Source organism: Fusarium poae, chromosome 1, assembly GCF_019609905.1.
Source record: "Fusarium poae strain DAOMC 252244 chromosome 1, whole genome shotgun sequence".
NCBI classification, from domain to species: Eukaryota; Fungi; Ascomycota; class Sordariomycetes; order Hypocreales; family Nectriaceae; genus Fusarium; species Fusarium poae.
Genome location: NC_058399.1, coordinates 3,297,947 through 3,528,031, shown reverse-complemented (window position 1 = coordinate 3,528,031; position 230,085 = coordinate 3,297,947). Strand labels below are relative to the sequence as shown.

Below are 230,085 nucleotides of genomic sequence, written 5' to 3'. Positions count from 1 at the left end.
GGCCACGGCGGTACGTACTGTACAGAGACAGGCAGTATAATGTGTATGCGCCGGCGCGGGGACCTCGGAGTGGGTAACACAGACAGATATGTAAGTAAAGTGTTTTGGCAGTATGGAACAAAAAGAAAAGAGAAAAGAGAATGGATGAAAGAGCAGAGACTAAAAAAGGAGTGAGTGGTTCCTAACGGATGGATTCTTGAGGGGGGAGATTTGCTGATTAGTTGATAGGCAAGTTTATCGATGGAACCAGAGTAGCTAAGGTTAGTAGGTGCCGTCCGCCCTCGTGGAATCCTATTCTAGAAAGGGGCCCGGGGGCGGACGAAGAAAAAAAGTCCCTACTAAGTAAACGGCCACTATGTATAATCATTGCGTTGCTTGTCCTCTTTCCTTTCTCACAACCAATTTTTAGAGTCACTAACGACGGAATCCTGTTTCAACCAAAAGAAAAAGTTGGTTTAAACAAACATTTGTTCATATTGAAACTGACACGACGGAACCAAGTCTTTTCCACTGGATGGATACATCAACCATAAAGTACTACCTGGTACGGAAGTGTCTCCGCCGAAAGATACTTGTTGGTGGGCTACAGACCACTTAGCAAGGATCAAGGGACCCTTTTTCCCTCGACACAGCAGATGGGTGGTCCTGCAAACATCCATCACTGTAGATATTCTGGTTGCATTGCAAAGCGCCTATAATGGTGATGTGATACTTATACTTATAAACAGCAGCTAGGTATATAGCAATAATATTGTTAGCAACCACATGGCACATCCAGATGACTCACGTCTGACCGGGCAAAATGACACTGACAGCAAAAAGTAAGGGGTAGTCTGACTCTGACCTGACTTGACTTGATTCTTCATCCGTGAGCCTACTGTAACAACAATTCCAGGATCCAGGTCAGCTTCTCGCACTAACGCCTACTAATGGCAAACGAGGCTTCCGCCCTGCTTAGTCTACCCACTGGGAAATCGTCAATCGCACTCGACTAGAAGACGCCACTTTACCATGACAGCAGCAGTTTCCCACAGTAATTAATTTTGTGCCTGACCCTGCTTGACTCAGGGCCTCACATGGCAAGGTTGGAACGACGGGCGGCTGCTGCGGGGAATAATTGATTAATTTTAGTATTGTCGATTCTGCATCGTCATCATCTGTCATGACTTGATATTACTGAGAACAAGAAGTTGTTGTTCAGCTAAAATTAAACGAAACTATGTACAACTCTGGACATGTCGTCGTTTCAAACAGAAACGGGCCGTAAAGGTCTAGAATCTTAACGACCGATTTCTCCATTCCAGTAGTCTAAAGATATGCTTTGTTTGGCGTTCACTCTGCAACGCGACTGGAACGCAAACTGCCACGGGGACTACGGGACGTTGCGAGAGTTAACTCTTTTCTTTTCGACGTAGACAAAGGCTTTTTTTTTTCCTTACTGAACGGTTTATTTTAGTGCTGGAGCTTGGATTCACGCGTGAACTTTTTAGTCAGGGGTAAAGATGGTTGATTTCTGGTCCTTGCTCAAGCCTCCGCGGAAGGGAATTGAGATCAGAGCCACTATCTTGAACGATCATCTTTCTCTATTTTGGCGCAATGGATGTAATGTTGCAGCACTGTCACCATAACTTACCATTGAATTGAGAATATTTGATTACTCTAATATCAGAAAAATCCAATGATCTCGATTATGTTTCAGATGTATCTCACTACTGCTGCATCGTATATCTTTTTTTTTCCCACTACGTATTCATTGTTCATGTCATGTCTTTGTCAATAAATTAATTGTCTTCTTCCAAAGCCATTGATTGTCAGCTCGCAACAAAAATGGCCAAGCCGCAGGTGGGCTCCTTCAATACAAGGGCAGGGGTCCCCTTGAAAGCGTCGAGGATCACCCTCCCAATCAGAACCGCAATGGGCTATAGCACGCCTGATTCAGAACGGTCAAACAATCCACTGCAGGGTTTAATGCGCAAGGGTTGGTGAGTCTAACCGCTATAGACTGTCATGTAGCAATTGCGAAGGGGTCATCAGATATTAGATGGCCGGAGTATTTCTGCCATGTGCTGGGTCCCCTTTTGACTCCAGAAAAGACACAAATGAAACTTGTTGGACAAACTAGAAAAAGAAAAGAAAAAAGATGGATATCTCTTGGAGTGGAATGCGACAAAGAACAAAGGTCCACTTACAACTAGCAACATTTATTCATTGTATAGGTATGTACTTGTTGTAGTAAGTTTCCCACAACTCAAAGTCTGCTATGTTTCACAGTATGTATCTAATCCATCACTCTACATTTCGCTTGCATTTTAAGGTCCCCTAAAAGAGAAGGTCGCGTAACGACAAAAGTATAGTATGCGCGTGTGTCCTATATCAATTGCGTATGTAGTATGTATCGGCATCATGCAGGTACAATCTGGCCATCTCGAGTGGCCCGAACTCCGGAGATCCATTCTAAACCCTGGTCAAGGTATCATATATGTACGTACTACAGAGTAGGCCATCATCAATCAAATCAGCTTCCCAGGTCTAACCGCCCAGAATCCAAGCACTGACCCAGTTATTTGAGGGATGACATGACACAGAGCGAGCTTCAGATCACAAGACTCCGCATATATCGGCTTTGTTTAGGATCGCAATGAGAAACACAAGGCGCTTCGGGCTGAGATGGCTTGTGTCATTATAGAAATCAAGACATTGGCAAAGACATTCCCGTCGCCCGTGAATGGTACGACAATGGCAATGTGTGCCTTTGTACATAGGTACCTTACCTACTGCGTTCATACATGTCTGTGCACATACAAACACAACAGCCACTTGATAGATCAACTGCAAGCCACTCTGGAAGCGTCACATCCGGGGCAAATGCCAAGCTGCATATGCAAGAGAAAGGGTATTTTCAATAAACCTGTCCATGCTCCCTTTTTTGCAATCCGTCAAACACGGGAATAGTTCACTAGACGGGCCATGTAACAGAGCAACCTCTTCAACGCATACCTTTCTCCTCTTCCTTGCAGCTTTGCACTGAGACACATCCGTAGCGGTCACCACGGAAGCATGTCTCGCGAGTAGTGAGGCAATAGAGAAACCACCAAATTCTTCCGTGTGCTCGGATTGCGACTGCGCGGCAGGGCTTAGGATCGGGAGCGGGATCTGTGTTCCTGGGTCTTTGTCATTGGTAAATGTACGATCCTCGCGTCAAGGGCTGCTATACATGCCAAGACAATGTTCCAGATGGGCTTTTCGTCACGAAAAAGGGCACCCGAGGACGGGAATTGCAATTTTTTCAACCGTTGATGAGAGTTCCCGGAACCCATGTGGATAATAGTTTACCAGTAGTTACTCTGTAGAGAACCAGGTCATCTTTGTGAGTATCTGCCATTGTCGTTGGTTCACGAAAGCTGCGACAATATCGTGGCTTAGATCCCAAAGGATGAGCTACATCCTAAGCTCAGAGACTAGGAATACTGGCACTATCAATGAGGTAGAGCTTGAGGATGAAGTTTAATAACTCTCCATCAACAATTGCAAATCCTCTCTACATCTGCAGATAGCCGACTCCCAACTACACAATCAGATCAGACTCAACAAAGGCGGTGTGATGTGATGCTCAGATGTGATAGATAACGAGAGGACCTGATACCAAGAGACACTACCGTTGCATAAACCAGGCCTTCACATACTTGTTCGTGGAATTATGTAAATGCGTGTAGGACACATGTAACTTGACATATTCTTCCGCCATCGTGGGAAAACCAAACAACTGTGTCATGATAGAAATCTCCACCACGTACTACAACCTTATAGTTACACGCGGTTGATTTCGATCATCGCGACTCCGCCCGCAAAAATGCACGAAATACTCCACGTTTCTTTATCTACTAGCGCACGAGTAGTAATTAACTATCACTCGCGTTAGTGAAAAGGGTTCCCTTTTGTTAGTCCCTGAGCTCGGATGTTATGAAAAACCCTTATTTCACGGCGGGCCTACCCGTACAGGGTGAGTTCAAAGACAGATAGTTCTGTGAAATCTTGGACAGTGTCGGAATGTGAACACAAGATGCTTGTTCTGGAATGGCGATCCAGGTTTGGATCGCCGCGCCGATTCGATATCTTCGATCTTGAAGGATAGTCTCTCTGTGAACTATATCTAGATTCAATTTAACATCTAGTGTTTCACTATGCTGAAAGCCTGACAGGAAGCCTCGGGGTTGTTGACTATGTCTAAACTTATCCTAGTATCCGCTGGGCTTTAGGGTATCTTGTAAAAAAATCGTACGATAAATCTTGGTTCCCCGTTTAGGAAGAGTATCATCCCTTATTCTGATACACTGACTAACACCTCACGTTCCCCATAGACGTCAATGATGATAGGTTTTGAGGGTGACATAGTTAGAAAGATTTGCCTTTGCAATGCATATACCAGATATAATGCCTCTTGAAGCCATAGACCCGAGCGGTAAACGTCGGATCACGAATTCCGATGTTATGATTTCGAGGGTTTCTTGTCGTCTGACGTCTTTTGAAACGAGCCATGATGATGATCGACTCGATGTATGATCGTCGCCCAACTCATAATAGCTGAACCAACCACATCGCACGTAGGTATTCGATATTCACGGCAAGTCGCCTGCCGATGCAGCATTCGCCGTAACCATCGCTGACAAGAATAACCTGAATCAGTTCTGCATGAAATACTAGTTCTCTACAGATAGAGCAACTCCTACAGGAATCTGCTAGTGGCCTCGATACGAGTTTGACAAGCTCACCACCAGCATCAAAACCCTATTCAGGTTAAACTAAGGCTATCGTCAACATGGTATTGTATGTATCTACAATCCTGGTGAACGGAGAGTCTTAACACCCCTGGACATCAGCGAGTGTTCAGGGGTCTGTAGTGCTTAATCCGGTTTCAGGAGAGACGGTGGAAGTGGTGATCGCCATGACAAGCCGCTAAGTAAAATTATGACTATTCAAGAATGGGAAGCCGAGAATCTGGACTGGTCCCTGAACCGATATGTTCCTCGGCTCCGTGACAGCGGGATTGTCAAAGATCAAAGCCGGTAGTGAGTCGGGAGAAAGACCCACTAAACCCGAGTGTCGGGGCCCCGAGTCACATGACCGGCATCGGCGGACCCGGGGTTACTGTGATTTGATTAAAGGTTCTGACTTTGGAAGAACAAAGTACTTTGGCCTTGGAATATGCCGCTGGAGTATAATATAATTGGCCAGGTGCCGCATTGTATTTTCAAGGCATTCTTCCTAACCAAATTTCAATCCCACCTCGCTTAAGCAAGATCGTGGATAAAATTTTCTTTGTTCTTTGACACAAAACAACGTTGCAAGTCTTGGACCAAGGTTCTACAACGTTTCTGCCAACGGCCAGCCCAACGAGACAAGCTTAGCCCTGCATAGTTTGAGTTATTATCTTTTTTCTTTTCTTTTCCTCTTCAGGGTCCAAGGGTCTAGAACATGAGCAGATGGGCCATTTCTCTTCAGCCCCTGCCCACTGACAAACAAAAAGCTGGTTTCTTATTGTGGAATGACTGAGAGAGCGGGGGCTGACGTGCATTAGAGTTGCGCATGTGCGACGTCATGATCCTGTGACCAACCCAGTTGTAGTCTTCACCTTATACTTTCAAGGTGGAATAATTGTTAGTGGCTGTGAGCTTGAATGACTGATGGTTGGTGGCTTAGACTTTGGGTATTGGTTGGGTATACAGGTTGTCTAGAACAAACCATGGAAGCTTAATGCCTCTCTTTCTTTTCTTCTTCAATCAATCAGTTTTTACTTAATATCATCGTTCCCGTTGACACCCACCTGTTAACTATCAACTTTCATCCACTCACTTTAACCCATCGTCACCTACAGCACATCACCCCCACAGTGATCATCAACTGATCGTTCCCCCATCCATCATCATTTGGCTTCTTTGTTCATCGTATTGCGGGTAACTGCATTTCATCTATTTCAACCGCCAAAATGGGTATGTTATTCTCCTTGTGCTGCGCTGCATCTTGCCGTGTATCCCGTATTGCAAAGTCAACCATCACTGACGTCATCTCAACAGTCACCAAACCATACGAGAAGAAGCGACTTTACATCCAGCATCCAGAGGAGGACTACGCCGTTGTTAGCCATCGCGTAACCCGAATTGTACCTCCACCACCAAGAGAGCCTTCCCCTCCTCCGCCGCCGCCTGTTATCTACAGGCCTCCACTGCCACCACCTCCTCCACCACAGTTTTGCCCGCCTCCACCTCCACCGGTTATCGAGGTGCCATGTTCGCCGCCTCCTCCTCCACCACCGGTCGAAAAGCCCAAGCCCAAGCCCGCGCCTAAGCCATCGCCTCCTCCTGTAATCGAGGAGCCAAGACCTTGTTCTCCGCCTCCCGAGGAGCCTATCGAGGTAATCGCTGTCGATGTCGAGCCACATCACAAGAAGAAGAAGAAGCCCAAGTCTCGCTCTCGAAGCAGTCACAGCCACCACAGCCGCCACTCTTCGTATGACCATGACCGAGAGCGTGTCATTGAGCGCGAAAGATATGTTCCAGTTCCAGTGCCTGTTCAAGTCGAGCCGCGCTATGAGACCTTTCGCTATGTTGAGGGAACTCGACGTCAGCAATATTCCCCTCCATCACCACCTAGGCGGATGATTGAGGATGATCGTATGCGACTTCGCATCACAGATCGCGAGCGTGAGTACTATCGATGATGGAGTATTTCTAGAACTGGATTGAAACGGATTTATGAATCTGTCTTATGATTAATGACTTTGTTTTCACATTAAAGCTGAACCTAGTGTATCAGAAGGAGTACTATCTGAGGAGTTGGGGCAGATTGAAATTCTTATTATATTATATTATATTTTCTACAGATATTGATTTTCGTTTACATATGAAAATATAGTACTTGTCATACTTTCAGCTGTCTTATTATACATCTTCTGTATAAGTACTGCCCAGGGAACCAGGACAACAGAGTGATGTTCTTTATGGTCTGCCTCGTTGGCTGCCAATAGGGACATGTCCAGAATTGGGTACTCCGGAACTTGACACTTGACTGGAAGCGACACTCCAGAACTTAAAGTTATTTGAAGCCTCACGAAGTGGGCGAGATGAGCGTTGTTAAGCTCAATAGAATGAGGCTCAAAAACGTGGAGGTTGAAGCTGTGACATCATTACTGGTAATGCCGTGCAGACAATACCTCATCGATTTGTTTTCATCGGTCGATTGGAATCCAGTTTAACCAAATTCAAAAACTTCTAATCTCATAGACCCAATCCTTTTAAGTTCCAATCATCTCATAAACTATTGTTTTCTCAAAGGTCGTCGTCTGTCAACTCACCTGATTTGACGAACCCCACGCAAACCTCCGACAATCTCCAACAACCTCAACCTCGCAATCACCTCATTATTTCTGCCATGTCAGCTCAAGATTCCGGTCCCAAAATGTCTGCTGCTACAAAAGATGTCATCTCAAAGGTGCAACGAATGATTCCTCCAATGTTGGAGAAGTTTCATAAGGGTTTGTTTTGCCAGAAAACGCGCTTCATAGACAATGTATGAGACTAATGCGATGAACAGGCCAACTCGGCAGAGTCGCCGTCATCGGTGGAAGTGAGAATTACACAGGCGCGCCATACTTTTCAGCCATGGCCAGTGCAAGACTCGGAGCTGATTTGGTACGGCCTTATTGAATATGAGTATCGATCCTGGGCTGACCACTCTAGTCCCATGTCATTTGCACGCCCGCCGCCGCAACTGTCATCAAGTCGTACTCACCAAACCTCATGGTCCACCCTCTGATGCGCCAGAGTGAAAACGCCAAGAAGGAAGATGAGCCTGCAGCCTGGAATGCGTCCAAGGAACACGAATCTAGCGCTGAACGTATCGCTTCTCAAATCAAGGATCTGCTTCCCCGACTTCATGTCCTTGTCATTGGACCTGGTCTGGGCCGTGATCCATTGATGCATGACACTGTTTCCCATGTAATCCGTGCTGCTCGGGACCAAGGGCTCCCCCTGGTATTGGACGCTGATGCTCTGGCAATTGTTCACAAGCACCCTGAACTCATTAGCGGTTACAACGGCGCTGTCCTGACACCCAACGTTGTCGAGTTTGGCAAGCTGTGCGAGGCACTCAAGGTCAAGGTTGACGATGATGCACCCGAGACTGCCCGTGTGGAGGCTTTGGCCAAGACTCTCAAGGGCGTGACAGTCGTTCAGAAGGGCGCAAAGGACTACATCTCCAACGGCGAGACAACGTTGACGGTTGATCTCGAGGGTGGTAAGAAGAGAAGTGGCGGACAAGGAGATACCTTGACTGGATCCATTGCTACATTCCTCGGATGGAGGAACGCCTACATGGAGCGCCTTTGGGATGTGGGCAAGGACCCCATTGACGAGCACGAGTTGGTCGGACTGGCAGCTTTCGGTGGCTCTGCTATCACAAGAGTAAGTGTCTTTTTTCTTGCCCGAGACCACAGGTTCTTTGTTCGAAATATCGAGACCTATTCTAACAATGTATGTAGGAATGCTCCCGCTTAGCCTTTTCCAAGAAGGGCCGCAGTCTACAAGCGAGTGACTTGACCGACGAGGTGCACATTTCATTCCTTAACATCTTTGGCGAGGATAAGGAGGTAGATGATTCAAAGCTATAGAGACGGCCTAGAGTTCATCTAAGAGATTGTAGATAATATAACACGAAATACACGATCATATTAAAGCCTCTACTTGCTCTCAATCTATGATAAGCACCATATGATAGGACTCATGGCAACCAGTAATGTTGGCATTTTGGAAACAAGTATACTAAGAAATGTTCTTAGGGATTGATGATTTCATCTTTTATTTCTCCCGTAAACGCATGTGTATCTGAACAACGAGAAAGCCTGACACTTTGAACAACAAGATAAAGCTATCAGATCAAACCAAGTAGGTATCCTAAAAGGAATACGACGAAACATTATCAGTTGCCTCAAAATAGTGGGTATGACACAACAGGACGAGGGCCACAAGTGTTCTTAATGCCCGAGAGCTCAAAAAACAATACAGAACTCTAGGCGTGCCTACCTTGAATGATAGTGTTCTTTGACGACAGGCAGTTCGTGATGATGGGCGTGCTTTCGGATGCTGTAGAGTAGAACCCTCCTTCCTTGTTTCCCAGTTATCCAGACCTTTGATGGAGAACACATGGATCATACATCTATCTACATGGTTTACCTAGTGGGTAGCAGAAAAGACGGCCTTTGGTTTCAGGATACAGAAATAAATAACATAAAATATAGCCTAAATGGCATAATGTGACCTATTGATTTCGTCCCTCATGCCTCAAGCGGCCAGCTTTTCTGATACCTCGAGGATGGTCTGTCAGGTATTAAGATTATACTATTAGACCCACACAGACTCTTTTGATGTATTGTCTTGTAGCTTTGTAAATGACTCTTTGGCCAAGTATAAAATGGACCCATCCCATAGGACCGCATCTTGAACTGCCGTCTAGCGGAATACGCTCTCCGGGCTCCGGAATGCAAAGTAACCTACGGCTAGGCTACGACGAGAATATGCATGGGCAAAGGTCCCTGTCGCAGTGCATCATGCGGCTTGCAAGCCTCGACCCAGTCACTTATAGATTCGCCAAAGAATACGACAAAATGAGACGGCACTGACCTGCTCTGTTACGTGTCGAGTTCAAGCATGCAAGACAGGAGCTCAGGAACGTACGATCACCGCGCCATGTTTCTTGAGGGAGTTGAAACAATGTAACCTTTCAAGGCGATGCCTCATCTTGGGTATAGTATTCTGTAGGTACCTAGTAGCTAATGCAATAACTCCTGACCATCAATTTGATATCTCCTTCACAATGACAATGGCCGACCGTAACGAATCAACGGTAGCAAGACCAACTCCTATTCATTCCAGGTACCTAAACTTCGTCCTTGGCACCGAAATCCCCACCATGTTCCGTTCCAACTCCCATTCCCACTTGTGTTGAGGTTCAGCACAAAATTATGTAGCCATCACCGACATTGCGGTGCCATATCTCCCAACTTGCATTCTCTTCAAAGGCATCTTTGGCAGTGTAGCCACTCTATCACCACTCCGCAAGTTTGCCAGTTGATACACATATATATGGTACCACTGCTCTCATACACGGAACCAATAACGCCAGCAACCTCGCAAAGTCCAAAAAATTCCCCATGCTCGCTACTGTTGTGGTTTATCTTAATTCGAAATATCCTCTCCTGCCGAACTTTCGGCGTCCTGTATCATATCAACCTTGATCACTCCCTATGCTTCCCATGACGAATTAGATACTGCTTGCATGTTTTGTGTTGGGTTTCGCATTTGCCTAAAACAACCCGGCTCAAAAAAGACTTGCTTGCAAAACACATAAAAAGCATTAAATTCCAGCCATGTGTTTAGCGAGAGATCTCCTTCAAGGGAAATTGGCTGGATATGTTAACCATATTAGGAACAACATTGTGCAGTGCATCCGACGGGTGCAATGGTTCGGACGGCTTATCAAGATCGTCGTACATTTGTGGTAAGGTAGACAGGTCGTCATTGTTGGTGTCATCATCATCATCGTCATCATATTTGGGCGTATGGGCATTTGAGGCGCTGCTTCACTCAGTCCATGTAAAAATCACCCTTCAGAATTCTCTCCTGGAAAGCATCAGGCTTGGGCCGCTCAGGCTGCCTGGGCTGCTGCTTGACGGAAGAAGCTTGAGCTGGAGGCTGAGGCATCTCGGAAACGGACTTTGCCCGATCGTGGATGGAGCCTCGTGGCGGAGAGGAGGAGGCGAGCGAGAAGGAAGCGCGAGGAGCACCTATGACGGAACTCTCGGCACGAGACCTAAGCTGCTCGGACCAGTTGAAACCTTGCTGGTCTGGGCGCAAAACATAATTGTCAGATGGGGCTCTTGTATGTTTGGTGTTGCTTGCCTGTGGAACAGAAGAAGCGAGACTTGGGCGACGTCCAGCAGACAAAGCTGCCGCAAGGCTTGTCCCCTGACTAGGGGAGCCTACGAGAGAGGCTTTCCGCCCAGCTGGGACGGGGCGCCCATTATGAGAAGCGGGAGGAGAGGATGGGCCATTACCATTTCCAGGGCTGCCATTAGGACGGATGTTGCGCATGTTGGCAGGACCGAAGCTCATCCGCCGGACAAATGGTGTAGTGGGTGCAGTCTTGGAGTACATGTCGTCATCTTCGATAGCGCTCTCATCAATGGAGTCAGAGTTGTTCGAGTTGGTCGACATGCTTCCTCGACGAACGAAAGAAGATGTGTTTGTGGGTGAAGTGCCAGAGAGACCAAGAGTGGTCACAGAAAGGCGTCGACGGCCAGTGTCGATGGGGCCAGAAGACTGAGCAGGAAAGCCGTTGCCATTGGAAATTGAATTTCCCCTCTGGAAGAGATTGGTCAGAGCGGCCTGGGTGATTGATCCTCGTCTGTTGCGTGTGTACATTTCGCCGTTGTTGTTACCGTTGGGGGGAGCAGTGTCTGCGGACATGATGGGCAACTAATTAACGACTTTCGTCGCTGATAGTTATAGTTTTGGTAACGGTGAGATATGGGGAGATATGCGTAGCAGTGGCGCCAGAGTGGTTCGACGATGGCACAAACAGCGTTACACGTGAATCCGGTGGGGGTGATGATAGTGTTTTAGAGTGCAGAATGGCTTGTAGAGTTGAGAACAAAGAAGAGTGGAAGGAATGAGTAATAAAGGGGAAGAAAGGGAAAGAAGAAGAGAAAAAGTTTAAAAGGACGGGATAGAAACGGGGGGATCGAAGGGGTTGATAAAGACGAACAGACAGTGTAGTCAGTGAGCGATGAACAAGGACGAATTGGGGGTTGATCAGCTCTAAAACAGGGGAGCAGAGAAGGCCAGTTGGTGATGAGAGATCGCCGTTGCCGGTTTAGGCAAGAGGCGTTCTTCTAGGTCAACGTTGGAGGAGGGGCGACGACGAGCGAGACCGGCGGATCAGACTAGCAGTAATAGAGAGATGAGAATCGAGGACCTTGCGCAAAATGGTAGCAGTAAATAATTGACCAGGGTCGAGTCTAGGTAAGGTTCAGATTGTCTTTCCTGTCTGTCTTATTCGTAGCAAGTCAAAAGTTGGGGGAGTATTCAATATGGGTCTTTCCCCCCTCCACGAAAGCTGACGCCGGTACATGCAAGCGCGGCTAGGTTAGTAGTTCTAAGATTTGTTTGATTCTGATTTTGAGAACAGGCGGGCGAGACCTTCTCCTGCCCTTCCTTCGTTCAAATCCATCCAAATGGAGGGGAAAGTGTGTCCGGGGCCTGAGTGACGTAGTGGCTATCATGTGGATATTCACTCCCGAAATCGGGCTCATGGTTGGTCAGATCACCCAATAGAAGAGGGTTGAGGACTGGGGTCGCTGCCTAAGCCTAAACTACTGTGGCACTGCTCCAGGGTCCATTATGGAGGAGGGTCTAGGTACGGGCAGTGAATCGAGTCTCTTCCCCCAAAGAAATAATGGGGAAGCCCTGAGTCTGGGGCTGAACCCTTGTCTCTCATCTCGTTTCTTGCTCATCTCGAATCTGAGGCTAGCAGCTACGGTGCGTCTTGGCTTATTGAGCATATGTTGGTGTTGACAACCAATTGTTGAGATATCGTCGGAATCCGTTACTTACTCGAATTCCCGACTCGGATACCTTTGTTTGTGTAATGATGAGATAAGTAGGATGTATGTGAATCAGCAGTTCATTTCCCCTCTCGCCTATCATTTTCGATACAAGCCCCGAAACTCCGTGACAAGATTGGCAAATCTGACGTGGACAAGCAGATAGATATCGTAAACTCAGCCCACACTATGCAAAAGTGACGATCTGTCTTTCCACGGTGTTTCGTTGAGGAAGGGTGAATGTGTTGAGTGAGCGGCGGTTCTGTGAGGTATGAGACAGAGACAGAGACTTACCGACACACCTACCTACCTGCTTCCTTCTCATTGTCAGCTAACCGCTCCTTCCATGGCGTTGATGCATGGCTATCTCGGAAGGTCTCAGACTAATGAGGTAACGAAGAGGAAAATGGAAGGGATAAGGGTACCTACCTACCTATGAATAGGTAGTACGATCATATGGATGACCTGAAATAGCACTGTTTGGCCCCCGACTTCCCCATCCTTATTACAAACGTTTTTCCTGCTCTCCATTCTATCACATGCATTTGCCATTCTATCCAATTTGCAGCAATTTCTTCACTTTAAACCTGACAACGTGCCTGACAAAACTACAAAGAAATGAGGATAGGCAACGAGTCCCATAATCATAGGTCACTTTAATTAATGGCCTGATAATGCAGCAACGAAACCATGAGCAGATCGGACTCGTGCAATACGAACCGCCATTTTAACCTTGGGCTGCTGTTCTCACAGCGAGCGGCTCAGGGCACGGTGGACCCTCATGGTCCCTGCTTGTCTAGGGCTCTATGCCCAATGTTCCATTCCTCCCCGGCATCTGCGGCTTCAAGCATGGGCCTGAGCTGGGTGCCCTCACTAGCGCTGTCTGGTCGACTGCGGAGAAAACGGGTCTGCAAAGGGACCGCCCCGAGAAGCCAATCCTAGAGCGGAAAAGACGCCTGGTAGGTCCCCTTACGATGTTCACAGCGAAAACGATCCATTACCACCTGGCATCGACGTCACCCCCAAATGACGGTTTGCTTTTTTTGCGGGGTAATTTAAGTTACGACGCCCACTCAGCCATCTCTGAGACAGGTTCTGAAGCTCACCAGCACTTTTATTTTGGGGGTTGCGGCTTTGCCGCCCAGGTACAGTTTCTCAATCAACGGGATGCGAGAAGTGTTGAACAGGCATGGGAAACATTCTCAACCTTAATCTTTTCGTGTTTGGAAGATGCGCCGATAGATGGCCGAGCAGCCAATTGGTATTCCACGATTGATCGCTCCACTGGCTAGCTACATATGCACTTCTGGTCGTGGTGGAAGATAAGAGTCAAAAGCGAAAGAGAGCCTACGATCACCAACGACGAAACACTGAAGAAATGAAGCTCTTTGGAGCCAGCAGTCACGTCAGATGAACAAGTGCTGATCTAGCGCCTAGTCATTATCAATAACGATGGTGGGAGAGGAGGTCATGATGATATGCGACGTAACTCAAACACGCAAACGAAACATCATATATTCGGCATTCACAGTTTACTCTAGCTCATTTGTGAGGTTGGAGGACCGCCCCCTTCTCTCGTGAGAATTGCATTCTTTGTTACTTGACATCTCACCTAGGTATTTAATCTCATCCAATCCTTCTTAAGCCATCTGCAGCATAGCACACCTCGCTTCCCTTGACATGACTCTCACAAACCTTGAATCGCGCACGGCCTGGCGTCTGGCTCATTGTTAGCGCCCAGCATCTCAGATCAAATGATGGCTGTGATGCTAAGGTAATGGTGGTATTCGAACAACGAAGACATGATCAGCACCGTTTAGGGGATTCAGCACGATAACACGGTGTACGGCAGAGTCGTCATCACCATGGCATCCATCTCCCAGCATCAACTGCACTGCTTGCTGCAACCTTCCCATCTAGGTTGTCTTTTGGCATTGGGAATTTGCAACAGCCACTGTTTAAGGATGTCCCACTCTGAATACTTCTCTCTTGCTATACACAGTAAAATATTCACGTTTGCATGATCAAAAGTCTGGTGGTTAAACTTGTAGTGTTCTCAGAACAGCTTTGACTCCAGCTGATCGCTTCCAGTTTCACAACATGACAAACCTTTCTCATGCTAGTTATCACTAATTAGCCTGCCTGAAATTCCACAAATACCACGTTGTTCGGGAAGAGTGAACTCAGAATACGCACGGTTAAAAATCCTTGTCCTAAACTGAACAAGCCAAGGAAGGCTGCAGAGGCCTTGTTCTGTTTCTCCTGGAATTGTCTCCCCTTGAGCCAATCATGGTATTAGGTTTTTACCCCGCGTCTGCCCACATGCTCCCGCGACCGGCTCACGGCATCCTCGACCGCTGTGATGCATTGGTGGACTTGGCTTGACCTCGACAACCTGTATTGTGTTATTTTGGGTAGGATTTTTGAAGTTCTCGACACCCTCTTCAGTTTTTAATGTGTTTGATGTTACTCATTCACCCCCCTCTGCCATGGTTTCGTTGTTAATCAACAACTGTTGACTGAAGCCGGTGGTTCCTAGTGGATCATCTTGAGCCATCTGGTTCTGTGGTAGTCTGTCGAGATGCCAGTCTCACCTGCACAAATATGGGCATTCCGTTATAATCAATCTTGGTAGAAACAATGGCTTTTTGAAAGTCATGGTTTATCACACCACCAAGAGATTCGCGAGCTTGGTAGTGCACACGGCCTGCCTATCAAGTTTGATTGCCAAGGTATAAATACCAGAAGACACAGAAAAGATGGGTGGAAGCTGCCCGCAATGCTGCAGCTTGCATCCTGCACGGTGACAGACTAGTCAAAATGATACTGTATGTTCCTGGTGGTGGGGGACAGCATCGTCAACATCAAGCCCGTCCATTTCCTGACGGTCTGGACCGCGGCGAAGTGTCGATCTGATTCGAGCCACCCAATAATCGTTGTTGCAAGGAAACACTACATAACAGCAGCTAAAGTAAGGTTATGTTGTTGGAATCTACCCTCTTCTTGTCGCCCATCTCTTGTCTCCCTCCATTCCCTTTCCTCTCCCCCTCCTCTTTTCTCTTTTCTTCTCCTCTGGTTTCATATCCAACTCTTTTCTTCTTTCTTACGGTGCAGTTCGACCATCTTCTCTAACCTTGTCTTCATCCACTCTCTTCTCACTCATTTGTGACCTGTTTATCTTGACTGTTCTTCACTTTGTGATACTCACCGCTTTCGTTTCCAAGATGGCTTGCATATTCTTCCCCACGCTGCGTGGGTTATCTGCTCCGTTCTCGCGTTGACCTTGTCTTTGAACCACCTTCGCCTGCCACCTACCTACCTGCATGAATTATCAAGAAGACTTAGACCGGGCACTCGGCCCGCCATCCTTTACTTATTCATCTCCAAATTACACTCTCTTAACACCAATTGTTTGCGCCTATCTTACAATTAACCGCCCGCCCTTCGTTTAAACCAACTCTACCGGCTTCAGCATGGATCTTTAATACTCGTACACCCTTAATGTGACGACAATCAACAGAACAACCATTCCTCATGGTACCAGAAGAATCGACCACTGGAAGCATCAGAGATGAAATTACTAGGTCAGCTTATGCTCCTTAGACTATTTTGATACCTCAAGACTCAAGAAGCTAACTTTTCTGCTACCCACTAGACATCATTTCAACACAAAACCATAAGTAAGTAGTAGCCACTGTAGCTAACATGCGCAGACCTCCTTGTCCAATTCTCCTGTACGTAAAGTAGCCCTAGATCAACCCCACATGATCGGGCGTCAAGATCGCGCCAGCAGTCCCTACGTTTGGGACCTCGCCATGCTCGGCTGCGCTGTTAAGATGCATTTTTGGAGAAGCACGCCGCCGGCTCGACTGGTAGGATCATCAAAAGAAGCTGCTATAGTGATAGCACTCACAAAGCGTAGGTCACTTCCGAACGAGCTCCGTATAGCAGCATGACCGACATGTGCTAAGAAAGGATGCCGGAGGGATGAGTGATTGGACTTGACTGGATATAATGTGACGTGGGAGGCTTAATCTTGTATATAAAAGAAGTCCTCTTGATCGCTCATAAAAGCGAATCTTGTGTGGTCATCAAGACTCTGAGACAAGCAATGAGACAGATCTTTCCAACAAATGCCCACTTAAACGTGATGCCATAAACTTTTGCCCAGTCTATGGATCATGTGAGCTGTCTGCGTTATCTCAGTACTATGTCGTTACGGCTGCGGCTGCTGTAATCACTATCAATAAAATACTCCAGCCAATCCATTTTTTTTTGCCATAAAACGCCTTTACTCCAACCATATACAAGCACATTTGTTTCATTCAGCGTCGTTAGATTGCGTAGCATGACCCCTTCTTTTTCCACATAACCCACACACTCCACAATCGCTAGCATTGCGATACTGCGTAGTCTGACATGCATCACTCAAACATTGCCATGAGCCTGGCGCTGAGGAATCCAACACATTGGCACACATTGCGCATGTAAGAGCTAGGCCAGGGTTGGAGTAAGAACACATCGAACATGTTCCACTTGGTGCTGACGAATTGTTTGTTGAATTCTGTGGTTCGGCTTCTGCTGTTGCTGGTGTCGTGGTCGCTGAAGATTGGGTTCTGGGTTCTTTCGCAGCCTTTAGAGTGTCCTTTGTGTTGGCACCACTCATCGAAATTGTTATTTTAGGTTGTCTAGCCTCTCTTGACGACTCTGATTTGATCTTTGTAGTTGGTGTTGCTGGCGGTTGAGATTGTTTCTTATGACTTTGTGGCATTGTACCTTTAGGTATGCCCGGTATCTCTGGCCCAGGAGACTCCCTTTTAATATCTCTGATCATCCTTTGAAGCTCCTGAGTCTCATCCATGGCCCCGAGATCATCGACATTCTCATCTCCACAGATTCTGACCATCCCCCGACCCTGTCCGTCGAGAATTTTCTTCCCGTTAACATCAACGGCATCCTTGGAATCTTCCCCGGGCTCATCCTCAAACTCACTACCACTGCCAGAATCCGTCTCGTCGTCATCTTTAACAGGTTCTGGCTCATCCTTTTGTTTCTCGAAACGGGCGAGTGCGGCAGCTGCTCTGAGTTCGCGCCCTCTCATGCTCCCAGCAACCCGGGGCTTTGCTTGAATCTTCTTGCCGCTTTCCAGCTTGACCTTTTCCACTTCATCTGCACCAAGAGCAATTCCGTTGGCGCCAAACTTTTTCAGAATCCTCTTCTCCTTTCGCTCTTGGTAGGACAACTGTGGTTTAACCTTTCTCTTTCGTCTCGATCTGTATGTGCCTCCACAGAGATGTTCCGGGAGAATCTCATCAGCAAGCACCGTATTTTTCTCCCACTCGCCAGTGGCAAGGCTAGCACCTCTACCCCAGATTCCATCTCCCGTGTACCTTTTGGACCAAAGCTCGTGCATCTGCGATGCATACGAATTCCGGACCGTCCAGAAAGCCCGCGAATGGTTCATCTGCTTACAGTGTGCTAGCTCATGCATCATGACCATCTGGACGTAGTTAAATGGAAGCCAGCGACCGGTGCCAGGTGATTTAAGAACTAGTTGAACCACCTCTCCTGCATTGAAATTACGACCGACAAATTCACGGTTTGGTTCATATTCCTCTAGAGAAGTGACGTAGAGATGGTGTTCTCTCATGATGGGACCTTTGGGCGGTAAAAGTTAGCAGCAAATATGTTGTTGCATGAGGGGGAAACCTACGGCATTGTGCAGCTATTCTTTCGAGAAAGTCTTGAGCAACTTTCTTATCGGGACCTTCTAAAGGCTTAATGAAGACAATATTGGGATTTGGCTGCGTTTTTCTTTCATTTAGTCTTTGATACCCAGCAACCATTTTGTCTCGTTTAGGGTGCTGTAGGATGTCTAAGGGTCTCTAGCATGTCTAAATGAGATTAGTCAAAGATAAATACGTCTGAATGAATGACGCAGTGTAACAAGGAGTGCACTGCTAAGTGGAGTTGAACAGAGGTGTTGCCTGCCTGGTGAACGCGTAAAGTGGAAAGTTAGAATCGCGAAGTCATGTGACTGATTCAATCTTACCTACCTAGGTACTAACCTACCTACTATCACCTGTGGTACAGCATATCAGATAAACCCCTAGGAGTATGGCTGGCCATTTCAACATATTACATATAAAGTCCCACGATAACAATAGCAAAAAGAAAAGAAAAACATACAACACTGGGGATTCGCTGGTCGTCACCGACCCAACTACTAATCCAGCGCTTCGCAGCTTGACGATGGGGGAGCGGACGGGACCCCGTATTCTCTACGAGCTTTGGTCGTATGTGGTGGAGTGTAGAGCAAGTAATGATTATAATCTGCAGTGTACAAGTGAAGGTTGAAATAACACTGTCCTATAGTTATGGCTGGAGGGGAAAGGCCGAATGTGACAGCTCATAGTTGCTTGATTGTACTGTCACATAAACATAAGAATGTAATCTAATCTATTGATATGCGAAATCTAAATGTTGTAACGAATGGCTGAAATGGTTGCTTGCTGGGTATACCATAAGAGAACCCCTATCTAACGCTAATAGTCAATGCGGATAATTTCAATATCATTATTATCCGTTCCCTCATATGTATCATTATTCCTGGACTGGTCTCTCTTCCACATTGGCGATGGCACTCTGCAAAGCACTCGTCAAGTCCACATGGAATAGAGGCTTGTTCTGACCGTGAACGACAGCACCTCTCCGCCTCTGCTTCTCCAACTCGCCGGGTGACATGGATCCATAAGACCGTACGGAAGGCATTCCTCCCACCAGAGGTTCTTCTTCTGCTATATTAGGATCTCTGGGTGAAATACCACGGGATTTCGTCTCTTCAGATAGTGCTGAGTCTCTGTCCCCGATCTCTGCCACGCTAAAGATAGACTTCCATCTGTGTTGTAATCCATCCTCTCCATCTCCAGGCCTGCAAGGCACTCCAAACCCTGCTGCTATGAGAGCCCGCTTGGTCCAGCGGTTGTTTATGCAGGCAAAATGCCAGTCGACACCATCCGGAGAGGCGTATGAATCAAGTTGGTTTCGTATATCAATGAGCCGCTGTATCGAGGTGATATCAACGTTGTTTACAGAACTGAAATCCATGACCACTGCTTTCAATGTCGGAAAGGCCGAGTCCGCGTCAACATGCACGGGTCGTTTTGCCGATTTCCTCGGCCCTGGATTATTCCACGGTCTATCTCCTGGTCGTTCAAACGCTTCTGGACTGCTCCGCTGAGTGTTGGACTGGATGAAATCTACGAGATAGTCCAGGGAAGAATTGGCATTTGGGTAGTTGAATCCTTCAGAGAATCTGTAGATAAATATTCCAGGATATGGGTGGCCGACTTCGACTTCAGGGTTCGAGCCATCGTCATGGTCGAGTGGAAGAAACACGTTTCGTGCCGAGATGTCCAAATTCTCTGCCGTCCCAAATCTTCCGACCACTTTGCGATGATGGTCACCAATAACATGATCCCCGATAACCGAGTGAACCTTGACTTTGCCCATGAATCGACCGTGAGCCTTGAGAATTCGATACAGGAACACAGCACCTGAGAACACAACTGTGGCATACAGTCCAGCCTCGATGTGCGCAAAGATGCTGACGATCACTCCGGTAAAGAAAATGAAGACTTCAATCGGCGAGACTCTCCAGAATTGATAAATCGTATTTGGAGGCGTGACGAGATCTCCAACAGCATGGATTATAACAGCCGCAAGAGCAGCACTAGGGATGTAAAAGAAGACGGCCGTTAATAAGTATGTTGCAAGAAGGACGACAAGTCCAGTTATTATACCAGCAGCTGGTGTTCGCACGCCAGCTTTCGACTGAATAGCCGTGCGACTGAAAGATCCCGTAGATGGGAATGCTCCAAGAAAGGGTCCAACGAGATTGGTCATTCCAATAGCAACCATTTCCTGCGAAGGGTCGATTGTGTAGTTATTGACTCGTCCGAATGATTTGGAGATGGCGATGTGCTCGACGAGTAAGACGATAACGGTTGCTGGTAAGTAAGGACTAAAACCTGAGACAAGATCTGGTGTTATTTGGGGCATTCCGATATTCTGGAAGCCTTTGGTTTTGTCAGTTTGTTGTCAGACTAGTAGCACATGGTGATGGTTTACCTTTTGGTACAGCTCCTAGGATCTTGAAGAGGGGATCATCCCGCCTGTGCTTATTCAGAGCCCAGCTGATAGTTGTATACATTATTATAACAAACACTGTTCGCATTGTGTTGGTGAAAAACAAAAATCTCTTGTGCTTGGGGTATCGTTCCGCAGTGAAGGGGAAGCCCTGACGAAAGATGTACAGAATAGTCAGAGCAGACAACCCGACGATAGCATCACGGTTTGCCTCTCCCAGATGCTCGATGGTGTTTTTGAAGACTTTGTATGGTGAATCACGAGTTGAGAAGCCTGAAAGACCAAGTAGCGCCGGTAGTTGGCCAACACAAATTGTAATAGCAGAGCCGGTCATGAAGGCTGAGAGCGAGGTAATGGAGATGAGATCCACGATCCATCCGCACCTAAGAAGCCCAATGAGAAGAACGACAAATCCAGCAGATATAGATAAGGCCGAAGCAATTACATGAGCTGGTATTTCTTGCCCAGAATTCTGAATGTCATGAATAACGTTGCCCACGACGGTGGAAAGGACGGCAACGGGACCAATCGAGATATCCTTGGATGTTCCAAATACCCAGTAGATCAAAGCCCCTATGAAAGACGAGTAGAGACCAAACTGAGGTTCCAGGTTGGCGAGCATAGCATAAGCCATTCCTTGTGGAACCACGACTGCACCGATAGTAATACCAGCAACCAGGTCACCTGCAAACCATTGCAGATTGTAGTGGCTTATCCAATTCGAGAAGGGGAATAATGAAGCTCCATATGTAATGAGATCTTCTTTTGATGGGATTTGTTCTTTGACCCATTCTGCCGACGTGGGCTCCGTCTCGTAGAAGTAGCCGCCATTCTGTGATGAGAGAACTGAATGGTTACTCATTTGAGCGTATTGGTCTCGCTTTTTACCTTCGAGTTTGATACCGAGAAGTTTGGCCAGGCCATGACCCAGACTATCCTGGCCTGTCATTATAGGTATTGACGTGTCTGTTTCCGTTCGTGTTTTATTCAAGTTGTGTAGGTATGTAGAACCCAAAGACAAACAGGTCAGGCTCTCAGGTTCTCGTCAAGTCAGGATGTTGTTTATTTCAGTCGGAACATGGCATATATCTTCTTTGGTGAATGTGAGTAGCTGAGAGCCTTGAATGAACTCTACTGAGTTGACATTGTCAGGTCATGCATTACCCACGTGTTTCGATATAGTTCGTATTCAGCTTATTTGGTATTGTAGCTGTAGGCTGGGCTGGCTGATAGTGCAGATGCAGAAGTGGTGTCCAACTATATGGTCTAGAATCTCAGGTCAGGTCAGGTCAGGTCGATGACGAATATCGTGGGGTTCAAGGCGACATTAGATGATGCAGGATGTAATTGTAAGAAGCTGAGAACTAAATATTATTTATTCATGATGTTTAGTAGAGAAATCTGGGGTTATAAGCTAGAAAATCAGGACTGTCGGCAATCAGGGTTCATGTATGAATGATAGGCTACAGAAGGTCAGGCCGGAACGCCGTAAGCTTCTCTTGATAAAATTCTCCATCTTTTTCAGCCCATGGAACAAAAGTTGCGCAGCCTTGACCAGCTTATGAGTGCCCAGAATGATATAGAAATGGATGCATTGTGTTTGGCATGACCGATGTCGCAATCGCCACTTTACCTATCATGGTAGTAGTCTAGTAGTGTAACGGCCTTTAGTAAACCACATGGTCTATCATTAAATAATCCTTGATACACTAAAGAGCCACGAGGATCGAGATGGAAGCAGATAAGCGATGGGTGACTATTTGAGGGGTATTCTTATGTTAAACGTCAATAAGATATTATGTTAGTCCTAGGATCTTGGCAAACTGAGAGATGCTGACATTTCCTTGAGTACCAAGGTATTCACGTTACATCTACCTACTAAGGTAGGTACCTTGTAGTCAACAAGGTAGTAGGTAACAAGTTACATGCACCTATGGTGATTACAACATTCTAGAGATACAACTCACTTGCTTGCCTAGGTACTTATGATAGAATATCTTGCCATTCAATATTATCTATTGTTCTTACGGACTATTAAAGGAAAGATCTCGCTAAAACGCACGTAAAGTCGACGGATCGGCCCAGCCAGCCCCCGATCTCAAAATAGCATACAGCCAACCTCTCAAATTACGTGCATTCCTCCTCCATGGATAAAGAATAATAGCAACAACGTCGAAAGCATAGAAATGGAGACATATGACGAAACACCAAGAGATGGTATATCGAAAATCGTTGTAACTCTTGAGCCATTGTAATTGATATCATCACTATCAATAATTAAGAATATTACACACAAGTTTAATTGAAAACGCGAAACAAACACGATTCATCAATTTATCCCGCCAGCGACATCTCCTCTCTCTCTCCCTTCCTCCCTTTCCAAGCCTTTTAATCAACCTCCAGCCTCCCCACTAATGGAAAACCAAATTGCATCTTGATCGCTTTCTTAACGGCATCAGCCCTAGCAATACTAAGGCTATATTCTTCAACCTCGCTAATTATTCTCTTTGAGTCTTTTGTATAATACAGATACCTCCCTCCCTCCCTTTGTCTCCTTATGCTTCTCCTGCCAGTTCAGCGATAACCTCAAAAAACACCACAACCATGTCGGAGCCATCATCAAACTCCAACCTCAATGCCAGCTTCAAAGCGTCAACGCCCTCGCTTCCTGCCCCCGTAACGACAACACAACTCCAACCCCCTCCATCGCCGCGCACTCATCGCGCCCTTCGTCGTCTTCAATCCGCACATACTCTCGGCGCCCGCGCCCGCGAACAGGCCACGCCCTCCCTCATTTCTCAGCAGCGACAGCGCGATGACCATCGCACAACCAACTCCAATGGCCCTACCTCGCCTGCAAAGCCCTCGCCAGCGCCTCCTCCTCTTTCGAATCAAAACGCTCATCGCTCACCCCAGAGAGGTCGTGCCAACAGCGATGCCACTCCACCCCTCGTCCACCAGATGAATGTCGTTACAGCCAGCAAACGTGCCGGGAGTAAGAAGCCCGTCTTTTCGCATGGCCATTTGCCGTTACATCAGATTATACGCGAGGGACCGACTGATGGTGATTTCTTGGGCGCTTTGGAGAGTGCGCGCTGGAAGGTTATTGACGAAGGTGTCAAGAGTGCTGAAGATGGCATGGTAAGACCAATCGTCACTCCCAATTGGTACTTCAAACTAACATGCTGTAGTCAACTTTGAGAATATACGTCTGGCTTGTCCTCCTCGATGCCCCTATCCTATCAACCGACGATTATCTCGCCCTCATCCATCGAGGCGCTTCTCCAGCCTACTCCAAGATCCGCAACGACACATTTCGCACTCTTACGACCGATCCTCTCTTCCGGCGCCGTGTTAGCGAGGCCAGTCTTATTCGACTCCTCAACGCAATCGCATGGAAGCTCCACGATACCCGCGAGGAAACCCGCCAGAGCCGTCCTACCAGCAGCCGCGCTTCACTTCCAGGAGGTAGCAGCATCTCGGGCCGTTCCCACTCAAACGCAAGCACATCCTCTCCTACAGCCCGTAACCGAGCTCGTGCCTTGACGCTTACGACCGAAGGCTCTGAATCTGGCGCTGGCGCTACAAGACTGGAGCCCGGCACGTACGTCCAGGGCATGAACGTCTTGGCAGCTCCTTTCCTCTATGCAGCTCGCAGTGAGGCAGAAGCTTTTGTGGCTTTCCATTCATTGTTAACGCGCGAGTGTCCCGGCTATATCCGTGGTGCTATGGATGGCGTCCATCGAGGTCTCGCTCTGGTAGATAAAGTACTTGCCATTGTAGACCCTAAGCTGAGCATGTATCTCACTGCAAAAGGGCTGTCGGCCGAGATCTACGCTTTCCCCTCTGTCCTGACGTTATGCGCCTGTACACCACCTCTACCCGAAGTCCTGCGATTATGGGACTTTTTGTTTGCCTATGGGCCGCATCTCAACATTGTCTGCATCGTGGCACAACTCACGATTATGCGATCGCAGATTTTGCAATCTCCCAGGTAAGAACTAAACTCGAGTATTGGATTCCAACAATCACTAACATTTACCAGCCCGAACAAAGTCTTGAGATCATTCCCTCAACTAAATGCGGATCTCGTCAAATCCGTCACTATTGGTATTATCAAGAAGATTCCAGATGATGTTTATGCCGAGATCGTGTCTCACGCTCTCTAATCCAGGCTGGCTTTATCGTACTTCCAGGCCACAGATAAAGCTGTGAGTCCTAGGATGATAGTGATTCGAGGCACAGCATGCGCAGGGGTCTTGTCAATTGCGACCTCATCTGACGTGCATACCACCTCGCGAATCGGAACTTAATCTCGAGCTGATTTTCTTGCACAACAGCTCTAAAAGCATGAAGGGTTCTGCAGTAGAAGGGGACCTTTTTGGATACCGCCACTGCACCGTGCATTTGTCACAGACGGCAAAAGCTTTCTTTCTCTTTTTGTTTATGGTTAATGATCAAATGCGTTATGATTGGAGGAACACGAATAATGAAAAGGTTCACAACGGGTAACAGGGCCGTTATAAAAGCAAAGATGCTCCGGATGGATGAATTAATGAATGAATATACGACTGCTTGGTTTATCTATTATCTATTTACATGTGAATCGAATTGGAGCGAAACGTGGTTCTGGTCTGCTGCCTATTGTACGCCTGTCATGTTTTATTTTAGGCTTCAACACTCTATTAATTGAACACAACGCCGGCTTACTATGCTTATACTTATTCGTCTGACAGCACAGGACTTCTACTACCCAAAAGGGAAGTTGAAGCGCAACTTTCGTTTATCATCACTCAGTTATGATCGTCAATCGTGGATGCTCGTCAACATGGGCGTGTAACGTGGCAGATGGGCGTGCTGTTCTGGCTCTTCTCCCATTTTGCGTCACCGCTTGGAGAAAAATATCAAGATCGCTTGCGTCCGTAATACACAACGGTTACTGGGTCAAGTATTGTCATGTGGGCGGCGCTGCAATCAGTTCTTGTGATCATGTTTTGAGACTTTGAGCACGGGGTTCATACGTCGAGCCAAATTTGGCCAAACATGGTAAAACCAACCAACTGTGCGATGCCTTCAAATATCTTGAGAAGACTCAACTGAGACGTGGTTCTTTTAACAAATGCCATTCCATGGTTTAACCCTTTAGTAGGAAGGGCAGCCACCTTCCGCTCGGTGGAAAGCATTGGCAAAGAAGGCTTGCATGGCCGTGTAGTGGAACAAGATACCTCCAAGAACAGCAGCATGCCATAGGTTGTGGCTCCCACCAATGTAATCAAAGCAACCAGGATACCATCGTTCAGGGATCTTGCTAGCGTAAACAAAGGCACCTGAGAGATAGACGAGCATCGACTTGGAGATGGGCGAGTAGAAGTCGTAAACAAAATCGAGACCGTGAGTCCATCCGAGCTGCACCATGGGAAGGAATCCAGTCAAAGCAAGGCCAACGTAGAAGGCGACACGAACCCATGCCATATCGGCACCATTAAACCGAGGATGCCAAGGGAGAATGACGCCACCAATTCCAAGGAACGCCGTCAAGCCCATGTAGATATAACGGCTAAGAGGGTCGCAATAAAAGGCCGTGTATTCGGTTGTCATGATTGAAGCGGCGATCAAAAGAGAAATGCCGGTATAATCAACACATGCGAAAATTGAAATAGCATCCACATCTGCGACAGCGTTCATGGTGTGCCAGATTGTCGAGCAGACAAGTGTCAAGCAAGCCATAACGAAAAAGACACCGGCGACAAACACATCGGACTTGCTGCTGAGTGTAAAGTTGACAGTGTTAGGATAAAAGTAGAGCGCAATTGCAAGAACCAATACAAGACCAAGCGCATGAGACCAAATATTGAACAGTTCGTTGGAAGGGGTGAAGGCTGAACGAATACAGTCGAGTTTGGACTCGGTGAAGCGATAGCCCTTGTGGATGTGGGGATTGTTCCGCCAAGGAGAGGGGAGGTCGTCATAAGAAATAAGACGCCCTTCCTTGGCCAAGACGATGGCCTGTTGAATGTGTTCCTCGAGAGAGTAAGCGGCTTGTATGGCGCGCTCAATGCCCTCGTTTGCGACTCGACGACCCTCGTCCATAAAGGCTTCAGCGGCATTGGCGGCGTTTGCGAAACCTTGCTCGCGCAACTTGTAGGCGCGGGTCTCAAAGTCAGAAAGCATATTCTCGAGCAAGTCGACGCCCATGTGAGCCTTTTCGTTCAATGACTCGGCGGCTTCCAGAGTCTCTTTGTACCTTGTCTCGAGAGTGTCGACCATGATGTGTAGACGGCGCCGTCCGGCACCGAGGACTTCTTCGGAAGCATGGGAGCATCTTGAGCGAACAGCCTGGAGGGTGGAAAAGGTGCGCGATATGCTCGAGTCTTTGCTGAGGTCAACATAGTTCTCGATAAAGTCGAGGCGGCGCTCAAGCTCCGAAAGGAACAGGTCGACTTTGAGAAGAAGACCCTCTTCGCCATCCATGATATGGCCGACAATGGATCGTCTCCTAGGTATGAAGAAAGAGTGTCGTCGCTTTCGGGGTTCGGCGTCAGGTCGAATGTCGGAACCAGAGGTGGTCGCTATATTATCACTATCACGAGCCTTGTACGCACAGGCCGTAGTGATGGCGGTAGTAACGTCGGACATGGCGACGGCTTAACAACTTTATCAAAAATGTTATGGTGGTTATGCCGCGACAACTGAGCCAGGTAAGGAACAGTACAGCAAATAGTAAGCTGGCAAGCGTTGTAACGCTGCAACTGTAGTGGCGACGAGTCAGATTGGATGCATCAAGTGATGCTGTTAATCGGTTGGTCAAGTTGGCTGGACAGTATTCACACGCAGCTTGCCTGGCTTGAGGCTTTGTCGACACCACGAGCGATGAATGAGGAGTGCAATTGGTTGTGATTCAATCAGTGAGAAGTCTCGGGACGAGGGACAAGTTGGGTGAAGTAGGTATGGAAGGAACCCCTGCGGTTAACTGCGACGCGGGGATAGCGATAGCCGAGTTTGGTTGGCGGAAATAGTCCTGTGTCGTTTTTTCTTCTCTTTCTGAGTTGGATAAGGATCTGCGAATAAGCCGGAAAGCCAAGCCTTGGTATAATGGAGAAATGGTATGATTATTGATGGGTTCAAAAAATTAAAAGGAGTGATATAGTAGAGTAGAATTGAAGTAAAGGAGGGAGAGAGGAATGGTTCAAATGAGAGAGGAACGAACAAGGCGCATGGCGGTTGAGCTGTTGAGGAAGTGACTTGGACCATCAAGAAGGAAGGGGAAAAAAGGAACTGGATTGATCCCAGCACCTGAAATGACGGTACCGGGGGCGGCCTTGGCGTCCCTTACTGAGTTACTTAAACGGACCGCCACTTGCAAAACAACTGCATCGTTCATTGGGCAGCGATTTAATAAGGCGAAGACACGATGTACTCTATAACAGAATACATTCCTTTGTCTTGATCACTCGTACATTTGCGAACTGGTGTGTTGGCAGCGAAAAGTGAATCCAGTTTGACATAAAGAAGCGCACTTGTTTCTATCAATTCGTGCCTTCCCTGACAAAACATGAACCAAAAGGATACAACTTGATGACTTTCACAAGATAACTCGGTAACAAGTTACAGCTCGCCACGGCCCGCTTGGCGATTTGGAGATGACGACTCGAGCCAATAAGGCATCAATCTTCAAAACGCCGCCGATGCACTCACGGACACTTGCAGCCAAGAGGTCTGTTCTGGTTGGTTCCTGTTCCTGAACTAAAAGGTACAAGAACCCGTCTTAAAGATGATGCGGATGATGGCAATAGATCATGGGAGAAGCAGTATCAGCTGACGTTTGATAGGCATCTCTGTAGTTTCACACTCATCTCCAGGCTGAGTGAGATATATCCTCTAGACTTGTCCGCAATATCTATCCGATGATCCCGGAGCAGAAAGGGGCCGAAGCGGGTTCATGCTTATTACATTTTGAATAATATGGGGTTTATGATGGAGCCAATCCATCTGCCGTTGTCAACATCAACCGCATAGTTTTACACATACATCCACTTTCATATACAACTATGAGGCTTGGAAGTTACCAAAGTCTTTCATGCCTGTTAGTTTGAAGGAATAGACTGACAGGCGTGATTCGCTATGAGAATGTCACCGCCTAGTGGGTAGCAGAAAAGTTAGCTTCCTAAGTCTTAGGGCTATAGAAATAAGTAGCCTGAAAACTATAGTCTAAAGAGCATAAAGTGACCTACTAATTTCGTCTCTTATGCTTTCAGCGGTCAATTTTTCTCATATCCTGAGGACCGCCTTGTTTACCCAGCAGACTAACGAACGCAGGGACTATATATGATCTATACGCTGATCTCAGGCGGTATACAGAGAGTGCAAAAATGGATGTCTGTCTCTGCATCTGCCCTTGGAGAGTCAAGCAAAGTGGAACGCACGAGTTGACAAGACGAGAACATATTATCAGTAACCGGTTATCCGTCGCATTAATGCCAGGCATCATGAATATTGCCTATGAGCATATAAATACCGATGACATGTCCATAAAAACTATACAAGACTGTTATGGACCATTAATTGAGTGCCTTTCTCCAAAGAGAATCAGAAACTATTACTTAGAGCTGAAAACCGACAGTGTGATAGGCTTATAACTTTCCATAGTAAGTGCATACCTTGGTATCTATCTTGATTAAAGCTGGTTTGATATGAGTGATGAGATTAAAGATGCGTCAACTAAACTTTTCCAAAAATGAACCTCATTCCCTTTTCGTATAAGCCATCATTCCAAAGTTCAAGCTGCTTATACTGCAATGTACAGTCAATGTTCGTTCTTCAGAGACTCTAGTGATGTATTAAGGCCCCACCTTTGTGCTCGCCCAATAATCATCCTTCCGGCAAGAACAAACAAACAGCCTCATCAACTCAGCTTCGCAACCACTTCATGTCGATCGCATCTACAACAGAGAAAAGTTTGTCAAATACTGCCCATCAATTCACCGATATCGCACGCGCGCAAAATCATGGCCATCGATAAAATTGTGACAGACCCGAGGCTCTGCGCTGTCCTGCAGATTGCCGACCAGGCACGCGATCAAGCCAGTGCCCTTATTAACCTTGGCGAACAAACATACAGCCACGGACCTGCATCGAACGAGGCGCAAGATGAGATATTCAAGCAACAAAGGCTCCTTTTCACCACTGTGGCCCATTTGAAAGGACTGCACCGAAATGCCTGCCTCCAAGCCCGCGAGACAAAGGCTCAGACAGCCGAGTCGCGTCAGGAAGTCGATCGCCTGCACCTCCAACTTCAGAACCTTTACTACGAGCAACGACACCTTCAGGGGGAGATCACTGCCTGTGATTCTTACGAGTAAGTCACGACACCTGGACTTGTTGCTACGGTACATGTCAACCAGAACGTCCACTGACATATTACAGCCACAAATACCAGCAATTGCCTCTGATTCCGGTAGAAGAGTTTCTAGCACAACACCCCGAGCATCAGGATGACGACGAGAACACCTTGATGGTGGCACGCATCGACCACGAACGAGCCGAGCGTGAAGGGCTTGAGCAACAACGGCAGGAGCTTCTCAAGCGAAAGCAGAAACTCATTGCAGATAACAAAAGGCGAAAGGATGACTTGGCCAACCTTGACAACGATCTCGAGAAGTTTATTGATGTCAGTATTTGTCACGAATTGTGTTGCATTGCTCTAACGTGCTTCCAGGCTGCCAAACCAATCCAGAAACTTTTCGAAAAGGCACCTTGATCGACAGTTTTTTTAATATTGACAAACACCCACTCACTTTTTTTTTCACTATTATGCCGAGTCGAGAACTCGACTCAGCTTGAAAATAGACATTAAAATTCAGGAGTCGACGCAAATTGACGTCGCGGCAGGATGATACAGCGGGAGTACGGCGTTTATGTTCACAAACGGGATTGAAACAAAGAGAGGATATTTTTCCTAGACAAATGGGCTCCGGAAGGTTTCCTTGGATACAAGATACCACTTGGAGAGGCACCAACAATCGGGTTGAACCGAGCATCCATTTTCATTTGGTGCCTGACTCACCACACAGACACAGTTCTTCTAATAGACCAGTCAACCTTTCTCTGCCAATCAATATTTCCGAGTCTCATAACCGTTGATTCACATTACTACAGTCGCAATTATACCTAACTCTACCTTCGTCGTATTAGAGCGGGTCTTTACGAAAATGCGAGATCCAATCACTTGTCCCCGTGGGTCAACGATAGCCAACATCATGGGCATCAACTAATACACTCGCCGAACGCCGCAAGATAACCATAAAAACCCAACAACCTCAGGGTGGGTTTGGCACGTCTGAGAGCGAGTTCTTGGCCAGTTATGGTGGCGCGTGTTAAAGTCCCGGCTTGTTATTGACGACCAAGTCCCTAGCTTGCAACACACATCCGAGCACCTCAAAGCTGAGCAAGCCGCGTGAACGACACATCTAGCCAGTCAGGTTTTACTGCCGTCAACGTTGCTACACAAACCAGAATGAAAATTGAAGCTCCTGACTTGGAAGCCTGTTGCTCGTGTCCCCTATTTTCTGGGATCGAAAATATCTTGACAACATCTCGACTAGCACCATCGACGACAAGGTTTAATTGAGTATTTTTACACCAGCGCTACTCAAAGCTCTCATTGCCGTGCTTGGTACGTCAATTTTATGATCAAGACTGGGGAAACACATCAGTAGCATACCATGACCAAGATTGAACCGCAAGAGCAATCACAGTAAATCAAATGCTGCATCACTACCTAATAAGGAGGGAGATCGTCTAAATCACTCCCCCTGGGTTTATTGTGCGGGTTATACGTCTGGTTGGTTGTTGAAGTAATTCCAGATCCAAATGTTACAATCTGCCTCTAGCGATAATCGACGAGATATTCTGGAGTTGTTCACTTGGCAAGCTTCTGAGCGCGAATTATTATTCAATCTCAAGAGTTGGTTAACAACTGAGACGGCTGATCACCAAAGATCCCATAATGCTGATCGCTCAGCTTTTTGGGGCTTCGAGTGATTTGGAAGAGGTCATGCAACTCTCAAGATGCGCGATCAAAGACGAAAGAAGCATTCGCTGCAGCATATCAGACACAAATCAGTACTAGCCACGGCGAGGAGCTTCAAGTACCATAAGCTCGTGCACTTGTATCATGGACATGCGAGATCTACAATATTTGTATCATGGGCATGTTCTCGATCGTGAGTGGTCAGAGCTCAATCTCGCGGACCTTGACTATCAAATTTGAGAGTCTATCTACCGCATCGTACCAGGGATTTCTACTGCAAGGACATTTTTGAGCTTCGAGAAGTCATCATTAGCTTGACACTCGGAAACACCTAAATATTCTCACCGCTTTCTGTCTCTCATACTTGAGATACCTAAAGCCAATATGGAATGGTTTCTTCAGAACTTGGGCCTCGAGGTAATGTTTGATTGCCAAGTTGGGCGATGACCAAGCCAACGTGTTTCTCAAGTGCCTGTCCCTTATACCCCATCGTTCACCAAATGGGTGTGGAGCCTGGAGAGATCATTATCTTGTTCCCATGGCCGAATCAGACCATGTACAACATGGCGCGTGCTGTACGGGTTGGTGAGCGTATCTTTAAAGGTATCATCTAATTTATGCACTGGGAATGGCCGATATTTCTATTCCCCACGTCTCTCTTTTTAAATCACCTGCAACTAATTGCTTTCTCGTTATCATAGACCATTTCTGTTTATGAAGCTCGGGTGGGTGGCACTTACACATGCAGATGTACGTCACCGGATTGTTTCTGTTCTCTCGTATATCCTCTGATCAGGCTTATTCTACGCCTAATTCCAGTTGAAATTGCCCTCGTCTTCTTATTTCACTCCTTGCCTATGGCGGGTTGTTTCTGTGTTGCTCAAACCCCTCAAGTCTCTTTTCACCCGTCTTTCGTGCCCATATTCGTTTGTCCACAGCGACCTCTCTGAGCATCATCAAACGCCATGTCGGTATTCACGTGTCTCGCGCAGCGCGCGGGAGGTTTGAGTATGATCGCCCTCAGTGCTCTCTGCTACTGGGTTGTCTCCCGGGACTCGTACCTCGAGCAGCAACAATACAGCCACGAACAGCCCGGTGGCCAAGTCGCATATCACTCTCCAATGTCGACAATAGGCGCAGGCTCTTGGACTTATGTCTTCGCATACTACTGCCTTTTTGTCCACATTCTCGTTTGCATCTTTCCTCTCCGCGCGTGCTGGACAATATGGAAACTCACGCAGTCTATGAAACGAGCGGCGCGTAGTGATTCGTTACTCGATTTGAAGAAACTTGCTTCACGTCGTGATTCATACGCTTCAGCTTCGAGTTCCGAAACTCTTATATCCAGTCGCATCAGCACTAGCTCCTCTACAGCCAGTGAAGCTGGCGATTGCGATCCCGAATTCTACACGGATGGTGTCCCCGGGGCCAACGACAACGTGGTTCATGTTATCATCATTCCAAACTATAAGGAAGAGGTTGACACACTGAGAGAAACACTCGACGTACTGGCATCTCATCCGCAAGCTCACTACTCCTACGATGTAAGTCCTTTTCGTTTGTGAGCTGGACTTAAGTTTTTAACATATTTGAAAGGTATATCTTGGTATGGAACAACGAGAGGACACCGCCGAGTCAAAAGCTCTCGGTCTGATTCAGGAATTTGTAAAAAAGTTCCGATCTATTGATTTTACTCTTCATCCGACAGATATCCCCGGGGAAGCTGCTGGCAAGGGAAGCAATATTGGATGGGTTGCTCGTAAATTGAGCGAGAAGTACCCAGCAACAACCAGGGGTAACATCATTGTTACTGGTATCGATGGTATTTCAGTCCCCTTTCCTGGTTTTTTTTGTCGTTCTCATATCTAATGCTATTTCTAGCCGACAGTCATCTTTCGTCGAATTACTTTACAATTCTGACAAATATGCACTTGTCGTACTCGGCAACAGCACTGACGACCGTTTATTCGGCTCCTATGATTTTTGATCGAAACGCGCATTCTGTCCCAGCTGTCGTTCGTGTTGCCGATATTTTATGGGGCGCTGCTGGAATGTCTGGCTTGTATCCTGGCTCTTCTATCGCACCACCTACCTCAGTTTACTCCCTTCCACTTAATCTTGTCGATCGAGTTGGCGGGTGGGATTGCGGCAGCGAAGCTATTGGTGAAGATCTGCACATGTATATCAAGTGCTTCTTCGCTCTCAACGGTAACCTGACGAGTCGGGTCATATACAGCCCTGTAAGCCAGAGCAACGTGACTGGTGGTGGCGGCCTTTGGAAAGATGCCCGAGCTCGTTACAAGCAGGCTCTCCGTCACATGTGGGGCGCTCTTGACACGGGTTTCGCTCTTTGTAAACTTGTTCAGCTATGGAAAGATCGGAAGCAAACCAGTCGAGCCTACCAGCCGCTTCATTACACACTCTCAGATACCAACAATGTCGCCATTCCCGAGACTTACATGAATGATGAGCAAAGTGGTCATCCTTACGTCGACAATGGGATATTTTCTAGTATTCAAAAGGATACTGTCGAGCAACCTCATTGGGAGCGCCTCTTCTACATGATGCATCGGCTTTTCGAAGCACATTTTCTCCCAGTCCACATGGCCATTCTGGTTGTTGCTTCGGCGCTGTATGTCAAGCTTACAGAAAACAACAATGACCCAAGGAACCTGGCTTGGATTTTTAGCTGGTGTAACGTTATCCGCATCTATGGTTTCTTCCAGATTGCAATATACGTGTCTTTATACGAGAGTTACCACCAGGCAGGAGTATCAAGTCGCGAGAGGGAAATGGTCAAAGCTGGTCTGGCTGATGGGATGGACTTTTCCAGGCGATCTCTTAAGAAAAACTGGCATGATTACCTTGCCATTCCGATTGTCGCTCCATTATATGGTACCATTCCTAGTGCGCAGGCTCTGATCTGCCAGCTTTGGGATCAGGATCTTGTTTATACCGTGAGCAAGAAGGTGACTAGGCGACAGACACCTGCCATCAAAGTGGACGATATGGCGTAAGATTTTAATGGGATGAGAAACCACTGAGTTACAAAATCATGGTGGATATACGGTCTATAATGGGCATGGGAATGGATGGCCACTATATGGGAATGTGGTGAATATATTATTAATAGTTTTAGCAGTTAATACTACCGGGTGATGGTACTGGTATATCGATACAAAACAATGCAAGAAAGTAGTACCTACATCTGTGTCCCTTAAGAATTGGTGTTTCAATCACATCCGGATCAGGTGGAGTCTTTTCGGCGCCGAACCACTTCGGATGTTAAGGTTGGGTTGACCAATGAGAAACAAGTCGGGCGACGAATGTAGTATCCGGAGACTTTCTTTGTTGTATCACTCCAAGATACTTCCTTTCCAAAGCGGATTGTAAGTGGAAATAATGGCGGCAGGAATGTAGTCAGTTGAGCATTCAAAACGTACATAAAGCAGCTCTTCAAGGACAAAATTTGCTGTTCTGTATCAATAACCTCCTTGTTCACACAGTATTTATCATAGAGCTTTTGAATGAACCATGTCTTCAAAGCAACTACGCATCGGCGTTTTCATGCCATCGAGCGTACAGCTTCTCGACCTCGCGACTGTCGACGTGCTCGCCACAATGTCTAGCGAATACCTCTGCATCCTCCCTCTTCCTTCTCATGTTAGCAGTATAGCACCTAGCATCAAGATCACGTACATCACATCACCGAAGCTCTTCCCACACGTGGATCTGACAGCTGATCTGTCCGTTCGCGCAACACATACATACAAAGATGAAGATGTTATGCCAGGAAAGTTAGATATCATCGTTGTTCCTGGCACAGAGCCAGGTGATGTTTTCGAGGAGGAGGCAAAAAACTGGTTGAGAGATCACTTCAATACTGAGGGAGTTGACGTGCTGTGCGTTTGTACTGGCGTTTTCCTATGCGGTGCAGCAGGCATACTCGATGGCAAGAATGTGAGCGGACCTCGAGGGTTACAAGATGACCTAAGGAAGAAATATCCAGATGCCAAGTTTGTGGGAGAAAAATATAGGTGGGTTCAGGATGGTAACTTGTGGTCAAGCGGTACGTGTTTTGTTTGAGTGCCAAGTAATGAATACACAAACTAACAAAACACCCAGGTGGAATAACCAATGGCAACGATATGATGATTGCATATGCCTACGCTAATAGCAAATACTGGCCGACGTCTGTTGTTAGTATGGGTGCCATGTTCACAGATGTAGGTGATCGGCCTCAAATGTATGATCAGAGCCAGAAGAGGTTCTTTTTAACAATGGCGTGGCATATTGTACGCTCTTGGTTTTCAAGTTTAATGCCAATGAAAAGAGGATCGAGCAAGATGGATTAGACAGGCCAAGATATTTCTTGAGTTGGACGAGAGGACAATGTGTTTTAAAGCCAGGAAGGATAGATATGTCAGGTTTGGTAGTTACCCTGTAATTAATTATTTTAGTTAGTAGAGAGGTGTTTTGGCAATAATAGGTAATTAAATAAAAAGGGTTTCCCATCTACTCTTATCAGTTTCCATATTGCCTCGCATCTTTAGACTCGGCCTGTCCGAGCTTGACTCGCTGATAGAAAAGGTTACCGTCTTTTCGTCCGAATATCTTGAGGCTCTCGTTCTTGCCTTCAGCTAGTCTGTGGAGTTTGCAGCGGGAAAATCTGCACCAAAGCGGATACCACCTGCTGTTGCTGCGACAGCGACCGCCCCGTCGAGATAAGAATTCTTATCGACATTCATGATTGGTATGCTGTCAGGTTTCTAGTGGGGCTGCCTCTCGAGCCCCGAAAAAAATTTCGAAGCTCTGGAGGATGCTTCTCGATTCTTAGTTTTCTCTTTTGTAGTGAAGAGAGTTTTAACAAATCTTCAACCCAACACCATCTCTTCATCTTTTCTCCCACATCCTAATTCCTTGTCCTCCTTTTCATTCCCTTTACACGACCATACTATTTTTGATTCCAAAGTAATCTCACAACCGTCACAATGTCTGCAGTTCCTGGTCCCGTTTACGGCCTCGAGGTCCCGCCTGGCGAGATCTTGATTCCCGCCGCCATGGAGTTTCCCGCTTCTGTAAGTTCATCTCTCGAGCCTTTCCGAGCCTCTTGATGCGATGCGATGTGCCTGCTTCGTAGGGCTCGTTTCTAGTCACTGGCGCATCATTTGCGACACCGCCCGTCTTGATAACTGGAGCCCCGAATTCTAACCAGAAAACTTTGCAGTTCCGCATCACCATGGCTGCCGTGGACCCCACCGAGGAGCCCGAGGCCGATGGCGAGGGAAACATCCCTACCGTCCCTCGCTCTACCCTGCGACTCGTCAAGCGTGCTCTCCCTGGCCTCGATGAGGATGAGGATGATGAGATTGACGATGAGTACATGAAGGCTCTTCTCGCTGGTTCTGACGACGAGGAGGACTCCGATGAGGAGGCCAACGGTGGCCCCAGCGACCCTGCCAAGGCCAAGAAGCAGCGACAGGCTGCTGCCATTAAGAAGCTTCTCGAGTCCGCTCAAGAAGAGTCCGACGAGGAGATGGAGGATGCTAAGCCCAATGGCAAGGCCAAGGGTAAGGCTAAGGCCACCGAGGAGTCCGACGAGGATGAAGACTCCGACTCCGACGATGACAGCGAGGAGGGTGCTGACCTTGAGAACTTTGTCATCTGCACCCTCGACACCGAGAGGGTAAGTCATACACTGAATACGACAAGTGCAGCCAACTAACTTTGTATCAGAACTACCAGCAGCCTCTCGACATCACCGTCAACCACGGTGAGAAGGTCTTCTTTGTTGTCACTGGTTCCCACACTGTCTACCTGACCGGAAACTACATCATGGACGGTGATGAGGATGACGAGGACTCCGAGGACGAGGATGAATACGATCTCTCTCCCGACGAGCTCGAGTACGGCCTCGAGGGTGATGATAGCGACGCCAGCGACGACCTTGATGGACTTGAGGACCCCCGTGTCCAGGAGATCGACACTGACGAGGAGGAGGCCCCCAAGCTCGTTGCTGCCAACAAGGGCAAGAACAAGCGCGCCGCTGAGGAGGCCGAGGGCCTTGACGAGCTTATCACCAAGGATGATACTAAGCTCTCCAAGAAGCAACAGAAGAAGCTCAAGAACAACAAGGGCGAGGCTGTCGCTGCCGAAGAGAAGAAGGACGCTAAGAAGGTTCAGTTCGCCAAGAACCTTGAGCAGGGTCCTACCGGTTCTACTGAGAAGGCCAAGCAGAGCAAGGACTCCAAGCCTGCCACCGGTGTCAAGGTTGTCCAGGGCGTCACCATTGACGACCGAACCATTGGCAACGGCCGCACTGTCAAGAGCGGCGACACTGTCGGTGTCCGATACATTGGCAAGCTCCAGAACGGAAAGCAGTTTGATGGTTAGTTCTCTAGTACTCCTTTGCTACCGTTACAAGATTACTGACACTGCAATAGCCAACAAGAAGGGTAAGCCTTTCTCCTTCAAGGCTGGTAAGGGCCAGGTTATCAAGGGCTGGGACATTGGTGTCATCGGCATGGCCATTGGTGGTGAGCGTCGTCTGACCATCCCTGCCCACCTCGCCTACGGCTCCCGTGGCCTCCCTGGCATTCCCGCCAACAGCACATTGATCTTCGATGTCAAGCTTTTGGAGATCAAGTGAGTGTAGCAACTGCTATGATTTCCACCAGCCTGAGTTGCCGACTCGACACCAGTCTCGTATAATAATACCCCTTAAAGAGCGGTGGCAGAAGGCAACAAGTTGATGACACGGAGATGCCTACCCTTTTCAGGCTTCGATATATCGTCTGCTACGCGATCGATATCGTGCTGCATGAGGATAAGGAGCTTTGGACCTGTGCCCTCTGCAAAGAGCCAATGTTTTAAGCAAAAACATGAGGGGAGCAGTTTAGGTGGCAGTCGGTTATGATGAGGCGAGGATTGTCTTGTGTTGCATGATGAATTGGCGTACGATAAAAAGGGTCATTGTTTCTTTTTGCTATTGATTGTGGGATTTCACTCGTATCTGGGATGACATCGTAGAGTTGAGCAGATAAAATGCTATTTCTTTCCTCTTCATATCATGATTTGATGTTTGGTCTCTCTTTCCGTGAATTTTGTAGAAATTTGGCAAGTGAAGCTGAGGAAGTCGCGGCAACTGACCCAAACCATACCAAGCCTCCTCCTATCTACATGTGTTGCCTGGTAGCTATCATTTCTCCCAAGTCACATTCAGCATGTAATATGCCTACTCTGGCATAAGCAACGCTGCCGTGAGCATACGCTTCGGGTGTCATTCTCTTCAGAGTACGGTTATTACATCAATTCATTAATCACATCTTGCTTTCTTATTCGATATTGATGCAGAAATAACTTTCTTTTCATTACTTAATCTGCAGCATCATGGCACAAACGCTTTTAAAAAAGGCTAGCCAACAGTTCATACGTCTTTCTTCATGCGATTCGAAAAATGCACTCGAACCGCCACCGGACTCTGAGTTGAATGGCCCTGAAGGTCCCGAAGCACAGCATGGTCGAAAACTCGGCAACCTTCCCTCGAAAAGATGGAAGCCTCTTCGCAGTGCTTTCAGAAACTTGAGAATCAGTGGACGGAGTGGCAAGTTGTCTGTTTGTCCTCGCTGATAACTTGGTCTAACTTTCCTAGTTGTAGAGATATCAAAGGATCCGAAACCACCCGCGGAGGACCAAATCAAGGCTCATCAGTTGACAAAATATGCCTTGCGACATGGATTCGCGGCGAAAAGCCCGAATTTGAAGGAAATACTTCCAAAATCGCATCTGAACCCTGTAGCCATGACCTCCAATTCAACCTTGGTGATTCGAACTACTCCAAAAAGGGCACGAAGTTCTCTTCAGCCATTGAACATCACTCCACTGAGTGACTTGGAAACCCCTTCTTGCTCTGAGGCAAGTGCTATGCCATCATCGTTCCAGGAAGAATCAACAGCCAAGACGTCGATCGAATCTTCTCCTTCGCAGCAATATGATGCGACATCCGATAGGCGCTACAATAGGCGGAATCCATGGACCCGTTCCAGTCCCGAAGGCCGAGCACTCACCACTATTCCAGAAGCTGGCGTAGTTCAGGCCCGACCCACGATCGCTACTGTAGAGAGAGCCTCTGCTGCCAAGATCTTTCTCGAGACTCATTTCAACGAACTTCTGTACAAGCCCAATGCCAGGGCCTTGAGAAACCAGCATCTTGAAGCACAGTTGCGCAGTTGTTCATTAATGTCATTAGATGAAAAGGAGAAGATTCGGGTGCAGTACAGAATACAGGAAACCTGCCACTTGAGGGAGCTTCGAGCAATGAAAGCCAACTGTACCGCTCATAAGTTGAAGGATGATTCTAGGCTTTCGGTCAACAACTACGAACCGCTACAGATTCTGGGCAAGGGAAGTTTTGGGGTTGTTAGATTGGTACGCGAGAAGCCTGCTCCAGGTCATGCCTTCCCAGGACAGGTATATGCCATGAAGGTAATTCGAAAGTCAGAGATGATACGGAATAGCCAAGAGGGTCATCTCAGGGCCGAGAGAGACTTTCTTGTTGCCTCCGAAGGCTCGCAGTGGTTCGTAAAAAAAAACAAGATCGGAGTTCTGAGTGCTAAACTAACTTAACTTTCACAGGGCTGTCCCGTTGATTGCTAGCTTTCAAGACCCGGCAAGTCTCTATCTGGTGATGGAGTACATGCCCGGCGGAGATTTCCTTGGGCTACTGATTCGACAAAATATTTTGCAAGAACCCATTGCGCAATTCTATATTGCAGAGATGATCCTTGCTATGGAAGAGGCTCATCGATTAAACATCATCCATCGAGATATCAAACCAGACAACTTTCTCATATCGGCGACTGGCCACTTGAAGATCTCTGACTTTGGGTTAGCATTCGATGATCATTGGTCCCATGACGCAGCATATTACAACACTCATCGGTACTCACTGGTTCGAGGACTCGGCATCAACATCAAAGGCGATGAGATAGACCAGAAAAGCAGCAAGGACATACTGAAACAATTCGAATGGTACCAGTCCGTCGTGTCCGGGATAGACAGACACGGAAGGTATCCGTTGGCCAAGGATGAAGATTTGCGAAGCCTCATCGGTTGGAGAAATAGACATGGAATCCGCACTGGTGCTCGTTCCGTCGTTGGAACTAGCCAATACATGGCCCCTGAAGTCGTCCGCGGCGAGCAGTATGACGGAAGATGCGACTAGTAGAGCATTGGAATCATCCTATATGAATGCCTCTACGGACAGACCCCCTTTTTGGCAGAAGAAGGGCGAAAACAGACGAAACAAAACATCGTTGTGAGTATCTTGATTACATTCTAGGTGAGCCGAAGACTGACACACGGTCGCAGGAATTCAAAAAGAACTTCAGTTTTCCACACAGGCCGTTCGTTAGCGAAAAGTGCAAAGACCTCATACATTGTCTGATCCAAGACAAAGAAGAGCGCTTATGTTCGAGGAAGTACCAAACGTCATACCGTACTGGTTTTCAGGGTTCACGGTTGACAGATTACTCTGGCCGTTATGTTTTCCCCGGCGACGCAGAAGATATAAAAGCGCATCGATGGTTCAAGAATACGCCCTGGGAGCGCTTACAGTCTATGCCAGCACCTTTCACTCCCAACTTACAGAGTGATGATGATGCTCATTACTTCGACGAGTCTGAACCTTTCGAAGACTGGTCTGAGTCGATACCCTCCGGAATATACCTCAACACAGAAGATGTACGGGAGTTACTATTTGGGTTTGACACTCACGTGCAGCAGAAGGCTATAGAGCTCATCAAAGTCCCATTCGATGCGGCCAAACTCCGAAGCATGGACCGCGACATCGATGCAGCAAAGGACCTTGAACCCAGTGAGAAGGCAACTCTGAAGCAGTTTGTCAGGTTCTACGGACACAAAGAGCGCAAACGCCCACGAGACATGCTGCTTCGGGACAAGAGCACGAAAAAGATATCCTTGCGGATACGAAAAGATACGGCATTCATGGGATATACCTGGCGACGAATGCGACCTGGGGGCTACATCGATCCGAGACCAATAGAGACGAATCCAGTTTCTGAGGTTCAAATTGCGGCCTAAAGCCCTCCATTCTTACGAGAAGTAACCCCAGACGGGAAAGAGGAAAAAAGAAGCTAAAGAAAAAAAGTCACAGAAGAGATAGGGGTAGGGGAGTGTTTGGAGAGAGTGCGAGCCTCTTGAACCCCTGGAGGTAGTATTATGAATAGACATTAAGCGTTAGGCCTTAGTGGCACCTGTACAATCATCCTATCCTCATTCCATAAGTCATCCTAGTCAGTCCTATACAAAAACATCAAGTCATCAACATAATATGCAGCATCTACTATTAGTTCCGTCATTGAGATTTCGACCTTTGCCCAGAACTGTGGTATGTTTCAGACTCTGTCAATGCAACAGGGTCACCAGATGCCACAGTTTTGGCGTTACGAATTTCCCACTCAAATTCTTTCAGACCACGAATCTCCCACGAGAAGAAGAGCAGGGAGAGCAGACCATCGATAACACCAGCAACTAAGCTCAGACTGCTGATCAGCATGAGAATAAACGCGACATAATTCTCAGGGCTGAACCACACAGCGATTAGACAAGCGATCCAGATGAACAGAGCAGCAAAGAAATGCAACCCGCGCCAAAAACGTTGCTGAAGTTCACGGGCACGATACCTTTGAATCATGCCAAGAATTTCGTCGTAAGTAGATGGGTGCAGCGAGTCACGGTTGGAAGAACGACCGCAATTGAGCTGGGCATCTGGAATGGCTGTCTGCGCTGCGTCTCCTGAGTGTATGCTGCTGGCTGGGCTGCTGGGAGCCAGGTAGGCACCTGTCTGGAGAGCAGCAGAGGGAGTCTCGGAGCGTGGATCAACTGGAGTGGGTGCTGGGGAAGGAGTGTGCCGGGTGAGAGTAGCCTGAACGGCGAAGTGATCGGAAAGCGAACAAAGCAGGTCGGGATGTCGTTCAGTCATGGAAACGTGAGCGGACTTTACGATCCAACCAGGGGTCGTTGCTGGAGCATCGGGGTCGACACCAGTCGAGGCAAAGATATAATCAAGGCGCTGGCCTTGCGGGTCAATAGTGTCAGGTGGGACTTCACAAACGTCGCCCTTGTTGAGGCGGTTCTGCTGATTCTTGTTCCAGCGCCAGGTGTTGTAAACTGAGTTACTAGTTACTCCATTCTCGAGAAGGTTGAAGTCGGCTGTTGGTAACGGCCGGTGGCGATCCTGCTCAGAGGGGTGGTATGCGGGACCGAGAGAGCTGTCCGGATGTAGTACGCGCCAGACATCACGAACAGGCGCATGCCCCGTAATGACGCGATGATATACGGACAATGGAAACATGTTGAAATCACCCATACCAACAACAAGATGTCCACGTTCGGCAGCGCCACGTAAAAGTTTCGACATTTCCCATGACTGAGCAACTTGATGACAACTGTACGTACTCACGGGTTCAGGCTCATAGGGGGCGTGAGTCTGATCTGAATTAGCGAAGGGTCAAAACGCAGTAACTGAAGACGACTTACGTGAGTGTTGAAGACCTCAACAATATCTTTCCGTCTTGGTCCAAATCGAATTTTCGCACAGGCGATACCCTTGCCCACGTACCAGTCTCCTCTCCAAAAAGCGGTCGGACGTCCATTGAGGGGATATTTGAACATAGTACTCTCCTCGATAGGCCAGTGACTCAAGATGGCGAGGCCACCTCCGAAAGCGCCACTATGATAAAACTTTCCATAGGGAAGAATCTGACGAGTATGGTGACGGATAGCTTCATAATCCTCCTGAGTGAAACATTCTTGCAAAGCCACGATCTGCGGTGTAGGCACAGCGTGTGCGATTCTGCGTCCAATTTCGTCCAGTCTCGCGTTACGTTGCGTCGAAATGTAGCGAAGGCCCCAGCAGTTTAGGGTTAAGAGATTAATGTTGGACGGAACATTCTGAGAATTGTTGTGGTCGGCGACTATGGTAGAAGGCGACGTGACATGCTCAGAGGCGTCACTTGCCGTGACCATTGCGCCGGTAGAGTATGCGGAAGTAATGGTGACTGATGTCTCCCAAGTGTGAGTGAAGAAAAGATCGAGACGGCAGAATAGATAGACATGTATTCTTACATGTAAAGTTAGAGTGTAAGATCTGCAGGTGGAAAGATTGAATTCAGGTGGCGCAATGCCTCGGTTGGGGATATTAGTTAATTACGGTAACAGCACCAGCGAGGTGTAACCGTTGTTAGTGGCAAAGCTAGTAGGCGTCAGGAACGATTAGTGTCTGAGAGCCACGATCAATAATTGATTTAGAAGACAGGGACGAAAAAGTGATGCTAAAGAAAAGGAGCCTAGGTAGGCGTGGTCAAGACGCGTGACGCGCGGAGAAGTTGTAGATGTTAATTTACTCCAATGCCCAATTAAACTAATTTCATGGCTCCTTCTTGTTTAGGGATGACTACCTATTGGTAGTAAGGTGGTTTGGGGAAGGAAATCGCCCGGACTGGACTTTCCGTTTGAAAAAGGGCCCCGACCACTCAGATGTGGGGAACACCTACCTACCGAAAGTGCCGAAAGTTTACATGGAACATTGAAGGTGCAAAGGAGTATGTATGGAATAGACTCGTCAAAAATATCCCATACACGAGTAGGATAAATATCCCAGATATACAATATGTTTAAGATCTACCCTGCAATCGAAACAAATAGATCTCGTGTATCGAAACATACCCCGGCCTTTTTCACAGTCTATGCCAGTAAGTAGTACAGAAGTTTCTAGGAACCTGTCAATGTCGCGCCATACCTCATCCAGTACTTAGCTCAAGGTACAGCTCCTGTCAGAGCTCCCTTAGTTATATATCTACCTACCTACCTACCTGCCTACTAATGTATGTACACCCTCAGAGCCTCATAATTGGTAGGTACCCCTCATCAAACCCCAAAGTCAAAATGCGTCATTCTTTGTTCGTGGAAGCGTCTCGTATAATCTGGCTGCCTTTAGAACATATTGTTGCCGTGTCATCATCCGTGTCTATATGTTGATACTTTGCTTCCCTCTATGCTTGTATCATCATCGTGAACGAAAAACCAGCTTCAAACTTCACACACCTTCTCATAGTACAACCCCAAACAAACGCTGAATTCACATGCAATGGCAGCAGTCTTTGAATCTCTTCTCATCAAGTTTAAACCCGTCCTTGTTGAACATGCCGAATCCCCTCCGGCCTCTTTCTCCTCCGTGACCGAGCACCTCAAGTCCATCCCGGGCGTTGAATCCGTCTATCTGGGTCGCCCTCTAGAGAAGCCTGACTACTGGTTCCTAGGCATTCGCTGGACCTCGCGTCCTGCCTATGACGCCTTCGTCTCCGGCTCTGCAGCCACCGACTGGCATGCCTCTCTGCGTGCTCTTGTGATTGGCCATCCTATCGTCAGCTCAATCGCAGAGTATACAGGTCATGCTGAATCTGCATTGCATGCACCCATCACTGAAATCTGTACATGCTGGGACATTGATCACACCTTTACAGAGGACAACATGAAGCAATTCGCTGTGGCTTGTAGTGAGGGTAAGCTGGCAGGTCTTCATGGCCTGGCATATGGCGAGTTTGTCCAGGGAGAACATGAGGACTCCTCGGTCATCCCTGGTCGTGCATCAAGGTTACTGATGGGCTGGGACAGCAAAGAAGCCCACTTACAGCACAAGAACAGTGGGAGTGGTAAGTTTGCCACGAGAACTAACATCCCATGGCAACAATCTAATGGCATCAAAGCAATCGATGATAATATTTACTACCTGCTTGCTAGGAATAAGGGTCTCGAGATAGTAAGTGCTTTGACCATGATCTTGGAGTCTCCTTTGATAACTAACACCACATCAGTATCATGTGCCGCTCAAGAAGCTCTGATTAGGCACGAATTCTGAGCCTCGACTGATTTGACCGGGTTTGTCACTCCAAAGCTCCACCTGGAGAATTATGTCTCTCTTTTGTAAATACCAAAGTCTCATTGAATTAAGTAAGGAACAAAAAATAAAACTGAGAATACGCCTTTGAAATCAAGAAGACTGAAAGCTGCCACTCTGCCAAACAGCCCCATCTTGTTTCCCTTTTCGTCCCAATAAAATGCGAACCCATCCTTTGACACCATTTCTATGCCGCTCAACCATCCCATGGCCTCTCCTCATCCCTACTCCGTTTCGTGTTTCGCCAGGGCTGTGGATCGGCATCGAATCGCTGTCGACTTCTCAAACTTGTCGCTGGAACCGTTTACTTCTTCGATACTACCTTTTCTCACAAAGACGGAACCCATTGCATCCTCCTTTTAGCTTCCTAATACCCCAGTAAAACAACACTGTATTCATCGTATTCCGTAAATCGCTCGAAGGTTGTCGCATTAGCGTTGGAGGATAAATTAAACGCGGTGTTTTTCCGATTCTGTGAAGTTGCCAAGGTTAGAAACTTAGTTGGTTACGGATCTGTTTTGAACCTCACCAAGTCGAGAGTAAAGCATGTAAAGAGCCATGCGGTTGCATTCCTCCGTGCCCGTGATAGTCACAAGTCGTTCGTTACTGTTATCTTGTGGTTCGTTAATCTTAATCACGCTGTTGCTCATTTGTCGTATCTCATTGATTTTCTGACCACCCTTGCCGATGATAGCACCGACCATATCATTCGGAATATAAATCTGCTGGGTAATGGGCCCACCAGGGATCGCGCCGCCCATGGGCTGAGCCTGAGGAGCACCAGCGTGTGGTTGGGGACCTGTGTGGGGAGGCATGTGAGGCTGAGCGTGGGGAGCAGCACCGTATGCACCTCCTCCTTGCGCACCGCCGTAATGCATAGGGATGGCAGGGTTAGCTTGAGCGGCTGCATGAGGGGGGTACTGTTGAGGGTAAGGCGCAGGTGGCATGTGATGAGAGCGACGGTCGTTGTGGCGGCCATAGTTCTCACTTCGTCCATAGTGACCTGAAGAGGGCTGAGGCGAGTATGGGACAACCTGCATGCCTCCTGGAATTGAACCAGCAGGGGCTCCGCTTCGTGTTGCGTACGCAGATGCAGCAGGACCCCCGAACCTATCGTTCAGCTGTTCGAGCAGAGTGCTACCGACATAGTATGTTGCGATGTGAACAGCATCAGCAACACCCATAACGACCAGAGATCGTTCGCTCGACATAGGTAGACAGGAATCAGACGCGTTCAACCGAGCACCAGAAGCTTCCTGGATCTCACGAATACGGGCACCACCCTTGCCAATGATGGAACCAATGAGAATGTGCGGAATTAGTAGTCGCAGAGGATATGTCTTCGAGGATGCAGTTGAGGATTCGTTGAGAGGTTCGTTGTTCAGTGTTCGGATGATCAAACCAAAAGCCTAAATCACGTTAACGCGAAAATCAATGGATTCGGAAGAGGCCGGTATACCTTAGCCACAGCGTCCACTATACCGCTGACAGTAAGGATGCGTTCGACTGCTCCCTTCTGGTAGTCACTGACAGTGCACTTGGCGTTTGACAGCTTCCTAATGTTAGAGACGTTCTCGCCTCCTTTGCCAATAACAGTAGCGGCCTCGGGGCTAGAGATAACAGCCCGAACATGAATCCACGAGGTTTCATCGTGGGCGGCAGCAGATGTCACGGCATTGGACGAAGAGGCAGCAACAGTCGCGGCAGCCGAAGCTTTCGTGTCGGATGCTAGATCCACAGCGGTATCGTCGTCGTCTTCAGATTTGGAGGCCCCATTGACCTTGTCGTCATGGTCATCCGCAGGAATGTCGACGGGAGCTTCAGGGACCTCGACATCGTCATCGTCGTCGTGCTTGGTTTTGTCGAGAGCGGGTCGCTTAGCGTCAGGCTGGTCACCAGAGCGCGAAGGCGAGGAGGCTTCTTCCAAGGGGCGCTTGGCCGACTGCGTGGGCTGAGTGGGAGAAGCAGACATTTTTGTTGTAATTGGTATGTTCACACGAATTTAGTCCTTTAGACACAGTCGAGAATTTGAAACGTTTCGTTCTTTTTTTATTGCTTGTCTTATATACACTCAGGGGTTTTCGAAGGAAAACGTGCTGGTGTAGTGACTTTCGCAGGGTGCGCGCTTCGGTGAAGTATTCGTGAAGTGACTGGTGTCGCGCAAGGACGATACGTGTTGCGGGCTGAATTGAATTGAATTGGATTGGATAGAATGGAAGGAGAAGGGATTCGAGTCTCGTGTGTTTGGAGGACGGGTTCCAGAACTTTTTCAGCGGGCGTCAAATGGGTACCCGGGAAATCTCCTGAATTGCTTTGTAGGCGGGAGAGAGAAAGGGCGGAGATGATGATCTCGTGATGAGGATGTTGAACGGTTGTGAGGAGATTGTGAAGCGATCGATACTGGGACGGACGGACTTCCTTTAAAAAGCAAAAAGAGGCAATGCTCAGCTCAAACCTTCTGACTGTAGCGGAGACTCGAGGTTTATCGATCGCAATCTATCGGTAGCTCGAAGCGCAGGAGCGGGTTCCGATAGGTTGATATCTCGTCGCGAACTGTCGAAAGACGAGAAGGGGACAGGTTCTCTCACTGTATCGGAGCGCGGTGTTTGAACTTAGTGTACAGACTAAGTTAGGTTGTCGCAAAGGACCGATCCTGGGAAAGAAGGTTAAGAGAGAAGAAAGAAAAAAGTAACCCTCTAAAAACGCGATTATGGACAATCGCTGAGAATGAACAAGACGAAAAATCTTACGAGGATAAAAAGGGAAGGGGGGAGGGGAAGGGGAAAGGATACGACACGACAAGAGAGGTCGATAGGTGCTCTTGAGTTGGAGTGAGGAGATTGGGAGAAAGCGGGAGAAGCAGCCCTGCGAGGATCCATCAGATGGAGAATGCTGAATGGGTCACGTGCTTGGCGTCTTGAGGAAGCTTGGGCCCTGCAGCGTTCTTGCCCACTGGAAAGGTAAGTGGAAAGCTCAGGTAGGCACGACTCCACAGTCAGTACCTTTCTACAGTGCGATATCACTCACTACTAATCTATTGACGACTTAACAATAGCGAGATAATTAAGAGATAGAGATTTGAAACCTTTATTTTATTCGTAGCTCACTTACTACTCTCATCAGAAACATTGAATATTGCAGCAATTAAACACTACATGATTGAAGGTACGAAAAGCCGTAATAAACAAACACCAACACTAAAATTGTAACCAAGACCAGCTTTGAGACGCGCCCACATCTTCTTCTCATACCTATATATCAATACTCGATTATCACAGCCACGTCGACTCTCATAGCAAACATATCTTGTTCATAGCTGAACTATCAAACCACATCATTCCTAGACAAGATCTCGAATTATGGCATCACAGGCACAGGCATACACAGCCAGTCTCGATCAAACCCTACGAGAGCTCCAGCAACAAGTCCGCCAACATGAGGAAGAGCTAGAAAGGGTATGAGCTCGCATCATCTCTGACTTTCGTATACTAATCTCAATAGCTTCGATCAAATGAACTGCGTCTCCCAGAGTCAGTGGCCGGTCAAACGCGGGTCGTCCAAGCAGCTCTCAAAGAGGTGACAGAGTCAGACCCCTTTCTCCCATCATCGGACTCTTTGCTACCGGCGCTGTTAGCTCTGCGTAGAACCCACCAAACGATCCAAGAGTCAAATATCTATCTTGATTCTCAGCGCTCAACTCATGAGCAGCTATCGCGGCAGCTTGAAGCTGATGAGTCGCGTCTCAAAGACCAAAACCTTCTTGGTGATGCACTAACCGCGCGAATACAATCACTGCGCGATGAAGTGGATGCAAGCACCAATGTTACTCCAGAAGAGGGCGCAAAGGAACGACTACAAGAGCTCGGAGCGAAAAAGAAGAACTTTGATAGAGATACTACCAAGCTCATGAAAGTTCTGCTTCGATTTATCGCCAATCATTTGGCGCCTATGCTGGCGGCGGAAGAGCTGGGTGGGCCAGTTGTTGGCGATCTTATGGACGTCGACGGAGGAGCTTTGGCTGCTGGGTTTAATGCTCAAGGAAAGCTTAAAAAACCAAAGGAGGCTACCAACAAAGACGACAAGAGGCAGCGCAGGATTGATGAGATCTGGGGTCAAGCGGCTGTTGAGGGATCTGGACGCCAGAATGAGGTCACAGCAGCAGCAACAGAAATGAGGCAGCTCACAGAGGAGCTTCTCAACACTCTTTCTGAAGCTCAGGGCGATAACTCGGCATCCTACGTACAACTATCGCGTGAATCAGCGGCTGCACGATTCTTGGTAAGATCCAAAATTGCGCAGTTTCACCCAAGAGATGCGATGAGGCTCAGACTGGTCGATTTCGGACGGGATCTCGAAACTTGAGGATAGATAATACTGTACTTTGAATGAGGATCTCTGGTAAGCCGTCAACATTGGACAAAGTATCTCCGTGCGGGCCGCGATATCAATTCTTCTTTGACACAACATATATACCTTGAGGCACGCACTTCGTGTACGACAACATGGTGCCATGTCAAGCGTATTGACCCAAAAGAAAGATGAACAGGCCCTATAAATAAACAATTAATTGACGCCTTTCCTCAGTGTTCTCTACCACATTGTGTCTATTCTTAGCCATTTCTACGCCCAACCAGTCATGTCATGCCAGCTCAGCCTATACGAAACACACGGTGATGTTTCTACATGGCCTTCGCCTGGTACTGTGTTGCTGGCGTCCTCAAGCAGTCCAAGTTTCTCACCAGCTGCAACTCAGCCGCCTTGCTTTTCACGAGATGCACCTTTGTATCGTTTTCCCGATCCTCGGCCTTCATATCACCCGTCGTGCGCTCAACAACCTTCTTCATACCCTCGCACGTCTTGGAAAGAACCTCATGCATACTACCCAGGACCTTTTCCGCCGCTCGCGCAAGCGGAAGATCAGTGGCAGACACAGAATCGTCGCTAAGCCAGCTGGTCGTGTGGCGCAGAACCTCGTTGGCGTTGAAAACAGCCTCGCGCATACGAATCACCATGAGGGCGCCAAACATATCGCCAGTGCCGCTGAAGTAGCAGTCAATTGATGGGAAGACGATCTTGAAAAAGCGTGCTTGGCCGGTGGATGTCATGGTGGAACCGATCACTGAAAGGTGTGACGGGGGGTGATCTGGTGCCTCAAGATTGACCGATGTAATGACGACGTGAGGAACTTTGTACTTGTCGTGAAGAACCTGTATAGCCTTTCGGAGGCTGTCCATGTCGCTGATCTTGACCTCTGAGAGCAACCTTTTTCACGGTTAGCGAATGACTTGCGAATCACATATCATGGTATAGAAGCTTCAGAACGTACTCGGCCTCGAATTGGTTTGGGAGGATGAGATCAGCATCATGTATGAGTCTCTTGTAAGCGGGCACAACTTCTGGAGAGACGTAGATCTTTCCATTGTCACCCATGACGGGGTCGAGAGCCCAGAAAAACTTGCCTGGCGTATCCTTGGACTTGTCTTTGAGCTCTCGGCCTATCTTTCCGACGGTATCGACGGCCTCGGCGCCTGGGATATAGCCAGAAAGCATCACGTCAAAGTCATCCAGATATGACTGTTTCAGTCCATCCCACAAGTCCATAATCTCTTGTGCTGAGACTCTCGTTCCCTTCCATTGCCTGTATCCAGTATGGTTGCCTTTTTGGGTAAAGATTCAGGTTAGATGCCGACTCATTACTGTTGTGTGAATTGTGTACTCACTGAACTGGACTGTGTTCAGGGCTGCGACATCACATCCTAGAGACTGTAACACAAAGACGGCAATCTTGTTACCCACGTAACTAGGACTAGTTAATTTCTCTTAGTTTCTATGAACAAGATAGGACTCACCCAGAGACAACCTATAGACCTATGGTCAGCCTTGATTCAGCGTACGAAAATGAGCACGTCCAGGTTACGTACATGGCTTGCCACCGCGAGAACCCGCGTATCCGGTATCGTGGGAACAGTAGACATGACGATGAGATAAGGGCCAATTAGAAGATATCTCTATTTGCTTCTCAGCAGATAGTGAGGTCCGTAAAGATAGGTGAGAGTGAACTCGGCCAACAACGTCTTTGAGTCGTAGAGGGAGACGTCACTTGGACAAAACCTCTTGTTCTACGTCAGTGGATAAGCGTAGGCTTTCAGTATAATCTTTCGCCGAATTTCGGTGGTTACAATGCAAAGTCTTTTAAGGAGAAACGGGACAAAGTATAAAAGGAAAGGGAAAAGAGTATTAAGTTTGACCAAGAAGTCGAGGGAAGTTCTAGAACTTGATTGCGGCGTCCTGGGAGCTGTATCTATGCGCTTATTAGTCACGAGTTTAAATCTAAGAAATTTGACTCAAACTGGGGATACGTGGAAGTCGAACTTGATACAGCAGAAATATCGAATACTTGCTTACCTTGACTCTCTCTATCTATCTGTTCCGATGAGTAACAGGATTGAATGACTTAAATCAGTACTTAGTAATAATGATTCTCCAGACTTTGGGATATGCCATTGAGTCAACGGCCAAATGTTGCTAGTGAGTTCTATTTAATCTCGTGCCCCGCCAGCCTCCGATAAACTGCCCCGCATCAAGATAGTCACTATTTGATATGAGATGTTGCTAGAGAATTGAAAAACAATGATTAACATTTCTACCTCTAGGCTGGGAAATACTTGGCGGACATACTCATACACGGCAAGATAGCAAAGACATAGGCCGATATTAAAATTCACCAACAATCCTGAGGGCTGATGTCATGCCATGAGAGCTTCAATCCAACGGGGACGGTTTTATAGTTTCATTATCGTTCGTCAACACTGGTCGATCGACGCTCCTGGATCTTCCTATCTAGCCTGTTCGTATTCACTCAGCCACTACTCGCACATATCTCGCGAGATGCCTAGAAAGGCTCTGATTGAGCAGATGTGACTCTTGGTATCCTTATTTCTTGCTTGCTCTCCTATCACACATGCTCCACCAGAACTACTTGGCCATATCCCTTTAAACACAAACGCCAAGCTCGTTTTCATGTCGTAGGACAGTATCGCACTATACAATGGCAGTCATCTAATCGTCGTCACCAATCTTGGGAGCGAGGTAGAATCGGAGGTGGCTTTGACCAGAGATCTGGTACTCCACCAATAGAGGGACCTCGTTGGAGAGGCAGATGCTGACATAGTCAGACAGGCCAGCAGCCTTGCAGAAGTTGACAAGGTACTTGAGGGAGAATGCAAGAGAGACGGGCTCGTCCAGCTTAATTTCTACATTCTCCTTGGGCTTGTCGAGATTGGTGTTGCTTCGGAGGGTAACAGAGCCATTGCCAATATCGCCGGTGCATGAAAACTTGACACCATCCTTGGAAGCATCAATCTGGACTGTTGGGGCATTTGTTAGATAACAGGAAAAGACGGCAAAGAGACTGGCGAGAAACTAACCTGATTCTGACATGGCCATGAGATCTGTGCAAATACGTCGGAACTCCATGGAAGGCATCTTGATGGTGGCAGCATACTCGGTATCGGGGATACCCAAGTGCTCCTGGTCAATGTCCATGAGCTTGAGGTCGTACTCGCTGACACGATCGTTCTCAACGTTCTCGAACTGAAGGTTCAGCACATCAGGACCATCCTCAGCCTTGAGTGTGAGGACGTCCTCGTTCTGAGCAGCGCGCAGGACTTTGGTGAGAGATGTGAGGTTAACACCAAGGGATATATTGCGGTCGCAGCGGAAAGGAGAGAAGGACTCGGCGTTGAGCATCATGGAGACGAGAGCAACGTGGGAGTTATCCATCGCCTGGAGTTGAAGGCCTGTGTCATTGCAGTCGAAGTTGCAGTCCTGGACCAGATCCTTAATCGCATCGACCACCTTCTTGAAAAGGGAGGCTTGTTCGAGTCGTGCTTCCAACATTTCTGATACGTCTGTTAACTGTCTGTTGATGCAGTTTTTCAGGTGGTGAACAGAGCTGCCACGCGAATGGAAAGGGCGGGGTGATGGTTGCTAGGGGACTTACTGTGTGAGTGTGAGAAGAGAGGATATGTAAAGGAGTAGACAAGGGTCTAGTTGAAAGAAGACGACGAGATTGATATGGATGGTGTTATTTGGGTAGTACGGAGTATGTGTGAATAGAGAAAAAGGGAAGATGATGATGTCTGGGTGAATTTGCAGAAAGAAAGAAAGATGCAGGTGGTAGTCTAATGGATGGCCTTTACCTTCCCTTAGCTTAGGCTAGTCGGTCGCGAAATTGCTAGGCTACCGCACTTTGCTAACAGCTCCATACCAAGGTGGGTAGGGTAGGTTGTCACTTAACGCGCCACACCATCAGACATACGCGACGCGTCTTCTTGGAGCTTCTATAAAGAGCCCCCCCACTCGATGCCAGCCCCAAGGTAAGGCGTACGAGATGATGCGTACAGATCATCACAAACTATGCAATATGCCCTTAAATTGGAGCCTTGTCGATGACAATAAAACCTCGTGATAAATAATAGCAATTCTTAAATTTTGTATTTATGTCTATCATACAAGGGCAATAATTAAGGCCCCCCCTTTGTTTCATTATTTCCTAAACAAGAAATGAAAATAATTTCCTAAAATAAGGATTTTGATGTGTCGGGTATTGCTTTACCCTGAGCTTTTTTGAGGGAATCCAGAATGTGACATGACATTCACAATCTGACCTCTTGAGATAGCATATTGTTCAAACAAATAATCCAGACCTGATCCTTGAAACGCCTGGGCCCCCGATGGCCTGTCTATAGAAAATAAAAGTGCCTTGTATAGAAAAGTAGTGCGTAGCGTATCGTCGTGACGCCTCTCAATGCTTGGCGTGTCCATCCATCTGAGAAGATCCAGTGATGTATCGTAAATTGATAGCGAGTGTAAGAAAACAGCTTTAGTAAAGTCGATGGTGATCCAGATTGATAGTGCGCGTACTGAAAAATGCGCCAAGAACATGCGTGTAGGAAAGACATAATGATAATGATTGATGATGACTTATTGTTAGTTTCATGAAACAAAGCATCCCTACAGAGACGGAATTCGCGCTGCTGGTGCACTTGCACGGGTCCGCGGCCGTAAGTTGATGACTGTCTCCAGTTCACGGAGCATGCCCTTGGTAGCATCGACATGTTGTCGGGCAATGGCCTTTTGCTCTCGTTCCTCGCGAACCTTGGCTATCCTCTCTTCTCTGGTGAACATACTCCTTGGTCGAGGTAGGGCGACGGCTTCAAATACTTCTGGCGAATCCTGCTCAGTGGAACCAGCATAGTCGGAGCTCGGAGGAGACTCTCCTGTCAGGGCCTTGAGCGCAGCAGCCGTCCCGCCGTTCTCATCGACAGTCGTGAGACCGCTGAGAGAGCTTACGGGCGATAGCAAGGTACTCATGGACGACAGCCTCTTTTCGTTTCTATCGATACCGAGCGCTAGAGCTGCCTTGCCCTCTTCCCACGCTGACATGAGTTCTTTCAGATCCATGCCAATCGACTCGTATTGCGACATGAGATTCGGACCAAGCTCTGAAATATCACTCGAGTCGTTCAAACTTCTATCGGATTCCTCTCGAAGCAGTTGCAGCTTGGCTTGCAAACCCCTGATTCCAGTTGAAAGGGAGCCGAGCTTCCGAAGTTGGGCCCGCCAGCGTTCCCGTCCTGGTGTAAGAGCATTCATCGGTGTCGGAGGAGATGTGAAATCTAGGTGCGTGTGTCAGCGATTGATTGTCAAAATCGAATATAAAATACTCACTGTCTTCCTCGCTGAGGATGCCTTGCAATCTAGAATGCGCCGCTTGAGTTGAGTTATTTAAGCTCAAAAGCGATTCTACCGCTGTGGTCCAGCGGAGTAAATCATTCGCGTCGCTGTCGGCATCCAGAGCTAGAAGGGCGCAAAGAAATAGTTTTCGAATAGTAGAGAAACGCGCGGCGAGAATCTTGAGGGTTCTTAACGATTCGGGATCTTCCAGATCCTCATCGGTGAGACCCTGGCGGGCGTCAGACATGTCGAAATCGGTGATGTCGTATATATCGTAGTATTTTTCCAGATCCGTTTGTTCCGCAAACCCATTGACAACTGTGCAAACTTGGTTGTAGGACGTGAGAACTTCGGCAAAGGAGTGCCTCAAAGCTTTGCGCAACCTGACACATCTTCGTGTCTGTGTACGATCTTCTATGCGGCTTATTGGTGGCAGAGGAGCGCTACTGTATATTGGTTAGCAAAAATTCACATGTGAAGGACAACAAAGACCAACAGTCGGTAGCCTCGGGAGACTAGCTCTACCTCTTGTATCAGAGATAGAGCCGCCCCAGTCGCACTGTCGAAGTTGTGAGAGTGCTCAACGAAAGAGGTGATTTCGGAAAGCGATTGCGACCTTCGATAGCGCAGCCATTGGCGCTTCATGTAAACCTGGCCCAGGAGAGCTGCAGCTGCGCACAAGAGGAGCAGAAATATGAGTCTTTTCTTGCTCACCCCACCTCCGAGAAGCCAACTCAACACCACCGCAACAGCCAGTGCTGCAAGGACCGATGCGATGAATCCTTCGGTAGACAAAATCGAGTTTTGATTGTTCGATGACGGGCTTGGTCCCCCGCTGCCAATTTGTGATTGTCCCAGTCCAGAATGACCACTCAGAAGCTGCGAGGCGATGATGGTGTATCGGAATTGTTCGAGGAATTTAGCGTTATCAGCACGATCGATACTCGCTGCTACCGCGGCCTATAACAAGGGTATTGTTTAGTAATGTTGATTGATGTTGGTCGCGCAACTCGACATACCGAGTACTTCCCACTTGCAGATCGAAGCCCAGATTGTTGTTGAGGAACTTTTAATTGAAGCGCATTTGGAGCTTTGTTTCGAAACCTCGGCTTCACCAAGGGTCTACCAGTGGGCGCGAACGGAGAAGGGCTCGAGGGAGGCGAAGGACTGGAACGGCCTGCCGAAGATTCAGGTTCGGGTGTTATTATACCAGGCGCCCAGTCGGCCTGCGACTCGTCTCCCTCATCTTGGACAATGTTAGATCGTTGCGAAGAAAAAGGAAATATCCCGTGGGACCGAGAGGGAGCTTCCTCACCTTTGAGGTAGTCGGCAAACGGGGTCTCTTCATATACTACTGGCTCCATCTAACTGCTTTGTGACGTCGTCGGGGTCGATAAGATATCACACAGAGCCATCGAGCGAAAATTGTCGACGGAGGTGCAAATCGTATCGTATTCAAAGGATTTGTTGTTGTTGTTATGATGTTATGCTGACCAGTGTCTTGCTCAGGAGAAGGCGACTAGAAGTAATCGAGAAGGCGAACAGGGACCAGCTGGGTGGTCGATGTTCCTAATTAGGGTAGCTCCACGCTCACCGTACGGTCCGTACACGCGGTTCAGTGGTCAACCCCGAGCAATACGACAGGGATCCTGGGCTATTGACTGCCTGTCAAAGCAGTGATGTGCCGCTACATACGCTGTATGTGAAAGTACCCTGGAACCGTTAAGCTTGACCTGGACAGGCGTAATTTCGATCCGAGCGAGTGCTGTTCATGCAGCTCTCAGCATACGACGTAACAAGATGCAGGAGGATGCAGGACGCGGCGTATCAGCGCGCAGCAAAAGGGGGTTCTGGAGCGGGCTTTTGAACACATGGGCTTGTCTTATTATGTCTGGCCGATAAGATGAGCTGCTCATGGCGGAGCAAGGAGGCGCTAACATTAGAATAGCAACATCTCGCCTGCTTGCACATAAACAGTGGAGTATGGATCAGGTAAGCCTGAGGCACCATCAATTTCCGCCGGAAAGAACCTGGGGTAATCTCTCTTTTCTGGTTGGTCAATAAGTTCCATACGCGCACGGAGCTAAATTCTCAATGTTGGAAGCTCATCGACAACCTCAATATTTATGACATCAGCTCAACAACCCCCGGCACAGCTACGGTTCGGTTCGGTTCGACTCGACTCGATACGGTATCGCAATGTTAATACCCAGTTGAATGCCGGTTTCGCGACAATACTTTAGGGCTCCAATGCCTCGACGATGCCTCATCCCGCACTGTCGTTCGGGCACACGCCCAATACCAAATTCACCAGAAGGCATTTGGGTCACCAATGCTATGCTGGCTCGAGCAGTTGAGCGATTCCATCATGTCTATCCTGTCCCCCGAAGGAGTTTGAGCTCTTGTCCAGGTCCGCTTGAGAGCCGACGCCGCCTGGGCAAGCGACATATGACAGCAATTGTCCCCAATTCTCATCCTTCACCTTTTCCTTGGTCAATTGAGTTACCTATCGACCTCGGCAAATGGAAATGGGAGGCACCGACTCGACCCCAAGATCGACGGCATAAAAAGTTTGGCTTGTTTGAGCGTTTTCTCAGATCTCTGGAGGATATAGACTGTGCAGAGAGTCCACCCATCACCACTACAACAGTGCCGCAAACAACGACTCTCTCGCCCATAGAACAATCCCTCGCCGAGCTCAGCGAAAATCTTGCCTCATTTGGACACGTTGAAGATGGAAGAGCATTGTACAAAGTATGCGAACCCTACCTTCTAATGGTTTTAGATATGATCGACGAGAAGACGATATCAGCAGACGATCTTATCCTCTCACTTAACCCCTTCGACGAAGCTATCAAAAGCCGTGTCCCAGCTAAAGTTCTCGACTATGTGCTCGCGAGGCAATGGATTTCAATCATTCATTGCATTTACGACAACCGAATTCGCCCTACCAGCGATGTTTTTGGTGGACATTTATGGTACCAATGCCTCAATACAGCACTCCAGATGACACCTCAGGCTACGACTTTCGACTTTCTAGATGAACTGTTAAGACTAACTCGACAGTTTGAAAGAATCCTTTTGGATCCCGACGACTACATTGCCGTTATGCGTGCCCATCTTCTCCTGGAAGCATGTCAGGCCCAGCAAAAACCTTCGCGGCCTCTGTCAACTCGAATTTTACGCCGGAATATTTATTTATCTCGGATGTTGGGTGTTACGGGTCCATCGAATATGGATGTCTATCAACAATTATCTCAGTTCTGCCTCGAGAACAGTACAGATACCACAGGGCGACGTACACTGGCGTACCACTTATTGCTCAAACTAGCCACTACCCCTGATCTCAAGATAAGGGAATTCACGAAATTGGTTCAAGGTGCCCTCGACACAAGCGAGTGGACCGAGTCAGAAGTCTGGCAATTCGCAGCTCTTCGCCTCATGAACCAGAGTCAATGGAAGTTGCGCCCAGAATATTTACAACAGTGGTCCGAAACCCCCTCAATACTTCATTCTTGGGCGGCCTTACTCGATTCTGCTTTCCACCGACACGCGAAGAAGCGCAAAGCTAACCTTAGGGCGCTTTCATTCACCAGTGACGCATGTGGTCAACTTGGTACATTAATGAAGGCAGTCCGTCTTTTGCCAAACCACAACGCGATTGTCTCTGACATGGTAAAAACGGAAGAGGATCCTCACCATGCACTCACCATCTGGGAATTCTACAATGAAGAACAGACAAATCCGGATAAATTACCCTGGTATGCATGGGCGCGTCACTTGGAGGTCATCATAACAGATGCCGATCTACCTGCCGATCTCATATGGCGGGTTGCCGAATTTCACCCCCAAAAGTCCTTGAACAAGTTGAATAATCCTATCAGGCATGGCATAGTCTATACAATGGATTTTCTCGTGGAGATAGGGAAGCTCTACATGAAGCGATCTGGTATGACAATGCGAGCGCGTCTAAGATATATCGAAAAGGTCATCAACTTCGGCAAAGCTTCCAGGCAACCCTTGCCTCAGTCTTTGGTGCAAATGCTTGCTGAGGTTATACTCAAAGATCTTGAGATGGGCAAGATGGGCCGCAAAGCACGACTTGCATACCTGGTCAGGAAGATAGAGCAGTTTTGCGGAAAAGAACAGGCACAAAAGGTTGCGGTATCAATTGATGGGTGGAGATGGACCAACAGAAATCGAATGACACAGACGCTACCATTGCCTTCTCCCAGCTCATTACATCAGCAAGAGACCCCACGCAGGGAGTCTCACAGTCACTCGAAGGATGAGGCGGAGAGAGATGATGTCAAGTCACTCCTGAAACTCGAGCGTCGAGAAGTACAAACGCCGGCTATGGCGAGTGCAAGCTTTTAGACATATAGCTGCATGGTTATTGGATGGTAAAATATATCCACTCTGAGGAAAGAGAAGCAAATCACGACGAACATAGGGGAGGAGAATAGTAAGATACCACCAAGAGGGTGGCCCTGGTGGACTAATGCCAAAAGGCGTGACGACGAATTATGATGGTATAGAACAAACAAGTACAAAGTCATAATGGCTCAATGGCACATGATAGCTCCCGACGAATAGATTACGAGGGAACCCACTGACAATGAAACGAAAAAAAATCGAAGCCAGAAACATATAAGTCATACTCAAACTATACATGCAAAAACATCGTTCCTATGTCATTACCACGGATCTAAGTTTCCTAATGAACTGAACATAACAAATATAGTAATTTTCCCAACATCAAGACATCGTACGTCATTAATGGGTAAATGAAGTAAAACATAACTCAAACTTAGTAGACAAAAGAAAAGCCGTTCGTCATAATATGCAGATAAAGCAACGTGATGTGGTGTATCCCAAAACAACAAGAAAATAAGAAAGAAATGATATCGTGAGACCCCTTTCCCTTCACCCTAGAACTGCCCATGAAAGAACGAAAACAGAAACAAAACGTTAAGAAAAGCTCCGCTGCAGATGCATTTGTCCCTGAAATACCAAAATCCCCAAAAACACCCTTTATCCTTTTCCCATTGGTATCTTCCCATGCCCTCATTCATACTCTTTCTAATAGTCTACCTCGGTTTGGCCCATTGTCTCAGTCACAAGGCTAATATGACTGCGTGCGCCGATAGAGGTACTTCCGCCGTCACTTGCTCCAGGGAACAACCTGGAGCGAGGGACCAGAACTTGGGCTGGGCACACGACGATTTCTTCGTCACCCTTCCCATTGTCATCTCCTTTCTTGACGACAAGTGGGAACAAGACGACTCTGACAATTGCGCCCTGAGCCTCAAGGTCTTCATTTGAGGTAGTGATGCTACCACTTCGCTCGTTCATCATTGATGCGTTGAATTGGACTGTGGCAGTAAGTTCGCCGTCTGCATCGTACTCGGGTCGCAGAGGTGGTAGCATCATGTATTCAGCTTTCTGCGTACGCATCTCGATCGAGAGACCAACGGCCTCTCTCATAACACGTCGTAGCTGAGATTGAATTTGATCCTCCAAATTTGTTGGCGGTGGGAGGATCTTGCATAGCGTCTGGAAGATGGCCTGAACAACGGCCTCTGTATCCAGGTCGCGCTGGCGTTTGAAGCTTTCGCGCTTCGCCAGTAGTGTTAAAGTAACGGCACGCCATTGGCGCACAGCTTCAGGGGGACCGACCTCGGTCAATAATTTCTCCAATGACTTGAGTTTCTGTCTCTGCTCTCTATCCATGCCGAACAGGTAGCGGGTGAAGACAAATTCCCAAATCATGTTCATGGTCATGGACATGAAAATATCACGTCGTTTTACACGATCCCGAAGGTAAACGTCGACGTCGGAACCATCAAGTACGGCATTGTCGAGTCGGTCAATTGTTTTCTCGTCGTTGATCTCATTTGTCAGGCGACAAGCGCGCATGTCTGAGAATTTGGAAAATCGCAGCACCCACTGTTGAACATGGGAGCAAAGTTGTTGACAGCGGTGATCAAAGTGATCCTCATCACGAATGTTGAGGAAGTGGTCGTCATGGGCTTTGGCCTCAAGTATTTGACGTTGCAACTCGCGAATCTTTTCTTTGGCGGAGTCGAGTTGGGCTCGGAGATCGGCAATCTCAGCGTCCTTCTCTTCAAGGGACTGCTCAGTAGTTCCTTTGGCACGGCGGGCCTCTTCCAATTCACGCGCGACAACCGCGTTGCGGCTCTCGAGGTCGGCTACACGACCAGTGTCTTTATTAGCGAGCTCAGTGTTGGCGCTGGCAAGACCATCGTTAACTTCAGTAAGTCGAGAAACCTCGTTCTGGAGGAACTGTAACGATTGCTTAAGGTTATCGATCTCGGCGTCGCGCTCGGCGAGACTATTGGCAGCGCGTTGGCTCAAACTTGTCTCAGCCATGGCACGAGCTTCTGTGAGCATTCGGTTCTCGGCCATTAGCTGCTCAACCCTATTCTCGAGTTCGAGGACCTGCATGCTCTGTCGGCGGCGCATGCTGTGAGGCCTGGTGGGCGATCGAGGTGAGCCGATGCGCCCCTCACCGAAGCCATCCTGCAAAGTGTAAGTACTGGCAAGACTATACATATTATGGTGTTGTTGTAGTTGTTAACTTACGTAGACGTCGGCCATGTCCTTGGTGGCACGGGCACGACCCTCATTTGCGACGGGCGTGGAGCTGACAGGCGCTGTTGCGGTAGCGGTAGCGGTGTTGTTTTGTTGACGTATAGACCGCAGATCACCGCTCATTCGCTTATCGGCGCGGCGGAGCGGTGGAGTGGGGGTGCCTGACGACCGGTTGATGCCTGGACTTTCAGGCCTGGATTTGGAATTAAGCGGCTCTGGTGTTCGACGACGGGAGAGACTCGTGTTAGAGACAGCCCGACGTCCCGCGCTTTCAAGGCGAGGTGTTGATCGCCGAATAGGACTTGCATTGTCGGAGAAACTTCTTTGGCCAGCATATGATGCTGCAGGGTTAGAGTTCGAGTTGGAACCAGGAGTGGGCGTTCGAGTGGGAGTTGAAGAAGATGTTGAAGGCCCAGGCCCAGATCTAGATAGCGTTGACGCTAAGCCCGCACCCGCACCCGCTGTAACGGTAGCGCCTACCGGTGTAAGGATTCCATATTGTTTCTTTTTCTCAGGCTCTGGAGTTGGCCCTGGTACAGTCGGCTCTCGCAATACCGGCGTGCCTCGAGGAGAGCGACGAAGTCTTCGCTCGGGCTTTGGCTCGGGAGTTTGCATGACCGTACGGTCTAAAATTGGTTGCGGATGTTCCCAGCCCTCAGTCTCTATTCCGCTGTCGCGAAATCGTTCTGGACTGCGAGGTTTGCTTCGTCTTAAAGTTGGCCTTTCTCCTGTAACACTGTCGCGCCTGGATTCTTCACTCAAGCGCCTGCTCCGTCTGTGAAAACTCGATGCATCACCAACAGGGCCGCTGTTTCGTCTGACTTGAGGTGGTGGTGAGAACGCACCCCTGGTTGGTTCCGTTTCTGCCTCAGGAACCTCAAGGACCGGCTCTAAAAGCCTGCTTGGCGACCTTAATATGTCGCTGATGTCGGTTTCCATGCCTAGTGTTGGCGTGATTGTCGTACTGTCTTCTTGTAACAGGCCACCTCTGGGCTCATCTACGCCAGAGTCACGGCGTAACAGCTTTTGCGGCGACCTTCTCGACAACTCTGAATCGCCACGGCCGAGAACGGGGCTCTCCACTTCGTCCAAGTTGTCCGGCAGCGATCTTCGTGATTTCTTCTTGTCTTCTTGTTCAAACCTGGCAGGGGCATCTCTGGGCGACCCGTGTGTCCTATCCTTTTCATCTTGTCGTTCTGGCTGCTTGGATTCGTCTGCTGATTGTCTGGCACTCTTAATGCCTTTTGAGAATTTTAGCCTTTTCTCAGGGGTCTTGGTCTTGTCTGTCAAATCCCCGATAGTATCTCTTCCTTTATCCTTGGATTCATTACCAGTTTCCTTGGTGGCGTCGGTAGTTGGCGACTTGCTGTCGTACGAGTCGGCCTTGGTTGTCGTTTTTCCGTCAGCTGGAACTCGCTCGCCACGCTCATCTTGAGTAATGTCTCTTTCTGTTGACCTCCCTTCTCCACCATTCCGTTCATCCTGTGCCTGTTCCTTCGTTGTCTTGTCACCAGTCTTCTTAGTCCCCCATGCAGCGGCTGCAGCTGCTGTAACTCTAGCAAAAATAGATGTTTCGGGCTTGCTTGGTCGTTTGTCCCCTATAGTGGCTGTACGATCACCTACACTTTTCTGAGTCTTGGCTGGTCGCTTGTCTGTCTCGGTCAAGGCACCTGGCGAAACATCAGGTACAGACTCTGGGGGTGACATAGCCTGCTCTGAGCCCTTCCGGCGCTTCTTCTTCTCTTTCGTACTCGCAATAGGCGCATTGTCAAGTCCAACTCCAGCGCGAGTTGTGTCGTTCTTGAAACTCGGTGAAGGAGCTAAAGCGGGTTTCGAAGATCGGTCTCCTGTGTCCATATGCTTGTCCTGGGGGGGTAGAGGAAGCACATAAGGCTTCTCTTCGGGCAGGATCACACCAGGTTCTTGGGGCATCACGACAGGAGCGGCTATCATTGGAGACTCTGTTAAAGCGTCTGGTCCAAATGTAAAGATGTCTGATACTGCCTTGGGCAAACTCCCTTTTCCAGAAGGCTCGACAACTGTTGCTAAATCAGATTCAGCTTTGGTAATGCCTTGACCAGGCACTGTCGCAGGCTGTGTTGGTTCCACTGCCGATGGAGCACTAAGCTTTCTGTCGCCTGGAGCGGTAACAGAACTTCCAGTTTCACACTCAGCCTTTTTGTCCTTCGAACCTTGAACAGGTTCGGGGCCGCCCTCAATATCTTGATCGTCCGCTTCAATGGGCGTTTTCTTCAATTTCAGCGTGTTGTCTGGCGTTGATGGGCTTTGGTTGTCTCGTGCTCCTGATTCTTTTGGCTCACTGGCCTGAGAAGACTTGGCATCTGGTGCGTCAGAGGCTTGATGATCCTTTGCAAGTTCCTTTTCCAAAGCTAGCTTCCTCGCCTTCTTCTTTTCTTTCTTCGACAAATTCGGGTCCGAGGCGGTGTCGACACCTTCTACCTGTATGGGGATAGCAAAAGTTGACTGGGGATCGATGGGAAAAGGGCCAGTGGCTTGGCTTTCAGGGACATATGGCACTGCAGGTTGGGCAATGGGTTCATCAACAGGACTTGACAGAGGAGGCTCGGCTATCATAGACATGTCCTTGACTTTGGTGGGCGTATCAAGGTCCACGGTAGTATGTTCCCTGCTCTCTAGAGTTGTGCTTGGTACAGGAGTTATCGAGGTTCCTTCGACGATATATCGAGGTTGTTTGACAGCAGATAATGCCTGGCCGTCTTCCTTCGCATCACCATTGATTGTGGATTGGATTGGCGAGTCATACTCAGGTTTCTCAAGGTCGTGTTTGTTCGTCTGTAACTCTTGGCCTCGGTGTCTATTTTCTTCAGCTCCAAGTTGAGGGAAGTCCGCACTCTGGGGCATGTCAGGCGTCGGCTGCATAAGAACTTCGGAGGTTGGCGGCAAAGTAGAAAACTCAAGTGACTTGGTAGCCTCGGGAGTTGGCTCAGAAGTCTGAATAGACTGCTCGGTATCGCGGTTGCGTTGGACAGGCTGATCAGTGGCTATCGGATAAGAAGGCGTTGCAGTCAGGGCTTCTCCTGTCGTTTTGGCTTCATTCTCAGCTTGCTTCTGCTCCTTCTTCTTTTTTTTCTTGTCCTTCTTCGATAAATGTTTAAGGGGGTCCTGTACAGTATTTGGTTCTTGCTCCGCTGGTTGACGAGTTGCAGTGTCGGCCTTTTCCACAGCTTGCTCTGCCTTTGAACTATTACCGGCAGCATTAGGGGTTCCGTCGACGACGGGGGCAGTTTCTATGACATTTGCAGATGTATCCTTGGAAGGCTGCGAAAGCCTGTGTTGGGTTTCGTGACCTTGTTCAATAGGCGATGCCGGTCCTGATCCAGGTGAGCCAGTGACGTCGCCTTTTCGTTTCTTCTTGTCCTTCTGGGAAAAGAACGAGCTGGCCATGGAAAATATTGAGCTGGCAATGCCCTCTGGCTGTGTTGTGGTCTTGCCTTTGCTTGATCTACCAGGTGACTTGATGGGTTTTGAAACGTCGTTGCCAGGCTTTTGCTTTACAATATCTTCGAAGGTGGTTTTTGGCGTGGATGCTGGCAATCCGGAGGTGGGTTTCTCTGGGACATTCCTTGGGGATTTGTCCTCATCGGGTTTTAGAGGTTCGAGAGGCTCGTCCTGTATCTGTTGCCCGGAACGGTCGGCCGTTGACATATCTGTAGGCTTCGGCTTATCTTGTTGCTCGGAGATCTGGATAGGTTCCGAGCTTACGCGACCGTTGTTTGAATCAGTGAGTTGGGCGCCAGCAGTGCCAGAGTTCTTGGCCCTCTTCTTCTGCTTTTTATCTCCAGAAGGTACGGTATTCACATTTCGCTCAGTCTCGGCTGGTCTGCCTTCAGCATGTGTGTCAAGTGCTGGGACTGTGTTCTCGCGGCCTTCCCCAATAACATTTGATGCTGGTTCTCTTTTTTCAGTAACAGTTCTTCCCGGTCGAATCCGTGTATGTTCTGCTTCTTCGAAATCTCTGGGAGCTGGAGCCATGTCGATATGGATCTGAGCGTTAGTGTCATCGATGATAGGAGAGACTACTTGGTTTCCTTTTCGACCCTCGCTTTTCTCGAAAGTCTCTCGTGAATCAAGAGCTGGATGAACCATCTCTACTGATGGTGGCATCTGATTTGCTGGTAGGTTGGTCATGATGTCGTCTGGTCGATCCTGGCCTTTGTCGTTCGTTTCATGTTTCTGCGTATCCTCCACAGACGGGTGAGTTTCTTGTTGTACATCATTGCCAATTTCATCGTTTGCCTTGCCGCCAGGGGCTTGAGTCTCAGCTTCGTTTGGGTCAGATCTGTGACTTTCCTCTGTTTTCTTACTCTTTTTCAGCGAGACGTCTGATCGTTCTTCGGTCACAAAAGTCTCCTGAATAACAGGCGTCTGGTCGGCTGGTGCTGAGGATTCCCCAAAGCCTGAGCCAGCAATTACATCTTCGTGGGTTTCTGGCACGCTTCCGGTCCCCATGATTGGTTTCGGAGACAGGTGTTCCAGATACTGAGATTTCGGGACTGAAATCGTAGGCGGAGGTGTTGTTACTTGGTAGTCAGGTTCATGTGATGTTGATGACTTGGCCTCTGTTTCCGGAATCAACTTGACAGGCGTCGCATCGGTTTCCGTTTCTTGATTGGTCGCGTTCTTGGCTGTCAAAGGAACTGGGGGTTCTCGTTGTGACCCAGATCTATGTTGAGGTGCTTCTGGAGATGACGGCATTTCAGATTCATTTGGAGCTTTGGGTGTGACTGGCCCTTCAGCCTCGTGTTTGCCTTCGAGTTCCGCCGTCCCCTTATCTTTGCTTTCTGAGGGAGAAACAACATGACCCTCAATGATTTTCTGCTTATCTGACTTGACTTCATTGGCCACTGACGTGTCTTGCAACGGAGGTGACTCAGTAAGGACGTTCTTTTGGCCGGCTGTGGTTTGGCTTGTGGGTTCGGCCTGCTCCCTTGTCGCGTCGTATTCGAGATCCTTTGCGCCAACAACAAAGTTGCTGTCATTTGGACTGGAAGCAAGCTTATCAGATGTCTTGCTTGAGGATGCATCCTGGCTTTGCTCAGTCCGGGCTTCATTTTCCGTGACTCCAGCGGTGAGGTCTTCTGGCTGAGTGAGAACAGGCTCTGGTTCAGTGCCAGTTTCAGGCAAGACTCCGTTACCAGAAGTTGTTGGTTGAAAGGAATCTTGGATGATCAAGTCGAGACCTTTTCTTTTCAACTTTTTCTTGATGTTCTTCTTCTCCTTGCCAGCGAGAGATTGCCATTCTTTAGTTGTAAACTCATTCTCACCACGTTCCGACTTTTCAGACTCATTGATACCAGAGGTGCCCGCCAACTCGGCTGATGGATTTTCCAAGGAATCTGGCAGTGCAGCAGTGTCTGGGACAACATCATCCGTCATAGATTCGATCTGAGGAAGAGCGGTATCCTGTGTCGCGTCTGGGTTCTCTTGAATATTGGTCTCGCTCGGTGCGCTTTCCTCGAATGCCTCCTTTTCCACATCCTCTTCCAAGGATTGGGTCTTCCCATTGTATTTATCGTCCGTCACTTGCGGGTCGCTCTGAGACGTATAACTCTCAAAAGGATGGTCATGAGAAATCAACTTTTGTTGGCTTTCGACAACAGGTATGGCCGGCTTCTCCTTTGTCAGCTCGACAGGTTCTTTCTTTGCCTTGTCAATGGCGGCCTCGTTTGAAATGTCTTGGTTGGCTTCAATCTCCGCTTCTGGTGCTTCCTCTAGTTCGGGAATAGGAGCAACATTAGTGGTACGATAAGACGAAGGACCAGTCTCCTCGATTGGCTTTTCGTTTAGAGCTAAGTCCAAAGGGCCCATCAGGCTACCTGTAACGACAGGCGGCGGGACAGGGTTTGGCTTATGAGGCTGCGAGGGTTCCTCCAGTTGCTTCTCGACATTACTTTCCGCTGACTTGTCTGACTCCTCTGAAATAGGTACAGCTTGAGTGTCAGGAATTACAGGGACCTCGCTCGTGATAACATCAGGGGCAACAGGTGAGGGGGCCGTTTCTTCAATGGTGATGGAAAGGTCTCGTTCCGTTGATTCAGGCTCTGCGGGTTCACTCACACGCTGTTGGGGGTTACCAGGGTCTGCGGGTAGGACTGGTGTAGAGGGGGGAAGGTCTGACGACGGCAGCAGGTCTAGAGGCGTTTGTTCCGCCGATTTTGTTGCATCAGTAGACGAGGTTTGAGTATCACGTGCTGGTGTAGTTCCAACTGGAGCAGCAGGCTCAGAAGTGGCCCCTGGCTTGACAGTTTCATTATTTGGCGACTGCGCAGGGTCTTCCAATGACCGCGGGATAGGCTCCTGGGGGGTTTGCATCGCCTGCTCAGAGGGGTTTTCATCGATGCTTTCGGCGGGAGCATCGGTCAGTACCTCCTCAAGTGGCTGGTTGATCTCGGCCGGCTCTGAAGGTTCCACTTCCATAGGAGTCTGCGCCTCTGTGATCTTTTCTGCCATGTCTGACAATGAGGATGGGATATTTTCGGTAGCCACATCAGTCTGCTCAAGTTCGGCTGGGATAATAGGCCCTGTTTCCGCCTCCATGAGCGAGTGTGAATCTCGAATGCCCTCAACGGGTTCTCCGGGCGTCTGTGGTGGCTCAGTCGCGTCCTCTACGCGAGAAGAATCTGGCTCCTTCACAACTTGATGCTCAGCTGGAAGGTTAGTACTTGAGTTCTTGTCAGGGACATCAGTTAAATTGTCTCCAGAAACAACCTCCGGGGCAGGAATAATGATATCCTGCTCGGAGGTTGTCTGTCCATCAGACTGGGGTTGTCTTGTTTGCAAGTCGGCATCAACGTTGGGTTCGGCATCAGCGCCCTCTGTCGCAGGTTGGATATCGGTGTTGTCCAAAAATTGATTCTCAGTTTCGGACTCGGGTTCAGCTTCAAAATCAGGCTCAATTATAGGTACAGTCTCCTCAATTTCAGGGAGTGGATCATTCATGGTCTCGTAACCAAGCTCTTGCTCTGCCCCGGTGGTGGTTTCAGCCGCAGATTCGGCACAAGTCTGAGGGCTCGGCTCAGACTCTACGCCAGCTTCAGTTGCAGGATCCGCTGCCCCCTCCAATGAGGTTTCACTTTCCTTTGGCATCTCTGCTTCGACTGAAGATTCCGGGGCGGCCACAGCTCGAGCTTTCTTCAACTTCTTGATTTGTTTCTTCGACAAGCCAGCAAACTCCTCGTCATCTTCCAACCTTTCCTTTTCCTTTCCCAATCCCAGTCCCGACTCCAGCTTTGTTTCAGGCTCAACAGGAGGATCAAGATGAACAGCTACAGTCTTGTCTTCCTGTCGTTGTGTGCCTTCAGAAGATCCTTGGCTTTGGGCCTCATCCACGACGACGGCCGCGTCCTGCCTTGTCGGATCCGTTACTGTCTCTGACTGCGTTGGATGATTGGTCTTGATGTCCTGCACGATTTCAAAATCGCTGTCTTTAGCCTTGTTCTTTTGGTCGGTCTGGGATTGACTGAGGCTAAACCCACCCCGCTCGTCTTCAGGACTAGCTGGTTCTTCGCTAGGAAGTTCTCCGGAATTACCGGTGTCTGGCACTTTGGCTTCGTTGGCTGGTATGGCAATCTCGCCCTCCAAAGTGATGTCTCCCTTGGGAGTTTCTTTAGAATCGGTCTGCTTAGCCGTCTCGTCACGCGTGACTGCGGGATCTTTGGCCGAGTGCTCGGTTGTTTCGGGTTCGACTTCAACTTCACCCTTTTCGAAAGAAGTAGTAGGCTCAGATTTAGGCTCATTGGATTCTTCTTCAAGTGCAGCCTTCTTCTTATCTGCCTTTTTCTTCTTCTTCTTATCCTTCTTGGACAGTCTTGCAGGAGAATCGGGTTCTTCGATGGGTACAACAGGTTGTTCGATAAGGGTTTGCTTGGGGACTACGGCACCTGGTTCTTCTGCAGCCTCGATGGCTGATGCTGGTTCCTGACCAGGAGAGATTTCTACGGGTTTCTCACCATCAGGTGGCTGCGCCTGCTCGTCGTTTGTCGGGAGAATTCCAGAAGAAATGTCCGCTGCTTCAGATCCCAGGGGAAGAGGAGACGCTTCTGCAGTCTCAGCATCGACTGGGTCTGTTGGGTTAGGTGTACCGGAAGATGCTTCTTGCCCAACAATATCCTTGGCATCGTCAGAAACCTTAGGTGTGGACTCGGGAGGCGCTTGATTTGAGGACTCGGCTTCAGGTTTCTTCTCTGGTTCATCTGTGGGGGTGTCCTTCTTCTTTTTCTTCCTTTTCTTGCTCTTCTTCTCAGAGGTAGGCTCAGATTCAGCCTTGTCCAAGATAACATCTGAAGGTCCCTCAGCTTGGCTTTCAGCAGTTGTGTTCTCGGCTGAAGGAGTTTCAGGGTCGTTCAACGGGGGCGCCTCGGTTTCTTTTGCATCTGATGATGGCACAGCGTCCTCTGGGGCCAGAACTTCGGGAATATCTCGAGTGGCAGGAGCTTCTTCAGGAGCAGGTTCTGCTTGTACAGGAGTGTCCTCAGTGTTGACAATACTTTGATCAGGCTGTTGAGGTTCAGTTGCCAATGTGCGAGTATCAGTATTCTCTGTTGCTAGATCCTGCGATTCCCCATTCTCGGAAAAGGATACCGATTTTCTCTTTTTCTTTTTCTTGGACTTCTTACTGATCTCTGGCTCCATTACCTCGTTGTCGACTGTTGTTTTCTCCTGGGACTCTACAGCTGGTGCCGTATCAGTGGTGGCCTGGTCGTCCATAGACTTTCCCTCCGAAGGCGCATCTGTCAAGATTTCCGTGGCCTCGTTCGATAAACTCACGCCCACTGTCTCAGCTTCACCCGATGTTTCTGTTGGCTGGGTTTCACTAATGTCAATCTGCTTCTCAGCAGCAGCAGTCGCTTCAGTGACTGGGGCCGTATCCTGGAGACCATCTACGTCACGGGCTTCCTCTGGCTGGGCTGATTCAGCGCCCACTTCGGAAGGCTTCTGGATGTCGGCATCCACAGAAGTCGAATTGGTAGGCTCCTGTGCAGCTTGCGGTAAAGGGTCGCGGGCCGCTCGTGCCTCTACCCTTTGAGCTACGTTCTCCTGAAGGGTGTCAAGGCGTTTTTGATCTTTCTTGAGGAGACGACCCCCTCTTCGCGATTGCTTTTCAAGCAATGCTTCGATCTCTTCATTGTCCTTCGCGGCCGCAGCGTCCTCCGCTTGACGCAAAGCTTTGCTCTCTGCTTCTTTGATTTTCATCGCAACCGATCCGGCTTTTGGTGATCTGGCTTTCCATGTTGCTGGACGCAAAATGTCATCTACTGAGGGCATGGCGGTGACATCCCGAGGAGCTTGAGACGGTTCCTCAGGTACTGCTTTATTCGCCTGCTTCTCGCTGGAAAACGGGCGCTTGGCTTCAGAACCAATTGCGTTGTCATCGATGCCGTCGGCTTGTGTGGGCTTGTCGTCAGTCTGGGTTTGTTCCACGACCTCAGGCTGAACTGGATTGTCGTTTTCCTTTGGAGCCTGGGTTTGTGGTAATTTGGCGTTGGAATCAGACTCCTTGATTTTATTTTCGGTCGTCTTGTCATCAGTCTGAATAGTCTCCTGTGCATGGGATCCGAAAGGTTTGCCATCCATCTGCTGCGGTTCCTCTACTTCGACTTGAAACTTGTTATCGATTTGTGGCAACAGCTGAGCCTCAGGGTTGGTGGGCCTGTCTTCAGTTTGAGCAGCGATATGGTTAGTCTCGGATGACTCTTCATTTTCGAGTTCCATCAGCTTGCGATCGCTCTGTGGCTGTTTGATAGCCTCGGCTTCAGGTAATTGATCACCGCTTTGGAGCTTGTCTTCTGAGTTGTCTTCGGGCTGCGCCTCAGGTGCATCTTCGGGCTTCTCATTCGTGGGCGGCTCTTCCTTTGATCGAACTTGGGTTGGCTCGTTGTCGATCTTGTCCTCTTCCTGTGCCTCTTCATCAACTGGTTTGTCATCGGTTTGCGATGGGTCCAAAGTCCCAGTTGATTTCTCCTCAATTTCTGACTTGACTTCAGATTGAGCGTCAATAACATTGCCTTCCGTTGTATCTTCTGGCTTTGCTCCAGGCTCCGTTGCACTGAGTTCCTCTGGATCGTCGCGAGGGGCTTCTGCCACCAATTCCGAGGCTAATGCCTGGTTGTCTGCCTCATTCGACATATGTATAACTTCCTCAACGGGGGCTTCCTGAATCACCTGGTCCTGAGTTGGATCGTTCTCATGCTCGGGAGTCTCGTCTTGGCCGGCTTGACTCTTCTTTTTCTTTTTGTTCTTTTTCGCCTTCTTTTTAGAACCCGATGCGTCGCCCTCAGTGTTATCTGTAGCAGTTTTCTCGGCAGTCTTTGTGTCCCCAACCTCAACAGTTTTGCCTGGCGCTTCTTCGGTAGCCAGTTCAGGCTCGGCTTCGACAGGGTCTGTCGTATCGTCTTGGGCTATCCCGACAGGCTTCTCGAGATTGTCTTTTGTCGTATCCATAGGTGCATCCTCGGCGGTATCATCAAATTTGCCCTCGACAGCTTGAGTTGAGTCGGGAATTGTCTCGATCAATGGGTTCTCGACAGATTTCACACCCTCGCTTTCAATTGCTCCATCGGGGATTTTGCGAGATGTCTCAGATGTGATTTCAGCTGGCCTTGCTGGTTCATCTTCCGTCTTCACCACAGGCTGTTCGACAGCTGTAGATCCATCCTTGTTGTCAGGGATGTCGTCGCTCACATGCACGGTGGCATTCTGGGGCTCAACGCCTTGAGAAGGTTCCAGTTCAATGGTTGTTGATTGCGATTCCTCTACAGGCGCATCCCCTTGAGAGAATAGTGGCTCAGAGATATGAGAATCAGACGAAGTTAGGGGTTTGTTGGCAGCAGCCTTGTCGCTGTTCACTTCGACGATGGGAACATCTGGCTTCGCCTCAGCAACCTCTGACTTCTCAGCGCTTACACTATCAGGCTGGGTCTCACTACTGGGCCTGGCAACGTCAGGTTGAGCTTCACGCATGCGGTTTTGCGCTCTTGCTTGATCTTGGAATCCCCACATTCTCTTAAAGGCCGAAATTCCTGCAGCGCCAGGGAATGTGCGAAGGGAAGAAGGAAAGTAACCTTGTCGATCTTTCCGAACATCACTGGTGGAAGGGGATTGATTGCCAGAAGAGGGGGAGTAGGGGACATCATCCAGATCATCGAGTTCTCCGGTGTTGGGTACTGGTGCAGCAAGTACTGGTTTGTCAACACGCGGTTTCTTGACACTATCGACAGTCTGGTCACCATCATGCTTGGGGGTTGACAAAGCAGGCTTCGATGATGTAGCTTTGTCGGCCTGGGCGTTATTGATGGTCTCAGGCTTTGTATCGGCTGCTAGGACGAATGGTTCGGTCAAATCGGATGTTGCCTTCTCAGGTTCTGCGAGAGACTTGTCTTGTGGCTTGCTATCCTGAGGCTCAGTCACTGGCTCATCATCTGTTTTGGTGCCCTTCTTCTTCTTCTTCTTTTTCGACTCAGAAGAAATGGCGTCTTCGTCTTGCTTTGGCGCGTCGGACGGTTCGGGAAGCTGTTCAGCAGTCTCAGCAGGTTTGTCTTGCTCTTGCTCAGGCACATCAGTATTTGCAACAGTGTCAGGCTGGGCCCAAGCATCAAAAGCATCTGCATCAACAGAAGTTTCGTCAGGGGCGTCCTCGGACAGCTCCGTAGAAGGTTGTACGGAATCCTCCACAGCAGTCGAGGATTTTTCAGCGGGCAAGTCGACAGGAGTAGCAGCGGGTTTCTCGATAGAGACAACCGGATCAATCCAAGCATCAAAAGCCTCCTTCTCAGCTTGGGGGGTTGGAGCAGAATCTATGGCTGTGTCCTCAGCCGGGACAGTCGTTGGTTCCCCGGTCGCAGGTTCCTCATGAGGCGGTTGCTGAGTCTTGCTCTTCTTCTCTTTCTTCTTACTCTTGGACGGAGACTCAGGCAACTCCTCAGCAGCCGTCTCTTCGGGAAGAATGGCGTCAGATACAGGCTCATACTCAGATATGGGTGCTGCAGGTTCAGTGTAGACTTCTGGTCCCTTCTCTGTGCTTTCCGCTTCGGTCTGGAAGGCCAATTCCTTGTCTACAGGTAAGAAATTGTCTTCTGTGGATCGAAGTGGCTCTTCAGGCACTATGCTCACGTGCTCTTCTCCTTGGAGGAGAGCGGGCCCTTGGACGCCCTCAGCTTCCGCAACGATAGATGGCTCGACGGAAGCTTTGGGAACGAGCTCAGATACAGATGGAGTTTGGGTCTCGGGTTCGGCCGTAACTGACTTCGATGCCGAAGCTTTGTCGTCCGCATTAACCCCTTCACTCAGGGAGGGCTTGTCGTCCTTGCTCAAGTCATCAGCAGGAGCTGGAAGTTCGAATGAGTCTTGAATAATTGGTTCGAGTCCCTGCTTCCTGAGTTTCTTCTTCATGTTCTTTCTGTCCTTCGCATTCATGTTGTTCCACTCTTCAGTGGTGATCTCGTTCACTGCACGCTCAGCAACAGGTTGTTCTGGCTTCGCTTCAGCGGGTTCGACAACTTCAGCAGTAGATTCAGCAGGGACGTTGACGGATGGAGCCATTTCAGGTTCTTTCATAGTATCGGGAGCAAGTGCCGTGGAGGTGTTACCACTTTCGCGAACAAAGTCGTCGGTCTGTTCTTTGGTATTTTCGATCCTGGGCTCAGTGATCGATACATCCTCAACAACCAGTTCAGGCTGGGGCATGGTATCGGGCCCATCAGTAGCCTTTGGAAGATCGACAATACCCTGACTAGATGCTTCATTCTCCAATGCATCAAAAGGTTCAGCTGTTTCGGGAACAAGATCTGCCAAAGGCTCAGTGGCTAGCTCTTTGGCTGGCAGTGGTGAAGATTCAGGGGCGACTGTAGTAACATCCTCAACCATAGGCTCTGTTGTGAGTTCCCGAGAAGGTCCCTCGGTCGTCAATTCAACAGATGTAGGTTCAATGTCTTGCTTGACGGACTCGGCTTCTTGAACGCTTTCGAGAGCGCCAGGAACTAGATTCTTGGCTGATGTGGTGCCGACTTCGATAGTGGACTTCTGTGTCTCAGCACGCACTTCAATTACGGGTTCCTCCAAAGAAGGCTCTGCCATTGGCTTGGTATCTGATTCAGGGGTAGTTTCGGCAGCCTTGGCTTGAGCTCGTTTGACTGAGCGGGAAATCAAGGTCATCAAGCGAGTCTTATCAGCCTTTGTGAGCTTCTTAGCCTTCTTGGATTTGAGAGCAGCTATTTCCTCCTCTTCCTTGGCAACCTCTTCCGCTTCAGCCTGTGCAGCAGTCTCGGCTTCGGCGACAGCTTGAGCAGCAGCTTCAGATTCAGCATCCATGGCAGCTTGGTCCTCCAATTCTTTGGCTGTTGCCTCGTTAACTACAGGTTCGGCACCATGCTTGATATCGGTAGGCTCTTCGGCAGTAGGCTCATTGGCAGGAACAACAACTGATTCGGTCGAATGACCAATGACATCAATCGTATTGTCGGTGACCTTTTCATTTGTTTCATCAATCAGGGGCTCTTGAACGGTAGGCTCTTCGATAATGGGCTCATTAACAGGAGCAGTAAAGGGTTCAGTCGAAGTGTCAATGACATCAGCAGCGGTGTCGATGATCTTTTCGTTTGCCTCCTCAGCCAAAAACTGGGCGTTTGACGACGCACCCAAAGGCTCTTGAACAGTAGGCTCTCTGACAGGGGTGACGACGGTCCCCTTTACAGGTTCACCAGCAGTGTGAATGTTTCCAGCTACCTGCCCCTCTGCCTTATTGTCCATTGTCTCTTCGGCTGTAAGCTCAGTGTCGGACTTGGCATTTGCTTCAGTAACAGGCTCGTCGACGGGAACGGTAAAAGGTTCGGCTGCGCTCGTATCAATAAGACCGACCTCCTTGGTTAAAGGCTCTTCAATCTCTTTAGCCGTCTCATTTGCATGGTCAGTGTCGGGTTTGGCTTGAACAGGCTCCTCAGTTGTGTGCTCGTTGATAGGGATAGTAGAAGGCTCAGTCGCAGCCTCAACGACATCAGTACTATCCTTGGCGGCCTGATCCTCTGCTTCTTTGGCAATTGTCCTTTCGGCAGCAAGCTCAGTATGAGACGTCACGTCAGAAATTTCATCGGCAACGAGCTCGTTGACAGGGGTAGTGAAAGCTCCAGTTGTAGTTTCGGAAGAAAGTTCGTAAGGAGACTTGGCAATGAACTCAGAAGTGGGCTCTCTGTCCACGGTAGATGAGAGTGGTCGAGGAACATCTTCTCCGGATAAAGTCTGTTCGAGAGGACCTTCAACGGCATCGGAAAAGTGCTCATCGGCAGAGGTGAGATCATCTGGTTTCTCTGCAGGCGAGTCGGCAGGGTCCCTGGCTTGAATAAGGGCAGCAGCAGCTAAACCAGCACTGGCGCCCAAGCCGACAGGAACGGCGATGGCAGCAGCATCGAAGGGGGGTGGTGCAGAGTGCTTATCACTAGCCATATCCCGACTGCCAGACTCCATAGGGGTTGCCAAAGAAGGCGTGGGCGGGTCAGGAGCTGCAGTAGGCGTAGGTTCTGGGAGTTTAGGTTCTGACAGGCCAGGGGTTGGCTCGTTGGAAGGGACAGAGGGTGTAGGCTCTGGAAGCACAGGCATGAATTCGGCACGAGGGGTCGTCTGTTGTGATTCGGCATCAGAGTCCTTTTGCTGCTCAGAGAGAACAGTGTCAACGCGCAGATCAGGTCCAGTATACTCGGGGTCTTCGCCGAAGTAATCATCGTTCTGTTTGAGGAATTCAGATTCGGGTGAGTTTCTTGCAGAAGTCTCGCTGGGCTCACTAGGTGGCAGCGCAGGAAGTACAGATCCTGTTGTGGGTGCTGGATGTCGCGATTGTTCAAGGAGATACAGAGGCATGAATTCACGGCTGTTATCCCAAGAGGTAGGTCGAGCTTGTCGTCTTGACATGACCACCGCGTCCGAGTGCGAGATAATAGGGGAGCTAGCAGGAGAAGCCCTGTAGCTCACAGGAGAGGCAGGGTTTGACGATCTGTTACCTAGGCGGAGTGCGATGGGAACAGCGGTGCGGCTGGGGGACTTCATAGGTGTCTCGAAAATACTGCGGCGACGCTGCTGAGGCCATGGTTCTCGGCGGGCACCGCGCTCCTCAGGAGGAGTATCAGGTCGACTGTCAGGAAGAGGGGGTAGTTCGCCGGAGACAGAAGAAGTTGGGCTAGAAGGTTCACTGGGGGGTAGAGGAAGGAGGTCGCCATATTGAGGGTCAATGGCTGGTTTGATAACGCGCGGTATGACCTCAGGGTCAACCAGTTCGAAGCTTCGCACATGGCGTAGCCCATCACCAGAGGCAGAAGGCTCTCGGTCTGATGGGGCATCAGCGGCGTTAGAGCGAATAGCATCAGATGCATAAATGTCTGCTGCAGTCGCTAAGCCGACACCCGCGCCAAGGGTGTCGGCATTACCTAAAAAAGAATCCTTCTTATCCTTGCGTGGTTTGAAGAGGCCGGAAAGAACACTTGTGCTTGGTCGCTTCTCGGGTGTTCTACGTTCCTTGTAGTCCTTCTCACGGCGGGATGAGCCAGGCACAGACGCGACCGACTTCGCATCGTCATCTTCATATCGAGACGGTGTTCGTCGGTGTCCACGCGACTCAGAGATAACAGAGCTTGCATCCCTGTCATCAAAAGACTCGTGCCTGCGGTGTGATGAGCTGTCTCTTGAGTCGTCGTAATCATCTCCAGCGCCATTTCTTCGCTTGGACTTCTTACTTCTCTTGCTGCTAGAACTGGCAACGGAGATTTCAGAGGCCGCCATCGATTGGGTGGGCGAGTCATATCCGTAGGGATGGCGCTTCGATCTCTTAGGCCTCTCTTCCTCGTCATCAGATCTTCTGCGATGAGACCTATCTCTTGACTTGTCTCTTGTTCTATCTCTTGACCGATCTTTCGAGCGGTGATCTCTGGAACGGCGGTCTCTTGAGCGATCTCTTGAGCGATCTCTTGAACGATCTCTTGAACGATCTCTTGAACGATCTCTAGATCTGTGGTCTCTCGAATGGTCCCTAGATCTGCGGTCGCTTGAACGATGTCTTGAGCGATCCCTCGAACGATCTCTCGACGACTCTCTCCTCGATGATCGTCGATCGTTGGGGTCCAAGGTCGAAGACTCTCGATATCTACCTTCGTCTCGCGAATCACGGTCTTTCTTGTATTTTCTTGAGTGTCTGGACGAGTCGTGCTCGTCGTCTGATCGGGTATCCCAGGATGCAACGTCTCTGGACGAATTTCGGTGATGGGAAGGCTCTGCAGGTGCAGAGACACGAGATCTGTCGCCATCGTAGTAGTAGTCGTCATTCGGCTGCTTGCGTGGCTCCTCGCGAGAATCGCGCATATCAGTGCCATTATCACGAGAAGATGCATCTCTTGAACCAGAGGCGATGGCACCTAGGGCAAGTGCAGCAGGCACAGCCACCTTGGCAACATCAGATACACTGATGTCATGGTCTTGACCTTTGTCCTGAGAAATGCCCCGATCATAGTCTGATCGAGACTCATGCGGAGCAGGAGCTGAGACACTAGGACTCCATTCATTTTCAAAGTCACGGCTCTTACGATCCTTTTTGCGATCCCTTTTACTTTTCTTGCGGGAGATATCTTCCCATACCGCCTCGCCTACCTCACGAGAGGGTTCGAGCTCGGCCCTGTCAGTGTCGATTTTCCCATCGTCTTGAACGACAACAACGTCAGACTTTTCTCGCTTGCCCTTTTCTTGTTTGTTGGGCTTTGGACTATCAGGGTGGTTGTCGGGAAGTGGCACATCTTCGGGCTTTGGTGCATCTGATTTGATGTTGCGCTCACTCTCGTAGGGCAGAGCTGTCTTTTCCTGAGGAGTCTCGACCTCTCCAAGAACAAATCCCCGCTCAGGCAAAAGCTTTGGCGCATCGACAGGTACTGGGGCTACCTCAGCATAGGGTCGCTTATACCAGGCGTTACCGTTTGATCCGCTGTGGGAATCGCCGTTTGCTTCCTGGACACCTGGAGGAGAGTCACGTCGGCTGTAAGACGGATCATCGATGACGATGTCAGGGTTGAATCCAGTGTCCTTCAATCCAGCAGCGAGAGTAGCAGCAAACTCAAAATCATCCGCAAAGCGACCAGGCATTTGCTGTGGGCTTGCAGGCTTAGTGCCAACAACGGGAGGAAAGCTGTTCATGTCATCAACATAGAATTCGGCCCGTCGAATGGAAACATCGCTGCTTCCTGCATCTGAGTATGAGTAACCTCCGGGCATTTCGGTTTGTTTGGGGTCGACTTCGACATCAGGCTCGTTCTGTGGCTCAGCACTGCTACCTGCCAGTGCAGCAGCAAGAATACCCCACCGGCTCGCCTTGTTCAGCTTAGGTCGAGATTTCTCGACAGCCTTCTCGGCAGGGAAATAGTTCTCATTATCACTCTTCTCGGGGCTGTCAGCATCGAAGCGCTTGGTCTCGTTCTCTCCCCAGCTTACGGACTTAGCCGCAGAAGCTGGCTCGCTGACAGAGACGATCTCGCCTTTGGGTCCGATACTGAAATCTTCGGGTTTGGCAACAGCTTCAGTAATCTCGGGCTCCTTTCGCACCTCGGGGGCCGGTGTATGCTGACGGCTCACGGCAGGGGTAGGGTAGATCAAGTTCAAAAGCGGACGCTCTCGCGAAACGTTCCTTCTTGAAGAGTCATTGTCAAGCTTACGGTACTGGTGTTCTTCTCGAGGATGAATCTTGTTGTCGATCTTCACATCTGCATCAGGACCTTCGTAGATGTTCTTCTCTGGGTGCTTATCTTCCATGGCTGGTGGTGTGACAATAGTGAATGATTCGTTCTTGCTCTCTTGCCACTTGTCAACCACGGATCGCTCGGGTGAAGCGCTGCGTGATCGTATCTCATCGGAAGCAATTTTTCGGGCGATATTAGTCTCACGGTAGTATCGATCTGCCTCCTCCTGAACAGCATCTTTGCATCTTCGCGAGGTGTCCTGAGAACTGTCTTCCGAGGGACGACCCTTTCGCCGCTCTTGTGATCGCTCATTTTCAACTGCCACTGCGGATGCGACTGCAGCCGCTGCTACAGGAACAGTGGCGTGCTTAGCCTCGTCAAGAATCGACCTAGCCTTGTGCTCCTCCTCCTCATACTCATGACCGTCTCGGGGGTCGCGGCGTTGCGATGCGCCTTGCGACTCCCGATGGTAATTTTCAACCATGCGCTGAATCTCAAAGGAGTCGCGGCGGCTGAGTCGAGCATCGGCGGCTGAATCTCTTGGCGGAGAGTCGTCAAAGTTGGGCTCGCGCTCGATAGTAACTACATTAGGTGTAAGGGGTCGTCCAGGAGTAGTAGTTTGAGACATGGTAAAAGCGTCGTCTGAAACCTGATATTGGAAAGGATCAATATCGTGGTGTGCAAACTTGGTCGATTCCGTCACAGCCTGATGGCCTGCACTAGTCGCTAGAGGAAGGTCGCGACCATTTCGTGTAGCCTTGCGCTCGCTGGTCCCAGCCTGGACTGTGGGCTCACGCTCAAGTTGGAACTCTGGACCGTACTGGATCCCGAATGGTCTCCCCTCGTTCTGATCCGATTGGGGGGCAACCACTACATCGACATTACTCTTCTCCTTCTTCTCACTTCTATCCTTGGGGGTATCGTCATGATCATTATATCGTGAAGATTTTCGCTCATTATTATAATTGGGAATAATAGCCTCGGGTTCCATTTCGCGGTATTCACGTTCCCACCTCATGTTTCGTGCACGTTCCTTCTCCAATCGCTCGTGTCGGTCTGCCTCGCTTTCGGGGTTTTGCGCCCTTTGTTGTTCTCGCAGTTTTTGACGCTCAAGCTCTCTAAGCTTTTGCTCTTCGAGTTCCAGAGCTCTCTGGCGGTCCCGGTCGATTCGGCGTTGATTCTCTCGATCGTCGCGATCACGCTGCTGCTCGTCATGGTACTCACGAGTATCCTTCTTAGAGGTGGCCAAGGCCACGCCTGCTGCTGCTGCTGCGGCCGCAAGACCACCGGTGGCGACTCCACCCCAGTCCTTTTCCTCAGGTTGTTCAGATCGTTGCCGACGATGGTTTTTGCGGTTTGTACCATCAACCTTTACAGCATCGTAAACCTTTGAAGACACGGGAGTTTTGGGGACTGGTTGTTGCAAGGGGACCGGGTGAGGTCGGGCTGACGGATCCTGTTGTGCGATAGGTGCCGAAAACCGCTCTCCGTTGTAACGGTTAGGATCAGAATACATATCTCGCATGTGAATAGGTGTCCCGTTTCCGAAATTGGCTGAATCACGGCGGTATGCAACAGCTTCATCATCGTTTCGGAACCCACACGGGGTGTTAATTGATCCTCGCAGCGAGTTGTAGGGTCCAAAAAGACGGGGATCAACGACAGAGCCCCTGTCACCATGTCTCCGATACTCTGGCGACGAGTCATAGCCATAACTAGATTGTCTTCGAGAGCCTGCCATGCCTGCTGCGGCTGCGGCGCTTCCAGCGGCTGCTGCGGCACCGAGTGCAGGCTTAATAGACTCTGCAACGGTCCCATAGGCAAGCTCCGAGTCGGCAGCTGAACCAGCACCATCGCTGCTTGAAGAGTCATCGTCTTCGTCTTCGGAAGCATCTTCCCACTCATCTTCATCGTCTGAAGACTCGACACGCTGCTTCAGCCCATTCATAATCCTGCCGTCCTTCTCTTTGCCATATTGAGAAGCCATAGCGGCGCCGGCGGCGCCAGCTGCGAGTCCCAAGGCAGCCGCTTTACCTTTGCCCTTACCTGATGCTTTGCGCGCCTGACGCTGCTCATCCTCCTTGGACAGACGTGCCAGGTTAGAGAGCTGCTGGCCAAGAGCCATAATCTCCTCATCGGCAGTCTTCTTTTTCTTAGGAGTCAATCGTGCAGCACGATCAGACCCTCCAGAGCTACGTCGCCGTCCATGGCTCGCGCCAGGGCCGACGCCGGCGGCAGATCCGTAACCCTGGCCAGAAACACGACTTTGACTTCGGGGGCTTAAGGTACGGCTCTTGGGTTGTCGCACGTAGCCGTTTCCATAAGCCAAATCAGAGTTTACGGAAGAAGAAGAAGAGTTGCCAAAGTAAAGCACGCGGCGCTTCTTACTTTTTTTTCGGTGGAGACGCTGTTTAGCACGCTCCGAGGGCGCCTTGAAAAATGTGCCAAGTAGGCCACCATATTCCTTCGTATCCTTGAATCGTGAGATATCTAGCAGCGACGTTGATGTGTCACTGGAGGATGAAAAGACACTGGAAGGTGTTTGCGGGCGTTGAGGGTTATGTTGTTGAGGACTATTATAATCAGGCATCGATTGAGGTGGCGCGCCGTAGTAGGGCTGCTGCTGTTGATGATACTGGTTTTGATACGGATACTGATACTGATACTGCTGTGGTCGTGGTGTTGATGCCGAATTTTGCTGTGGTGACTGTTGATACATTTGGAATTGATCCTGTCTTTGAGGATCATACTGTCGTTGCTGCGTTGGTGATTGATACATGGGTGAATAAGGTGGTTGTGGTTGTTGCTGGTATGGCGGTTGCTGACGCGAGTACGAGCGTGAGTGTTGTGAGTCTCCCTGATCTCCAGCTCTTGGAGTAAGATCGCGATCGCGAGACTCGTACCACCGGCGACGAGAACCAGAGCCCTCGGTGTCCCGAGAGCGATCGTCTCGCTGCATTGCGCCGGTTTTACGGGTCTACCGACGTTGCGAATTAGTCAGGGTTGATTAGATTTTAAGGATGATGTTTTGATGGTGTTTTGATTTCGGGAACGGAAACGAGAATGGGGACCTAAGCTCTAGCCTCCAGGCCCTTCTTTCCTATCATGGGGGCCCCGTTGTACTAAACAGGCGGTGGCTGGGGTCGCACGTCGTTGGTCGAGTTCCCGATTTTAGGCGGGTCCAAGATTCGATCTATGAGGCCCTTTTGCGCTGGGCTGAGGCCTTTGCTTTGATTTCTTTTGTAGCGTCGAGGAAGGCACGGCGACACAAGAGGTCTGGGCGTCAAATCTGATGCGATCCTCGTAAAGCTTGAATTGGATTACGTGTGTAGGGTATGCGCGGTCAAGCGGTACAGATATTAGATAGGCGAGATTCGGTTACGTGGTGGCAAGGTGTGTTGTAGATGTACGTTGTAAGAGTTAAAGAGACAAGCTCAAGGTTCAACAGCCAAGAGTGAGCGTGGTTTGTTATCGAGGGCGTTGGGACTTTAATTAAAAACTGCACTTACCTTCGTCGTAATTACTTAGAGGCCTCATTCAGGTCGCCACACATTGGTTAGCGCTGTCGTAGTTATCCACTTATTTAATCCATCGCATTGCCAGCTGGCAAGCCATCTGCAGTTAGATGAGCAACCACTTCATCACAGGCAACCAATCCGAATAGGTCTACCCTGTACAGTATTAAAAACCAAGGTTGATTCTTATCTGCAGTGTGAGTGTGTGAATGTGTGTTGAAATTGTTGGACGAACGCATAAAACACGCATTTCATTTCCGAGCCTCTATTTAATTCTGTCTCAACTGCAGACGATATTACTGTTCCGACTCAACTGACCTACCTACACAGCGGTATTAGTTTTCTTAAACTAACAGGGATCGTCTTATCATTAACCGTTGACTAAAACAATTATTGAACTTCATGTGTACACGAATAGCTCAAAGGGAGTTTTTTTTTTTTTTTTAAAAAAAAAACAAGTATTTTTTTTTTCTTTATTTCAATTTTCATTTTATCATGTTTATCTGTATATTTACTTATAAGCCTGAATATGCACACTATCTCATCTATTGTAATATGCAACAGACCTAACCAAATACTAACACCGGCATACCTCACCAATATAAACTATATCACCAACAAACAAATTAAGAAATACAACGAGTTCAAGGCCATCCATCATGTCTTATACTACAAAATACCTAAGTATGCTTTGCATTCAGTATCCGCTGACGACCTTAACCTTGACGTGCATCCCTTTAGCGGGCCGGGCCGTTACACCGCCCCGAATTTCCACATTCTTCTCGTCCATCTCCTCCGGATTCGCCAGCGAGAACTCGAAGCGACCGATCCATGCTGCTAGGAGACAAGCGAACTCTGCCTTTGCAAAACTTGATCCGATACAGCTTCGCGGCCCATGCAAGAAGGTCAGGAACGCGTAGTTGCTACTCGCTCCCCCGCTTGCGGCCTTTCGATCGGCACCGCTTTTGCTCTCTCCGCCTGCTGACAGCCACCGGTCTGGGTTGAACTGATCTGCATCTGGCCCCCAGAGATCGTGGTCGAAGTGTGTCGCCCAAGGCACTATGACAATTCTAGTACCACGGCGGATCGGCTGGCCGAGAATTGTTGTGTCATAAGCAGCATCGCGCATTGTCAATGGTACAGGTGCGTAGTATCGTAGAACTTCACTGCACACGGCGTTCAGATACGGCATGCGATCGATATCGAGGCTGGTAATATCGACATCTGAATCAACTGATGGTAAACGTTCTCGTATTTCTTCCCTGAGCCTGGTCTGAATATCGTTGTGCCGTGAGAGCATGTAGATGGCCCAAGTCATGGCTGACGCCGTTGTCTCGTGTCCAGCTGCGAGGAATGTCATGAGCTGATCTACCAGGTTCTCGTCCGTGAAGCCACCACTCTCAAGGGCCACCGAGAGGATATCGACGTCAGCCTGCTCCTTGTTGGCCATCTTTGTCTTCTTCTCCTGGATCAGGTCTCGACAAATTGCTCGAATATCGCTTGCAGCCTTGGCAATATCTTCATTTCGACGGAATGGCAGCTTGGTGATGAACTCCATGGGAATGATCATGCCAACGAAAGCTAGGATCTGGGCTTGACGGGACGGCTTAAAGATCTTGCTGTATGTTTGTGCCAGTGTGTTGTCCGGGTTCTGTATGGCACCAAAGTCTCGTCCCATCCCCGCAAGGCCGATGATGTCGAGTGTTGCTCGTGATGCCCAACCAGAGATTTCCACCTGCGTCTCTTCTTGTTGACCGAACTCTGCCATCATTGTCTGTGTCACTTCTCGAGCTTTTCGCCAGAACACCGGATACAAGTTCTTGATATGACGAAAGGCAAATGCGGGTGTCAAGTTACGGCGCTGCATCTTGTGCTCATCACCCTCAGCGAGCAAGACACCAACTCCAAGGATGCGGCCGATGGACCATCGAAAGTGACTTGGCTTTGGGAAGGCGTAGCTGTTTGTGACAAGAACCTCAGCTAATGCCTTGGGCGAGCTTACCATGACTCTCTCTTGGTTGAAGAAGCCACGGTAACATATTAACCCGTCATTCGGAATTTCAGAGGCCCTGAACGTTTCTCTGTCAGCAACCACTTTATATAACAGGACAGAACTTGAGATAAACATCCACTAACCATTGTCGCATTGGTACACCAGAGGGCTCAGCCATTATCTTTTTAGACTGCCCCATGAGCCAATGATTGCCGGATGGCCCAGGAAGATGTCGCAGTGGCGACACGAGTAACGGGTATATCCATACAGCCCAGACGACCCAGATAGCGAACCCAGCAACCCAAAGTACGGGAAAGCGACCCAGGAGCTGAGGTTTGGACCAATCGTTATGTGCCCAGGCGAGGGTCAGCGTGCTTATGGCAGAAGTCGCCGTGATAATCTCCCATGGCAGGCCCATGATTCCGCAAACCCAGGTATTTGTGCTCTGAGGTGATAGATTGGCAGTCAATTTCCGTGTATAATCGTCGAGCAAGTGCAAATACCTGTAATGGGAGAGAGTTGCGTGTCTTAACCCAGACCAAGGGAGTACGGAGACAGGGTAGTGGTATATAAGCGATTCGTCTATCTTGCATGTGGTGGGGATGCCCCGAATCTCCAAGACCGTGTGTCTGAGACTGTAGGTTCCAAGACTCGAGTCGTCAGAGACATATGAATGGATGCCACGGACTCGCAGCGCATGGCCCCGACCCGGTGGTTTACATTGCGCCGTCCCGTTCCAACTGGCATCATCGATACAATAAACAAGAGGGTCTGGTTGCGGACCTGCAAGCGCTAGTTCTATTATAGTATCGCTTGCGGAGAATGGGCCAAGCGTTTCATCTAGCCCCACGGAACGAGTTGACTAGGCTAGGAGGTGTCAGAAAACATGAGACGTGAACCAGTGGTTTAACAGCGAATTTTGGTGGAGGCGGGTCTCATGTTTTTCTGACCCCCCGAGCTAGGGTCTTGGAAACACTGTTTTGCTATGTGCAATCATTAATTTGTGAACACGCTGACTTGTGTCTTGTCTTTCATCAAAAAAACATCGCTAATTCCGCTACGGTAATAGGTCACCCGTTTAAAAACTGCAGTGATCCTCCAATCTTGCTCTTGCGCCCCATAAAAACAGTTCCAATATCCGACCGTATCCGTAAGTGCGTGGCCCAGTAACCCAGGCAAAAAGCAACCAGAAACACCTCCCAATTGTTGACCTTGTGCAATTTAAAAAAAACTTGCAGCAAACTCCACGCAAAACCGTGTTATATGCCGTCCTTATATCTGTAACGCGAGAACTCCTAGATCGCATCCGCTCAGCATGTTATCAGATGCCAGATTATGCCTTTAAAGAGTCAACAACTCTTGCGTTATTCATCCTTGTCCATCGAATGCACCCTGTGGGCAAGCTACCATCTCTGATTTGAGTGGTACGACATATCTGGTGCTGTTTCGTTGTTTCCCAGACCTTCGTACGGCGAGCCAGTCTGCATTTGCAAAGGGTTTCGAAGAGTCCTGGCTCTTGGGCGTTGGTCCTGCCCATCCTGTGAAGGATATGGAGATAGCTCTGGCAAAACCGCAGGAGGCAATTGAGTTTCTGCGCTGCGATCTTGGGCTGATGCCGACACTGCATTCGTGTCCTGGGCGTGGCCTCGTCCCCATTCCTGAGGTTGTCTTTCCACTGGCAATTGTTCAGGTTGCGGCCGAATGGAGGGTAGTTCAACAGCAGGCACAGTGGGCTGTGGGGGCATCTCCGTGGAAACTGCTCGGCTGCGGGATTCGGGAACCGGTAGAGCATTGTGTGCGTTCGAATTGTCATGGCGTGCTCTAGTTCGGCGGTGCTGGTGCTCGACGCCTTCTCTTGGTGGCGATCTTCTTGCTGCTGTTATAGCGCGAGGCGGAGAGCCATTTCGTCGGTCCGCACCTGTAGGGTGACCTCTGAGATGAGTTATCACCTCGTCTGGTAGTTGTTGAGCTGCCAGTCTGCTGAACGCATTAGATGATTGCTCAAGTGAACAACTCACAACAGAATATCTTTACGTACCCGGGAGGAGCATTGTGGCCTCTAGACCTCATGAGGTTCATGAATGCCCTAGCAGAATTGCCGCTCTGTGTCTTTGGTTCCGCATGAAGCTTGTCTCGACAGTAGGGACAGCTATCCGAGTCTTCGAACCATTTCTTGATGCAATGGTCACCAAAAATGTGTCCGCATTTGGGCAAGCGAAGAGGGGCTTCTTTAACACCCTCAGGAGTCTCGACACAATAGTCATTATAGCAGATAACGCAATCTGGAAATTATCAGCCTTCATTTCAGCTCGAACACAGGCCATTTCTTACTTCTGTCTGCTTCCGGTAACTCTTCAAGCTCAATACTCTGAAGTGATCGGAGTGTCATCTTGGAAGCCACCATCTTTGTCGACACGGAGCCTCTTGCGAGTTGCATTTGCCGAATAAAGCCTTCGTCCGACTCTGGAGAGGAATCCGAGCTACCTGGACTGTGGACTACATAGTCAGGAGGGCCATAGTATCCTTCGTCATCGTCTTCACGCCCGACTTCTGTCGTCATTGCGCGTGATGAGGCTGGCCTACGCGGTCGCGGATGAGATCTGCGGTACCCAGTCGATGGAGGGGCGGGCCCTAGAGGGAAACATTAGCATCTGCAAGCCATGCACAAAACAAACAGAGCTTCGCAAAGCCGCCACCTGGTGTTACTGGAAGGAAGCATCGGCGTATTGACAACAGAAGGGGACTTACTGTTAGGAGAAGGAATACCACCAAAACCCCTAGTTGTTATGGAGGCAGCCGAAAAATGACTTCGTCTTGATGTTGGGTAATATGGAAGAGGCGGTTGGGGGGCTGGTGCAAAGTTTGAAAAGTATGGGTTGCTATAGCTGTGGGCAACGTTTGCTCCAGAATCGGGATATGCGTAATTTGGGCGATGCATTGAATTGGCTTCTGGGCCCGGCATAGGTGACTGCCAGTCTATGTGTGTACCACCTGGGATTTGATTTGCGAAAGCTGCATCATGGCTGTGATTGCCAATGCTTGCAGGTACTGGCGGAACGGTAAGCGGCATGCTGCTGCGATACGACTGAGGATGGCCACCTAACCGTGGTGATATTGGCCCATGCATACTGCCAGAAAATGGACCAGAAGGGGGCAGACCTTGAAGAGGTGGTAACATAGCCGCATGATGGCTATAGGGATCCGGGCCAGAGCTGGGCGGAGGTAATCCAACTTGGTGTGAATAGATGTGAGGCAGGCTCGGGGTTTGTGCTTGCCATGGATAGGGACCTGAGTTCTGTGACTGCGGATGGGATGCCCAATAAGTAGAGGCAGAATGCACTGGATCATAATGGCCGTTGGACCGGTGGTGACCATTTGGTGCGATATAATCCATGGGCTCCATCACGGGCAAACTGGTCTAGATCTGACGCGATGCCGACCTATTCTCGGTTTACTGATGGGGCAAGTCGCTCGCAGAACACAGGCCCACCTGCAGCTTATTGAAGCTGCAAAGATGAGGAGTATCGCGGTGGGCAGGTTCGGCTTTGCCAGATCTTGAACAGCACGAAGTTTGAGAGAGAAAAGGTTGGCGGAGGACTGATTGCACAAAGGTCCACGTAAGAGATGGATGGGTATGTGTATTCGTATTATATCAGTGTTGGACTAGTACTATTGGTAGCACGCTGCAGTCACAGAGCGGTGATCGGGGGACGCAGAAAGGTTGTGGTCATGAGACCATAGCACCCCGGACGCCGAGGCAAGGCAAGCAGACGGATAGTCAGTCTTTGAAGAGACGAGTGAGACTGAGGGTCAGAATCAGTGTTAGAGTAAGAGTGGGAATGAGAGCAAGGGCCAGCGATCGAAAAGTTGGCCGTTGAGGAAGCTAGAGAAGGCGATAGAGCGTGAGAGCGGCTAGGTGTGAGTGTGGCTATCGGTCTGAATGCGTATGATTTGATTGATGATGATGAGGGGCAATCGACTGTTCGTTGTCGGATATTTGCGATAACGCCGATGACGACGTAGTTTCAACTCTAGCGGCGGCGTACTGCGACGATACGATGATGAGGCGGGGGTTTGTCTGGCAATTGTGCGGAAGTGCGTTTGCGTCGTCAAAGTCAACCACAGGGTGAGTGAGAGTAGAAGAGGGGAAGAGAAGAAAAAGAAGTCGAAAGATACAGAGGGAGGATATGGCAATAATATGGTGCGGAAGACAGAAGAGTTCCGGTAAGAGACAAGTAAAGAATAAAGCGAATGCCACGTCTTGTGCGGAAAAAGAGACGAGGCGAGACGAGACGAGACCAGACTCCCTACAGTGACCAGGACCAGGGAATAGACGGGCGGGCAAGTGGTGATGTTGTGGGTTGATTCCAGGGACAGGTCAAGACAAGCCGGCTTGGTTGGGGTGGAATTAAAATGTACGGCAGGTGAGTTGGTTGGCAATGGGCTAGGTAAGCTACCTACCGTGCGATGCGGTGCAGTGATGGAAGGTACGATATGGCGTCTTTGTCAGTGTCTTGCACAAGCTGGTTTTGTCAAGTCCCGGCTACGGCAAGTAAGGGAAAGAGGCCGATCTGGGTTGAACCTGCCTACTAATTATGATACGGTCTAGAGTATTGTGTTGAGTTGAGTCACGGCACAAGACAAAGGGTAGGTAGAGAAGACAGGATACAAGTGTAATTGATTCATAAAAAGGCTCTCACCACCATTGCTTTGCTGAGACACGGCTTTATTAATCATAAAAGTCAAAGGTGGAGATGAGATGGGAGGAGAGGAGAGAGGCAGTATTGTAAAAGTGCAGATGCAGGACTGGACAAATGCAGGCAGGTAGGATATTGGAAGTACCCGGAAAACCCCTAAGAAAACAGACGAAATGACATTAAGTGGAAGCTCGGCTTCAATGGTCGACGTTTGCAGGCGTACGGGGCGTCTCGATGGTGTAGCATACTTTAGCACTCAGGTAGCAGGTAATAAAATGAATGCCTGGCCTCACTTGGCTAAGGACGGCACAAGTCACAATACAGGTCAGATTGAGTCTACCGGAAGGGGTGCCTGTAAGAGAGGGGAAAGAAAAAGAGAGGGAGAAAGCCTTGTCTCCCCCCATCCTGGCGCATTTGTTTAACTCCAGAGAGGGGGAAAAGACAGGAAGAACAAGCGTAAGAAACCCTGGCAAATACATACCATAGCCGGGCATGTTGCATTGTTGGCAGTCGGGCAGTCGCAAGTCGGCGGATGGATATGATGATCAGATTTTCACTTGCATTACATTCAACAACTCAAAGTGTGCCGAAAGGCCGACCGCCGGGCCCCTTGTAGTTTGAGTTAGTAGTAAGAAAGTTATCAATGCGGGACTGCAAGGGAATGATTGACGAACCGAACTAAACAGGATGGCGGAGTTATGGTAAGCGCAATGGCCGAGAATGGATCATCGGGAACGAGTATCAGCAAACAAATGCACTCATCCGGAGAATGGGGGACTTGGATAGGTGCAAGCAAAAGAAATAAATAGTAACAAATGAACAAAAGTTGTACAGGTATGTTTGCATTAGTATAAACAACAGACAAAGCATCGCGTTCGACTCTGATTATGAATAAAAAAAAAGACATCCCACTTGGCTATCCCACTACTACTCTATTCGTACAGAGTATAGGACCTCCACTTCCAAGAACGCAACAAGCCGACCCAAAAGGAGTCATTTCTGATTCATGCCCATAGTTGTGGTCATGTGCAAGCAAAAGTCTAACCGCCAACTCAGCTGCATGCGCAAGAAAGAGGACGGGAAAAAAAAGGTCAATGCCCGAGACGACCGACAACGCAACAGTCACTTTAAACCAGTCCATGAAATAATACTCCATAGTCCAGGCCCAAGCCGGCGCGACCCTCAATGGTCAAGGATCATCGATCAAGCCAGCGCACTGAGAAGTTAGAACCTAGAATAGCTTATGGCTTAAGCCCAATGGTCACTGACATTTTATTTTCTACGTAGTTTCGGCGTGCACATGATGCGAAGACGCCGCAGAAGCCATGATGGATGGATGTCATGGTCAAGGCTCATTATTGGACTGGAACATAACCGTCCAAGCATGGAGTTAACTTTAGGTTGGCGGCATGTGTGGGCCTGAGTTCTTAGGTGACTCCACAGTGGAAGGCCGCTGGAATAGCTCCGTTGTATCGCTCAACTTACTACCTGGTAAGTACTGAGGCCAATTGCTTGCTGAACAAACTCTCAGTCACGATTGCGATGATGGCGTCCCCCCTGTGATGGTACTATGGACTCCATCTGATCATGTCAAGTACTAAGTCAAACATAGTATAGAAAAAGAACACTCTCCACTTATCTCAATTATAGTCTCTCAGTCTCGGCAACGATCATATAGGTACGCAGCACCTGAAGTGCCTATCATATATCAGAAAATGCTATACAAGAGGGGTCATCAAGGCAATACAAAAAGGTTAAATTTATCAAAATACGTAGAGTCGACATATGGTGTCTTGCAGTGTCAGGCCTCAGCCAGTTACGTAGAATCATGATTCTTACTAGAAACATGATCCATCATGTGAGCGTCCACCGCATCACATCACATTACCTACCTATGATAGCACAACACACGAGTCCACATATAGCAATACCAAGTATAAGAATCTAACACTCTATAGTTATGTCTCTTAGGTTTAATATGAGGGCGAGTGACCGCCGAAACCCGATTACGAAAAGTCATAGTTTGAACCCAACCTAACCGTCGTCAACCTTGCGTTCCTCTGAATCCTCACAAAAACCATTCAAGTCTAGCCGTAGGCATTCAATATGTCGCTCGGTACAACAAGCAGGAAACCTACATGGCCACAAAAGAAGGGTCCTACCCATCTACTGACCTATCCAAATGTAGTGATGCCTCTTTTTCACCCAAGTCCGACCGCATCGTTACGCAAAATACATCATAATAAAGAAAAAGCCCGATGACATGTCGTTGACAGCCTGCCGATCATGAAATCACATGGCATTGGCTTCCGTTTACGAACTCTCCTGCATTGACTGAGAGGGATAGTTGCTCGGCCCGGATATCCATGAGTAAATAATTATATATCTAAGTACACATGCTTCCTTGACGGCACAGCCGAGCGGATACCTACCGCAATGGCAAACACAACACAGCACAGCATGAAAGAACCTACATAAATAAAATATTCTCTGGCAATCGACATTACTACTTTAAACAGCCACCGTGTAATTTCCACCTTGCAGATAGTACGAATACTTGAGCAATCCGTCCGAACAAGCGACAAAGTGGCTCAGTAATTACCCGAAACTCTGTCTTTGAACGCACACAACATGGATAAGCATTTTGAGATACGAGTGTTGTGTTCACGGCAAGTTTACTATTTTCATTATTTCACAGGTTAACAAATTGTAGCAACAAAATCTACAATCATGATATAGCTAGTATCTGGTTTACGCACTTTTCAACTTGCTTATCCACAACTTGATCGAATTTACAATACCCGTGCCATTAGCATGTCTGCTGATCACTTAAATTCTCAACAATGCAACCACTTTAATCTACAAAACAAACCAATTCAAGTGTAATTAGAGCCTCAGACGTCGGCTTGATTCTTGTTTAGATGTCATTGGAGCACCCACTAGTCAATGGGATCGGCAACAAGTCAAACTCGAGGATGCCGAAAATATCGTCACACGCAAACATTTCATTCGTCGCCTCCCTTGGTCAAATATCATTGACAGCCGTGCACACTCGGAGCTGGCTCATTTTGGAATCTTTGTGCTTATTTCCTATTCTAGGTCTTTGCCCGGACTCGGCTCAATAGCTGGGAACAGCGCACAGCTGGTACATAAATGGCCATCCCCCAGGCACGACATGTAGGAGGGAGCGGGAAAGCATTCGTCAATGCAGAAGCCCTGTGATTATTTACCAAGCTCGGAAACAGGCTTTGTATTCCCTACCTTGTCTCATGGCGAGATAAGGCCTCATTGCTATACCGGACGAGATTAGCCGCTACATGTCTTCGTTACACGCCTCGCCAATGCAAGAGACAGATGATATTGCCAGAAGATGCAGAACACTCGCCACTAGGCCATTCGCCACGGCTCACAACGGCTTCCGTCCGGTCCAGGTTGTTTGTGCATGCTGCAAGCACACGCCTATACCTCCACCAGCACCTCGGAGAAGGTAACACTGCAGATAGGACTCATTTCATTCCAAGTCCAACACATAGAGATCTGGCCACAAGATGTTTGCTTACAACAAAGTATCCGCATCCTGTTTTCATTTCTTGGGCAAGCGATACTTTCCGCCAGCTAGCTCCAACTTATTCTCCGCCACCTTTTCTGCCAGAAATTCTTGCAGTTCCTCATTAGTCCACGAACAGCCATCGGGAATTAATATCTTCATCATCATCAACATCTGACCAAGCGGCATAGTTGGTGCCGAGTTTGTCAACATGCCCACGATAAACTGCCAGTACACGGTACGCCGCTCCTGTTCCTTTGAATCGATCTTGGGTTTGCGTGGAGACGGTCGGCCACCGTCAACATCTGGACTATCGTTGAGCGAATCTGGTTCTCCTGCTTCGTTCGCGTCGTCAAGTCGCTCCAACACCATGTAGGTTCGATTACCGATATCACGAATCATTTTCTTAGAGACCCAGAATTTGAGGGCAAGCCCAAGAAGATCTTCATCGATCATGAGTTGCTGCCATATCCCGTCAAAAGTCCGCTGTGTAGGACCAGGCCCGCCTTCATTGTTTTCATCCTGAAATGCGTAGATGACTGCAGCTTCGTATGTCTTGCATTCGAGCTCCACCGACCGATCTTCAAAGTCGAGTTTGACGGTTGCCGAGCCCAGCTGGTCCAGCCAATTGAGCTTACGTGATGTCTTGAGCCGTTCGAACCCTTGCTCATATCTCTTTTGCATTTCTGTGACAGGCGCCGGTACTGTGAACGGTTCCTTGGGCAGACTAGGCCAGAATAATCGTGATAGGATCTTGGAATGGTACACGGGTGCCCCGGGGTCGTCCAGAGTTTGTCGGATGTTCTTGCCCAGGACCGCATCAACTCTCTTCGAGTCTTGGATATCCTTCATCATGACATCGCAGTTTTGTAGAGCACTCTCACCAAACCGCTTCTTGAGAAGGCTCAATACCTTTGTCTCTTGTAAAAAGGTTGTCTGATCTGAGAGGAGTCGTTCCGCAATAATGAGCTGGAACTCTTTGATGAAGATGTCCTGAGAACCAAGTGCATTAATGAGAGTACCAATAACGTCCTCATTTCTTGGCCTCTTGTAGTTAACACCCGCGTCCACGGGGTCAGGAACCCAGGTCATGTCATTCCAATCAAGATCCTCGTCCTCAACCTGGCGCCGCTGTTGTTGGGACGCCACATTAAGCAGTACTGCTAGCTCCGCCAAGTTTGCTTTCCCTTCTCCTGTATCAGCATCACTGGGGTTGGACAACAGGCCACCAACAACAATTCTAATAGCATCGTCCCTTTGGCAGAGATACAGCTGTAGAGCGTGAACGACACGGTCAAGGAGGACTTTAGAATGGTCCAAGGCGTGGAATGTACGGATCATGGAGATGTATGTTTGAAGGATATCGGAAGTCGACCTGCCAGGATGAAGAAGCCGCTTTTGTAGAGCCGCGGAGAATGCGTCAGTCAGTTGTAGACGGCGTTGTGGTGTTGTGACGGCGAGGCGAAGATCCTCGAGGCCACCTCTGCTCTCAGGCCAGTTCAATGCGATGTCAAAGAGTTCCTGGATTCGCAGCGTTGCAAGGCGTCCTATCGCGATATTCTTCCAACACTCTACGTCACTCCATGCGATATGCGTTTCGAGGCGGCTAAAGACTTCGACAGCAAGACGCCCATATTGGTTCTCGACCCATTCTGAAAGATGACCCAGACAACCAAAAGAAATGCTAGCGGATGGTGCGGCCGACTGCTCTGGCACTCCCCAAACCCCCGAGTACGATATTCGGATAAAGTCTTTCATGCTGGCATCCATAATTTCTGCAAACAGGACCTGGAATTTCTCTCCCACTAGGCCAACGTTTTTCAGAGATTCCAAGAGACCCAACAACTCTTTGCGAGCTGCCGAGCTATCCCCTTGTGACTCTAAGCATGATTTAGATCCGTCATAACGCTTGCCTGTGCCAAGATTCAGACGGATAAGACGTCGTAGGACACCGGCCAGAGCATCCGTCAGGCCTTGATTTAGAGAATTGCCTATGATAGCATGCAGGTCTCGACGGAATTTTGAGAATGCTGCGTTTGAGGAAGCCTCATCTTCATAGCCTTGTACGATGAGAGTCAACCCCCAGTGATACTGTCTATGAGCTGCCTCAAGGGTTGAGATGCTCGAAAGCAAAACTTGGGTCTGATCGCCCTGACTGGCGCAGGCGGCCAGCAGTGGCATAACATGGTGAACAAAGTGTTGGCGTACTTGGTGCGTATGCCATAGTAGAATATCTTCTGTTTGAGTCGCCCCAGGCAATGAGCGGCCAGAGTAGAGAAGCAGAGCGATAGAATCACGAACACCCGAGTCAACCTCTTGCGACTCTGGTGGTAAGGTCCCAAAGGAATCTTCCACGGCCACTGAAGTCGGCAACTGTATCTTGGAAGTGACGATATGCCATGCCCGATCCCACCTCACTTGATCATCAGCATGATGCAGAGCTTCATGAAAGAGTGGCGGCGGTGGTGGTGGGGGAGGAGCATGTTGAGATGACGACGCGTGGGGACCTCCAAAAGCAGCGCCCTGATCCGTGAAGGTAGCGATGGGCGTTGATTGAGGCGTGGGCGATGAAACGTCGGTCTGAAAAACGGATCTAAAGACCTTTTGCTTGCGGGCTCGATATCTCGACGCTGTCATGGCCATTGTCGTATAGTAGAGTGTGGTCTAGGCAGGGGGTGAGAATGTCAACAAAAGACTTATTTTGGTTGTTGCTAGCGCGTGCGAAAGATGAAAAAACTGGTGATAGTTTGCACCAGGTAACTGCCGTTTACGTAACGTGTGCTTACCGGGAGTGGAGGTATGACGGGCCGCGCTTACTTTTTCGACGGTTGGAGGGCCCACCCAATCAAAATTGAGGCGGCCGACTCACTTACACGATTTACCTTGTTGAGGTTGAAGGATCCAGTAGAACGAACTGTCTAACCGGATCGAATCAGTGGCCATAGACTACTAACCTAGACGTACGAGGCAGTGCCGATGCTTTTTCTCTCTTTCGTCTGCTACATACAGTTGTTTACTGTGTTTCAGATAAGCTAAACACCACTGGGCGTTTCATCAGCTAGCGTTTTGACTGGAGCTGGAGCCAACCAACAAGTTTATCATCGAATCTTACTAGGACCAGATGGCTTCTAGAGATTGACTTTGATGTCGGCAGTTTGATGTCAGATCTTCATGTTTGGTCCGTGGCCCCACAACGAAGAGTTTAAGATTGAAGTACGTGCGAAGAGTAAGGCAGACTGGCACTTACTGACTGCTAACATATGTGCCGAGTTTCATCAGAACTCAGCCACAAAGGATTAAATATATATCAAAGTTCAGGGATGGTTTTGAGTACCATCCCTGGTGTTGCTGAGGAGGAGAAGCATATACAGATCACATCCCGGTTAGGGAGGAATAAGCTAAGCATTCTTATCAGGGGCATAATTTTGGCGAAAGTGTAATCATGTCCGACTCGGCCGATGGACTTCAATCGTCCGGCTCCGAAGGATAAGGACAGGACAGGACAGGACAGGCAATCGTCGTGGATCTTCCACGGATTAAGACCTCCAGCCGAGATCGCCTCGTCTACCTCATTGGCCGAGACGTACAGTAACAAATCGCGGCTCTGAACATGGTTCGATACATAAAGAATACTGGGATGCTACTTGTTGGAGTGCTCATCCTTACTTGACCGTATAGACTTAAACCCAACCCAGCTATTAGACTATCCGGATGGAGCAGGCCTAAACGATCCGGTCGGACAATAGAAAAGCGAGCGATCTTTTCGCTAGTTAGCTTTGTCCTGTTTTGCTTGGCGTTGACGAGTCGGCTTAGCAGAAGTTCAGGCAGTTCATACGGGTCGGGGAAATTAGCCTGCTACTTTACGCTTATGGTGTAAGATCATAACGGACTTTGCCGTTTAGTCTAATATCATTCAAACTAATTAGTCCACTTGGGTTCGCCGAGACAGCATGTTAAAGGAAAGGCGTACGGTCTGGGTAATCCTTATTCTCCCGTATGCATGTATTTGCGTCAAATAGGTAACTGCGAATAAGGAAGAAAATGATATTTTATTGACTGAAATTTCCAGTCCGTCAGAATCTCGGGATCCCCAGAACCTGGAAACCCCCTATGCTGGTTCGTTGTTTGTTGTCTATGTACCTGCATCAGGATGGTTGGCAAAGAAAGGGAAAACGCGGGAACAACTCCTATTCTCGCTCGCTAACTCCGTGCAATTACCCTTATCGATACTAGTCTACGCATAGTTATCCACCTCCGCGTTTAGATTATATTATTCTGAACTGGACGTTATTAAATCCTGGCTCTCCCAGCCCTATCCAGAGTTGTTATGCCTTGCCATTGCTTGGGGTAACATTCTGCAACGGTTCATGTCTGACCTTGATCCTTCAAACATTTCCTGCTGTGCCCTATCACTCATGGCACCTGTATCATGGTTAATTCCCTTTTGCCAAAAAAGCAAACCAGTGAGATTCAGCCTAGGAAAACCGGGTTATAGCATGATGGCAACGCTCAAGTTGTCAAGGATGGAGCGGTTTGAACGTGTTCTTTTGGTGTGTACAAAGCTGTAACCGTAGGGAGCTATCCGAAAAAGGAAGGAAACATGGCCTGATGAGTTTTGACTCTGAGTCTTTTGATCAAATATTGACGACGATCTGATCCACTGTGACACTTGGCGGTTGACCCATCGACGTGGTCACGCACGGTTTCGATTGCTGCATCCATCACCACAGGTGAAGGACCACGTCGATGCACACATGTGTACTGTAGAGTAAGACAAAAGAAACGATAGAGTAACATTGGCATTATCCAATGTTACAATAATAATGTCATTAGGGGCTGTGGCGTCGTAGATATATGAGTAGATAAATATTCTCGAAGTTCCTGACAATATGTCGATTTTCCAGTTACTCTAGACATAGCGAGTAACGATTTGTAATTTATGAATTGCTTAGAGCCTTGGAGATGCAAATATCGCTCTTGCATTGGAACTGTCCCGACTGTGAGGATACTGAGAGAACATCCTTACACTCGGGAGAAAAGTACCTGATTTCCCCACTGTAATTTAGCCCTACCCATTAAGTCCTACTGCTATCGACAACGGAAGGGGCTCTATCCGTACCAACTAACTTAGTAACCTGAGAGCCAATTGCCTCGCCTATCCTAGTTAAAACAACCAAGTGGACGTTGAGAGAATAAAGTATTGGAGTCTTGTTCCGATTCATTCCCAGTCTATTTCCCTTAATCGCATCCGTCGTGGGCGTTGGTGCTGATGCTTATGTTTCCAGGCAGGGTACTGCAAGTTTAGACTCAACTCAGCTTGTACCAGAAACTGAGTTTGCGTGTTCCAGAAACCATGTGGCTGCCACTTTACCCCCCGTTTCATGAGAAGATCCCATGCAATGCACATGCCAATGTCCATACCAATGCCAATGCCATGGTAATCCGACTGTATGCCGTGGGGGTGCACCAGCGATGACATTCTCTCTTCTCATGCCATAGGGGTGGCTATATCAAGCGAGGGAGAAGATGAGAGCCCACCCCACGCACGCAACAAAGGACAGGGGATGGGGAACAGGGGGCGCTTCTTTCATTTCCATGGGTCGCTTGTCCTGACTGAGACAAAGCCTGAGCCCTGCTGGGCGGACGATAGTGGTTGCGCCGGTCGGCCGTTGAGACCGACTCGATCCGAGCTGCCATTCGTCGACTAACGCCGGGGGGACGTTGCAAATCTTCCGTCTTTTCGTCCAAGTCTGTTTTCGGGGGTCCTTTTTTTCGGGGCCGAGGCGGGATCGGATACGGGCCTACGGTCTAATATCTCTACCGGTTCCTGAGAACCATGTCAACCAATGTGCACATCCATATCAGCAACTCTTTCCTCTGCGCCTCTCTCTAACTCGACTCGCTCATTTGCATGGTCACGATGCGTTGCAGTCCCTGAAGATATCTGTAAATAGAACAAATCGACATCAAAGTGGCAGTACTAATCCTACCGTCTTATATCACTCATTTACAACCCACATTCCCTACTATTTTTGCAGCGCGGCTGTGCTGCCAACCCAACCAGGTAAATCGTTAATTAGCTTACTAACTTCCTTGGAGCTAGTTAGACGTGGCAGGGATTGACTTGAGTGCCGCGACGATCATTTTCTTTCCACTCGAATGGCTTCCCTTTCCCAGCAGTCTGGGGCATCCCCCTCCCTGGACCACCAGCCTGTTTCAAACCAGTCCTCTCGTTCGATTCTTGCATGCTCAATTTGCCCAGCCAGTCCTCAAGTCTAGTTTCACTGTAACATCAACCACGTAGTGAACTGCCAGAAAGAGTACATACCATGACCCAGCACGGAACAGACTTGCAAGTCTTGACGCTAAAATGATGTCCAACTGCTTACATACAATCGTGCTATGCTCTAATTTAGCATGACCCTTAACAAGCACAACCTAACAAGTGCCCCCTAGCTGTAAGTTCGGCGAACCTCACAGCAACAGCCAAGCCCCCATTCGTCCGTGTCAGAATCTCAAGTTTCATGGCATAAACTTTGTTGTAGACAGGCCTGCAATATTGCGAGCTCTTTCTATTGTACCGAGAAATAATTGTTACATAGAAGTGTAGAAACAAGAAATACAACAAAACTCCATGACAACCAACCTCTTATAGGGTATTGGTGAAAAGAAGGAGCACCAGATTTTGCTCAAAATAGACTCCGTAACCAATATGCTCCAGAGGCAATCCAATGTTTGCATGTCCTTGCCTCAACAGACATCCGTCCCAACGTGCTTCATGATGCATACCATTCCTGGTCGCCCTGCACCAGTTGACAACAACACCAGCCATCCCATCTAGGTTTATTGTGAGATCGAACCCCGAGGCTAAAAATCATTCCGTATATCCCCCAAAAGCCTTCTAGTCAGTGACCAAAAATAAGTAACGCCGATCCGCCAAACACCACTGCTGATGACTGCAGTCTTTAGTAAATAATAAGCAACCAACGCCCGATGTTGCTCAGTTTGAGGCTGAGCTTCCAAATTTTGAAGTAATAGCACCAGGCATTCTCCCGACGGTTTTGTAAGCAGATGCCTTACGAGTTTCGTCGGCCTTTACACTTGTCATGGAGGAGATGTCCGTTTCGTGCAGTAGTTCTTGTAAACTCGGCTCCGCAGTTGGGGCATGATGCTTTGGCGGCCTGTCCGGATTTCTCTCGCTGGTGGCGTAATAAGTTGCTAAAGGTTGAAAATTGTCGCCCATTGCACCCATGTTCCCAGCATCGTGGCTTCGGTCGGCTTTGCACCACTCTCACATGTCCCGCGTCTTGCGAGTTTGCGCTTCCGGGACCCATAACGGCTGGCAGCTGATACATGAAACCGACGTCCTGGCCAACAGGTGCTGGCGGTGATCGAGCACTTTCTTGAGTTAGATACGATTATTAACATGTGAAGATTAGAAGCATACCTATATTGATTTGCTCCGGCATAAACAGATGCATAATCCACAGGCATATTATAGTTGGGTTGTCTATCGCAGATTAGCATGGTCCGGGCGCCGCCCTATATATGCAGGGGTCTTACAAGCTTTGTGGGTAAGTGGTAGGGTATACCGGCGCTGAAGGAGGTTGCTGGTCTTCGAGGGTCGGGCTGTAAGACTGCAGGTATGTCGAACTGCTCATTGAAGTTGGGGTGTCGCTCATGAGGGTTACGGGTGCAGGGGCGGTGGTATAAGCTGGGATGCTCATGGTGGCCGTCGTACTGGGTAGTCCCATTGCTGAAGAGGAAGAGTCGGCATAGGAGTTGCTGTTGGCACGGCGCATTCTGTTCACAAGCCTCGAGTCCCGACGTGCCCTGTCTGATTGTCGTTTTACTTCTCGCTGGTCCGTCGAAAGAGAGAATCGAGGGGGGCTCGATGTAACTGATCTTGACTGTGGGGAAACATGTCCCATCGAAGACAGCCCAGGGCTCAACAAGCTACTTCCAGAAGCACTTGATTCAAGAGGACCTGTAAAGCTGTCAGTGTTTTGTGGATGAGATCAAGGTGCATGTTACAAACCTGGCCATGTGAAAGCTGATCTTGGTCCCATGGTGAAAGCAGGGTCGAACTGAATCGCAACAGTACTTGATAGACAATGTTAGCACCTGTCTTAGTGTCAAGGTGTATAATGATAGTACCTCATGCTGGCTGATCTTCCTGACGGACGGCAATCTGATGTTAAATGGTGGTGGCTCTGGTGTGAATGGGGAAGAGATGGCCTGGACCCCTCTTGCAGTTGGTCTGAATGGTTCCACGTTGAGTCAACACCGGTTGAAGCCAACGTAGGAAACTGAGAATATGATTGAGAGGCAGGTGTGGGTAAATAAGAAGACTCGGCGCTTGACGTGTCGAGGTAGGGGGTGGGTGATGAGTAATGGTTTGGCGAGGAAACCGAAGGTTGGTGGGATAGCCCAAGTGTGTGAGTCTGTGGCGAGGTACTGATATTCGAGCCAAGTACAAACTCTCCGCTAACAGAGACCTGACTACAGACAATAGATCTGGCGGGCGGTGAGCTCATGTTGTCACAGTTTCCTTCTGTTGAGGTCGAGTCCATCTTGACTGAGGATGGAGGGGACGGGGGAAGGTAAAGAAACTCGGATTGAGACATACGGAAAAGCGAGAAGCTATGAAGCCGATGATAAAGGATTTGAGTGTTGTTGATGTGAGGCGCCGATGCGATTAATAAGTGTGAGCTGGGCAAGGGATCGGGGATTATAAGAATGCCTTGTGTAGTTGTTTAGGATCAAGAAAGTATCGAAGCTTGGTTTTGAACGTTGATCTATCTATGGAGCTCTGAGCCCCAAACACGACCAGGGACAGGATGCCGACTTATATGAAGAAGGCAGTACACTATCCTTCCGTTGGACGTGCATGACGAAGTGAAGGAACTGACAGAGAACCCTCCATGAAGACTGGAGTGACATGGAGCCATGGGTACAGGGCAGTACATGACCAGGGTCTGAATTGCAGTGCTATGGAGCGTGCTGCGTGGAGCGTACGCTGAGCAATAAGGAAACATGCTGTTGGCAAGGATAACAAATGATTGCGGGAGTGGCACCATGGGAAGAAGAGTGATGGGGGAAAGACCAAAGCTTGGAGTATGAAGGACTGGGGGGGCGTGTTGGAAATGAGAGATCCGTTAACTTAGTAGGTAAGTGAGCCATCGTCTAAGGGACCTATGGTGGTCACGGCGTTGGTATGGGGCGTAGCGGGGAAAGAAAAAAGAAGCACCCATTGATAGGCTCTTTTGGAGTTGACCAGCAGTGTGTTTAGAACCCATGTCGATTGCCCTACCAGGCCATCGAGGTACCCATCCGACGGCTAGCTGACATGGGGGCATTAGTGGGAGAGAGCGCGCGCACCTAATCCACCTTGAAGGCTCCATCCAAATGGGTGGGTTCTTACTCTGTCCAAGTCAAGCGGGCCCATGGATCAATCACTCTCTAACCCAAGTGAAAGAGAGGACCGGCATTATGAGACGACAACCGACAAGTTCTGAGATTGGGCCAGAGCAGGAGCCGCACCTGGCGGGTATTTTGGATTAATTCCTGATCAGACCAGTTTTATCGAGCGATGAAAGGGTAGAGAGGCGCGACGTCAGAATTGTCAGTGACTTGTTCTGCTTCTGGCTGTTTTGGACAGAGGATTGATTGTTTTGCCTATCTGACTGCACATCAACCCTAACGATCGCCTATGCTCGCGTATGCGTCTCGTGGTCCCAAGACCGAGACACGGACATCATTGGCATTTGCTGCTGTTCTTTTATCCCAAGTATTGTGTATATTGTGTCATATCAACCTGTGTATCGTGTGTATCTGGACATTAAGTTTGGCACGCCGTGAAAAGCAAAGATACGCAAGCCATGTGTGTTATGCTTTGCAGACGGCAGTTGACTGACGTCTACGGGTTAACGGTTATCGAACGTTTCCTTGGAAGCAGAGATGCATGTATGTACAGAGGCAACAGGAGAAAGGCGGGAAGAATCCTGAGGAAGCCGTGGGATTCAGATCCTTGCGTTTCGCTTCTCTTTTCATGCTGGACGAGTGAATGGTCAACATAGACGAGAAGGAGCCATCTCCTTGGCTGTGCGGAAAACGCAACTTGTTATCCGTTCCCTTCTGAGGCCCAATCCAGATATAAGCAGTTTCGACCCAATAGATTGAGCAGAAAAGAGCGGGATCCAATTCTGCTCCCGCTTCGCCAAGAAGAATGGCATGTACAGCACCCAGGCACACTGTAGTGGCCACGCAGTCTCATCGATTCTGAATCTCAACCTACATCATCAATTCCAAGTTAGACTGGTCACGGAAATAACGCGGCCATGACACGTCCCGAGGGAGTTTGACTGGCCTGTCTACTGCCAAGAATGGTTCGTCGTGTGAGTTCTGGGTGTCTCGGCAGGCCATTCAAAACTTAAGCGATAAGATAGGTAAACGGCCCTGTGAACACAATAAATGGCGGGTCGATAGCGAATCCAGGGCCAAGGTCGCGGGCTCACGATGGGAAAGAGCGGTCCAAGAGCGGTCCAAGAGCGATCCAAGGGTCAGTAAAAAAGGACAAGACAATGGTAGTATAGAGGGGATAGGGGAGGGTGGGCGGGAGTACCCCCATCCAATGCGACCGTACAGATACAGTAGAGTAGCAGTAACAGTACTGTAAGTTACAGCGCAGGTAATGAGCGTCGTACCCATTGACCGGGGGCTCGTTCAAAGACGCGCCCGCTGATTTAGGCATGCCGTTGAATCGAATGCCGTGTTGGAATTTGTCGCGGGATGACTCGCGGAGTCCAGTGCCGTGGACATGCTGGTTGCGAAAGCAGCCATTTCGAGTCTCTGATCTAGAAGCAGGTGCATGCCAAATCGTAGACGCCTTCCGCTTTTGGCGCCAAGTAGGATGGGTTTGTCTGCACAAGCGATGCGGGAGGAACACCCTAAGTCGGGTAGGGGTACTGTGTAAGGTGCTGCTGCTGGATTAGGTTGGGCTGGGCTGGGTTGTTGACTGTAGGGCAGGTGCAATTGACGGATAGTTATCCATTCCATGATTAGACGCCATTAACAACTTAGCCAACTGATGCTGCGCTAGAAGGATGAACGATCCATGCCTCCATCCATGTCGCCTGTTCCCTAATTCCCCTAATTCCCCGCTGCCGCGCAATTGAATGGCGACAGGCTCTAGGCCCTCTATCATTCCTTCCGTTCCCTATTCTTCCCTGCCAGTGGGCGGCCGACTCTTGGCTTCCAACGTTAATCCAATATCAGCCGGGATACGTTACAGCCTTAACCCGGCAGTTTTACCACCTGCTTACTGTACCTTACTTACTCTTCAGGGCTGCTTTGGTTGACTGTGTCCGTGTTTATCATCGTCGCTTTCTCTCTTGCAACTGGGCCCCCGCTCTCAAAGATACCTACCTACAGAATGTAACACAACAACAGTCTAGGATCGCCAACGCGGATGAGTATCATTATCACGCACAGCATAGCCCCATGATCGCTTCGACTTCCTCGTCCTTTTCTTGAGAGGGGTCCCTGGCTTGCTTGCCTGCCTGCTTACTATACACATTCGCCCCCATTGGCACCTTGTCATCCAATTATCTACTCTCAGCATATACACATATCGTGTCAGTACGTACATAGGTACCTACAGTGCCGTACAGGCAGGTCGCAGGTGACAGAAATAGGCTCATGCAAGCAACCACAGGGCTGCCGTATGTTGTTATAAGCGCGAAAGTTTATAAATCAGACTTCCGTATCGGGTAATCACCGGATTTCTGTATACCCTCCATCTTTCTGTCTCTCAGCTCCGTATCATGTCACTTTTGCGTAGTGGTGAAATTCAACTCGTGGTGATTCTCCTTCCCATCGTCAACCTATAGACAGCATCACCGAGAGACCTTGGTTTGGGCTCTCGGCCGATTCTGATTTGCAGATCAACGACTTATTGCGAGCTTAATACGGTCATGGACCAGAATGACAGATCCAAAATGGCGGACTCGAGCATGCATCGGACCGATGCACCATGACAGCCCTGAGCGGGTGCAACGCTGAATTAGTAGCTCCACCTATATCCTGACAGCAGATGGTGACTTGAGCTCCTCAGGCTTGGCACACAGCTGCTCGTATAGGAGTTTTTCTGATTGGCTAAGACTTAGGAAGCGTCTAATCAACCCAATCGCCGATGTTACATCGATGACAGGCGCGCAAGGAATTGCCAACGGGAGGCGAAGCGGGGATCGTCCTGGCCCCAAGGGCGCAGTGGAACAAAAGGACATTGACGTGGATCAACAGCCTTAGCGTTTGGCCCCCGACCGTTTGGACCCAATCGGAAGAATTCACTTGAACCACAGCTTTACCCAAAGAAACACTAGGTGTGACTGTCTTCTAGGTCTATGCTGGCTGGCAAACCTCATCACGTTGCTCGTGGTTTGCAGGTTTTTGCTCGCCTTTAGCCCCCAAGCGATAATATGGCTCAAGCATCATCGAATCGAACTTGGCAGAGCTCGAGCAGTTGGTCAATCACTCGAATCCGTCTCAGTCTCACAGACCCAGCAGCAACGGTTGGTTTCTTGGTGATATTGTTCATCCTCGCTTGAAACATTGCACAGCCTCTTACGATTATACTCGCTTGCTTTGAGACGTCGCAAAAATAGCTATAGAAATGGATCCCTGCATGGTAGCTTACTCACTCATGTCAAATCTTACATGCTCATGTTGTACTTGCTCACCGTCACTATTACCGAGAATGACATGCGGGCCTCTATTGATATCATGATTCAGAATCCAAGTCTATGTAGATAGATGGTGACCAAAGTGGGATGAGCCAACACACATCACAATTTCTCCCTTTCACTGGTAAGGACTTTGTGTCAACTTGAGTTACTTTGTCGGTCGACTTTTAGTTTTTTGAAATAAGTTAACAATGCGTAGGTTCATTCTTGGATCATAAACACAACTGTCTATCTTGTCGCTGCGACATCGTTCTTTGCAAGCATCCAGCCAGTGGGGAAATATTACGTCTAAGATATCATCACTTGGTAGGGGATGTTAGCTCGACTCGTGGATTTGCATTTCTGCCAGTGTTACTAACGTATAACTTATTGGTACCAGACACACATACGTATACAAACAACCATGAGCTGTTGATTCATGCCAAGCTTCAACCAAGTTAGGGGTAACGCTAACCAGTTAGAGAGAGCTCAGCCCGTTTTGTATGCAAGAGCGTGGCACGTTGAGCATCTATCAACCGGCCCAGAATTGCTTCTTCCAATGAGCCTAATGACTTGCAAGAAACGTAGTAAAACGGCACCAACAAGAACTAGTCTTAGAGCTGCTGTGCCTGGTCTGAAGCTTGGTAGCTGTCCAGTAACTACTGTTGACAGAGCTAACAACTTACGCGCGCGGCATCCCCACCCTACCCTTCGTTTTGGCACAGGTCCAAAAGCTAAGACATCGACTCAAAGAGCCGTCAAACTAAAAGCACAAGCACACAATTTGAGGACGCCACGCATGTTTCAGACAGGCCACGGTTCCGTGACTCTATGGAAATTCCCCGGGACCAGCCCTAGGGAAATGATCAACGAAACGGCTACGATCCCTTACAGCACTAGATAGATCACACCGCGATGTCGTCTGGTCGAAACAAGTTGTCGTCTTCATCTTCTGGCTGAGCTGGGCGTTGACGCGGGCCAGAATGGGTATTCAATTGACCCGAAGCTACTACTGCAGCTCGTAGAATCGGCGTAGATTGGTTTATTTCGCTGCCTAGAGAGACGATCGATTCCCTTTCAGTATCAAAGGGCTTGTGCGTGATGTCCGAGTCCGAGGGTGGACGTAAAGACCAGCACCACAGGGCAAGGCAGACTTGACTTGAATTTGGATCTTGGAAACTGCGGTACCTTGGTATCTCGAATGCCTGGGGAGATCACGGCTTCTCCATAAGGCCGTGATTATCCCGATTCGCTGATGGCGTGTTGTCTTCAGCGTTACAAGTTTCATCGGCCAATCCTCCAATACCAAGCAATGACGAAATGAAGCTAGAGTCGATTGAAGCCAGAAGCAAGGACGTCTTTCATCTGGCCTGACTCGGCGATTTCCATCCATCCAGCAAACATCATGACAGGCTTATTAGTTAAGCTACCTGGTCTCGGCAGTGAAGGCTCGAGACGCATGCTGGCCATATGTCGAAGATCAACTAGCTCCCATTAGCAGTTGACGTTCACCTCTACTGTCAAAGCAGACCTGCAGTCCCCCTCTCAATCATTTCCAGAACAAGGGTCCTGGTCTGGTTTCACGGCCGCTATGTCCATTTACCACGCTATCATATCAGTACAGTACATTAAGATACCTACAGCCTTGGCTTCAACGGCTACTCCGGCGCCGGGGAAACTTTAGCACACACTAGGCAATATTCGTAGGAGATCTGGTTGGTAATAAACTCATATTTGACACTTAATCTGCTCTCTTTAACGTTGAATATCTGGACCTGAGTTGTTGTGGTGTAAGTGCCGGGATGGTCGTCCCTGTGAGTCGTCTACAAGGACAACCCGACGGTATGGGTATTCATGTTGCTGATCACTCAACATCCTAGTCATAACCAAACTTTCTCGGTCCCGAGCTGGCTGGGCAGAGCTTAATCCCTGAGCCTAATAACATGGTCCCAACCCCCAAACTGTGATACAACACTCAGAAATATGATGAGGTTGTTTACTTGTATCGTATGAGCTGCAAGGCAGTGTTGGTTAGTGAAACACTTGATGTGCGAATTCTCATTCGCACTATCAGAAAAGAAAGGGAAAAGGGTACGTATTATGAACAGTTGTTGCCAAGAGCACTGACACCGATTCGTTTTCGTGCATGTAAGCGAAATATGTCGACCTCTTAGCCTGTCCGGGACTTTGGTAGGACGTCTTTCTTGTCCACGCCTTACGTACAGCGCGTTTTATTGTTCTCAAGTCTGTGTGTCTGGTACGAATGCCGGGTCTCCATAACATGACTTGAGGCTGGGTAGATTCTGAGTTACCGATCCAGTCTACAAGGTCTATTACACGTGTGTTATCGACCTCCACCCGAGGAACACTTGGGTAACACTCAAACAGTCAGTGTACAAAACCTGGAATGACCATGCTTGTTGACACTGCCACTTGCAGCCCTAACTAATGTCAATCTAATGTCAGGGCAACTTGTCCAAAGAACCATGGTCCGGCTCCTCTAGGATCGAATCCATGCGTCAAAGCAATCTTGAAAGATCTTGGCGGATATTTGCGGTAGTCGTTTTGTTATCATGACGACCATAGCGTTGCCCTATCGATCTACACTTGAAATTTTGAAACTGTTGATGGGACGAAAAGAGCAAAAGCCATGTTCAAGGGGACAAGACGGAGCTTAAAATGATCCATCAAATTTGATCCATGGTGACCGCATGAACCGTAAGGAGCTTGGATCTTAAACTCTAGATGAAAGGTCTACTATACTAACAGTCTATCATAGAAAATTCCGATCGATCAACGTCAAGAGTCCATGTTCTCCCATGGTATTGGATCTTCATTTTGCCACTGAGTCCAACAAGGTGATGCGCATACAAGAGCGTCTTTGATAGCTATCTGATGCCATTGTGGCAAGCCGCTAGCTCAACGACTACGGCAAAGGAGTCTCGGTATTCGTTCCGGACCTGCCCGTCACTACTCTAGTGTTCCTTTACCGTCTTAAGCCCCTATTGCTGTTCCTTTACCCATATCCGCGGTACTGTGCAGTGCGAATGGTGAGGGGTGGACCGAGGAGAACCACCAACACGAATCCTTCGTGCGTTTCTTGCTTCTAGTGGCCGCATCTTTGTTTTTTTCCACGTGCGCTATATCAGGTCTCGACTCTCAACGGTGCCTTGGTTGAGGAGTCAAAGTGGGCAACTCCTGTGGTGAGGCCATGCAGTATCCCAGTGAGTTAGATGCAGAACCAAGGGGAGAAGGAGGGGGGCCAAGAGTTGAAGACTTTAACCTGTCTACTGATGCTAATCTTTTCTCGAATACGTGTGGCCCCCTCGGCGGTTAACTCGTCGAACCAGAGTTGATTCTTCTAAGCAGGGGCAGAGCTATTTATTACGGGGGTGGCTGTGAGCCTGCTCCTTTGCACAGGATGATGGGGTGGTGCCTTCTGGGGGTCTATGCCTCTTCGAGGCTGTGTACGGTATCAGGATCATTGCGAAGGATCAGGATCAGACGGATGATTCCGCTCACAGTCACGTCAAGTAAGCGGAGATTTTGGTACTTGGATCATTTCTACTTGATACGCCTAAATTGGTCAAATGTCGGCAAGTTTTTGGATGATAAGGCTGTATTATGCTCACTCCTCATCGACATACTCAAAGGTTTATGACAGTAACCGAAGTTCAGATGAGCTTGAAACACTCTCTTTACATGATTCAAGCTGTATATCCGTACTTGACTCAGTTGTGCCACGAGACTGGAAGGCTGCAGATGTATCGAACGCGGTGATATTTCTCAAGCCTCATCTCAGCTCATAAATCAAGGGATTATTCACATAGTATATACAAGCAATATAAAGTCCCTTGCTCTCCATTCTAACAACTCATATCTTAGCTAGAGCTTATCCGAGCGGACTCGATAAGATGGGTCTTTGAGAAGAAAGTTTAGTCTTACCTAGGTATCTAGTCTACCAGGTAGTTATTGATAGTTCGTTTGGTGTTGATAGTAAGTATAGGGTAGTTTCAACACTTGGGATCATTCTGATCAATCGAATATACATATAAATGTTTATCTTTTCCTTTTTGTTTTTTAGATAATTCCCTCTTTTTACTATATTCATGTTCAGTGTAATTAATCATATAGTAATGCAGTATTTTTGTGTTGATCTTTGTCTCAATTCTTCTTCTTCATCTTTGTCATGTAGAGCTTTGTCCAAGTACACGCACATGACGATGACTAGACGTCCGCGATAGAAAATACTCACACACCGGCACAAAGGAATAGACAGCACAAGCACAAACTCGTGATCATAGGTAAAAAGTTCAACTACTATTCTCTGGTAATACAAACAATTCGCATCGTCATTTACAGTCACGAGGTCATGATATCAAACACTAGATCACCAAAGCCATGTCCCCTTATGTAATCCAATAAGAGCCCGGCACGAGATCTGGGTCATCTGTAGCCTAAGAACCAACCACCTGTCGTCATTGCATTCACCTACGATACAACATAAGCCTGGTTAATCAATAACTCCCCGCCGACGCGTGAAAAAAAAGAAGAAGAAGAAGAGAGACAGCGACTCATTCACACAAAAAGCGGAAAATCAAATCTGTCCTCTATTCTTTACTTCACGGAGAACACAGTTTTCTTTACTCGATCAGAGCAGAACATAACACTCGGACGAAGCTGGTTGGGTTATTTGCGACGTTAAAACTGTACAGTGGTCGCCAGGCAGCGACCGTTTCTGTCATTATTTAAACAAGAAGAAGCGAGAATACGACGTCGAACCGAAGGGGGAGACGAAAAAAAAAAACACAAAAAACAGACAGAAACTACCACGAGCAAATAACTTGGTTCATCTCGTTACATACCAGACAAAAGTCTCATTCTGCGATAAAGCATACCTACCAATTCTTACTCATAACTGCCGCCGCACGAAAACCTACCGACTACCCCCCCTTGTCAATAACGACCCCGCGATACATCATCAACCATGTCAGCCTTCATCGTCAAGCTCTGGGAAGACATCTTCACCCCGGGCCCAACACCTACAATCCTCAAGGCCGCCAACGCCTCCTTCGCCGCCCTGCAAACCGTCCTCTTCTGCCTCTTACTGGCTACCTACAACATCCACTGCGTCATCCTCTCCATTCTATGCGGCGGTCTGTGGTGGAGCGTGAATTGGTTCGCTGCAGAGCTGGCCATCGCCCAGCGCGAGCAACGCGCAAAGGAGGAGAAGGAGAAGCAGGAGCAGCTGGCCAAGGAAGCCTCAGGAAATGATGACAACGACGACACTGAAACAGAAGTCGAGACGCCGGCCCCGAATAAGGCACCTCCCGTGGTTTCCGACGTCGCTGCTGCTGGACTCGAGCCCATCGAGTCAAAGGGTGAGGTGAAGCAGCGTGGTGGTACGGCAGGGACACAGTCGAGCGTTAGCACCGAGGATGAGTGGGAGAAGGTCTCCGAGGCCGAGAACGAGAAGGATAAATAGAAGAGGGTGCACGCACTCGTTGAAGTACATGGTGATATCTTTTCGACTCTATTGTGACAGTTTCGAGGTTTTAGCGGCAGAGGAGTAGGAGGCAGCATTTGAGTTATTAAGGATACCCCCTGCGATATCTTTTCTTCGTGACTTATATACGAACAGCATCGCCGCAATTTCAACGTGTGAATCCCAATCAGAAGGCCTTTCAAGCTGATATTATGTGATCCATATCGTCATTTCTAGATCTTCTAGATAGAATCAAGCATCCGATCCTGTTCATGTCCTCATATAATCCAAAATCTATATTCGCCCTAACTTACGCCAACACCATTGCCATATCCAAACCAGAATATAAACAGACAAGATTGATAATACAAGACAAATCCTTAGTCCAAAACATTACATAACCTTCAGCTTTCGGGTTACGTATGCCGCAACTACACTACTCATGGCTCCAATGAACAAACACACCGCAATTGCATTTGGACCATCGGGTTCAGGTTGCTTCTTGGTATCGCCCGCTAGCTCAGGACTCTTACCAGGCTCAAGGATTGCAAAAACAATGGTCGAGATGAATGTGCCTACAAACTGCGGGAGGGTGGTGTAGATGTTAAGGATACCGAAGTAGATGCCCGACAGCTCGCCCGTGGAGGCTGTAGAAGGTAGGTCGACTTCTGAACCATGATCCAAGTGTAAAGGTGCATCGTTATGGCTGATCTCGGAAAGCTCGATATCTGGCTCATCTGAGATACGTCGATAGGTACCATCCGCACCCGTCTCCCCGCTCATCTTGTTGACCTCAACGCCGAGAAAGGCACTTGGAGCCCACATGGCCAATGTCCACGGTCTAAATACTTCTGTCAATAACACTCACAGGTTTCGGAGATCGGCCAAACGTACATGCCACAAAGACACACCAAAACCGTTGCAAACCGGAAGCTAGTTGCAAAAGGCGCCAAGGCCATGGATGCGGCAAACATCAGGTGCCCAAATACCCAAGCTGTTAAGAGATCAGGCTTCAACTTGTTGAAGCGAGTCAAGAGGCCTGCAATGGCTTGAGGAGGTCGATGAGTAAATGCATTGTCCTCAGGTGATTGAACCAGCATGGGCAAAATCCAAGCACCCGCGAATGTGATCAAAGAGTACATGACCAGTGCAGTACTTCCTATGCGGCCAATCGCACCCAGAGTATCCTCGGATTTTCTGGCATCGGCAGGCACATCGTAGCGAAAGTACGTCTCGCCCACCCATGTGGTGCTGTAGAACAGAAATGGAAACCAACCGATCCAAGCCCAGAACTGTGCCCAGCAGATGGCCTGTATGCGAGGGGGTAAGTTGAGCAACGTCGACCAGATCTGGCGAAAGACTTTAAAACGGCCCTCGTGTTTGGCAGGTTTTGAGGTTAACAGCACACGTTCTGTAACAGCCCAGCACGTGAGCGCCGTTGAGCCCAGAAGAGCAACCGTTGAGATGACGGTAAGCTGCTTGAACTGTGTATCGCCCAGTGTTTTCCCAAAGATGCTTACAAGATCAACCGCCCCAGCCCCATACGCAATCATATGGCCAATGGAGGACATGCGGCTTGCTGTGGAAACCTATGTTAACTTTACACACAATCCAAACCAAGACTCATGGACTTACACCAAGCTGCGCCCGATTGTTGCTTCTCAATCGGTAGAGTATCCACGATAAGACTCTTTGAACATGACATTACTAGAGTTGTGTTAGTTTCGAGCCTCCACTCTTACGAAATCGAACCGTACCAGCATTGATGGCAAAATCGACAACATAGATGGCTAACACAGCCAGTACTATCGTGGGTCGCTTCGCAGCCTCTTCATCAGTTATGAAGTAACCGATGATTTCACGCGTAAAACCTAAAATTAAGAGGCTGATAGCAACAATAATGGAACCAATAACCATCAGCGGTCTTCGACGTCCCCATTTAGACTTGCTTTCGTCCGCAATGACGCCCACAACAGGCTGAACTACAAGACCCGACAATGGACCAGCAATCCATACCAGCGAAGTATTGCTTTTGGTTAGTCCAAGGTTGAGAAGATACGGCGTGCAATCTGATGGACTTTTAGTAACACAGATCGTGATATCATGCCATAATTGAACACATACAAGTCATTTCAATACCCCAAGTGAAACTAATTTTGTGGTGTTAATACTAGTGTAAAGTCGACTCGCAGCGTAAACGTACGTTATGCCAATGGTGACGAAACTCAATAGAATCATGCGCACTGCTTCAGAGTTGCCCCTAATAGCAGGCTGTCCTGACCAGCTGGCCATGTTGGACGGATTGCGCTCTTGATGTAAATGGCTATAGCTGTCTGCGCTGGCCCGTTCGGAGCTGTTATGCTCGGAGGACTCTCGTTGAGGATGGCCGCCGTGAGCCTCAGCACTCGTCGAAGAGGGAGTTTGGATAGGCGACGAAGGACCTCGAGAGGAGTATGGTGCGTCAATGGATATGGCAGAAGCCGAAGGAGATATCGAAGGTGTCGGTAGAGGCGAAACAGAAGATGAGGGTGAAGTGGAGCGGACACCGGGCACGGATGGGACGACGAGTCGAGTATTAGACTGGGTATGAGAAATGGATGGATTCTGGTGATGCTGTTGATGCTGTGAATATATTCCTGAGTCTGTATCCTGCTGATTGTTAAGTTGAGATTGAAGCACAGTCTCGCTACGGTTGGGGTCGCGGAAATTAAACTGCGGCTGTTCTGGTTGAAGTTCCTGATGACGACGATGATGCTGTCGTTGCTGTTGCGGATACTCGCGATCGATTGCCTGCTCTTCTAGCGAGCTTGTCGCGGGCATGGCGTGTAATGTGGGTCATGGAACGCAGGGAATGCTCTACCTGAATGCGAAGCTTTCTGTTCTGCCAGGGGTACAAGTCAAGCGAGAGACTTGGCAGTATCTGCAAGTGATAAAGGAAACATGCCCGAGTTAAATGCAGACAGAGCACATAAAAGGAGGAAAAGTCAGTCTTGGGGTTCACAGTCGATGCGCACTAACAGAGGGAGTAAGCAGTCCATCATACTGTCTTCTTTCTATTCTAGGTAGGGTCAACTAACTGCCTACTGCAAGGGCGGGGGATCGATGCCCGGAAGCTTGGATGGGGCAGTCCATGGGTTAAAATGGAGCCCGACCTCCCCCCTAGCTTTACCTGGAGCTTAGGTAGTTAGTGCAAAGTCACATGTTAGCGTTCCATGCATATCAAATATCTGAGTATCGTTTGTATGGATGGTTTTGAACAAATCATTTTGAAAAGACACCCACAAACCGTTTAACTTAATCGAAATCAATCATTAATCATCGCATCGTGTTTTTACTGTCCACTACAAATGAGGCTTGGCAACGTTTAGTTTAGTCATGTATTCCTGGTATTTCATTCGATAATCAACGAATCTTTCCCAAGTCTCCTCTACTAACACAAGCAGCAAAACATTCGTAGCAGTGCGAGCCCTGCCCGCATAACTTCCCCTTTATTCCTGCATCCCCTGAAATCTTACATACGCTGTTGGTATTTTGTTCTGAACGCCGGGCTCCCCCTTTGAATTTGAAATAACCGTCCTCAAGCCGTGCCTCTCTTTCCACCACGCATGGCTCCGACCTTCCCCCCTAGGACAATGAGAAAAGCTGATACAAAATTACAAGTCCAAACAAATGAAAACTGAATCGATTAACACATGGCCAAATGTCAAGTTCCAGAATAAACGGAAGCCAACATCAAAGGAAAGCAAGAAAGAAAATCCATGAAAGGGAAAGGCTGAAGATGTAGGCGAACGGGGATAGCTTTCATAACCGAATTGTCCTCTTTTTTTGGTTGCAGGTCCGAATCGCGTATCAGTGGAATAAACGCCCAAGCTCCGATCTTTAATCCTGGTATTGGTTTGATGCGTTACATAGTTTAATCGTCGAAAAGTGAAGTGGCGGGGCCAGCGTTCCGTCGTGAGGCTTTGGTGACTGTAGTTATGAATCAGCGAGCCTTGCAAAGTGCTTAGACCAGATCCATCCGACTCGGTCGTCTGGATCGTCCTGGTTTTTAGCCAGCCACAGCTCTCCTTTCTCGCCGAGTACATCGAAGATCTAGACAAGGAGTCAGCCTCTGAGCATCGAGCTTTATATGTTAAGCATTTTTACTTACCTCGCCAGCTTGATATATCAAATACGGGTAGCCAGCTTCGTGCTTTGTCGTAGCAATATTGAACTCAAAAAGCGATGCAGCCAGCCAGAGTACATTATACCCATCGTTATCTACAGGCCCACGCTCTCTAGAGGAGGCTCGGGATGATCGAGTACTGTCCTCCGGCCCATCAGCTGGTGGCAATGCTGAGTGGAAAAGCCCAGAGAACCGCCGGCTCTCCTGAGATTGAGACTGATTGTGAGAGCTATAGGTGGTTTGCGAGTCTCGAAGTTGCTGTGTAGATGATTCCGAACTCTGTCGTGGAACTCCACCAGAATCGAAGCTCCGTCCTGTGCTTGGCCTTGTTGAGGCAGCGAAAGATCGTGCACTGCCTGCGAGCTCTGGGGATATAGGAGATGCCGTGCCTTGCTGGTGGTTGCTGATACCCGCATAGTGGTCGCGGTAGTAGTAGTGGTGTGGGCTGGGAATATTTCCTGCCGAAATCACAGTCGGCGACGCCGAATAAGAGCCACTGTGACGCTTCGTAAAGTCTGTAGTTGTAACACCTGGTACCTTCTCGCTGCTCACTGAAAGGCCTCGACCTCGTGAACCACTCTCAGATGGACGCGATCGCATCATGAGAGATGATGACTCATCGGTACTCCGCGTAGTCGACTGGGAAACCCGACCTCGGTACATGGGATTGAGAATACCGATGTTGGATAGCTGTTCTTGAGCGTAAGGAAAGTCCCGGTTGAAGGTCGCCACGACTTCCTTAAGATCTGGCGTGTCGGGACAGTCACCCAATACAACTTTCATCTTGTCCTTCCAAATGCCATACCAAGTCGTTTGGATGTTGACGAAATTGCCCAGACAAATGTGGCCCACCTTTTCAGTTAAACAAGATAATTTTGGAAGCTCTTTCTTGAGGGTGTCATTCAGAGCCTCGTACTGCTCAACCTGTTCTTTGAGTTTTGCATCGATACTCTTGCCTGCGCGCTTTAGTTGCTCATATCGTTCAAAGTCTATGCGGCGTTTCTGGCGCTTCTTCATTGCCAATGATGGATTGCCGTAAGCCTTGATGACATGTTCAAACGGCTCAATGACACTTTTTCGAACTTGAGCCAACTATTACTCGTGAGTACAGGTGCAGCAACAGATTCCCATAGGATTTACTTACGTGATCCTCAAGTGCGACCTTTTCGAGATCTCGTATAGAGATATTGAACTGAACCCACTTGCTTTCGAGCTCAGGATAGTTCCCTGGCTGAAGCCGCATGACCAACTCGATGGAGGAGAGGTATTGCAAGAATTCATGCACATACGCTGACACCTGCCTGGTATAGAACTCGACATCTCTAAGAACGACTTGTAGACGTAGATAATCATCGCTGAATTTCTCATTCAGCTTTTGATACTCAGTGTCGTCGGTCTGGCGAGCACCCGACGCTTGAAGTTTATCGACTCTTTTGCCGAACGCTCGTGCAAAGCCTGCTTTGACATCGGATTCCTTTCGTTTCCTACCTACGATCTGACCCACCAGTTCAAAGTTCTTTTTCGTCTTGTTGATTTCGATGATGGCTTCTTCGATAAGGTTTTTGGCTTCAGTAAGACTTTGATGATCAGGATGGTCCACAGGGGTATGGTGCAGCAATGACCCAATGAGGTTGGGGTATTTAGTAATTCGCTGCATCGGCTTGATCAAGAGAGAGTCCAGATCCCAGGCAGCTGTCAAGTCTTTTGCAACTTCATTGCATTCGTTGAGCCACACCTTGACCGTGGGGTCCATTTGTATGTCGATGAGTCGCTTTGCTGCTCCATCGCTGTTCCTCAAGAAGCCTTCGTGCGCCAATTTCATACTCTCCATGTTGGCTTTGAAAATAGGCCCAATGAGGACAGAACGATCCTTGGAATCATCGACATCAGCAGGATTGAACTGCGACGGCTCTGACATGATGGAGCCTTCTCTGGCAAGCGCCGACCGCCGTCCCTGCATGGTATACACTGCGAGTACCGCCTCCTTGATCTGAGCAAAAAAGGCCGTGTGGAATGTGATTATTTCGTCCGTGTTTCGGAAGATAAGCTTCACAGTGTTACCGTCGAGTTTGGGACAAGCTTCTGCCGTTCCTTTGTAGATCTCTTCTACAATGTTCATATCGCGCACGAAAACCGCCTCTGTATCGACAAGTTCTTTCAAAATATTGCGACGTTGTGTAAGCCGTTGTTTCACTTGATCTGTCATGCCCTGTTTATCATATGTCTCCGAGGCTGCATCTCCGTTCAGCGTGGTTGCATCGGCAAAATACTGATTGCTTGCTGACAAGGAGGTATTGTCCATCGACTGAGGCGTTGTCATCATGGGGATGTAATCTTCTGATCCTCGTTCCGAACTGACAAATGTGCTTCCACTTTGCGACTGTTCATAATAGACACCGGATGCCCGTTGTGAATTACACGTAGAGCCAGCTGCTGAAGCTGGGATGGGAGGAGGCTCGTGATTGGGTGATGGGAAATACGAGAAGCTTTTGCTAGCTCTGTTGGAGAGGTATGGAATTGAAAAACCATCTCCAGTGTCTAATTCAGGGAGCTGGTGGCTGGGGTATGGTGGCCGAGTCGAATCAACAGAAGGGCGGGGTTCTGGCTGGCTGTTGCGAACCTCAACGGGTCGATTGATAGGCCGGCTGTTTCTGTGAATGGATGTCGTTTCGAAAATCGTGACATGACCATGGTCTCCAGTGTCATTTTCATCATCGATGTCGGTAAATACTGATGAGCGCACCGCAGGCGACACATCTCCACTGTTGACAGAAAAATCGGTCCACGTCGACTGCTGACTCGTTCGGTTCGGCGCAGATAAGGTCGGTACCATGAGATTCGTCGTCGAGTCGGGACGCTGGTGCTCATCAAAATTATATTGACGATCGTTATTAGTGTCGATAGATTCACAGGTGGAGGCTCGGTGTGACGAGACTCGATCGTCAGATGGCGCCTCTGACCTACATTCCTTCCTGCTTTCATCATCCATGTCTTCGGTGCAACAGTCGGTAACAGCATCATCGTCACGAGATTGGTGGTATCTTCGCTGAAGTTCACCAAATTCTGATTCTGACTGACAATCCGATTCATAATCAGGTTCGATCCTTGGGAAAGGAATCGTCTGTCGGGGCTCGTCAGCCGGCTGTGGATCATCACTGGGCGGCAGAACAGTTATTGTGGTTTCGCAGGGAGATTCAGTATTTTGGCGACCATCGTCTTCAAGGCTGGCGCCGAATGAACCAGGAATTGCAAAGTCGTCAGCAACATGCTGCCTGGATGAGGAAACATCACTCGTGTGAAGCGTCACAGATGTGGATTTGGGCCGAACCGGTGAATCAGGATCATCCTCGAAAGGGTAGTGATACTCTGCCCGTGGAGGAGACGCAGACCTCTGGGCCTGCGGACTAGGCGGCTTAATGATCGTGATAGGAACTTCAAGTGGCGTTTGGGTAGACCTCGGAGGAGTGGACTGAGGTTCATTATCGAACTCTGTTATCTCTGATGTTGCAGATACTGCACTCATAGGTCGCTCTGATACATCATCGATAGGGGGACTGAGCGCAGGAAAGCTGCCGGGAACCCCAAGAGTGGGAGAATCGAAGGCTTTGAGTAGTGGCTCAGCAAGAGGCGTTGCCTGAGAGCTGGTAGATAGCATCAGGGAAGCAGGCGGAAGCGACATTGCAATGTCCACAGGACTCATTGTTGGATCGTCAATGAACGGCGTGGGCTCTCGGAGCGGATCTGCAGGAATCTGGCCATACGATGCATCATATCCATCTGAGAAAACTGGGCCATCTTGATGGTCGATCGCATCCAACGCGTTTTGAACTTGAATAGCATGGGGAATCTCCGGGCCCAAGATAGGTTCTCGAACAGCTGCTCCTGGTATTGGCAGGTGGCTCTCTGGAAGAGGTGGGACTGGGGGAATATCAGAGGTGTCTTGCAAGTCTGCACCACCTGATTCTGAAGTCATGGATGGCGAATGGGCGAGAGACGAGGTAGCGGCACCGGCGTTGGCGACCTTTGCCTCGGCGGCAGCTTCCATGTCCCTTCGCTTTCGATCTGCCGCTTTTTGTCTCGCCTCCAGAACCTGACTCTCGCGGATGGACTTGGTATAAGCCAGTCGTATATGTTCTCGTCGTTGTTCGAAATCGATTGGCCCTATAGCTATCTTTCCACGTCGTGATGATGGCTCGGCAATCCTAGATGGCGGAGCAGAGCCTGGATTTGGTGACCTGGCCCTTTCTATTGCCCTCATCCGAGAGCTTGCCGTCGTGGCTACAGAGACAGGTTGACGAGGTCGAGAACTCCTAAGTGGAGGTGAGAGCTTTGGAGGAGGTGCGATGATATTGGCTTGAAGACGGTTATTATTCGTTGGTGTGACAAGGTTTCGAGGTGCGGCCTTTCGAGTGGCACCGCTTTGGGTTGGTGTCTTGGCTCTTGTTGGAGTTTTCGCCCTTGATGAAGTTGGTGTCTTCGCCCTTGATGAAGTTGGTGTCTTCGCCCTTGTTGTAGTGGTAGGGGTCTCTGCCCTTGATGCACGGCCATTAACCTGTGGTCTTTTTAGATTAGGAGAATTGGAACGTGTCGACGGGGCCGAGTCGCTTGAATTATTCAGCTTCTTGACAGAACGTGGGAGTTTAGAGGCAGATCCAGTTCCAGCTCCAGCTGTATTAGTGATGGTAGGCTTTCGAGATGGCGTTTTGCGGGATGCTGGAGGCATTGCAGGCGACTTGGGTATGTCGCTATGTGACCGTGTGTGGCCTTTTTGACGAGGAGCTTGAGCCGGTTCGCCGTTGCTATCATCGCCGTTGAGGCTACGGTACCAGATGTCCGGGGATGTAAGGTCGGCCACATCTGGTGGGTCAGATAGGCTTCTTTGATGGCTGAACGGATTGTACAAGCTCGATTCAGACGTCCTCCTTGGGCGGACACCCTCAATGCCATAACCAAGAGCTGAAAAATTGTGCTGGTCGGGAAGAATTTCGCCGAACAATAGGCCTTGCGAACGCGAAGGCGTAGGGGCGATGGAAGACGAAGTCGGTTGTTGTGGTGGAGACTCGGGTGCCAAGTTGGAAGAAGACTTGGAGGCATTTGAATTCCCGCTAACCGCATTTCGGGGTTTCCCTATACGACTTGCGAAAGATTGGGAATTACTTGACACTTGGTCCTCGGCTACATATCTTGATCTCTGAGAACGGGCTGAAGAGGATGTTGTTTGCTTGCTGAAATTGCTGCTGCCATCACGTAACGAGGAATAACCCGTTCCACCATTTCGCGGTTGTAGGCTGGCACCGCCGTCATGCCTAGTCTTAGCTGCAGCTCCCATGTGCGCTGGAGCACGGGGGATCGAGGATGGTGTAGTACCGTTTTGGTCGAACCGCTTCTTCAAATCTCTCACGCTGGGGTGAGTTGCTGTAGGTTTATACCCCGGAAGGGCAGGTCTGTTGTCGACAGGATTTGACGCCGAACGCATGTTTTCATGTGTTTTGGAAATGACAGGATGTTTTGGCGTAGAGCCATTACCGTTGGAGCGCAACGACGGACGCTGGGCCGCAGCAGCCACAGAAGAAGACTCTGTATTATTTTGGTTTGTTTCCCGATAGCTCTTGTAGAAATCGTCGGGATTTACGGGGTCGAAAGCATGATGGGCACCCGCGGGAAGGGAGTTGTGGTCGTCGGCGTGAGGCACAGGAGCGTGGGAGTAGATGTTGTGGTCGAAATGGGATGCAGGAGCAGCGGGATGAGAAGAGTCTGGGAGGTGATGACGGTGGCTGTTCGGCACCTGATCGTAAAGGTAGGCTTGGGGTATAGAATCGGTATCGCAGTCGATGCGGCGGTCGTAGTCGTGATCGTGAGAATGTTGGTGACTGTGGTGAGGCTCGAGATTGGGGGTTCGAAAGTTGGAGTCTAAGTCCTGTCTGTCGGCTTGGAGGCCCGCGTGAAGGGCCATATCCATGTCGTGGTCCATGGTGGCCTGAGCATCGGTCAGGCTCGTCGAGCGGAACGACTGGTCGAGGGACTATAGACCCATGCAGCGAGCATCGATGCGTTGGCGTTTAAAGGGTGCGGGCGTTGGCGAGAGGCACACTCGATAGGTGTGGAAAGCGTGCTGCGGTGCGGTGCGGTGCGGTGCGGTGCGGTGCAGTGCTATGCTGTAGTCTAGATAGAGAATGTAGAGACTAACTAATCACCAGGGGTGGAAGAATGTCAATGGCTTTCACAGGTTCAGGACTGCGGGAGCCATCCGTGGACGAGTGAGCTTTGAGCTTTGGGGGACAAGATGGGGCGCCCGGTCCCTGGTCTGAATGTTAGGTTAGGGGACGGGAGGGAGTGGGCACTGTCTGTTGGAATCAACCGTTCCGAGTCGTTGCAACTGCACTGCGTACGGACTTTTGAGGATGGATGCAACGGTGACGGAGGTGCTTAGGAGATAGTGAGCTGCAATGCAGGCTTTACAGGGAAATGAGGAGCGGATGAAGCTGCATGTATGTGCGTTCAGATGAGAGGATAATTATCTGACAGCTGTAGCCTCCACTGAAGATGCAATGGACCAGACAACAAATGGAACAGAACAGAATAGAGCACAGAGCTCAGGGCACAATAGCCAGCACAGAGCGAGCGGGTCGTATTGAGGCTCGAGTGTGGATGATCCCTGGACAGGGAGAAATAGGGGTCTAATGGATGGAATTGCTTCACAAGAAGAAGGTACTAAGGCAAAAAATCACACGAGAAGAAAGACGAGACGAGATGGCAGAACGAGGATATTGCTAAAGACAGCAAGAACAAAGTTGGGAAACAAAAACCAGTGAATTTTGGTGCAGGGATCGGAAGAAGAAAAACTGGGATATCTCGAGAGGTACAAAACAGTTGGCGGTCGAGAGCAGGCAGCTACAGCACCTGCTAAAACTCTAGCGTTGCGGCGCAGGCTCGAGAGTACATATGGGGCGACAACCTTCTTGGTGGAGCTTGACCTAGAGCACGCCGCGGATCTTTGATTACTGGAGCGTAAGTAGATCTAGGCATATCAATTAAGAGGATACATATCCGTACATAGAGTTGATTACTGTGATTGCAGGCGCAGAACAACTTTGCTCTGCATGAGACGAGTGACTGCATATTGCAGTTCATGGTGCAGAATCTCGTCCATAGCTTGAGAGAGTAAGACCGTTTAACAATCCCCAAGTGGCCAGTCTAAAGAAACCTTCCAAAACTTAGTACCTACCTAGGTACATTTGCGCTGACAGCCCAATGACGGATACAGTTCCAAGATTCTGCAGGTGTGTATGCTTTTTCCTAATACTTGCTTCTTTTTGTATGACTTTTGTACTAGGACAATTGACGGAAGTAACTCTGGATTATTTGCGCCTTGGCGAGTCGGAACATTCAGTGTTTCTCTGCGCCAATTCCCGAGTCGTCCTGATCCTGGTCGTCCCTCTCACTTCTTTGTACGAGAAGAGATCTACCCATGTTACCATGACCCTTGTCCATGTTCCAAGCTTGGAGACCATTCGTTTCTTATTAGCGGATGAGCCTGCGACATTGGTCTTAAAACACGGCAGTCCACAGTCCAGTCATAATAATAAACAAAAAAACAAGGTCTGTTTTCTTCATGATGAAACTAATACCTGAACCAAACCAAGGAAAAGAAAGAAGAGACCAATAATCAGGTTCATCCTGCTGCATACATTCGCCTTCCCCTTGAAGCATCAGGGTTTTCACTGCGACCTAATCAATTTGTTGTGTTTCGTTGTGTTTCGTTGTGGCTGCATAATACTAGCCTTGCAATCCACAGATCGTTTCGTGTGGCAGACGATCTAGTAGCCTCAATTCCATCCGCTCTGGCAATTTGGTTCGTATTGACATTTACTGTAATTGTGATAACCGCCAGCGGTTCACCGTTTCCTAGAGATTTTGAGACTCTTGACCCCTTGAGCTAGTCAGATAAACACAAGTTTTAACTTTCCTAGGCTGTCGGCTTGTTTATTGTTTGGTATACTGAGCGTCTGTTTCGCCAATCTTTCACACCCAGGTAGATAGTATCTATTAATATTTGGCAAGGGGATCCCCGCCTAGGATCATGTTACAACCAAAGCGCAGTGACTTTCTCCTAACGAGTTTGAGTATGTGCAGTACACCAAAGGGAAACAGATGGGTGATTGCCTGGGGCTAGCACCCACTCGACGTTACTCAATTCGTTTACCAGTCTTTCATTCCTGATGCTGTGCTTCTACATTCTCGCCTCTTTTCCTTACTCATTTCCTTTTGCATCTTGGTCACACCTTGGGTAGATGATGCTCGTAACAGAGAGAACCGAGTCGGCTATGATGAATGAGAACGAACAACAAGATTAATAAAGCGCAGTTCATCGATGGATTGTGGACTTTTGTCATCGTCTTGCTTGTTCTTCGATGATCGCCATACTTGGAAAAACATGGCGCAACAACTTGGTTGCAAACTGGATCCTGTGGGTTCTTACCCCAAAGGCTGAAAGCTGAGAAGAAAAAGATGCTCCACTGATGACACTTGATTTCCCAAAATATGGACGAAGAAAGAAATATCTGCATCTGCATCTGATCTTTCATTGCTTTTGCTGTATTTCTGGATCCTAGACAATCGTTGTAGATCTGGGGTCCCTTGCCAATATTACCAACCATATTGGCCGATCACACCATCGAGGCACACCATAGTACGGAGTACAGTATGTAACCATACAGACAGTCTCGCATGTCACTTCACTCGAGGAAGATTGTACATGTTTTCTCCGTGATTCCCGTTCCTGCATCGTCGTACCATGTTCGATGCTGTCCTTGGACAAGCACGTACAGAGAGAGGTACATTATTCCGCCTGCAGGAACAAGCGTTGCCCCAAATCCACATGAGATCATACGCCTAATCATCCCGAGTCACCTTTCCCACCTATTGTGTCAGGTGCATGTCCATCTGATTTCTGTGCTTCCCTTACCGTGTACCTGCGCAAGCGGGTAAATGCAATCCACTTTCTGTGTCAGGGGTCCACGGTGGAAAAGGTGACGGATACTACCAAGACGACCTAAAGTTTACTACTCAGTAATCGAGGCCAGATATACATATCTTTATACGTTAGTATCTTGAATACACGAGTTCTGAAAATTTGAGACAGCAAAAAGAAAGCTGCTTAAAGAACGGCATCAGCAGTTGGGCACGACTGCATAAATAAATCTTCGTTTATCGTCGAATAGGTAGGATGAGATGGCTTTTCTTTTTTTGTGGCATCTTTCTTTCAGTTTGATGGATAGAACGCTTGGACGCCAACTATTTTTCGTCCCCCGTACGCTACTGGTACACTATCTCATTATAGGTTAGATCAGGAACTGCCACAGTAGATCTTTAGCCACATCTCGATAACAATCCCCGTGGCGCATGGCAGTTCATCTTCAACCACTCTTCTTAACATCCAAGGCGCGAAATGAGTGGCTCATTAATCTTTTGAAATGATGTCCCGCAAAGCAAAACGGAAGCTTGAAGATACCGACGCGTCAAGTGACCGAAAAAGAGCCAGAACATTACGTGATACGCCTGTGAAACGCGACCTCTTGAATCGTTGCTACGACAAAGTCACTACGTTAAGAGAATATATCCTCCTTAATCTGCCGCCGCGCTCTCGTCTTCGAAGAAAGAAGATAGCGTCTGTTGGTGCGGGGGAAGATGTCGGAGAACTTGAAAGAAGTTTGTCGCGACTCCTCGATACGTCACTTGTTTGTTTCGCCGACCAGCAGAATGTCGAGGATGATCACACGCGAAAGATGCAATATATTGAATTTACACAAAAGGGGGATGAATCCCATGTTAGTTTATCAGATGGCATCGCGGGATCTGCGTTTTGCCAAGATGATGTCAGTATCACATTCCCGTATGGTGAGCTATCGCTGACTTGCACCTAGATTGTGGATTTCGTCTTGTGGCTACTCTTCCGTCGAGAATCGAACGTTGGAGGACGGCCTAAACACATCCTATGCGACGGCTTCAAAAGATCAGGCGGCCCAAAAAATCAAGGGACGACCAATATCCCGGGTCTATTCAGCCACTACCCTAATTCCCATGTAAAAGCACTCAAAGAAAGTCCCTGGCCACAGCTGCTAGCTCTACTCGGCAAAGCTGGCGAAGAGATCATGGTCAAACTCCTTGCCGATGCATCAATCTATATAGCCGTTGAAGCTGGCTTCAATAATTACCACCAACTGTCAGGTAAGATTTGCGTACTTCGAGCGTTGCCAGTCTGACTTTTGTAGGCGTGCCTCTTGCAGAGCTTGATCTCCCTGGCGGCAACGTATCACTGAATAAGGGGTTGGCTTGTGTAGTGCGTAAACCAACAGACATTACTTTGGTGAGAAGTAGAATATTCTATGCTAAGCCGTCTCTCTCGACGAACGGGCTTGTCCAAGCCGGCTACAAACACATTCGTAAGTCTTGCGAAGGCTTATAATTATTCAAGGTGTTGACAAGGCCAGACGTATTGAATAGGCATCGCAGACCCTCTGACTCCGCCAACTTGGATGTTGAACATCAAGGTGTAATCAATGTCATGATGTACATGTTTCCTCGTCAATTCGGACTGCACAACGTCTTTACCTCCCAGGTTGACCCCACCAAAACTTCTCAAAAGTTCCAGGACTATACGTCAAGAGAAGATGAGATTGCTGCCGCCTTCAAGACTAAACCAGGAGATATTACTCCAAGAAAGCCGAAAACGCCCAAGCGGCTCCGCGGTGACGCCGAGCAACTCGTGAAGCGTTTACAAATCCTTCATAGCCGATGCTCTTATACGGAGTTACTGAGGCATTACTGCCCTTGCGTCTTTGACAGATTCTCGCGGAGTCGAAAGCCAAGGCTCAAGAAGATCCTCATATCATCTCGGAAGCTGAAGCCTTTGCAGGACGCACCCCCGAGGTCGAAACAAAAATGCGCTTCATCCCAGATGTATCCGGAAGCAGGAACTTTCGACACACAGACGCAATCACTTCCGAAGCACGACTCTCTAGAAGAACTGGCCACACCACCATCTCAAGTTTCTTCGTTCTGTCAAGCAGCCCTGTCCAAGATCATCCCAGATAGCTTCTGGGGAAACGGAGATGCTGGGAAACACAACAAATCAACTGTGATGCGAAGCGTTCATCACTTCATCAGGCTCAGGCGCTTTGAGACTATGTCGCTACATGAAATAACGCAGGACCTCAAGGTTAGTTTTTGAACAGCTTCAGTGGATTGTCAACTAAAGGGATGTCAGATTACAGAGATTTCTTGGCTCCAACCTCATAATTATGGTGCCCAGAAACCCAGCAGAACGGACACCGAGAAGCGTCTTGAGATTTTCCACGAATTTCTTTATTTTGTTTTTGACTCACTTTTGATACCCCTGATTCGCAACAACTTTTATGTCACTGAATCCAATACCCATCGTTATCGAGTTTTCTACTTCCGCCATGAAGTATGGAGACGAATTGCAGAGCCTGCCATGGCAGATCTCAAAGCAGACATGTTTGAGGAGCTTAAGATGAATGAGGCGCTCCAGATACTGGAAAAACGGGAGCTGAGCACCAGTCAGATTCGACTATTACCCAAGGGTAACAAGTTGCGCCCCATCATGAACCTGCGACGAAGATCTATGGCTCGGGGACCATCCAAGAAACTTGGTCGCAGCATCAACAAAGTTCTGGGACCTATCCACTCGCTCTTAAAATTAGAAACGGTATGTTGGCAATCGCGAAATGTTCTGTTTCAGAACTCAAACTGATCGACAAATTAGAGAATTAATCCATCAAAACTGGGATCTACAATGTTCTCAGTAAGCGACATTTACAACCGACTCAAGGCCTTTAAAGAAACTCTAAGTCCCGGTCATGGCAAGCTGTACTTTGCCAAGGCTGATGTCAAGGCTGCTTTTGATACTATTCCACAGGAAGCAGTCATCGAGCTTATGAAATCCGTGCCTAGCCAAACCAAGTACACCATCATGAGGCATGTGGAGGTCAAGCCAGGCGAACGAGCGGTGATAGACGACGATAAATATTCCTCCAAAGCCGTCCGGCGATGGTACGCTTCCGCTTTGAGTGAGAATGAGAACCCAGCTTTCACAGTGCGTCTTGAGGGGGACCTGGCACCGAAGAAGAAAAACACTGTCTTTGTAGACAGTGCGTTCCGCAAGACCGAGAATACTGGAGAGCTCATGAGTCTCTTGAAGGAGCACGTTAAACAAAATCTTGTCAAGGTGGGGAAGAAGTACTACAGGCAGAAAGTCGGCATTCCTCAAGGCTCAGTCCTATCCTCGTTCCTATGCAACTACTTTTATGCCGATCTTGAATCAAAGCATTTGGGGTTTCTGGATTCACCAGATTGTCTTCTGTTGCGTCTCATTGACGATTTTCTCCTCATCACTTTAGATCAAAACAAGGCTGTCAGATTTGTGAACGCCATGCATGGTGGGTTTCCCGAATACGGAGTTACGGTCAACCCGGCCAAGACCATGGTCAACTTCGACATGCTATATGATGGCGAACCTGTTCGAAAGTACAACCATGAAAAGGGCTTTCCTTACTGTGGGACGGCGATTAACTGTCAGACACTGGATATAACCAAGGATAGAGAAAGAGACGCAAACATCGGTATGTTCCTTATCATTCCATACAGCTCGTTCTCATCACTGACGCTCAGGTAGATGTATCGACCTCCCTTACGGTTGACTTTGGCCGCACCCCGGGCCAGAATTTCCAGCGAAAAGTTCTGAGTAAGATACTCCTTCAATACGATCCTTATGATACGTTAACCATTGTTTTCTTTCACATAACAGACGCATTCAAGATCCAATCACATTTGATGTTCTACGACACGTCTCACAATTCAACCCGGACCGTTCTATCATCACTCCAGGGTGCTTTCGTCGAGACTGCCAGCAAGATGTGGGCGTATATCCGCTGCCTCAGAAAAAACCAGCATCCCAGTAGTGAAATGATACTTCGTAAGTAACCTCAGCTCTCTGAACACGGCGACCGCTTGCTGATCCCATTCCCAGGAACCATTGCCACGTTGATAGACGTGGCTTATAAATTGCTAACGAGCAAATCCCGAATGATGAAATACCCCCAGTATACTTGTAGTATACGACAGTCGCAAGTTGCTCTGTAAGATGCCATTCCGTGGATAACTGTGAACTATACTGACAGTAGCAGCATTGCCTGCCTGGCTTTTGAGAAGGTGCTTGCGACCAAACAAAGCAATTATCAGGCAGTAATCAAGTGGCTTCGCAGAAAAGTAGACAAACTTGCTTCTGGGAGAAACCATGAACCCATGCATACGCCCAGAAATGGACAAATATCGGGTTAGATAGTGATATTTTGGTGGCTCATGTGTATGGGCTGCCTAATCCAATCTGAATTTTGGAGAGTTTTTCTAGTATACATGTCTGTATCCGCTGAACCTTTATTCTTTCTAACGGGTATTGTCGATGTCGAACGAAACTGATTGCCGTAGATCTATGTACTCTCAGAGCTGCACCCCGCTCTTCCACCAGTGCTTGTCTGAATGCCAAGTCGGGAACAAATACCTCCTCCATCGCCACCAGTGATCATCTGGATGGCCGAAACCTAACCACCGCAGAGGAGAAATTGGCACAGGCTCAAGCAGCCAGATACCAGCAGATGAGATGTCGTCAGTGAAGAAGAATGCAGTGAAGTACAGCCAGACCGCCGTTGACACAACATTGAATACTTGTCGAGCTGCTCGAGGGACATTAGGGAAGTTTTGATCCAGGGTGTGTAGTAAAAGAAGCTGGACTATAATACCAAGAGGCTGAATGAAGAAGAAAACTGGTGCCCTCCATGGTTTGGTGGGAAACATGGAAGATATACTTCCTGCTCCATGAAGCAAGCCAGACTGGATGAAGGACACATACATGGTGACAATCTGCGTAGTCAACGTCCTCTTCTGGAGATATCCCTTATCAACTAGGAACTTTGCAGGAGCGATGAACTGCAGTCGGAACGTTTGATGCCATGTGGCACCCCACCAGCCAGCAATGCCTCTATCGAGGATCTGCGAGACAGGACCGAATATGTTGGTGTACTGCCAGAGCTCTCCACGCATAGGATAGGCATAGCTCATGACATAGTACTGGAACAAATCATGCAGGTTGAAAATGGCGTCGATGGCCGCATAAATACCCACCAGACAAATAAGTTCGCGGTATGCTTGGAGAAGCCACGGAGGAAGCTGCTGAAGAAAGAGTGGTGGTGGGAGATCTCGGTCAGGGCCGTAGGTACAGTATGGATCCTTGACCATAAAGACGGAGCAAAAGTCCAAGACGAATGTAAGGAGAAAGACCTTGCGAAGACGAGTCCATACGAATTCCTTTTCGGTCAGGTTGCGATAGTAGCCACTTTTTGACACGACTGGCATGTCCTTGAAGGAAACGGGGTCTCCATCGTGAATGTTGTTGGCTGGGATATCGGGTCTGGGAACTGAAGAGATAGAGCAATTCCAACCTGTTGGAAATCGTTAGTAACAGAAGATCAATAAAATCAATCAGTGTTCCATTTGACATACCGACTTCTCTGAAGTTAGTGGCCAAGTCCAACGTCCAGTTTAGTCTTTCGCCAAAAGAACCGTTCTCGGGAAACTTTTGCCAGACACAAATTGTATCTTTAAGGTCTTGACGCTTGGTACGAGTTCCAATATCCCCCGAAGGTGCGATGGCATCAGCACGAGATTTTCTTTGTCGTAGTCCGTTTTCTTGATTACTGTTGGTATCATGGAGATCATTTCTGGTGCTCCCATTGGAAGATGCCGTTGTCGCTTTGTCTTTGGGCACTCTGATGATTCTGGCATAGTCGGATTGCGGATTGGTCCATACTAAAAGATTCAAATTTGCCAAGATACCCCAAATGCCCATAAGGCCAGATGCATATGCGGGAGCAACGTTGAAACTTGACATGTACCGAATCAAATAGAGATCAAAGACGGCGACGAAAGCGACAATTAGCCAACGTGCATGATAAAGCCATGGTCGGTTCCGATGTGGAATTGCTAGATAGATAGTTGGAAGAAGAAAAGGACCAAGGAGACAAAATGGAAGAACAAGGGGTTCTTTAAGGCCATTGGCGATTGCGGTGTCGAACAGCGCTTTGTACTCGGTGCGGGCGATATTGCCAAGATCAGGTATTGAAGTAACGGTCATGGCTGACTACAAATGCCAGTTACCGTTGAAGCCGTTTCGTGTGTGGTAGATAGGTATGTTGGTTTGATAGGGTTGCATTGATGATCACGACTCTATCATGACGCAAAGTCCAACTACCGGCATGAGTCGGGAATAGAATGGTAACAGACACCGTTGCTGGAACTGCCGATAGTAAAGATACTATTAGGTATTTTCTGAAAGAAGAAAACTAAAGAGTACAGTATAGTATAGAAAATTAAAAACCGGACCCTGCAAACAAGGGAGGCTTCCTAACGTTGGTCTAGAAACAAGAAACAAGAAGGAAAACATCGGTCAAAGGGTCATGGATCGAATAGGTACGGAAGGCCACAGGGGGCAGTGTCCCAAAAGTGCGGATACGACATTTTTTCTTACTCTATTGACACCAATGTGTCATTAGTCACTTATCTATACAGTAATACGAATAGATAGTATTATATCAAAACATATCTCCCTACTGAAGTCCGCAATTAGGTCATGAGCCCTTAGTAACAACACAAGCTCGTACGAGTCCGTACGGCACCGTACGATGCCATTTTACTCCCGTAATGCATCAAATTGCATTAATCCCTCTCCCTGATGACGGCCTTTTGCCCAGAAGATGGCAGTCGCCATGCAGATATTCGGTCACAATACCCATCGGCCAATTTTTGCCCGTTATGCTGCCAACGGCTCCCTTTGTTATCTACTTCTTCTTCTACAATCGATTTAACACTCGACTCACCACCTACGACCCCAAACACACAAGTACGAGGCAATGCGATGACAATTCCTTCAGTCAGAACAAGACCAATGCCTATTAGCTATGCACAAGCCCAAGCTGCTGCCGTTGAGAGTCAGCGACGAAGTATTGCAATAACTGGCCGTACGACCCCAATTACGATCGATTTCGTTGCTGCATTTTGGATCTGTGATGGATACCTAAAAGCAATAAACGAATCATATAAAATCCCGATTTACGCAGGGAAGGCCTACTGTGTTGCAAGACATACGGCCAAATTCAAGGCCGTATTAGCATCTACATTTCCATCGCACAAGGCAATGATTGAATTCATTGTAGGGACCTGCAAGAAGGAGCTTCTTTCAATGGATTGGAAGGTTGTATCATCATTTTCCAATTCAGGGCCTACAATTGGCCCGTTTGAGTTCAATGATAGTGTATACGAAGCAGTATCACTAAGCTCATTCTTTGAAGCAGCAAATATTGCAATTCCTAAAAGGCCCAATAGTCCTATTAGCTTTACGTTCTTTAACTTTAACGTATTGCCTATGTCAGACTTCCCAATTGATTCAACTAAGCCTGTACGTAAACGTGCAAAAAGGCAAGCAGAGCCTATTGCTGACTTAGAGCCTTGTGCTCCAAGTAAACGTAAGGTGGCTTCTAAGATCAAGAATGAACCCGTATCTTCTGTTAAAAGAGAATACGGTATCAAAGAGGAGGTTAAAACGGAGGATAATAATACTGCCGATGCTGTATCATTCACTTGGGAAGATAACGGCAATGAAAGTGATACTTCGGCAATATTAGCAACCTATCAAGAAGATATCATTGCAGTTGAGCAGCCAATTGAGGAGGAAGGGCCAGATGAGCAGCCAATTGAGGAAGAAGGGCCAGATGAACAGCCAATTGAGGAGAATCGGCCAATTAAGAAGAAAGGGATTGAACGGAAAGTGCTCCCTACGCGGGCAAAGCGAGGAAGGAATCCTCGTAATAGTTAAATAGTTCTATAATTGCTTTAAATTGCTTTAAATTGCTTCAATTACTATCAAATACACTAGAACCGATGATCAAATTCCTCCACATTTTCCGATGGAATACTTTCGAGTATATCAACATCAATATCATATGTTGCCAAATGATCTCGTACGCGATTTATACCACCCGTAGGGATATCCAAAAGCCCAATAAAAGGCTCTTTCTTTAGGGTAATATATATCTCCAATTGAGCCCGTAAAAATAGGTATACTGAATACTTTGGTTGCATAGGGCTATCAATTGGGAAGTTATCTTGACCTTCAAGGATAGTATTACAAACTGCAATTGTATCCTTGGGCAAATACGCATCCAAATCAATAGAATCGCTTTCAAAGATATTCAAAAGGGTCTGTAGTCGATCCATTGGAATAGCTTCTGCATAGCTTTTGGAGTCCTTTGCTTCTGGCTGGAAGTAAAGATTCCAAGGTTTCCCTGGGTTCACATGAGGTCTATTGGCCTGTTTGCGTATATAGTGCACATTCCATATACGTACGAACTCAGTGAGCTCTTCTCGTATAATTGGCATATATAGATATAATATAGCAATACGGTCTGATAGATAATCATGTGAAAACTGGCCTTCAGCAGTAATAATACTGAAGTATTCCTATAGATTATTAGTTATAATATTAAATAATAAGTAAATATACGTACGCGCCAAAACTTAGCCCTTCCTTTACTTAATCGAAGCCACCAGCTTTCAATCTTCTCATTATGCGTACTTTTGCCATAGATCCAAACATCGTCAAATTGCACTTGATCCAGTGTCGTATTATTCCGTTTACGTACTTGCGCTTGCGAAAGGTAATAATGTGCACCGGCCATTAAAAGAGTCTCATTGCCACGATCAGACCGAATAAGATACGGCATAGTCTCCCGTTGTTGAAGGGCATAAAGATACTGCTCTACAACACTTCGTGATGTATTTGCTGATATACCACAATAGAACCACGTAATATACCGTGAATAAGCATCAATTGCAGCATAAATCTCAATGCCCCAAGCCTTTAACTTATCATATGCATCAAGGGACCAAATAAAGTCAGGCCCAGCTGGTGCCCACCCGGTTCGGCGATGCTTCATCGTATGCCATCGATCGGATACGTTCGTAGGCATAAATTCTCGATAACATTCATAGAGGGCTTTGCGGCTTAGGATAAATTGGTGCTGGCGTACGTAAACATAGAGGTATGTACGACCAAAGGTTTGAAGCTTTGTATGCAATTCGTTTTCGTTTTCGAAGAAATTGTATAATTTGGTCTTTATCGTAGAAGACATTTCTGGTGTTTGACGCCTCCAAAGCCCCAAATCTCGTCGAATACGCTCAAGGCCGGTCTTTGTAATAATAAAGCCTTCCGTTTGTAGTCGTAGAAGCATATAACGGTCATTGAGGACCTGATCGTAGAATAATTCTGTAATTCGTCGACGTAGTTGCTCTGAATCTTCTGTGTTTTTGACCTGTTGACTGCCTAGGGAAGAGTCTAAAGCCCATTGTTGTATAGACCGATATAATGTTGAACGGCCTACTCTGATATTGAACTGATTCGTAAGGGACTCTAGAATCTGCCTTATTGTTAATTGATCAGTGTATTTCCACTGTTCAATTTGAACACGAAATGGTTCAAGATTAACCGTAGGGCGACCAAAAGACATAATACGTAAAGATAATCTTTCAGAATTATAACTAGAAAAGAAAAAGAGAATAAAGGAAAAACGTAAAAGGTTTTGAGGGATTTAATTATAAAAATTGAAGTAAAAATGCTACGTACGTAATTGCCCTAGTTTAGAGGGGAATCGTACGATTACGTACGTAGCATTTTTACTTCAATTTTCAGATTACGTACGTAGCACTTTTACTTTAATTTTAACTTCTATACTAAGGCAATTTTATATATATAGTATATTCACTGTAAACATATAATAAAGCAAAGAATTTCATTAAACGACCTAAGGGTATCGTACTGCTTCGTATGCCTATATAATAGGGCTTCGTATCCCTACGTATCTGTAACTGTGGTCCCCATTGCCAGCAAATTAATCGTTCCCTCGTAAATCATCAAAAATAGCCTTCAGACTTTTAAGTCAAAGGCATACAGTAAAAGACCCTACTACAAATTAGTATACAATAATACGTAAATATATATGTTACGTACGTTCAAGTATGCTTCTTCTTCTTCTTGTCAGTAGCCTTACGGAAGATAGCAGCAATCTTGAGGCAGGTCTTGCGGTCAATACCCTCCAAGATGTCTGAGCCGCTGTCGTCATCGTCCTCGTCGTCGCTCTTGGCATGCTTACGCTTGCGGGGAGAGTCTAAGAAAAAGTCAGTATAATTAAATAGAAAAACATATAGCTTCGTACGTACTCGTAAAGGAGCAGGCGGCACCAGAGCGATTCCAATCACAATTGGCACAGGAGGAGGCACCGTTTCCAACAATACAGCCAATTAGTGCTCCGTTGCCCTTCAAACACTTCTCGCACACCTTGGGGTTGCCATCGTCGTCCATTACCTCCTCGCCAAAGAGATAGCGAAGCATAGCGTCGCAGTTCTGCGTACTAGTAAAATTGAGAACGTACTCAATCTCACTCTTTTCCTTCGACTTCTTAGTACGCAATACGAGAGGTCGAGGTTCCTATACGTGTAAGTACGTAAACATATTATATCAATATAGTGTTTACCTGATCTTTCTTGACTGCCTCAAGACCTTTGACAGAGCAACCTCGTAGGGCACGCAAAAAAGCCCAAATGGTAAACTTCTTAGCTTCTTGAGGCCGTACGGAAGTGCGAAAGTCGATTTCAGAAATTGCAATGCCAAAGAGCTTTTCCGGAAGAAGCTGTGCAGCCTGGGGACCGAATTCCTTCAAATTGGTTACGTGCGTAATCGTAACATCGTCATCGTCGTCAGTCTCACTTCCGTCGTCATCTTCGTTCTCGTTCGCAGGCGTACGAGGGGGCGGTTTCTTGCGCGGAGGAGTCTTCTTGCTTGACTTAGCAGAATTGGTAGGCGTAGAAGACTCGGCCGTATCGTTGAGTACGGTTTCCTCAGTTTCGGAAGTAGGCACATTCGTACGGGATCGTGATGCCTTCTTTGCCCTTCCACGAGCAGCCTTGCCACTCTGCGCCGACTTAGCAGCACTTCGAGGGGCCATCGTAGTAGGCAGTACGAGAGGGTAGATTCGCGAATTCGGTGTGGTTTGGGTGCTTTGCGTAGCACACCTATTTCACACGCGTCAGTTTTCAAGATTCAATTTGAAGGGCAGCTTTTTTCGGTCGCAAATGGTGTAAATAGGGTAAAAAATAGTGCAAATTGAAGCTTGAAGCAATGCGAAACCGAATATCGTGATATCAGGTCATGAAAGGGCGTATTGGGGGTGCTATTGGGGTTCAAAGGAAGGGTATTCTTACCTTGTTGTGTGTTGTGTGGAGAAGGAAAAAAAAGGAAAGGAAGCTATCACGAAATTGATAGCGCGATCGCGTGGGCACGTGACCTGCTTACGTCAGCGAACCTTATCTTATCTAACGATCACAAAAAATATCTCTCTAACGGGTCCGTACGGAAGGGGTTATTATATCAAAAAAATGTCGTATCCGCACTTTTGGGACACTGCTCCCTGTGGCCTTCCGTAATAGGACGGATCTGGGGGCTGAAATATCAAACAAGGCGATGATGGGTAATGAATGGAGCTGTGGAGAATCTAAGAGGGACCCTCTAGCTCTACTCTACTATGTATATACAGCCTTGAACTAAACCCTATGGAAAGGGCCTCAGAAACAAGGACACATGGGTAATGCCAGCTGTTGATCTATATTGTGGATAACTCCAAGACATGATCTACCTACCAGTCCAAGACTGTATAGTAACTGCCTAATAGTTTGCAATTTTCCTCGCTGTTGTCTTTAAGTAGGCTGTGCTAGAATTATTAGTCAGATTCATGATCGAAAGCCAAGGCTCATGCTGACAGGATCATAACGTGCTCACTGTCTCACAAACCCACCATCACTCTCACACAGTGCAGAGCATCAATAAAAATACCCAAGAAACGAACAACAGAAAATCGTATTCACAGCAAGTCTATCCAGTCTACAAGACAAAAAACAAATATGGCGCCGGCTACAGCTCCAGCGGCTGCTGACGGAGTCACCAAGCATAGAGCGTGTGACGAATGTCGTGAGTAACTTTCTGTTTCTCTGTCCCGTCATGTGTCCGACTCGGAGACTTATCGGTCATTTTCTATCCCAGGATCTCGTAAACTCGCTTGCTCCAAAGAACCCGACGGATGTGCCCGTTGCAAAAAGGAGGGAATAACATGCTATTACTCGCCCCAGAAGCAAATGGGTCGTCCTCGAAAGAGGCGCCATGTGGACACTGATCAAGAAGATAATGCCGTTGCTGTGCCATCATCTCAGCCTCAGCTTCAGGAACAGCCTTTATTATTCCTGCAGCCCGCTGACGACACATCTTACTCGCAGTTTCAGAACACAGTACCAACTGGAGACTTCCTTGACAACTTAAACTTCCTAGATGAGCCTATTGCTACAAACGTTGATTCTTGGGACTTGTTGCCCGGATACGACGACGACTCTCTTCCCTTCGGCCCTCAAATCTTGGACCACAATGGCACCTACACGAATAACAACGCCTTGCAATCACTGAACCTGAGTGGAGTCGATATTCTGGGCACCATTGATTTTGGAGACACAGACGCTCCGCAAGAAACTGTCTCAAAGGACCTGAGCCATACACTCCATCAGTATCTCGCCGACCAGATTGAACCACCAAAGCCAGAGTCACATGATGCATCAGACAGTTCAACACCACCTGACTCTAGTGACAATGGCACCTCTGTCGACTCCCTTGAGAATGCCGCCAGCTCATCAGCTCGCTCAATGCGTTCCGTTCCGACAGTGTCCTGCAGTTGTCTATCATCGCTATTCTTTGCCCTCGACTCTCTCGGCAATTTGCCATCTGAGGTGATCCCAGCCATGAAAGTCGCCCGGAATGCGTCGAGGGTCGCTCACGACGTCATCAAGTGTTCTATATGCTTAAACTTCGTAGTCCAAGACCCTCCCAAACCACCTCCCATACAAGCCTTCCAGAACCTCATGCTTCTGGGTACCCTGGTCCCATCAGCATGCAACGCCTACGCACGAATCCTCGAAATGGTGGACGAAGAAACTGCTCTCGCCAAGAAAGAAGGAAGGACATTCTGGTTTGCCTTTAGAGATATTGGCGGACTATGGGGCTGCGTTGGTGGCACGTCTGAGGGCTGCACAGCTTACCAAACCTACAACAACAAAACCATGCCCCCAGATATGTGGAGGCTGACTATCCGTGGTCTTCTCCGTCTCGATGTCTACGGACTTGACGAGAAAGACCACGATATGCCTGGAGCGTCGCCATATCGACAACTAGGTCTGAAGGATGTGGTAGACCAACTAGAAGAGCGAAGCAGACAACGGCATGAAGCCTTGGATGCACGTATTGCTGCTGGGCATAGTCACAGCGAGATCTCTGGGGTGATCTACCCATCAAAGCCATGCAGTCCATCACAACGCAATTGTACGAGGGTTCTTGAGACGGCTCGTGTTGCCCTGGAGAACCTCGTGATTGCATGATTGTAAGGATCGACTTTTCAATAAGGAGTTGAGTGGGGTTGGGTGATGTAGCTGACAGCAATATTGAACTGATGATATTGGATATGGTAGCAGTGCCTGCCTGATTGTGCTGAATTCATATAAGAAGCTAGTTACTGTGCGGTTTGGGATGATTTGAATGATTTGAATTCATTAGAGGCAGAAACATATTCCAGCGACACATACAAATTAGAAACATCATGGCGATGCTTTGTACAGCAGCGTAACGTAATTCTTCCATTTTACAGCTTTCCCACGTCTCGAGCATATTTTAGTCCGGGGATGTCACAAGAGCGGGCTACATCAACTGGCTTGCATCACTCATTTAACCGCTCAGTAGACTTGCTCATCTACACATTTATAATGTAGTATTGTTTCATTCTCTCATGAGATGCCATTTACATACTTATTCAGTATATGACCATGTCCTACCAAATTTCCTTAAGAAGACTCGAAACAATGTACTCGCTCAACCAACCTGTAACCAGATGCTTAATGACAAACGCCGTGCATGCATGCCGAGACCACCAAAATGCATTACCCCAACAGGTGTTCCCAATTCCATCCCATGGATCAAAAAATAAACCAAGAAAGATGCACTGATTACGTATTCAACACGACATTACACTTGTTCCTGATCCTCAACCATGCCGAGAATATCAAGCTCAGCTCTAACAAGATTCTCAAACTCGTGGCGATCGATACCTGATGCTCGTGAAAGCAGGAACAGACTTCGAATGCTGCGTGAGACGTGTTGTTTCACGCCAAATTCGTTTTGTGTCTGTTTTCCAGCAGAAGCCTCAAGTTTGGCAACCGTTTCTGAGCCGTTGGAGCTCGCACTCGAGGCGGGACGAGGATGCAGTAGAGTAGCATGGCGCTCGGGATCGTTTCCGTTCTGTGCGGAGCCTGGCCCCAGGTGATCAGCCTCGGCCAGTGTCCATGAACCCTGAGTTTCATTGCGTTCTGAAGTTTCGGCAGAATCGTAACCTCGTCCAAGTCCGAGTGGTGGAGCAATCTGCGCGGCGGCCTCCTCCTCATCAGGGTCATGGTTGTCCATGGCAGGCTGTACAGTGTCGTATTGAGCAAAGTATGCATCCTCTGCCGAAGCTGCCCGTCCACCGCCCATCTGAGAAGTGGCTTGGGGGGGAGGTGCGGGCGACTTATGTGCAGGTGTACGAGCTGGCGTCGCATCATATCGTGCCCAGTAATCGTCATCGTCATCTTCGTCATCGTGGCCACCATCCGGGACATGTAGGCTCTGGCTGGGGTAGTTTGTATCATTGGCGATGCTGGTGACCTTCTTGGCTTGTGTCTCAGCAAACTGTCGCTCAGCCTCCGCGATACTAGAAACGCCCCCAAACTGCAAGAAAGGTGAGGGCTTGTCCGTAACGGTAACCTCGCCTACTCTCCAACCATCGCCACCACCTTCGGCATCTCCAACACAGTATACTAGCTTGAATGCCAGACCAAGGGTGGAAAGTGCAACGAGAGCCTGAAAAGTCTCTTCGTCAACCCTTCGAAATCGCGTCTCGGCATCGTACTCCCAGTCAACCTCGACCTCGCCGGACACAGGGTGTGGCTCAAGGCTACCACCTTGCGCAATCTGTACAAGTTCCGGTATTTTTTCTTTATCGTAGCAGAGCAATCGAATCCATGGCTCAGAGCTGGTAGGTGATAAGAGCTTGACTCGCTGACGTAGTATGGGGGAGAGGAGTGGCAGGATGCCAATGGCAGGCTCGGTAGAAATGGTGGACGGTGGGAGAGCAGGAAGGAACGGCGCCAGAAGCTGTGTAGTGTCTGGCGGAGGAAGTTGTGCGGTGGCCATGGTGAAGTATACGGGAGGGCTGGACAGTCTTCTTATGTTGCAATTGCGGCTTGTTAAGAATCAGTTCTGGCGTACATAATCGAAAAATCGAGTATCGTGAGAGTGGATTTCACGTGCAAATGGGCAAGCTCGTGGACCCAGTAAGTAGATGTAGGTGAGTGGACAGTAGACAGATATCCAGTAAAGATGTAAAGCAAGATTGATTTTTAACAATCAAATCTTAGAGTAGATACAGTAAGTAGACAGACGAGAGGCGATACGAAAATGAAGAGGGGGCGACAGACATATATGTATGCGAAGAGAGGGCATGTGTTTGCTGTTTGCTCGGCAATGAGAGCTAAAATCTATGGCCGGATCCCTAGTCTCTATCGGCGATGCGGCACAAATACATTCAAGAGGCAAGTGACGTCCCTAGCCCATGCACTCCTTCCCCCCGTAGTGAAGCCCCGGAACCTCCAAGGTCTGTTCCTACTGGGAAAGTCCAGCCAATAACGGGGAGAAGGGTCTCGGCCGGAGCAATGGAGGCAGGAGGAGGCTTCTCGGAGGCTGTGCTTCTGGTAGCAGTGATTGTGGGGAAGAACAACCCCACATTTACTACGTAGTATGGTGAAGCTCTTTAGTATCATCACTGAGATACTAGGTATTAATTAATTCACTAATGGATATATCTAGTAGAGTTTTAAATAATATTCTCAATTCATAATTCACTGCCTCGTTGTGTCTCAAGTTCACCATCTGATCTGCAAACTCTATCATCACCTGCATTCATGTCAAAAAGTGCAGGTGACAATTCTACGCTTTTGGTTGGCTCCAACGGCCCGAGCTAGCTTTTAATGGATGAACCCTGGTCGAGACCCCTGGCATTGTCAAAAAGAGATCGCCTTTCAGCCTTCTTAGTACCTGTTCGATATCGGTTCGGTCCATGAGTTCCTGTTCGGTCCAAGAGAGCCCGAAGTTGATTCGGAATCCAGATGTATATCCAGTTCTAGAAATATACCTACAGATACCGAGATAGGTACTCCTTTCTCTTTTTCACAGACTAAAGGGCCACTCATCGCAATCTTCACAACACTACTTAAATATGTAAAGACACAGAGGACTTTAATCTCATCCGCTAACAACCGCTTCCACCCGCTCACTCATCGCAGGCTAACTCCAAATATTCAGAAATTATGCCGTCACACAAGTTCACAGAATCTATCGTGAGTGCGACAATGAATTACTAGCCAATGTGGCTATCTCAGTCATCACGATATATGTAATACCTAATAATGACGAACTTGCTCGAAACTTCTCTACAGAGGTTTTCATTCAACCTTTTTTTTTATATAATTGTTTTCAGAAATACACACACTACTATCACCCTATCGCCTCCGCACATTGATTTCCGGTGCATCGCATTTTTGCTTATCAGTAACTTTTTCTATCAGCAACTTCTACCAGTCTTGTTCTCTCTCTAACTAACCCCTGCATTTACAAACGACGATTTCGAAAATCAGCGATACCAAACTATCTTCGACAGGCTCAAACAATTCAACCAGTTGTTTTTATTTTTCTGGGTACGCAGTCCGCCAGGACTGAAACTTGATGAATGTCACATAAAGAAGGGCACCTCAAGGATGAGGTAGGGATTTAATATTTCAGTACACGGTTCTGGGCTCACGATCACAATAGGGCTCCAGAGTCCAAGTAGTCGCTGCAGGCGCGATCGCAGGGCTCGTCTCAAGGTACTCTTTTGTTCCCAGTCCTTCTTCAAAACGGGCACCGCAATTAATTTTATCTGATCCCTAGATTTGTCGTCGCTCCCCTCGATGTCGTCAAGATCCGTCTTCAGCTCCAACCTCGCTCCCTTCCCGACCCGGTAGCAGCTCTACGGAACGGTCCGGCTTATCGAGGGGCATTCGCAACCCTAAAACACATCCTCAAGCACGAAGGCTTGACAGGTTTATGGAAGGGCAACGTCCCCGCAGAGCTTCTATATGTTTGCTATGGTGCTGCGCAATTCACGGCCTATCGATCGACGACCGTTTTCCTCCGGACAGCTTTCCCTTCGAGATTACCCGATGCTGCGGAAAGTTTTATCGCCGGCGCGGCCTCAGGTGCAGCAGCTACGTCTATTACATATCCTCTCGACTTATTGAGAACACGATTCGCGGCTCAGGGGCAGCACCGCGTATACCAGTCACTTCGTAGCGCAATCTGGGACATTAAGCGCGATGAAGGATGGCGAGGGTTCTTCAGAGGCATTGGACCCGGCCTTGCCCAAATTATGCCCTTTATGGGTATCTTTTTCGTCACATACGAGTCCCTCAGATCGACCTTGGAAGGGTTGCACATGCCGTGGGGCAGTGGCGATGCTACAGCTGGCATGTGTGCCAGCGTCATCTCCAAGACAGCCGTATTCCCTCTTGACCTTGTTCGAAAGCGAATTCAAGTTCAGGGACCAGCACGCAGCCAATATGCCTACGAAAACATCCCCGAATACTCCACCGCTCGAGGTGCACTAAAGACAATTGCACGCACAGAGGGTTTTCGCGGCCTGTATAAAGGTTTGACTATCAGCCTACTCAAATCAGCGCCGGCGAGCGCTGTCACTCTCTGGACTTACGAACAGAGCTTGAAAGTGATGCTTGACTGGGATTCAAGCAGTAAGGAAACCATCCCCAATGCGTCATAGACTGTAACAATATTTAATAGATTCATCATGACAGAGTAAGTTGTCAGATTGTCTACTACTACTTGCGTGGTTGTACTCTACAATAACTTGTTGGTTTATCCAATCATAGTGCAAGCGCGAGCGCAGCATTCTTTGCATCTGCTCGCTCGATGCACTCTTCAATGACCTGCCAAAATTTGGCAGTATCGACTCCGCGTGGGATCCTAACACCTTGTTCGCCAGGTGGGAGTAATTTGGCAATTGTGCGGCCTGTTTGCTTACCCTCTTTGGCCTCCTCAAAAGTGCCCTCAGTGATAACAGTTACTTCGAAGCGCTCATCGTGCTGAGGGGGTTGACTGTGCTTGGCGTCCCACTCAAAGAAAGGGATTTCACTTTCCGTGCCGATAAGTACGGCGGCAACGGCGATTGGGTCATGGAGAGGAGGGCCAGCGGTAATGCCGAACGTATCACTGAAAATGTCAGTTAAAAGCGATTGCGGCGAGGTATCAAGACTTACGCGTATGTTTGGGCAAAGAAGTAAAGGAGCTCTACAAGCATGGTTCGGAGAGTTGTCTTTCCAGAGCCCGTTTTCTCGGCATTGGGCCCATACAGAAGCATATCTCTCACCTCGGGCGTGGCCAACACCTGATGGCTGAGATCAAGCGGCACAATCGTGGTCTTGGCAGCAATCTCCTTGTTATGGAAGACTGTTGCAGCAGCTTCAGGGTCAACAAGAATGTTGAACTCGGCCCAAGGCGTGTAGTTCCCAATTCTAGGTCGGCCGTCAACTTCACCTAGCGGCGCATCTGAGAAGTTGTCGCCAATAGAGCCGCCCATGAGACTGACACCCTTGACGTGGCTGATGAGTTCTGGGTATGCACGGAACAGAGCTCCAACATTGGTCAGCGCACCTGTCGCAACAATCCATGCTGTGCCGGGCTGCTGAGCACGTAGAGCCGTGGCCATAGCCTCGACGGCTGGCATGGTAGAAGGTGTGACGAGCGGCGTGGGCAAAAGATCTGTGCCGTCCAGTCCAGAAACGCCATGGATGTCTGTTGGTGCGTGGAGGGCAGGGCGCTCAAGGGCTTTTCCCAAGCCGATATACAAAGGAATATCATGCATTCCAATAGCGGTGAGAATAGAAGCCGCATTGTGTGTGGTATTCCTATGTACAGATTAGGAACAGGTTATCGCACAATACGCTGCAGGGTTCATGTTGCAGCACAATTGACATACTCAAGAGATGCATTTCCAAATACTGTTGAGACTCCGAGCAGTCTAATCTGAGGGTGGTAAGCTGCAAGAAGAATTGCAAAAGCGTCCTGTAAGATTGTTAGTACCGGGCGCAATCGTGGAATGTGTAAGCTAAGAGAAAGTTGCCGAAGACAATACTGATATATTGAGTCTTGTATCGTAACTAAACCTCTTTCCGTGTGACACAGAAACCAGCAGCCGCGTATCTTTATATACGTACATCATGACCTGGATCACAATCCAGCCAAACGGGAACCTGCGCCTCAGACATGGTAGATAATAGGCCTGTGTAGTAGGTAAAGGGGAAAGCCGTTGAGAAAAATATAAACTATAGGTTTATGCAAAAGAAGAGTTTCGTAATAGACTCTGTGACAGAAAAGTAGACTCAATTGAGTAAGAGCGTCAATCACAACTGTATGAGAATATCGGTTGCAAGTGAGTTGTTAAAGTTGTGACGTTTTATCAGCCTACAGGACTCTTTAATAGACCCTGGAAGCTCTAGTAATGGTGGGGTTATCTTCCCCTCATTTTGCTGGTTGTTTCTTAGGTTAGCTTGGAGCAAACTTCACTCAACTGACTGAAATCTGGGGCGCACATCCCAGGCATTTTGTTTGACTGGCCTAGGTAAGTATAGTAAGTTGGTAGTTGGTATGGAACTTGACTAGCAGCCAAACTAAACAAAGCAACTTCCTCCTCAGGCAGGAGGTTACACTCATAGAGAAAAAAGAAGAAGAAAAATTGCACACAAAAAAGATGCTTGGATGGACTTATTATGACAAACAACTAATTATACTGCCTGGGGTATCTAGGTAGAGTTGGCTTTGTGCCGAATATGTTTCATGATAGCAATCTTGACTCCTGGTAGCCAAGGCCGTGTCTCTATGTCTTCTTGCGCGCTTCCATCACACGCAACACATCGGCAGCATTATTAGCATCGCCCTTTCGCTTCTTTGCGCCTCGCTTTCGTTTTGGCCCACCTTTTGATTGTCCTTCATCATCATCGTCGTTGTCTTTTCCACCCCACTTCGAGAGCTTGACCTTTCTCTCGTCAAAGTCTTCCTCGTCAGCAAGGCGACTTGTACCGAAGCCCATGTCCAGATCTTCGTCATCTCGATCTGCCATTTGCATGAGTCTCTTCTTTCGTTCTTCCATTGCCTTGTTTCTTGCTTCTTCATCCTCGCCATCCTCGTCGTCGTCTTCGTCGTCTTCGTCGTCATCTTTCTCTGTCTTGATCGGATTGAGAGCCGCCGCACGCTTGAACGCTGCCATGATTGCAGGATCAGACATAGATGGTGCTTTGTTCCGTTCTTCTTCCGACACAAGACCTGTCTTGGCGCCTTCGAAATAATTCCGAGGTGCTTGCGGTCTCGGCGGCGGCGGCATCGAAGTGTCTGCAGTGGGCTCTTCACCGGTTTTCTGTTGTTTCGCTTTCTTGGAATCATCCTCCGTATCGGAATCTGAGTCTGAACCATCCATGCCAGCTAAGGGATCGTAATCATCACCTACACCATCAAAGATGTCCATATCCTCGTCCTCTTTGGGCTCCTCTTCCGTTTTCTTGTACTGCTCTGGGACCTCCATGCCAAGGGGCTTTGCATCCTTGTCTGGCATCAAGAGATCATTCCGGTCGCTCTCGTCTTCGCCAGTACCAGGCTGGACTTTGCGAACCTTCCTCTTCTCGTGTCCGTCTTCGTCCACGATGATTAAAACTTCTCGTCCTTTGTGGTCGCGCTCTATTCGTGAACCAGCCTTTTGCTTGATACCGACCTTCTTGAACCGATCACCAAGTGCGTTTGCCTGTTGTGCTTTGGCCGCTTCTCGTGCTGCCTTTAATTCTGCCAATATTTGGTTGCGTGTTCGCTTTTTCCCAGGTGCCAGAGATACTGTTGATAGTTGACCTTTCTTCTTCGTCTCAGCCTTTTCTTTAGTAATTGCTTCGACTTCCTTTCCTTCTAGTTGCTCAAGCTCATTGTCGATGTCGATTTCCGGTTCGGCTTCCGGTTCAGTCTCTTTCTCGGGCTCGTCTTTCTCCTCACCGTAGATATTCTCTCCATCTCGAATTCTTTTTAAAAGCTTAAAATCAAGACCCTTGACCAGATGTGTGCTGCTTAGATCTCCGCCTGCAATCTCAAATCGTCGCTTCTCGAATGTTTCCTGGTCGATCTCCTCATCTTTCAGTTGCTTTTCGAGTTCTTTGAGCTTTTCTACTCGTTCATCATCTGTTTCTTCGTCGCGTTCCTTCGATCGATCGGTATAGCCTGACGCAAGTTTGATACCCTTGGGGTCATAAGACTTAAATTTCCTCTGGGGCCGAGCCGCATTGTTGCGCTCGGCAAGTTGTCGCGCAAAGTCCGCTTGAGCACCAGCTACGGCACGTCTGTTGCATTGCGTTAGTGTATTTTCAGACGGTATCTAGTATTAACTTACGGTGTCATTGGGATGCTTGATCTTTGTCTTGAACCAAGTGCATTTCCACCAGCTGGGGATGATGCGGTTGCGCCATCTTTGCTGGCGGAGCTCTTTTGTGAATTTGCAGCTATAAGCTTACGAAACTGGTCATTATTCATCTTGAAAGAAATTGCCCGTGTAAAGGAGCACTGAACAACCAAAAGGCTGAGATGATGTTGTAATCAGTTGGGATTTTGTATGTCGCATTCAGACCTCGACATACATAGAGGTACATGGATACTACTTTGTGGCTAATCATGCATGTGGCTGTGCACACATGTCACGAGTTATCGTGTCAAAACGCGCTTTAGTGCTCCACTCTACGCGCTTTTGACATCACTAACTCACGCCTTAGTTCGTCGCATCTTATGAGAACCTCGCAAGCAGCGCAGAAGCGTACTCGCATATTGGATTCTGAATGATAATCACAATCTTCGATATATATCATATATTATTTTGCTCTGAAATAATAATGTGATGCGGAGGTAGTGATGATCAGGATTCGTCAACGGGCGCATTAACTCGCCACTAATTATTGTGAACTTACCGACAAAACACAACACGGTCATCAAAGACAAAGAGGCAAAATGGGAAGTGTCCTGGATAAAAACTCTTCTCAAGTGAGAAAGCGCATCGAGGCGCATACATTTGAAAATGAAGGTGGAGATGAATACGAGGGCAGTGAGTTTGGTGGTTTCAACGAGTATTTCAGGCGCAAGAGAATCAAACTCCAAAATCTGGATGCTGAGACGCGCGCAAAGTCAGACAGGCCGCAAATATTCAAGGGTATCGTCGCGCATGTGACAGGGTATACTCAACCGTCATTGCATGTGTAAGTATCTCTTTGACAATTTTGGTTTGAATATCAGCTCACCATCACAGTCTGCATCGTGAGATAGTGCAGCATGGTGGTGGTTTTCTACAATACTTGGACTCCAAAACAATGGCTACACATATCATTGCTTCGACCCTGCCTCCCAAAAAGTCTGTCGACTTCAACCGGTACCGGATCGTCAAACCTGCATGGATCATGGATTCTATCCAAGCAGGACAGCTTCTTCCATGGTCAAACTATCGCGTCTTGGACGAGGGTCCGAGACAGAAAGTGCTTACGTTTGACGGGAGTAGTGGTTTGGCACCATCAACTCCTCGTGTCAAGGAAGGATATCGTGAACAGAGCGATAACAGTTTCTATACTGGCCAATTCAAGGCACCAGCTCTACCTAGCCAATCTTTAAGTCAGGTCATTGAGAAGGACCACACACCAATTCGCGGTATAGGTCGAACACCAGGCACAACACTGACGGAAAGCGACATCGCCTCTTTCAAGAAGCCAGAGGCACGTCCTAGATCTCCTATCGCGCATCAACCAATCGCGACTCCGTGTCAATCACAAACGAATAGAGTCGATAATGGTAATACCGAATCTCAAGCAGAAGCAGTATCTGCACCCACAGTCCATACCAAGGCACAGGAGCCTTCCAAACCGATGACATCCGAAGAGCACAATGCACAACTGTTATCCGATCCACGAATCAGAAAATCCTCGACTGCCAACCCTGACTTTCTAAAGCAGTTCTATTCTGAGAGTCGACTGCACCACCTCTCTACGTGGAAAGCCGAGTTGAAATCAAGAATGCAACGATTAGCTATAGAGAAGGGACAATCGACTCTTAACGCCAAGAAGCATCCAAACCCGCGACGATATGTTATACATGTCGATTTTGACAGCTTCTTTTGTGCAGTGTCATTAAAGAAGAAACCCGAGTTCATTACCAAGCCGGCAGTTGTTGCGCACAGCACAGGGTCTGGATCAGAAATTGCAAGCTGCAACTATCCTGCTCGAGAGTTTGGAGTAAAAAACGGCATGTGGATGAAATCAGCCCTCGAGTTGTGCCCAGATTTAAAGGTGCTTCCTTACGACTTTCCTGCATATGAAGAAGCCAGTCGCCTGTTCTATGAGTCAATCCTAGACGTTGGTGGAGTGGTTCAAAGCGTCAGCATCGACGAGGCTCTCATTGACATAACATCAGTTGTTATGAAATCCACTGGGTCTCAAGACATGAGGCCTGACCCAGTGACCGTTGCTCAGGAGAGGGACATGGCAAATAATATTGCAAAAGACCTTCGTGAGAAAATCAAATCCCTCACAGACTGTCATGTTTCTGTTGGAATTGGTGCAAACATTTTACAAGCCAAAGTCGCGCTACGGAAAGCCAAGCCTGCAGGCCAATACCAATTGGAACCAAGCGATGTGATGGGTATGATCGGCGAGCTCAAAGTTGATCAGCTTCCTGGTGTTGCCAGGAGTATTGGCGGAAAGCTCGAGGACATCGGTGTCGTGTTAGTCAAAGACTTGCGAGAAGTGTCAAAAGAGCGCCTTGTTTCAATCCTAGGGCCGAAAACCGGCGAGAGGCTCCGAGAATATGCTCTTGGTATCGACCGTACAGAAGTTGGGGAGCAGCCGCCACGCAAGTCTGTATCTGCAGAAGTGAACTGGGGTATCCGGTTCATCAATCAACCAGAAGCAGAGGAATTTGTCTACAACCTCTGCAAGGAACTGGAAAAACGACTCCTGAACGAGAACGTCAGGGGGAAACAGTTCACTATGAAGATTATGAGAAGATCGATAGACGCACCCCTGGATCCAGCGAAATCACTGGGTCATGGTAAATGCGACACATTTAATAAGAGCACCACTTTCGGGGTGGCAACTAATGACCAACAAGTCATTGGCAAAGAAGCCGTCAACATTTTACGGTCCTTTAAGTTTAGTCCAGGTGATCTACGCGGGCTCGGAGTACAAATGACAAAGCTTGAACCCATCAAGACCAACTTGGCAGCTCCTGATGGTAGTCAGAAGAAATTGACATTCAGCGTCTTTACAAAACCGTCACCAGCCAGGAAAAGTTCCACCGCAGAGCAGATCTATGAGATCGAGAGTCCCGAGAAACAGAAAGCAACAACAGGCCGTGGAGTTGCCGAGGATCCAATCGCCGATGATCCCTTGACACCACGAAGGCAAAAGATACACCCTGCCATGGCATTGACAAAGGCTAGCGAAGATGATGCGAAGGCGAAGACACCTCTTAACATATCCGGGACCCAATTCATTATTCCTAAAGACGTAGATCCCACCATCCTAGCAGAATTACCCAGCAGCATTCGCAGCAAGCTAATGGCTCAGAAATCCCGGATGCCACAGGAGGCTGAATCTCCAGTACCCAAATCCAGATGCGAGAGTCCCATACCATTTGATGTATGCCCGACTCAGGTAGATCCCGAGGTATTCAATGCATTGCCTGACGAGATGAAGGCTGAGATTATGGCTACGTATGGGCGGAGACCCAAACAACCTACACCACACCAATCTCCGCGCAAGGATCGCACGATACAACCCAGAAAGCCCACCACACCTTCAAAGCGAGGCAGGCCGCGAGGCTTGTTTGGCAAAGCCCAGAGGCAGAGAGATGCCCAGGCTGGTCTATTGCAGACCAACTTTCGATCTTTGAATCAGGTTGGCGACGCCTTTCAGGAAGAGGACGTCGTTGAAGAACTCGACTCGGAGTTTCTTGCAGAGCTTCCCGAAGATGTGCGAAAGGAAGTTGTTGAAGACCACAATAGGCGGAAAAAGGCCCAGCAGATGAGGCTGGAAGCCCCTTTGCGCAAGCACAACTCCACTGATACAGACGCGGCATTGCCAGGGGGGCAGCTTAGGATTCAGTTCGCGCCAGTGCCACGCAAGATATCGTTTTCAAGTTCAGGGGTGACCTCGACACAGGAAATCAAAGACATGCTGGATGCTTGGCATACAGAGACAAGGAAAAACGGCCCTCACCGTGGGGACATAGAAGTATTGGAAAAGTTTCTCGATCAGGTGGTTCAGGAAGAGCGTGATTTGGAAAAGGCGACCAAACTGGTCAAGTGGTTAGATGTGTTGGTCGAACAAGATGGTAGAGAGGGGCGAGGGCAGGAGAATTGGAGACGATCGGTTGAGGGCATCAAGGTGATTGTGCAACAGGCTGTGAAGCAGCGAGGCATGGCTCCTTTGAAGTTCTGAATACTTGTTGGCTACGTACAGGATGTTACGATACCAGATTATGACTATATACCCATCTAACACTACTTCTGCTTTTCATCCAGAGAAAGCCTTTCACATTACAGTGACAACAGAGGTAACACGATGATCGAGAGACTAAATATGGCTCCTGGTGCCAAAAGCATATCTCCTCTGTTCGATGCATCCCCCTCAGAGAGTTGGTAGGCACTCAGCCTGAGTGGTCCTCCACAAACTTGAGATGAGTTGCCCTCACACGGGTTCTCACAATCATCATCGCCGAGTTTTGCTGAAAGACTTGACAAGTATGGAGAACACCAGCATTCCCTAACAACGGTCTGTAAGCCAAACCCGGTCCTAAGCTTATGATTCAGTACATACCGTGACCACTCCAGACCGGCATATTTGTATTGTGTTCCGTTTGAAGTGCAGAACTCAAGACACATGGGTACTGTCATCTTTCCGGCTTTGACGAGGTGGGTGCCGTCAGCAAGAGCGCGGTCTTCGGCGGAGTCTTGAATCTGCGTCGTCTCGTTGTAGCAGCCATAGTATTTGTAGCCGTCCGATCCCGGGTAGATTCTTGGTTGCGATGTGTTAGTGCTGGAGGATTCTTGCGATGTGACTAACGAGGCAATAGACAATAATATTGCAGTATTGTAAAGAGTTCCAGTCATTTTGAGAAGTCGACCTTTCTGCTTTGTACATGTCCAAGTGGTTGGCTAAGCTGAGAAGTATAGGCATAGCAGAGGTTACAGAGACGGTCCACAATATGAGGTGAGAAGACTCAGGTTTCTTTGGTCGCATTCGCTGTATGCTTTCTATTTATCTGTATAGTATGACGCTGAGGGCTGCCCATAGTGTAGTGGCGGCGCATTGTTTTCTTTGGGATCCCGCAACTGGAATGTATAGAAGAGGCAAACGACGCATTTGGCGACGTAACAGTCTACTTGAAATTATTTCCCATAAGTTATTTTTAGTTAAGATAGGCATCCATCTTCAATAAAGCTGCTTATACAAACCAACATGTCTTGTATAATACAAGTTCCAATAGTGTACCATAGATTCTATCGATTATAGACATACTCCTTCCTCGTGGTCAATCTTTCTCTTGGGAGCTAAGGATTGAAATGGTGCCAACCATACAATCTCTTTAATCTCAAGTAATACTTTATTCTATCTTCAATACCTAGTAAAGGGTTGAGCTTCTAGAACTGAACTGACTGACATCTAGACCATGGCTGGTGGAGTCAAATAAGCACAACGACCACTCAAAAACCCCATATTTGTTTAAAGCTGAAGGCTAACGAAGAGATAAGGACAGGTAGGTACTCCACGAAAACCCCAGTCTACCACCAATTTGGAAGGTACCTACACCTATCAGTGCTCCAGCTCTACTAAGATAATGTCAGACTAACCTGAAGCTAGGTACCCTTAGCTTTCGTCCCACTACAGAACCAACAACCTCCTCTTCTCTACTTTCTTCTTCTCCTCCTCCTCCGCACAACTCCGCAAACACCAATTGGCAAGCGTGATATTGAGCGCATTGCGACAGTGACTATTTCGCTTGTTGAAAAACCTGCGCACCGTCGTCCTTGCACTCGACACGTTCCCTATTACTCCGTACTTGCACAATATCTTTCGCGCTTTTAAAGCCCCTCCATAAATAAGCATAATCACCATGAGCGGCTTCATCGACTACTCCAAGACTACCAAGTCGAAGAACTACCATGGATCTGGTTCATTTGCCACGTTCATGATCATTGCCCGTGAGTAGATCCGTTGCGATCAATCGCTTCTTAATACTAACAATGCCACAGCTGTGTGCTTCTTCCTGGGTATCCTTTTCGCGTCGTTTCCTTACGACTTCCCTCTCCTCTGGACCAAGGCCCCTGTGCCCGACAACTTCTTCGACCATCTCGAGACGCATCTGAAGTTTGTGCACCAGTCCCCCGCACTCATCAGCCGCATTCTCCATATTGTCATCTCCATCGGTTTTATCGGCTTCTTCATTAAGCTCTTCCGCCCGAGCGAGGCCAACTTCCTCTTTGACGGCGCATCTCTCATCCTCTACCTTATTGGTTTCGGTGTCTACGTTGCCAACATTGTCAAGGCTCTCCGAAGCGTTAGCGCCGAGATTTGGACTAATGATGGCTTCGATGGCAAGACCCACGAGGGTGAGAGCGGCGAGCTTGTTCTTGGTCGCGAGGACAGCTTGAAGGTTCTTTCCGCTAGCAACACTATTCTCGCTCTCGTTCTTGTCGGCATTCTCGTTCTCCAAGCTGGCGAGTGGTACGCTGAGAAGAAGGAGGCCGATGACGTTGCTGCTATGGAGGCCAAGGAGGCTGCTGAGAAGAAGGAGGGTTCCCCTTCCAAGGCTTCCAACAAGAAGAAGCAGTAAATGCTTCTCCGTAGTTGCGAGGCAAAGCCAGATCGGTTGGTATGGAGTCGGATCAGTGCTTGAACGACTCTTGTACTTGATGTGTATAAGTCCCTGTATACCTAGTAGTTTATAGGCTATCAATCGATATCCTGCATATTTGGAAAGCGTATATATGCTGTTTGTTGGGGCGATCCTGTCAATGTCTAATATCATATTCTTGGCGTTATATCATGATTTGTCATGAAAAATTGCTACTGTCAAAGTTTCGATTGTGACAATCTGAAAAATACTAGTCAACGGCTTGAATAGAGATGTATGTGGCGCAATAAGACATTGGACAAACAATGGATGCGCATGTAAAATGCGATAGGGGTCTGGTCTTTAGCTAAATTCTATTCCAACGCCATCTATTCTTTGCCATAAAATAATCCCAACTTCCAAATAATTTAACTCGTACATGGCTCATACAGACATTTTCATAGCAATTGTTTTATGGGGGTCATATCCCTTGACTGTGAAATCCTCTGCTTTCCATCCATCAATGCTTCCACCTTTTTCTCGGGCGATTTCCAACTCGGGGAAGTTTCGCGGCTCACGCTCAAGTTGAACCTTGAGGGCGTCAACGTGATCGAGGTACACATGAGCATCACCCATGACATGGGTAAGGCTTCCAGGGACCAGCTCACATACGTGCGCCATCATGTGTGTTAGCAGCGCGTAGCTGGCAATGTTGAAGGGGACGCCGAGACCCATATCGCATGATCTTTGGTAGAGCTGACAGTGAAGGTGTCCTTGAGGTTTCTCCTCTGAGTTATCGTCCTTGCTTCGGGGATAAGATACATAGAACTGAGCGAACATGTGACAAGGTGGCAGAACCATCTTCTTCATGTCGGCAGGGTTCCAGGCTGAAAGAACTAGACGACGGTCATAGGGGTTGGTTCGCAGCTTGTGAATGATTTCTGCAAGCTGGTCTACACCCTGGCCAGTGTAATCCGTCTTGGCATCAACGTACTCGGCGCCAAAGTGTCGCCATTGGAAGCCGTACACGGGACCCAGGTCGCCAACCTCACGGTGTTGAAGACCAAGGTTATCGAGAAACTCGCGCGAGCCATTGCCATCCCAGATCTTAATGCCGGCCTCACTGAGACTTTTAGAAGAGGTATTGCCCTCGATAAACCAGAGGAGCTCGGCAATGACGGCGCGGGTAAAGACACGCTTCGTGGTAAGGAGGGGTAGAATGGGGGTTCCGTTGTTGTTGAGGGAGAATTTTAGAGGTCGAGGAGCAAAGATTGAGTATGTTCCAGTGCCGGTGCTACAAAATTTGTTAAAATATAGTCAAACATGGTTGCTTCGATGACCTCTTACCGGTCTGGTCGACGCTCGCCGCTCTCGAGAATTTCCCGAACGAGGTCAAGGTACTGGTTTTCTTCATGGTTGATAGATTTTGGGCCGTCGGAGACGCTAGGGTCTGCGGAGTTCTGTGAGATGGTCATTTTGACAACAACAATGATATTGGTGAGTATAAAAAGCTTGGTGGTAGTGATTCTCGAATAGTAGTTAGGGATGCAGTTGGTTGCCAGGCACAATGCAATCAATTAAACTACTAACCTACTAGTCGCGTCTTGTCGCGTCACACCGCGATTTCCCCTCTAGCCCCGCCATCCGTCTGTGGTCTCAGACCCTGAAGGTGGTACTAAAGTGTTCGCGGGGCATTAATATATGTACAGGCGTTGGGATATCAGAAAAGTTCGCTGTTGTCACAAGAGACGAAATAAGTAGGCCAGTCTATGTCATTTAGGACAGTCTTCTTAATTTGTTTGTTTGTTTTTGTATCCTTAAGCTTCAAGGAACTTTTCCGGTACCCTGATAATAGGTAACGTACTATCAACGAGAGTGAAGACATTGCTTAAATCGTGCCAGGTTATTGTTAACAAAGCCTGACGATAAGACTACCTAGGTACACATGGAGTGAAAGCACAAAGAATATTAATATGACAGATATGGTACGGAAGGGGAACTTAGTACTAAGTTACTGGGGACTTGGTCAGTGTACATAGTATGTTGATAGAGAATAGCTCCTTGGAGAACTCTATTAAGATGTCTATAATGCCTTAAAGTTACTAAAATAATGATCGAGAAGAACAGGATGATAAGACAAATAGCTTGGTCTTTTGTGCGTTGTTGAGTTGACAGCCCATCGTCAGAGTCACACAAAATCAGAAATAACGACAGAGAAAATCGCTCACTTTCTGAACTGAAAATTTTAGAATTCGACATACCCACATCCCGACTGTATCTCCCCATGTTTAGGTCTTATTGAGGTTCATTGTATAACCACAAACCGTGGCCGGAGTGGATATCTTATCAATCAGTTCGATCAAACTGCAGGACGCTAGTCGGAAAACTGCAGCAAAAAGCCAATTCTGTTCCGCGTTACAGGGCCTTCCAACTCCTCATAGGACAATTAAAGGTTCGGACGGAATCTTTCATGGTCAGGGACCACATGAAGAGCCTTCCCAAGCCCCAGTTCTATGTACCATCCGAATGCAACGAAATCCCTGAAGCTTTACGGCTTCAAGCTGTGCACGTTCGATCTGATAAGGAACAGTCCCGTCTGATTGGGTCAAATAGGTGCGAAAAGCGGAATATCTGATGTCACATGCTGCACTGTTCAGAATTTTTCTCCATGGGACGGGGATGAATGGATAGATGCCCAAAACGAGCAACACCAGTACCTGTAGTAGCATAACGCTCGATCTACCAGGCTCGCAGCACAGGGCGACGATTTATGCTGTGTGCAGGCATTGGCCACTAGTAGTGAGTGAGTGAAGCAACTTGACCTGATAGAATAGCTCGCCCTGTAGCTGCGAGATAATTTGTTCCCTTCACTCTGTTTTTTGGTCTCTTTCCCCCCCCCTCGTCAGGACATCGATCTTTGCGGTTGCTTCTTCGACAAATGACTCAGAGTTGCAGTTGAGAAACACAATCTGTCCTACGAGTTGGACATTCTTCTCTCTTTCATTGTTCAATTGGCTTTAAACCTACACTGCGCTCTTCTTTGCGACAGCGAGACTCTGCTTGTTGAGTACCTGAAGCTACGGTCTATATATTTCTTTGGATCCGTCTTGCGACTCCACACTATTCGACCAAGACAGTACCTACGAAACTGCTTCTCAGAACGTCCTATCGCCGACAATCCGCATTCCGATACCTCCTAATATCTCGCATATATCTTTCTAGTTTAATTCATCCACCGACCGACTGCGATGGAGCCGAGTCCTATTTCTGTTGAGGTGGCTCATGCGCCTGAGCTTCCTCTCAAGGCCAAGACGGCTTTTACAGAAGCGCTCGAAGACGTGCTTTGCGGATCGGTATGTGCTATTACTCGAAGTAAACCCGACTGTGCTAACTGAAACAGGTTGCCGGTGCCGTTGGCAAGTACATCGAATACCCTTTCGACACGGTCAAAGTTCGACTGCAGAGCCAGCCCGATCACCTCCCGCTACGATATACTGGTCCATTGGATTGCTTCCGACAAGCTATTAAGAGCGATGGAGTGCTGGGTCTTTACCGAGGTATAACTGCTCCTCTGGTGGGCGCTGCCGCTGAAACGAGCAGTCTGTTCGTCTTTGAAAGTCTTGGCCGTGAATTGCTTTTTGCAAGCAACATGGCCTCTCGGGAACAAGGACTTTTATTGCCCCATCTTTGGTTAACTGGCGCATTCTCTGGTGCCTTTACATCCTTTGTCCTTACACCAATCGAGCTTGTCAAGTGCAGGATCCAAGCCCCATTGTTGGGTGACGGCTCTGCTGGTGTTCCTCTCCGTCCCATTCCCGTCATCAAGCAAGTCTTTCGCCATGAAGGCCTTCGCGGGTTCTGGCATGGCCAGCTCGGTACGCTGATACGAGAGGCAGGTGGTGGCTCTGCCTGGTTTGGTGCCAAGGAGACGGTAACAAGCATGTTCTATCAGCACAAGACAAAGACAGCTACATCAGCAGCTGAAAAGCAGCAGATCCTTGACACCCCATTGCCTTTCTGGCAGCAAGCTATTGCTGGCGCATCGGCGGGTGTTTCATACAACTTTTTGTTCTTCCCTGCCGACACAATCAAGTCACGAATGCAGACAGCCGCCGTCAGTGACCTTGTGCAACGACGAACATTCTGGCAGGAAGGCTCTATACTATGGCAGCAGCACGGAATCCGTGGCATGTACCGCGGTTGCGGTGTTACTTGCATCCGGTCAGCGCCGAGCTCTGCCTTTATCTTTATGGTTTATGACGGATTAAAGCGAAACTTCCCCCTCCAATAACACATAAATACTGGGCTCGGTATTTCTTGCTTGTGGCGGATAAAGTTCCATTAACTGGTTTGGAAAAAGCGATTTTGTTCTTACGCATTGCGACGACTGGCTAGAGCATCTAAGGCGTTCATCTTTGGATTTTAGGAATATATCAGGCTGGCGGGTTGAAGCATGAGTTGAAGGTTTTATTTCTCAGTTGATGATTAAGAAGATAGACAAGTACACAAAGCCTTTGAGAAAAAAAGAGGATTAGAGTGAGTTAGACTTGAAGCCTCAATGCAGCTGCATTCAAAGCTCGTGATTAAAATGTGAACTTTACAATATTCTTCTACCGGATCACCTTATTCCTTCTTGTTGATCTCGCCGCTTGCGAGATCCCAGTTGTTCAAGTGTCCAATGGTAGTGCAAAGGTAGGTAGCAAAGGTGAGCCAGCCAAGGTAGGGGACCTGGCACCAAGCAGCAGTTGAGTCAATGGAGCTGTAGAGATAAGTGAGGTAGCCGTTGACTCCGAGAAGTGTCACAATGTCAACCGAGGCCTCAATGGGGCGGTATAGGCCAAAGAAGAGAGGTGTCCAGATGAGGTTGAGACCAAGCTGAATGGAGTAGAGGGTCATTGCTTGTCGGGTGTTGACGATAGTCTCGGGAGAAGAGAAAGGGGAGAGACCAATGTTAGCAACTCGGTAGGCCGCATATCCCATAACACTAGTTATAATCAGTCAGTATGTACCCGACATGACAGCTTTCGAAAGGTCATACCCATAGAGAACGGTCCACACAGGTCCGAATAGCCATGGTGGGGGTTGCACTGAGGGTTTCTTCAACGCAAGATATGTCTTTTGGGTTTCTGTAGTAAAATTGAATTAATGAAGCTGCTGATGAAGTCCCGGAGACAAGGTTAGCTCACGAGTAGCGCTGAAGCCAACAGCCGTGCCGAGGCCGATGGGTAGCAAAACCGAAAGGGCCGGCTTCAGGAAGACCGAGTCCGGCAAGGTGAGGGCTGGAATGTACGTTGTCATGATGAACGAACACTTTGGCGTGAAGAACAGAACAAAACAAAATATTCAATGTTTAGCAGAATAAAAACGAAAAGGAAAAGTCAGGACATGTGGTAATATCTCTAATGGAAGGCAATGACGTAATACATTTACAGCGAACTCTCTCAGTGCCGAGGCTCCGGGTTGTAAAATCTGTCCATTAATGGCATATAGTGGGCTGATATATTCAGAAGGTTGATATGGCCTGTTTGATCGAGGTCTGTATCACGATCGCACCAAGCGGTGCATGTTAATGAGAAACTCACTAACAAAGGCAAAAAGTCAAAGCTTCTCGGTAACGAGCTGTCTACATAGTCAATCGAGTCAATGTCCTGGTGCGTTTCTGAGCAACGACCGTCTCAGGAGTTTTAATTGCTATCCATTTATCGCGCTAGTTAGACATGCCGCGAACGGTCATGACGGGCAGGGGTTTGTCCTATTTACGCGTGAGGCTGTCGCTGCTCTAACCGCGACCTCGACGCACGGGCCATCTGTTTAATTGATCGTGGCCCGCGCTTCGCGTTTTACGCGACCTCAACACGTCTCGACGCCCATTTCTTAGGAAATGGTAAGAACGATGGGGCTCTTCCATTCTTTAATTCCCACACATAACCTGCAGTTGCCATCGACAACAATTGTTTTTGCAACTTCCTTTGATATTCTCACCCTATACCACTTTTTGTCGGAAAGAGTTATCGAGTTATATCTGTACACTACTGCATAAGTCAAATTTGGAAGGCACGATCTACAATCATGGCTCGCACAGCAGCTCTAGGAAAGAGAGCCCGGGGTATTGACGAAACTGGTGAGTGCTTGATGAAAGAAATATATCCAACGCAGTTGCTAACCTGATGGTTCAAGATGTCCCCTGCCAAGCAACCACTCCCAAACGAAGTCGACGTCTTGTAAAGGCTGTCTCATATAACGACGAAAACGAAGATCCTGCATATTCCCCTTTTGACGATGAAGAAGACGATGTGTTGGCCGAGCTACCTCCTCGAACCCGAAAGTCGCCATCACAAGCAACTACAAAGCAGAACCCAGTTACGCCTTCAACGCCACGACACCGAGATGCCCTCTCAGTGCCTCCTACCACGCCTAGACATACTGTCATGTCGGCAGGCAAACTATTCAAAAGGTTGACACCACACACACCACTTTCCCCAAGCGCGGTCCAAACCATTTACCAACAAGCACGACAATTATTTGCTCGTGGTGCTGAGCCGGGTCAACTTGTCGGTCGAGATGAGGAACGAAGCCAGCTGACGGAATTCCTCAACCGCTTCTCTTCATCCACCCCCTATGGCTGCCTCTATGTCAGCGGACCCCCAGGAACTGGCAAGAGTGCCATGATTACCGAGATGACTCGACAATATGCCAACCACAAGGATGTCCGATCTGCCTATGTGAACTGTATGAGCGTTAAATCCTCCAAGGATCTCTACACTACGCTGCTTGGTGCTCTTGGCCAGGGCTTTGACGCATCAGAGGCTGATGCCATCACAACTCTACAAGCATTGTTTGTGCCAAAGACGACGTCAAGCACTGTCCACCTTGTTACACTGGACGAGATCGATCACATTCTTACTATGGGCTTGGAAAGTCTGTACCGGGTATTCGAATGGTCCCTTCAAAAGAACTCCCGTCTTATTCTCGTCGGTATTGCCAACGCCCTGGACCTGACGGACCGATTCCTTCCTAGATTAAAGGCAAAGAGCCTCAAACCTGACCTCCTGTCATTCCTCCCTTACTCCGCAACACAAGTCAAGAACATCATCACCACACGACTCCAATCGCTGATGCCTGCGGGTGGTAAGGAGGGATATGTGCCATTCATTCACCCTGCCGCCATTGACCTGTGCTCTCGCAAGGTCTCAAAGCAGACTGGAGATCTTCGTAAGGCTTTTGAAATTTGTCGGCGCGCTCTGGATTTGATAGAGGTCGAGACTCGACAGAAGCACGAGGAGGAGGCGAGGGAGGAGCTCTTACAAATGACCCCTTCCAAGCGACCCCTTGGAGAGAACATCAACGGAGCATCAGGTGGCACAAGAAGTGTGGTTCAGATAATGGCGAATTCACTCAAGGCTCTCACAGCAGAAACGGCACCTCGGGCATCGATCAGTCACCTCAACAAGATCACAGCGGCAGCGTTCAGCAACGGAACTACACAACGACTCAAGACACTCAACCTTCAGCAGAAGGCTGCGCTATGTGCCCTGGTGGCCTACGAGAAGCGAATTCGACTCGCAGCTAAGATGGTTAATGGCGGCGCTACACCTTCAAAGTCGAAATTGATGGCGCCAACTATCAAGACTTTGTTCGATACCTACTGCCAGCTTTGCATCCACGACTCTGTTCTGCACCCACTGTCGAGCTCTGAATTCCGTGAGGTCGCGGGCAGCCTCGAGACTCTAGGATTGGTCACTGCATCGGATGGAAAGACTGGGAGTTTTACTGCACCACAGACACCCAGTAAGAGAGGTCGAAAGACTATGGCCGCAACTGGAGACGAGAGAAGACTCACAAGTTGTGTTGCAGAAAAGGAGATTGAGTCTGCAACTGACGGCGTAGGTTCAGGTATCCTGAAGAAGATTTTGAGTGGAGAAGCGTTGGATTAGAGTGCAAAAAGCATTCAGAAGAAAGTATTAAGCAGCAGCACTGTACGGCGTTTTGGTTTGTCTCATTCTGGTTGGGTTTTGTTTATTATTATTGTCATATTGCATTGCGTTTGCATGGCATTGCGCTGGTTGGTCACATATGCCTGGATGGCAGTCCAGAAGTCCTGGGATGGACAACGATACCATGTATGTAATTGTAAAGGTTGATTGAAAGGTAGCATAGCTTGCGCCTTATGGGCAATGCAAGTACGGACATTAGACAATGCCACTATGTTGGCAATATACAGAATAGAATAATATGAAAAGTATAATCGATTGCGACTAGGGCCAAGATTGGTGAATCTGAATCGTTTCCTTTTATGTTACCTAATCCCCAGGCCATTTGTTGTTGTTATCTAAAGACCGCGGAGACGATGGAAACATGTTTAGCATCCTTATCTTTCTCCCAGGCACTCCATGGCATAGGGATATAATGTTCTTACAAGCATCAATGCCCTGTACTCTGTCCTACAGAGGATTTTTTGCCCCGGCCAACCCCATCCATTGATGTTCCACTGAGGAAGGGACGTGTCGGTCCATCGCGTCATGGCCTGCATTGGCGGTTTTTCCCGGAAGCAACCGCGCCGCACACCAAATTTGCAACATGACGGGGAATGTTGTGATGCAACTGTTGTCCTTTGCATTCACTTCGGCGCTTTTGCATGCAAAAGTGCTGCTCATGCAGTACTACATATGTTGTAGGCCTGTCAGCAAATCCCAGCCGTGACACAAAACGAAGCTTGATAGGCGGGCGGGAAAAACGCTCAGCTGGCCGTTTCCGCTAGGCTTTTATTAGCCATGCTTGTCTTGTCTTCTAAGTTAATGTTAATCCACGGACCCAGGTCTTCGGCTGGACATGCGAGCCAAGCTCGTCGAGGCCCTGACCAAGCTTTTCTTGGCGGAGCGATGGCCTGCAATGTCTTGGCACATGCACGCTGACTTTACAGGTAGGGTAGATTCGAGATGGGAGCCCTCCCTGACGGAATTGCATAGGTGATGATGAAGAGTGAACATTGAAACAATGTCTGATTTTGAGGTGAGATTCGGGGTGGAGAAATGATGCATCCCAATGACTCTTGCTAATTATTCCCTGGGGTATTCCCCCTCCAATTGCTTCGAGAGGAGTCCATCCGTTGATCGTATTTGCCCAAAGCCGTTCGTTCGATGGAAGGCCGCTATGGGGGGTGATGCCCCCCTTCTGCAGGCGCTAGAAAGGTACTGATCCAATTGGTGAATTCCTTCTTCCCCCCCTCCCGTCCCGCGATTGTAAACCTTCAATCGTGGCTTACAGTTAGTTAATCTTAGTAGGTATCGTCCGTCCTGCTGTTGTTACTGTTGCCGCCTCCGCCTCTGCAGCCCGACATTCGTCACTCGCTTGATCGCCCAGTCCAACTTTTTCATCTCTACTCGCCCAGACTATAGTGCATTTACTAAGTATTCATACCCATACTCGTGTTCATTTATATTTTTGTTTCCCAATCCTTGATCCATCTCTTGAGTGTCGATCTCCCTCTTACCCGTACCCCTCCTGCAGCCTTAGAACACGCAGCCCCAATCCCAATCCCAATCACAACCCCAACCCGACCGCCGACGCGCCGGATTTAACGTCTCTGCTTCTACCTCAACCTTAACCTTCCCGCACCCGCATGCATACAATTCAACGGCCTCTCGGCACGATTAGCTATCAGAGCCACCTGACCGTGAGCTCTCGCTCCAAGGCTCGCGACGTCGGTTTCATAAGCTCGACGTCGCTATCGACCTTGGACCCCGGTCCTGATGCCTTTGGCAACACGTCTGGGAATGGGTCGCCGGTCGAGGTCTTCTCCCACGCTCTCTAACGTTACAGAAGCTCCTGGTCCTACGAACTCGACGGCTCCCGAAACTCTCAATAACATCGCGACATCCCTTCCAGCCGAGTCTGCCGGCTCCTCCACCTCCCACCCTCCAACGGCGACGTCACCTACAGCATCTGCCACCTCCTCTACGCGCCCAGGGTTCCTTTCGCGCTTCAGTCTCCCGCTCTCCCTTCCTTTGCGCAACCGAAATCGCAACGTCACCGACTTTCATATTCGTGCCGAAGAACCCCACCGTCGATACAGCGCTGGCGACAATGTTCGTGGAGCTGTCGTCATCGTCATCGTGAAACCGGTCCGAATTACTCATCTGACTGTGTCGCTCCATGGCTATGTGCGCGTTCTCAAAGATCCAACCTCGGTCGCCAAGGCGCAAGGAACTATTGTGTTACCGCAAAACGGTGATGCGGCAAGGCCACGATATCACGGCAATGGTCTCGCAAGTCTTTTCCAGGACGAGCAAGTGCTGAGTGGTGAAGGGCGATTGGAGCCAGGCAGATATGAGTTCGGGTTCGACCTTTTGTTTCCCGACAAGGGACTGCCAAGCAGTATTGATGTAGGTTGAACGAGAAATACTGGGCGTTGCATCATTGCTAATGCAACATACAGTTCGAGCGAGGAACGGTTTCCTACATGGTTACAGCGACGCTAACGCGACCAACCTCGATTGCCCCAACGTCATCATGCGAAAGGAAGGTGATGCTAGTAGAAAACGTTGATGTTGGGTTACTACACACTCCTAGACCGCGCACCATCTTCCTCGAACCAATCTCGAAACGAAACAGGAGGAGAAAGTCCATGGTAATAGACAAGTCGTCTGCCGCCCACTCAGAGATCAACGAAGTCAATACGGGGCACGAATTGACAGAAACGCCGACCGAAGACTACCGTGAACACACCACAGATCCCAGGAGTCCAATTCAAAGTGATTTGCGAAGCGAAGTCAGCGGGGAAAGCGGTGTCAGCAACAGCACAAGCCTAAGTAGACCGGAAGTTCCATTATCCCAAGTAGGGACACTCACATCAGCCAAGCAACAAGCTGTAGACAAGAAGACAATCACGGCGACGGTTGAGCTACTGAAAGGTGGTTGCTTACCAGGCGATGCTATATCCGTGCGAGTCACGGTCCAACACACCAAGAGAGTCAAGAGCATGACGGGGGTGATTGTGACGTTACTTAGGCAAGGTAAAATCGACAGCAATCCGCCAAAAGCTTTCTTCGACGAATCTATGAGCCAGGAAGATATAGCTCGTATAGATAAGGACGATGTGTTTCCGCGATCCAGAACAGGTCTCGGAGGATTGTCGTTGACATCTTCGAGTTCGACAAGCATCTTCCGCAAGGACCTCGATCAGAACATAGCACCACTCATTATTGATCCCAACACCATGCAAACATCGGTCACTGTCACTGTCAAGTTACCCGACGATTCGTTCCCGACAATCAAGGGTGTTCCTGGAGAAATGATCAGCTTCAAGTACCTGGTTGAGGTGGTTGTTGACCTGGGTGGAAGACTGTCGACTCAGATGCAAACAGGCCCAGCTAGATTCGGAGCCTACGGCCATGGAAGCACGGACAATAACACGTACGGTCCAAGGAGAGGAGCAAACATCGCAGACACTTCGCAGATGCGCCACGAAAAGGGGGTAATCGCGGTGTCAATGGAGACGGTTGTGGGCACCTCGGATTCATCACGCGGCAGGAAAAAGTCGAGGGCATCACCGACATCACGAAGCGTGCAGATCCTTGAAAGTGACGAAGAGGAGGTGATCGGACAAGAGCCAAACTACGGCGAAGGACCTGCTCTCGAACACTATCCAGGCAATGGGCCAACTTCTCCTGCTGGTTATTTCTCGCCGCACACTAATGGTAGTCGACTTCCTTCGATTCCCTCACATCCGCCACAGCCTTATTCACAAGTACCTCCCTTGCCGGTTTCGTCGCATTCACGTGGCTTCTCTGGATCAAGTAGCAACGGTTTTGGGTCTTCCTCAGCAGCTCCTTCATATATTCCTCCTCCTGAAATACAGAATCAGAACAATCTATCAGAAAAGGAAAGGATCCGGCAGGCCGAGACACGGCTGTTGCCAAGCCAACCTCCAGTGGCAGGCCCATCAAGGAGTCCAAATCAAGATGATGAAGATATATACGACGCAGAGGATACGCCTCGGGTTCCGGATCTGGGTGCCGGGTTTGATCTGAGTATGCCCAGTGCCCCCAGTGCCCCAGAGGCAGGCCCCTCGGCACCAACAGAAGATGATGTTGAGTTGGCAGCAGTACCGTCGTCTGGAGTTGCGGAGGATAAGCAGGAACTCGAAAGACGACGGCTACTGAACGAAGCCAGTGCTCCCCCAGATGTTCCTGAGGATATGCAACGAAGAAGAATTGATGGTCCCTCGACGGAAGTGGACACCGAAGCTGAAGGCAGCGCACCGAGCGCACCTAGCGCACCTTTAGTTGATGATTATGATGAGTTCCCTGGATATGGCTCTGGCTCAGGACCTTCCAGTGGTTCGAGACATGGCGGGGGAGAACAGTTGCCAGCGTACCAAAGATGAGTTGGTATTGCGCATTTGCCTTGGAATATATTGTATAGGCGCATTTAGTATATGGATCATGATGGGAATATTATATAATTTGCGGACGCACAGGTTGGTGTCCTGGCGTTTTTGGATACCTGACGAAAGTAATATCACGATAAAATATTAATATTGTTGAATACTCACAGCTGAGCGTTTCTGTTGCCGTTTTGCGAGGGATATGCTCGCTCATCTTTATTGTCCCTATCTAATGCTGCAGCACTACAGGCTTGCCACTCTCCCAGTTGTCCAGGCTCTCTTTGATATTCACCCAATAACGCAGGCGCACAGCCTCGTGCTTTGCGGCTTCTATATCGTCATGTTTGAATGCGTGCTCCAACACCTGCTCACTCTCGGCGATGCGCGCATCATTCGCCGCGCGAGGTTCGTCTAGATCCTCCTCTTTCTCGGCATCCTCAATTTCTTCCCGCGCCTCCAGCACAAGCATGAGTAGCTCGGGCTCTTCGACCTTGAGAGTCTCGTCATTGGCGACATCGACACCTCGTAGGGATAGCAAATACTGAGCTCGTAGAAGAGGGTTGGAAAGTGTCTTGTAAGCCTCGTTTATCAGTGCAGACATGGCCTCGGCACGAGCCTTGTTCTGCGAACCATGCATATCCGGATGAGCGCGGGCTTGAAGACGAAGGAATTCACGGCGCAAAGCTCGCGTATCTATAGGAAAGTGGCCTGCTGGGGGAGGACCATCAGGAAGCGTCTCAGGAAAGAGCTCATAGTGCGTTGATGGCGGGGCACTCGAAGAAGAAGGCCTCTGCGACTCAGACTGCGCAGCACTGGAAGCGGCGCGGTAATAAGCAAATAGCGTCGCAGGGCCTCTGATTGCCGTTACAAAATTTCCATTGCGCTGTACAGGCGCTGCTGGTGCAGAAACTCGATGTGAGGATGCAAGAGTTGAGGCTCGGCGAGCTCGGAGTTGACACCGGATACAAGTCCGAGAAAGATCGCGCACAACAGAGGACGAGACGGATGAGCGCATATTTGGCAAGAAAAAGAGGATAAATGATGATTGAGGAGTATGAGAGAGTACTATTGCGGTAAGAAGTGAAGATGGTGAAATTTGCTGTACTGAAGCGAGTAGAGAATGTCGTTCTTTACGGATGTCGCTCGGAAAGTAGATACCATCTCAATGTCGTAACTGTTAAATTTCTTAGCGTTTATGACCTCAATGATTGTGGCTATCATGTGGCACCTCATGTGGCGCAGTTAGTCATGATGATTCAGGTACAGGAACCCCCGTTTTCGGCCCAGGTCGGCGGTCATGATCGGTATCCAGTCCGATCCAATAATAAACAAGATAATTCTTTTTCTCATCCATGATGAAGGAGCATTGAAGAAAGATCTTGTCTTGTAAACTTTACCCAGCTTCTCATGATAGAACCCAATTGAATCGACACCGCCTATTCGTGTTTCTTTCGCATGAGCTCTGTCCTTTGGTCTCTTGTCTTGCCTATCATAACAAACAAGCGTGTAGACCACCCCCCAAAGTAACCCCCAATCCTTGTTGGAGTGGGATAAGATAATAATTGGTGTCTACCGAGTCTGTAGATCTCCCAAAGTTGGCTTCATAATCGAACCAAACAATTCCATTTCTTTCATCTTTTCTTTTTCACAACCCCTTTCCTCATCATCTATTATTTCGATATACTCCTGTATTCTATCCATCTCTCGTACAAATCAATCATATAGCCCAGAATGGCCAAGGTCTTTGACGCGGCTGAAGGTATGAACGACCTTGATTAGGCTCTCACCATGTCCATGTTTCGGCCCAATTGACTGACATGCGATTCTCGTGATAGTGGCCAAGCACAACACTCCAGAGAGCTGTTGGGTCATCCTTTACGGAAAGGTCTACGACGTGACCGAGTTTCTACCATCTCACCCAGGCGGTAAGAAGATCATCTTGAAGCTTGCTGGAAAGGACGCCACCGACGAATATGATCCCGTTCACCCGCCTGGTACCCTCGAGGAGAACCTCAAGCCCGAACACGTTCTCGGTGAAGTCAATCCCGAAACACTCTCACAATCTCAATCGACTGGCGAAAAGGACGTCACACAATCTAGAGAAGATCAACCTCCACCATTGGCATCGCTCATGAATCTTGACGAGATCGAGCAAGAAGCAACGAAGCGCATTTCCAAAAAGGCATGGGCGTACTATTTCTCTGCTGCAGATGATCTGTTCTCAAAGAGCTACAACAATCAGGTTTTCAAGAATATTCTCATTCGACCACGCGTCTTTGTCGATTGCACAGCCTGCGACATCTCAACAACATTAATCGGTAATAAAGTCGGACTACCAATCTTCGTATCTCCAGCCGCAATGGCTCGATTAGCTCATCCTGACGGCGAGCGAGGTATCGCCAAAGCATGCGCTCGGTTTGGCGCCATGCAAATCGTATCTAATAATGCCTCCATGACTCCTGAGCAGATCATTGAGGGCGCGAAGCCGGGCCAGACCTTTGGGTGGCAACTCTATGTTCAAAATCAGCGGGACAAGAGTGAGGCTATGCTCAAACGCATCAACTCCATGCGAGACTATTACAAGTTTGTTTGCTTGACACTGGATGCGCCTGTTCCAGGAAAGCGTGAATTAGATGAGAAGCAAAACTTTGACTACTCCGAGCCGGGTCCTGCCAGCGGCGAGAGCAAGCCCGGCGCTGGAGGCGTTGGTCAGCAGCTATTCTTTGGTACGGCTGCTGACTTGACGTGGAAGACGACCCTTCCATGGCTAGCGGCTCATACCGATCTGCCCATTGTACTCAAGGGTCTTCAAACTCATGAAGATGCGTACCTAGCGGCCAAGTATGCTCCTCAGGTGAAGGCCATCATCCTGTCCAACCATGGTGGTCGCGCTGCCGACACAGCCCCTCCAGCCATGCATACATTGCTCGAGATCCGCAAGTACTGCCCCGAGGTTCTGAGCAAAGTTCAAATATGGATTGACGGAGGCATTAAGCGAGGAACAGACGTTGTAAAGGCGTTGTGCCTGGGCGCCAGCGGCGTTGGTATTGGACGTGCTGCGCTGTTCGGGCTTGGTGCTGGTGGCCAAGCCGGTGTCGAGCGCACACTTGAGAGTAAGTGGAAACCATGGCACCCGATATCCCAGACTTGGAGTCTTGGCTGGACTGACACGTGCAAAACACAGTTCTCGAGGCCGAAACAGCAACGTGTATGCGTCTGCTCGGTGCCAAGAACATATCGGAACTTGGCCCCAGATTCGTAAGTTCTTCCCCAGCTTTTCCCCAGACCCCACTGATTCGTCTAACTGGCTCGGCAGGTGAATGCTCGACAGGTGGAACGGGATATCTACGATGGAGATTCTGGGCTGGATCGTCAAGGCCTATGGACAAAGTCTAAGCTGTGAAGCATATCAGCTGGCGACATCTTCATATGCCAAACGCATCCTCGGCACGCTTCCCCGCCCTGTCAGCTGGGGCCCCTTGTTCGTTTTCTCAATTGAATGTCACCAGCGTTTGTTGGTCGTAGGGTGCCATTATACGAGGTGTAACGTCGTTGCCACTGCTCGATACTGCAGGGTCAAACATGAGATACAGAAATTGTTCATAATAATTCGAAATTGAGTAGCAGATGAGAAACCTGCGACATAGTCCGGCACCGCACAGGTGGTATTCTGCAATTGCTTAGACGTAATTCAGATCAACCATGCCCTGAAGGTTTCGAAGGCACCGTTGCGGCGTAGTCTATAGGATTTCTGGATATTGACCGAGCACGTATCATCGAGTATAAGATCAAACCTTATTTAATTGTGTGCCTCTGGTTTTAACCTTCTTCACATGCAGTTCCGGGAATACTGTATGGGCATGTTTCGTTCAGTGAGGAACAAGTGACAGTTCATCTCTGACCAAGAACGAGAATGATGTCCCTGTCAGCCGACCGACCAGCCAGTATGTAGGGTGGGTGGGCAATGCAGGGACAGGGACAGGGGTGGTGGCTATCCTAGCCGAATCAAACGATCCTCCCTCGTCATATCCAGGCTAGACTTCAAGAACCTGAAAGTCGACCATACCATCAGTGGATGTCCTGGCCGAGATGGTGTGTCGCAACCGGCCTCCCAGAGGCCACATGAACATAAATTAGCTGGATGTGAACCCCTCTTGTATTTGGCTTTTCGAGATGTTGATCCCCTACCACGTATCTACATACATCCCATAGGTAGGTACCTAGGTATGTAGTAGGCTCCCGGACTTAAGTGGCACTTTCCAACGTGGCGTGTCATGTTCTTCTTTGCTAACGAAACAAGAATGGTTGGCTGTCAAAGCAAGCCACTTGCGTAACTCTAAATCGTTGGTAGCAATTACCGCGGGAAATGGTGCGCTACTGCTTGACACGACTAGACATCGCAGACATCAATATTGGCATAATTGCAAACCCTTAATGATGGCTTCTTGTTGGTTGAAAATTCCATCTTTTGCCTGACTAGGTAGTATGTGTCCACTGCCCAGCCGGGTTGATCGCCGCCTATTACTACTGGCTTGGCAGAGTCCATGTGCTGTGGTTGGACAGCTTTAAATAGCAGATTTTTTCTCTCTCTTCTGTCTTGTCGCGTGCGTTGTCTGTGCCTTTCCTTCTTTTCGGCCCGCTGTCTCAGTTAGTGCTGCTGTTTTGTGTTTGGTCGACAGGTCGTTCGTTGATGATCCAGAAACTCGGGCTTTTGACGGAAGACTCGGTAATTCATAAAGCGCCAATCGCCACCAGACAATTTGAATGGACGTTGCGGGAATGAACAGGTCCCGTGGATCCTGTTTATAAATTTTAACATTTCCATATTCAGTCTCTGTACAAATGGTATCATGTAAAAACAGCCCAACTAATAGTCATGCCCGGCTGTCGCTTCACGTGCAAGTATTCAAAGCAATTCCACGGATAAGTCTCTTGAATCAAAACAGGAGCAAGGTTCATTCGAGAGATCTTATTTGAAAAATCTCGTTTGAGAGATGGTACCCCAGCTAGACTGCTGTGTAGATGGGTGTGCCGGGCATCGTCCGTTGCGTATCGACAATCCTGCGACGTCGAACAGAACTGTATCACAACTGCACTGAAATTCTGTGGTCCACCCCAGGGATTCACAAGCTGCCGAGGAACAAACTGAGTAGGAGTTATAGGAACAAAAACCTCGTTGTGTATGGAGGCGTGGGAGGTAACACTCGCCCGCCTCTTGCAACCCTGACCTGAAGCCATGCGGGGCAAATCTGGGGAATAGCGCCGTGTCCATTCATCGGCCACTTGCCTATTATGGCAGTCAATGCCCGTCGAAAGATGCAAAGGGACTCGGATCATGGCGATCTAGTCCTACCAGGATTGGCTGGTAGGGATGGCTGCATTATTGCGGTACAGCCGTACAGTTGGTCAGATAAAACCGACACATTAAACCTTGTCGACAGAAAGAAACGAGCAAGAAGAGCTTGCCTGCTTGCCAGCCAATAACTAGATGCTAGACAAATGTGTCAATCTAGCGTCTCCAGTGTCAAGTGTGTTGGTTTTTATCTGACCCACCTGGCGCCCCTAAACAACACTATGGCACAGATGCAGATTCATTACGGGTGCCATTAAGTGCCTTCTTGTTTCGCCCTAAGGTCTGTAGACTAAATGTCTGGTCGACCGATCTTAATGTCCGGCCGGTGCGACTAGTACTTATATTGGGGCGTGCTCTCGTTTCATTCTTTTTCGTTTTGTCGCATGTTGAAGGTTGATCTACTTTCGTCACTTCCACCACCTTGTTCCTGACGTCCTGTCAGAAACTCATTCCTCTTCCTTTTCCTTTCTTCTTGTCTGTTCAAGGGCTGAGCCTTGAACGATATTAGTAATTTAACATGTCGGAGAAGAACGACGTGACCCAGACCGAGAATGGGGTTCCCAAGACCAAGAAGCGTACCTGCGCGAGACACTGCAAGCGCTTCTGGTGGGTGTATCTCATCATCCTCTGCATCATTACCGTCATTGTGGTTCCTGTGATGTAAGTCCAAGCGCGTGTTCTCTCAGGTAACTGTCATCGAGCTGACATTGCGCTTTAGAATCTTTGTTGCTGTCCCCAAGATTGCTCAGAGCAAAATCAACGAGGCTGAGCTCGAGATCGAAAGCGTTCAAATCCTCGAAACCGAGGAGGGCGCGTATCTCATGAAGATCGATTCTTCCATTACCACCGATGGCAAGATCCATGCATCAGTTGATCCATTTGAGGCCGAAATGTATCTCGAAGACTGGCCAGCACATGTGCCATTTGCGACAGTGGACATGCCCGAGACCAACAGCAACAAACACCAGGTCGTCAACGTTACCCAACATGTTAAAATCGCCGACATGGAAGAGTTTACTCGATTCAACATCTGGTTCCACAACAACGAAACGCTGCGTGTCACTGTCAATGGCAAGACAAAGGTCAAGCCAAGTGGTCTGACGCGCAAGTACGGTGTCACCTTTAAGAAGACAGTTGAGCTCAAGGGACTTAACCACTTTGCTGGCACCGAGGTTACCGAAGGCCACATTGGTTTTGGTGATGGTACGGATGAGCCCAACTTTAACGGTACCACCGTGATTCCAAACGCTTCTGTCTTCACCCTTGACAACGTAAGTTACCCACGCGTCTTTCCAGGTCCGAAGCTCACCTAAATTCCAGGGAAATGTTACCTTTACAAATTTCGTCGGAGACGTAGAAGTTGGTACTCTCACAATTCCAAACTTACTCCTTAAGCCAGGCGACAATGTTGTCAACATCACCGCCAACATGAACCAAACCTTGGTTCTGAACGCCGTTCAGGAGGAGCCCTACTGCAAGACTGGCATTCTTCCCTTCAAGCTGTTGGGCAAGACGGTCATGAACCACGGCGAGAATCTCACATATTTCGCCGCAGCGTTGGGAAGCTCAAACCAGACTGTCGAAATCGACATTGGTGCCATCATAAAGAAGAGCATTGGGTATGATGTGAAATGCAAAAAGGATTAATTGCAAAGCACCTTTCATCTTTGGATCGCTACCAAGTGTGCTGAGGCAGGTAAGAAGGATAAAAGGCGTCCGGTCGATTAATATAAAGCTAGGTAGTGGGTTGACCAGAGGCGCAGCCGATTATAATGATACCTTTTGATGCGGGCCACCATTTATACGCTGCACCCTGAAGTGAGATTCAGATTTCTTTATTCCGTCGAGTGCAATAATAGCTTTTCATTCGAACTTTGTAAGGGCAAGAAGTCCATGTGTGTCGGTGTAATCGTCCCTAATTCCATCCACTTTTCCTCTTTTCACTTTTCGAGAGTCCGCCCTTAATCGTCGTGTCGTGGCCCCCTACACTTGCCGAAGGGACAAAATCAACGGCTGTTCTTGTACCACTTGTTCTCTCCACGTCCTTCTCCTTGGTTACTTTATCATTAGTCTTTCGTAGTCTGTCCTTGGAAGCCCATTCCGGGAAGGCTGTAGGATTCCAGAGGTCGGTTGGCAGTGTGGTAGAATACTGATGTCGTTCATCAATTTCGACAAATCTCATCAGTTTATCCATCAGACTTGGATTTTTCAGAGCGGAAGACTGCTCCAGCTTGGCGTTAAAATGAGTTCCCTTCTTTTTCAGCTCAAGGAATTGCTCGAATTTCTTGTTGGCTCCAGGTGGTGGTGAGCCTGGCGGTGACGGTGGGATATCCATATTAGGTGCCGACGGCAATGTGAGGTCGCGAAGAAGAGCACGATTTGCTGAGTATGGTGAGGCTGGTCTATATGCTGGATCCTGGTCATCCATGACAGCCTCTTCCATGGGTGGTAAAGACGGTCCCAATGGCACTGCATTTTGTTGGGCAGGTTCGACAGCAACTGCACCAGGGCTCTTAGGTTTAGGCGCTACTTGTCGATGGTGAGATGAGATTCATTGTCTAAGAGGGCGCATGATATAAATCAATCAATGGGAGGGAGATATCTCACCTGATGCAGTAGACTTCTTCTTTGCCTCTTGAGTCCGTGATTCAACGCCTGCATCTCGGGTAATGGTCGCGGGTTCCTGACTAGAATAAGTCGATATTCAGGTGAATTGGAAGTTTACACATGTACATTTTTTTTCGGTTGGGGAGGAGTGATTGCCTGGGTACTCTCTTCTTCGTCGCTGCTTGCGTATCCTACTAAGCCGGCCATGTTGAGTTTCAACAAGACGATATGCGATGATGATAGAGTTGAGATTGACGCAACGCGCTATTCAGTTTCGTTGCAGGGGACTAAAGTCGTTAATAAATCAAAACCGAGGCAGGTACGACCTGTAATCCTTTTCGGATTAGCGCGGCACCCAGTTTCTAAATTGTGGATAGCTCAATTGTCAACTGCCTGGTGGGTAAAACTCGGAGGCCTTGAAACCATCATCTCATCTCCATGTTTTCCAACTAATCAAGCTTCAAGCATCCTACAGAACCACCCGCCCCTCTATTGTGTAGCTATTTGTTTATCATTTCGAGGTGGACAACAGCTCTCAATACCCCCAATACACCGTCAAGAGAGGTATACCGACATCACACATATTTGCGCCAGCGACAAGCGACCACGCGCTATCGCGCATTATTGCAAAGGCTTCGGTCTCCGTTCAAAAGTACTACTCACCAACGAAGTGTCCTGCTGAGCCTACGAGACCACCAACAATGGCTCGACCGAGAGACTCGCGCTCACCAAGTCCTGCAGGCAGCACCCACAGTTCCCGTCGTTTCCGCAGCGATGATCGCCGGGATAGGGATCGTCGCAACGATGGAAGGGACCATCGTCGGCGCACCAGATCTCGCAGTCCAGACGTAAGAAGCCAGCACCGTCATTCTGGTCAGGTTTATTCTGACAAGCTTCTCCATCAACAGCCCCGAAATCGCGACCGAGACAGAGACCGTGACCGTGCACGAGATCGAGACAACTACCGCCGAAGAGACCGTTCCCTAGATCGACGAGATGATAACCATTATCGAGGTGGGCGAAGAGACAATCGAGAACGAGATCGCCGAAGATCGCGAGACCGCTTTGATGATCGCATTCGGTCGCCCATGACCGACCGACGACGCAACCGCAGCCGAGACTATGAGCGGGATGTGAGAAGGCGAGATGATTCCCGCAGCCGTGTCTCTGGGCGCCGTGAGGGTACGACTGACTCTCCTGCTCGTAGCAACCGTGATGATGGCAGAAATCAGAAGACGCCACTCGGTGACAGCGGCAGCGGAGGTGCTAGTCAGGTTCGACACACACTCCTTGGTTCCGAGTGCATTGCTGATGGATCACAGGTACAAACTCCCAAAGCTGAGGGCGGGCAAGCTGATGTCGACAAGAAGGCCGAACGACTGGCCAAGCTTGAAGCATGGAAGAAGAAGAAGGAGAGTGCAAGCCAGAAGCAAAAAGAGGTAAACCCCAGTCAGACAAGGAATCTCCTTGCTGAAATGGACAAGAAGGCAAGCGGAGCGTCGTCCAAAACAGTTTCCCCTTCGCTTTCCGCTGCTGCTTCACCTGCTGCGACGCCAAATGTCGAATCCCCCGCTGCCTCCTACTCTGGCAAGTTTGATCCCAAGGCCATCGCCAAGAAGTCGGCAGCTTCCCGGGCGAACGACGCTTCCAAACCTGCACTTGGCTCCCTAGAGGGACAGCCTGAAAAGATTTCGGTCCCGGTCAAGCAAGCCACCACTGGTACGTCCAAGTCTTCCATCATTTGCTTCAACTCTATTGACGCATCTATTTTAGCATCCGCTCTTCCTGCGAACAGAACAAAAGCAAGTGGCTTTGGCTTCGTCAAAACCAATGCAGAGACCGAGAAGCTTGCCGCTAAGCGAAAGCTTGACCTTGACGAGGAAGACACCACTAAGCGGAAGCTTACTAAACTCCCTGCCCTCCCTATTGAGGCTGATGACACTCCATACGCTGACCAGGATGACGACGAGTCCGATGGTGATAACTTTGCCGAGAACGAGGAAGAGGCTGCTGCTGCTGCCCGTGCAGCTCATGAGCGGCGTTTGCAGGCCGAGAACCAGATGGATACAGGCGAGGAAGATACCAGACCCACGGATGTGCCAACAAACGGTGATGTGACAACGAACAATGACGCTGCCCTGTCCGAACCTGTCACGCAGATGGAAGTTGACGAAGAAGACGATGTCGATCCTTTAGATGCGTTCATGGCGGATCTAAAGCAGACTGATGTGAGACAACCCAGCAAAACATCGGCAACACAAAAAGTCCAGGAGCCTGAGGCCTACTTCAGTGATGATGCATATGACTTCAACAAGAAGGACGAAGGCGATGCAAGCGCTCTGCTGGCCATATCAGCAAAGCGGAAGAAGAAGGATATCCCGACAATTGATTACAGCAAGATCGAGATCGAGCCTATCCGCAAGAACTTTTGGCATGAGCCTGCCGAGTTAAGTCTTCTTACGGAGGCTGAGGTGGCTGACCTTCGCCTGGAACTTGATGGTATTAAGGTCAATGGAAAAGACGTCCCCAAGCCTGTTCAGAAGTGGGCTCAATGTGGTCTCACACGCCAAACACTGGATGTCATTGACAACTTGGGTTACGAAAAGCCCACTCCCATTCAGATGCAGGCACTCCCGGCTCTAATGTCCGGTCGTGATGTTATTGGTGTTGCCAAAACTGGTTCTGGAAAGACGGTTGCTTTCCTGCTTCCCATGTTCCGACATATCAAGGATCAGCCCCCTCTTAAGGATACAGATGGCCCTATTGGATTGATCATGACCCCTACTCGAGAACTTGCCGTTCAGATCCATCGAGACTGCAAACCTTTCCTCAAAATGATGGGTCTTCGTTCTGTTTGTGCTTATGGTGGAGCGCCTATTCGGGAACAGATTGCAGAGCTCAAGCGTGGTGCAGAGATCATTGTATGCACGCCTGGTCGTATGATTGATCTCTTGGCTGCGAACCAAGGTCGGGTCACCAACTTGAAGAGAGTTACGTATGTTGTGCTTGATGAGGCCGATCGAATGTTTGACATGGGTTTCGAACCCCAGGTCATGAAGATCTTTGCAAACATGCGACCCGATAGGCAGACAATCCTCTTCTCGGCCACTATGCCTCGTATCATCGACTCGCTGACCAAGAAGGTGCTTAAGAACCCCATTGAGGTCACAGTCGGTGGACGCAGTGTCGTGGCAAAGGAGATCGAACAAATCGTCGAAGTCCGAGACGAGCCGTCTAAGTTTCACCGTGTTCTTGAACTTCTTGGAGAACTATATGACCGCGATGAAGATGCTCGTACCTTGATCTTTGTCGAGCGACAAGAGAAGGCGGATGACTTGCTCAAAGAGCTGATGATGAAAGGCTATCCCTGTATGTCAATCCATGGAGGCAAGGACCAGATCGACCGTGATTCCACTATTTCGGATTTCAAGAAGGGTGTTGTACCTATCTTGATTGCCACTTCGGTAGCAGCCCGAGGTCTTGATGTCAAGCAGCTCAAGCTTGTTATCAACTACGACGCTCCTAATCATTTGGAAGATTATGTGCATCGTGCAGGTCGAACTGGTCGGGCCGGTAACACTGGTGTTGCTGTCACTTTTGTTACACCTGAACAGGAGAATTGTGCACCAGGCATTGCCAAGGCTCTTGAACAGAGTGGGCAGCCCGTGCCTGATAGGCTCAACGAGATGAGAAAAGCCCATAGAGAAAAGGTCAAGTCTGGAAAGGCTAAAGACACGTCAGGTTTCGGCGGCAAGGGTCTCGACCGTCTCGATCAGGAACGAGAAGCGGCTCGTCTGCGTGAGCGTAAGGTTCACAAGGCCGAGGGTGAGGAAGAGGAGGTAACCGAGGACAAGAAGGAGGAAGAGGACGAAAAGGCAGAGAAGGCGCTTGACGCAATCCGAGCTGCAGCATCTGGTGTGCTGGCTCGCGAGTCAGCCAAGACTGAAGATGCAGACGCGAAATCCATGCCACCAGTCAAGACTAGTGGTGTGGTAAAGGACAAGGCTAAGGACCCATTGGACAAGGTCAGTTCTGCCGTCAGCGCCATCAACAGCCGACTTGGAAAGGCTGGCCAACTTCGTGCTGGCCAACCCATCGACAACAAGGGCCCAGATGCTGGTGCTTTCCACGCCACGTTGGAGATCAACGATTTCCCTCAAAAGGCCAGGTGGGCTGTCACCAACAGAACCAACGTGGCAAAGATTCTGGAAGCTACAGGTACATCAATAACGACAAAGGGCAACTTCTACCCGGCTGGCAAGGAGGTGCCTGCTGGAGCCGAGCCCAAGTTGTATATTCTTATTGAAGGTGATACCGAAGTTGTCGTCAGCTCTGCCCTTACCGAACTCACACGCTTGTTGCGGGAAGGAACAATTGCTGCTGTAGATGCCGATAGTCGAGCACCTGCCAGTGGACGATACACGATCACTTAATAGCGCTTGGCGCCTGCTGTTCCCAAGCAAACGTATATTATCTACCACTTCTTGTGCAGGCAGGGCTAGGCTGTTCAGCCACGGAGTTGATAAGGGAGAGGTAATCCGATGGGGGAGATGTACACAATTACAGGAGTTAATGACGGCGTTAGAGAGACCCTATATAGGGAATTTGGTTATTACTCAGTCTTGACGCGATTGTTACAAGTAGGCGTGCGAACTGAAATGTATATGCTGTGTGAACTTTCCTCTATAACTAGTGTTTGAACGAAAGATAAAACGCTGTGACTTTGAATAACAACTCAACGACAATAAAAACGACGCTGACCACGAACCGTCCCGTGAGTGGTATATACCGACATTATCTTGGCCCAACCATGCATGAGATCAATATAGCCATGCCACTACACCAAGTCGCATGAACTTGTCTTGCTTTCCATCCAGAAATATGACCTGATCCGTCAACCCGAGATCGGAACCTTTCTCATGCCCAATTTCGGGCTTCTGTTGCTTGATCCGCTTCACGCGCTCGAAGCTGCTCCTGACTAGCGTCTTTCAGTGTCTCTGAGCGAGTCTGCTTCTTTTGCGCTGCTAGCTGTGTCTGCAACTTTCCACCCGGCTTCGATGCAGCCTTGGCGCGAGCCTGTGTTTTTCATGTCAGTCTACGGAAAGGGCTTGTCGTTGTTTCTCTGGGGTGCTGACCTCGGCAGCTTCGGCGGCTTTCCTTCGCGCATCCTCCGGGTCGTCTGAACTTTGAGCGACAACGGTTGATCCACCTCCCAAGGTTCTTGGAGGGCCGCCGACCTGTTTCGGCACCGGCGCTGTACCGGAAGCCGGGGGCGGTGCGGTACCCAGGACACGGCCGGGCTGCGAGAAAGCCTCAGGATCCGTCTTGCCGCAGATGTTACCCATGACTACTTTGTGACGCGGCGCAGTGGATGTGAGCTTCGTTATTCAGTGTCGTTTGATATACTGCGTAGACAAAGCGTTGTTGGTACTTGGGTGATTGTATCGCTGACTTGGTGGAGATATACTCTGAAGTAATCGTGTTAAAATGATTCAAAGATAGTGTTGCGTGGCGGTGATAGTTGGAAGTTGGAGTTTCGTCGTGCCAAGCTCCGAGGTCAGGTTGAGGGGCTGCACTTTTGGAGCTTTCCAGGGCGGAAAGAAGACCTTGAGGGTACTTACCTCTTGATGGTATTGGAAGCCTGGCAACTGGTCTTTTCGAATCCCGACACAATGTAATGTTTTTATTTGATACAATAAGTCAACTTGTATTGTTGATGTTATTTACAGTCAAATTCATGTCCTCTCTCATATGAGAAAGAATACTGCGCCTCAGAGGCTCATGTGAGCAACGTCATCCGGGCAGTGATTCGTATGTTTTGAGATCATTGACGGATGAATACTATGGTCTATTGTTTACTAAAATATATTCACATTACAAAATCATTAACATCTAATGAGAATCTATCTTATAGACTATAAGTTATAAAAGGCTTTCTCCAAGTGCCATGCATGGAAATATGACCCCATTCTTTTGTCGTGGTTAAGATAAGAGTGGAGATATACAACTGATAGTCTAATTGGTCTTTCAACAAATCTTCAGAAGCGTACTGTTTCTATAGGGTATCAGTCGTGATTATCAAATTTGTCTATAAGAGAGAGCTATATGGTTTAAAGACTTTGAGCTATGATATTGGTCTACTACACTATTGCCAGTCAGTTCTGCTACAGTACCTAACTTGGAGTGCAGTGAGCGTTGGCTTGACAAGGAAAACTGATAGACATGTGACTATGCAGGGTAACTAAACTCCAATAGCTTTTTTCTTGTCAATTTCCCAGCGCCCATTTTATCATTACAGTCTATTGGCGCATGTATTCTCTGATTTCTGTAGTGCCGAGTCTGTTATGATAAGTGGGAAGCCATATCTGTCAGTATACGTGCATTGTTGACAACATGAGCTTTCCACGAATGGTAGACATCTGTAAGATGGAGAGTTTAGAAAAGAAGGATATAGACTAACCAGCACATTGAAGTTATGAGAGAGAAACTTCTAGTAGAACATTTAAGAATGATATGCAGGAACGGAGCTTTGACCAAATAGAGGCCATCCAGGGTTGTTGATCCGCTGCAAATTAGAGAACAACGTTATGGACCTTATTATCTGGGCTCCAGCCGGAAGACCAGGCCGAGAGACATTGTAGACGGAATATTGGAGTAGTGAAAGTGGGTTAACTGGATATTTGTGTGTGATGCAGGAACAGAGAGGACCATTACGGTCACTGAACTGATGTAGACGGACATGTAAGCCAGAGAGGTGGGACTTGGATGTACCCCTCACAGTGAAGACCAAGTGAGTGATTCACTTGACATGACCATACTCTTCTATATCGATCTAGGCAAAAAGAAAACCAATGACAAGATCCCACGCTCACATAAACAACTCCCCTCTGGATTAGGGTACCTGGTTTCTGTGAAAGAGTCCTTGGTCTTGTCTTGTCTTGTCTTGTCTTGTCTTCACTTACCCTTTGAAAACCTAAATATCCCTTTGTGTTAGTGCGTAAAATTGCTGCAAAATTAATAGAAATTCCAGCCGATCCTATCCTGTGACTCGATAGGTTATGAACCAGCAACCATAAGACATATGCCCAGAGATATTCGGGCGCCCATTCGATAGCTTCTGATTGGCGGCACGTTGTAATCCCTAAGGGACCAGCCCCGCTAAAACGTGCCATGATCCACTGAAGTTTACAGAGTCCCTTTAGTGCCCCTCCACCTTGAATTTGAATGCCCATGCCCGGTTCTTGAGCCGCCTGGCCATCCGGGTTCTCATTCTCATCGATCCTCCCAGGCGCGGGTCATTGGCAACATAACAGCCCGCTCGGGTATTTCGCTGTGACCATCCATTTATCCATTCAAATGACTCTGATGAACATCTTGGCTATAGATTTCATTCAGAAGCTTTTCTTTCTGAGTCAAGGAACAATAAAAGTGATCCTCTTCATCCGAACGAGCGATTGCTCTTGTTATTTCTAGCTGTCCATGAAACCATGGACCACTCGCACTCGACAGCCTTTGCTGCCCATTACCAGCAGCCAACTACTTTCGACCCCGAAAAAGTCGACTATGGCTTTGATTCTATGCTTGGCCACGATACCTGCCTGACACATGGGCTCGATTCCCTTGGAACCTGCCACAATACCGAGAACGCTTGTCTCGATCAACGCTGTTTTGATCACTATGGCAAAACTTCTGCCGCCAAAAACGTTCTCGAGATCGGTCTCGATCTAAAATCTGGCACCGAAAAAGCCCCTCATAGAAATGACCAGCCAAGTAACGCTCGTCCTTCCAGGACAAAGACTCGCTCGCAGTCAAACATCTCTGCCTCTCCTGTAAAGATGTCTGCTGCCGCAACTAGAGCTTCGGCGCATAGGCAAAAACGGCGGAGACAATCCGAGCAGTTGCGACATCATCAGCATCAACAGAATCAACACCAGCACCAGATAGATTATCACCAGCCTTCCAATATTCATCTGCATTCGCCCCATTTCCTCCATGGCCAAAACCTACAACACATCGAACCCACGGCGGCCCTCCAGAATGTTAATGAGAATTTGCACCACAACTTTCACATGCCATTCTTGAATGGCCACCACCCATCGTTTGGTGATCTTCAACAACACGGCGGCGTGTTCGCACCGTCGAGTCCCTATAACCGCTGGCCACAAGCTGTTGCTCCTTGGGCCCACATGATGAGCCAAGCCACCATTGCTAATTGTATGCCAATGTCATGGCCGGCGCACAATGGCTGCAATGAAGCTGCTTCCGCTGATTGCACTTCTGCATGTGGTGATAACAAGTGCTGGAGCCAATGTGGCGAAGGAGATGATGCAGACTGCTGCTTCGATACCTCTTGCGCCGAACTCGACTTCTCTCAGGCCGCATGCTGTTTTGAGCCGACATGCGCTGATCTCGAGCCATGCCTAGATGCTTCATGTCAGGAGGCTGCGATTCCTTGCAATGATTCACATTGCGTCGGGACCACGGTTTCCACTACTCCAGCTTCTGTGTCTGTCACGACACCTTCAGCCGAGCCAGAGCCCATGGTCAGCGCCATCCTCAGCCCAGAGGAGCCAAATAGGGACGTCTCTTTTGATATTGGTTCGGCGATCGGGCAAAATTTTGGATTTGCCCACGATCTCGGCCATAGTTTCACTGACGATTTGAACCATCATGATGGAAATCTCACCAGCAGCCACAGCGGCTCGGCTTTGAACCAAAATGCAGCCTTTTCCATGTCTTCCCATTCCCCCACACCAAAGATCGAGTTGGCCGACAACCAGTCCATGAGTGGAGAGACTGACTTCACCTGTAAGTGGCTCTGCGAAGATGGTATTCTCTGCTCCAAAACGTTCGGGGGCAACAAGGAACTTCAGGATCACTGCAAAAGCGAACATGTAAAGAACCTGAAGAAGGGCGAATATGGTTTCTGCTGTACGTGGTACGGCTGTATAAGGCCTGGCCCGTTCTCGCAAAAGAGCAAATTGGAGCGACATATGCAGACTCACACCGGGTGTAAGTTATACCCCCTAGACCAAAATCTAGAGCCCGTCTTGAACCATATGCTGACAGTGGCACCCATAGACAAGCCAGTAAAATGCGGTATTTGTGGCATAATGCTTTCCGCAAAACAGTCGCTCGAGCAGCACATGCGTACTCATTCAGGAGAGAAGCCATGGAAGTGTGAACATGAGGGCTGCGGAGCGCGCTTCAAGCAACAGAGTGCCCTCAGTAAGTTTGTTAATCTTCAGCTCAGCATCTCATGCTAACATCTCGTCAAGCCATGCATATGCGCACGCACACCGGAGAGAAGCCGTTGATGTGCGAAATTTGTGGGAAGCGCTTTGGTGAATCCTCCAACCTTTCCAAGCATCGCCGCACGCATAATGTCCGCGGTAGTCACGTATGCGAGCATTGCGGGAAAGATTTCCATCGCTTGGACCAACTTCGTCGGCATCTGCAAACACATCTTCCAGATGGTAGCCGCAAGAGTAGCAAAAGCTCCTGACATCGTCTTGCCGGGGTGGATTGAAGATGGTGTGATCGAGGAATACAAGTCGCGCACGGCGATAAAATAATTTTTGGCGTTTCGAGATTGGCATTGGCGTTTGGGGTTATCTCGAGTTTGGTTGTCAGGGTTCTGCAACGAAAACCGGCGTTCTTGGAACAAGCTGCCCCGGATGAGCGGCACGAAACATGAGACGAGCGTATGATCCAGATAAAGGTAGATAGATACCCGATGCCATCATGACACAGGAAGAATAATGGCCACAGCGCGGTCCTTGATGGGCCCGAACATAGTCTTAACCAAAAGGCGTCTTTCGACTGGTTAATGTGACTTGGAAGTCAATGCCGTGTGACCGCCGTGGTATGACAATACTCAGCAAGTCATCTTTGCCATAGCCAAGGTTCGTACTGGGTGGGCTCAGTCGTTCTGTTCCATCTAATTGAAGACCCTTGTCATTAGATATTAAACGCGAGAAACTCTAACTTGAGAACATCAGAAAAGAAGCATGTTGGACCTATCGTGCCAGGTACTGAGTTGTCATCCTCCTTCATCAGAGTACATATGAACAACACCAGCTAGCCAAGCCACTAGGCCACCGAGTCTGAATAGAAATCCGTAGAAAATCGGATTGAACTCTGTCGCTGTTGCGGGGTCTTCTTCTTTTTACATGCCGATATGATTGATCGTCTGAAAGATCTACGTTGAACCAGTCCGGAGGGAAGTCTCTGAGGAAGAGACGAAACCGATAAATGAGCCAGGACTCAAAGCGTTACCCGGAAAGATGAAAATTGATGAAAACTGTCGTAAATGGCTCGGCCGAGTTTTATTTACATCACTTTTGCCTGGAAGGATACCGTTGGGGTTATGGTGGGGTGATTCCGGTTGAACCGATCTGAGGCAACCCCTAATAAACCAACCGAAAAAGGCCGAGCCGTGAGGAAAGATTTTGGTATGGCGAAAGGGTTTTTTTTCAATTGAAGCATGGATAAAGAACCTTGGATTAGGCGTCACATAATCTCAGCCGTCTCTTATGGATGCAAGTTTATGCCTTGCCAATTGCAGGTTCGTAAGGCACCAAAGTTTGTTCGCTGTTGTTCAATTGGAAAGTGCACCCGAGGATGCTGTGCAACTCAATGGCTGGCTACCTCCTATGATATGGATTCAAAACATCACCATCACTGCTCTCGCGTATCTTACAAGGACTTGTTGATCATGACCTCATTTTTGTTTTTTAAGACTGCCTACGGGCAGCCCATTGTGGACATATCCCGTCCCAGATCGAGGCCCAAACCGGGAAATAAGTACAAGTCAGACCGAGATTCCCTGAGCCATGCGATGCAGATTTCGAAGTTTTTTCAAAGAAAAAGCACGCGACGCCCTCCATACCCCGTTTCCCTTCTACCCAGTGTCCGTCACACGCCAAGAACTACCAGCATTTTTAACTTAAGCCTGGGTGAATTGTCAGTAGGTTGATCTTGAGGCGTGGGTATTGCTGTGAGAGAGGAACTTAAGATTCCTGGCACAGCATTTGTTCATCGTACCTTGATGGCGAACTTGCGCTGAGGGAAGTGGACAGTGCGCTTCTTGGTCTTCTCGAGCACGCGGGACTTCTCATCGGGTGATAGGCGGCGGCGGATGGCACGGGTCTGCTTGGCACGGAGGTCGAGGGGAGCGTACTTCTTGTTCTTGTAGAACAGACGGAGCTGAGCCCTTTGCTTGGCGTTGATGACGGTCAGGACACGAGCGATCGACTTGCGGATATCGTGGCTATTCGAAATTGCGTTAGTGGGGCACAACTTTTTGGCGGTCTCCTGCTTCTACAACAAAACCGCGGAGATGGGAATATGCTCACATTCTGTTCAGCTTGGAGCCGGAAGAAGCGACCTTCTGAATGCGAAGCTGACCAAGCTCGGTCTTGAGCTCACCGAGCTGCTTTGTCAAATCATCCTTGGACTTGTTCCAGAGCTCTCCAGCCTTAACCTTGCCCGACGACTGCAACCTGTCAGCGATTTGTCCAAGCCGTATTGTTTTCTTGCGTGAATTGTGCTATCGAAATCATGGCCGAGACTCGGGTTGAGTTGTGTGATGACGCTCGTGGATTGTGGATTGTGTATGTGTACGTTTGGTCGATGGAATGAATGCTCGAAAGGACTCTATGGCCGCGCGAAACATCGACAATACGCAGTCGACGTCTGCCGTAACAACAAGGGTGTGGAATGTTCGTACTCACCATCTTGAATAGCTTCGAAGTGGTGTGCGAAGTGTGTCGACGAGTGTTTTGTCAAAATATCAGCCTCGACCTGTCACCGTCCGTGTCGCGATAGATCGATTTAGAGAAGTTTGCCGAGAAGGTGCGTTCGAAAATTAGGGCTTGCAAGAACTCGAGGTGGAGAAGGTGCAGAAGAATTTGAAATTTTTGATTGGCAGGTGGGCTTGCTAGGTTTTTCCTTCCGTTTTGTTTTTCTGGGAGATCACGTGTCTATTCAGGTGACTGCCTTGTAGCGCTAATGCAGGCGGTGTGAAATTCTGCCATCAATCGGACCAGGTGTCGGGCTTGGTCCATCTGTCGTCAGGGAGTTGATCATGAGTTGGTAGATTGTAGATTAATTCAAGCTTGCGCAAGCACATCACAACGCAGTCATCAGAACATTGTATACACCAAACACAATGTCTGCACCTTCGGGATCTGTAAGCTGGACTAGTCTAATGCAACAAGCTCGAAATCTAGAAAAACAGGTACATCGAACGACATCATGCGCCGAATTACAAGCTGACGTCGCCTTTACTTAGACGGAGAACTTGTTCCATACGTATTCGCGATTCGCAGCAGCTCCTAATATCCCACCCAAGCCCACAGAAAAAGAACGCGAGACAGAGACGAAGTTGGAGGAGTTATTAGAAAAGGTGCACACTGATACTCCGCGCTCACATGTTCTTTACTAACTCCCTTCAGCGTGAGGATGTCATTAGCAAACTCGTCCGACTGCTTGATTCTGAAGCCGCTCTTACCTCCTCCGCCATAAAACAGAAAAATCTCAACACTTTCCAAAGGAAGCTCGCTGATCACAAGAAGAATTTAATCCAACTATGCTCAAATCTACAAGAGGCTCGTAATCGTGCGAACCTTTTGTCCAACGTCCAGTCGGATATCGACCAATACCGTCAGAACAACCCCGAAGCTGCCGAGGCCGATTACATGTTGCAGGAGCGGAATCGCATCGATAACAGTAACAGCATGGCCGACAACGTGCTTAGCCAGGCGTATGCTGTCAATGACAGCTTCAACCTGCAGCGCGAAACATTGGCAAGCATCAACAGGAGGATCACACACGCAGCAAGCCAAGTGCCCGGGATTAACACGCTGATTGGAAGGATATCGGCTAAGAAGAGGAGGGATGGCATTATCATGGGCAGCTTCGTTGCGTTTTGCTTCATCGTCTTTTTCCTCTTTTCGTGAAACTGGGCGGGACTTGGTTTCTTTGCATAATGTTTTAGGTGTTAAGGGGTATCAGCGTATTTGATATTGTACAATACCTAGGCCATGGTGGGTTCATGGTGTCTGGCATGTCTAAAGTTACAATCGTCTCTCCTCTACTGGAGGACGTCTAATTACAAGAGTTTTGGCACCTCAAGATGCTGTTTACCTGGGTGTTGCTCCTTTGCTGTGGCTGGCAAGGTAGCTTCGTGATCCATCTCGTCCACTAAACGGGAGAGACCCTTGGCAAGGCCTTCTGTCTCAACGGGGTGGGCTGTTCCACTGCCCGCCCACCGAACGCGGCAGTACTTGTCGACAAGGAAGACGTATCCGACCTTACTGTTGAGCAGGCCAATGGACTCTCGAATGTCGTCAGTGACGCCACGTCGTACCAGGAAGTACTTGTCCCAGTCCTTCTCAGGGAATTGCTTTCGCAATGACCCCATAAAGAAACGAATCAACCAAGCCTTTCCGGCATTGTCCTCGTAGTTGATATTGACAAGCTGTGTGGTGTCGGCGTTCTGCGCCAATACTTGATGCAGCGCAGGGTTTTCCTCCTTGGAAGTAAAAGTCGCAACCTGTTGCTCAGCCCAGCGACTGCTGAAGAAATTGATAACTGTAGCCTTGCCGCTGAGAAGTGGTGTTGTATCGCGTGGGTTCCTGTCCGTCTTTAAGAGGGTTTCGCCGTAGAAATTGGGAAAGAATAGAGAAAGCTCTGCCTTGAACAGGCGCGGAGGTGCGATAAAGGATTTACCCTCATGGTATTGAAGGTTACCCCAGTCTCGAAAATATGGGCGTGATATCTTTGCCGTTCTGTCAACGTGAGTTGTTAGTATATGCGATGTACGTATTCGGTGATATATTCTTACAGTTCCTTTCGCCGTTGTAAGTGCTTATCGTAGTTGACAAAGTCCTCACGACGCTGCTTCAGTGAGCGACTATCAATGCCTGTGTTCTCTCCAGCCTTGGGCGGTAGAGGCATGCCAATCGGCCGAGGAAGAGGCTTGGGTACGAAGTGACCCTGTTGTCGCTTTCCATAGCTTCGAGGAGCTTCGATTGGCTTGGCAACATTTGCTTGAGGATCCAAGGATGCGCCGGCACCTGGTTTTTCAGTCCTCGCTGGCCGAAGAGCGGAGGTGGTGAAGGATCGTCGAGATTCGCAAAATAGACATGTCAGAGGTCGACGGGCGAGGCTGGAGAGGGATAGGTCGAGTCGTCGTGACGCCATCATGGTTGGTTGGCGGGGGTGGGAGACACCTTAAAACAGCTCTTTGCTCACAAGATCAGACCAGACGTTGGAAAATTATCGACTCCAAAAAGTCCGGACCAGGTCCCCACGTTCACAACGGGATCAGTGGAGCACAGGGCAATTACCTGTATCGGCAATGTGGATTTTCGGGGTTCGTGACAGAACCGAGAATGCGGTCAGATCGGGCTTAGTATCTGCCAGTGCCGTCATTCCCCCGGATTGGCGGTTATCCACGGACGGGGCCGATGGAAGCCAGGCTTTCGGCTTAAACAATGCCATGGTATTTACCAGCTCCTCTTTCTTATGAGGATGACTTGGTGCTGATGTTTGTTATTTTCTTTGATCATTACTCTCATTTCTCCAGGCACAATTGTTAGCTACAGAACCATGTTTCTACAGCGAGGATCCCGTGTGTTACAGAAGCAATGGCACGTTGCCCGAGCCATGGGCAATATGGCAATGGGCCCACGTGCTTCTTTGAATGCCTCTTCTCCCAGATGGTTCAGCGAATCTAGAAGGGTAATGGCTGTGAAGCCTGTTGTTCTTGCCGATATTGGTGAAGGTAAGTCTTCCTAGTCAGATCATCCGAGAACCCGACTAATACGACTACAGGTATCGTCGAATGCGAAGTCATTCAATGGTTCGTCGAACCCGGCGCTCGTGTTGAGGAATTCTCCCCGCTCTGCGAAGTTCAAAGTGATAAAGCGTCCGTGGAAATCACAAGCCGCTTCTCCGGCGTTGTCAAGAAGCTACACTATGAAGCAGGCGAGATGGCCAAGGTCGGCAAGCCCTTTGTCGACATCGATATTGAGGGCGAGGCCAAGGCCGAAGAAGTCGAAGCGATAGTTGACCAACCAGGTGATAAGGCGGATGTTCCTCCCCCTCCACCATCACCACCTGCAGAATCCAAGGCCGAACAAACGCAGCAACAAACTCCCCAAGAAGTGCCGGTCGAGACGCCAGCAAAGGGAAAGGGCAAATGTGCAAGCATCGCTACTCCCGCCGTACGACATCTTTCCAAGGAGCTTAAAATCGATATCTCTGATGTCAAAGGAACAGGAAGAGATGGAAGAGTCATGAAGGAGGATATCCACAAATTTGTCAAGGAGAGAGACGCCAAGGGCAATGCTCAACAAATAGCACCAGCCCCTACACCTTCACAGCCCCAAAATACATCGGTGCAGACGGAAACCGTCACGCCTCTATCCAACACACAGCTCCAAATGTTCAAGACCATGACACGGTCATTAACCATCCCCCATTTCCTCTACGCGGACGAGGTCGACTTTTCAAGTCTTGTGGAACTTCGCCAGCGCCTGAACCGCGTTCTTGCCAAGGGCCCTTCGGTCGAGGGGCAGCCGAGCAAGCTATCATATCTCCCTTTTATTATCAAGGCCGTGTCGCTGGCGCTAAACAAATACCCAATGCTCAACGCCAGAGTCGACGTTGATCCCAAGACCAGCAAGCCCTGTCTGGTCCATCGATCGCAGCACAACATCGGTATCGCCATGGATACAACGGGCGGTCTCGTGGTGCCCGTGATCAAGAATGTTGCATCTCTCAACATCCTTACCATCGCAGCAGAGCTGTCAAGACTTCAGGTACTGGCCAGTCAGGGCAAACTCAAGCCAGCGGATTTCCAAGGCGGCACCATCACTGTGTCCAATATCGGAAATGTCGGTGGCACATATGTTAGTCCCGTCATTGTGGAGCGTGAAGTGGCCATCTTAGGCATCGGACGTATGCGAACAGTGCCTGCGTTTGACGAGAACGATAACGTGGTCAAGAAACAAATTACCAACTTTAGCTGGAGTGCTGACCATCGAGTTATTGACGGTGCTACTATGGCTCGAGCTGCCGAGGTTGTGAGACAGATAGTAGAGGAGCCGGATCTTATGGTAATGCATCTTAAATAGTTGAAACTGTCAGAGTATATAATTTAGATATAAAATTTACAAGTCATGATTAAGAATGGAAGTCTATACTCGGAAAGAGAATATGCTGTGCCATCATGCTGCAGGATTGGTTTCTACGAGTGGTACTCACACTTACAGAGACCTCGTCACCTTTGTGAGTGTACAGGAGGGCTGACAATCGACCATATGTGCAAGAATTTTCTTATCCGAACTGAATGGGCGGTTGTACAATATACTTGGGTGCATGTATATCTGACCTCGTGATGTGCTCTATATGACAAGTACCGGAAGGGTATTACCGTGCATGATAACAACACACCAACTCAGAACCTCCAATTGAAATGCCTGTTTGTTGAACTGTTCGGGTGATTCATCATTTGCACACTTGTCCGAGTCATTTTTCATGGGCGGGAGAGCTGAGCTGTAGTCAGGCTGGCTAGGTTGTCATGATGCATGAGCTGGACATTGGCTACATCGGATAATATCCAACCCAGTAAATAATGTCCGATCCCGTATTCAAGAATGAAATGACATCCCTATTCCATGTGGCAGTAGCAGATTCTTCGGCAAAGGATATAATAAATCAAAAAGTGAATAACAATGAAACTCTTGAAACATTTGTATTTCTACCATCATTTGAAGCAGATGGTGAGTAATCTATAACAAAAGCTGAAGGCCGTGACTCAGTAAAAATAAGCCTCAATTCTGACCGCTTATCTCTTTCCAAGTTCCTTTCCCTATTTGTACTGTATGTGACCCAGAAAAAAAAAAGAGATCGAAAATCCCAAGGATGAGGAGGGAATACCTTGCCGTCATCCCCTTTAGCCTATCTGTATCAGTAGCCTCACAACACCCCCGCGCTCTCCGGACCCAGCGACTGCAACTCTGACATTTGCGGGGGGAGGGGCAAACGATGGGGCATGACCCAAGACCAAGACCAAGACCAAGACCAAGACCAAGATTGTCCGAGACAGCTGGTTTGAGTTGCTTATCCTTGTCCCTGCTCGAGTTTGCCTTTGTCGCGCCGCACCGGGGAGCTGTCCGAAGATGAGTACCAAGGCAAATGACAAGACTTTTAACGCCGTGTAAAGATAGAGGTATGAACAAATATTAAACTCCTAAATCCAGAATGCAAATAGCCATATAACGCTGTGACTCCCTGCTCAATGATAATTTTCGCATAATGTTGGATGGTGGGCGGATGTGTTGTGTGTGTGTGGTGTTGGCTCGATGAGTATTGGTAGAGGTCGTGTATATCAAAATGATACAATGGACGCAGTCGTTTCATAGCTTGTCTTGAGACTTGGCCATGGTTTCCAAGACATTGCTCAAGGCTTCCTGCTCGACTTCCTCGATAGGTCGGCTGACGTCGATGGTGATAACATCCTTTTCGTTGGCCAAGGGGCGTTCCAGAATATCGAATTGACTGTGTACCATGTTGGCGCCCATGTAGTGGTTTTGTCGTTGTGTGACACGAGCGAGAAGAAGCTCTTCAGGAGCGTCGAGAAAGACAAAGTGGATTTGGATACGGCGATCGTAGTATCCAGCGACACGGATGACGTCGCGGTACTTGCGCTTGAGTGCTGAGCAGGTGAGGACGACACCACATGACCCAGCGTTTAAGCGGTTGATAGACTCTTCTCGCAGGGCAGTGAGCCAGTCCCATCGATCTTCGTCAGTGAGAGGGATTCCATTTGCCATCTTTTCAATATTGGCGGGAGGGTGGAACTAGTGAGAGGAGAGTGTGTTAGTAGTGATATGCAACACTGGTGAGAAAATTGCACTTACAGCATCACCCTCGACGTAGGGCATACCCAATGATTTGGCCAAATACTCGGCGACAGTCGTCTTTCCACAACCAGCAGGGCCCGTAACCAGCCAGATGTGTTGTTGTCCTTGGGTCTTGTGGCCGTTAATGGCGGCCGAGTTGAGAGATGGGGTTGCTGCCGTCATTGGTGACGAAGCTGTGGGTGACAAGGCAATGGATACTGGTTTTGTAGGAGCCTTGATGGGCATTGTTGAAGTGGAATTGTAAGTGAGCATTTTCAAACGGTTTTTTTTTGTAGGAAATCTATATCGACTTTTTTGACTCGAGTTGAGAAGCGTTATGAGTGGCAAGTATCAAGTGTTGGGTTGGTCCGTATGAGTGGACGGGTAGACACCTTTTCGTAGAATGAATAGCTCCAGAATACACCTATGATCCAATACTGAGTCCACTGGCAGCAGCGATAATGGTAGATAGCTAACAGTCAAATGACGTAGGAACGGGCTGTGCAGTGTATGAATAAGGAGCAAGATGGATGTGATATCCGTTGACTGTTACGAGTAAGAGTAAGAGTAAAACACGGTGGGAAAAGAGCCAAAAATCAGTGAAGCAAGCAAGCAAGCAAGCGGGATGGACAAAAAACCACGGGGGGCCCAGGACAGAGGGGGGATCTATATAAGCCTTGGAGTTACAGAGCACAACCTAGTTAAGTCATGGATGGCTGATGTATGGATGTTCAAATTCAGGCTCAAGGAGAACCGGGGAGAAGGCCGTGACCGTGACAGTGGAGGACAGGCACGAAACTTTGGAAAGCCTCCACTGTCGGTTCTTGTTCCATAGGGTGGCGTGGGGGCATTGGGTGTAGTGAAATGGGCCCGGGGGGTGACTGTCACCCGCTGGGCCTACTCTATAAGTCAACTTGAGGGACAAGGGGTGCCCGAGACTGGGTTTGAGTGTGTTTTATTGGTTGCGGCCAAAAAAGTATCCCCTTGACTTGCTTTAATGCCCGAACATTTTTCTTCCTTGAAGGGAAACCTGCAGTTGTTCATATCCGTTCCTACCTATTCCATACATGTATCACTCTATGCTACATAATACAATTGTACATATCAACTCTACAGATACGAAAGCATGGCAGTGGATTAATTCTTGTGGAGCGGATTCATTGTCAGGGGAAAAGACAAGAGATTGGTGAGGAGTAGGCCCATGACGCTTGTTGTGGGACACGATGATGGATGGTCTCTAGAAAGTTTGAACCCCAAATTCCATCTTACATTTATTCATCCCAGCCCCAGTCCCTGTCCCTGTCACTCTCCCGTTCGTTCGTACCTGTGGAATGGTGAGGTCACGAGGCTCCCTCCCTCCTCGCACGTCCTTAACATGGAATATTCTGATCATCGTGACAATGCACGTCACACTTGAAAATTATGCTAAGAATGCATTAAATCGTGATCCCCTGTTGCGGATCTACAGTATCATGTTCTTTTAGAGAAACCTATCCTTACGCGGAGTTTCCGCTTAGACTTGATGGAATGTCTAGCCGTCGAACCGGAGTGCAGTATCAATTATCAGTAACGTCTGTAATTCTCTCAAAGAGGAATTTGACTTATCTTGGATGATCAATTTCAAGTCGGCAAAAGTCTAGATCTGCAAAACCTGGTCAGCACTTATCCGGTCTGACTGAACTGGACTTACGGCTAAAGACTACTTGCCTGCGCTCAAATCCGAGATCTTATCTTACAAACTTGACGAATCGGACCAAAGATAACATTGAGCTGCTTGAAAATTGATAATGCAGATCCTCCGACTACCTACGCAGCTACGATACCGAGGCGCTGGTCAGACTCTATCGTACTGGTGGGGAGTTGTCCTACAATGATACGAATACTCGTGATCCGTGTATGACAGATACTACTTTTCTTCTTCGAATGTTCCAATCTGGGTCTATTCTAAATATATTATCCGCTTTGACCAGACCGTGGTTATTAATACACTGATACTTTCTCTAATAAATATCTCGTCAATCCTCGTCTCGCTTTTTAAAGGGGGCCCCAGTTGAATGTTCCTGCAATTGTTGCAAATAGGAACTTGGACCAACAAAGAGTAAAACCGAGTGAATGTCGCTTGTTGCCAGCTCCCAGCACTTGAACTCATCAGCAATCTGTATATAAATTTACTCTACATGTTCTAGCCAGGTACAATTGCAAGCCCAATCTGGAAAAGCAAAAGTCGGGTCTGGGCCTAGTCAAGGCACAACACACTACGGGAGAAAGCCACCAGGAGAGAAGTGCAGTGTTAGTGTAGAGAGGGAGTGTGGAGTATATAGGCGTGGGGGCAGAGAGGTCAGGTGGACTTGGACTTTTATTAAACACAGAGCACCAACAGAAAATTCAACTCAAGACTTCATTTCCGATAGGAAACAAAGAGTCCATATGCGACCAGTACTATAGTGGCTTACATAGGGAGATGTAAATTCTGAGACAGAATTGACAGTATCTGCTACAAGGGCAGACTATTACTGCTCCTGTAAAGTATTAGTAAGGTGTATGAGATAACCATTGCACCCCAATATGATCAAATAATTAATCACACATCAGATATATATTTTCTCAGCAGTAACTATCACGTTGCCGTTTGCTCAAAGTAAACACCCAACACTAGATATGCAAACTCGGGGCAACCAAGACTTTCCCCCGGAACATACTTGATTTGATTGACTTGGGAGTCTTGGAACTCGATCCATGTCACCCCAACCTTTCCCCCGGCCGTTCCGCCCTGTCGGGTTGCTACATTAGATTCCGAAGGGCTGGCTCGGTTGTCGACGCCGATTACTCTACCGATACTGTTTGCTTCCAAACCAATGCTTGACTAGACGGCATGTATGTACAATCCTACAACGCCACACCGCTTTGAAGCAGCTACATATTTTAATGTTGCCTTCAATGTCTTGGCAATTTGATACGTGATATGGCTACTTATTAGACAAGCTAGGGGGTGGTGTCCTATGGGTGTGTAATTCGGCTTGTTTTCTCTCTCTTTCGGTTCGGCTCGCTTCATTTTGATCCAACACCTCACTTCTGTAACATTCCGGTTGTCTCAGTTAACGGTTTAAATCACGATAGAAGTTTTTATTGATCATATTGGATGTGCTGGCTTGTGGTGAACATTCTTCATAGGTACTGTACAACCAACAACTTGAAATTTAGGTATTTATCTATAGGGTATCTGGTCTTCAAATGATGTGCAATGGCAGTTCATGATGTGATTGTTGTGACTATTTTTTACTGCTTTCAAAATGGGATGAATCACAGGAATTTAATTCATCCTAAGAACACAGATGTATGGGATGTAAGCAAATATATTGGATGCATGTTAACCTCACCTTCTGCTCAAGAGTCCGAGTATTGATCCTAGCTGTAGAGAACTCGACTTTATACAACCATGATTATTTTGACAGGAAACCATCAGATAACCTCAAGAAGACAAGTCAGAGCCACCGCAGAGTCTACATATACTGGGCAGGTAGCAAGTGAGAAATTCCTCCTCATGGGTTCGCCAACACCGCAGCCAACAAGACAGTGGGTGAAAGATGCCATGTGTATTTCATTCGCCATTTAACACCATGTGTGACTTGACCAGTCCAGCCAAAAATTCCACAGAAGTGCAGAAATCACTATGGAACAGCGCATGCATAAGATTGAGGCCCATAGCCAGGATGGTATCTTATGGGGATCTATTCCTGACATTTAAGTAATACTCTGGAAAGGTACCTAGGTAGTCAGTAACCCCAATTTACATGTTGAGCCCCTCATTCATGGTGTCATGATGAAGATCTGTGCACAGTACACTAACCACTATAGGAAAGAAGCTCTGCGCCTTCTGTTTGTTGCCTTAACACGTTTAGGAAGCTGCGTTCGACCCCAGAGAACAAAGATCCATTGGCCGACGTGACCCAAAAACGTCAAACAGCAGCCACGCATGTCTCCTCTCAACTCAATCTCACCGTCTCTCGTTTTCCAAAGGTTGCCTTCTCTGAGAACAGCAGCTTTGAGACACTCTCCGTTAACACGACGGCCAATTCCTCACTTCACAAAATCTTTCAACCGCCAGAGCCTTCATAGATTTTCCACCTCCATCGTCGCCATGAACTCAAACGAGCTGGTCCACTACCTTGCCGACAAGCCTCCCTCGGTCGTCAGACTCGAGATTGAGAAGCATTTCGAGGTTTTGAACGATAAACAGAGACGTTATGCTCACTTTATTAGCAAGTAAGTTTTGTTTTTGTGTTTCGGCCTCGTATAAGTCGTCGTCGAGCTTGGTCAACCTGAAATGAGGGGCAGCTCATGCTTATTAGAGAGGGGTCGCGCGGCTAACACTTCATCATAGAGCTGCTTTCGCCGGCACCAGAATTGTCCTTCGACAGATCTCTCCAGAGTCCGAGCCTATCTTTGACTTGATCCTGTCTCTGCACAAGTCTGCTAATGGCGACTGGAATGCCCTGGCCAAGAAGGCCGGCGTTGACGAGGAAGAGGCCGCCCGCTTCCTCGAGTATGCTGCCATGTTCCTCGGCAACAATGGCAACTACAAGAGCTTTGGTGACTCCAAGTTCATCCCTCGCTGCTCAGAGAAGACTGTTGCTGCCTTGGCTGCCACTTCCCCCGAAGCCAACAAGTTTTACGAGGCCACAAAGGGTGGCATCTTCAGCTCTGACAACCCTGCCATGATGCACCTGGGTTACCCAGACGATGGCCACATGACTACTTATTATCCTGATTCTTCCCACATCACCAAGGACGATATCAAGGCCGTATCTGACTGGATGGAGTCCAAGGGTCTTCTCCCCGAAAACAACCGTCTTCGAAAGACCTCTGACGGCAATTTTGATATTTTGATCGCCTCGGCTGTCAAAGAAATTCCCAGCAAGGGAGGTGACATTGGCAAGCAGACCGAGTTCACTGTGGAGGACGGATCTCTCAAGGGCAAGACTATCAAGCTAGTCTACGGTGACTACGCAGAGGAGATGAAGAACATCACTGCATTCATCAACGGCGCCGCCGAGAACGCCGAGAACGACACCCAAAAGAAGATGCACGAGGCCTACAGCAAGTCTTTCGAGTCTGGTTCCCTGGAGGATTTCAAGGACAGCCAAAGATACTGGATCAAGGACAAGGGTCCTATGATTGAGTCCAACATTGGTTTCATCGAGACTTACCGAGACCCTGCGGGTATCCGTGGAGAGTGGGAAGGTTTTGCCTCCAGTAAGTTGGCCAATAGAATATACCGCTGTGTACGAATTCGCTAACAGTTATGTAGTGGTCAACCGTAAGAATCATTCGTACCATCTACCCGGTATTTTACTAACCAGTCGTTAGTTGAGCGAACTCGTGCTTTTGGTGAGCTTGTGGAAAAGGCACCCAAGCTTATCCCCCTTTTGCCTTGGGGTTCTGAATTTGAGAAGGACAAGTTCCTGTCTCCTGACTTCACCTCTCTTGAGGTGATGACCTTTGCTGGTAAGTAGTAACAACCACTACCTTATTATATGACTGGTGATGCTAACATCGAATAAAGGCTCTGGTATTCCTGCTGGAATCAACATGTAGGTTTTGCAATCATATATCAGGGAGACGTTGATTGCTAATGACTTACAGCCCCAACTACGATGATATCCGCCAGACCGAGGGTTTCAAGAACGTGTCGCTTGGAAATGTTCTGAGTGCCAAGGCTCCTGATGAGAAGATCCCTTTTATCCGTGACGAGGATCTTGAGGTCTACAAGAAGCAGCGCGATGCTTCTTTTGAGGTCCAGGTCGGTCTTCACGAACTTACTGGTATGTAACGGACTCCGATGTGCCATTTAACCATCGCCACTCATGCGCAATAGGTCACGGTTGCGGTAAGCTTCTCCAGGAGACATCACCAGGTACCTTCAACTTCGACAAGGAGAACCCTCCCGTCAGCCCTGTTGACAACAAGCCCATCGCAACTTGGTACAAGCCTGGTCAGACATGGGGCTCAGTGTTCGGTAGCATAGCTGCCTCGTATGAGGAGTGCCGTGCTGAACTTGTTGCCATGCACCTGAGCTGCGAGTTCCCCGTTCTCAAGATCTTTGGCTTCGGTGATGGTTCTGAAGACATCAACGGTGAGGCCGGTGACGTCTTGTTCGCCTCCTATTTGTCCATGGCCCGGGCTGGACTGGCTTCACTTGAGATGTGGGACCCCAAGAGCCAAAAATGGGGACAGGCTCACAGCCAAGCCCGCTTCTCTATTCTCAAGTGCTTCCTCGAGGCTGAGGATGATTTCTGCAAGCTTGACTACAAGCAGGATGACCTTTCTGACTTGACCATCAAGCTTGATCGCTCCAAGATTCTCACGGCTGGTCGAGATGGTAAGAATTCTCGCCCCTGAATATGTAAACGACACGCTAACAGGTGTACCAGCCGTTGCCAAGTATCTTCAGAAGCTTCACATCTACAAGTCGACTGCTGATGTCAAGACTGGTACCGAGTTCTACGTCCACATGACAACTGTTGATCCCGAGTTCTGGGGCAAGAAGGTTCGCGATATTGTTCTCAAGAACAAGCAGCCTCGCAAGGTCTTTGTCCAGGCCAACACCTCGTTGGATAAGTCATCTGGAGAGGTTTCTATCAAGCACTACGAAGCCTCGTTGACTGGCATGATCCAGAGTTGGGTGGATCGTGGCCTATAAAGTCAACAAGCATCACAAAGACAATGGTCACCTTGGACATGTAAGCTGTACATTAGAAGAAACAGATAAGAATAGATAAGATGATGATTGATGTCATTATCAAGACCCAAACCGGATCTACCCAAATCTGTCGACATATCAACGGTACGATACACGCACAATTATTGAAACTTTTTTTATGATTCGTAAAACAATGTCCATTTTTGACGAGTTCGGACCGGGAAAGACCATGATCGCTCACACCAGTTGCTTTTCTTTTCCCCAGGGAGTTGGGACATCCGAGTGAAGTTCATCATCATCGGCCTCTCACCGGAAGCCTCTAGAATTTTGTATGCTCGTTTGTTTTTTGACTGTAAAACCTGATTACAGACGCCAAAATGTGACCGATGCCCGTCGACTTTCAAATGCAATTGGCCAAACCAGCCCATTTCGGAGACCCTTGCCGTTCTACAACCCTTTGTGTCGCAACCCCGGTACTCCCATCACCCCGGCACACAAGATTGCACATTTACCAGGCCATCTCGTGGGGCTTGTCTCCCTTCCTCAAGCTGAAAGAGCTGGAGAGGTAAGAGGCAAGCATGTCAACCTTCTTGATGTTGGCAATCAGAGCCTTGTCGATAGCCTTCTGGTCGGCGGCGCGGCTGCTGTTGACCTCCTTCTTCTGTAATCGAAAGTCAGTAATCTGGTCCCTATCCACACGTCTTGCACAAGGATTGTTGTGTCGTACCTGGGGCTTCTCTCCCTGCTTGAAGAAAGCCTCCTCACCAGCCTTCTCCTTGGCCTTCTCGGCGGTGAAGTACTTGGGCTGAGAGATCTCCTCAATCTTGCTCTCGTCGAGGCCAGAGATGTCGACCTTGTAAGAGGTGGCGATGACGTATCGGGAGTTGACTCGTCGCAGAGGGACACCGTTGATCTTGAAGGGGCCGGTGACCAAGAGGACGCCCTGGTCGAGGGACTTCAGGAGGATGACACGCTTGCCACGGAAGCGGCCAGCGAGGAGGATGAGGACGGTACCGGGCTGGAGAGACTTGCGAGGAGTCCAAGATCGGACAGCCTTGCGAACCTATGATTTTCCACCTGTTAGCGGACTGATTCTTGGTAATGCTGAACCATGCTGCAGGCAGTTGCTATAAAAATGTTTGTGTGTGTGGTCGTCAATCGATATTTTTCGCAGTTCTGTGTGTGCTGATTTGGCGCGTTTCGTCTCGAAGCGTCTTGAAATTTTCCAAAGGCTTTTGGTCGTCCCATGATGCTGCTTTCCTCCTTGCGCTTTAGGCGTCGAACTGCCTGTCGTGGACTGACCAAAACTCGATATCTCTCAATCCGCGTCCCATATTCCCGAACGAACCGCACTGTCCAAAATACTTGCACAACTGCCTGCAAACGCATCACAATCATCACCAGCTTACCTTCTTGTTCTCGGCATCATCATCAGCGGGGTACCACTTCTTAGCCTTCTCCGAAGAGGCAGGGACCTCTCGGGTCGACTTTCCGAAGGTCTTGCTCGTGGGCGCCGACATTGTGACTCTCCTGGCTGGTTGACTTGGGTTGGGTGGTGAAGGAAAGGAAGACACTTGGTGTTGATGAGGTGCGCCCGGAATGTTGGAATTCTTTGTGGAAGCCGCTAAGTTTGTGGGAAAATGTGAACCCTAACACTATTGCTGACTAATCTAGTTGATATAGCCTACCCTAGAGTACTTTCTGCCGATCCAGCATCCCAAGTCCCACTTTCCTGTTCCTGCCCTAATACAGCCCGCAGGGGTATCAAATGTTAACTCAAGACCAGAATTTGCCACTTAGCCTTGTCTTTCATAAATGACTCTATAATAAAGTTATTTAACAAATGGGAAAATAGTAACTTTTTACTCTAGAGACTATACTTTCAAGTCTAATCTATTGTTCTCTATTTCTCTAGCTTTTTTTACTATATATATCTAGGATTAAAAGTAAACTGGGACTTAATACCAGCTACACATTTGATACCGGGGTTGTATTAAAAGTGAGAAACGGTAGTATCACATGATCGCCGTCTTTCCTGTCCCTAACATTTTCTAGACGCGATGCTTCTGAATCTGGCTTAGTTGCTTTTTTCTTATCTTATCAGGTCTTAGTCTCATGTTCCCGATGACGGACCTGGAAGCTACGAGAAAATGCCCCAGGCGTCATGAAGCGTGTAGCATGGGCCTCGAACGTGTAGATAATTGGAGGTCTTCCGCCTTTTGATAAAATCCTTGATTTTGCTTCTCTTTTCTCCCTTTCAATTGATCTCTTGCAATTTAATTGTCTTACTATTCACAAGTGCCCAATATGCAGGCACGAAGACAACTAATCACATCAACGCAGCGCATGGCTGCTAGTGTCCGGGCTCGATCAACCCAGCCACTTACACGAGTATTAGCAGCACAGCCTTTAAGACCAACGTCCCTACGCTTAATACCAAGTATTGCAGTCAGGACATACGCCAATGGTCGACCTCATCCACCAGGCGGTACTCACCGCATGAATATGAGTGGTGACGAGGAGAAACCTGCTCTGGAACAATTCGGTATCGACCTGACTGCTCGAGCCAAGGACGGCAAGCTGGATCCTGTTATTGGCAGAGATGCCGAGATTCAGCGAACGATCCAAATTCTGTCAAGACGTACCAAGAATAACCCAGTTCTCATCGGTAATGCGGGAACTGGAAAGACTGCAATTCTTGAAGGCCTCGCCCTTCGTATTGTTCGTGGTGACGTCCCCGAAAGTGTCAAGAACAAGAGGGTCATCAGTCTTGATCTCGGCTCCCTAATCGCCGGTGCCAAGTTCAGGGGAGATTTCGAAGAGAGACTGAAGAAGGTCTTGACAGAGGTGGAGCAGGCTGAGGGAGAAGTTATTCTATTCATCGATGAATTACATACACTCCTCGGCCTCGGAAAGGCTGAAGGCTCCATCGATGCCTCGAACCTCTTGAAGCCTGCTTTGGCCCGTGGTGAACTTCAGTGCTGTGGTGCAACAACCCTTAACGAGTATCGCCAGATTGAAAAGGATGTTGCCCTGGCACGACGATTCCAACCTATCATTGTCAGCGAGCCATCCGTGGAAGATACGATAAGTATTCTCCGAGGAATCAAAGATAAGTATGAGGTCCATCATGGTGTCCGTATTACAGACGGTGCACTGGTAGCTGCCGCAACTTTGTCCAACCGCTACATCACCGATCGATTCCTACCAGACAAAGCCATTGACCTCATGGACGAGGCAGCCAGCCATCTCAAGCTGCAGCACGAGTCCAAGCCCGAAGACATCATGCGTCTTGACCACAAGATCATGACAATTCAGATTGAGCTCGAGAGTTTGAGGAAGGAGTCTGATGTGGCAAGCAAGGAGCGCCGAGAGAAGCTGGAAAATGATCTTAAGAAATTGAACGAGGAAATTTCCGAGCTCAACGCGCGCTGGGAAAAGGAGCGTGCTGAGATTGAGTCGGTCAAGAAGGTCCAAGAGAATCTCGACAAGGCCAAGTTTGAGCTCGAGCAGGCCCAGCGAGAAGGAAACTTTGGGCGTGCCTCGGAACTCAGATTTGGTGTGATCCCCGACCTTGAGCAGAAGTTGCCCAAGGAAGGAGAGGCCCAAGAGTCGAACTCTAGCGAGACTCTTATCCACGATTCGGTCAGCCCAGACGATATCGCCAATGTCGTCTCCCGTATCACTGGCATTCCTGTGTCAAAGCTTACTTCAGGCCACATCGAGAAGCTGGTCCACATGGAGGACTCGCTCAGCCAGGCAGTCAAGGGACAAGATGAAGCCATCAAGGCTGTGTCAGATGCAGTTCGTCTCCAGAGAGCTGGTTTGAGTGGCGAGAACAAGCCCTTGGCTTCCTTCTTCTTCCTAGGTCCTACCGGTGTGGGTAAAACTGAGCTTTGTAAGAAGCTTGCAGGGTTCTTATTTTCAACGGAGTCTGCAGTCGTTCGATTCGACATGTCCGAGTTCCAGGAAAAACATACCATCTCTCGACTTATTGGCGCGCCCTCTGGTTACGTTGGCTACGAAGACGCTGGCCAACTGACCGAAGCTGTCCGCCGCAAGCCTTATGCTGTCCTCCTCTTTGATGAGTTCGAAAAGGCACATCGCGACATATCTGCTCTACTCCTCCAGGTCCTTGACGAGGGCTACCTCACAGATGCTCAAGGTCACAAGGTCGACTTTAAAAACACCATCATTGTTCTGACATCCAACTTGGGTGCCGACATCCTTGTTGGCCAGAACCATCTCCACCCTTACAGTGAAACAGCCGACGGCGAGATCGATCCATCTGTCCGCAAGGCCGTCATGGATGTCGTCGCCTCAGCTTACCCACCTGAATTCCTCAACCGAATCGACTCCTTCATTGTCTTTAAGCGCCTCGCCCGAAGCGCTCTTCGCGATATCGTCGATATACGCCTGAAGGAACTTCAACAGCGCCTCGACGACCGACGTATCGTGCTCGACGTTCCCGGTGACGTTAGAGACTGGCTTGCGGAGCGTGGTTACGACCCCAAATTCGGTGCCCGTCCCTTGAACCGACTCATCACCAACGAGATCGGCAACGGGCTGGCAGACAAGATTATCAAGGGCCAGCTGAAGATGGGCGAAACGGCCGAGATCAAGATCCGCGAGGACAAGGAAGGCTTGGACATTGCTGTCAAGTCCAAGGAGGACTAAACTGCCCCAACCAGATATTGTCCGGGTTCGTTTCTAATGAGTTTATGTGTTTCATGTCTAATTACTGTAAAACGTCTTGTATAAATAGTATCACCACAGAATGTCCATGACCTTGGTTTAATAAATACCTACTCAGCTTTCAAATCTAAACAGATGTGCCCATTCTTTTACCTTGAACGATAGTTTTATCACTCGGTTTGTCAAAACTGCAAAGGGCAGTTCCCACTTTGCAAGTAGCCTTTTAATAGGAGTACCTACCTAGTTGAGAAGGTGTACTTGGATTGATTATAGAAAACGACTACAGCTTGAGTGCATTGGTGACCTGCGCATAGCCGTCTTTTAGTAGTCTCTCCTGTTGAAGTACAGTGTTCCTATCGTGCATGAATCACCAAGTAAAAGCTGTCTTTTAGAAGGAGATGATTTCTTATTATATTATCTCCTATAATCGGTTGTCTATCATTTGAAGGCCAGGAATGGTATTTTATCACCGTCCACCAAATGGAAGCCAACACTGCCCTATCGCAGATATGGTCCCAAATCATTAAATATGTGTTACTCGGAAGAAGAGTTGGCATTCTCTATCTTCTGACTCTAACCAGTGCTTCCGAAGCCGCCAGCACCTCGGACACTCTCCTCGAGCTCCTGGACCTCGACAACCTCGGGTGTATAGATGCGCTCGAGGATAAGTTGGGCAATGCGGTCACCCTCCTTGATCTCAAAGTCGGACTCGTTGTGGTTGAAAAGAAGGACCTTGACCTGGCCACGGTAATCGGCATCGATGACACCAGCACCTGTGTCGATAAAGTGCTTGGAGGCGAGACCTGATCGGGGAGCGATACGACCATCTGTCGTTCAGCCATTCTGTCAGACCGCCTTTCTTTGTTTTGTTTTCTTCTCAATTGGGACTGTAATTTTCGCTACTTACAGGTTCCGGCGGGCACAGCCATGCTGATATCAGTATCGACAAGAGCCTTTCCGCGAGCGGGGATGGTTGTGTCGTGGGCAGAGTAGATATCGTATCCAGCAGCGAACTCGCTGCCACGGGTAGGAAGACGGCCCTTCTCAGAAAGCTTCTTGATCTGGAGGGCAGGGGGAGCTTCCATGGTGGCGGCGGTCTTGGCGCGTTTGGCAGGAGGTGAAGAAATGGCGGAGTTATCGGGAACGAGAGTTTCGGAAGTCATTGTTAAGATTTGAGAGAGAATGGAGGAAGAAGAATCTTATGGAGATTGTAAATAGGTTGCTATAGAAGCTGTTGGCTTGAGCTTGAGCTTGGGGAGTGGGGAGTGGGGAGCTACTGGTGGAATTCTAGTGTTCCCATGAATGGTAGCACCTGTTGCCTCTGTGATGGAAACGAAACGGTTTTGACATAGGAATATGCTAAGTAAACCAGTTGAGATGTTTCTTGCTACTTTACGAGTCGTCTCTTTATAGGCAATCCCTGGCAGTTAATACCTGAGGAACGTAATCAGAAAGTTAATATCAATGAGTTTTGCAAAACTAAATAATACAAGAGTCTACCCTAAGACGGCATAATCACTAAAACTTTGTCCCTCCGAAAACCTTCTGGTATTCTTCGGGGGGGATATCATTATGCAGGATGAGACTTTCAATCATTTCATGAAGACTTATGAGATACTCTAAAATAGTAGACTTTCATGCTAACAACTGGAGGAGAGTATCATATACAACTAACGCCACGGCATGATGGTATCAGCATCGATCTGCATAAGCACAGGAGCCGAGACTCAAGACAAGAACTAACCCATGAACTTAATATTACACAAATATCACTGAATCATCACAAGTTGAGCTACGATATAGATATAAGGATGGAATAAAACAGATAGAATCTCTACAACGACCCAATCTCGTAATGGCCCTGAATTCATGCCTCGTTTCTACTCCTCGTTACTCGAGTTGATCATCATGGTCATGTTCCCTGAAGCGATATGGAAAGGAAATGGAAAAAAACAGCAAATGATAGATGTACCAGTGCGCCACGGTTTGCGAGAGTATTCGTGTAAAATCTGCAAAGAATGCATGTTTTTCAAAGAACAAACGACACCCGATTTGACGACTGTACAAATACCCCGGGGTTCCCTATAAGACGCCACCCATCATCACCCGACTTTTCCTCCAAGAAGAAAAAAAAGAAAGCACGTTCTGTGGTCCTCGGGAGGCAAGCTGACGCTTACAGATGGCAAACAAACGTTAACCCAGAGGCTCACAGTGAAGCACCATTGAGAGACGGAGGAAGCGTAGAAACAGGTTGCTTTAATAGAAAACGTGAATAGATGCGACTTTGGTTCAAGGATTCATTTTCGATTGGTTGACCGATAACTTTGCAAATTACAACCGAAACCTCGAGTCGACACAAAGAGCCATTTGGAGGATGTGGCAGAGCAAGAGGAAAAGGCGGGTTTCTTCAAGAGATGCTTCTCGTCAATCTTTCTACTGGTGACCCGCCTTTCGGAGGGTGTTGGCGAGCCACTCGAGACCCTCATAGAGACCGTCACCTGAGGTAGCACAAGTGGACTGGATGTACTATTGAAAGAAAAGATGAGAGATTAGCATGTGACCAGACGGATGGATATGTGGATTTCTGAAGCCCAGGAATGGATGGTTCGTTACTTACCCAGGCGCGTTGTCGCAGGCTGTGGAGGCCAAGCTTGTCTGTGATCTCGGCGGCGTTCATGGCGTTCTAATTGAGGAATAATATTAGTATCATGATACCGCGTTTGAATGACACGTTGAGGGTAATGTTGTTAGGTGAAATGTGAAGGTGGAGTCGTGACGTACGGGCAAATCTTGCTTGTTGGCGAAGACAAGGAGAATGGCATCGCGGAGCTCGTCCTCGTTGAGCATGCGCTGGAGCTCCTCTCGGGCCTCAACGATACGGTCGCGATCGTTGGAGTCGACGACGAAGATGATACCCTGAGTGTTTTGGAAGTAGTGCCTCCACAGAGGACGGATCTTGTCCTGACCACCGACATCCCACACGGTGAATTGAATGTTCTTGTACTCGACGGTCTCGACGTTGAAGCCTGGTTAAGAAAATGTCAGAGTGGCTAGTTTGAAGGATCCAGGGAGTATCATACCGATGGTGGGAATGGTGGTGACAATCTCACCAAGCTTGAGCTTGTAAAGGATAGTGGTTTTACCAGCGGCATCAAGACCAACCATCAGAATTCGCATCTCCTTCTTCCCCCACAGTCGGTCGAAAAGCTTCGAAAAGGCGAGACCCATGTTTGCGGTTTACGGCGTCGAGGCCTGTGTTTGTAGGGATAGAGTAAAGGGTTCTAGAGGTGAAAGCGCAAGGTCAGTGATGCTGGGGGATAAATGTTGAAAGAAGAAGACGTGGCGAGGGACTTTGCTGCGTGCGAGGGGTAAAGTAAAAATAAAGGAGACAGTTTTGAGTTGGAGAGGGAAGAGACAAAAGTCTAAGACAGAATGCAGGAGACTTTTAGCTAAGGGAGGAACAGAATAGGAGGCTGAATGACTGGTGATGGTGGAGGCTGGTTGGCTTTATGGGAGTGTCGCGAAAGGACACATAAGTTGATGAACAAGGCAGCGATCAAGAGCTCATCCATCAACGCCTGTCCACCGTCACCATTATCCAAGTCAAGTTCCTGAGGAACTGAGCTTTTTAATCGTTCCTGATCCAGGCTGCCGCCAAATCCATTGAGATAAGCTGTGTCATGCTGTACGTCGACATGGTGGTTTAGGCCGTCACGAGGCGGATCAACGGGGTAATAGCATGGCGGCGAATCTGGATCATCGGGCGGCGACAGCGTGAGACGGACGGTAGCTCGTTGAAGACATCGAGACGAGGACCGGGAATAGGCAAGCAACAAGAAGCGGGATCTGAAGATACTCGAGCAATAGACATAAAGACGCTGAACTTACTGGATCGTGGGGCGGTCCTTGGATGGTGGTGCAGAAAAAACGACGAGCGACGATGGATGGATGGATAATATGGATGGATTGGATTGGGGGTGGGCGCTGTCGGGTGGTTTGACTTGTCGGTGTGAGAATGGATCCCGTCACTTTAGGGAGAGAGGGGTGAGAGACAATGTCCTATTTTTTCCTGGTCTCGGGCTGGGGGGCTGAGGCTGGTGAGCGTGCAGCAGTGTTACTGGACTGTTTACTGGTTAGTTGCAGGGGGAACACTGGAGCCAGGGCCTGTTTCGATTGCGCTTCAGGGTATGGATTGTTGCAACAGACAGGGAGTACCTACTAACTGAGGGGCAGACAACGCAATTGCACCGCCACATGGCCAGTGCAGTCGGTGACCTCTTTGATCTCGGGTACTTTATTCACTTTAATGTGGGAACGTGATAAGAAAGGTTCTGAAATAAAGACGCTTTATTGAATACGATTTTAGGAAAGTCTCTTAGTTTGTGGTGCCCTGGCAACAGTAGATGGTTGACAGGCCACCAGAGCATGCTAGATAGTAGCAGTCATTGTTCGCAATGAATTCCATTTGTAATTACCAGAGAACAGAAGTTAGAGCGCCGCGCAATCAGGTCCCGCCCTCTCATCCCTTTTTGAGGTAGGTATGAGGTATTCGCGAGGACAGATAAACGACAATCCAAGGTACCTTAATCCCTAGCATGCCCTGGCTCAAGCCACAAGGCCCCACCGCGCCAGGACATACCCACTTTCCCCCTTTTGGGCTTGGAGTTGCGGGATTGGCTTGTGAATTTTGGTAAGAATAGAAGCTGCAAGCTGGCAGGAACTCAACTTGACTGATCTCTTGAGCTCGGCAAAACCGTGGTTGCCCAGACGGGAAGAGAGCCGCACGAGGAAGCAAACCACAGGCCCCTGTTCCTCCAATTAGCTGTGGAAAGGTGTCAATTCGTCCATCGTACCTTGGTTGCCCGACTTTAGTGGACAGTATAGCTCCTACAGGGACATGATAACACTATAGGATCGCGAAACCACCACGACGTTCATTTTTGAAGCTATAGCGATCAATCGATACCCGGCCTCGACTCCCATCTCCATAATGTACTTCGTCTCTGCAGCCAAGGCCCTCGTGGCCGCCGCTGTCTTTACAGCCGTCACTGCTCACAACATCGTCCTGCCCGCCCACGGTCGAGAATGTTTCCATGAGTCCCTCCACAAGGATGACACCATGACCGTTACCTTCCAGGTTGGCGATCGTGAATTTGGTAGCGCAGGCAACCTCGATATCGACTTCTGGGTATGTGTCCTGGAAAGGTTCAGGACAGTGGTCAGGATGCTAACTTGGACAGATCACCAACCCCAGTGGACAATACGAGACAAACGAGAAGAGTATCTCCAACGGTGACTACTCATTCACAGCCAAGCACGACGGTAAATACCTTTACTGCTTCGGTAACGAGGCTTGGGGTGCCAACACGAAAGAGGTCTCCTTCAACGTCCATGGAATTGTCTACGTGAGCGAGCATGAGATGCCCGCCGACCCTCTCGACCGTGAAGGTAAATGCTCCTATGTCACTTGCAATTGTTCAAAAAACTTACAAAAAATCCCACTATAGTCCGCAAACTGTCCGATCTCCTTGCCCAAGTCAAGGACGAGCAAGAGTATATCGTTATCCGTGAGCGCACTCACCGAAACACCGCCGAGAGCACAAACAGCCGAGTCAAGTGGTGGAACATGTTTGTTATTGGTGTCGTCATTGGCGAGTCCCTCTTTCAGGTCTGGTGGCTGCGACGCTTCTTCGAGGTCAAGCGTGTGGTCTAAGGGGCTAGTCAAGATTATGCGATGATACGAGAAAGGGGGCAGTATGGAGAATAATCCAGGAAATGCTGTTGTTTGTTTACATGTCGCAATTGCGAACAACACATCGGCGCAAAATTGGGAGCTTCGGGATGCATGAAACGATCACAAAAAAGAGCAGTTGGAAATCTGCGCAAATGTCATGGTAGAAAATATGTATAAACATTTTACGTTGAGCCAAATGTCATTACGATTTGGACAGTATGTACTATCCAAAACCACGTTGCGCAAACATCCACTGTAGACATATGTTCATGAAAGAGCATGTTCATTATTCAACTTTGTCCAGTCTAAATCCAGATACCCAAAAGGTAGCCGTATATACTACAGTGCCTGGCAGCTTGAAAGGTCATTATCATCCCGTTGACATATTTCATCGCATACATGACAGGACGTAAACCCATTTTAAAAAAAATAAAAATAAAACACCCACAAAAAACCTGGAACGCCGTACAATGACTCACAGAGTCTTCTATGCAGAAAAGGGAATGGGAAGTTTAGGCACCAGGATCAGACTGAGGAGCTTTGCCCTCTTCAGCTTCAGCTTCGGGGGCTTCAACAGGCAACTCCACATCCTTAACGGGATGCAACAGCATAGGAGGTAGACACATTCTGCCCTCGCCACCACGCATGTTACCGACTCCCTTGCCCTTCTTGCTCTTATCCTCAGTACCCTCAAACTCCTCACCACCGTCGTTGTTCACTCGAAGGCCCAACCAACGGCGGTACATGTTTGGCGCAAAGCCTGAGTTGTAAAACCATGAGAGGCCATGCATATTGTGCTCGCGGTCGCCAAAGATACTGGTACGAGAACCACCGCTTGTGCCATCACGACCGTTGTTGAAGATCTGAGCCATATAGGCTGGAGGCCAAGTTCGGTCAACATAGACGGGGTGGGGGACTGAGACAGCTTTGTAGCCGTGCTGCAGAGCAACAGTAGCAGGCCACATCTCGGGGAAGGCGAATTGTTTCTTAAAGGCAGTCATCTTGTGCATGGTTGTCAAGAGTCGACGGGACATGCGCGCAGTGGTGATGATGTTGGCGCGGCGAGGAGGAAGCCCCTCTGATCGGTTGAAGCCTGTGATGTCGTCCTTTAGTCCCCAGGTTGTGCCGTCAGGGTTGAACATGGGGTTGAGAGCAATGTAATCAGCTTCCTCGCCGACACCCCACTGGTAGTGGTCCTTCTCGTAAGAGGTGGGAGCAACGGGGTCATTGCCAGGCTCAAACCAGTCGTCATCATCCTTGGGACGAAGAGGTCCCCAAACAGTACGATGGCCCTTGGTGTCTTGGTCAGGGGTTTTGCCATCAAAACCAGGAACGCCTTTCCACACATTGTCAGCACCAACAACACCCATCTGGCTCTGAACACGAGACATCTGCGAGAAATCCTCCCAAGTGCCATGAATGCTTGGGAAGTAGAAGCGGGAGTTACGCTCCCAGAGACCCTTACGGGGCTGGGCCTTGGACCAGTTCTCAAGCTTGGTGAAAAGATCGTAGTAGTGGCCGGTGTAGCGCACATCCATCTCCCACTGCCAGAAGTAGTCGTACTCAGGGTGCTTGTGGGCGAAATACTGCATTGCCATAGAAAGGCCGCGGTAAACACCGTGGACAGGCAGGTCAGGGCCACGAGAGAAGTGATCATAGATGCCCTGGTAGAGAGCGAGCATCTGAGTCTCTGACCACAGGGTCACAAGGCCTCGGAACTCTTCAGGAATGGACTCTTCGATACGTTCTTGGTAGATTCTTTCGTCTGCCCAAACAGGATGGGCGGCTTCATTCTTGACCTGGACCAGCAGATGGATATCATAACGACCACCAGAGGTGATGGCAAGCTCAGTGATAAGAGATCGAAGGTGTGCAATATCATCCTCACGCCAGTTGTACTCGTCCCAGCATCGCACGACGACAGCTGTACGTGACAATCCAGCTCCGGGTGCCTTGGCCGACTCGGTCTTGGGGACTTCCGGCACATCGTTCTCAGACTCATCATCGTCATCGGAATGGGGCTTCTCAGGTTGAGACTCCTTGATACTGGTTTCTTTAGGCTTTGGCGTTTCAGACTTGGAGACTTCAGCAACCTTGGTCGCCGCAGCCTTTGAAGAGTTTACCTTGGACTCGACTGTTTTTGATTCGTGAACCTTGGAAACGTTGGATTTAGCCTCCTCGGAGTTGGTCTGCTTTGATTGGGCTGCCTCAGTCTTGGCAGTTTCGACCTTGGAGGTAGCAGTCTCCTTCACAGTCTTGGGTTTCTCTTCTTCGACGCTTCGGCGCTCGAGGGTAGAGCTAGGCAGAGCCTTTGGCTTCGGCTCATGGGCGAAGAATCCATGAGGAGTCTGAAACTTCTCAGGCAACTCTTTGAAGCGAGCCTGGTTGGTTTTGAAGCAGCGTCGCTGAACATCAGCCCAGTCAATATGTCGATAATCAACACGAGGTGTGTTCTCCCAAACAGAATCTGAGCCCTCCTTCTGGCCATGCTCGCCAACACTGAGGCCACCATTGCGCGTAGAGTAGCCAAATCCATAAGGACCATAGCGGCCGTAACGATCGAAACAAATATCCTCGGGTAGGTCCAAAGCCTCGTAAGATCCGATGGCGTGCTCAGGGAATCCTTGCGGGCGGCCGTTGTAGTATCGCAGCTGTGGGACTCGGACTGTGCCGTCAGCATCCAGGAAACATTCTTTCATGTCTGTCTCCTTGGTCTTGTTGGCGTAACCACTCCAGTCGTTGCTCTTGGGGTGCTTGCTCTTGGTGGCTTGGGAATCGTCTTTCGGCTTATCCTCCTTTGTATCCGTAGAGTCGTCCTTGGATTTGGACTCATCTCTGGTCTCCTTCTCGGGAGCCTTGGTACCTTGAGCCTCGGCTTCAATCTCTTCGGTAGCGGCCTTGTCGGTCTCGTCGCTATCCTTGTCTTTGTCACTGTCCTTGCCGCCCTTGATTTCGTTTTGCTTGTTCCAGTCGTTGCCTTCACCCAGCATCTCAGGTTCATTCTTGACATGAGGCCACTCGGGCTTGAGCTCATCGAAGTTAACCAAGGTCTTGAGGCCACCATAGTATCTCTCCAGGAAAGGGAACTTTTCCCAGGCAGGTGGTGGCGGTGGTGGTCTGTTGTCAACCTTGCCGTTGGCAACCTTCCAGTTTTCGACCTGGCTGGCGCGTACCAGACTCAGAACCATAACAATGATCAAGGTAATCACTGTACAAAACAGGTAGCGGGTGACCTTGTTTGGTATTCGGTAGGGATACACTTTCGCAATCCTCCTTCTGAGGGGGAGGGGCTTCTTCTGGTGGCTGGGTAGCATCAAGAGTCCACTGTTTGCAGATCCTGATGTATGTCTTGAAGAGCCCGCTGAAGAGCTCTCGGGTGAGTATGGCTCGTCTTCATAGTCGCTGTCCTCATCGGAGGAGTAGTCGTCATCTGAAAATCGTTCTTTATCTGGGGAGTTTACTTTTTGGTAAAGTGGGAGCTTTGGCTCGCGTGGTCGCAGAGGGTTCGTTAGTAACCCCATGATGGGATATGATTTTATGTCTGGGATAGTAACGTTAGTAGGCATGAGAGGAATTCGGAGTTTCAGAACTAACCCTTTCACCTGGACGGCGGGTTCTCTTTTGTGATATGTACTCCTAATTACTTAAAAGCAATATATAACGCTTAACGAAAGTAAACAATTGAACTGAACGGGATATCAGACTGCTGTTTTAAAAAAAAAGTTGTCATGAGGAGCAGGAGGTGTTGAAGGAGTTACCTTGCAGCTCTTTAGACCGCTCTTAGTTGGTGGTTGACCCATGATTCGAGCTCCGTCATTCGTTGATTTGTTTTGTTACGGATCCGGTTGTTGCTGAGCAACCTCCAGCTTAGGCTTAGATACCAACAGACACAATGTCAGCTATCGATGGCATTACGGCCTTAATTTAGAGCAACCAATGAATGGATGTTGGAAATACGATTCGGTATTCTGCGGCCTCTTTGATTTCAATTCGTCCTCTCTTGACAGACTTTACTAGGCTGTTGTCGTGGTCAACGGAGGGTTAGCCGACTGAAAACTTGACAACGAGTCAGTCCAAGCAAGTTGCCTTTATCGAAAGATAAATCAAGAAATCTTTGAAAGGATCCGAAAAAGACAAGGAATTCACGATAATTTACGACGGATTTTCATTGAGGATTCACACTACTAAGTATGAATCCTCGTATGCCATTGTTTAGATAGCGCCTAGATATTCCGCTGACCACCATCTTATCGTCTTGTCCAGGGTAGTCTTGGCAAACTTGGCTTACACGGTTACATAGGTAGACTACTCGAGACTAAAATTGCTGGGTGGAAGATCCGAGCGAAACTATGTCATGGCTGAGCGGCGCATTGAATCCCAGGAAGGAAAGTTTTACAATTGAAGGTAAGACGGCACTGAAGTAAGACTGTTGATCGGATTCTCAAGCTTTCAATTGAACGTCATGCCCCGCAGGCGGCTGCAGCATATCAATTCGCTAGTTAGCAGGTAACTTTCAGTGTCTCAGCCATACAGAGAGCTCTGTGCTTTCAAGGTTTGTTTTGTGCCTCGTGACTTTATAGTATTGTATTATTGCAATGCTTTTTGTGCAGAGTACCTAATTATTCAATGGATACCTGGTGTCTCGGTGATACACCTAAAATGAGTCTCATTGCCAGTCCAGTGTATGTTATTCTCACATTAAACATCTCCAACGGCGTAACTCGTCGACGAGAATTCCAAAAGAGAGGAGGCAACTGCAATAAAAAGTACCGACTGCATATGGGCGTAAATTGGTTGGTCCATGGCTTCTCGACTATTCCCTAGCTCATGATCCTGGAGGGCCATCATATGACGATCCCCTCCTGTCGTCCCCTTTCACCGTCTCCAATCCTTGGTTTCCCTTCTTCCCTCCTCTGTTTGCGAAATTCTACTGCAGTGTGCTCCGCATATGATACGAGGATCAGCTGAACTTGGCTTATCTTACCCCGGATTACGTTGCAAGGTCAATCATTGTCAATGCTTGTATAAAGTTGAGAGAACCTCCTCTGGCTCTCTCACATCAATATCACATCACACTTACACGGACTCCCCTACCCCCACATATTCTACCAACCGCACCGCGGCCGATATTGTGGTTGCGAATTCATCTTGACGTTAAGCACATACTTTATTCATAAACAGTATTTATCCGCATTGTCCTGGAAATGTCATCCGTTGCAATCACTTCCACAGAGACGCTGGCTTCCCCTCCCCTTCATCTTCAGGGTGAGACGGAGCTCGAGTCACTAAAGATTTCACATGCTCTTCGCCAACAACCCATCTCGGTGACCCTTGATGGCAAAAACATATTTTTATCTTCCGTCGCCCTTGTCTTACTTATTCATTTTCTTGACGCATACCATGCCCAAGCTCTCGTTGCTCTCGTTCCCGTTGTCTTACTGATTCATAACGATTATGTAAACTTCCTCAACTTGGGCCCTGGCGGTACACCTTCAACCTTTTCTGGCTACCTTCGTATATCATGGTTTCGCATCTGGGCTCTCAGAAACCCATACGATGCACCAGAACCTGATCCTCTGCGCCTCCCAACGTCAGGCATCCTCCGCCGCCAACGACTCCCATACCGTGCAGGTCCACGCCCTACTGTTGCTGGAATCGCCCCTCAACGACAACTCGACCAGCATGGATCTCACGACTGCTATCGATCTGTGCGCTGGTCCATGGCAAAGCTGGCAGGTCGTAACCCAAAGAAATTCGGCACCGAGAGGTCGTGCGTCGAGAAGCATGGTTTAGCATTGTTCGCTAGACATCCCGTACAGACAAGCTGCCAGGGTGAGATCTGCCACATTCATGACTCAGATCACTCCATGCACATGTGTCTGCACCCTGATGATATCAGAGAGGTGCTAGAAAAAGGCTGGGGTCAAAGACATCCACTGGCATGGACAGGCCGGTTTATCAAAAGTCCAGTATCTCCAGACTTTGTCATGATTTACGCCCCACGAGGTGAGACTTGCTTTCAGGCAATCGAAGTATACCCAAGAAAGCGAGGAAATGACTGACAGTGATTTCAAACTAGATGACGAAGAGTTACAGGTGATCTGCAACATTATTGAGGCTGCTATATGGTACACAGTCGCCGAAGAACTTGAAATGGGCATCAGTCCGAAATCCATGTAAAATCGAGTTAGGCGTACGAAAGGGAACCTGGGCTTGTTTTGAGCTCTGAAAGTATTACACAGGGCTGTTTTTGTGTCTAAACTTGAGTTATGGGTATCTTACATTCTAATCAAGACCTATCTTCCAAACATGTAGCGGAACTGGACGCTTCTAATCCGAGTCCTCATGGTTCTCCTCATCCTTTGATTTGTTGAACTTTTCCTTTCCCGTTGCCAGGAAAGCCTCCACCGTTCGACCATCAAATCTTCTCCCATGCATGAGATTGATGCATGCGCGGGCTGATTCTGCATCTTTGAACTTGACCGAGACGATGCCCTCAGGCTCTTGATCAAACAGCACGACGTTCGTCACTGTCCCCAGCTTGGCACATTCTTCTCTGATATCCTCTTTGATTTCCAACAGAGCAGCAGGGTCCTCCTCGAGCTCTTCCAAAGTGAACATGTGCCGAAGAATCACAAGCTTGTCCCACTTGGTCGCTGCCTCTGGCTGTCCCGGGTACGGCAGATCATCATCCCAGTCAGCCAGCTTTGCATCCAATTTCTGAGTTTTCTTGATAATCTTTTGCCTGTCGCGGTTGTTCTGTGGCTTACGCTCAGCTGCGCCGTTGCTCTTCTCCCCGCCAACACCAGCTTCTTGGTCGTACTTAACCTTTTTGTAACTAGAATCAGCAGCCTGTACTTTTATCCGTCCCTCGCGCGTGCCACTCGCAGTGACTCTGAAGTCTGTGTCGTCAAGAAGCATGATGGCCATCTCGACGCTTTGGGGCTTGAAGAAAACAATCAGAGCATCGCCCTTGAAATTCCCATCGGCATCGTTATAAAGCTTGATTCGCGGTGCACCGCTATCGATTTCTTCCGCAATGACACCGCCCTTTCGTGAGAAGAGATCGTGGACTTCCTCGACAGTTGTATCGGGAGGCAGACCAGTTACATAGACGGCTGTGTTTTGCTTGGGTTGTGGAGGTGCTTTTTGTTTCTTGTTTGGCCGCGAAGGTTTGGATGGTTCGGGAGTCTACTCCGAAGGTTAGTCCATGGTTCATCGACCTACGCGCAAAAAGACTGCCAGAATGAAGTGGTGATGTGAACATACCTCAGAGTCCTGACCCGATCCATTTTTGCGTTTCCTTGACCCGTCCTCTGCAGCTTCATTGGAAGCAAACTCGGCGAAATCGTCGTACGCATCGGTTACTGGAGGTTCCAATGGCTCTTCGTCCGCAAGAATCCATCGCTTAGAATCGGCGTCAAATTCGTACTCGTTGCCATCGTCATGAACCGCGATGAACTTCTTGTCGAGCTTAGAAAACGATATGCGATCATCGCTATCGAATTCGCGAGGGTCTGTAGGGAACGGCAGATCCATTGCGAAGATATCAAATCTTTGACAAAACAAAAGACAAGACGTTTTGGCAATGCGACTGGAAAATTAAGGTCGACACACAAATTTTGGGTGTTAATGAGCTAGGTAAGTTATGATAGCTGAGAATACCCTGAGGCGCGCTGCTGTACGTCAGTATGCGTCTCTAACTCGGTCTTGACTCGTGGCAGGGCCCGGGCGTTTGGGGCAACAGTTCCAAAGGAGCCCCACCAAGAACTTGGTACCGAACAGTACGATTTACCTGACAATGTTTGAAGTGCACATGTTTTGTTTATTTATTTATTTGGCACCCAAGCTTAAAGACACCATGTATCATTGAATGGGCCTGTTCATGTTTCTAGAATACCTGGGAGGGAAATGAAACCCAACCTCCAACCGTAAACGCCAGCGACTGTATAAGCATCCACCTTTATCAGAGTAACGTGAGACAACGCCGTGATAGATGCTTCGAGAACATACGTGCTACCTATGAGGTAGACTCATCGAATTCATTTCTTCTCCTCCTCAACAGTCTTCTTCACACCATTCACGAATGCCTCGACAGCCTGACCACCGCCCAAAGGCATGCCACTACCCCGTAGATACCCACCATCCTGTACCTTGACACCAAGAGCATCAGCAATGCTGGGCAAACCACCATCGCGAATAGCCATGGTGAGGCTCCCCAGAGCCTGGTTGAACTGAGGACTTCGCAGCACCTTCTTCAACAGCGTTCGCTTGTCGTTGAGTGAGAGGGATGCCTTGGCAGCCTCCACAGTCGCAGTTGGCGGATCTGATTTCCCATCAACAGCACTGGCGGAGTCACTTGCAAGAACGACGACAGCAGGCGGGAGGAAGCTGATTAACGTGTCGGCAAACTCCTCAGGAGCTGAGTCGATCATTGGTACCGTGATAGAGGTAGGAAGCAGGTGGTTGAGGTATGGGTACGCTTTATCTGTACCTTGTTGCTGTTGCTGTCCGCCAGAGAGGCCCGACTGACCGCGAAGGGAGTCTAGAAAGCTCCTTACAGCAGCAGAGGCATCGGTACCAGGGGCTGAGGAAGAGACCCTGAAACCACGTCAGCGCTGTCACATTTCAAAGTTGATGCCATGGATGGAGCGCCAGGACTCTAGTTCCCAATTCTCCTCTCGTAGCGAAGAAAACTAGCTTTATACAGATTAATCTGCGGTCCCAGATCTAGGTCTAAACTCCAATTCCATCATATGCACGCATGCCGTTCTGTTCAACCACGCAAGGGGAATCACCTACGCTCTAGCACCATCCGCTCCACCCTCTCGCGAGCCTTCGCCCTCCTCGCGGACATCTCCTCCTGTAGCATCAGGTCCCGCACCTCCGCTACCTCGTTGCTCTCGGGGGCGCTGGTTCTCGGCGTCCTCCATGGCCTCATCCTCATCGTCATCTTGGTCATCGTTACGGACGGTAGACATTTCCTCGGCCACCTCGACTTCATCGCCCTGTAGCAATCGATGGACGATATCGCCGATCTTGCGATCACGAGGACTGTAGTAGGCTGGATCTCCATCCTCGCTCTGGGGCTTTGACTGTAGCCAGAAGATGTATCGTTGGGAGGACGACGAAAACTTGAGAACAAAAATGCGGCCATCAATCTTGGAGGCGGATTCAGAAGATGTCGCGGATTCGTAGGGGGTGAAGCTGCCATCGGTGGGAACCATGATCAGGTCCAGCTCGGGGTTGTCGAGTGGCTCGCTGCGCTTGCGCCAGCAGAAATGTACAAGATCTGGTTTCTCCGTCAGTCACAGTATCAACAACACCAAAAAAAGGTATGGACCTACCATCTTCGGAGTATAGGTAGATATAACCAGGCTCAGATTGCGGCTTCACCTTGTAGGGCTTGGAGGAGGTCTGGAGAATCAAGTTAGTGGATGCAACTGGGATCTCGAGCGCGGATGAGCTGCCATACGTCAACCTCGCACTGGCCGGCCTTAAATGTGATGATTGGTGAGATTGGCATGTTGAGGATCTACTGATTGCCAAGGGTAGAAAGAATTGTGGTCGGTAATGTTGAAGGTGACTGTAAAAGGTGTTAAAAGGCGACTTTGGTTGATAAGGCTGCAGAAGCTCTTACGTCGTCAAGCTGTCGGGTGGTATGTAGTCTGGCAGTTACCTAACAGAGCTCTAGACCCACCTGCACATGTAGCCCATGACGCCCAGGCTACCTAAAGGTCGGTCTACGGACGCAATTAATCCGCTACAGCCTCCGCCCCTCAGTTGGACTAGCAGGGTGGCCCAGTCAAAGCAAATTAGGTGAAAAATCTCATAAACCCCACCTTGGACATCGACCAGACAACCCAATTTCTTTCTCGCAACTTTCGCAGCTCTACAAATACCCGACCTTTCTCTTCTTTTCCAACTCAACTCTTCACATCCTTCAAAATGGGCTTCACCGACCTCCTTTCCGAAACTGGAGCTCACGGTATGTCCCTGGCCTGCTATTTATGCGCCTCTCGTTTCCGCGCCATGGACATGGACACTGACAGTTGAACTCAGTGCTCAACAGCTGGTTGAGCACCCGCTCTTACATTGTTGGGTATGTATTTCTTGCTTTCCAGTCTTCCCTCGCTTTTCCCCCTTCGATAAAGAACTTCTGTGATGAGACAAATTGGTCCGTGTTTCGGAGGTGGACTCAAGACCCGCCGTTTGACGAAGCAACAAGCACTTGTGCAACTCTGAGTTGTTTTAAAACACATTATTTTCACTTCTCGACTGTTTTGTCAAGACTTGGTGCTAACATGTGTCAGCCAATCTGCCTCTCAGGCTGATGTCGCTGCCTTCAAGGCTCTCTCTGCCGCTCCCGACGGCCAGAGCTACCCCCACGCCGCCCGATGGTACAAGCACATCGCCAGCTACGAGAGCCAGTTTGCCACCCTTCCCGGTGATGCTTCTGCTCCCTACAGCACCTACGGTCCTGGCACCGCTGAGGTGACCATCAACCCCGCTAAGGCCCCTGAGAAGGATGAGCCTGCTGCTGCTGCTGCTGAGGACGACGACGATGTCGACCTGTTCGGCAGCGACGACGAGGAGGAGGATGCTGAGGCCGTCCGCGTCCGTGAGGAGCGTCTTGCTGAGTACCGCAAGAAGAAGGAGGCCAAGCCCAAGACCATCGCCAAGTCCGTCGTCACCCTCGACGTCAAGCCTTGGGGTAAGTTTTTCTTCCTCATTCTACCAAAACAGAAGATTTTATGCTAACAATCTCTCTAGATGACGAGACTGACATGGCTGCTCTCGAGGCTGCCGTTCGTTCTATTGAGAAGGACGGCCTGACCTGGGGTGCTTCCAAGCTCGTCCCCGTTGGTTTCGGTGTCAAGAAGCTCCAGATCAACCTTGTTGTCGAGGACGAGAAGATCTCCGTCGCCGACCTTGAGGAGGAGATCCAGGAGTTCGAGGACTACGTCCAGTCCACTGACGTTGCTGCCATGCAGAAGCTGTAAAAAGCTTGCATCAGCTATGTCAACTTATGATGAGGCACGACGGCGAGGATTGATGACCAATGGGATCTTATGATTTTCAAATGAGTTACGCAACGGTGGAAAAAAAATCATGAATCCTACCCCTTCGCACCAAACATAGATGAAAAATAAAAACAAAAAATGATAGAGCAAAACATGAGAATCCAAATTGTCCGTGAAGCCGAGGAATATTCTGCCTGATACCACAATATCAGAGCAGAAAATTCTTACCCCGCTACCATCATTATTTTTAGGCTTTTAATGTTGATGAGGGGCAAATCTGCATAAAACTTGCATCTCAGTGTGCATATCGTTTTACACCAAGTGATGGCGGGGTAACTAATCAAGACTTGGCGAGCGCGTTGATGGAACCCACTAGTCGCGGTCAAGTTCAATCCTAGACAACGCGACACCATTGCATTTTTGATGCTACAGCCCAAGTAACGATGTCATAGCCTGGAACGTAACTAGACCAGCATTATCGGAATATCACCCAAACTTTTTGTCTTTTAAATCGATGATAGTCGGGACATGCAGATAAACAACACAGATACTTGAGCGCACATATACTTGGGCCAGCTGCACCATGTACGGAGACTTGGGCAACAAGCTGGTATTATTCCCTTCGCAGCGCACCGCAGCGCACCTGAAGCCCAGCTCTGACTTTTGATACCAGGTCCAACATGCCAAACGAACGCAGAACTTGGCGCATTTACCCCCATACCAGACCGAGATCGTCCGCGCCGTGACACGCGAAGTGAGGGATCTCGACAAAGATGTGGGAGAACTTCTCGAGCCTTTCCAAGGTTCATTTGACCCCAGCGCCGACCAGGCTGTTGCCTGTACACTTCTCGTGAACCATCTATCTATGCGAAGGAACAAAAGGTGTTTACTTGCCTATCACCGAACACGGACAGACAAGCTGGAGGAGATGGTATGGAATGGGTTGGATGTGTTTGATTTGGCCGGTCAACAAGTACGAGATGCAGGCACTTCTGTCACAGGGAGCAGTGGTGCGACGAGTAGCAGTCTGAGCCCACAAGAGGAGGAGTACGTTCGACAGTATAGCGACCTCCTAGCCGCATACAAAGGTCAATGGACGGATATCGATCTCACGGGTAGCCTGGAGCCGCCACGAGACTTGTTCATCGATGTACGAGTCATCAAGGACGCTGGAGAGATCCAAACAGAATATGGGTGAGTTACACGCAAGCGGATATTGAGTGCCGTGACGATTGGCTAACTGGTATAGGTCTATCACTTTGACCAAGAACAGTCAGTTTTACGTGCGCCAAGGGGATGTCGAAAGACTTATTGCACAAGGATATCTGCATAAACTTGGTTGATGGGGCTTGATAATTTGTTAGACTTGCCAGACGGATTGAATGATCATGACTTTTGTGTTGTTATACCCTGCTAGATATCATTGATACGATCACATGTAAAAGCTCTGCCACATGATTAGGCAACTTTTATTCCACTTTGTTGTTATTGTTTTGCACATCTAGTTCTAATTCATTCTGCAAGCCACGAGACAATTAGCCCTTAGGGATGAAGAAAACGACACCGTGCCTTAGGGACAACATAGCCCAGTCATTCCATGCGCTCTTCGACCCGCCCAGGCTTTTATTTCCTGTACTATAACCTCAGGTCGTAAGTTTCCTGCCACACTGTAGGTAGTCAAGCTTGGAACCCCGTTCTCCCTTCAAATGCAACCCTCACGAGGGGTATTCCCCTCAGCGTCGTTGTAGTGGTGGTGGAACCAGAAAGTCCATCAATTATCTCGATCAGTGTATGGATATCATGAGCAGACAATAACAAACAAATAGCGCCCTGAACTGAATAGAGTTCAGCCCAAGCTAAAAGGCAACATGTGAAATTATTAGTCTGAGTAGACGACGAACTACTAATCCATGCTTGATACAGTCCAGACCTAGAGCTCGTTGACAGCGGAAATCTCAACGTCCCCGCATACATTCTCCATTTTAAAACACCTAGATAGGCGTAGATTTGCTCTACTGCAGATAAAGAGATGATCTTGGCCGGACAAGAGTTACATAAAGGAATGAATCTTGATTTACCTAACGATTGGCGTCTTATCACTTCCCTTGGTGCTCAACCATTATCAACCCCCCTGCACTAACCCGCTCGGCCCGTCCGGCCAGACTCGGCGGCCGTTGTAACCAAGTTTGACATGTTTTTTGGTTGTGGCGGTTGTTAGTGGGCTCTCGGTCAGTCTTAGCGGGTCTTGTCGCCCAAAACATAGGTGAGAAGAGAAAAAAAGTGAGAGACAAGAAAAATTTATGCTGTAGCTGCAGCTGTAACTGCAGGCAATCCGGCGTTCATGCCGGTCTCGGCTCATGACAAGGATTCCAGGATCATGAAAAGATTTACGACATTGAGTAACATGATCTTTAGACAATATATCTTTCGTGATAGTATAATCAAATGGGCAGATTAAATAGAATAGAATAGAATAGAATAGACATAGAGGTACCAAAATACAAAGACAAAAGTGCAAAATTAGCTTCTGCGTATTCATGCTTCGTTGCCCGTTGACAACCTCGCTAGACTGACTGGACTGTGCTGAAGCTGGCAGGCTCCAGGTCGTTGTGGTTGCTGAGCCTGTGAGCCTAACTTTGATAGTGTCATGAGATGCCCCACCGGGCTCGCTTTCACCACCCCAGTCCTTGCTTGGGGTGATGGAGTTGACTGCGTCGCAATCGCAGTTGATTGACATTCGTCACTCCATTCCCCACGGATTCTTCGCCATCTTTCTCTAACGTGAGGACTTCACTTGGAATGTTTCTTGTTTTAGTCGTTATTGTTTGAGTACCCTTCATTCTTTAGACCCTGGAGCAGCAACACAAAACCAAGTACACAAAGAGTATCACCACCTTTTGCTCATGCGACGCACCTAGAACGAGCTGCATCCTGCACTCAGAGGTGCCTTTGGGGCCGACCCAATTCCCATACCATGTCGTCGCCGCTCAACTTTACTCCTTGGAGGAGGAGAGCTTTGAGTACCGCTTCGCAGCGTGACAATGAGCAAACTCAATTGCCTCGTGACGAGCCCTCAACTTCTCCTCCGCAGCATGGTCACAGTCCTAATCTTCCAATTGCGAGACCGTCCTCGACCAGCTCTGCTGCTGGTCATAGAGAACCTATTAGGTCTTTCATCCATGGTTCTATGCGAGATAGCCTAGGTATGTTGCACCTGAATCTTTCTTCGCTGTCGTTTCTTGTCTTATTCTAACATATTGTGTAGCGCCAATTGATAGTATTCAGAACGCTCGATCCGTCCGCCAGGATACTGCTGAGCTTGCGACCTACTTGCTCTCCGATCCCAAAACACAAGAGAACTCCTCCGTACTTCAGCGAGCAAGAGTCTCTTATCAGGAATCAATTGACTCCGAGGTTGTCGACGATTCGTCTATAGCTGACAATGCCCGTTCCTCGAAAACAATCCTCGAACTTCCCGAGCCGCCATCGCCAGATGGTAACGAAGATGACCTCGATGCGGATGCGGGGCCGTCGGTACTGGCCAACCTTCTCAAGCGATCTCCTCCTCAGTCTATTGCGCCAGACCACCCAAATGAACAACATGGAGACGATCATGATGAGGACAGCCAAGCAGAGCAGGATCAATGCCGAACTAGTCAAGCAGAAGATGCGACGGAGCAAACACCTCTGCTCGCACGCATGACTTCAGGCGGTCGGCGATCTTATTCTGACCTTGAGGGACAAAAGGCTCAGTCAAAGCCCTCATGGTTTAGTGGCTTTGTGGAAGTTGGTCACAGAATGGAAGAGAGGATATCGGTTGCTGTTAATCCTAAGAAGTGGGATCGCCAGGCGCTCTGGAACAATGTCATTCTCACACCAACTTCATGTCTTCCCGCTGTCTCTGTTGGTCTTCTACTCAACATTTTGGATGCTCTGTCATACGGTGTGTTTCCCAAACTCGTGGCTCTGCAGAGTAACTGACAATTACAGGAATGATTCTTTTCCCTCTTGGAAAGCCAATATTCTCCCATCTTGGATCTGCTGGAATTTCTGTCTTTTATGTTAGCACTATTGTTTCACAAATCACATTCTCATCTGGCAGTATATTCAGGGGCGCTGTCGGTTCAGAACTGGTTAGTCGAAAAGCCTTTTCGTGTTTAAACTGAAGTATTCTAACGCACACCAGATCGAAGTCGTCCCCTTCTTTCACAATATGGCAAGCAAGATCACTGATATCGTTGGGGAAGAAAACCCCGATGCTGTGATTGCCACTACTATTGTGTCATTCTCTGTTAGCGCCATGATGACAGGACTTGTCTTCTATCTCATGGGCCGATTCAAAGTTGGTTACATGGTCGGGTTCATTCCCAGACATATCCTAATTGGCTGCATTGGAGGTGTCGGCTGGTTCCTGATCGCTACTGGCTTCGAGGTTTCCGCTCGACTCGATGGAAGTCTTCAGTACAACCTCGACACTCTGAAGCAGCTTTCTGACCCAGCCACCGTGCCTTTATGGGTTGTCCCCTTGGTTCTCGCCATCATACTATTTTATGGCCAATCCAAGATTGCGTCCAAGTTCTTTCTTCCGCTGTTCATCTTAGCGATCCCTCTGATTTTCTATTTCTTTGTACTCGCGTTGGATACGTTGCATATCGATACATTGCGTGACCATGGTTGGATCTTCGAGGGCCCTCCCTCTGGAGAACCATGGTGGTATTTCTACACCCTCTACAGTAAGTGCACATTTTCAAAGGCCTCTCACTCTACTGTACTGACTATAGACTTAGAGTTCCACCTTGTTCGCTGGGATGCAGTCATTGAATGTGTACCTGCCATGCTTGCTTTGACATTTTTCGGCATACTACATGTCCCAATCAACGTCCCTGCCTTGGCCCTTAACTGTGGTGAAGATCATGCTGATCTTGACAAAGAGTTGAGGCTTCATGGGTACTCCAACTTCTTGTCAGGTTGCTTTGGCAGCATTCAAAACTACCTCGTATATGCAAACACAGTCTTCTTTATGCGATCTGGAGGCAACAGTCGCCTTGCGGGTTACATGTTAGCCGCGGCGACGTTCGGCGTCATGGTCATTGGCCCATCTCTCATTGGGTACATCCCGGTCATGATGGTTGGCACTTTGATCTATGATCTTGGTTTCGAGCTGCTGCTCGAGGCTCTGTGGCTTCCGCGCAAAAAGCTCAAGTTGGCTGAATACTTGACTGTCGTTGTGATTGTCCTTGTCATGGGCATTCATGACTTTGTTGTCGGTATTGGTGTTGGTATTCTGTTGGCTTTTGTATCATTGATCTTGCAGACCTCCCGTGTCTCCGCCATCCGTGGAAACTACTCTGGCGATATAGTTACGTCTACTGTAAGGCGTAATCCGTCCCAGCAGCGTTACCTACACGAAGTCGGCCGACAAATCTACATCGCCAAACTCACAGGCTATCTTTTCTTCGGTACCATTGTCAGCGTGGAAGAGAGGATTCGGGCACTTTTGGAGGACAGCGCATTTACTGCACAACCTATCAAATTTCTCATTCTCGATATGTGGCATGTGACAGGGCTCGACTACTCTGCAGGCGAAGCTTTCAACACCATCAGTCGATTACTTGACAACAAGGGTGTGGTTCTCGTCTTGAGTGGTGTTGACTCAGAGACCCAACTTGGCCGTAACCTGCGAGCCGTTGGACTCGGCAACGATGGCATTGAAGTCACAATGTTGCCGAATCTCAACTCTGCCCTCGAAAGTTGTGAGAATGAGCTGCTCAAGACTCTCTACGCTCGGCAGAAAGAGATCAATTCTTTAAGGCGTATATCTGCACAATCGGCGCAGAATTTGGATGTTCCCTCCAACAAGTCGTCTGGTTTCTCTTCATTCGATCCGCCTTTTAACTCGCCACGTCGCAATCATCTCGCGGAGGCCGCTCGTGATACTTTGAGTAGCATCGATGTACAACGTCCGAAGAAGTGGCAGAGTTTTAAGGAACCCCTTCGCCTCTTGCTTCAGGTTTTCCAGGGTCTGAGTGATAAGAACGAAGACTTCTGGTTCCCTGCAACCTCTTACTTCTCTCGACGTGAGATTCCAGCTGGAACAGTTCTTTTCCGACGTGGGGAACAAGCAAACGGATTCTACCTCGTTGAGCGTGGTATCGTGCGCGCAGAGTACGATCTCCCTCAAGGATGGCTGTGCGAAAGTATTGTCGCTGGAACGACCCTCGGTGAACTGCCCTTCTTCTCCGAGACTGACCGAACTGCGACAGCTGTTGTGGAAAGAGATTGTGTAGTCTGGCTGATGGACCGCGACCAGTGGGCAAGAATCCAGAAGAAGGAGCCAGAGATTGGAAGAGAGCTGTTGAAGATATCACTGAAGCTCACGAGTGAGAGAATGAGTGCCATCACTTCTTATATTTTGACGACAGCTGGCTAAGTAGACATTGGATCACTCCTGCCATTAATTAATTTCTATTGGATAATTATATATCCCTTATTGAACTTGGTGACGGAGCATTACAAAGTGAAGATAGATGATAGTTTTCGAATTGGAACATTTTAGACAACTATCAAGGAGGGTATCAAAAAAAATTCGCCGGCAGAAGCATAAGGGACGAAATTAGTAGGACAGCTTATTGTGCTACTTCAGTTAGTCTTTTTAGATTGTTTATTTTCGTAGGTATCCTAAAGCTCATAGGCCAGCTTTTCTGGTACTCTCTCGTTACCTGCCTTCACTGTCCGCAGCGTCCAGGGTAGTTTCTATTCGAGATGTTAACAGAACCATCACCTTCAGCTACACCTCGAAACTCTTGTGGTATTATCCAACGTTTCTCCCCTGGCGTTTCTAATATTTCCAAATCCTTGTGTATTTTTCCCGCTGAACACATCGTCCTTGGACAAAAGTCTGACGGCAAACTGTGATTTCTCCACCGTTTTGCCACCGACCGAATCGAAGGGCGTATAACGACACATGACAACTACAACTTGACTAGCAGTTGCAAACCTCAAATTAACATCATCTCAAAGTAATCCATCATGCCACAAACAATAAGATCTATACTCGGCAAGTCTGGTCGAGTCACTAAGCCTTTCAAATCTTCACCACCCTCTGGCAAATGCTCAAACACAATGCCACGAAGACCAGCACGCAAATCAAAAGATCAAGAAGCAGACCTTTTCCAAGATAAACTCGATGACATAGGACTATCAAAAGTACTGGAAGAAAATCTCACACTCAGGGATGTCGTTCAAGCAATGCGATACATCCGAGCGCGGATGTTCAGTCCCGTGCCGCCAACGGGTTTCAACTCGGCTAGGACGACAGAAGTGCTCAACTATCGGGCCAGCACAGCTCCTCTTGTCACTGTAGGACATCTCAATGCGATTCTGCGGTCTCCAGGAAAGGTGGAGCGAGAACTTGCAGAACTGGTGGCAAAGGGTGTAGTGCGAAGAGTGAGAGTTGAGAGGCGTGGAGGCGGAGGCGAAGCATTGATAGAGACGTCGGACTACGAGGACATGCTCAATAAGGCATCCTTGAGTGAGGACACAAGAAACTCATTCAAGGTTTTTCTGAAAGAGAACCCTACCACACAAGTATTGTACAAGGATACCTTGGAAGGCAGGCAAATCGATGAGCTCATCCGAATGGGCTTTCTGACAAGTTCTACGCCATCAACGCCAGAAAGTACACTTGACATCCGGCCCGAGGATCGAACAACCCTGACCTCGATTCATCACGTTTCACGATTTGCATCTGGCACAGTATCTGCTGTTGGAGGACGAAACGCAATTCACCTCGCTGGCGGCGGTGGCGGCGCCCCGACACTTACACGATCATGTTCTACGCCATCTGGTCACCGGATCGCAGTACCAGGCCATGGACGACATCTCAAGATAGCAACAGCTACTGTTAATTGGGTACGAGAGGCCCTGCGGCGAACACGCTGGGGCGAAGGACCAGAAAGTTGGCTGAAGGAGCGGTTTGAGGGCGGCGGTTTGTATGGGCCAAGGTGGAAAGAGTTCTGGGGAGTTGAATGGTCGTGGGTTCTGGGAGAGGCAGTTGGGCTGGGAGTCGTGGAAGTGTTTGAGACAGGAAGCGTAGGAAGAGGAGTGAGAGCATTGGGTGGTTGAGACAATGTGCATATATCGCATGGTATTAATATCGTGATATGGTTAATAGGTTTAGTGTTGCCAAGTAAGGCTTGTGTTTCGAACTCTCTATCGAATTTGACTTATAACAACCACAATGTTTGCCTTGAAAACCATCTGCAAATGGGTATTGATAGAGATATACTGTTTACCCATCCACTAAATTCAGCAAGCAGGGTAGGATAACTGTTTTGCACAAATATCAAAATGCAATCGGGGTTGTGATAAATGACTTCTTGAATACATGAGCTTATGATGTATGATGACTCGGAACGCTAATTGACCTTTATGATATGTTAGTATATGCAACAGCACTGCGTATTGCTTGCAAGTCTATCAAGATCGTTCGCACTAAGACATTCAGCTGAGGCGGAAGAGGCGAGCTCTGGATGTGACAACTGTGATTAGATTGTGATTACAGGTGATTGTAATGTTGGGCAGGCATGGAGGACACTTGTGATACTGCCTACAGAAAAGTGCAAGGATGGATGCTGGGTCAACAGTGGTGGCTTGCGTTTTGCTCATAAGTTTTGGTTGTTGGTACCGGATAATAAGCATATCCCCTGATCACTGAAGCGATGTGACCCTCCATCATTAAATGGAAATCTTTGTTAGATTTGTCGACTTGCCAAGTAAGATGAATGGGTGATAGTTGATGTTTAGTATTTGGTATACAGTATGTAGGTAGGCTGTACTAGACCAGCTGCTAAACAACCACAATGTTTCCAGCTAGGTTGCCTGCCAACAAACATTTGATCCAAGCGAGGGTTTCGCCTAGAATAGCTTAGGCATGAAAGGCAAGGCATGGCGGGATAGCATTAGACGAGACCAAGTTGACCTCGGACCATATATTGGTAAAAGACAGCTGCATGCAACGCCGATCTGAAGGCATGGTCCTAGCGACTGTGATGCAGTCATCTTAGACTGGCATGTATCCGGGTGTACATAGCATGTGGTCCCAAGTCGAGTGCAGCCCTACCTTGAACGAAGGCTTGTTAAATGTTTCTTTAATGCAATGCTATGAGTCGGCCTCCAACCATCCGAGCAGAAAATCATCATTCATATCTGCCGAAAAGTTCTATTATCATCATCTCCGTGATCTTGGGGAAGCATATTATGCATGAACCACTAAAACCCGATAAAATAGAACGCACCTGGTTCAATACATCTCTCAAGTGATGACCCCACGACCCGTTGAGATTGATGATAGGCGGAGAGATCTCCATGGCGCCAGGAGCGAGATGAGTCTTGAATGAGCGATGCTTGGAGACGGCTCAATACCCGTCGAAGAACCATTCACAGTGCTACCCAAAAGCAAGCTAGCAAATAGTACTATCACATCAGACCAATATGAAGCGATAAAACCCTTGCAATTGAACATCGTTTTATCCCACTCAATACAAGCTGAATGTCGATACCTTGTTCTGTTGATAATCAGCAAAACTTTTCGTTTCACCACTAACATCACTGAAAGACAATGTTAATGTGATAACTACGTGCAGCTAGAAATTGCGTACTGGTACTATATTACAGACCCCAAAATTTGTATACCAACTGACCAACAAGATCACAGGACTGGATTTATGGTCCATGCCAACCATGTGTTGTGGAGAGCTGGGGTCGTCTCAGCGAAAGGGGTACGAGCTAGGGTCATAAACGGGATCCTTCAAAGCCGCCGAAGGGCCGTGTTGGTGTGAGTATTGGCGACTTCGCCAGGGGGATTATTAAAATTGCACCCATATATTTTCCCATACCAACAATAAGTGAGTACATCAAAGTCATCGGTCGGCTCTCAACTGACTAGACAAAAGCTGAAAATCCTTAAACGAAATACGTTGTGACAAAAAAAAAAAAGGCTGAGTCTCGACCGATGTTAAGGAACCCGTCTCAATGGGAGTTGTTGTTTGCTATCTAGCCTAACTTGTCGGACTTTGATGAGCTGTTGGCAGGTAACCACAATTCTGGCCAATATGGAGATACTTCTCCGTCTCGACTTACATACATGGCGAGGGCCGAGAGGCATGCAGGTACTCCATGAGGATCATTAGATCTTTTGTGGATAGAGCTCCATTCTTGATGAGCAATAAGGGTCTGTAATTAGTCGATCCTCTAGAGAGATGAGAAGGATACTCGTTGTTGGTCTAGTGGAGATCTTGTTTGCCCCATCGGAAAGCTTTCTTATTATCGTGTATGATGATGAATTGAAGCCACAAGTTTTAGAACTCCTGCGACAAGGAGTAAAATCTGCTGTTATCG

At 48.6% G+C, this 230,085-nt stretch overlaps 73 protein-coding genes across 73 annotated transcripts; 36 read left to right on the top strand and 37 right to left on the bottom strand.

The window, feature by feature from the left end:
- Window positions 1–5,983: 5,983 nt before the first annotated feature.
- FPOAC1_001158 (uncharacterized protein) lies at window positions 5,984–6,715 on the top strand (the record flags this gene model as incomplete). Its single annotated transcript, XM_044845764.1, has 1 exon — window positions 5,984–6,715. The coding sequence occupies one exon, from the start codon at window positions 5,984–5,986 to the stop codon at window positions 6,713–6,715; it is 732 nt and encodes a 243-aa protein (XP_044711680.1).
- Window positions 6,716–7,425: 710 nt separating this feature from the next.
- On the top strand, window positions 7,426–8,662 carry FPOAC1_001157 (uncharacterized protein; the record flags this gene model as incomplete). The annotated part of the gene is made up of 4 exons (XM_044845763.1): window positions 7,426–7,528; window positions 7,588–7,685; window positions 7,734–8,456; window positions 8,534–8,662. The coding sequence occupies 4 exons, from the start codon at window positions 7,426–7,428 to the stop codon at window positions 8,660–8,662; spliced, it is 1,053 nt and encodes a 350-aa protein (XP_044711679.1).
- Window positions 8,663–10,634: 1,972 nt separating this feature from the next.
- FPOAC1_001156 (uncharacterized protein) lies at window positions 10,635–11,516 on the bottom strand (the record flags this gene model as incomplete). Its single annotated transcript, XM_044845762.1, has 1 exon — window positions 10,635–11,516. The coding sequence occupies one exon, from the start codon at window positions 11,514–11,516 to the stop codon at window positions 10,635–10,637; it is 882 nt and encodes a 293-aa protein (XP_044711678.1).
- A 4,534-nt stretch (window positions 11,517–16,050) lies between these two features.
- FPOAC1_001155 (uncharacterized protein) lies at window positions 16,051–16,359 on the bottom strand (the record flags this gene model as incomplete). The annotated part of the gene is made up of 2 exons (XM_044845761.1): window positions 16,051–16,232; window positions 16,305–16,359. 2 exons carry the CDS (start codon window positions 16,357–16,359, stop codon window positions 16,051–16,053), a joined length of 237 nt encoding a protein of 78 aa, XP_044711677.1.
- Window positions 16,360–16,448: 89 nt separating this feature from the next.
- On the bottom strand, window positions 16,449–18,302 carry FPOAC1_001154 (uncharacterized protein; the record flags this gene model as incomplete). Its single annotated transcript, XM_044845760.1, has 2 exons — window positions 16,449–16,546; window positions 17,429–18,302. The coding sequence occupies 2 exons, from the start codon at window positions 18,300–18,302 to the stop codon at window positions 16,449–16,451; spliced, it is 972 nt and encodes a 323-aa protein (XP_044711676.1).
- Window positions 18,303–19,255: 953 nt separating this feature from the next.
- On the bottom strand, window positions 19,256–21,749 carry FPOAC1_001153 (uncharacterized protein; the record flags this gene model as incomplete). Its single annotated transcript, XM_044845759.1, has 2 exons — window positions 19,256–20,730; window positions 20,783–21,749. 2 exons carry the CDS (start codon window positions 21,747–21,749, stop codon window positions 19,256–19,258), a joined length of 2,442 nt encoding a protein of 813 aa, XP_044711675.1.
- A 1,655-nt stretch (window positions 21,750–23,404) lies between these two features.
- Window positions 23,405–24,969, top strand: FPOAC1_001152 (uncharacterized protein; the record flags this gene model as incomplete). Its single annotated transcript, XM_044845758.1, has 3 exons — window positions 23,405–23,941; window positions 23,992–24,794; window positions 24,846–24,969. 3 exons carry the CDS (start codon window positions 23,405–23,407, stop codon window positions 24,967–24,969), a joined length of 1,464 nt encoding a protein of 487 aa, XP_044711674.1.
- Window positions 24,970–25,942: 973 nt separating this feature from the next.
- Window positions 25,943–27,436, bottom strand: FPOAC1_001151 (uncharacterized protein; the record flags this gene model as incomplete). The annotated part of the gene is made up of 1 exon (XM_044845757.1): window positions 25,943–27,436. The coding sequence occupies one exon, from the start codon at window positions 27,434–27,436 to the stop codon at window positions 25,943–25,945; it is 1,494 nt and encodes a 497-aa protein (XP_044711673.1).
- A 2,369-nt stretch (window positions 27,437–29,805) lies between these two features.
- Window positions 29,806–30,557, top strand: FPOAC1_001150 (uncharacterized protein; the record flags this gene model as incomplete). The annotated part of the gene is made up of 3 exons (XM_044845756.1): window positions 29,806–30,155; window positions 30,224–30,467; window positions 30,516–30,557. 3 exons carry the CDS (start codon window positions 29,806–29,808, stop codon window positions 30,555–30,557), a joined length of 636 nt encoding a protein of 211 aa, XP_044711672.1.
- A 2,237-nt stretch (window positions 30,558–32,794) lies between these two features.
- On the top strand, window positions 32,795–34,846 carry FPOAC1_001149 (uncharacterized protein; the record flags this gene model as incomplete). Its single annotated transcript, XM_044845755.1, has 3 exons — window positions 32,795–33,373; window positions 33,426–33,651; window positions 33,711–34,846. The coding sequence occupies 3 exons, from the start codon at window positions 32,795–32,797 to the stop codon at window positions 34,844–34,846; spliced, it is 1,941 nt and encodes a 646-aa protein (XP_044711671.1).
- A 517-nt stretch (window positions 34,847–35,363) lies between these two features.
- Window positions 35,364–36,184, top strand: FPOAC1_001148 (uncharacterized protein; the record flags this gene model as incomplete). Its single annotated transcript, XM_044845754.1, has 2 exons — window positions 35,364–35,898; window positions 35,955–36,184. 2 exons carry the CDS (start codon window positions 35,364–35,366, stop codon window positions 36,182–36,184), a joined length of 765 nt encoding a protein of 254 aa, XP_044711670.1.
- A 636-nt stretch (window positions 36,185–36,820) lies between these two features.
- FPR4 (peptidylprolyl isomerase fpr4) lies at window positions 36,821–38,478 on the top strand (the record flags this gene model as incomplete). The annotated part of the gene is made up of 4 exons (XM_044845753.1): window positions 36,821–36,907; window positions 36,970–37,515; window positions 37,566–38,217; window positions 38,273–38,478. 4 exons carry the CDS (start codon window positions 36,821–36,823, stop codon window positions 38,476–38,478), a joined length of 1,491 nt encoding a protein of 496 aa, XP_044711669.1.
- Window positions 38,479–39,218: 740 nt separating this feature from the next.
- On the top strand, window positions 39,219–41,930 carry FPOAC1_001146 (uncharacterized protein; the record flags this gene model as incomplete). Its single annotated transcript, XM_044845752.1, has 5 exons — window positions 39,219–39,429; window positions 39,481–40,405; window positions 40,464–41,030; window positions 41,058–41,145; window positions 41,199–41,930. 5 exons carry the CDS (start codon window positions 39,219–39,221, stop codon window positions 41,928–41,930), a joined length of 2,523 nt encoding a protein of 840 aa, XP_044711668.1.
- A 274-nt stretch (window positions 41,931–42,204) lies between these two features.
- FPOAC1_001145 (uncharacterized protein) lies at window positions 42,205–43,877 on the bottom strand (the record flags this gene model as incomplete). Its single annotated transcript, XM_044845751.1, has 2 exons — window positions 42,205–43,338; window positions 43,389–43,877. 2 exons carry the CDS (start codon window positions 43,875–43,877, stop codon window positions 42,205–42,207), a joined length of 1,623 nt encoding a protein of 540 aa, XP_044711667.1.
- Window positions 43,878–44,997: 1,120 nt separating this feature from the next.
- Window positions 44,998–45,751, top strand: FPOAC1_001144 (uncharacterized protein; the record flags this gene model as incomplete). Its single annotated transcript, XM_044845750.1, has 3 exons — window positions 44,998–45,562; window positions 45,617–45,669; window positions 45,725–45,751. 3 exons carry the CDS (start codon window positions 44,998–45,000, stop codon window positions 45,749–45,751), a joined length of 645 nt encoding a protein of 214 aa, XP_044711666.1.
- Window positions 45,752–46,304: 553 nt separating this feature from the next.
- Window positions 46,305–47,779, bottom strand: FPOAC1_001143 (uncharacterized protein; the record flags this gene model as incomplete). Its single annotated transcript, XM_044845749.1, has 2 exons — window positions 46,305–47,216; window positions 47,267–47,779. The coding sequence occupies 2 exons, from the start codon at window positions 47,777–47,779 to the stop codon at window positions 46,305–46,307; spliced, it is 1,425 nt and encodes a 474-aa protein (XP_044711665.1).
- A 1,387-nt stretch (window positions 47,780–49,166) lies between these two features.
- FPOAC1_001142 (uncharacterized protein) lies at window positions 49,167–50,169 on the top strand (the record flags this gene model as incomplete). The annotated part of the gene is made up of 2 exons (XM_044845748.1): window positions 49,167–49,262; window positions 49,309–50,169. The coding sequence occupies 2 exons, from the start codon at window positions 49,167–49,169 to the stop codon at window positions 50,167–50,169; spliced, it is 957 nt and encodes a 318-aa protein (XP_044711664.1).
- Window positions 50,170–50,486: 317 nt separating this feature from the next.
- On the bottom strand, window positions 50,487–51,782 carry FPOAC1_001141 (uncharacterized protein; the record flags this gene model as incomplete). The annotated part of the gene is made up of 5 exons (XM_044845747.1): window positions 50,487–51,069; window positions 51,134–51,464; window positions 51,528–51,607; window positions 51,657–51,667; window positions 51,729–51,782. The coding sequence occupies 5 exons, from the start codon at window positions 51,780–51,782 to the stop codon at window positions 50,487–50,489; spliced, it is 1,059 nt and encodes a 352-aa protein (XP_044711663.1).
- A 1,084-nt stretch (window positions 51,783–52,866) lies between these two features.
- PCN1 (DNA polymerase delta processivity factor) lies at window positions 52,867–53,706 on the bottom strand (the record flags this gene model as incomplete). The annotated part of the gene is made up of 2 exons (XM_044845746.1): window positions 52,867–53,174; window positions 53,235–53,706. 2 exons carry the CDS (start codon window positions 53,704–53,706, stop codon window positions 52,867–52,869), a joined length of 780 nt encoding a protein of 259 aa, XP_044711662.1.
- A 1,116-nt stretch (window positions 53,707–54,822) lies between these two features.
- On the bottom strand, window positions 54,823–56,909 carry FPOAC1_001139 (uncharacterized protein; the record flags this gene model as incomplete). The annotated part of the gene is made up of 6 exons (XM_044845745.1): window positions 54,823–55,487; window positions 55,540–55,991; window positions 56,042–56,505; window positions 56,565–56,611; window positions 56,672–56,791; window positions 56,861–56,909. 6 exons carry the CDS (start codon window positions 56,907–56,909, stop codon window positions 54,823–54,825), a joined length of 1,797 nt encoding a protein of 598 aa, XP_044711661.1.
- An 886-nt stretch (window positions 56,910–57,795) lies between these two features.
- Window positions 57,796–59,922, top strand: FPOAC1_001138 (uncharacterized protein; the record flags this gene model as incomplete). Its single annotated transcript, XM_044845744.1, has 1 exon — window positions 57,796–59,922. One exon carries the CDS (start codon window positions 57,796–57,798, stop codon window positions 59,920–59,922), a length of 2,127 nt encoding a protein of 708 aa, XP_044711660.1.
- A 705-nt stretch (window positions 59,923–60,627) lies between these two features.
- On the bottom strand, window positions 60,628–82,857 carry FPOAC1_001137 (uncharacterized protein; the record flags this gene model as incomplete). Its single annotated transcript, XM_044845743.1, has 5 exons — window positions 60,628–62,088; window positions 62,152–64,298; window positions 64,353–78,017; window positions 78,086–78,208; window positions 78,327–82,857. 5 exons carry the CDS (start codon window positions 82,855–82,857, stop codon window positions 60,628–60,630), a joined length of 21,927 nt encoding a protein of 7,308 aa, XP_044711659.1.
- A 1,253-nt stretch (window positions 82,858–84,110) lies between these two features.
- On the bottom strand, window positions 84,111–85,418 carry FPOAC1_001136 (uncharacterized protein; the record flags this gene model as incomplete). The annotated part of the gene is made up of 1 exon (XM_044845742.1): window positions 84,111–85,418. One exon carries the CDS (start codon window positions 85,416–85,418, stop codon window positions 84,111–84,113), a length of 1,308 nt encoding a protein of 435 aa, XP_044711658.1.
- Window positions 85,419–86,809: 1,391 nt separating this feature from the next.
- FPOAC1_001135 (uncharacterized protein) lies at window positions 86,810–88,476 on the bottom strand (the record flags this gene model as incomplete). Its single annotated transcript, XM_044845741.1, has 4 exons — window positions 86,810–87,383; window positions 87,445–87,688; window positions 87,738–88,037; window positions 88,155–88,476. 4 exons carry the CDS (start codon window positions 88,474–88,476, stop codon window positions 86,810–86,812), a joined length of 1,440 nt encoding a protein of 479 aa, XP_044711657.1.
- A 5,210-nt stretch (window positions 88,477–93,686) lies between these two features.
- On the bottom strand, window positions 93,687–96,293 carry FPOAC1_001134 (uncharacterized protein; the record flags this gene model as incomplete). Its single annotated transcript, XM_044845740.1, has 1 exon — window positions 93,687–96,293. One exon carries the CDS (start codon window positions 96,291–96,293, stop codon window positions 93,687–93,689), a length of 2,607 nt encoding a protein of 868 aa, XP_044711656.1.
- Window positions 96,294–100,726: 4,433 nt separating this feature from the next.
- Window positions 100,727–101,812, bottom strand: FPOAC1_001133 (uncharacterized protein; the record flags this gene model as incomplete). Its single annotated transcript, XM_044845739.1, has 5 exons — window positions 100,727–101,048; window positions 101,098–101,160; window positions 101,214–101,637; window positions 101,689–101,753; window positions 101,808–101,812. The coding sequence occupies 5 exons, from the start codon at window positions 101,810–101,812 to the stop codon at window positions 100,727–100,729; spliced, it is 879 nt and encodes a 292-aa protein (XP_044711655.1).
- A 9,547-nt stretch (window positions 101,813–111,359) lies between these two features.
- Window positions 111,360–111,857, top strand: FPOAC1_001132 (uncharacterized protein; the record flags this gene model as incomplete). Its single annotated transcript, XM_044845738.1, has 1 exon — window positions 111,360–111,857. One exon carries the CDS (start codon window positions 111,360–111,362, stop codon window positions 111,855–111,857), a length of 498 nt encoding a protein of 165 aa, XP_044711654.1.
- A 393-nt stretch (window positions 111,858–112,250) lies between these two features.
- Window positions 112,251–114,677, bottom strand: FPOAC1_001131 (uncharacterized protein; the record flags this gene model as incomplete). The annotated part of the gene is made up of 6 exons (XM_044845737.1): window positions 112,251–112,698; window positions 112,752–113,436; window positions 113,493–113,564; window positions 113,615–113,926; window positions 113,982–114,007; window positions 114,061–114,677. 6 exons carry the CDS (start codon window positions 114,675–114,677, stop codon window positions 112,251–112,253), a joined length of 2,160 nt encoding a protein of 719 aa, XP_044711653.1.
- Window positions 114,678–115,832: 1,155 nt separating this feature from the next.
- On the bottom strand, window positions 115,833–121,993 carry FPOAC1_001130 (uncharacterized protein; the record flags this gene model as incomplete). The annotated part of the gene is made up of 3 exons (XM_044845736.1): window positions 115,833–115,949; window positions 116,008–117,114; window positions 117,167–121,993. 3 exons carry the CDS (start codon window positions 121,991–121,993, stop codon window positions 115,833–115,835), a joined length of 6,051 nt encoding a protein of 2,016 aa, XP_044711652.1.
- Window positions 121,994–123,273: 1,280 nt separating this feature from the next.
- On the top strand, window positions 123,274–123,554 carry FPOAC1_001129 (uncharacterized protein; the record flags this gene model as incomplete). The annotated part of the gene is made up of 2 exons (XM_044845735.1): window positions 123,274–123,302; window positions 123,356–123,554. 2 exons carry the CDS (start codon window positions 123,274–123,276, stop codon window positions 123,552–123,554), a joined length of 228 nt encoding a protein of 75 aa, XP_044711651.1.
- Window positions 123,555–125,495: 1,941 nt separating this feature from the next.
- Window positions 125,496–129,381, top strand: FPOAC1_001128 (uncharacterized protein; the record flags this gene model as incomplete). The annotated part of the gene is made up of 10 exons (XM_044845734.1): window positions 125,496–125,897; window positions 125,946–126,249; window positions 126,294–126,464; window positions 126,513–127,240; window positions 127,289–127,750; window positions 127,808–128,663; window positions 128,717–128,785; window positions 128,849–129,016; window positions 129,071–129,179; window positions 129,228–129,381. The coding sequence occupies 10 exons, from the start codon at window positions 125,496–125,498 to the stop codon at window positions 129,379–129,381; spliced, it is 3,423 nt and encodes a 1,140-aa protein (XP_044711650.1).
- A 159-nt stretch (window positions 129,382–129,540) lies between these two features.
- On the bottom strand, window positions 129,541–131,230 carry FPOAC1_001127 (uncharacterized protein; the record flags this gene model as incomplete). The annotated part of the gene is made up of 2 exons (XM_044845733.1): window positions 129,541–130,538; window positions 130,600–131,230. 2 exons carry the CDS (start codon window positions 131,228–131,230, stop codon window positions 129,541–129,543), a joined length of 1,629 nt encoding a protein of 542 aa, XP_044711649.1.
- An 810-nt stretch (window positions 131,231–132,040) lies between these two features.
- On the top strand, window positions 132,041–132,967 carry FPOAC1_001126 (uncharacterized protein; the record flags this gene model as incomplete). Its single annotated transcript, XM_044845732.1, has 1 exon — window positions 132,041–132,967. The coding sequence occupies one exon, from the start codon at window positions 132,041–132,043 to the stop codon at window positions 132,965–132,967; it is 927 nt and encodes a 308-aa protein (XP_044711648.1).
- A 56-nt stretch (window positions 132,968–133,023) lies between these two features.
- Window positions 133,024–134,657, bottom strand: FPOAC1_001125 (uncharacterized protein; the record flags this gene model as incomplete). The annotated part of the gene is made up of 2 exons (XM_044845731.1): window positions 133,024–133,611; window positions 133,659–134,657. The coding sequence occupies 2 exons, from the start codon at window positions 134,655–134,657 to the stop codon at window positions 133,024–133,026; spliced, it is 1,587 nt and encodes a 528-aa protein (XP_044711647.1).
- Window positions 134,658–135,159: 502 nt separating this feature from the next.
- FPOAC1_001124 (uncharacterized protein) lies at window positions 135,160–136,151 on the bottom strand (the record flags this gene model as incomplete). The annotated part of the gene is made up of 3 exons (XM_044845730.1): window positions 135,160–135,314; window positions 135,367–135,634; window positions 135,681–136,151. The coding sequence occupies 3 exons, from the start codon at window positions 136,149–136,151 to the stop codon at window positions 135,160–135,162; spliced, it is 894 nt and encodes a 297-aa protein (XP_044711646.1).
- Window positions 136,152–137,334: 1,183 nt separating this feature from the next.
- Window positions 137,335–138,618, top strand: FPOAC1_001123 (uncharacterized protein; the record flags this gene model as incomplete). Its single annotated transcript, XM_044845729.1, has 1 exon — window positions 137,335–138,618. The coding sequence occupies one exon, from the start codon at window positions 137,335–137,337 to the stop codon at window positions 138,616–138,618; it is 1,284 nt and encodes a 427-aa protein (XP_044711645.1).
- Window positions 138,619–139,258: 640 nt separating this feature from the next.
- On the bottom strand, window positions 139,259–140,461 carry FPOAC1_001122 (uncharacterized protein; the record flags this gene model as incomplete). The annotated part of the gene is made up of 1 exon (XM_044845728.1): window positions 139,259–140,461. One exon carries the CDS (start codon window positions 140,459–140,461, stop codon window positions 139,259–139,261), a length of 1,203 nt encoding a protein of 400 aa, XP_044711644.1.
- Window positions 140,462–142,052: 1,591 nt separating this feature from the next.
- TPC1 (mitochondrial thiamine pyrophosphate transporter) lies at window positions 142,053–143,138 on the top strand (the record flags this gene model as incomplete). Its single annotated transcript, XM_044845727.1, has 3 exons — window positions 142,053–142,085; window positions 142,136–142,188; window positions 142,253–143,138. 3 exons carry the CDS (start codon window positions 142,053–142,055, stop codon window positions 143,136–143,138), a joined length of 972 nt encoding a protein of 323 aa, XP_044711643.1.
- A 103-nt stretch (window positions 143,139–143,241) lies between these two features.
- FPOAC1_001120 (uncharacterized protein) lies at window positions 143,242–144,642 on the bottom strand (the record flags this gene model as incomplete). The annotated part of the gene is made up of 4 exons (XM_044845726.1): window positions 143,242–143,587; window positions 143,635–144,282; window positions 144,354–144,439; window positions 144,592–144,642. 4 exons carry the CDS (start codon window positions 144,640–144,642, stop codon window positions 143,242–143,244), a joined length of 1,131 nt encoding a protein of 376 aa, XP_044711642.1.
- Window positions 144,643–145,250: 608 nt separating this feature from the next.
- Window positions 145,251–146,938, bottom strand: FPOAC1_001119 (uncharacterized protein; the record flags this gene model as incomplete). The annotated part of the gene is made up of 2 exons (XM_044845725.1): window positions 145,251–146,748; window positions 146,799–146,938. 2 exons carry the CDS (start codon window positions 146,936–146,938, stop codon window positions 145,251–145,253), a joined length of 1,638 nt encoding a protein of 545 aa, XP_044711641.1.
- Window positions 146,939–147,406: 468 nt separating this feature from the next.
- On the top strand, window positions 147,407–150,879 carry FPOAC1_001118 (uncharacterized protein; the record flags this gene model as incomplete). Its single annotated transcript, XM_044845724.1, has 2 exons — window positions 147,407–147,651; window positions 147,702–150,879. 2 exons carry the CDS (start codon window positions 147,407–147,409, stop codon window positions 150,877–150,879), a joined length of 3,423 nt encoding a protein of 1,140 aa, XP_044711640.1.
- A 98-nt stretch (window positions 150,880–150,977) lies between these two features.
- Window positions 150,978–151,550, bottom strand: FPOAC1_001117 (uncharacterized protein; the record flags this gene model as incomplete). Its single annotated transcript, XM_044845723.1, has 2 exons — window positions 150,978–151,203; window positions 151,258–151,550. The coding sequence occupies 2 exons, from the start codon at window positions 151,548–151,550 to the stop codon at window positions 150,978–150,980; spliced, it is 519 nt and encodes a 172-aa protein (XP_044711639.1).
- Window positions 151,551–152,554: 1,004 nt separating this feature from the next.
- FPOAC1_001116 (uncharacterized protein) lies at window positions 152,555–153,274 on the top strand (the record flags this gene model as incomplete). Its single annotated transcript, XM_044845722.1, has 2 exons — window positions 152,555–152,642; window positions 152,694–153,274. The coding sequence occupies 2 exons, from the start codon at window positions 152,555–152,557 to the stop codon at window positions 153,272–153,274; spliced, it is 669 nt and encodes a 222-aa protein (XP_044711638.1).
- Window positions 153,275–153,718: 444 nt separating this feature from the next.
- On the bottom strand, window positions 153,719–154,749 carry FPOAC1_001115 (uncharacterized protein; the record flags this gene model as incomplete). The annotated part of the gene is made up of 2 exons (XM_044845721.1): window positions 153,719–154,568; window positions 154,622–154,749. The coding sequence occupies 2 exons, from the start codon at window positions 154,747–154,749 to the stop codon at window positions 153,719–153,721; spliced, it is 978 nt and encodes a 325-aa protein (XP_044711637.1).
- A 1,773-nt stretch (window positions 154,750–156,522) lies between these two features.
- On the top strand, window positions 156,523–157,565 carry ARG13 (Amino-acid transporter arg-13; the record flags this gene model as incomplete). Its single annotated transcript, XM_044845720.1, has 2 exons — window positions 156,523–156,627; window positions 156,675–157,565. The coding sequence occupies 2 exons, from the start codon at window positions 156,523–156,525 to the stop codon at window positions 157,563–157,565; spliced, it is 996 nt and encodes a 331-aa protein (XP_044711636.1).
- Window positions 157,566–157,897: 332 nt separating this feature from the next.
- Window positions 157,898–158,572, bottom strand: FPOAC1_001113 (uncharacterized protein; the record flags this gene model as incomplete). Its single annotated transcript, XM_044845719.1, has 3 exons — window positions 157,898–158,258; window positions 158,313–158,400; window positions 158,461–158,572. 3 exons carry the CDS (start codon window positions 158,570–158,572, stop codon window positions 157,898–157,900), a joined length of 561 nt encoding a protein of 186 aa, XP_044711635.1.
- Window positions 158,573–159,343: 771 nt separating this feature from the next.
- FPOAC1_001112 (uncharacterized protein) lies at window positions 159,344–161,208 on the top strand (the record flags this gene model as incomplete). The annotated part of the gene is made up of 2 exons (XM_044845718.1): window positions 159,344–159,395; window positions 159,452–161,208. The coding sequence occupies 2 exons, from the start codon at window positions 159,344–159,346 to the stop codon at window positions 161,206–161,208; spliced, it is 1,809 nt and encodes a 602-aa protein (XP_044711634.1).
- A 1,839-nt stretch (window positions 161,209–163,047) lies between these two features.
- Window positions 163,048–165,659, top strand: FPOAC1_001111 (uncharacterized protein; the record flags this gene model as incomplete). Its single annotated transcript, XM_044845717.1, has 2 exons — window positions 163,048–163,656; window positions 163,710–165,659. The coding sequence occupies 2 exons, from the start codon at window positions 163,048–163,050 to the stop codon at window positions 165,657–165,659; spliced, it is 2,559 nt and encodes an 852-aa protein (XP_044711633.1).
- A 229-nt stretch (window positions 165,660–165,888) lies between these two features.
- On the bottom strand, window positions 165,889–166,674 carry FPOAC1_001110 (uncharacterized protein; the record flags this gene model as incomplete). The annotated part of the gene is made up of 1 exon (XM_044845716.1): window positions 165,889–166,674. One exon carries the CDS (start codon window positions 166,672–166,674, stop codon window positions 165,889–165,891), a length of 786 nt encoding a protein of 261 aa, XP_044711632.1.
- Window positions 166,675–167,390: 716 nt separating this feature from the next.
- FPOAC1_001109 (uncharacterized protein) lies at window positions 167,391–169,062 on the top strand (the record flags this gene model as incomplete). Its single annotated transcript, XM_044845715.1, has 4 exons — window positions 167,391–167,418; window positions 167,495–168,772; window positions 168,844–168,917; window positions 168,976–169,062. The coding sequence occupies 4 exons, from the start codon at window positions 167,391–167,393 to the stop codon at window positions 169,060–169,062; spliced, it is 1,467 nt and encodes a 488-aa protein (XP_044711631.1).
- Window positions 169,063–171,529: 2,467 nt separating this feature from the next.
- On the top strand, window positions 171,530–172,659 carry FPOAC1_001108 (uncharacterized protein; the record flags this gene model as incomplete). The annotated part of the gene is made up of 3 exons (XM_044845714.1): window positions 171,530–171,672; window positions 171,731–172,283; window positions 172,333–172,659. 3 exons carry the CDS (start codon window positions 171,530–171,532, stop codon window positions 172,657–172,659), a joined length of 1,023 nt encoding a protein of 340 aa, XP_044711630.1.
- Window positions 172,660–172,927: 268 nt separating this feature from the next.
- On the bottom strand, window positions 172,928–173,826 carry FPOAC1_001107 (uncharacterized protein; the record flags this gene model as incomplete). The annotated part of the gene is made up of 3 exons (XM_044845713.1): window positions 172,928–173,538; window positions 173,620–173,695; window positions 173,746–173,826. 3 exons carry the CDS (start codon window positions 173,824–173,826, stop codon window positions 172,928–172,930), a joined length of 768 nt encoding a protein of 255 aa, XP_044711629.1.
- Window positions 173,827–174,320: 494 nt separating this feature from the next.
- Window positions 174,321–178,052, top strand: PRP5 (pre-mRNA processing RNA-helicase; the record flags this gene model as incomplete). Its single annotated transcript, XM_044845712.1, has 4 exons — window positions 174,321–174,467; window positions 174,528–174,893; window positions 174,942–175,338; window positions 175,393–178,052. The coding sequence occupies 4 exons, from the start codon at window positions 174,321–174,323 to the stop codon at window positions 178,050–178,052; spliced, it is 3,570 nt and encodes a 1,189-aa protein (XP_044711628.1).
- A 484-nt stretch (window positions 178,053–178,536) lies between these two features.
- FPOAC1_001105 (uncharacterized protein) lies at window positions 178,537–178,964 on the bottom strand (the record flags this gene model as incomplete). The annotated part of the gene is made up of 2 exons (XM_044845711.1): window positions 178,537–178,695; window positions 178,755–178,964. The coding sequence occupies 2 exons, from the start codon at window positions 178,962–178,964 to the stop codon at window positions 178,537–178,539; spliced, it is 369 nt and encodes a 122-aa protein (XP_044711627.1).
- A 2,142-nt stretch (window positions 178,965–181,106) lies between these two features.
- On the top strand, window positions 181,107–183,124 carry FPOAC1_001104 (uncharacterized protein; the record flags this gene model as incomplete). Its single annotated transcript, XM_044845710.1, has 3 exons — window positions 181,107–182,631; window positions 182,701–182,847; window positions 182,898–183,124. The coding sequence occupies 3 exons, from the start codon at window positions 181,107–181,109 to the stop codon at window positions 183,122–183,124; spliced, it is 1,899 nt and encodes a 632-aa protein (XP_044711626.1).
- Window positions 183,125–184,567: 1,443 nt separating this feature from the next.
- Window positions 184,568–185,357, bottom strand: RPL35 (60S ribosomal protein L35; the record flags this gene model as incomplete). Its single annotated transcript, XM_044845709.1, has 4 exons — window positions 184,568–184,573; window positions 184,666–184,891; window positions 184,977–185,116; window positions 185,355–185,357. 4 exons carry the CDS (start codon window positions 185,355–185,357, stop codon window positions 184,568–184,570), a joined length of 375 nt encoding a protein of 124 aa, XP_044711625.1.
- A 434-nt stretch (window positions 185,358–185,791) lies between these two features.
- On the top strand, window positions 185,792–186,581 carry FPOAC1_001102 (uncharacterized protein; the record flags this gene model as incomplete). Its single annotated transcript, XM_044845708.1, has 3 exons — window positions 185,792–185,860; window positions 185,915–186,028; window positions 186,078–186,581. The coding sequence occupies 3 exons, from the start codon at window positions 185,792–185,794 to the stop codon at window positions 186,579–186,581; spliced, it is 687 nt and encodes a 228-aa protein (XP_044711624.1).
- Window positions 186,582–186,733: 152 nt separating this feature from the next.
- FPOAC1_001101 (uncharacterized protein) lies at window positions 186,734–187,827 on the bottom strand (the record flags this gene model as incomplete). Its single annotated transcript, XM_044845707.1, has 2 exons — window positions 186,734–187,412; window positions 187,469–187,827. The coding sequence occupies 2 exons, from the start codon at window positions 187,825–187,827 to the stop codon at window positions 186,734–186,736; spliced, it is 1,038 nt and encodes a 345-aa protein (XP_044711623.1).
- Window positions 187,828–188,235: 408 nt separating this feature from the next.
- On the top strand, window positions 188,236–189,797 carry FPOAC1_001100 (uncharacterized protein; the record flags this gene model as incomplete). Its single annotated transcript, XM_044845706.1, has 3 exons — window positions 188,236–188,410; window positions 188,461–189,746; window positions 189,792–189,797. 3 exons carry the CDS (start codon window positions 188,236–188,238, stop codon window positions 189,795–189,797), a joined length of 1,467 nt encoding a protein of 488 aa, XP_044711622.1.
- Window positions 189,798–191,048: 1,251 nt separating this feature from the next.
- Window positions 191,049–191,780, bottom strand: FPOAC1_001099 (uncharacterized protein; the record flags this gene model as incomplete). The annotated part of the gene is made up of 2 exons (XM_044845705.1): window positions 191,049–191,492; window positions 191,553–191,780. The coding sequence occupies 2 exons, from the start codon at window positions 191,778–191,780 to the stop codon at window positions 191,049–191,051; spliced, it is 672 nt and encodes a 223-aa protein (XP_044711621.1).
- Window positions 191,781–195,507: 3,727 nt separating this feature from the next.
- Window positions 195,508–198,234, top strand: FPOAC1_001098 (uncharacterized protein; the record flags this gene model as incomplete). Its single annotated transcript, XM_044845704.1, has 8 exons — window positions 195,508–195,797; window positions 195,916–196,787; window positions 196,843–196,851; window positions 196,902–197,039; window positions 197,098–197,125; window positions 197,178–197,356; window positions 197,410–197,913; window positions 197,966–198,234. 8 exons carry the CDS (start codon window positions 195,508–195,510, stop codon window positions 198,232–198,234), a joined length of 2,289 nt encoding a protein of 762 aa, XP_044711620.1.
- A 508-nt stretch (window positions 198,235–198,742) lies between these two features.
- On the bottom strand, window positions 198,743–199,754 carry FPOAC1_001097 (uncharacterized protein; the record flags this gene model as incomplete). The annotated part of the gene is made up of 3 exons (XM_044845703.1): window positions 198,743–198,895; window positions 198,962–199,297; window positions 199,644–199,754. 3 exons carry the CDS (start codon window positions 199,752–199,754, stop codon window positions 198,743–198,745), a joined length of 600 nt encoding a protein of 199 aa, XP_044711619.1.
- A 787-nt stretch (window positions 199,755–200,541) lies between these two features.
- Window positions 200,542–202,911, top strand: FPOAC1_001096 (uncharacterized protein; the record flags this gene model as incomplete). The annotated part of the gene is made up of 1 exon (XM_044845702.1): window positions 200,542–202,911. One exon carries the CDS (start codon window positions 200,542–200,544, stop codon window positions 202,909–202,911), a length of 2,370 nt encoding a protein of 789 aa, XP_044711618.1.
- A 2,451-nt stretch (window positions 202,912–205,362) lies between these two features.
- FPOAC1_001095 (uncharacterized protein) lies at window positions 205,363–206,157 on the bottom strand (the record flags this gene model as incomplete). Its single annotated transcript, XM_044845701.1, has 4 exons — window positions 205,363–205,455; window positions 205,547–205,612; window positions 205,711–205,955; window positions 206,010–206,157. 4 exons carry the CDS (start codon window positions 206,155–206,157, stop codon window positions 205,363–205,365), a joined length of 552 nt encoding a protein of 183 aa, XP_044711617.1.
- Window positions 206,158–207,919: 1,762 nt separating this feature from the next.
- Window positions 207,920–208,642, top strand: FPOAC1_001094 (uncharacterized protein; the record flags this gene model as incomplete). Its single annotated transcript, XM_044845700.1, has 3 exons — window positions 207,920–208,117; window positions 208,170–208,377; window positions 208,437–208,642. The coding sequence occupies 3 exons, from the start codon at window positions 207,920–207,922 to the stop codon at window positions 208,640–208,642; spliced, it is 612 nt and encodes a 203-aa protein (XP_044711616.1).
- Window positions 208,643–209,175: 533 nt separating this feature from the next.
- Window positions 209,176–212,229, bottom strand: FPOAC1_001093 (uncharacterized protein; the record flags this gene model as incomplete). Its single annotated transcript, XM_044845699.1, has 1 exon — window positions 209,176–212,229. The coding sequence occupies one exon, from the start codon at window positions 212,227–212,229 to the stop codon at window positions 209,176–209,178; it is 3,054 nt and encodes a 1,017-aa protein (XP_044711615.1).
- Window positions 212,230–213,867: 1,638 nt separating this feature from the next.
- Window positions 213,868–214,843, top strand: FPOAC1_001092 (uncharacterized protein; the record flags this gene model as incomplete). Its single annotated transcript, XM_044845698.1, has 2 exons — window positions 213,868–214,669; window positions 214,743–214,843. 2 exons carry the CDS (start codon window positions 213,868–213,870, stop codon window positions 214,841–214,843), a joined length of 903 nt encoding a protein of 300 aa, XP_044711614.1.
- A 150-nt stretch (window positions 214,844–214,993) lies between these two features.
- Window positions 214,994–216,202, bottom strand: FPOAC1_001091 (uncharacterized protein; the record flags this gene model as incomplete). Its single annotated transcript, XM_044845697.1, has 2 exons — window positions 214,994–215,854; window positions 215,933–216,202. The coding sequence occupies 2 exons, from the start codon at window positions 216,200–216,202 to the stop codon at window positions 214,994–214,996; spliced, it is 1,131 nt and encodes a 376-aa protein (XP_044711613.1).
- Window positions 216,203–216,705: 503 nt separating this feature from the next.
- Window positions 216,706–218,189, bottom strand: FPOAC1_001090 (uncharacterized protein; the record flags this gene model as incomplete). Its single annotated transcript, XM_044845696.1, has 4 exons — window positions 216,706–217,264; window positions 217,466–217,955; window positions 218,011–218,080; window positions 218,139–218,189. 4 exons carry the CDS (start codon window positions 218,187–218,189, stop codon window positions 216,706–216,708), a joined length of 1,170 nt encoding a protein of 389 aa, XP_044711612.1.
- Window positions 218,190–218,611: 422 nt separating this feature from the next.
- FPOAC1_001089 (uncharacterized protein) lies at window positions 218,612–219,666 on the top strand (the record flags this gene model as incomplete). Its single annotated transcript, XM_044845695.1, has 4 exons — window positions 218,612–218,651; window positions 218,726–218,765; window positions 218,977–219,377; window positions 219,437–219,666. 4 exons carry the CDS (start codon window positions 218,612–218,614, stop codon window positions 219,664–219,666), a joined length of 711 nt encoding a protein of 236 aa, XP_044711611.1.
- A 604-nt stretch (window positions 219,667–220,270) lies between these two features.
- On the top strand, window positions 220,271–221,030 carry PSF1 (DNA replication protein psf1; the record flags this gene model as incomplete). The annotated part of the gene is made up of 3 exons (XM_044845694.1): window positions 220,271–220,297; window positions 220,361–220,881; window positions 220,937–221,030. 3 exons carry the CDS (start codon window positions 220,271–220,273, stop codon window positions 221,028–221,030), a joined length of 642 nt encoding a protein of 213 aa, XP_044711610.1.
- Window positions 221,031–222,661: 1,631 nt separating this feature from the next.
- FPOAC1_001087 (uncharacterized protein) lies at window positions 222,662–226,117 on the top strand (the record flags this gene model as incomplete). The annotated part of the gene is made up of 5 exons (XM_044845693.1): window positions 222,662–222,890; window positions 222,953–223,630; window positions 223,678–223,820; window positions 223,874–224,420; window positions 224,475–226,117. 5 exons carry the CDS (start codon window positions 222,662–222,664, stop codon window positions 226,115–226,117), a joined length of 3,240 nt encoding a protein of 1,079 aa, XP_044711609.1.
- A 599-nt stretch (window positions 226,118–226,716) lies between these two features.
- Window positions 226,717–227,811, top strand: FPOAC1_001086 (uncharacterized protein; the record flags this gene model as incomplete). Its single annotated transcript, XM_044845692.1, has 1 exon — window positions 226,717–227,811. The coding sequence occupies one exon, from the start codon at window positions 226,717–226,719 to the stop codon at window positions 227,809–227,811; it is 1,095 nt and encodes a 364-aa protein (XP_044711608.1).
- Between the last annotated feature and the right edge of the window lie 2,274 nt (window positions 227,812–230,085).